Here is a 288,358-nt window from a genome sequence, read left to right as displayed (position 1 = left end):
TTATATATTGGGCGGAGCGGAGAGCTGCAGTACGGCCGTGCAGTATTAATTTGGGCTTATCCAACGCGACAGTCCACTGGCGTGGCGTTCGTGGTATGCAATGGTCGCAAGTCCTTTCGGAGGTGGTGCGGGTCAGCAAAAGTCATCAGGACCGGGTTGTGCTCATCATCCATGCAGGGGGGAACGATCTGGGACGTGTAAAAGTCGGAGAATTAATTTCCTTCATGAAACAGGATTTTACTAGGTTCCCCACATTGTTTAATTCCGTTTCCCTGGCCTGGTCGGAGATAATTCCCCGTTGGCATTGGAGAGGTGCGAGGGACCATGCTGCTATTGACCGCGCAAGGAAAGTCTTGAACATCAGGATTTCCAAACATGTGAAGTCCCTGGGTGGGGTGGCTCTTAGACATGAGGATTTGGATGGGGACAACCGTCATCTTTTATTAGGGGATGGGGTCCATCTCAACCCCGTTGGGATGGACATTTTCCTTCTTGGCCTGCAGGAGCTGGCCGAGAAGGCCATGGCCTTGGTCCGTGTGGGGGGTCGCAGCCGGTTTTAAGAGGGAGGAGGCTGCTCCGTGGCGGATGTTTTCACAGGCCCTAAGGCGTTTGAAGATGCCCACATGACGGCTGCAGGGCCGCAGCCGCCATTTCGGGCGAAGTTGGTCCATAAGTTTCAGAAGAACGCAAGAGGGCCGTGCAAGTTCTTAAATGTTTTAATTTATGTTATTTAATTATTTAATTATTTAATTATTTAAAGGTTTGTTAATAAATGCTGTGGCCTTCCCACATTTCCATAATTTGTTTCCCAGTTGTTTGTTAAAATAGATAACATGTAGGCATAAAGGTCAAGCACCATATTTTTAGGTTTGGGTTTGTTAATCCCTACAGTCCAGGCCTCGTTAGGGCCTGATTTAATCTACAGGCCAGAAGCAGTAGGAGAGGCCCTACCTGGAGAGCTGTAAGCGAGATTGCATTCTCACAGCAAAGGTAACTGAGGGTCTCCTGTCTTGCTGCTGGCCAAGAGCAGGTGCCAGGCAGCCTGGTACCCGGATAGCTAGGGTCCGTCAAATGTATTAGACAGCGCCTAGCCGGGCAGGAATTACTTTTGTAATGTTTTTGCATGTGCCTAAGCCAAGGCTGAAGTTGTGTTCTGTTTTGCAAGTGTGAATAAAACACTTAAGTTGGACTTTAAACCTGCGTGTGTCACTGCTTCCTGCACTGCTACCAGTCAACTACCAGAGCAATTCCCCACAGTAATTAAAGGCGCTTTAATACTCTACTTTTTCTTCCCTGTATAGCTGGTGCATGCGCACTGTACTAGGTGAACGTGTGTGTTTTTAGTACTTGCGGCGTACAACAGCCTGTGCAAGCGCTGTATTATCGGGGATCGCACTTCAGGAAGTGATGATACGTCACTTCCGGTCTCTTTGACACTAACCAATGACTGGGTGGATTGCATAGCGTCACTTCTGGTCTTTTGACACGCACGCCAACTTCCTTTACTTAATAGACGAGGCTGTTTGGGGCCGGACTCCGGGGGTAAGCACCATATATAATTCACACTCCCCAAATTGCACATTACCCCTGAGGAAGCCTGCACAGACGGGCGGAACGCGTGGGGATTGCTCTCTGCCCCCACTATCCTGAGGTTAGACCGAGGTAACTATGGCCACATTGGAGATGATGTATAACTGTAATTGTCAGCACATTTGTGAACTTACTTCTTATAATTACTGCATGGTCTATGTTGTGATGCCATATATGAACATTTTTTGTTTACCTCCATGGAATTCTTTTATTACTGGATAGTGGGGTGTATTTGGTTGCTTGAAGCACTCAATTGTGCTCTTTTAAATGTTTTTCAAAGTGTATATCTTTTTAATCTGTGGGCATCCGATTTCCTTTACTTTAGTATGATACTAAACTGGGTGTCTTATCTTTAAATCTAGACCCGCCTATAGATATATTTACTCAGTGCAGAAACTTGTGTCACATGAAGAATAGTAAAGCCCGACACAAATGTGGCACAGACTCTTCGTATATACCTGCGCAAGCAGTTTGTATGTAAAAGAATGTGAAAAATTTGCAGAAAACTGGCGCAAGGACCTTAGTAAATCCGCCCCTTTCTCTCATTGTGGGGCAGTTGTGGTGCAGGGTGTGGGTTTTTGGCGCACAAATCGCGCTATAATTTACACTGGGATGTTAATTAGCAAGGGGTTAATGAATAGGCGAGTGACCAAAAAGGGTTATAACTGTCTCCACATTCATCATGGTGATACAGACCTCTATAGAGCAGCTTTAGCTCCAAAATCAGTGTCGGGAACGTAGATAAAAACGTTATGCTGATTTACATTTGATGAAATGATGAGTTAAGAAAAAAACTAATTTCAGCTCCTGGAATCGGGCAGTTATCAGATCTACCATGTGTAGCCCCGGGGGGAGCGGTGGGACCCCGAGCGCTGCTTCCTATAAGGAACACTGAGCAATACATTTTCTTGCCATTTTTTATTTTTTTATTAATTTAGTATTTATTAGAGTTTTATTTTTTATTCTTTGCTATTGTTTTACATTTTTGTAATTTTATTATAAAAAAGAAGTGATGACATGTGAACAAAACACAGAGGATGGAAAAACGGAGTCGGTGTATCGCACTGTAAAGTCATATCTACAACGTGAGACACAAAGTGCAGTATACAGTATATAGCACAGAGCACATGTATAACCTCACACCACAGGATCATCCAAAATACACAAATAATTAGTAGAAGTAAATCAAATCCCACTTATAATTTAACCCCTTTGGAAACATCGTACATATCAAAAAAGTTTCTGGGGTTAAACAGGTTGTTGTCAGGATCAGGGGTAATGGACCCTCTGGACCACCGCGGACGATGACTTAAAGGAAACCTACCACTTCATAAGGTAGGTATGAGATACAAACACCGGGCACCAGCTCAGGGTGAGCTGGTGCCGGTGCTTAGTCTCGTTAGTGTTAAAACCGCGGTATCGCGGTTTTAACACTTTTGAAACTTTCTAGCAGGCACTGCTTCGGCGCTTCGTGCACACGATCGTGCGCGCGCCTACATTGGAAACGCCGCAGGCGTTGCGCGCGCACGGTCGCGCGCAGCGCCGAAGCAGTGCCTGCTAGAAAGTTTCAAAAGTGTTAAAACCGCGATACCGCGGTTTTAACACTAACGAGACTAAGCACCGGCACCAGCTCACCCTGAGCTGGTGCCCGGTGTTTGTATCTCATACCTACCTTATGAAGTGGTAGGTTTCCTTTAAGCCGACACCTGGGAGCAGAGTCTAAGTGGTAGCCAGTTCTCACCAGAGCCCAGTGCAAAGCGGGCTGGACTTACTGTGGCGTGGTACCACCAGTTCGTTCCACAGGCAGACGGCAAGTCAGGACAGGCAGCACAGGATTAGAGTCGGGGTCTTAGCGGAAGGTCAGGACAGGTAGCACGCCATCAGTATTGGGGATGTAGCGGAAGGTCAGGACAGGCAGCACGCCATCAGTATTGGGGACGTAGCGGAAGGTCAGGACAGGTAGCACGGCATCAGCATTGGGGACGTAGCAGAAGGTCAGGACAGGTAGCACGGCATCAGCATTGGGGACATAGCGGAAGGTCAGGACAGGTAGCACAGCATCAGCATAGGGGACATAGCGGAAGGTCAGGACAGGTAGCACGCCATCAGTATTGGGGACGTAGCGGAAGGTCAGGACAGGTAGCACGGCATCAGCATTGGGGACATAGCGGAAGGTCAGGACAGGTAGCACGGCATCAGCATTGGGGACATAGCGGAAGGTCAGGACAGATAGCACGGCATCAGCATTGGGGACGTAGCGGAAGGTCAGGACAGGTAGCACGCCATCAGCATTGGGGACATAGCAAAAGGTCAGGACAGGTAGCACGGCATCAGCATTGGGGACGTAGCGGAAGGTCAGGACAGGTAGCACGGCATCAGTATTGGGGACGTAGCGGAAGGTCAGGACAGGTAGCACAGCATCAGCATTGGGGACGTAAAGGAAAGTCAGGACAGGTAGCACGCCATCAGCATTGGGGACGTAGCGGAAGGTCAGGACAGGTAGCATGCCATCAGTATTGGGGACGTAGCGGAAGGTCAGGACAGGTAGCACAGCATCAGTATTGGGGACGTAGCAGAAGGTCAGGACAGGCAGCACGGCATCAGTATTGGGGACATAGCGGAAAGTCAGGACAGGTAGCACGGCATCAGCATTGGGGACATAGCGGAAGGTCAGGACAGGTAGCACGGCATCAGCATTGGGGACGTAGCGGAAGGTCAGGACAGGTAGCACGCCATCAGCATTGGGGACGTAGTGGCAGGTCAGGACAGGTAGCACGCCATCAGCATAGGGGACGTAGCGGAAGGTCAGGACAGGTAGCACGGCAACAGCATAGGGGACGTAGCGGAAGGTCAGGACAGGTAGCACGCCATCAGTATTGGGGACGTAGCAGAAGGTCAGGACAGGTAGCACGCCATCAGTATTGGGGACGTAGCAGAAGGTCAGGACAGGCAGCACGCCATCAGCATTGGGGACGTAGCGGAAGGTCAGGACAGGTAGCACGCCATCAGCATTGGGGACGTAGCGGAAGGTCAGGACAGGTAGCATGCCATCAGTATTGGGGACGTAGCGGAAGGTCAGGACAGGTAGCACAGCATCAGCATAGGGGACATAGCGGAAGGTCAGGACAGGTAGCACGCCATCAGTATTGGGGACGTAGCGGAAGGTCAGGACAGGTAGCACAGCATCAGCATAGGGGACGTAGTGGAAGGTCAGGACAGGTAGCACGCCATCAGTATTGGGGACGTAGCGGAAGGTCAGGACAGGTAGCACGGCATCAGCATTGGGGACATAGCGGAAGGTCAGGACAGGTAGCACGGCATCAGCATTGGGGACGTAGCGGAAGGTCAGGACAGGTAGCACGCCATCAGCATTGGGGACGTAGTGGCAGGTCAGGACAGGTAGCACGCCATCAGCATAGGGGACGTAGCGGAAGGTCAGGACAGGTAGCATGGCAACAGCATAGGGGACGTAGCGGAAGGTCAGGACAGGTAGCACGCCATCAGTATTGGGGACGTAGCAGAAGGTCAGGACAGGTAGCACGCCATCAGTATTGGGGACGTAGCAGAAGGTCAGGACAGGCAGCACGCCATCAGCATTGGGGACGTAGCGGAAGGTCAGGACAGGTAGCACGGCATCAGCATTGGGGACGTAGCGGAAGGTCAGGACAGGTAGCACGCCATCAGTATTGGGGACGTAGCGGAAGGTCAGGACAGGTAGCACAGCATCAGCATAGGGGACATAGCGTAAGGTCAGGACAGGTAGCACGCCATCAGTATTGGGGACGTAGCGGAAGGTCAGGACAGGTAGCACGGCATCAGCATTGGGGACGTAGCTGAAGGTCAGGACAGGTAGCACGCCATCAGCATTGGGGACGTAGTGGCAGGTCAGGACAGGTAGCACGCCATCAGCATTGGGGACGTAGCGGAAGGTCAGGACAGGTAGCACGGCAACAGCATAGGGGACGTAGCGGAAGGTCAGGACAGGTAGCACGCCATCAGTATTGGGGACGTAGCAGAAGGTCAGGACAGGTAGCACGCCATCAGTATTGGGGACGTAGCAGAAGGTCAGGACAGGCAGCACGCCATCAGCATTGGGGACGTAGCGGAAGGTCAGGACAGGTAGCACGCCATCAGCATTGGGGACGTAGCGGAAGGTCAGGACAGATAGCATGCCATCAGTATTGGGGACGTAGCGGAAGGTCAGGACAGGTAGCACAGCATCAGCATAGGGGACATAGCGGAAGGTCAGGACAGGTAGCACGCCATCAGTATTGGGGACGTAGCGGACGGTCAGGACAGGTAGCACAGCATCAGCATAGGGGACGTAGTGGAAGGTCAGGACAGGTAGCACGCCATCAGTATTGGGGACGTAGCGGAAGGTCAGGACAGGTAGCACGGCATCAGCATTGGGGACATAGCGGAAGGTCAGGACAGGTAGCACGGCATCAGCATTGGGGACATAGCGGAAGGTCAGGACAGGTAGCACGGCATCAGCATTGGGGACGTAGCGGAAGGTCAGGACAGGTAGCACGGCAACAGCATAGGGGACGTAGTGGAAGGTCAGGACAGGTAGCACGCCATCAGTATTGGGGGCGTAGCAGAAGGTCAGGACAGGTAGCACGCCATCAGCATTGGGGACGTAGCGGAAGGTCAGGACAGGTAGCACGCCATCAGCATTGGGGACGTAGCGGAAAGGTCAGGACAGGTAGCAAGGCATCAGCATTGGGGACGTAGCGGATGGGCAGGACAGGTAGCATGGGATTAGATTTGGGGACATAGCAGAAGGTCAGAACAGGCAGCACGAGATTAGATTTGGGGACATAGTGGAAGGTCAGGACATGCAGAACAGGATCAGAGTCGGGGACTTAGCGGAAGGTCAGGACAGGCAGCACGCCATCAGTATTGGGGACGTAGTGAAAGGTCAGGACAGGTAGCACGCCATCAGTATTGGGGATGTAGCGGAAGGTCAGGACAGGCAGCACGAGATTAGATTTGGGGACGTAGTGGAAGGTCAGGACAGGTAGCACGCCATCAGTATTGGGGACGTAGCGGAAGGTCAGGACAGGTAGCACGCCATCAGTATTGGGGACGTAGCGGAAGGTCAGGACAGGTAGCACGCCATCAGCATTGGGGACATAGCGGAAGGTAAGGACAGGTAGCACGGCATCAGCATTGGGGACGTAGCGGAAGGTCAGGACAGGTAGCACGGCATCAGCATTGGGGACATAGCGGAAGGTCAGGACAGGTAGCACGCCATCAGTATTAGGGACGTAGCGGAAGGTCAGGACAGGTAGCACAGCATCAGCATAGGGGACATAGCGGAAGGTCAGGACAGGTAGCACGCCATCAGTATTGGGGACGTAGCGGAAGGTCAGGACAGGTAGCACGCCATCAGTATTGGGGACGTAGCGGAAGGTCAGGACAGGTAGCACGCCATCAGTATTGGGGACGTTGCGGAAGGTCAGGACAGGTAGCACGCCATCAGTATTGGGGACGTTGCGGAAGGTCAGGACAGGTAGCACAGCATCAGCATAGGGGACATAGCGGAAGGTCAGGAAAGGTAGCACGCCATCAGTATTGGGGACGTAGCGGAAGGTCAGGACAGGTAGCACGCCATCAGTATTGGGGACGTAGCGGAAGGTCAGGACAGGTAGCACGCCATCAGTATTGGGGACGTTGCGGAAGGTCAGGACAGGTAGCACGCCATCAGTATTGGGGACGTTGCGGAAGGTCAGGACAGGTAGCACAGCATCAGCATAGGGGACATAGCGGAAGGTCAGGACAGGTAGCACGCCATCAGTATTGGGGACGTAGCGGAAGGTCAGGACAGGTAGCACGCCATCAGTATTGGGGACGTAGCGGAAGGTCAGGACAGGTAGCACGCCATCAGTATTGGGGACGTAGCGGAAGGTCAGGACAGGTAGCACGCCATCAGTATTGGGGACGTAGCGGAAGGTCAGGACAGGTAGCACGCCATCAGCATTGGGGACGTAGCGGAAGGTCAGGACAGGTAGCACGCCATCAGCATTGGGGACGTAGCGGAAGGTCAGGACAGGTAGCACGGCATCAGCATTGGGGACATAGCGGAAGGTCAGGACAGGTAGCACGGCATCAGCATTGGGGACGTAGCGGAAGGTCAGGACAGGTAGCACGGCATCAGCATTGGGGACGTAGCGGAAGGTCAGGACAGGTAGCACGGCATCAGCATTGGGGACATAGCGGAAGGTAAGGACAGGTAGCACGGCATCAGCATTAGGGACGTAGCGGAAGGTCAGGACAGGTAGCACGGCATCAGCGTTGGGGACATAGCGGAAGGTCAGGACAGGTAGCACGCCATCAGTATTAGGGACGTAGCGGAAGGTCAGGACAGGTAGCACAGCATCAGCATAGGGGACATAGCGGAAGGTCAGGACAGGTAGCACGCCATCAGTAATGGGGACGTAGCGGAAGGTCAGGACAGGTAGCACGCCATCAGTATTGGGGACGTAGCGGAAGGTCAGGACAGGTAGCACGCCATCAGTATTGGGGACGTAGCGGAAGGTCAGGACAGGTAGCACGCCATCAGTATTGGGGACGTAGCGGAAGGTCAGGACAGGTAGCACGGCATCAGCATTGGGGACAAAGCGGAAGGTCAGGACAGGTAGCACGGCATCAGCATTGGGGACGTAGCGGAAGGTCAGGACAGGTAGCACGGCATCAGCATTGGGGACGTAGCGGAAGGTCAGGACAGGTAGCACGGCATCAGCTTTGGGGACATAGCGGAAGGTCAGGACAGGTAGCACGGCATCAGCATTGGGGACGTAGCGGAAGGTCAGGACAAGTAGCACGGCATCAGCATTGGGGACGTTGCGGAAGGTCAGGACAGTTAGCACGGCATCAGCATTGGGGACGTAGCGGAAGGTCAGGACAGGTAGCACGGCATCAGCATAGGGGACGTAGTGGAAGGTCAGGACAGGTAGCACGCCATCAGTATTGGGGACGTAGCGGAAGGTCAGGACAGGTAGCACGCCATCAGTATTGGGGACGTAGCGGAAGGTCAGGACAGGTAGCACGGCATCAGCATTGGGGACATAGCGGAAGGTCAGGACAGGTAGCACGGCATCAGCATTGGGGACGTAGCGGAAGGTCAGGACAGGTAGCACGGCATCAGCATTGGGGACGTAGCGGAAGGTCAGGACAGGTAGCACGGCATCAGCATTGGGGACATAGCGGAAGGTAAGGACAGGTAGCACGGCAACAGCATTAGGGACGTAGCGGAAGGTCAGGACAGGTAGCACGGCATCAGCATTGGGGACATAGCGGAAGGTCAGGACAGGTAGCACGCCATCAGTATTAGGGACGTAGCGGAAGGTCAGGACAGGTAGCACAGCATCAGCATAGGGGACATAGCGGAAGGTCAGGACAGGTAGCACGCCATCAGTATTGGGGACGTAGCGGAAGGTCAGGACAGGTAGCACGCCATCAGCATTGGGGACGTAGCGGAAGGTCAGGACAGGTAGCACGGCATCAGCATTGGGGACATAGCGGAAGGTCAGGACAGGTAGCACGGCATCAGCATTGGGGACGTAGCGGAAGGTCAGGACAGGTAGCACGCCATCAGTATTGGGGACGTAGCGGAAGGTCAGGACAGGTAGCACGGCATCAGCTTTGGGGACGTAGCGGAAGGTCAGGACAGGTAGCACGGCATCAGCATTGGGGACGTAGCGGAAGGTCAGGACAAGTAGCACGGCATCAGCATTGGGGACGTAGCGGAAGGTCAGGACAGGTAGCACGGCATCAGCATTGGGGACGTAGCGGAAGGTCAGGACAGGTAGCACGGCATCAGCATAGGGGACGTAGTGGAAGGTCAGGACAGGTAGCACGCCATCAGTATTGGGGACGTAGCGGAAGGTCAGGACAGGTAGCACGGCATCAGCTTTGGGGACATAGCGGAAGGTCAGGACAGGTAGCATGGCATCAGCATTGGGGACGTAGCGGAAGGTCAGGACAAGTAGCACGGCATCAGCATTGGGGACGTAGCGGAAGGTCTGGACAGGTAGCACGGCATCAGCATAGGGGACGTAGTGGAAGGTCAGGATAGGTAGCACGCCATCAGTATTGGGGACGTAGTGGAAGGTCAGGACAGGTAGCACGGCATCAGCATTGGGGACGTAGCGGAAGGTCAGGACAGGTAGCATGCCATCAGTATTGGGGACGTAGCGGAAAGGTCAGGACAGGTAGCACGGCATCAGCATTGGGGACGTAGCGGAAGGTCAGGACAGGTAGCACGGCATCAGCATTGGGGACGTAGCGGAAAGGTCAGGACAGGTAGCAAGGCATCAGCATTGGGGACGTAGCAGATGGGCAGGACAGGTAGCATGGGATTAGATTTGGGGACATAGCAGAAGGTCAGGACAGGCAGCACGAGATTAGATTTGGGGACATAGTGGAAGGTCAGGACATGCAGAACAGAATCAGAGTTGGGGACATAGTAGAAGGTCAGGACAGGTAGCACGGCATCAGCATTGGGGACATAGCGGAAGGTCAGGACAGGCAGCACTGGATTTGATTTGGGGACATAGTGGAAAGTCATAACAGGTAGCACAGAATTAAATTCGGGGACATAGCGGAAGGTCAGGACAGGCAGCACAGGATCAGAGTCGGGGACATAGTGGAAGATCACAATGGGAAATCACTATAAACGCAGAGGACATAATGAACAAGCTTTCTCTAAGGCACAGGGCTCAAAGATCCAGCAGGGGACACAGGAAGGGGCTGGCAATCTATCAGGGCAGGCAGTCCGACTGGCGCCAATTATTGGTGTGCTGGCCCTTCAATTTTTACAGAGCCATTGCGCGCCCACACTAGGAGACCAGGCGCTTGCGCTGGAGCCTGGGGACCACAGAGACTGCTGCTGGAGGCAGGATAGGTGAGTGAGGCTGCAAACTGACTCTGGGGGCACAGGGAGGCACAGGGGTGCGACTGGACTCGGGACATGGGTCGCAGGAGCACCCGTGACTGTTGTAAAGCAGTAAAAGTAACTTCTCACGGTTCATGGAGTCTCTGTTATCTTCCATCAGTGACTTTACACTGACTATATGATGTCGATTCTCTGGGTCCGAGATCAACTCATCACACACCCAGTAATTTTGCGACTGCCCTGTGTCTACCTCCTTCAGCTTAGGACCACTCATGATGGATCTCCTGAGGACTCAGCACCACACACACAGTACATTCCTCATCACCTCTATCCACTTATTATGTTATTCCCCCAAGAAACAATTCCCCTCATGTAGTGGTCTTCTACATGGACTTAAAGGTCAGTGGACATGTCTGGGGTCAAGACTCCTAATGACAGAAGATCAATATTAAAGTGTTCTTCACAGGAGTTACTCAAACCTCTTCCCTGACCCATCCATTGGTTGGTATCTTTTATAATAACCGTGCATCAGATGTGTTTGGAATGTTAATTTGTCTCCAGGTTATCATCTCCACCAGATGTCTAGATGTTGGATATTCCCAATCTAGGTGCCTCCAGATTATTAACTATATTTAAATAACATTGGAGCCGGTTTGCTCTTCTAGAAGTCCAGCAATAAAGAGTACTGATACTTAAAGGAGTTTTCTAGAATCGGAATAAGATCTGTTACTAAGGGTTGAACTATTCAAGTGTCACTGGTGGTCTACATCTTCTTCATAGTTCTTAAGTTAAAATCAAGAATTCAGTATTGAGACTCGGGAGAAGAGGATCTCTCCTTCTGTCTTTCAAGAATGAGCAATTCGTAGAAGATGGAGATGTTGTAAAAGAACTAAGTCAAAATATAATGAGAAAAACTACAACATCAATCTCTAGTAAATGCTCCATAAAACATATGAAACACTCTGCTTCTGATTTCTCTGGTCTTCACCCCATAGATGATTGGGTTCATCATTGGTGGGAATAGGACATAGAAATTGGCCACCAGAATATGGACCCGGAGAGGAACGTATTTATGGCCAACTCTATGGGCGATGAATGAAAAGAAAGCTGGGGAATAGAAGAGGACAATGACACAGATATGTGACACACATGTGTTGAAGGCCTTGAGACGAGCATCTGAGGACCGGAGTCTAAGAACTGCCCTGATAATAAGAACATATGAAATGATAATGAGGATCAAGTCCCCCCCAGAAAAAAAACCTGCAATGATGAGTCCATAGACCACATTGACCAGTATATCGGCAGTGGCCAGCCTGGCCATGGACATGTGCTCACAATACGTGTGCTCTATCACATTGCTGTGTTCATACGGTAATCTGTTCAGTAGAAAAACAAATGGAGTAATGATACAAAAATTTCTCAAAAAGAAAACCAGAACCATCTTCTTTATCAATGATCCGGTCAGGGTGGTTGTGTATGTTAAAGGATGGCAAATGGCTTGGTACCGATCATAGGCCATGCTCACCAAGATGGTGGACTCTGTCCCAAAGGAGAAATGTATGAAGAATGTTTGGACAAGACAACCATTGAAGGAGATCTTGTGATAATTGAACCAGAAGATGCAGAGAGTCTTGGGTACGGTGGAGGAGCTCAGGAGAAGGTCACAGGAGGCCAACATCATCAGGAACAGGTACATGGGCTGCTGGAGAGTCTCGTTGGTTCCAATGACCAAGATCAAGATGGAGTTTCCGAGCAGAGCGATGACATACATGATACAGAATGGGATGGAGAGCAGGAGATGGGATTGCTCCAGGCCAGGGATTCCTGTCAGGTGGAAGTAGTCCGGGTGGAAAGTGCTGGTGTTCAACATCTCTGGAAATTGAAGTTTCTGATTTCCTCTAATTGAAGAACATCGTGTCTCCTGAATCAAGACGATAAGAAAATGAAAATGGAAAAGAATCTTTGGAAACCCAGATATGTGGTGGGAGGTTGTAGGATAAAGAATATGGAAAAGAAACATGATGGGAACATAAGAAAAATATTAAAAAAAGGTAAACGTCAAACATCGACCACAAATTACAGAGGGAATCCAAGCATTGACTGGGGACGTGGAGGAGACTTATCGACATATTCACCTTCTAGAATAAGAACCTCCTCTGTGATTAGTGCTCTGTAGTAAAAGCTTCAGATTCACATTCCGACAATAGACAAACTGGAAACATAAAACACGATTGTTTTAACTATTTTATATCATATTTCCAGTATATTGGGAAGATTCCTTAGTGTGGGACATCTCAGAATCTAGAGATGAGTGAATAATTCAAGGATCACTGAGGCTTCTCCAAATTTATACCGAATCTTTGTATAACCCCCTCTAGTCCTCTAAAACGTAGGATTCAGGTTTCTTGTTTCAGTAAATTCTGGTAAATGTTTTCACTAAAACAATAATAACAGAATCGTTCCGGACGTGGTGACAATTACCATCAACAATCCGTGGAAATCAATTTGGACCACGAATGGATACATAGGTTCACCTTCCAATAAGATAATAACCAAAAGCACACAGCAAAGACAAGGCAGGAGCTGCCGAGGGACAACACTGTGACTGTCATCGAGTGGCCCCTAATACATACCCCAATATGACCTATAATGAATGGGCCTGAGGTGATGTGACCAGGATGAGGGAGATGTGACCAGGATGAGGGCTATGTGACCAGGATGAGGGAGATGTGACCAGGATGAGGAAGATGTGACCAGGATGAGGGAGATGTGACCAGGATGAGGGAGATGTGACCAGGATGAGGGAGATGTGACCAGGATGAGGGAGATGTGACCAGGATGAGGGCGATGTGACCAGGATGAGGTACATGTGACCAGGATGAGGGAGATGTGACCAGGATGAGGGAGATGTGACCAGGATGAGGGAGATGTGACCAGGATGAGGGTGATGTGACCAGGATGAGGGAGATGTGACCAGGATGAGGGTGATGTGACCAGGATGAGGGAGATGTGACCAGGATGAGGGAGATGTGACCAGGATGTGGGAGATGTGACCAGGATGAGGGTGATGTGACCAGGATGAGGGAGATGTGACCAGGATGAGGGAGATGTGACCAGGATGAGGGAGATGTGACCAGGATGAGGGTGATGTGACCAGGATGAGGGTTATGTGACCAGGATGAGGGAGATGTGACCAGGATGAGGGAGATGTGACCAGGATGAGGGAGATGTGACCAGGATGAGGGAGATGTGACAAGGATGAGGGAGATGTGACCAGGATGAGGGCGATGTGACCAGGATGAGGGCTATGTGACCAGGATGAGGGAGATGTGACCAGGATGAGGGAGATGTGACCAGGATGAGGGTGATGTGACCAGGATGAGGGAGATGTGACCAGGATGAGGGAGATGTGACCAGGATGAGGGAGATGTGACCAGGATGAGGGCGATGTGACCAGGATGAGGGACATGTGACCAGGATGAGGGAGATGTGACCAGGATGAGGGAGATGTGACCAGGATGAGGGAGATGTGACCAGGATGAGGGTGATGTGACCAGGATGAGGGAGATGTGACCAGGATGAGGGTGATGTGACCAGGATGAGGGAGATGTGACCAGGATGAGGGAGATGTGACCAGGATGAGGGAGATGTGACCAGGATGAGGGAGATGTGACCAGGATGAGGGACATTTGACCAGGATGAGGGAGATGTGACCAGGATGAGGGAGATGTGACCAGGATGAGGGCTATGTGACCAGGATGAGGGAGATGTGACCACGATGAGGGCGATGTGACCAGGATAAGGGAGATGTGACCAAGATGAGGGCGATGTGACCAGGATGAGGACTATGTGACCAGGATGAGGGAGATGTGACCAGGATGAGGGCGATGTGACCAGGATGAGGGAGATGTGACCAGGATTATGGAGATGTGACCAGGATGAGGACTATGTGACCAGGATGAGGGAGATGTGACCAGGATGAGGGAGATGTGACCAGGATGAGGGAGATGTGACCAGGATGAGGAAGATGTGACCAGGATGAGGGAGATGTGACCAGGATGAGGAAGATGTGACCAGGATGAGATGTGACCAGGATGAGGGAGATGTGACCAGGATGAGGGAGATGTGACCAGGATGAGGGAGATGTGACCAGGATAAGGGAGATGTGACCAAGATGAGGGCGATGTGACCAGGATGAGGACTATGTGACCAGGATGAGGGAGATGTGACCAGGATGAGGGAGATGTGACCAGGATGAGGGCGATGTGACCAGGATGAGGGAGATGTGACCAGGATGAGGGAGATGTGACCAGGATGAGGGAGATGTGACCAGGATGAGGGAGATGTGACCAGGATGAGATGTGACCAGGATGAGGGAGATGTGACCAGGATGAGATGTGACCAGGATGAGGGAGATGTGACCAGGATGAGGGCGATGTGACCAGGATGAGGGAGATGTGACCAGGATGAGGACTATGTGACCAGAATGAGGGAGATGTGACCAGGATGAGGGAGATGTGACCAGGATGAGGGTGATGTGACCAGGATGAGGAAAATGTGACCAGGATGAGGGAGATGTGACCAGGATGAGGGCGATGTGACCAGGATGAGGGCGATGTGACCAGGATGAGGGCTATGTGACCAGGATGAGGGAGATGTGACCAGGATGAGGGAGATGTGACCAGGATGAGGACTATGTGACCAGGATGATGGAGATGTGACCAGGATGAGGGAGATGTGACCAGGATGAGGTGATGTGACCAGGATGAGGGAGATGTGACCAGGATGAGGGAGATGTGACCAGGATGAGGGAGATGTGACCAGGATGAGGAAGATGTGACCAGGATGAGGGAGATGTGACCAGGATGAGGGAGATGTGACCAGGATGAAGGAGATGTGACCAGGATGAGGACTATGTGACCAGGATGAGGGAGATGTGACCAGGATGAGGAAGATGTGACCAGGATGAGGGAGATGTGACCAGGATGAGGGAGATGTGACCAGGATGAGGGAGATGTGACCAGGATGAGGGAGATGTGACCAGGATGAGGGAGATGGGACCAGGATGAGGGCCATGTGACCAGGATGAGGGCGATGGGACCAGGATGAGGGTGATGGGACCAGGATGAGGGTGATGTGACCAGGATTAGGGAGATGTGACCAGGATGAGGGAGATGTGACCAGGATGAGGGAGATGTGACCAGGATGTGGGAGATGTGACCAGGATGAGGGAGATGTGACCAGGATGAGGGAGATGGGACCAGGATGAGGGCCATGTGACCAGGATGAGGGAGATGTGACCAGGATGAGGGAGATGTGACCAGGATGAGGGAGATGTGACCAGGATGATGAAGATGTGACCAGGATGAGGGAGATGTGACCAGGATGTGGGAGATGTGACCAGGATGAGGGCCATGCAACCAGGATGAGGGTGATGAGACCAGGATGAGGGTGATGGGACCAGGATGAGGGTGATGTGACCAGGATTAGGGAGATGTGACCAGGATGAGGGTGATGAGACCAGGATGAGGGTGATGGGACCAGGATGAGGGTGATGTGACCAGGATTAGGGAGATGTGACCAGGATGAGGGAGATGTGACCAGGATGAGGGAGATGTGACCAGGATGAGGGAGATGTGACCAGGATGAGGGAGATGTGACCAGGATGAGGGAGATGTGACCAGGATGAGGGAGATGTGACCAGGATGAGGGCGATGTGACCAGGATTAGGGAGATGTGACCAGGATGAGGGAGATGTGACCAGGATGAGGGAGATGTGACCAGGATGAGGGAGATGTGACCAGGATGAGGGAGATGTGACCAGGATGAGGGAGATGTGACCAGGATGAGGGAGATGTGACCAGGATGATGAAGATGTGACCAGGATGAGGGAGATGTGACCAGGATGTGGGAGATGTGACCAGGATGAGGGAGATGTGACCAGGATGAGGGCGATGTGACCAAGATGAGGGCGATGTGACCAGGATGAGGGAGATGTGACCAGGATGAGGTGATGTGACCAGGATGAGGGAGATGTGACCAGGATGAGGGCGATGTGACCAGGATGAGGGAGATGTGACCAGGATGAGGGAGATGTGACCAGGATGAGGGAGATGTGACCAGGATGAGGGAGATGTGACCAGGATGAGGGCGATGGGACCAGGATGTGGGAGATGTGACCAGGATGAGGGCGATGTGACCAGGATGAGGGAGATGTGACCAGGATGAGGGCTATGTGACCAGGATGAGGGAGATGTGACCAGGATGAGGGAGATGTGACCAGGATGAGGGAGATGTGACCAGGATGAGGGAGATGTGACCAGGATGAGGGAGATGTGACCAGGATGAGGGAGATGTGACCAGGATGAGGGAGATGTGACCAGGATGAGGGAGATGTGACCAGGATGAGGGAGATGTGACCAGGATGAGGGAGATGTGACCAGGATGAGGGAGATGTGACCAGGATGAGGGAGATGTGACCAGGATGAGGGAGATGTGACCAGGATGAGGGAGATGTGACCAGGATGTGGGAGATGTGACCAGGATGAGGGAGATGTGACCAGGATGAGGGAGATGTGACCAGGATGTGGGAGATGTGACCAGGATGAGGGAGATGTGACCACGATGAGGGAGATGTGAGCAGGATGAGGGCTGTGTGACCAGGATGAGGGAGATGTGACCAGGATGAGGGCGATGTGACCAGGATGAGAGTGATGGGACCAGGATGAGGGAGATGTGACCAGGATGATGAAGATGTGACCAGGATGAGGGAGATGTGACCAGGATGAGGGAGATGGGACCAGAATGAGGGCTATGTGACCAGGATGAGGGAGATGTGACCAGGATGAGGGCGATGTGACCAGGATGAGGTGATGTGACCAGGATGAGGGTGATGTGACCAGGATGTGGGAGATGTGACCAGGATGAGGGAGATGTGACCAGGATGAAGGAGATGTGACCAGGATGAGGGCGATGTGACCAGGATGAGGGCGATGTGACCAGGATGAGGGAGATGTGACCAGGATGAGGGAGATGTGACCAGGATGAGGGAGATGTGACCAGGATGAGGGAGATGTGACCAGGATGAGGGCGATGTGACCAGGATGAGGGCGATGTGACCAGGATGAGGGAGATGTGACCAGGATGAGGGAGATGTGACCAGGATGAGGACTATGTGAGCAGGATGAGGGAGATGTGACTAGGATGAGGGAGATGTGACCAGGATGAGGGAGATGTGACCAGGATGTGGGAGATGTGACCAGGATGAGGGAGATGTGACCAGGATGAGGGAGATGTGACCAGGATGAGGGAGATGTGACCAGGATGAGGGAGATGTGACCAGGATGAGGGAGATGTGACCAGGATGAGGAAGATGTGACCAGGATGAAGGAGATGTGACCAGGATGAGGGCGATGTGACCAGGATGAGGGAGATGTGACCAGGATGAGGGCTATGTGACCAGGATGAGGGAGATGTGACCAGGATGAGGGAGATGTGACCAGGATGAGGGAGATGTGACCAGGATGAGGGCGATGTGACCAGGATGAGGGAGATGTGACCAGGATGAGGGAGATGTGACCAGGATGAGGGAGATGTGACCAGGATGAGGGAGATGTGACCAGGATGAGGGCTATGTGACCAGGATGAGGGAGATGTGACCAGGATGAGGGAGATGTGACCAGGATAAGGGCGATGTGACCAGGATGAGGGAGATGTGACCAGGATGAGGGAGATGTGACCAGGATGAGGGAGATGTGACCAGGATGAGGACTATGTGAGCAGGATGAGGGAGATGTGACCAGGATGAGGGAGATGTGACCAGGATGAGGGCGATGGGACCAGGATGAGGGCGATGGGACCAGGATGAGGGAGATGTGACCAGGATGAGGGCGATGTGACCAGGATGAGGGAGATGTGACCAGGATGAGGGAGATGTGACCAGGATGAGGTGATGTGACCAGGATGAGGGAGATGTGACCAGGATGAGGGAGATGTGACCAGGATGAGGGTGATGTGACCAGGATGAGGGAGATGTGACCAGGATGAGGAAGATGTGACCAGGATGAGGGAGATGTGACCAGGATGAGGGAGATGTGACCAGGATGAGGGAGATGTGACCAGGATGAGGGAGATGTGACCAGGATGAGGGAGATGTGACCAGGATGAGGGAGATGTGACCAGGATGAGGGAGATGTGACCAGGATGAGGGAGATGTGACCAGGATGATGAAGATGTGACCAGGATGAGGGAGATGTGACCAGGATGTGGGAGATGTGACCAGGATGAGGGAGATGTGACCAGGATGTGGGAGATGTGACCAGGATGAGGGAGATGTGACCAGGATGAGGGAGATGTGACCAGGATGAGGGAGATGTGACCAGGATGAGGACAATATGACCAGGATGAGGGCGATGTGACCAAGATGAGGGCGATGTGACCAGGATGAGGGAGATGTGACCAGGATGAGGTGATGTGACCAGGATGAGGGAGATGTGACCAGGATGAGGGCGATGTGACCAGGATGAGGGAGATGTGACCAGGATGAGGGAGATGTGACCAGGATGAAGGAGATGTGACCAGGATGAGGGCGATGTGACCAGGATGAGGGCGATGTGACCAGGATGAGGGAGATGTGACCAGGATGAGGGAGATGTGACCAGGATGAGGGAGATGTGACCAGGATGAGGGAGATGTGACCAGGATGAGGGCGATGTGACCAGGATGAGGGCGATGTGACCAGGATGAGGGAGATGTGACCAGGATGAGGGAGATGTGACCAGGATGAGGACTATGTGAGCAGGATGAGGGAGATGTGACTAGGATGAGGGAGATGTGACCAGGATGAGGGAGATGTGACCAGGATGTGGGAGATGTGACCAGGATGAGGGAGATGTGACCAGGATGAGGGAGATGTGACCAGGATGAGGGCGATGTGACCAGGATGAGGAAGATGTGACCAGGATGAAGGAGATGTGACCAGGATGAGGGCGATGTGACCAGGATGAGGGAGATGTGACCAGGATGAGGGCTATGTGACCAGGATGAGGGAGATGTGACCAGGATGAGGGAGATGTGACCAGGATGAGGGCGATGTGACCAGGATGAGGGAGATGTGACCAGGATGAGGGAGATGTGACCAGGATGAGGGAGATGTGACCAGGATGAGGGAGATGTGACCAGGATGAGGGAGATGTGACCAGGATGAGGGAGATGTGACCAGGATGAGGGCTATGTGACCAGGATGAGGGCTATGTGACCAGGATGAGGGAGATGTGACCAGGATGAGGGAGATGTGACCAGGATAAGGGCGATGTGACCAGGATGAGGGAGATGTGACCAGGATGAGGGAGATGTGACCAGGATGAGGGAGATGTGACCAGGATGAGGGAGATGTGACCAGGATGAGGGCGATGGGACCAGGATGAGGGCGATGGGACCAGGATGAGGGAGATGTGACCAGGATGAGGGCGATGTGACCAGGATGAGGGAGATGTGACCAGGATGAGGTGATGTGACCAGGATGAGGGAGATGTGACCAGGATGAGGGAGATGTGACCAGGATGAGGGAGATGTGACCAGGATGAGGAAGATGTGACCAGGATGAGGGAGATGTGACCAGGATGAGGGCGATGTGACCAGGATGAGGGCTATGTGACCAGGATGAGGGCGATGTGACCAGGATGAGGGTGATGTGACCAGGATGAGGGAGATGTGACCAGGATGAGGGAGATGTGACCAGGATGAGGGAGATGTGACCAGGATGAGGGAGATGTGACCAGGATGAGGGAGATGTGACCAGGATGAGGGCGATGGGACCAGGATGAGGGAGATGTGACCAGGATGAGGGTGATGGGACCAGGATGAGGGCGATGTGACCAGGATGAGGGCTATGTGACCAGGATGAGGGCTATGTGACCAGGATGAGGGAGATGTGACCAGGATGAGGGCTATGTGACCAGGATGAGGGAGATGTGACCAGGATGAGGGAGATGTGACCAGGATGAGGGCTATGTGACCAGGATGAGGAAGATGTGACCAGGATGAGGGAGATGTGACCAGGATGAGGGCTATGTGACCAGGATGAGGGAGATGTGACCAGGATGAGGGCTATGTGACCAGGATGAGGGAGATGTGACCAGGATGAGGGAGATGTGACCAGGATGAGGGCGATGTGACCAGGATGAGGGAGATGTGACCAGGATGAGGGAGATGTGACCAGGATGAGGGAGATGTGACCAGGATGAGGAAGATGTGACCAGGATGAGGGAGATGTGACCAGGATGAGGGAGATGTGACCAGGATGAGGGAGATGTGACCAGGATGAGGGCGATGTGACCAGGATGAGGGCTATGTGACCAGGATGAGGGCGATGTGACCAGGATGAGGGCGATGTGACCAGGATGAGGGAGATGTAACCAGGATGAGGGAGATGTGACCAGGATGAGGGAGATGTGACCAGGATGAGGGTGATGGGACCAGGATGAGGGTGATGGGACCAGGATGAGGGAGATGTGACCAGGATGAGGACTATGTAACCAGGATGAGGGCGATGTGACCAGGATGAGGGCGATGTGACCAGGATGAGGGAGATGTGACCAGGATGAGGGAGATGTGACCAGGATGAGGGAGATGTGGCCAGGATTATGGAGATGTGACCAGGATGAGAGTGATGGGACCAGGATGAGAGTGATGGGACCAGGGTGAGGATGATGTGACCAGGATGAGGAAGATGTGACCAGGATGAGGGAGATGTGACCAGGATGAGGGAGATGTGACCAGGATGAGGGAGATGTGACCAGGATGAGGGCGATGTGACCAGGATGAGGGCGATGTGACCAGGGTGAGGATGATGTGACCAGGATGAGGAAGATGTGACCAGGATGAGGGCGATGTGACCAGGATGAGGGCGATGTGACCAGGGTGAGGATGATGTGACCAGGATGAGGAAGATGTGACCAGGATGAGGGAGATGTGACCAGGATGAGGGAGATGTGACCAGGATGAGGGAGATGGGACCAGGATGAGGGAGATGTGACCAGGATGAGGGCGATGTGACCAGGATGAGGACTATGTGACCAGGATGAGGGAGATGTGACCAGGATGAGGGAGATGTGACCAGGATGAGGGAGATGTGACCAGGATGAGGGAGATGTGACCAGGATGAGGGCTATGTGACCAGGATGAGGAAGATGTGACCAGGATGAGGGAGATGTGACCAGGATGAGGGCGATGTGACCAGGATGAGGGCTATGTGACCAGGATGAGGGCGATGTGACCAGGATGAGGGCGATGTGACCAGGATGAGGGAGATGTGACCAGGATGAGGGAGATGTGACCAGGATGAGGGAGATGTGACCAGGATGAGGGCGATGTGACCAGGATGAGGGTGATGTGACCAGGATGAGGGAGATGTGACCAGGATAAGGGAGATGTGACCAGGATGAGGGAGATGTGACCAGGATGAGGGAGATGTGACCAGGATGAGGGAGATGTGACCAGGATGAGGGAGATGTGACCAGGATGAGGGAGATGTGACCAGGATGAGGGAGATGTGACCAGGATGAGGGAGATGTGACCAGGATGAGGGCGATGTGACCAGGATGAGGGAGATGTGACCAGGATGACGGAGATGTGACCAGGATGAGGGAGATGTGATCAGGATGAGTGAGATGTGACCAGGATGAGGGAGATGTGACCAGGATGAGAGCGATGTGACCAGGATGAAGGAGATGTGACCAGGATGAGGGAGATGTGACCAGGATGAGGGAGATGTGACCAGGATTAGGGAGATGTGACCAGGATGAGGGAGATGTGACCAGGATGAGGGCGATGTGACCAGGATGAGGGAGATGTGACCAGGATGAGGGAGATGTGACCAGGATGAGGGCTATGTGACCAGGATGAGGGCGATGTGACCAGGATGAGGGAGATGTGACCAGGATGAGGGAGATGTGATCAGGATGAGGGAGATGTGACCAGGATGAGGGCGATGTGACCAGGATGAGGAACATGTGACCAGGATGAGGGAGATGTGACCAGGATGAGGGAGATGTGACCAGGATGAGGGAGATGTGACCAGGATGAGGGAGATGTGACCAGGATGAGGGAGATGTGACCAGGATGTGGGAGATGTGACCAGGATGAGGGAGATGTGACCAGGATGAGGGAGATGTGACCAGGATGAGGGAGATGTGACCAGGATGAGGGAGATGTGACCAGGATGAGGGAGATGTGACCAGGATGAGGGAGATGTGACCAGGATGAGGGTGATGTGACCAGGATGAGGGAGATGTGACCAGGATGAGGGAGATGTGACCAGGATGAGGGAGATGTGACCAGGATGAGGGAGATGTGACCAGGATGAGGGAGATGTGACCAGGGTGAGGGTGATGTGACCAGGATGAGGGAGATGTGACCAGGATGAGGGAGATGTGACCAGGATGAGGACTATGTGACCAGGATGAGGGAGATGTGACCAGGATGAGGGAGATGTGACCAGGATGAGGGAGATGTGACCAGGATGAGGGCGATGTGACCAGGATGAGGGAGATGTGACCAGGATGACGGAGATGTGACCAGGATGAGGGAGATGTGAGCAGGATGAGGGCTGTGTGACCAGGATGAGGGAGATGTGACCAGGATGAGAGCGATGTGACCAGGATGAAGGAGATGTGACCAGGATGAGGGAGATGTGACCAGGATGAGGGCGATGTGACCAGGATGAGGGAGATGTGACCAGGATGAGGGAGATGTGACCAGGATGAGGGCTATGTGACCAGGATGAGGGCGATGTGACCAGGATGAGGGAGATGTGATCAGGATGAGGGAGATGTGACCAGGATGAGGGAGATGTGATCAGGATGAGGGAGATGTGACCAGGATGAGGGCGATGTGACCAGGATGAGGAACATGTGACCAGGATAAGGGAGATGTGACCAGGATGAGGGAGATGTGACCAGGATGAGGGAGATGTGACCAGGATGAGGGCTATGTGACCAGGATGAGGGAGATGTGACCAGGATGAGGGAGATGTGACCAGGATGAGGGAGATGTGACCAGGATGAGGGAGATGTGACCAGGATGAGGGAGATGTGACCAGGATGAGGGTGATGTGACCAGGATGAGGGAGATGTGACCAGGATGAGGGCGATGTGACCAGGATGAGGGAGATGTGACCAGGATGAGGGAGATGTGACCAGGATGAGGGAGATGTGACCAGGATGAGGGAGATGTGACCAGGGTGAGGGTGATGTGACCAGGATGAGGGAGATGTGACCAGGATGAGGACTATGTGACCAGGATGAGGGAGATGTGACCAGGATGAGGGAGATGTGACCAGGATGAGGACTATGTGACCAGGATGAGGGAGATGTGACCAGGATGAGGGAGATGTGACCAGGATGAGGGAGATGTGACCAGGATGAGGGAGATGTGACCAGGATGAGGGAGATGTGACCAGGGTGAGGATGATGTGACCAGGATGAGGGAGATGTGACCAGGATGAGGTGCGGGTGATACCTACAGAAGAGTCACCTCCTTATGTTCAGTCTATGACCAGCACAGATGGATGTGACCAGGATGGGGTTTGGTTGATACCTACAGATCCATCACCTCCTTATATCCAGTCTATGAGCATCACAGGCAGAACCTCTGTGGGGGAAATACTCACCAGGGAGAGGCCGAGAGTCCAAGAGAAATGATCCTGGGATGTGCATCATATTAACCCTGTGGTGTTCTCAGAATCTGCTGCTGTTTGTGCTATCAATGAGATTACAGCCCTTCCTATCACTGGTAACATTTATGGGGCAGATTGTGCTACGCCTTGGGCTATTGTTTTGTACAATAAATGAAATAAACTTAGAAGTCTAAAAGAAAATTTCCTAAGCATCTCCACAATCTTCATGGCAAGTCCTGACCTAGACTGGAAGCAGGGGGTGATTCTATCTACAGCAGCTGATCTTTTCTCTTCTATGGTGGAGGACAATCAGGACAATCTCCCCAGGTGTCAGCGTCCCAGGAAAGGTCGGAGGTTAGAGTTTTGTAGGTCAGTATTTAGTCAATGAGTTGTTTGATGCTGCTTGAAGGTTGTAAGGAAAAGTTGGATGTGGCTCAAGCTGGACGAGGCCCCCACCTGCAATAACAGCACTATGGGGCTCATTTACTAAGGCTCCACGGACAGCACAAACGTTGGATATTCCCACGATTTCGGATTTGCACCACATTTAAAAGGGGATTGTGTCGCAAGCGATCGGATTTTGGCACATTGGTGCCGGCTTTCATGCGACACAAATCAGGAGGTCGGCCATCGGACGATCTGACGGATTCGGACAAACAGCAGGATTTAACTTAAATCCAGACGCACTAGCTGATGGCCGCATAGTCTGTGAGAGCGGCACGCCCGGCCTCCCAGTGTCTCTAACTTGCTATATAATAAACAACCACTTAGTGATGTAAAAAGATAGAAATTTACTGGTGTATAAAGTATAACGATCCAAATTCATGTGACGTTTCGGTCTGAACAGCAGACTTTCTTCAGACACGGATTACAAGGCATTATGAGGAGTAACAGTAAGCGGCATTAGGCAGTGGACAGGGCAGTAAGCACCGCCAGAGAAGAGAAGCGGCCTTTCATGTTCTCTGCACTGGCACATTTTGGCCTCAGGGGCCCTTTCCTGACTGCGATTAAGGGCCTTTACGATAGCATCCGTGTGCCCCCCTCCCCCATGCCTCAACCCCCCCTAAGCCCCCTTACCGTTTAAACTGAGCATAGAGCACCTAGCAGCAGCCATCCACCTCCACCCAGATATTGGTGGCTATAAAGTCCATGACAAGGTGTTAAAACTCTGACTTTTAGTGGACAATGTCCTTCTTACCTTGACCCGCCAGCATACTTCATCCCCAGCCCTCTGTTGGCAGAGTTTGGCTGCCTCGCAGGGAACAAGGTCAATACCACCAAAACAGAAGCCCTCCCCATACACTTCCCCCTGGATCAGGTGTTCTTTCTTAAGACCAACTTTCTCTGGATCCGTATAACCTCATCCTTTGCCTCCCTGTAGCGACATAATTCCCCCAATGCCTAAGCCCACATACGTTATCTACTCTCTAAATGATCGTCCCTACGGCTTTCACTCTTTGGTCTTATTGTGCGGTCAAAACCGCCATTTTTTCTAAGATACTATACCTCTCCCAGACCCTCCCTGTCGCTGTTCCCCTCAAAGACCTTCGTGCACTACAAGCCTCCATAGCCTCCAAGTTTGTTTGGACCAGAAAACACCACAGAATTGCCAAGCACATTGTGTTTTCTCCTAAATCTAAAGGCATCCTCTCCCTTCCCAACTTCATTCTATCCTTCTGGGCCACCCACATTCGTAGGATACAAGCCTGGTCCACCTTATTAAATGGACACTAAATGGATGGAGGTAGAAAAACTCTGCCTTGCTCCAACCCATCCTAACTCTCTGATGCGACCCCCATCCGCCTCCCCTCCACTGCCCCCTTGGGCCCCATGGCGCTCACCAGGGACGTCTGCCGAGTATGTAATAGGCGTTTTTCTCTGGCTTCTCACAGGCCGGTTATGACCCGAAATAACCGGTTAGTCAGACGATTCCACCCTCTTGCACCGTGCTGTGGAACTGGTGGACCCAGACTCGAGGACCCTATTACAAGCCGCAATTATGTGTACACACCCAAACACGAACACGCTCTACTCTCCCCGAACTGTTCCCCAGACATCCCTACATGGCTAAATGGGACACAGACCAAGGTGAAACCCTCCCAAAAGAGAGGTGGCGAGCTGCAAAGTCGGCATTGTGCATAATCAATAAAGAGAACCAGTATAAAATAATTATGCACACCCCCAGCTCCTACACACTCTCAATCCCTGTCACATACCTGCTGCATCCATTTTCCATATCTTCTGGGATTGCTCTCGACTGGAACCCTTATGGACCATGTCAACACACCCTGTCCCATGTACGGTCATTGGACTTCCATCTATGCCCAAGAACCTATATTTTAAATATATTCCCCATCCCCTTAGAAAGCTCCCCTTCTCCTTAGTGCTAAACTTTTAACAGCGGCTAAATGCCTCATTGCTAAGCACTGGTAACAGGGTTCTCCTCCTTCCAGGTATGAAGTTTATGATCGGATTAAAGAGGTTAGGGCGATGGAAGACCTTACAGTCACGCTCCAGGGTACGGTAGAAAAGTTTAAACTTTTCTGGGATCCATGGGACTCTTACTGGAGGACTCATGAAGTTTTCTGACCTCCCCCCCTCTTCTGTCTTTTGTCCTTTGTCCTGTCCACTCCTGTCTGTCCTCCCAAGTCCACTGCCTAATTTTTACCAGCGATAGATGTTCTTCTCATTGAGTTTCTTTTTTTTCTTCTTTCTCCTCTTTTACCTCTTCATATTGGGGTCGGTGTACAGCAAAGAGAACGGTTAGCCCCTAACAAGTCTGAGAGAGAAGTGGAAATACTTTGGGCCGCATGAAGCCCGGTGATACTGTGATACGAGTCCCCGCCCGTCCTCTTTCCTGTCTGTAATTCCGGTTGTACGTGCACGGCTTATTGCTGTTACAACTTATTTGGAATAATTTCATAAAACTTACAATTTAAAAAAGAAATATCAGACGCCGTGTGCTTTAAAAAGTGAGGGACATCCAGACCTAGAACGTCTACTAAAATAAGGATCTACTCGCTCTATGGACGTCACTCGTGTCACAATCTTGAAACTAGGGAATCATTTGGGTGATGGAGGGACATGAGCAGGAAAGGAGGGAAAATGTGCAACAGCTCATGTCCTCACTTCTTTACCAAAAAAATGGAAGATGATGACTGTCTTATATTGCAATGCAAAAAATGTTAGACCCCAGAGCAGATCTGAAGAGACTCAGACGCAGGACCTTAGTGACCCCCCGCAAAGCGCATTATATGCGGACAATGCACTTACATGCACCAGGAAGAAGAAGGTGAACTCCAGGGACCTGAGCGGGGAAGCGACACATGCAGGATATCAGGAGCACGATCTTAGTGACTCCCCGCACAGCGCATTATACACGGACAATGCACTTACATGCACCAGGAAGAAGAAGGTGAACTCCAGGGACCTGAGCGGGGAAGCGACACATGCAGGATATCGGGCGCAGGATCTTAGTGACTCCCCACACAGCACATTATACACGGACAATGCACTTACATGCACCAGGAAGAAGAAGGTGAACTCCGGGGACCTGAGTGGGGAAACAACACATGCAGGATATCGGGTGCAGGATCTTAGTGACTCCCCGCACAGCGCATTATACACGGACAATGCACTTACATGCACCAGGAAGAAGAAGGTGAACTCCGGGGACCTGAGCGGGGAAGCGACACATGCAGGATATCGGTTGCAGGATCTTAGTGACTCCCCGCACAGCGCATTATACACGGACAATGCACTTACATGCACCAGGAGGAAGAAGGTGAACTCCGGGGACCTGAGCGGGGAAGCGACACATGCAGGATATTGGGCGCAGGATCTTAGTGACTCCCCGCACAGCGCATTATACATGGACAATGCACTTACATGCACCAGGAAGAAGAAGGTGAACTCCAGGGACCTGAGCGGGGAAGCGACACATGCAGGATATCGGGCGCAGGATCTTAGTGACTCCCCACACAGCGCATTATATGCGGACAATGCACTTACATGCACCAGGAAGAAGAAGGTGAACTCCAGGGACCGGGGCTGAGGTCCTGTGGCCGGGGCTGAGGTCCTGTGGCCGGGGCTGAGGTCCTGTGGCCGGGGCTGAGGTCCTGTGGCCGGGACTGAGGTCCTGTGGCCGGGGCGGAGGTCTTGTGGCCGGGGCTGAGGTCCTGTGGCCGGGGCTGAGGTCCTGTGGCCGGGGCGGAGGTCCTGTGGCCGGGGCGGAGGTCCTGTGGCCGGGGCTGAGGTCCTGTGGCCGGGGCTGAGGTCCTGTGGCCGGGGCTGAGGTCCTGTGGCCGGGGCTGAGGTCCTGTGGCCGGGGCGGAGGTCCTGTGGCCGGGGCTGAGGTCCTGTGGCCGGGGCGGAGGTCCTGTGGCCGGGGCGGAGGTCCTGTGGCCAGTGCTGAGGTCCTGTGGCCGGGGCTGAGGTCCTGTGGCCGGGGCTGAGGTCCTGTGGCCGGGGCTGAGGTCCTGTGGCCAGTGCTGAGGTCCTGTGGCCGGGGCTGAGGTCCTGTGGCCGGGGCTGAGGTCCTGTGGCCGGGGCTGAGGTCCTGTGGCCGGGGCTGTGGTCCTGTGGCCGGGGCTGTGGTCCTGTGGCCGGTGCTGAGGTCCTGTGGCCGGTGCTGAGGTCCTGTGGCCGGGGCTGAGGTCCGGTGGCCGGGGTTGAGGTCCTGTGGCCGGGGCTGAGGTCCTGTGCCCTGCCAACTGACTGGTGACTGCTGGGACCTGCAGGACATGTCAGTATAATCTCTCTCTGGGCTCCAGTCATTGCTGTTCTCTAATTATCATCATCACGTTTTATGTATAATAAAGGCTTCATGTTATTACTTTGGTGATTGTGTAGAACCCTGATCTAGTGACTGGGAGACCCTGTACATCCATCACATGTTCATCAATGGAGGTGACATGATTTCTGGGACTTACAGGGCATTTACAGGCAGCCAGGCCACGGGTAGTACCACAGAATGTCCAGGCTGCAGGCAGCACCACAGTGAGTGAGAGGTTCGAATTAAGGTAGAGATTAATCTAATATCACTGCAGATGGAAGAGCACGGGAAGGGCGATAGACTGAGATGAGAGAAGAGAGATAGGGAGGTGCAGCATTGTGCAGAGCTGTGTGGATGAGGGTTATTATTTTATACTGAATCCGGAAGGAGACGGGCAGCCAGTGCAGTGATTGGCACAGACTGGAGGTGTCCGGGTAGCGTTTGGTCTGGAGCCCGGCTGCTGCATTACTCATAGATTGCAGAGGAGAGAGTTTAGCGAGTGGAAGACCGATAGGTAACGAGTGACAAGAGTCTAGTAATAAGAGCGACAATTAGTGCTTTTAGAGGTTTCAATAGTCAGAAATGGTCGGATACTGGAAATGTTTCTGAGATGCATCAGGCAGAGTCCAGCAGAAGAGGTCAGAGTCCAGCACAACCTCAAGACAGCGGCCTGCTGCCTCGGGGCTATAGTGACCCCACAGACCGAGATGGAGAGGTCAGGGTTGGGTCGGCTAGTAGATGGTGGAAAGATAAGGAGTCTTAGAAAGATTAAGTTTCAAGAAAAGAAAAAACATGATGATAGAGACAGCAGAGAGACAGTCACTAGTGTTCTGGAGTAAGGCCGGGGTGATGTTACGTGCAGAAGTATATAGCTGGGTATCATCAGCAGAGAGATGATACTGGAAACCAAATCTGCTGGTGGTTTGTCCAATGGGGGCAGTATAGATGGAGAAGAGAAGAGGACCTAGGACCGAGCCCTGAGGGACCTGACACTGAGAGGAGAGGAGCTAGGACTGAGCCCTGAGGATACTGACACTGAGAGGAGAGGACCTAGGACTGAGCCCTGAGGAACCTGACACTGAGAGCAGAGGACCTAGGACTGAGGACCCCGACACATAGAGGAGAGGACCTAGGACTGAGCCCTGAGGACCCTGACACTGAGAGGAGAGGACCTAGGACTGAGGACCCCGACACATAGAGGAGAGGACCTAGGACTGAGCCCTGAGGACCCTGACACTGAGAGGAGAGGACCTAGGACTGAGCCCTGAGGAACCTGACACTGAGAGGAGAGGACCTAGGACTGAGGACCCCGACACATAGAGGAGAGGACCTAGGACTGAGCCCTGAGGACCCTGACACTGAGAGGAGAGGACCTAGGACTGAGCCCTGAGGACCCCGACACTGAGAGGAGAGGACCTAGGACTGAGCCCTGAGGACCCCAACACTGAGAGGAGAGGACCTAGGACTGAGCACTGAGGACCCCGACACTGAGAGGAGAGGAACTAGGACTGAGCCCTGAGGACCCCGACACTGAGAGGAGAGGACCTAGGCTTGAGCTCTGAGGACCCCAACACTGAGAGGAGAGGACCTAGGACTGAGCCCTGAGGAACCTGACACTGAGAGGAGAGGACCTAGGACTGAGCCCTGAGGACCCCGACACTGAGAGGAGAGGACCTAGGACTGAGCCCTGAGGAACCTGACACTGAGAGGAGAGGAACTAGGACTGAGCCCTGAGGACCCCGACACTGAGAGGAGAGGACCTAGGACTGAGCCCTGAGGACCCCGACACTGAGAGGAGAGGACCTAGGCTTGAGCTCTGAGGACCCCAACACTGAGAGGAGAGGACCTAGGACTGAGCCCTGAGGAACCTGACACTGAGAGGAGAGGACCTAGGACTGAGCCCTGAGGACCCCGACACTGAGAGTAGAGGACCTAGGACTGAGCCCTGAGGAACCTGACACTGAGAGGAGAGGACCTAGGACTGAGCACTGAGGACACTGACACTGAGAGGAGAGGACATAGGACTGAGCCCTGAGGACACTGACACTGAGAGGAGACGACCTAGGACTGAGCCCTGAGGAACCTGACACTGAGAGGAGAGGACCTAGGACTGAGCCCTGAGGACCCCGACACTGAGAGGAGAGGACCTAGGACTGAGCCCTGAGGAACCTGACACTGAGAGGAGAGGACCTAGGACTGAGCACTGAGGACACTGACACTGAGAGGAGAGGACCTAGGACTGAGCCCTGAGGACACTGACACTGAGAGGAGACGACCTAGGACTGAGCCCTGAGGACCCTGACACTGAGAGGAGAGGACCTAGGACTGAGTCCTGAGGAACCTGACACTGAGAGGAGAGGACCTAGGACTGAGCCCTGAGGAACCTGACACTGAGAGGAGAGGACCTAGGACTGAGCCCTGAGGATACCGACACTGAGAGGAGAGGACATTGGACTGAGCCCTGAGGACCCAGACACTGAGAGGAGAGGACCTAGGACTGAGTCCTGAGGAACCTGACACTGAGAGGAGAGGACCTAGGACTGAGCCCTGAGGATACCGACACTGAGAGGAGAGGACCTAGGACTGAGCACTGAGGACCCCGGCACTGAGAGGAGAGGACCTAGGACTGAGCCCTGAGGAGCCTGACACTGAGAGGAGAGGACCTAGGACTGAGCCCCGAGGAACCTGACACTGAGAGGAGAGGACCTAGGATTGAGCCCTGAGGACTCCGACACTGAGAGGAGAGGACCTAAGACTGAGCCCTGAGGACCCCGACACTGAGAGGAGAGGACCTAGGACTGAGCCCTGAGGACCCTGACACTGAGAGGAGAGGACATAGGACTGAGCCCCGAGGGCCCCGACACTGAGAGGAGAGGACCTAGGACCGGGCCCTGAGGACCCCGACACTGAGAGGAGAGGACCTAGGACTGAGCCCTGAGGACCCCCGACACTGAGAGGAGAGGACCTAGGATTGAGCCCTGAGGACTCCGACACTGAGAGGAGAGGACCTAAGACTGAGCCCTGAGGACCCCGACACTGAGAGGAGAGGACCTAGGACTGAGCCCTGAGGACACTGACACTGAGAGGAGAGGACCTATGACTGAGCCCTGAGGAACCTGACACTGAGAGGAGAGGACCTAGGACTGAGCCCTGAGGACCCCGACACTGAGAGGAGAGGACCTAGGACTGAGCCCTGAGGACCCCAACACTGAGAGGAGAGGACCTAGGACTGAGCCCTGAGGACCCCGACACTGAGAGGAGAGGACCTAGGACTGAGCTCTGAGGACCCCGACACTGAGAGGAGAGGACCTAGGACTGAGCCCTGAGGAACCTGACACTGAGAGGAAGAGGAGAAGAGAAAGATCCAGAGAAGGAGACACTGAAAGTGCGGTCAGAGAGATAGGAAGAAAACCAAGAGACTGCAGGGTCCTTCCGGCCAATGGAGCGAAGTCTCCTAAGGAGGAGCTGGTGGTCCACAGTATTGAATAGTATTTCTGTACAAAGCTTGGATCTAGTGCTGTATTTCTATAGGAACCCCAGTTCTAGTGCTTTATCTCTGTATAAAGCATGGGTCCTGTGCTGTGTTTATGTACGGAGATTGGTTCTGGTGTAATATTTCTATTACAGAACTTGGTGATGTAGGATCCCTAGATCTGGTGCTGATCCAGTGATGTGTTTCTGGTGTTGTATTTCTGTAAAAAGCTTGGTCATGGAGCAGGATTTCTATTACAGAGATTGGTTCTGGTGCTGCATTTCTGTAGGGACACTATTTCTGTTGCTTTACAGATCTCTGTAATATATTTTTGTTATAATTCATTGTGAGATGATGATGGACAGAATGACACCACATCTTCATCATGTTCCATCTAATCCACTGCTGCCGCCATCACTACACATAACCTTTGTGATGTAGGTGTTTGCTGGGATCTGACTGATGCACTCCATCACCTAGGACTGGGAAGACATATACTATATATAGATATGTACAGATAATGAAGCCCCATTACACCTGGTAATCTATGTGATAACATCCAGTTTCCATAAAGATGGAGCAATCAGTAGCCGGACTTGTTTTATTGAACATGAACAAAGAACAAGAAAAAAACAGAAGGATACGATCTAAATATAAGACAAAGGTAAACACATTGACATAGCAATGAACATGTCATACACACAGGATATAAACATAATAAGAGTTGTTCTTACACAGAACTTACAGCTTACAAACCACTAGTGGCCCCCCAGGAGGTCAGTTCTGATCTATGGACATCCGACATCCGACCTCTGGAAAGCCGAGCAGGGAAGTATAAGAAGAGCCCAGACATCTGAGCCCATACAGTATAAGGCTTCTCCGGACAACCCAAACCAGTGACTATTAAAGGGGGAACCGGATGAACGTGTTTCCTCCACATAGAGTGGGTGGTCTTGGGGTCATCCAGCCGAATGCTATGGTCTTCCTGGCTAGGAAAAGAGATTCCTTTAGTAATATGCATATATGATGCTATCAGGCCACTTCATCCAGTAAGCACCTTCCACTAGACGAAGCCACTGACGAAGAGAGAAGGATTTGACTTCCGGACAATAAAGCGGTCTACCGGGCAGGACCCTTCATGTTCTCAGATCCGTTCATCTGGCAATTTCAACAATTCAGACAGTCCTTGGTTTAGCCATAAGGGCATCTTAGCAGCCACATTGGTAAATCCAGTGAATGTTTTAGCTGCTGTACGGCCCTGGCTAGTTTATGGACCATGAGCAGCTCCCCGAAAAAAAGACTTGGGATGAATTCACAGAAGGGACAGACCAAGCTGATAGGCCGGGAGATATTCTAGAGGGTTTTGGGAGTAGCCAACACCTTACATATCTGAATCGACCTACTAGGTCAGTGGTGGCGAACCCATGGCACGGGTACCAGAGGCGGCACTCAGAGCCCTTTCTGTGGACACCCGGGCCATCACCCCAGCGCACCAGACAGGATTCAAAGAATCTTCCTGCAGTTCCAAGCAACTTTAAAAGATGCTGCTTCCAGTCATATATTAAAGTGATACTTACTTCGCTACTTGGCCGCTGAAAGGTTCGCCATCACTGTCCTAGGTAATAAAGTTAAAAAAATGTAGGCAGCACTCCAAAAATACAAAATTCCAAAGGGTGAGGTTTATTGATACCGTGGCGACGTTTCGGTGTGAACCACCTTCATCAAGCCCCATCACACCGAAACGTCGCCACTGTTTCAATAAACCTCACCCTTTGGAATTTTGTATTTTTGGAGTGCTGCCTACATTTTTTTAACTTTATTACTGAAGGATCTTGCCAGGATCTAGGAAGGCTCTGCAACCCCTCTATTGAGGTTTTTCCCCACTGTGCAGACTTGGTTTTCTTTCTTTGTATTGTCCTAGGTAATATAAATCTACATCGGGAAAGGGCTGTATCTCTTATGGTGCTGTACAAAGGATAGACCTAGCTTGGCCCTAGAGGGAAAGTCAATCATTAAAGTGTCTATCTGACGGAAAAAAACATTGCAGTGCTTGAACTGTTACTTGCTGAAGGAGATAGGGACACTTGGGCAACACAAGTCATTGTTACATTACATGATAGTACTGTGCAGCTACATTAAGGATGTGTGGAAAGCGTTCAAGTCTACTTTCTCAGAAACATCTTTTCAGAACAGCGTCTAGCGGACCTCCTGGAGAACATGGACACCACTTGATGTCCAATCTCCCTTGTTCTCACCCCGTAGATGATTGGGTTCATCATTGGTGGGACAAGGACGTAGAGATTGGCCACCAGGATGTGGACCTGAAGAGGAACATATTTATGGCCAACTCTATGGGCGATGAATGAGAAGAAAGCCGGAGTGTAGAAGAGGATGATGACACAGACATGAGATACACATGTGTTGAAGGCCTTCGCATGCGCTTCCGAGGACCGGAGTCGTGCAACGGCTTTGATAATGGAGATATAAGACAGGATGATAAGAATTAGGTCAGTACCAGTGGCAAGAATTGCTAAGGTCATTCCGTAGACCACATTGACCAGTATATCGGCAGTTGCCAGCCTGGCCATGGACATGTGCTCACAATACGTGTGCTCTATCACATTGCCGCCCTCATATGGTAATCTGTAAAGTAGATACACAAATGGAGTTATACTCACAAAACTTCTTAAAAGGCCAACAACAACCATCTTTCTTACTAAGGATCCAGTCACGGTGGTTGCATATGATAAAGGGTGGCAAATGGCTTGGTACCGATCATAGGCCATGCTCACCAAGATGGCTGACTCTGTCCCAAAGTTGAAATGAATTAAGTACATTTGGACAAGACAACCATTGAAGGAGATTTTGTGAGAGTTGAACCAGAAGATGCAGAGAGTCTTGGGTACGGTGGAGGAGCTCAGGAGGAGGTCACAGGAGGCCAACATCATAAGGAACAGGTACATGGGCTGCTGGAGAGTCTCATTGGTTCCAATGACCAAGATCAAGATGGAGTTTCCAATAAGATCTAAGACATACATGACAGAAAAAGGGATGGAGAGCAGGAGATGGAGGTTTTGAAGACCAGGGATTCCCGTTAGGAGGAAATATTCTGGGTGGAAACTTGTCAGGTTGGACAGTTCCATAATGTGCAGGACACCTGTAGAGGCTACAAAACATCAATGGTCATGGTCCACATATGAAGGGTTAGGACTATGACTATAGTATTATTATCAGTAATTATTATGATATTTCCACTATGTCTAACGCAGGAGGAACATGCTACAAACAACCACATAAACAGATGCTTAGAAGATGAGTGGAGACCCCCTACCATGTGGATCCAGGAGCGGTCATATCAGCGCATGAGGAGATGATACGTGTGCGGTATTACAATCATACTCTCACTTTATATACCGCACTCCAGAGTCTCCTGACGAAGAGGTAAACGATGAGACCGGACTATGAGACCAATTATCAAGTCTTCTCCGTGTCCTCCAACAACCGCTATAACTTCTCCCCTGATGATTCACACACAAGACAAACAATTCCAAAAAAATTATCTCCTTACCCGATGCATGAATATTAACATCACCAGATTCTTAGTACTGGATTTCTGGACTGTGAATTAATATAGATTCCACACATTCCAGCAGTACAGGAAGATCTCGCTGCCTTGCTGGGACAAGTTCACACTGGTTTTCTGCAGGTTCCATTTGTAGTAAAACGATGCATCAGCCTATGATTAGTGGTTGGAGCCTTTCTCTAGTGATAGGGATAATGTAACATAAATGTGAGTATGTGCAGCATTAAAACAACATGGCTTCATTACCCATACCTCCCAACATTTGTGAAAGGGAAAGAGGGACAAAATGGTGGCGTAGCCCCCAATCCCCCAATCACTCCCTGGCCACGCCCCAAATTTTAGCCATATTATAATAATAAAAATCATCTCAATAAAAAAAAACTATCCACTATGGAATTTGAGCCTAGAACCTGCAGTGTCCATGTACAATAATGTCACGGTGCCTCAACCAACTGAGCTATGGCCTCTGTGATTATCAAGGTTCAGAATTTTGGTAACTAAGAACTGTGACTGCTACTGTTACACTGTGACAGAGATTTAATGCCTTAGTATATAGGGAGGGCTCTTCTCAGAGATTATTGTAATTATTGAGACTATTAATATTATTATGGAGATGATTATTATTATTTTTACTATTATTAATAAACATCTCCATAATAATAAAAATAATAAAATTTATAATAATAATAGTCTCAATAATTACAATAATAATCTCTGAGAAGATCCCTCTCTATACACTCACCGGCCACTTTATTAGGTACACCTGTCCAACTGCTCGTTAACAATTAATTTCTAATCAGCCAATCACATGGCGGCAACTCAGTGCATTTAGGCATGTAGACATGGTCAAGACAATCTCCTGCAGTTCACACCGAGCATCAGTATGGGGAAGAAAGGTGATTTGTGGCCTGTGAACGTGGCATGGTTGTTGGTGCCAGAAGGGCTGGTCTGAGTAATTCAGAAACTGCTGATCTACTGGGATTTTCACGCACAACCATCTCTAGGGTTTACAGAGAATTGTCCGAAAAAGAAAAAACATCCAGTGAGCCGCAGTTCTGTGGGCGGAAATGCCTTGTTGATGCCAGAGGTCAGAGGAGAATGGGCAGACTGGTTCCAGCTGATAGAAAGGCAACAGTGACTCAAATCGCCACCCGTTACAACCAAGGTAGGCAGAAGAGCATCTCTGAACGCACAGTACGTCAAACTTTGAGGCAGATGGGCTACAGCAGCAGAAGACCACACCGGGTGCCACTCCTTTCAGCTAAGAACAGGAAACTGAGGCTACAATTTGCACAAGCTCATCGAAATTGGACAGTAGAAGATTGGAAAAAACGTTGCCTGGTCTGATTAGTCTCGATTTCTGCTGCGACATTCGGATGGTAGGGTCAGAATTTGGCGTCAACAACATGAAAGCATGGATCCATCCTGCCTTGTATCAACGGTTCAGGCTGGTGGTGGTGGTGTCATGGATCCATCCTGCCTTGTATCAGCGGTTCAGGCTGGTGGTGGTGGTGTCATGGATCCATCCTGCCTTGTATCAGCGGGTCAGGCTGGTGGTGGTGGTATCATGGGGTGGGGAATATTTTCTTGGCACTCTTTGGGCCCCTTGGTACACCGCCACAGCCTACCTGAGTATTGTTGCTGCCCATGTCCATCCCTTTATGCGCACAATGTACCCTGTAACATCTGATGGCTACTTTCAGCAGGATAATGCACCATGTCATAAAGCTGGAATCATCTCAGACTGGTTTCTTGAACATGACAATGAGGTCACTGGACACAAATGGCCTCCACAGTCACCAGATCTCAATCCAATAGAGCATCTTTGGGATGTGGTGGAAAGGGAGATTCGCATCAAAGATGTACAGCCGACAAATCTGCGGCAACTGTGTGATGCCATCATGTCAATATGGACCAAAATCTCTGAGGAGCTTCCAGCACCTTGTTGTATCTATGCCACGAAGAATTGAGGCTGTTATGAAGGCAAAAGGGGGTCCAACCCGTTACTAGCATGGTGTACTTAATAAATTGTCCGGTGAGTGTATATCAGTGCATTAGTCTGTGTCACAGTGTAAATGGCAGATAACACTTCTTAGTTACCAGAAATCCTCAGCGCTGTATCACTGGGCTTATAGCTCAGTTAGTTAAGGCTCCTGTCTATGGTGCAGAGGGTCCCAGGTTTGAATCTCAGAGGGTCCCAGGGCAAAACTGACAGAGGGTCCCAGGGCAAAACTTTATTTCATTTAATTAAATTAGGAGCTTATGTCTGGGGAAGCCCTGGAGACCATATATGGGCAGATGGTTATCTGAACCTGATGACGTGGTCCCTGCTCTCCGCTAACCTGACACATCTTTTAAAAGGATTCCCTGCCCGATGTCTGCTCTGGGGAACCCTAGGAGATGCAGAGACCATATATGGATAGAGATCTGAACCTGATGACGTGGTCCCTGCTCCCCCCACATGTGGCCGTTACGTCTCCCAAGTGCAGAGACCCCCCACATGTGGCCGCTACTTGTTTTATGGGGCACAGCGAGGTGCAGGAGGGACCTGCAGCTGCTAGGATTTTAGTTTTCTGGGTTTTTTCGTTATTGGGGCCATGAGATGGCATTTTTTTGCGGGATGAGACGCTTTTTCCAGTGTTACCATTTTGGGGTTGGTATCACCTACTGTTGAAAATTTAGGAACTGTTTTTGAGGGCAGGAGTAGAAAAGAATCAATTCTGTACTGGATTTTTTCCTTTTTTTTGGTGTTTCCCGTATATCCTAATAATCCTGTTATCTTTATTCTATGGGTCAGACATGAATATTTTTTCTTACATTTAACTAAGTTTTCCAAATAAAACCTAATGTGGGGAAAAATCGTCATCTTCCAAGTGGCAGAACATTGTTACTTTTTTGGCTACAGAGCTGGTTGATGGCTTGTTTTTTGCGGGACATGTTGTACTTTGCGCCAGTCTCATTCTGGAGTACATATTTTTTTTTATCAAATATTGCTTTTTTTGTGAGATCAAATAGGTTAAAATCATAATTTTTTTTTTAACACCGTTCATCTTGTGGGTTCAATAATTATTTACTGTTATTCTACGGGTTGTTACGGACGCGGTGATACTATATATGTGGGGTTTATGTTATGATTTAGACTTTTTTTTGTGTTATATGTCTCTTTATATGTTTTGGGGCTTATGGGCATTTTTATTAATTTATTAATTTCTTTTTTATTGAATTCTTTTTTTAAACTTTTTTATTACTTCTACCATGGGACATGAACAAGCAATCATCTGATAAAACCCTGCATAACTGATGTATTGCAGGGTACTAGCTGTGTCAGCCTATGCATATGCATCGACGCCATCTTACAGGCAATGCCGACAGGCAGCCCTGGGGTCCCGATCCGACCTTAGGGCTGCCATAGCAATGAACCCCCAGAAGGGAGTTCAAATGCCGTGACATTTAACGGGTTAAAGAGCCACTATCAGAGCCCACTCTGCCTGCGGGTGTTACTTGCGGATGTCAGTGGTAGATTCCCGCTGACACCCAGTTTTGCAGTTTTTTGGTAAATCCTTCTAGCGACCTGCGCTAGAATAGAGGAGAAGAGGAAGGGCCCCGCTCCATGCAGAATGGCTTTGGCCGTCCTCATTACCTAGTCTAAAGCTGTGCTGCGCTGACTTAAAGGGGTTGTCCACTTTAATCACATTCCAGCAAATAATTGATATTATTTGTAGTCATAAAATTTCCCAATATACTTTCTGTATCAATTCTTTGCGGTTTTCTAAATCTCTGCTTGCTGTAATGCTGCAGGAAACTTCATCGTTTACTGGTCCATGGTCATGTGATGTCACACAGGTGCACAGCTCGTTATAGCACAGAGAGTGTTATAACGAGCCGGACACCTTTGTGACATCACATGACCATGGACCGGTGTTTCTCTAAAAGAAGTAAACAATAAATCTTTCTATTACATGACAGCAAGCAGAGATCTAGAAAACCATGAAGAATTAATACAGAAAGTATATTGGAAATTTGAATAACTTTTCATTACACTCATTTGTTAAACAATGTTAATTATTTGCCATAATATGCTTATAGTGGACAACCCCTTTAAGGAGAGCGGTGATAACCCACAGGGCTCTCTGTACCTGAGGAAATACCTGTGAGTTACTGCTCTGTGTCAATCTGGAGGCCGTGCAGTGGTCTCTGGTAGTCAGCAGCCTGTGCATAGCTACGAAATGGTGGCCCAGGGTTTAGTTATGTTTGCACTGTGTTTTTGTGTTTTGGTTTTTGCTGCAGTTTTTTTTATTGAAAATAGAACTGGTTCCGGCCACTTATACCAAACGGACTGTAACTGGAGGGCATGCTAAAACTCCATAGCAAACCAGCTATCCACTATGCGGCCCTTCAATAAGGGATAACTTAATAATAATTATATAATTAAAACATTATAATAAATAACGACACAAAACTCATTGCTGGGTGGAAAATTAGTCACAGCTTTTATTTTTATACACAACAAACCTGTAAATGTGAAAGTATAAGGCACTTTAATGAGTTTCATAGAAATAACCAGGTTGCCATATGGACCCCCAGCTGGCAAGTCGGCCAGCCAAGCATTACTACATCCAAAATTCTCCTTCCGCAAGATGTGACTTGATAAAACACAAAGCGTTAAAACAATATCAAAGAAAAACATCATATGAATAAATATAAAGGGGAAGGCAGGACTGCTTGAGTGCCCGATGAAGAGAGGCAGGGGAACGGAAACCCCTGCCTTAAATCTCCCCTGTGTGCCGCAGGAGAGAAATTGTGATGGGGTAGTAACAGAGGAGGGGTAGACCCTATGCACCCGCCCACTCCCCTTATTAAAGTGCTACACAGCCCTTTCCAATTAACCCCTTTTGTGCTTCAACTGCAGCCACCAGTCAAGGGGCACCTTCCTGACTTTCTGGTCAGGGGTGTCCTGCATTTGATGCTGTGTCTTGCAAAACTTGCCTGTTTACCCCAGGAAGCGACCACCCCTCTACCTAATCCCTTACAATGTATAAATGAATAAGTCTATGGGGGGATTATGTCCCCCTGCTATGACGAGTGATGAGATACAGGCATTGAATGATCGGGCCCGTGACAAAAAAAAGTCTTTAGTCAATCCTCCCACATGCCCAGGGGCAGGGGCTCAGGTGTACATGTTTTGAGAGCAGGAACAGATGGACAAGGATTTCATGGGTGAAGGTCCTTCTCAGGATAAAACTTGGTGGGTGGTTTTGATGGCCATCAGCCCCCTAGAAGGCTTGGGCCCCAGGCTACCACCCAAACCGCTTATGTTATAATCCATTACTGGCTGACACACTGTCATGGGGTCACAAGGAATGTGGAGAACTTGCAGGGTCATGTAGGTCAGGAAAAATTAGAGACATATGGACATACAAAAAGACCTATAAAGCTGTCACAGCAAGATGGTCTCATAGGACCTTCAGGTCTCCAGTATAGAGCCATAACACTGATCTGGATCATCTCTCATGGATCATGGTACCTGAGACTTCATAGCGAGTCCATATCACACCCCTGGGACAGATTCCCATTACTTAGATCAAGAAGCAATCAGGAAACTTTGATAAACCTTGAAAATGAATGGAATTCAGTTTGATTTTGTAAAATATCAAAAGTCTAAGTGCAGGGCATTTCATCGGGGTCTTCTGCGCCGGTTTTGGAGATGCCCCACTCTTAATTTTTCACCTTATATTAAGTTCATATTTTTGATACAGTTACACGAGGACCTGTCTCTTATTATTACCACCAATCAATACAAACTTAGAGTCCAGTAATATAAAGGTGGAAGGTGTCCTCGGTGTGATGGCACAAGCAGTAGAGATAGGAGACTGGATAGTTATCAATAAAGAGGGAATTTCTTTAAAAGGAAATTCAACCGATTTGCCAAATTAGAAAAAAAAATTGATTGGGGTCTGGAAGAGCCGTATCTGACGTCCTGGAGCCCTTTATGGCATGGTCAACCTGCCGATAGGTGTGTCATCACATGACATCTGTGGCTACACTGCAACCAAGACGTACACTCCTCTACTGGTTATATCTGCCCTTGCATACGGTCAGTCCCCTCTTGAGGTGTTGCAGATCTACCTAGATACCTAAGCCCTCTGGTACCTTCAGGAGACAATAATAAAACAAGGGTGATAACATGTGAAAGAGGTTGGGCAGAGCTGGAGGCTCTCGTGGTCGGTCACATGACATAGACTGGAGTATATTTTCATTTCCATGTCTTTTGGGATTTTAATAATTTCAGCACTTGCTTCTTAATCTCTTTTGTTTTGATACCGTAGATTATTGGATTTAACAAGGGAGGAAGGATCAGGTAAAGATTGGACAGGATGATTTGGGTGGAAGACGATGTGTGCTCCCCAAACCTCTGAGACACAAATGAGAAGAGTGCGGGGATGTAAGCCACAAGGATGACAGAGACATGTGTGACACACGTGTTCCCAACCTTGTGCCGGGCCTCACGTGATGGAAGCCTCAGGACGGCCTTCACAACCAAACTATACGAGACCGAAATGAATACAGAATCCACCCCCACCACCAATAACGCAACAATCAGCCCATAGATGACATTGATCCTGATATCAGCACAGGAAAGTTTGGCTACTGCAATGTGTTCACAATAAGTGTGTTCAATTATGTGACTCTGACAAAATGGCAGCCTCTTGACAAGAAACGGGTGTGGAAAAATCAAGAGAACTCCTCTCATGGCCACCAACATGCCAATCTTTGAGATGACACGGGTCGTTAGGATTGTGGAGTATCTCAGTGGGTTACATACTGCAACATACCGATCCAAGGCCATCGCCAGGAGGACCGAGGAACCCATGATGGAAAAGCAATGGACAAAAAACATCTGGACCAGGCAGCCCTCAAAGCTGATCACCCGGATGTTGAACCAGAAGATGAGGAGCATTTTGGGAACTGCGGCATTAGACTGAACAAGGTCAGAGAACAATAGCATCGAGAGAAAGAGGTACATGGGTTGGTGTAGACTCTGCTCAGATTTTATGATATATAGAACACAAAAATTTGCCAGCAAAGTCACTAAATATATAGAAGCCAGTGGCAGAGAAATCCATCCATGGAAATCTTCTAGGCCAGGGACCCCAATGAGGATAAAAGAAGATGAAAGGCTGAGATTCATAGTTCTAATGTAACTTATCTCTGGACATCATGATGGTGGTTAGGACCCTCACACATCCACAAAACACCTAAAGACTTCAATGAACCTAAAAAAATATAAAAAAATAATGAATAGTAATTGACTAATACAACATCTTAAATCGGGTCAACAGTAGCTGAGTCCATGGTCTCTTGGTCCCAAGGTCAAACTTCCAGGGTGCAGTATGGAAGACTTGTCTTAAGGAAGCAGTGCACAACTTCTTAGTCACATAGACACATACAGACAACCACCTCCCACTCTGCTACCTGGTTCATTCACCTAATAGGTGGCAGGTGGAACTGTTCTTTCCAGGTAGAGAAGACGTCACTGTAAAAGCTGTGAAATTTATGGAAAAGTCTAAAAGGTCCCAGTTATAGAAACTTCTGGAGGGTTACATAAGAATTAGTGTCACAAGAGGCAAATTCATAATCAAAAGTATAGCCAGAGATAAAAGCAAGGTCACAACCAGATAGCAGAATAGTAAAAAATCAGGAGGCAAGGGATGGCCAGAAAAAAAAGGTGGACAACCAGATTTCAAAAAGTAAACAGAATACAGTAATCACTGGCAGAGAATTCCAGCCCCAAGGAATCTTTATAGCTGCATAATGGATTAAGCAATCACTCAAGGTTTTAACTTCTTTCCTACTTTTGAGACCATCTTTGGAATCAGAAGACATGACAAAGGCTACAAGTGATATCACATCTAATATATGTAACATGCTATATGTATGGATAACATGGTCTCAAATGATATCTTGCACAGATCATGTAACGTAACTACATGAACCAGTTTTATACACCGGTAAAGTGGCTCTACTCACCTCCAATGGACATCACTTCAGTCACTGAGGGCCCCTTATGTCTTTTCTGAGATGTCGGAGGTAGTTATAGAGTCTCCATGTCATCCCCCGGGACACTCGCGACTCAAACAGAAGAATATTGAACAATTAATTCCAATTATAGACGCAGAGTCTCTGTGGATTCTTGTGTTTTTCTTTGGATGATGGTAAAATTCCTGATGTGAATTAGTTCCGAACTAAAAAGAAAACTCAAACACCCTGAAAGCCTCTGTGGTAGATTTCAACATCAGTTGTAAGAAAAGTCCTGAATAGAGATGAGCGAACACTAAAATGCTCGGGTACTCGTTATTCGAGACGAACTTTTCCCGATGCTCGAGTGCTCGTCTCGAATAACGAACCCCATTGAAGTCAATGGGAGACTCGAGCATTTTTCAAGGGGACCAAGGGTCTGCACAGGGAAGCTTGGCCAAACACCTGGGAACCTCAGAAAAGGATGGAAACACCACGGAAATGGACAGGAAACAGCAGGGGCAGCATGCATGGATGCCTCTGAGGCTGCTTAATCGCACCATTATGCCGAAATTATGGGCAACAGCATGGCCATGACAGAGTGACAGAATGAAGCTAGATAGCATGTAAAACATCCAATAATTGACCCTGACACTATAGGGGACGGCATGCAGAGGCAGAGGCAGCGGCAGCAGGCTAGAGAGTGGCATGGCGACATACCCTAATTGGACTCAGGCTTCAAACCAATGGGTGTCAGATAGGAACCAAAGGAGGTGAGCAAGAAGCGCTCAAATAATATCGGTACATGATAAAAGTTTGCCAGTATATTTTGTGGATTACACAGCAGGGTGGCGACAAAGTTAACATGGAAGCCATGAAAACAACCCAAAATTCTGCCTGACACAGCTCGTTTGATAAGGGGACCATGTATGCTTACAGTTCATGCCAGTCGCTGCACTGGCTGCCAGTCTCCTTTCGAATACAGTTTAAAATAATAATAACCCTCATCCATAAAGCTCTGTATAATGCTGCACCCCCCTACCTCTCCTCTCTTATCTCAGTCTATCGCCCAACCCGTGCTCTTAGATCCGCCAGTGATCTTAGATTAACCTCTACCCTAGTGCGGACCTCCCACTCGCGTCTCCAAGACTTCTCTAGAGCTGCACCAATTCTATGGAATGCTCTGCCCTGGACTATCAGACTAATACCTAACCTCCAAAGTTTCAAACGTGCTCTTAAAACCCATTTCTTTAGGCAAGCCTATAACACTCATTAACTGCATGAAGTTTTAACTCTTCTACTAACCCGTCCTGTGTCGTCCTCCCATCTGTTATCCAGCAACCAACAGGCACCAGACTTCTCTGCAGTCCCATTCACCCTGGACCTGGTATATAAGATGACGGCTGAGTGGTTCAAGCGACAGCAATTCCATTTATTATATTTTGTTCTATTCCCTAAGAAGAATGGCTTGACCGTTAAATATTCTTTTACCCCGTGTTACCCCATCATCTTCATAAACCGTAAGCTCTGGCGAGCAGGGACCTCACTCCTGTTGTTCCATACAAATGTTGTGCTCTGTTACATTACATTTGTATTTGTTTCCTATGATTTGTAAAGCGCTACGGAATATGATGGCGCTATATAAATAAAGATTATTATTATTATTATTATGGAGGCAGTGAACTAGTAGTAGATTAAAGGTGCTGCAACTATGTTAGTTGGATCTTGGGATGGAGCTGGCGCTCCGCTGCCAGGCGAGCTTTTGCCAATCCAAGCCCCTGTCTCTAGGCTACTCCCCAAACAGCACTTCTAAGAACCTTTTGTATAAGATCAAGTGTAGTAGCGTTCTTATAAGTTTAGGATATGGCGGGTGAGGGGAATGTAAACAGATGCGCAAGAAGCGCTGAAATAATATCCCTAAATGGTAAAAGTTTGCAAGTATATTTTGTGGATTACACAGCAGGGTGGCGACAAAGTTAACAACTTTGATGTGGAATGCCCTGTAATAGCTCTTGGGCGGTGTGCCTTTTATCGCCTAGGCTCAGCAGTTTCAGCACCGCCTGCTGTCGCTTAGCGACGGCACTGCTGCTGTGCCTAGAGCTACCGACTGATGGCGCCATGCCCACGGATGGTAATTCGGAGGAGGAGGAGGTGGAGGAGGGGTGGGAGGAGGTATAGTAGGCCTTTGAGACCTGGACCGAGGTAGGCCCCGCAATTCTCTGCATCGGCAGTATATGACCAGCCCCAGGGTCAGACTCGGTCCCAGCCTGCACCAAGTTAAGTGTAGTAGCGTTCTTATAAGTTTGGGATATGGCGGGTGAGGGGAATGTAAACAGATGCGCAAGAAGCGCATGATGCGCATGGAGCTGGCGCTCCGCTGCCAGGCGAGCTTTCGCCAATTCAAGCCCCTGTCTCTAGGCTACTCCCCAAACAGCACTTCTAAGAACCTTTTGTATAAGATCAAGTGTAGTAGCGTTCTTATAAGTTTAGGATATGCCGGGTGAGGGGAATGTAAACAGATGCGCAAGAAGCGCATGATGCGCATGGAGCTGGCGCTCCGCTGCCAGGCGAGCTTTCGCCAATTCAAGCCCCTGTCTCTAGGCTACTCCCCAAACAGCACTTCTAAGAACCTTTTGTATAAGATCAAGTGTAGTAGCGTTCTTATAAGTTTAGGATATGGCGGGTGAGGGGAATGTAAACAGATGCGCAAGAAGCGCTGAAATAATATCCCTAAATGGTAAAAGTTTGCCAGTATATTTTGTGGATAACACAGCAGGGTGGCGACAAAGTTAACAACTTTGATGTGGAATCCATGAAAACAACCCAAATTTCTGCCTGACACACCTCGTTTGATAAAGGGACGATGTATGGAGGCAGCTATATGGACGACTTTTGGAGGTAGCAATGGAGACAACGTGTGGAGGCTGCTATGGAGACAATTTAATTTGGATAGTGCCTGTATGTGGCAGTCCCAAACATTTTTCAAACCAGAGGAGCAGGTAGGTGGCCCTCCAGTAAAATGGAATAGATTGAGTGCCTGTATGTGGCAGTCCCAAAAATGTTTCAAACCAGAGGAGCAGGTAGGTGGCCCTGCAGTAAAATGGAATAGATTGAGTGCCTGTATGTGGCAGTCCCAAAAATTTTTCAAACCAGAGGAGCAGGTAGGTGGCCCTCCAGTAAAATGGAATAGATTGAGTGCCTGTATGTGGCAGTCCCAAAAATGTTTCAAACCAGAGGAGCAGGTAGGTGGCCCTGCAGTAAAATGGAATAGATTGAGTGCCTGTATGTGGCAGTCCCAAAAATGTTTCAAACCAGAGGAGCAGGTAGGTGGCCCTGCAGTAAAATGGAATAGATTGAGTGCCTGTATGTGGCAGTCCCAAAAATTTTTCAAACCAGAGGAGCAGGTAGGTGGCCCTCCAGTAAAATGGAATAGATTGAGTGCCTGTATGTGGCAGTCCCAAAAATGTTTCAAACCAGAGGAGCAGGTAGGTGGCCCTGCAGTAAAATGGAATAGATTGAGTGCCTGTATGTGGCACTCACAAAAATTGTTTCAAACAGAGGACCGGGTAGGTGGCCCTCCAGAAAAATTAAATGCATGAAGTACTATAGCAAGAGCCAGTGGGCCCTGTCAAAAAAAAGCCATTTTCCTCTGCTTTACTGTACAAAGAGGAGGAGAAGGAGGAAAATGAGGAGGAGGAGGAGTGGATCAATTATTCAGGTTGAGCTTCCTTCACCTGGTGGAGATTGGAAATTCTGAGAAATCCAGCCTTTATTCATTTTAATAAGCGTCAGCCTGTCAGCGCTGTCAGTCGACAGGCGTGTACGCTTATCGGTGATGATGCCACCAGCTGCACTGAAAACCCGCTCGGACAAGACGCTAGCGGCAGGGCAGGCAAGAACCTCCAAGGCGTACAGCGCCAGTTCGTGCCACATGTCCAGCTTTGAAACCCAGTAGTTGTAGGGAGCTGTGTGATCATTTAGGACGATGGTATGGTCAGCTACGTACTCCCTCACCATCTTTCTGTAAAGATCAGCCCTACTCTGCCGAGACTGGGGACAGGTGACAGTGTCTTGCTGGGGTGACATAAAGCTGGCAAAAGCCTTGTAAAGCGTACCCTTGCCAGTGCTGGACAAGCTGCCTGCTCGCCTACTCTCCCTCGCTACTTGTCCCGCAGAACTACGCACTCTGCCGCTTGCGCTGTCAGAAGGGAAATACTGTTTCAGCTTGTGCACCAGGGCCTGCTGGTATTCATGCATTCTCACACTCCTTTCCTCTGCAGGGATGAGAGTGGAAAGATTTTGCTTGTACCGTGGGTCCAGGAGAGTGAACACCCAGTAATCGGTGCTGGAATAAATTCTTTGAACGCGAGGGTCACGGGATAGGCAGCCTAGCATGAAATCTGCCATATGCGCCAGAGTACCAACGCGTAAGAATTCACTCCCCTCACTGGCCTGACTGTCCATTTCCTCCTCCTCCAACTCCTCCAACTCCTCTTCTTCTGCCCATACACGCTGAACAGTAAAGGACTCAACAATGGTCCCCTCTTGTGTCTCACCAACATTCTCCTCCTCTTCCTCCTCATCCTCCTCCACCTCCACCTCCTCCGATATGCGCTGAGAAACAGACCTGAGGGTGCTTTGGCTATCAACAAGGGAATATTCTTCCCCTGTCTCTTGTGACGAGCGCAAAGCTTCCGACTTCATGCTGACCAGAGAGTTTTTCAACAGGCCAAGCAGCGGGATGGTGAGGCTGATGATGGCGGCATCGCCACTGACCATCTGTGTTGACTCCTCAAAGTTACTCAGCACCTGACAGATATCAGACATCCACGTCCACTCCTCATTGTAGACTTGAGGAAGCTGACTGACCTGACTACCAGTTCTGGTGGAAGTTGACATCTGGCAGTCTACAATCGCTCTGCGCTGCTGGTAAACTCTGGATAACATGGTCAGTGTTGAATTCCACCTCGTGGGCACGTCGCACAACAGTCGGTGAGCGGGCAGTTGGAGGCGGCGCTGCGCTGCCCTGAGAGTGGCAGCATCTGGGCTGGACTTCCTGAAATGCGCACAGATGCGGCGCACCTTCGTGAGCAAATCAGACAGATTGGGGTATGTCTTGAGGAAACGCTGAACTATCAGATTTAACACATGGGCCAGGCATGGCACATGTGTCAGTCTGCCGAGTTGCAGAGCCGCCACCAGGTTACGGCGGTTGTCACACACAACCATTCCCGGCTTGAGGTTCAGCGGTGCCAGCCACAGATCAGTCTGCGCCGTGATGCCCTGTAATAGCTCTTGGGCGGTGTGCCTTTTGTCGCCTAGGCTCAGCAGTTTGAGCACCGCCTGCTGTCGCTTAGCGACGGCACTGCTGCTGTGCCTAGAGCTACCGACTGATGGCGCCGTGCCCACGGATGGTAGTTCGGAGGAGGAGGTGGAGGAGGGGTGGGAGGAGGAGGAGGCATAGTAGGCCTGAAACACCTGGACCGAGGTAGGCCCCGCAATCCTCGGCGTCGGCAGTATATGAGCAGCCCCAGTGTCAGACTCGGTCCCAGCCTCCACCAAGTTAACCCAATGTGCCGTCAGCGATATATAGTGGCCCTGCCCGGCAGCACTCGTCCACGTGTCCGTGGTCAGGTGGACCTTGTCAGAAACGGCGTTGGTCAGGGCACGGATGATGTTGTCTGACACGTGCTGGTGCAGGGCTGGGACGGCACATCGGGAAAAGTAGTGGCGGCTGGGGACCGAATACCGAGGGGCGGCCGCCGCCATGAGGTTGCGAAAGGCCTCGGTCTCTACTAGCCTATAGGGCAGCATCTCCAGGCTAAGCAATCTGGAGATGTGCACATTAAGGGCTTGGGCGTGCGGGTGGGTTGCACTATATTTGCGTTTCCGCTCCAGCGTCTGGGGTATGGAGAGCTGAACGCTGGTGGATGCTGTGGAGGATCGTGGAGGCGACGATGGGGTTTTTGTGGCAGGGTCCTGGGCAGGGGGCTGACTAGCAGCTGACACAGGGGAAGGAGCAGTGGTGTGCACGGCCGGAGGTGAACGGGCTTGTTGCCACTGAGTGGGGTGTTTAGCATTCATATGCCTGCGCATACTGGTGGTAGTTAAGCTAGTAGTGGTGGAACCCCTGCTGAGCCTGGTTTGGCAAATGTTGCACACCACAGTCCGTCGGTCATCCGGTGTTTCCTTAAAGAACCTCCAGACTTCTGAAGATCTAGCCCTCGCCGCAGGAGCCCTCGCCACGGGAGCTTCACTAGTTGACACATTTGGCGCTGATGCACCAGCTCTGGCCCTGCCTCTCCGTCTGGCCCCACCACTGCCTCTTCCAACCTGTTCTGGTCGAGGACTCTCCTCCGTCTCAGAAGCACTGTGTTCACCCGGCCTCTCAACCCAGCTTGGGTCTGTCACCTCATCATCCTCCGATCCCTCAGTCTGCTCCCCCCTCGGACTTCCTGCCCTGACAACAACTTCCCCACTGTCTGACAACCGTGTCTCCTCATCGTCGGACACCTCTTTACACACTTCCACTACGTCAAGAAGGTCATCATCACCCACAGACTGTGACTGTTGGAAAACCTGGGCATCGGAAAATTGCTCAGCAGCAACCGGACAAGTGGTTTGTGACTGTGGGAAGGGTCCAGAAAACAGTTCCTCAGAGTATGCCGGTTCAAATGCCAAATTTTCCTGGGAGGGGGCAGACTGGGGGGGAGGAGGCTGAGGTGCAGGAGCTGGAGGAGTGGCGATTTCGGTGACATGGGTGGACTGCGTGGAAGACTGACTGGTGGTGGACAAATTGCTCGAAGCATTGTCAGCAATCCACGACATCACCTGTTCGCACTGTTCTGGCCTCAACAGTGCTCTACCACGAGTCCCAGTAACTTCAGACATGAACCTAGGGAGTGTAGCTCTGCGGCGTTCCCCTGCTCCCTCATCAGCAGGTGGTGTCTCACCCCGCCCAGGACCACGGCCTCTGACCCCTGCAGTAGTTGGACGCCCACGTCCCCGCCCTCGTCCTCTACCCCTAGCCCTCGGGTTAAACATTTTTAAAATGAGAGTTATAACTTTATTTTTTTTTTTACTTTTTTTTGTTTTTTTTTGTGTTTTTTTTTTTTTTTTGTGTTTTTTGTTTTTTTTTTGAGTTTTTAAAACCAAACAATGCTATCCTATTGCTATGGCTATTTTCTAGCCAAGTATCAAAGCACACTACTATGCCAGATGAGATGACACTGAGTTAGTGCCTAATTGAAATCCAACCCCTACTAAATTTTCCCACTTCGGTCTTTGCTATGGATATGTGCGTCACTAAGCGCAGAACACAGCGGTCGCAAGTCTCACTACAAATTGCTCAGAATTGGCTAGTACATGCACTGCAGAAAGTACAGCCACCAGCAGATCAACCAGAAATCAAATATATAGAACGCTACTGTATGCGTAAGTAAGCTCTTTGTATTCTCCTATGGCTATTTTCTAGCCAAGTATCAAAGCACACTACTATGCCAGATGAGATGACACTGAGTTAGTGCCTAATTGAAATCCAACCCCTACTAAATTTTCCCACTTCGGTCTTTGCTATGGATATGTGTGCCACTAAGAGCTAAACACAACGGTAGCAAGTCCCCCTGCTAATTCCTCACAAAATGGTACTAGATGCAAATTAAAATAAAAAAAGTAGAACGTTATTGTAGCCCTAAGAAGGGCTGTTGGGTTCTTTGAGAATCACTCCTGCCTAACAGTAAGCTAATAGAACACCCTAACGCTTTCCCTGAGCAGCAGCAGCTCTCTCCCTAGCGGCATCCAGACACAGAATGATCCGAGCAGCGCGGGCAGCGGCTAGTCTATCCCAGGGTCACCTGATCTGGCCAGCCAACCACTGCTATCGACGTGTAAGGGTACCACGTCATGCTGGGTGGAGTGCAGAGTCTCCTGGCTTGTGATTGGCTCTGTTTCTGGCCGCCAAAAAGCAAAACGGCGGGAGCTGCCATTTTCTCGAGCGGGCGAAGTATTCGTCCGAGCAACGAGCAGTTTCGAGTACCCTAATGCTCGACCGAGCATCAAGCTCGGACGAGTATGTTCGCTCATCTCTAGTCCTGAACAAAGATTTTGCATTTGGGGAATATAATATTATAACAATGGAAAGTGACTACAGAGGAAATAAACTAAATGGGGATCATTTACTAAGGGTCTGTCAGACGCATTTTAGTCAGGTTATCCGTCAATTTCCGAGTTGCGCAGCATTTAACAGGGGATTGTGTCGCACGCGATCAGATTTTGGCGAATCGGCGCTGGCTGGCATGCAACACAAATCGGGGGTGGCTGTCGGACAACCCGACGGATTCGGACCACGCGCGGGATTGAACATTTCAAATTGTGTCGCAAGACACGCACTTACAAGCACCAGGAATAAGAAGGTGAACTCCGACGGATCTCAGCGGGGAAGCGATGGATGCAGGAACTCGGGTGCACGAGCTACGCGTATCGCGCCGGACTTAATCTTCGTTGTACAGTTTGAATCGGGGATCGGGACAGGACCGAGTAAGTAAATTTGCCCCAATGTGTGAATTGACCCCTGCATGACTTACCAAATATAATAAATTATTGATCCTGGTTAGAGTTTATTCACATGAATAGGTTTTTGGGAATTTTCCTGACCGCCATATGAACAAGGCATAAAATATGAGATATTGAAATCAGGGGTTCTGGACCCTCTTTGCCCCAGTTTGGCTCGGAGGCTAAACCCAATGGCATTATCCAAGTGATTACTTTAGCTTTTATCCTTAACTCTTGTACAGGCAACGAGTCTGCTGGAACTGGAACTCTTAGAGTAGTCCTGGGGTACTGCTAATACTGCTGGAACGGTACTGGTGCAATCTACCAGATGTCGGGCAGAGAATAACCGGATATGGTCCTAGAATGGGACAGACTATGGGGAGACAGAATCCAAGATACAATCTCTGAACGCCAGCAACCCAAGAACATAATCACTCAGGTGGCGCATATTGGAGAAGGGGACAATATAGACCCTGGTTACAATAGATCAGAGCCAAAATACATGAACTAGACACACATGAGCCCTTTAGGACACATTTAGCCATGAAGCAGCACGAGGTCATAGGAGTCACCATTACAGATGCAAGAATCCTGGTATACAGAAAAGGATCGTTGACCTTGGTGACCTTGTGATAACAGGGAACAGACAGACTGTCATTGGGGTCGGAGGACATGTGGACTGTCATTGGGGTCGGAGGACATGTGGACTGGCATTGGGGTCGGAGATCTCTATAAGAGACTGTTGTGTTCCATCTCTGCACTGCTTACTCCTTGTATAATATGATGACTGGGGATCCTTGTGGCAAGTTCTCTACCACCGATATCTCCCACACTGTAGGTGAACAGCTCAGGGTCTATGGATGGATCCATTGTTGATGATGTGGTGAAGCCACATCTTGGATTGTCTCTTTGAGGTTCCTCGAATCCCTTTACCATACTCCAGCCATTTAACCCCTGGATTAGGTTTTGCATTGTGTTATATTATAAATTTATACACCAGGAATTTTCGTTCCTTAAACGAGAGAGATGCCAGAAAGATCCAGCATTTCCATGTAGACCTTATGTGAGTAGAAGACTCATAGGCCATCACATCCACTGACGTATAGACTTTGTTTTCTCTGATTTGTGTCCTCCACACAGCCCAGACCATAATGACGACTTCTTCTAGACACATTTGTTTCTTTAACCCCTTGACTCTGCAGCCACTTTTATCTGGTGACCAGAATCTGAGTTGTGTCACTGTAATTGGTCATGTGAGATGTGGTTTAGAAATTGTCATTTTTTTGGACAATACATATAGCCTGCCCGGGCCCTAGGAGCTAAGGCCACGCCCCAGGAGCCTCTGCAGGTAATTTACATATTACTAAAATAACATTTTTAACAAGTTTGTTTCCAGGATTATTAAATTACAGATAAGGGCAGAGGCAGCAGGAGGAATCTACTATCACATCTTCTTCTGATAGTCCATTCCTCATGGGAGGTTTCCTTTACGCTCTCGGTACTCGCTGTGATCTGCAGCAGAAGTCCTCAGGGGTCAGTCCTGATGATGAAGCTTATCTATTCTTCCACCCTGTCAGATTGTACAAGTGGGCGGGGCCAACATAGACAAAGACAGAAAAGGCTTGGGTACCATTTAACTGGTGAGAGGAGGCAGATTTCAACAAAGTCACAGTGGGGGGTGAGTGATGTTTATTGTGCCCGTTCTTTATGACAGGTTCCTTTTAAATTACACTTTGCCCTGACAAAAAAAGTCATGAATGGTTAAACACACAAACACAAACTAATTATAGTCAATCGACAATAAACTTTATTAAAAGAGGTCACAGAGGGACAATTTGTGCTACAAATGAGACCCAAACAGGTTGGTGACGCAGGGCGTAGCAGAGGATACAAGATACAATGTCGTCTCCTCAAAACCATACAAACACCATAAAACACCATAACCCTAACATAACATGTAGCCCATACACACGGTGTATCGCTGTAGTAGTACTAGACTTCCACAGGCCTAGTCAGGAATGGCCGCAGGTTTAAGGGCTATCGGTCCAAAAGAAATCATTACGCTGTTCCCCAAAAGTTTAGAGCACCCCCCAACCTTTTATACTCTCCTACCCTGGTCCCGTTCCGTCATCCAATAGCGTCCCTCTCCTAATGACACAGAGGGATCACTTTCCTTTCAACTTTAACCATTGGTCAGTTTTTTTGAAAATTAACTTTTTTGATGTCTTCAGGCGACTTACACTAAATACACGAATCAGGAAACATAAAACTGTTGTGTGCGATTATTCAATTAATTGATTTTACTTTCAAATATGAAATAATAAAAGATGAAAATTGTGAAATGTTAAGTATTGAAGACAAAACGTTCTTAACCACAAAACTTGTACTAATCGCCTACTGGATGGGTCACGTCACTAGACCTGATATGATCCATGTCCTATGATGGATTTTTGGTGCCAAATTGTGACATTGGGGGTAATTTATTAAAACTGGTGTTTCAACTGCTATTTTTATAACACCTCCCCCCACCTCCTTTCACAGATCCGCTAAGAGGGGCTACAGTCTCCCCAAGGTGGAACTTACTTAGACCAAGTCAGATCTGGTGGAAATTTCTTCTATAGTTCCCACTGGGCCAAGGAATTTGTGTCACTGCCACCCACCCCCCAACCCGCTCTCTGCCCCGAAATGCCCAAAGTGGTGGATAAGGGAAGATTGGATGAGTTCTCCACCAGAAAATGGTTGTAGAAGCCATAGAAAATGTCCCACATTGTGCGAAACCTTCATAATTACTGAACCTAGAAGAAAGACCCAATATCTTCCCTTCTATATAGAATGGAGCTACATATCAGTGGTTATTACTAATAATTATCAGAAATAGTAAGCAAATTTAAAAAGTTACTTTTTGATGAAATAATTGTTTTTCAACCATGGAAAAATGTTTTGTTTCATGGTAACAATCAAAGTGTTTCCTACTCGTATCCTAACGTATCTTGTGCTGGAGTTAGAAGCTGCGGGCAGGGCGGGATCATCATTGGAGCTCCTGCTCTGAGCCCCAAAATTCTTCCTATTGAGAGGAACCTGGATGGAAGCTACAATAATAATCAGAGCATCTTCTCCTTCCTCCTACTGTATTGGTGTCCTCAGCTGTGACAAAGCAGGGAGCAATACGTTATTTCTTAGATTGCCACGTTGGCATTACACCATCACTTCTGTTTCCTTTAGACCAGGGGTGCACATACTTTTTTGGGCTTGTGGAGAACATTATCATACTGTATAACTTCAAGGGGCTTCACTGGTGCAACATCACTAAAAACGCACCTTCTACCACAGAGCTGAAGAAAATACCATCTCAGACATCATAAATACCAAAGATCAGACAAAGATCAAAGACAAAGATCAGACAAAAATAAATGATTAACCTTTCACCTCTCAGCGTTCCTCTTCTACTCTATATTCTACTCTCCCACTGCTCTTTGTGCATCAGGACCAGAAGCAGAGAGAGGCCCAGAATAGGAGAAGATCTGGGAGCGTCGGGTAAAGAATACAAGTTCACTCCGCTCCATAGTCGTCTACCGCTCCTGGTTTCAGCACCAATCAGCACTTCCATTATGAAGGCTCCTTGGTCACATTTGCAGCTATTTTGTAGCTGAAGGCTGTGGAGCATAGGTGGAGCACCCCTGCACTAGACTAACCCGTTGTTCCCAAAGGCCTCTGTTTATTCCAAATTTCTGGTTTCCCTTGATAAACTCACCTGAAAACTCAATAGACCCACTGTCATATTTCGGCTAATTGTCCCTTTCTAGACACCTCTGCTTTCTTTTTACCAGTGTGATATTCCAGACATCTTTCTCCCCTACTGAAATCTCCTTCTTCTCCAGACATACAAAGCCCAATCAGATGCTCCCTTTTAGTCTTCTTTGTCTACTTCAAACCTATCTCCTCCATTCTACTCTATGCAATCTGATCAACTCTGTCCTCCAGCTGACTCGTCTGGCATTCTAGCCCATTGTGTCCTGCTTTAGACTTTTTTGTGGTCCTTCAGACTCATTGGCTCACTCTAAACCACTATGGCTTCTTTCTGACCCCTCTATCCTTCCCAGAATCCTTTGCTCCCCCAGACCACTGTGGGATAACCCCGACTCCATGACCCCTTTTCAAAGCTGTGGTTCCTCTTTTAGACCCATTGTCATCCTCTAGACCCATTGTCATTGTACCCATTGTACTCTTCCATATCTATAGACTTCCTCTAGAACTATCATCGGCCTCAAGACCATCACCCTACTCTAAATCCATCATTCTTCTCTAGACCATCATCCTAGCTCTAAGCCCATTATCCTCCTCTAGACCCATCACCTTTCCCCACTACCATCGTCCTCCACCAGACAGTTTTTACTCCTCCAGATATATTGTCTTCCTCCAGACCCATCACCCTCCTCTACAGCCATTGTCATCCTTCAGACCTATAGTCCTCCTATAGACCAATTACCCTGCTCCACACCCATCATACTCCTCCAGATCCATTGTCCTCCTCCAGACTCATCATCCTCCTCTACACCCATTGTCTACATGTATACAGTATACATGTCTGTAACTTCTCCAGGATTTATGATGATGTCAAATACTATAGATATATATTAAAAAAACATATATAAAAAAACAATTTGTGATGAAAGAAAATAGTCTTTGTTTAGCATTTTACATTGGAGTTCTCCAATGGTGATGGATCTTCCATCCAGCATCAGGTGAGCACAGATAATATTACAGATCGCCTACACCCTTCCATATTTACTGCACTGAACTTTACAAATCTTAATATGCAACAGGTGTAAAGAGATGGAAAGCTGCGGTGCGGATCTCCTGGGTTCTCACACCATAGATGATGGGGTTCAGAGTTGGTGGGATGAGCAGGTAGATGTTGGACATGATGACATGGATGTATGGAGCAATATGACCAATCCTGTAAGTCACAAAGGAAAAGAGTCCCAGAGTATAGAGCATGAGGATGATACAAATGTGGGACGAACATGTCCCAAAGGCTTTACTCTTTGCATTCTTAGTGGAAAGTCGGAAAACTGCCCTCAGTATTAAGTAGTAGGACACAGCAATGCAGGAGATATCAAATACAATGACTATCAGGACCACGGTCAAGCCATAGACACTGTTGACGGTGATGTCTGTACAGGAAAGCTGCACAACCGCCATGTGGTCACAGTAGGAGTGAGGGATGATGTGGCTCTGGCAGTACGGGAGTCTACTGGCCATCCAGGAACATGGGATCACGATGACTGTGCTTCTTATGACCAGGACCAGCACAATTTTCATTATAAGGGTGTTGGTTAGGACACTTATGTAATGGAGGGGATTACAGATAGCCATGTATCTATCAAAGGCCATGGCCATGAGGATCCCGGACTCTAGAGATGAAAGGCAATGAACAAAGAACATCTGGATGTAGCAGGAGACAAAGCTGATCTCCCTTTGATTGAGCCAGAAGATGCAGAACATCTTGGGGACAATGGAGTTTGACAGAATAATATCTGTGAGGAAGAGACCACAGAGGAAATAATACATGGGATTGTGGAGCCGCGGTTCTGATACAATGAGGAGAACCATCAGGGGGTTCCCACACATCGCTAAGACGTACATGATGAGAAGAACGATGGATATCCACACATGGGATGGCTCAACGCCTGGAAGCCCCTCCAGGATGAAGATACCGGGGTAAATGTCAGAGAGGTTGATGGAGGTCATGATCTTGTCCATGGATGGAGATCACCTGCAGAACGACAGAATGGAGACCAAGTGTCATGTCATCAACAGAAAGAAATCTAAAGAAATTCCATTTGGTGGGAACCAATCAGCCGCCAATACGGGTCCTATGGCAGACTCTCAGACGCATTGTTTTATTTTTCTAGATGTCTTTTCCTGTCAGATGTGCCTGCTGCTGTATTTCGCACTGCGTTGTTTTGGTATTATGGGGTTACATTCACTATACATTACACATTACGTAAGTATTTCTTGGAGTAAATTCTATCAGGTGAAGTTCTTGGATATTTATACTGATGAGTTACAACATCCGCTGAGAGTAACAAGGCATTTCCCTTGTTTGCATGTGCCAAGCGTGTGCCCTGCCTCTTCCTGTCTTCTCTGCCAGATCTTTGTGCCTCATAGCCTAAGAGAAAGCTTCTAAGAAGAGTATTCCTGTGTTACTGTGTATTCCTGCGTTCCTATGTGTTCTCGCTCCTGTGTGCCCTGTTACCCGAGTTCCTCCGTGTTGCTGTGTTCCGTGTGCCTGTGTTTCCATTCCCACCCGCCTGGACCTCCTGTTGCTGACCCCGGACTTGGACTTGACGTTGCATCTCTGCCGCCTGCCCTGACCCTGTGCCTGGACCTGACAACGAGATTGTCTGGTGGTATCCTGCCGCAGCAAGTCCATCCCGCTTTGCGGTGGGCTCTGGTGAATACCAGGTGCCACTTAGACTCCGGTCCCAGGTGTCGGCTACTTCCATCTACCGCGGTGGTCCAGAGGATCCACTGACCCTAACAGTAAGATCCGGCCATGGATCCCGCCGAGGTTCCGCCTCCCAGTCAGCCTGATCTTGCCACCATCGTGATCCATCATTCCTGCAGATCGCTGCACAGCGGAATCAGCTTGAACAAGTCACTGCCATGCTGCAACAGCTGCTAGCTACCCAGCATCAGCAACAGTCTCCTGAGGCTGCTCCTGCGACTCCTGCTACCCTGCCTTGCCTTCCTGCTGCTGAACCCAGGTTACATCTCTCCTTGCCCGACAAGTATGATGGAGATCCCAAGATGTGCAGGGGTTTTATAACTCAGTGCTCCCTGCACATAGAACTCATGCCATCACAATTTGTCACCGAGCGGTCCAAGGTGGCATTTGTCTTCAGCCTTCTTTCTGGGAAAGCCCTGGCCTGGGCTACTCCTCTTTGGGACAGAGATGACCCAGTTATGGCTACCTTCACTGCATTTCTGGCAGAGTTTCGGGCAGTCTTCGAAGAACCGGCACGGGCCTCCTCTGCGGAGACTGCATTATTAAACCTGCGCCAGGGCAACTCGCCTGTGGGAGAGTACGCAGTTCAGTTCCTCACCCTGGAACTACGCTTCAAGTATCCCCAAGGCCATGCTGGACGTCTTCCTCTCCTGGTACCGGTCTTCCAAAAGCCGCTCCAGCCCCCACCTGAATCTTCTGCTGAGAAACCTATGCTCTCTACAAGAGCATTCCAGACGACATCAGGAGAACTTCTGCATGTATTGTGCCAGCCCAGAGCACTTCGTCGGGACTTGTCCGGCTCATCCCCAACGTCCGGGAAATGCCAGCACCTAGGGTCCTTGGGAGAGGAGTACATAGGTGTGAGCAAAGCTTCTCCATGCTTGACGATTCCTGTGTTCCTCAGCACTGGTACCGGCACCCCGATTCAGGTCTCTGCTTTCCTGGACTCAGGCTCTACAGCAAACTTTGTGGACGCAGCCTTGGTCTCCCAGCACCACTTCTCAGTGGTTTGTCTCAAGAAGCCATTGTCCATTGCCTTGGTCAATGGCCAGATCCTTTCTGTACCCATCTGGTACTGCTCTTGCAAGTTGGCTCTCTACATAAAGAAAGACTTTCTTTGTTTGTGCTACCCCGAAGCACTTCCGCTCTCCCCTGGTTACAACATCATGCCCCCATGCTGGACTGGTCTTCTGGGGATATTCTCCAACTGTTCTTCTCACTGTATGGAGATCCCTCATCCGCTTCCTGTCAGGGATTCTACCGTGTCTCCCAAGCCTTTGGAAGGGCTTCCAGCTCCATATCTTGACTTTGCAGATGTGCTCTCCAAGAAACAGGCTGAAACCTTTCCTCCACATCGTCCCTACGACTGCCCCATTGATCTGCTGCCAGGTACTTCTCCTCCATGGGGTCGGGTGTACCCGCTTTCAGTACCTAAGACTGCCGCTATGTCTAAATATGTAAAGGAGAATCTGCAAAGAGGCTTCATCCGCAAATCCTCCTCACCAGCTGGTTTCTTTTTTGTCACTAAGAAGGATGGCTCTCTCCGCCCCTGTATAGACTATCGCGGTCTTAACAAAGTTACCGTTAAGAATCGCTACCCTCTGCCGCTGATCATGGAGCTGTTTGAGTGCAAGAATTTTTTCCAAATTGGATCTACAACCTCATCCTACAACCTCATCCGTATCAGGAAGGGTGATTAATGGAAGACCGCCTTTAACACCCGTGATGGGCATTTTGAAAATCTAGTTATGCCCTTTGGACTTTGTAATGCGCCAGCCGTTTTCACGGAATTTGATAATGATTTCATTCGGGACTTATTGTACAGTTGAGTGGTGGTTTACCTGAATGACATTCTAGTGTATTCTGCGAATCTCAAGTCCCATCAGTCCCACGTACGGCAAGTGCTCAGCTGCCTCAGGATTAACCATCTCTACGCTAAAATGGAGAAGTGCCAGTTTCATCGGAACAGCCTTCCATTCCTCGGCTACATAATTTCTGATAAAGGCTTGCAGATGGATCCTGGCAAGTTGTCTGCGGTTCTTCAGTGGCCACGCCCAGTGGGACTGCGAGCTATACAAAGATTTATTGGCTTTTCTAATTATTATAGACAATTTATCCCACATTTTCATCTCTGGTTGCGCCGATGGTGGTGCTTACGAAGAAGGGTGCTAATCCCCGTGTCTGGCCTCCAGCGGCAAAAGAGGCCTTCACAAAATTAAAGATGGCTTTTTCCTCCGCTTCAGTTCTTACCCGACCTGATACTGAAAAGCCGTTCTTTGTGGAAGTTGATGCCTTCTCTGTGGGCGCTGGGGCGGTGCTTACCCAGAAGGGGCCTAGGGGTCGTACTCTCACTTCTTCTCCAAGACCTTCTCCTCCGCGGAGAGAAATTATTCTTTTGGAGATCGGGAGCTTCTAGCTATCAAGCTTGCTTTGAAAGAGTGGCGCCATTTGCTGGAGGGAGCCCAATTTCCAGTCAGCATTTTCAAGGACCACAAAAACTTCCAATACCTACAGACGGCTCAGCGTTTGAATACACGTCAAGCACAGTGGTCCCTCTTCTTTTCTCACTTTGACTTTCGAATCCATTTTCGTCCTGCAGAAAAAAAAACATCAAGGCTGACACCTTGTCCCGTGCTTCTGATGTTATGGGGGAAGACTCTGCTCCGAGGCATATTGCTCCTCCAGAGAGACTTGTGCTTGAAGCGGTGGTGGACCTCCGGCAGCTGCCTCCCAGCAAGACTTATGTGCGACCTGGTCTTCGAAAGAGGATCCTGACCTGGAGACATTCTTCTCGTGTGGCTGGGTACCCTGGGGTGCAACAAGCCCTCACGACTAAAACCTGCTGGTCTTCTGTAGCCGTTACCCGTGCCTACCAGCCCATGGTCTCAAGTGGCTATGGACTTTGTTATGGATCTGCCGCCATCATCTGGCAATCAGACTTTAGGTTGCTACCTCCGCCACTTTGTCTCTGCCAGTCAGGACGACTAGGCTTCTCTCCTACCAAGCGGAGTTCTCTTACAATTCCCTGCACTCCACTTCTGCCGGTTCTGCTTTTTTATTAACTACGGAATGCATCCTCGGCCTTCTCTTCCATTACCCTTGTCTGCAGCTGTCATGCTGTCCTGGTACGTGATCTAAAAACCATTTGGGAACAAGTCCACGCCTCATTGCTCCAAGCTTCAGCCCAGACCAAGCGTCAAGCGGACAAAAGACGCCGACCATTTCCTGTTTTAGCTCCTGGTGACAGGGTCTGGCTGTCCGCCAAGTATGTCCGGCTGAAGATCCCTGGCTATAAATTGGGTAGCCGGTTCTTGGGTCCATTTGAAATCCTTAGCCGCATCAACCCGGTGGCTTACAAGTTGCGTCTGCCTCCTAGCATGCGCATTCCCAACTCTTTCCACGTTTCTCTCCTTAAGCCAGTCATCCTCAACCGCTTCAACCGACAAATTTCTCTTCCTTCGGCACCACAGGCTGATTCCACCGATGTCTTCGAGGTGAAAGAGATCCTGGATACGAAGACGGTGAGAGGTAGGCGGTTGTTTCTGGTAGACTGGAAAGGATATGGTTCTGAGGAGAAATCGTGGGAGTCAGAGGATAACATCCTGGACAGGAGCCTGCTTCAATGTTTTCTTAAGCCCAAGAAGAGAGGGAGGCCAAAGGGGGGGGGGGTTACTGTCACGGGTGCTCCCGCGATCCCTGTATCGGATTGCGGGCGCACCCGCACTCCTCCGTGTATCCCTGCGGCAGCCCCACAAATTCTCTTACCTCTCCCGGATCCTGCTCTTCCCTGGACTGCCGTGCGCACATCCTAGGGCATGCGCGTGGCTACTGCCAAAGATTTAAAGGGCTAGCGAACCGCTAATTGGTGCACTGGCTCAACACCTCACTTTTAAGAATCCCGCCTTTGTCTCCCTGCCGGATATTTGTGCCTTATAGTCTAAGAGAAAGCTTCCAAGCGAGTATTCCTGTGTTCCTGTGTATTCCTGCGTTCCTGTGTGTTCCCGCTCCTTAGTCCTGTGTTTCCGTGTTACCCGAGTTCCTCCGTGTTGCTGTGTTCCGTGTGCCTGTGTTCCCGTTCCCACATGCCTGGACCTCCCGTTGCTGACCCCGGACTTGGACTTGACGTTGCATTTCTGCCGCCTGCCCTGACCCTGTGCCTGGACCTGACTACGAGATTTTCATCTGCTAAGTTACCTCGACCTCGGCTGCCACCGCGGGCTAGTCGCACTTGGGAACGACCTGGTGGTATCCTGCCGCAGCAAGTCCAACGGCTTTGCAGCGGGCTCTGGTGAATACCAGGTGCCAATTAGACTCCGGTCCCAGGTGTCGGCTAGTTCCATCTACAGCGGTGGTCCAGAGGATCCACTGATCCTGCCATGGTGTGTGTATTCCCAGGGGGCGCATGTGTCCTGCTTTCATCCTTAGAGTGTGCCCTGCCATGGCTGCGTCCTTTCTTGGCTGCAGCGTGGGACCAATCCCAGCATTAGGTCCTATTAAAGACCCCATTAAGGACCCAAATCACAACCAGACCTGGCCACAGGCCACAGGATCTGTATCCTCTGTACAACCGCCAAGGCATAATTAGAGAACCTACAACGGGTGCTATCAGAGCCCCAGAAGTTATCCAGGGACCAAGCACCCAGTTGGATTGGTGAACCAGGAGCACTCGATCAGGAACATTAGAGCACCGGCACCCGGCAGGACAGGGAGCCTAGACCGTGCCCCGAGAAGCTAAGAGACCCAACCAAACAACAACTCATCAGGCTGGTAGCAGATCCACCACCCAACCTTGGACGGTTCTGCTAACCCCCTAAAATGCATGCAACTTATGTGTCTCTCCTAAATGTAACTGTGACCTATAGCCAGACAATATCTGCAGAACAATTTACCTTCGGGATCATTAAAGAGTATTGTAGCAGAGAATATACACATCACACACAGTATATAACACCATATACACACACATAGAGAACATATGCACATCACATATAGTATATAACACACCATATACATACATATACACACACATAGAGAACATATGAACATCACACACACATAGAGAACATATGAACATCACACACAGTATATAACACACCATATACATACATATACACACACATAGAGAACATATGAACATCACACACACATAGAGAACATATACACATCACACACAGTATATAACACACCATATACACACATATACACACACATAGAGAACATATACACATCACACACAGTATATAACACACCATATACATACATATACACACACATAGAGAACATATGAACATCACACACACATAGAGAACATATACACATCACACACAGTATATAACACACCATATACATACATATACACACACATAGAGAACATATACACATCACATACAGTATATAACACACCATATACATACATATACACACACATAGAGAACATATACACATCACGCACAGTATATAACACACCATATACATACACATAGAGAACATATACACATCACATACAGTATATAACACCATATACATACATATACACACACATAGAGAACATATACACATCACATACAGTATATAACACCATATACATACATATACATACACATAGAGAACATATACACAGCACATACAGTATATAACACACCATATACATACACATACATACACATAGAGAACATATACACAGCACACACAGTATATAACACACCATATACATACACATAGAGAACATATACACATCACATACAGTATATAACACCATATACATACATATACACACACATAGAGAACATATACACATCACATACAGTATATAACACCATATACATACATATACATACACATAGAGAACATATACACAGCACATACAGTATATAACACCATATACATACACATACATACACATAGAGAACATATACACATCACATATAGTATATAACACACCATATACACACACATAGAGAACATATACACAGCACATACAGTATATAACACCATATACATACACATACATACACATAGAGAACATATACACAGCACACACAGTATATAACACCATATACATACATATACACACACATAGATAACATATACACATCACATACAGTATATAACACCATATACATACATATACACACACATAGATAACATATACACATCACATACAGTATATAACACACCATATACATACATATACACACACATAGATAACATATACACATCACATACAGTATATAACACCATATACATACATATACACACACATAGATAACATATACACATCACATACAGTATATAACACACCATATACACACATAGAGAACATAGACACAGCACACACAGTATATAACACCATATACATACATAGAGAGCATATACACATCACTAACATTAGTACATATGTATATACTCGCTGTCAGTCTTATCTCTGGGGGAAGTAGAGATTAAACATTTTGCGGCTTCCCTGGACATTTCTTATGTGAGCTCCAGGCGGTGTACTGTGGATGATGCGGCAGGGTATATACATCTTATACTGTACAATGTGCTGCATAATATGTATATACCGGAGCACATCATCCCCTCCTAAGTGCCGGGCCCCCTGACACTGCGGGCCCCATAGCAGCTGCTAGCACTGTAGTTACACTCCTGATTACCAGCTTATCATTAGCTGTGCTATAGTTATAGTGGAAACGCGTTGGTGCTGGCTCTATGGACTGTGACTGCATATACATTATAAGTGGTTTCACCATTGACGCGTCTGAGAGTCTGTGCCAGGATCCTTTGCTGCACCTGTGAGACGCCGATGGCCATAGGGGGGGGGGGAGCTGGACTGGTGAAAGGAGCCTCCACATGTGGACCTTCTCCATACAGGACACGGAGATGGAGACGCCTCCTATAGAACAAGCTACATATGAAGGTCCATGAGGGAACCCAAATGTGATCCTGAGCATGAACCTCCATCACCAGACGTCCCAGAAGCCCTGTAAAGAGGATAATGGGAGAAGGACCTCACCCTATTCTCCAGGGTCCTCTCCACTAGTGACTCCAGCTGCTTTGTTACATCCATCCGAATATATACAGGCAGTCCCTGTACCACATCAGTTCTGTAGAGAGGTCCGTCCGTAACTAAGGGTCATCTGTAAGTCGGGTGTTCTTAAGTAGGGGACCGCCTGTAGTCTCACAAAATGACATACGAAGCATAAATAGCAGAGCAGAGCACATAGCACTACCTGAGCATAGATACATACTGTACCCCAGACCTCTGTCCTGTGACTCCTGTCCTCCATCCTCTGTACCCCAATATCTGACCTCTGCTGCTCTGTGTGTACCCCTATACCTGCTCCTGACCTCTGCTGCTCTGTGTGTACCCCTATACCTGCTCCTGACCTCTGCTGCTCTGTGTGTACCCCTATACCTGCTCCTGACCTCTGCTGCTCTGTGTGTACCCCTATACCTGCTCCTGACCTCTGCTGCTCTGTGTGTACCCCTATACCTGCTCCTGACCTCAGCTGCTCTGTGTGTACCCCTATACCTGCTCCTGACCTCTGCTGCTCTGTGTGTACCCCTATACCTGCTCCTGACCTCTGCTGCTCTGTGTGTACCCCTATACCTGCTCCTGACCTCTGCTGCTCTGTGTGTACCCCTATACCTGCTCCTGACCTCTGCTGCTCTGTGTGTACCCCTATACCTGCTCCTGACCTCTGCTGCTCTTTGTGTACCCCTATACCTGCTCCTGACCTCTGCTGCTCTGTGTGTACCCCTATACCTGCTCCTGACCTCTGCTGCTCTGTGTGTACCCCTATACCTGCTCCTGACCTCTGCTGCTCTGTGTGTACCCCTATACCTGCTCCTGACCTCTGCTGCTCTGTGTGTACCCCTATACCTGCTCCTGACCTCTGCTGCTCTGTGTGTACCCCTATACCTGCTCCTGACCTCTGCTGCTCTGTGTGTACCCCTATACCTGCTCCTGACCTCTGCTGCTCTGTGTGTACCCCTATACCTGCTCCTGACCTCTGCTGCTCTTTGTGTACCCCTATAGCTGACCCTGCTCCTGACCTCCAGCCTGTATGTACCCCTATAAATAACCCTGTTCCTGATCTCCATCCTCTGTACCCCAATATCTGACCTCTGCTGCTCTGTGTGTACCCCTATACCTGCTCCTAACCTCTGCTGCTCTGTGTGTACCCCTATACCTGCTCCTGACCTCTGCTGCTGTGTGTGTGCCCCTATACCTGCTCCTGACCTCTGCTGCTCTGTGTGTACCCCTATACCTGCTCCTGACCTCTGCTGCTCTGTGTGTACCCCTATACCTGTATGTGTGTGTGCTGGATTCTGTCCTGTAGATCTGTAGTTACCTGCTCATTATGGAGATGTAGCGGAGTCCTCCAGGCTGCGGGGTCCCCAGTGATCCCCTGCAGGGGCCGAGCTCTTCTCATTTATAGTCCAGGTATAAGTCACGTGAGACCCTCCTGGGGTCACAGCTCCTCAGCACCACCGGGGGACAGTAAATTGGTCTCTGTGGGATCTTCTGACCTTCTTCTTAGTAAAATATCTGGTGCTTTATAGCATTTCCGATGTGTATAGAGACTTTTATATTATTATATTATATTATTCCTGCCCCAGAAGATACAATATCCGCAATATTCATACAGAACATAATTATCACATTGTATAAAAGTATATAATATCACTATGATACTATTATTACTCTGTATAGAAGTATCAGATGTCACTATGATACTATTATTACTCTATAGAAGTATAAGATATCACTATGATACTATTATTACTCTGTATAGATGTATAAGATGTCACTATGATACTATTATTACTCTGTATAGAAGTATCAGATGTCACTATGATACTATTATTACTCTATAGAAGTATAAGATATCACTATGATACTATTATTACTCTGTGTAGAAGTATAAGATGTCACTATGATACTATTATTACTCTGTATAGAAGTATTAGTTATCACTATGATGCTATTATTACTCTGTATAGAAGTATCAGATGTCACTATGATGCTATTATTACTCTGTATAGAAATATCAGATGTCACTATGATACTATTATTACTCTATAGAAGTATAAGATATCACTATGATACTATTATTACTCTGTATAGATGTATAAGATGTCACTATGATACTATTATTACTCTGTATAGAAGTATCAGATGTCACTATGATACTATTATTACTCTATAGAAGTATAAGATATCACTATGATACTATTATTACTCTGTGTAGAAGTATAAGATGTCACTATGATACTATTATTACTCTGTATAGAAGTATTAGTTATCACTATGATGCTATTATTACTCTGTATAGAAGTATCAGATGTCACTATGATGCTATTATTACTCTGTATAGAAGTATCAGATGTCACTATGATACTATTATTACTCTGTATAGAAATATCAGATGTCACTATGATACTAATATTACTCTGTATAGAAGTATTATATGTCACTATGATACTATTATTACTCTGTATAGAAGTATCAGATGTCACTATGATACTATTATTACTCTATAGAAGTATCAGATATCACTATGATACTATTATTACTCTGTATAGAAGTATCAGATGTCACTATGATACTATTATTACTCTGTATAGAAGTATAGGATATCACTATGAAACTATTATTACTCTGTATAGAAGTATAAGATGTCACTATGATACTATTATTACTCTGTATAGAAATATCAGATGTCACTATGATACTATTATTACTCTGTATAGAAGTATTATATGTCACTATGATACTATTATTACTCTGTATAGAAGTATCAGATGTCACTATGATACTATTATTACTCTGTATAGAAGTATTATATGTCACTATGATACTATTATTACTCTGTATAGAAGTATCAGATGTCACTATGATACTATTATTACTCTATAGAAGTATCAGATATCACTATGATACTATTATTACTCTGTATAGAAGTATCAGATGTCACTATGATACTATTATTACTCTGTATAGAAGTATAAGATATCACTATGAAACTATTATTACTCTGTATAGAAGTATAAGATGTCACTATGATACTATTATTACACTGTATAGAAGTATCAGATGTCACTATGATACTATTATTACACTGTATAGAAGTATCAGATGTCACTACAATACTATTATTACTCTGTATAGAAGTATCAGGTGTCACTATGATACTATTATTACTCTGTATAGAAGTATCAGATGTCACTATGATACTATTATTACTCTGTATAGAAGTATCAGATGTCACTACAATACTATTATTACTCTGTATAGAAGTATCAGATGTCACTATGATACTATTGTTACTCTGTATAGAAGTATCAGATGTCACTATGATACTATTATTACTCTGTATAGAAGTAAAAGATATCACTATGATACTATTATTACTCTATAGAAGAATCATATATCACTATGATACTATTATTACTCTATAGAAGAATCAGATATCACTATGATATTATTATTACTCTGTATAGAAGTATAAGATATCACTATGATACTATTATTACTCTGTATAGAAGTATATAATGTCACTATTATAATATTATTACTCTGTATAGAAGTATCAGATGTCACTATGATACTATTATTACACTGTATAGAAGTATCAGATGTCACTATGATACCATTATTACTCTGTATAGAAGTATCAGATGTCACTATGATACCATTATTACTCTGTATAGAAGTATCAGATGTCACTACAATACTATTATTACTCTGTATAGAAGTATCAGATGTCACTATGATACTATTGTTACTCTGTATAGAAGTAGCAGATGTCACTATGATACTATTATTACACTGTATAGAAGTAGCAGATGTCACTATGATACTGTTATTACTCTGTATAGAAGTATCAGATGTCACTATGATACTAATGTTACTCTGTATAGACGTATCAGATGTCACTATGATACTATTATTACTCTGTATAGAAGTATCAGATGTCACTACAATACTATTATTACTCTGTATAGAAGTATCAGATGTCACTATGATACTATTGTTACTCTGTATAGAAGTATCAGATGTCACTATGATACTATTATTACTCTGTATAGAAGTATCAGATGTCACTATGATACTATTATTACTCTGTATAGAAGTATCAGATGTCACTACAATACTATTATTACTCTGTATAGAAGTATCAGATGTCACTACAATACTATTATTACTCTGTATAGAAGTATCAGATGTCACTATTATAATATTATTACTCTGTATAGAAGTATCAGATGTCACTATGATACTATTATTACACTGTATAGAAGTATCAGATGTCACTATGATACCATTATTACTCTGTATAGAAGTATCAGATGTCACTATGATACCATTATTACTCTGTATAGAAGTATCAGATGTCACTACAATACTATTATTACTCTGTATAGAAGTATCAGATGTCACTATGATACTATTGTTACTCTGTATAGAAGTAGCAGATGTCACTATGATACTATTATTACACTGTATAGAAGTAGCAGATGTCACTATGATACTGTTATTACTCTGTATAGAAGTATCAGATGTCACTATGATACTAATGTTACTCTGTATAGACGTATCAGATGTCACTATGATACTATTATTACTCTGTATAGAAGTATCAGATGTCACTACAATACTATTATTACTCTGTATAGAAGTATCAGATGTCACTATGATACTATTGTTACTCTGTATAGAAGTATCAGATGTCACTATGATACTATTATTACTCTGTATAGAAGTATCAGATGTCACTATGATACTATTATTACTCTGTATAGAAGTATCAGATGTCACTACAATACTATTATTACTCTGTATAGAAGTATCAGATGTCACTATGATACTATTGTTACTCTGTATAGAAGTATCAGATGTCACTATGATACTATTATTACTCTGTATAGAAGTAAAAGATATCACTATGATACTATTATTACTCTATAGAAGAATCATATATCACTATGATACTATTATTACTCTATAGAAGAATCAGATATCACTATGATACTATTATTACTCTGTATAGAAGTATATGATGTCACTATTATAATATTATTACTCTGTATAGAAGTATCAGATGTCACTATGATACTATTATTACACTGTATAGAAGTATCAGATGTCACTATGATACCATTATTACTCTGTATAGAAGTATCAGATGTCACTATGATACCATTATTACTCTGTATAGAAGTATCAGATGTCACTACAATACTATTATTACTCTGTATAGAAGTATCAGATGTCACTATGATACTATTGTTACTCTGTATAGAAGTATAAGATGTCACTATGATACTATTGTTACTCTGTATAGAAGTATAAGATGTCACTATGATACTATTATTACTCTGTATAGAAGTGTAAGATATCACTATGATACTATTAATACTCTGTATAGAAGTATCAGATGTCACTATGATACTATTATTACTCTGTATAGAAGTATCAGATGTCACTATGATACTAATATTACTCTGTATAGAAGTATTATATGTCAATATGATGCTATTATTACTCTGTATAGAAGTATCAGATGTCACTATGATACTATTATTATTCTGTATAGAAGTATAAGATATCACTATGATACTATTATTACTCTAAATTAAAGTATAAGGTATAACTCTGATACTATTATTACTCGGTATAGAAGCATTAGATATCACTATGATAATATTATTACTCTGTATAGAAGTATAAGATATCATTTTGATACTATTATTACTCTGTATAGAAGTATCAGGTGTCACTATGATACTATTATTACCCTGTATAGAAGTATCAGATGCCACTATGATACTATTATTACTCTGTATAGAAGTATCAGATGTCACTACAATACTATTATTACTCTGTATAGAAGTATCAGATGTCACTATGATACTATTGTTACTCTGTATAGAAGTATCAGATGTCACTATGATACTATTATTACTCTGTATAGAAGTAAAAGATATCACTATGATACTATTATTACTCTATAGAAGAATCATATATCACTATGATACTATTATTACTCTATAGAAGAATCATATATCACTATGATACTATTATTACTCTGTATAGAAGTATAAGATATCACTATGATACTATTATTACTCTGTATAGAAGTATATGATGTCACTATTATAATATTATTACTCTGTATAGAAGTATCAGATGTCACTATGATACTATTATTACACTGTATAGAAGTATCAGATGTCACTATGATACCATTATTACTCTGTATAGAAGTATCAGATGTCACTATGATACCATTATTACTCTGTATAGAAGTATCAGATGTCACTACAATACTATTATTACTCTGTATAGAAGTATCAGATGTCACTATGATACTATTGTTACTCTGTATAGAAGTATAAGATGTCACTATGATACTATTGTTACTCTGTATAGAAGTATAAGATGTCACTATGATACTATTATTACTCTGTATAGAAGTATCAGATGTCACTATGATACTATTATTACACTGTATAGAAGTATCAGATGTCACTATGATACTGTTATTACTCTGTATAGAAGTATCAGATGTCACTATGATACTAATGTTACTCTGTATAGACGTATCAGATGTCACTATGATACTATTATTACTCTGTATAGAAGTATCACATGTCACTACAATACTATTATTACTCTGTATAGAAGTATCAGATGTCACTATGATACTATTGTTGCTCTGTATAGAAGTATCAGGTGTCACTATGATACTATTATTACTCTGTATAGAAGTATCAGATGTCACTATGATACTATTATTACTCTGTATAGAAGTATCAGATGTCACTACAATACTATTATTACTCTGTATAGAAGTATCAGATGTCACTATGATACTATTGTTACTCTGTATAGAAGTATCAGATGTCACTATGATACTATTATTACTCTGTATAGAAGTAAAATATATCACTATGATACTATTATTACTCTATAGAAGAATCATATATCACTATGATACTATTATTACTCTATAGAAGAATCAGATATCATTATGATACTATTATTACTCTGTATAGAAGTATAAGATATCACTATGATACTATTATTACTCTGTATAGAAGTATATGATGTCACTATTATACTATTATTACTCTGTATAGAAGTATCAGATGTCACTATGATACTATTATTACACTGTATAGAAGTATCAGATGTCACTATGATACCATTATTACTCTGTATAGAAGTATCAGATGTCACTATGATACCATTATTACTCTGTATAGAAGTATCAGATGTCACTACAATACTATTATTACTCTGTATAGAAGTATCAGATGTCACTATGATACTATTGTTACTCTGTATAGAAGTATAAGATGTCACTATGATACTATTGTTACTCTGTATAGAAGTATAAGATGTCACTATGATACTATTATTACTCTGTATAGAAGTATCAGATGTCACTATGATACTAATATTACTCTGTATAGAAGTATTATATGTCAATATGATGCTATTATTACTCTGTATAGAAGTATCAGATGTCACTATGATACTATTATTATTCTGTATAGAAGTATAAGATATCACTATGATACTATTATTACTCTAAATTAAAGTATAAGGTATAACTCTGATACTATTATTACTCGGTATAGAAGCATTAGATATCACTATGATAATATTATTACTCTGTATAGAAGTATAAGATATCATTTTGATACTATTATTACTCTGTATAGAAGTATCAGATGTCACTATGATACTATTATTACCCTGTATAGAAGTATCAGATGCCACTATGATACTATTATTACTCTGTATAGAAGTAACAGATGTCACTATAATACTATTATTACTCTGTATAGAAGTATCAGATGTCACTATGATACTATTATTACTCTGTATAAAAGTATAAGATGTCACTAAGATACTATTACTACTCTGTATAGAAGTATAAGATGTCACTATGATACTATTAAAACTCTGTATAGAAGTATCAGATGTCACTATGATACTATTATTACCATGTATAGAAGTATCAGATGCCACTATGATACTATTATTACTCTGTATAGAAGTATCAGATGTCACTATGATGCTATTATTACTCTGTATAGAAGTATCAGATGTCCCTATTATACTATTATTACTCTAAATTAAAGTATAAGGTATAACTCTGATACTTTAATTACTTGGTATAGAAGCATTAGATATCACTATGATACTATTATTACTCGGTATAGAAGCAATAGATATCACTAAAACTATTATTAGTCTGGATAGAAGTATTAGATGTCACTATGACACTATTATTACTTTGTATAGAAGTATCATATGTCACTATGATACTATTATTACTCTGTATAGAAGTATCACATGTCACTACAATACTATTATTACTCTGTATAGAAGTATTAGATGTCACTATGATGCTATTATTACTCTGTATAGTAGTATAAGATATCACTATGATACTATTATTACTCTGTATAGAAGTATCAGATATCACTATGAAACTATTATTACTCTTTATAGAAGTATTAGATGACACTATGATACTATTATTACTCTATATAGAAGTATCAGATGTCACTATGATACTATTATTACTCCGTATAGAAGTATAAGATGTCACTATGATACTATTATTACTCTGTATATAAGTATCAGATGTCATTATGATACTATTATTACTCCGTATAGAAGTATTAGTTATCACTATGATTCTATTATTACTCTGTATAGAAGTATCAGATGTCCCTATGATACTATTATTACTCTGTATAGAAGTATAAAATGACACAGTGACACTATTATTACTCTGTATAGACGTATCAGATGTCACTATGATACTATTATTATTCTGTATAGAAGTATCAGATGTCACTATGATATTATTATTATTCTGTATAGAAGTATAAGATGTCACTATGATACTATTATTACTCTGTATAGAAGTATAAGATGTCACTATGATACTATTATTAGTATGTATAGAAGTATCAGATGTCACTATGATACTATTATTACTTTGTATAGAAGTATCAGATGTCACTATGATACTATTATTATTCTGTATAGAAGTATAAGATATCACTATGATACTATTATTACTCGGTATAGAAGTATCAGATGTCACTATTATACTATTATTACTCTAAATTAAAGTATAAGGTATAACTCTGATACTATTATTACTCGGTATAGAAGCATTAGATATCACTATGATACTATTATTACTCTGTATAGAAGTATAAGATATAATTTTGATACTATTATTACTCTCTATAGAAGTAATAGATATCACTGATACTATTATAACTCTGGATAGAAGTATCAGATGTCACTATGATACTATTATTACTCTGTATAGAAGTATCTGATGTCACTATGATACTATTATTACTCTGTATAGAAGTATCAGATGCCACTATGATACTAATATTACTCTGTATAAAAGTATCAGATGTCACTATGATACTATTATTATTCTGTATGGAAATATCAGATGTCACTATGATACTATTATTACTCTGTATAGAAGTATAAGATATCACTATGATACTATTATTACTCTGTATAAAAGTATAAGATGTCACTATGATACTATTATTACTCTGTATAGAAGTATAAGATGTCACTATGATACTATTATTACTCTGTATAGAAGTATAAGATGTCACTATGATACTATTAAAACTCTGTATAGAAGTATCAGATGTCACTATGATACTATTATTACTCTGTATAGAACTATCAGATATCACTATTATACTATTATTACTCTAAATTAAAGTATAAGGTATAACTCTGATACTTTAATTACTTGGTATAGAAGCATTAGATATCACTATGATACTATTATTGCTCTGTATAGAAGTAATAGATATCACTGAAACTATTATTACTCTGGATAGAAGTATCAGATGTCACTATGATGCTATTATTACTCTGTATAGAAGTATCAGATGTCACTATGATACTATTATTACTTTGTATAGAAGTATCAGATGTCACTATGATGCTATTATTACTCTGTATAGAAGTATAAGATATCACTATGAAACTATTATTACTCTGTATAGAAGTATTAGATGACACTATGATACTATTATTACTCTGTATAGAAGTATCAGATATCACTATGAAACTATTATTACTCTGTATAGAAGTATTAGATGACACTATGATACTATTATTACTCTGTATAGAAGTATAATATATCACTATGATACTATTATTACTCTGTATAGAAGTATAAGGTGTCACTATGATACTATTATTTCTCTGTGTAGAAGAATAAGATATCACTACGATGCTATTATTACTCTTTAAAGAAGTATCAAATGTCAATATAATACTATTGTTACTCTGTATAGAAGTATACGATGTCACTATGATACTATTATTATTCTGTATAGAAGTATCAGATGTCACTATGATACTATTATTACTCCGTATAGAAGTATCAGATGTCACTATGATACTATTATTACTCTGTATAGAAGTATCAGATGTCACTATGATACTATTATTACTATGTATAGAAGTATAAGGTATCACTTTGTTACTAATATTACTCTGTATAGAATTAAAAGATATCACTATGATACTATAATTACTCTGTATAGAAGTATTAGATGTCACTATGATACTAATATTCTCTGTATAGAAGTATCAGATGTCACTGTGATACTATTATAACTCTGTATGTAAGTATTAGATATCACTGATACTATTATTACTGTGTATAGAAGTTTAAAATGTCACTATGATACTATCATTACTGTATATAAAAGTACCAGATATCACTATGATACTATTATAACTCTGTATAGAAGTATAAAATGTCACTATGATACTATTATTACTCCGTATAGAAGTATCAGATCTCACTATAATACTATTATTACTCTGTATAGAAGTATCTGATTTCACTATGATACTGTTATTACTCTGTATAGACGTATAAGATGTCACTATGATACTATTATTACTCTGTATAGAAGTATAAAATGTCACCATGATACTATTATTACTCCGTATAGAAGTATCAGATCTCACTATAATACTATTATTACTCTGTATAGACGTATAAGATGTCACTATGATACTATTATTACTCTGTACAGAAGTATCAGATGTCACTATGATACTATTATTACTATGTATAGAAGTATCAGGTATCACTTTGTTAATAATATTACTCTGTATAGAATTAAAATATATCACTATGATACTATAATTACTCTGTATAGAAGTATTAGATGTCACAATGATACTAATATTCTCTGTATAGTGGTATCAGATGTCACTGTGATACTATTATAACTCTGTATGTAAGTATTAGATATCACTGATACTATTATTACTCTGTTTAGAAGTATCAAATGTCACTATGATACTAATATTACTTCGAATAGAAGAATACTATTTCACTATGATACTATTACTCTGTATAGAAGTTAAAATGTCACTATGATACTATCATTACTGTATATAAAAGTACCAGATGTCACTATGATACTATTATTACTCTGTATAGAAGTGTCATATGTCACTATGATACTATTATTACTCTGTATAGAAGTATCAGATCTCACTATAATACTATTATTACTCTGTATAGAAGTATCTGATTTCACTATGATACTGTTATTACTCTGTATAGACGTATAAGATGTCACTATGATACTATTATTACTCTGTATAGAAGTATAAAATGTCACTATGATACTATTATTACTCCGTATAGAAGTATCAGATCTCACTATAATACTATTATTACTCTGTATAGACGTATAAGATGTCACTATGATACTATTATTACTCTGTACAGAAGTATCAGATGTCACTATGATACTATTATTACTATGTATAGAAGTATCAGGTATCACTTTGTTAATAATATTACTCTGTATAGAATTAAAATATATCACTATGATACTATAATTACTCTGTATAGAAGTATTAGATGTCACAATGATACTAATATTCTCTGTATAGTGGTATCAGATGTCACTGTGATACTATTATAACTCTGTATGTAAGTATTAGATATCACTGATACTATTATTACTCTGTTTAGAAGTATCAAATGTCACTATGATACTAATATTACTTCGAATAGAAGAATACTATTTCACTATGATACTATTACTCTGTATAGAAGTTAAAATGTCACTATGATACTATCATTACTGTATATAAAAGTACCAGATGTCACTATGATACTATTATTACTCTGTATAGAAGTGTCATATGTCACTATGATACTATTATTACTCTGTATAGAAGTATCAGATGTCACTATGATACTATTATTACTCTGTATAGAAGTATTATATTTCACTATGATACTTCTATTACTCTGTATAGAATTAAAATATATCACTATGATACTATTATTTCTCTGTATAGAAGTGTAAGATATCACTATGATACTATTATTACTCTGTATAGAAGTATCAGATGTCACTATGATACTATTATTATTCTGTATAGAAGTATCAGATGTCACTATGATACTATTATTACTGTGTATAGAAGTATCAGATATCACTATGATACTATTATTACTCTTCATAGAAGTATCAGGTGTCCCTATGATACTATTATTACTCTGTATAGAAGTATAAGATGTCGCTATGATACTATTATTACTGTGTATAGAAGTATCAGGTGTCACTATGATACTATTATTACTCTGTATAGAATTAAAATATATCACTATGGTACTATTTTTTCTCTATATAGAAGTATTAGATATCACTATGATACTATTATTACTCTGGATAGAAGTATCAGATGTCACTATTATACTATTATTACTCTGTATAGAAGTATAAGGTATAACTCTGCTACTATTATGACTCAGCATAGATGTATAATATATCACTATGATACTACAATTACTCTGTATAGAAGTATAAGATATCACTATGATACTATTATTACAATGTTTAGAAGTTTTCGATGTCACTATAATACTATTATAACTCTGTATAGAAGTATTAGATCTAACTATGATACTATTATTACTCAGCATAGAAGTATAATATATCACTATGATACTATTATTACTCTGTATAGAAGTATCAGATATCAACATGATACTACAATTACTCTGTTTAGAAGTGTTCGATGTCACTATAATGCTATCATTACACTGTATAGAAGTATCGGATGTCACAATGATACTATTATTACTCTGTATAGAAGTATAAGATGTCACTATGATACTATTATTAGTCTGTATAGAAGTATCAGATGTCACTATGATACTATTATTACTCTGTATAGAAGTACAAGATGTCACTATGATACTATTATTACTCTGTATAGAAGTATAAGATGTCACAATGATACTATTATTACTCTGTATAGAAGTATCAGATGTCACTATGATACTATTATTACTCTGTATAGAAGTATAAGATGTCACTATGATACTGTTATTACTCTGTATAGAAGTATAAGATGTCACTATGATGCTATTATTACTCTGTATAGAAGTATAAGATGTCACTATGATACTATAATTACTCTGTATAGAAGTATAAGATGTCACTATGATACTGTTATTACTCTGTATAGAAGTATAAGATGTCACTATGATGCTATTATTACTCTGTATAGAAGTGTCAGATATCACTATGATACTATAATTACTCTTTATAGAAGTATAAGATGTCACTATGATGCTATTATTACTCTGTATAGAAGTATCAGATATCATAGATGATCAGAGGTAAACCCAGATGGAGGGGCAGTCGTGCGCTGCCTGCCGGCAGGGTGCAGCCTTCTCAGTTTACCTCTGAGGGACACCCCAAGTGAGGAAGATGTGGTTGGTGTGCATTGTGGGAACGGAGGAGGGTGAAGTACAATTTTATTATTTTACCTTGGTCTGTATATAGGTTTTATAGGGGGATTGTATGTAGTTATAGGGGGTATATATAGTTATAATAGGGGGACTTTATTTAGTAACTTATTATAAGGGAATGTATATAGTTATAGGGGGTTGTATGAAGTTTTTATAGGGGGACTGTATATAATTAATGCTGAGGGATGCATTAATACTGGGCATAAATCACTGTGCATATAGTGATTACTGGGGGGCTGTATATTTTTGTTGCTGGGGGGGCTGTATATTTATTGCTGTGGGCTGCGGGGTTGTATATAGTGATAGCTGGGGAGCTATATGTAGTGATTGCTTGAGAGCTGTATATAGTGATTACTGGGGGCTGTATATAGTGATTTTTTGGGGCTGTATACAGTGATTGCTGGGGGGCTATATATAGTGATTACTGGGAGTTGTATATATTGATCACTGGAGGAGCTATATATAGTGATTACTGGGGGAGATGTATATAGTGATTACTGGGGGCTGTATATAGTGATTACTGGGGGCTGTATATAGTGATTTCTTGGGGCTGTATACAGTGATTGCTGGGGGCTATATATAGTGATTACTGGTGGTTGTATATAATGATCACTGGAGGAGGTATATATAGTGATTACTGGGGGAGATGTATATAGTGATTACTGGGGGCTGTATATAGTGATTACTGGGGGAGATGTATAAAGTGATTGCTGGGGGCTGTATATAGTGATTACTGGGGGTTGTATATAATGATCAGTGGGGAAGCAATATATAGTGATTACTGATGGAGCTGTATATAGTGATTACTGGGGGGCTGTATATAGTGATTTCTGGGGGCTGTATATAGTTATTTCTGGGGGTTGTATATAATGATCACAGGGGGAGCTATATATAGTGATTACTGGGGGAAATGTATATAGTGATTACTGGGGGCTGTATATAGTGATTACTGGGGGGCTTTATATAGTGATTACTGGGGGAGATGTATAAAGTGATTGCTGGGGGCTGTATATAGTGGTTACTGGGGGCTCTATATAGTGATTACTGGGAGCTGTATATAGTGATTACCGGGGGCTATATATAGTGATTACTGGGGGTTGTATATAATGATCACTGGAGGAGGTATATATAGCGATTACTGGGGGAGATGTATATAGTTATTACTGGGGGCTGTATATAGTGATTACTGGGGGGCTGTATATAGTGATGACTGGGGGAGATGTATAAAGTGATTGCTGGGGGCTGTATATAGTGATTACTGGGGGTTGTATATAATGATCAGTGGGGAAGCTATATATAGTGATTACTGGGGGGCTGTATATAGTGATTTCTGGGGGCTGTATATAGTGATTACTGGGGGCTATATATAGTGATTACTGGGGGTTGTATATAATGATCACAGGGGGAGCTATATATAGTGATTACTGGGGGAAATGTATATAGTGATTACTGGGGGCTGTATATAGTGATTACTGTGGGCTGTATATAGTGATTACTGGGGGGCTTTATATAGTGATTGATTGGGGCTATATATAGTGATTACTGGGGGGCTGTATATAGTGATTACTGGGGACTGTATATAGTGATTACTGGGGGAGATGTATAAAGTGATTGCTGGGGGCTGTATATAGTGATAATCCCGGGTTGTATATAGTGATTACTGGGGGGCTTTATATAGTGATTGATTGGGGAGCTGTATATAGTGATTACTGGGGGGCTGTATACAGTGATTACTGGGGACTGTATATAGTGATTACTGGGGGGCAGTATATAGTGATTACTGGGGGGGGCTGCAAATAGTGATTGCTGGGGAGCTGTATATAGTTATTGCTGGGGGAGCTGTATATAGTGATTACCGGGGAGCTGTATATAGTTATTGCTGGGGGAGCTGTATATAGTGATTACCGGGGAGCTGTATATAGTTATTGCTGGGGGAGCTGTATATAGTGATTGCTGGGGGAGCTGTATATAGTGGTTGCTGAGGGAGCTGTATATAGTGATTGCTGGGGGGCTGTATATAATGATTGCTGGGGGAGCTGTATATAGTGATTACTGGGGGAGCTGTATATAGTGATTGCTGTGGGAGCTGTATATAGTGATTGCTGGAGGAGCTGTATACAGTGATTGCTGAGGGAGCTGTATATAGTGATTGCTGGGGGAGCTGTATATAGTGGTTGCTGGGGGAGCTGTATACAGTGATTGCTGGGAGAGCTGTGTATAGTGATTGCTGTGGGAGCTGTATATAGTGATTGCTGGAGGAGCTGTATACAGTGATTGCTGAGGGAGCTGTATATAGTGATTGCTGGGGGAGCTGTATATAGTGGTTGCTGGGGGAGCTGTATATAGTGATTGCTGTGGGAGCTGTATATAGTGATTGCTGGAGGAGCTGTATACAGTGATTGCTGAGGGAGCTGTATACAGTGATTGCTGAGGGAGCTGTATATAGTGATTGCTGGGGGAGCTGTATATAGTGGTTGCTGGGGGAGCTGTATATAGTGATTGCTGTGGGAGCTGTATATAGTGATTGCTGGAGGAGCTGTATACAGTGATTGCTGAGGGAGCTGTATATAGTGATTGCTGGGGGAGCTGTATATAGTGGTTGTTGGGTTAGCTGTATACAGTGATTGCTGTGGGAGCTGTATATAGTGATTGCTGGAGGAGCTGTATACAGTGATTGCTGAGGGAGCTGTATATAGTGATTGCTGGGGGAGCTGTATATAGTGGTTGCTGGGGGAGCTGTATACAGTGATTGCTGGGAGAGCTGTGTACAGTGATTGCTGGGGGGCTGTATATAGTGATTGCTGAGGGAGATGTATACAGTGATTACTGCGGGGTTCTATATAGTGATTACTGGAAGATGTATAGAGTTATAGCATAGCATGTAGATGTATAGCATAGCATATAGTTATTGCTGGGGGCTGTATATAGTTATTGCTTGGGGCTGTATATAGTTATTGCTAGGGGCGGTATATAGTGATTGCTGGGGGATCTGTATATAGTAAATACTGGTGGCTGTATATAGTGATTGCTGGGGGGCTGTATATAGTGAATACTGGGGGCTGTATATAGTGATTACTTAGGGCTGTATATAGTTATTACTGGGGGCTGTATATAGTGATTGCTGGGGGAGCTGTATATAGTGAATACTGGGGGCTGTATATAGTGATTACTTAGGGCTGTATATAGTTATTACTGGGGGCTTTATATAGTGATTGCCGGGGGAGCTGTATATAGTGAATACTGGGGGCTGTATATAGTGATTACTTAGGGCTGTATATAGTTATTACTGGGAGCTGTATATAGTGATTGCCGGGGGAGCTGTATATAGTGATTGCTGGGGGGCTGTATATAGTGATTACTTAGGGCTGTATATAGTTATTACTGGGGGGCAGTATATAGTGATTGCTCACCAGATCTTGCCCCCAGGGACCCCCACCAACTATGACATTGTGCTGTGCAGGAAATTGATTCTGTAAGTCAATCAGCGCCCCCAACAATCTGCTGGTGCATCCTCTGTTCCTGGGGATCCCCCACCACCTGTTGCCGGGGATGTGGATACTGGGGACTCTGGTGCCGATGAAGAGAGGGGAGGCTGTTGCCCGTGCAAAAAAGACACGATTTTCTGATAACGAAATTTCGGTGGGGGAGGTATTGTGAAATTGTATTACCCTATTATATTACTGTGTTGTGTCGTACTCCTTCCCCACCGTTGTGGAGTGTTTTTGCTGGGGTTATGTTAAATTTTTTATTATTGTGTTCCATATTTCAACTAGCACCTGCTCTTCGGGCGGAGTTCCTGTCATCAAAACATGAGATCTGGCAGGGATCCTGGAGAACATCAATGCCCCAGGTGACATTTCCACTTTTTTAATTGTTTTTTTATTGGTTTTGCTAAGTATGATTGGAAATAAGCCGCAGAATATGAGAACTTTTTTGCAGGAGTTGAATATCGTACCCTCCCAGAAATGAGAAGGAGGAGGCTGAAGAGCATAAAGAGTCAGCTAGGAGGACGGTGGTGGCCCTGGGGCTGTCGTGGGTGGAGCAGAAGATACACCCTGACCAAACCCATGGCATAGGGGATTAGGACACGCCCAATCCTGTTGTCGGGATGTAAGATTTTTGGTTATGTTTCCTATAACAATGTTTGCTTTCATTTTCTATATAATTTTTCAATCTTACATGTCAAAAATGCAGATAATTTGGGGGTTTTTTTTCATGTGTGTTCACATGTTCAGTTTTTCAGATGCAGTTTTCAAGGTAAAAGCAGATGTGTATCATAATGGGTGAGAATGTATCACTGAGTGATACTAGTGCTCCACTCCTGGTTGTATGAATAGGTGTTAGGTGCCTATAGAATTCTTTATCTGATTATAAATGTATGAAGGTTAGATGACTATATGGATTTTGAATTTTCATTTAGTTTGCTTTCTTTATCAGCAGGGAGGGCTGCTCCACCCCCGGCACCGCAAACACACACAGAGGCTGCACCCGGACCTCCACCTGCCTCGCCAGCAGCTCCTCCTGCAGGAGCATCACTTCATGGGTCCAGTGGGGATGAGGCTCCCTGTGCCTGCTGAGAATAGGCCCATAACTGCAAATACTTGTCAAGACAATGGGGGTCATTTACTAAGGGCCCGATTCGCGTTTTCCCGACGTATTACCCGAATATTTCAGATTTGCGGCGATTTTCCTTGTATTGCCACGGAATTCTGGCGCACGCGATCGGATTGTGGCGCATCGGCGCCGGCATGCAAGTGATGGAAACCGGGGTGTGGCCGAACGAAAACCCGACGGATTCGGAAAAACCGCCGAATTAAAAAAAAAATGTGTCGCAGAGCTTGCACTTACCTTCACTAGGAATAGGCCGGTGAACTTGAGTGCGTTCCGATGCTCTTCAGCGCAGCAGCGCCACCTGGTGGACGGCGGAGGAACTGCCTTAATGAATCCCGGCCGGACCCGAATCCACCGCAGAGAACGCGCCGCTGGATCGCGAATGGACCGGGTAAGTAAATCTGCCCCTATGTGTCACAAAATCTAGCAGTAATGGGCCGAATGTTGCAGGTGCAGGGAGGGCATAGCCGGGTGGTTGAGGTGGCGGCACAGAATATTCCTGGTCACCTGTTGCCCCAAGGAAATGTGGCTCGGGGGGGCAGAGTGTGAGTATCCCTCCATACTCCCTACCCCGGGTGCCCACTGGTGGGGAGCCAGTCACACTCCCTTCCCTTCAGTTAGAGCACTGTTATATTTTGGATCCCCCCCAAAAAAAAATACTAACAAACAAACAAACCGTCCTCTGATTGCAGGGAATCAGCTTTCAACTGTTCAGGATTTGGGGCGCAGTTCTGCACCATCGCTGGTGGGGGCCCTGGATCCCTTTCCAGTAGCCCCGGGCCCTTCCTCTGAAGCTACTTTCCTTCTTTCGGATAAGGAGGAGCTTAGTTTCTTGGCTTCAAACCCACCGGGCCCATCTGTGAGAAAAGGAGAAAGGGGGGAAGGGGCCGCTCCATCGTTCATGACGGACTTCCAAACATTGATTCCCCCCCCCTTTTGTTTGTCTTTTTTTGGGTTGTGTGTTGTGTTTCTATGTTTAATTTTGCTCAAAATTGTCGCCTGGTGGCTGTTGTAATGTTGTGTAACATGCAACAGGTTATTATGACCTTGCACACAGTTGAAGGCCTGTACGGCATAGCCCAGACCCCGCCCCCTCCCAAAAATCAAGGCACCGGAAAGGATTTTTTAGAGTCCTGAAGTTCGGCTCGATGGCACTTTGGGTTCTTCGATGTGCCCGGATGAAGCTCCTCTCCTGAGTGGTGCTGGTACTTGTAGCCATTATCACCTTAAAAACAGTACAAAGAAAATCAAATTAGCTTAAAGGGGTTAAAGGGGTCTTCTCCTCTCCTCTCATCGGGGAATTCACATTCAGTTTCATTAATCTGCCATATACAAACATTTCTTCAATTAGATGTTATTAAAAAATGTACCTGGGTGAAGATAATTTCTCATAAATGTAGTCATATAGTCCCTTAGAAACAAGACTGATTCCTTGGATACGACCACCTCTGCTGGAGGGATTTCATAAAGAAACAAAAGGTTTTTGTATATGAAATGTCCGGGAGTTACTGCAGGTCCTGCAGCCGTCCTGTGGTAATGATTGCTGAACCCAGGTTGTCAGACAGGACACAATAGCGCATGTCTGGCCACCGCTGCCAGAGTGCGGGGTGGTCATATCCAAGGAAGATATCTGGTTTCTAAGGGATAATATGGCTACATATATGAGAAATTATCTTCACACAGGAACATTTTTTTTATTAACATCCAATTGAAGAAATGTTTACATGTGGCAAATGAATTTAATTAAATGAAAATGTCCAGATGGGAAAACCCCTTAAAGGTAAAATCCGAGGCAGCTTTCACACAAACATCTGCGCACCGGGCCGTAGCCTCGTGAGTATACATTTACCGCAATGGAGGGGAGTAGGAGCGATCCCTCCCCTCTCCATAGCAATGCATAGGGACCATAACACGGGGAATGATAAGCCATGTCCTATCGCTCTGTGCAGGCTATGGGGGACGCCTATGGGGGACGCATGTACGAGCGCAGGCTTGTGGCTGTACATACTTCCCCCATATGGTATGTTTTGGTTATTTTCTTACCTTTTGGCCAAATGACGATTGATTTTGGACGCTCGTTCCCCAATCCACTTTCAAAATCTCTTTCCAAATGCTCCTAAATCTCTTCAAAGTAGCTTTTGTTTGTTTGTAGCGTTTTATGAAGATTGGTTCCAATTGTGTTGCACGCTCCTTCACCTTGTTTCCATAGAAACGCATTATAACATAATGTATCATGCGCCATTGTGGCTCACGTGATTTGTGGCGCATGCGCCGCAGCCATGTGCCGCGACCCAAATCTAAGTCACACCTGCATCCCTGTAGAGGCACTGGAAAGAAGCCGGACACCATTACTGTGAACTGTAAGTACCCAAAAGTACATTAACCCCTTAACCACTTGGCCATTTTGGCCCTTTTTTTCAAATCTGACATGTGTCTGTTTATGTGATAGTAACTTTGGAACACTTTAATATATCCGGGTGATTTTGAGATTGTTTTTTCGTGGCACATTGTACTTCATGTTAGTGGAGAAATTTACCCAATATGTTTAGTATTTATTTATGAAAAAAATGGAAATTTGGTGAAAATTTTGAAAAAAAAAATGAAGTTTTCCAAATTCAAAATTTTACACTTTTTGGAAAGTTTGTCATATCGCCAAAATAACTTGATAACTAACATTTTCCATATGTCTGCTATAACTTGGCATCATTTTTCAAACTTCTTTTCCTTCTTTTAGGATGTTAGGAGGCTTATTTTCCAAAAAAAATCGTCTAAACCTGTTTTTGCAGGGACCAAGTTGGTTAGAAGTCACTTTTTAAGGATAGAACTCCCCCCACAAATGACACCATTTTGGAAAGTACACCCCTTGGAGAATTTAGCAAGGTGTAATATGTGCATGTACCCCTAAAGGCAGGCCCGGCTCCAGCACCCGGCATACCTGGGCAAGTGCCGGGGCCCAGAGAGCTGCCGGGGGCCCACACACGCTGTGCACATCTTTACTTCCTGTGATGAGGAGCTGTGTCCTGTGTCCTGCACTGTTCCTCCCCCACTCGGACAGACACAGCACAGGTAGAGGCTACAGAGCTGCTTGTGTGATGCAGCACATTATGGGTTAATCCCCCCCCCCTATCACCTCTTCACATGGAGCTGCAGTAATGCTGGAATCCGGCAGCTCAGAAATCTGGAGGAAGAGGAGGTGGAGGAGGAGGAGAAGCCTGAAGACTCCTCTGTGTGATGCCAGGGCTGCTGCAGACACCACAGGGTGTGTGATGGTATGTGACATGTATGGATGTGTATATAGTGAGTGTATGGTATGTGTGATGATCTGTTTGCCTTCATGTGTGTCTGTATCTGTTTGCATGTATCTGTCTGTCAATGTGTGTGTATGTGCCTCCATGCTTGTCTATCTTATGCATGTATCTGTCTGTCTGTATATATGTCTTGCTGCATGTATCTCTCTGCCTGTATATATGTCTTGCTGCATGTATCTGTATCTGTCTGCCTGTATATATGTCTTGCTGCATGTATCTGTATCTGTCTGCCTGTATATATGTCTTGCTGCATGTAACTGTCTGCCTGTATATATGTCTTGCTGCATGTAGCTGTCTGCCTGTATATATGTCTTGCTGCATGTATCTGTATCTGTCTGCCTGTATATATGTCTTGCTGCATGTAGCTGTCTGCCTGTATATATGTCTTGCTGCATGTAGCTGTCTGCCGGTATATATGTCTTGCTGCATGTATCTGTATCTGTCTGCCTGTATATATGTCTTGCTGCATGTATCTGTATCTGTCTGCCTGTATATATGTCTTGCTGCATGTAGCTGTCTGCCTGTATATATGTCTTGCTGCATGTATCTGTATCTGTCTGCCTGTATATATGTCTTGCTGCATGTATCTGTATCTTTCTGCCTGTATATATGTCTTGCTGCATGTATCTGTATCTTTCTGCCTGTATATATGTCTTGCTGCATGTATCTGTAGCTGTCTGTCTATATGTATGTCTTGCTGCATGTGTGTCTGCCTATATATATATATGTCTTGCTGGATGTGTGTCTGCCTGTGTATATGTCTTGCTGCATGTGTGTCTGCCTATATATATATATGTCTTGCTGCATGTAGCTGTCTGCCTGTATATATGTCTTGCAGCATGTATCTGTATCTGTCTGCCTGTATATATGTCTTGCTGCATGTATCTGTAGCTGTCTGCCTGTATATATGTCTTGCTGCATGTATCTGTATCTGTCTGCCTGTATATATGTCTTGCTGCATGTATCTGTAGCTGTCTGCCTGTATATATGTCTTGCTGCATGTATCTGTAGCTGTCTGTCTATATATATGTCTTGCTGCATGTTTGTCTGCCTGTATATATGTATTGCTGCATGTATCTGTAGCTGTCTGTCTGTATATATGTCTTGCTGCATGTGTGTCTGTCTGTATATATGTCTTGCTGCATGTGTGTCTGCCTGTATATATGTCTTGCTGCATGTATCTGTAGCTGTCTGTCTATATATATGTCTTGCTGCATGTGTATCTGCCTGTATATATGTCTTGCTGCATGTGTGTCTGCCTGTAAATATGTCTTGCTGCATGTGTGTCTGCCTGTATATATGTCTTGCTGCATGTGTGTCTGCCTGTATATATGTCTTGTTGCATGTGTGTCTGCCTGTATATATGTCTTGCTGCATGTGTGTCTGCCTGTATATATGTCTTGCTGCATGTGTGTCTGCCTGTATATATGTCTTGTTGCATGTGTGTCTGCCTGTATATATGTCTTGCTGCATGTACCTGTCTGTCTGTATATATGTCTTGCTACATGTGTGAATGATATTAATCATCTCAAATGTACATGAGAAGCAGAGAGGGTTCAGTGTAAGCAGTGATGTGTATTATGAGGTTACACAGCAGCTCAGGTGTGTATTCGGTGGTTCCGCAGCAGCTCAGGTGTGTATTATGAGGTTCTGCAGCAGCTCAGGTGTGCATTATGAGGTTCCGCAGCAGCTCAGGTGTGTATTATGAGGTTCTGCAGCAGCTGAGGTGTGTATTATGAGGTTCTGCAGCAGCTCAGGTGTGTATTTTGAGGTTCTGCAGCAGCTGAAGTGTGTATATGAGGTTCCGCAGCAGCTTAGGGGTGAATTATGAGGTTCTGCAGCAGGTAAGTTGAAGTTTCAGTTTTATTACTTGGCAGAGTGGAGGGGCACACATTTTTAGGTTCGCCCTGTTGGTTTAATGACCTCAAAACTGCCTTGACCGTGCCACGGCTGTTTGGGATGATAAACTGGGGATTATTTCAGGGAACAGGAGATTTTTTTTAGTTTTTGAATTTTTAATGCTGGCACGTGAGTTCTCTGCAAAGGGGCCCACTAAGGCACTGTTGCCGAGGGGCCTACTGAATCCTGGAGCCGGCCCTGCCTAAAGGTGTATGATCCAATTAGACCCCGAAAAGGAAAAAGGTGACAATTTTCCCAAAAAAGTCACTTTTACCCCAAATTATTCTAAGCCACAAGTGTCAAAAGATGAAACAACCCCCAAAAATGTGTAAAACTATTTCTCCCGGATGTAGAATTGCCCCACGTGTGCAGATAAAATGTATGGGTACGAAGTAGAGGGAAAAAGGGATGTTTGTCTTTTAAAACCCAGAAATTTTTTACATGGGTCAGGGTGCATTTGGAGAGCCTTAGTGTTACCAAAACAGAAGTTGACCCCAATTTTAGAAAGTACACCCTTGGAGAATTTTTCAAGGTGTAATATGTATATGTAACCTTAAAGTTGTATGATCCAGTTAGACTCCAAAAAGGAAAAAGGTGAACATTTCCCCAAAAAAGTCACTTTTACCCCAAATAATTTTAAGCTACAAGAGATAAAAGATGAAACGACCCCCCAAAATTGCCCCACGTGTGCATTTAAAATGTTATTTGGGTGCACAGTAGAGGGAAAGAGGGATGTTTGTCTTTTAGAACAACCTAGTTTGCCCTAGTGGTACAAATGGAGTAGAACCTAAAAAGTGACCCCAATTTTGGAAAGTGCCCCCCTTGAAGAATTTAGCGAGGTGTTATATGTGGTGCAGTGTAATACAAGGGGCGCAGTGAGCATTTTGAACATACAGGTGGTTTTCCAAGTATAATGTGCTATGGATGGAATTTTTATAAAATGTTAATACTCAGGAGTTGTATGGTATATCCTGAAACACTGCTTCATGCAGAGGCCAGGTGTCTCAGGGCAGGTCTCACAATGGTATGTAGGGGCTCATTTACTAAGGGTCCGCGGAGCGCATTTTCGCCGGGTTTCCCGATGATTTACAGGTTGTGCCGCATTTAACAGGGGATTTTGGCGCAGGCGATTGAATTTCATGCAACACAAATGGGGGGGGGGGCGGCCGTCGGATGAAGCGACGTATTCGGACAACGCGCGGGATTTAACATTGAAAACTGTGTCGCAAGACAATGCAGTGAACTCCGGCGGACCTCAGTGGGGAAGCAACAGATGCAGGATATCGGGCGCACAAGCTATGTGAATCGCGCCGGACTTCATCTTCGTCGGACCGTCCGGATCGGGGATCGCGACAGGGCCAGGTAAGTAAATTTGCCCCATAGTGTCCTTCCTAACCCTTCTTTTGGAACAGACTCTGCATCTTTTCTGAGTCCTTCCTTTAGATGCCGTCTGGAGCACTTCACTGGGAAAATGTTGCCCTGGCACAACACGGGGGACATCTCATCCGAGGTACTGGGGCCCTGTCCTTCCTGTCCAAATATTAATGCCTTAATCACCACCTCTTGAAAATGGAGGAATGATACAGCATGGCCTGCACATTGGAGCAGCACGTAAGAGTCGTACAGCATCATCTGTACAATATACACGGCCAGTGCTTTTTATACCATATCTTCTTTTCCGTAGAGCACTGTACGGCTTCAGCCCTTGATCTGACAGATCAACCCCACCCATGTATTTATTGTAAGCCAGGATGCAGTCTGGTTTGGGGGCACTGGTGGTGGTACCTCATACAGGGGTGAGGGTGCTGGAGTCCCCATGAATGGTGGTCAGAACAAGGACATCCCTTTTGTCCTTAGTGTTTACCAACATCATGTTCTTTCTAAGTGGCCGCCTAACAAGGGTTCCTGGGAGGCCTCTCTGGTTTTTGCGTAAAGTGCCACGTGCTACAGAACCCCCGGAGCTTAAGGATTGGAAAAGTGGAATGCTGGTATAAAAGTTATCCACGTACAAGTGCTAACCTTTAGCCAGAAGTGGGTGCACCGGATCCCACACAAGCTTTCCAGTACCTCCTAGGACAGGGGGGCATTCTGGAGGGCTAATTCGGGTTTCTTTTCCCTCATAAACCCTAAACCTGTGGGTATACCATGTGGTTCTCTCACACAACTTTGATTCCGTAACTTGCACTCTTGCTGGGCAGGTAATAATGGAATTTAAACCTGCCTTTGAAGTGTACCAGTGACTCGTCTACACAGATGTTTTGTAAAGGGGTGTACTCCTCGACAAACTTTGTGCCAAAATGGTTGAGGATGGGCCTAATGTTATATAGACGGTCAAATGATGGGTCACTTTGAGGTGGACATTGTGCATTATCGTTGCACCCTGTTTCATTACCGTGCGGTAATTGGAGTACTGTAGAAAACATCAGTACTCCAATACTGCCTAACCTCCGCCCATGTGGAGCACAAGACCCCAAAACTTCATAATCTCTACTGCACCTACAGGGGTCCACCTAGAGAATGATGAAGTGGGGTTTTGTGCAAAAAATTGTTGGGCATATAAATTTGTCTGTGACACCATGAGATTTAGGGAGTTCTACAATACGACGATCAGTTCACGGTTCCAAGAAGCGGGCTACAAAGTACTAGCATGGTGGTATAGAGTGCCTACCAGACTACACACAATGTTTCCACAAGTTCCTGATACGTGCTGGAGATGTGGTGAAGAGCAGGGCTCCTTTCTACATACGTTCTGGTCTTGCAGAAAACTTTCCCCATTCTGGAGAGATTTGGGGCGCATAATGACCACGTTATGCGGGGAGGCGATTGTACTGGAGCCCTCTCTCCTCCTCTTCCACCACTGCAAGATGTCTACACAAAGATATAAAAAGTATCTTGTCCGGTTCCTCATCATCGCTGCGAGGACCTTCTTTCCGTTACTCTGGAATGGCTATGTGGGTGGCAAAATCGGGTCGAACCTGACCTGAGATGATCCATGTCCTATGATGGATTTTTGTGGACTACTGTATTTGTTTATATTTGTGGTGTTATGGGGTAATTTATTAAGACCGACGTTTCAACTGCTATTTTTATAATCCGTCCCCCCCCCCCACCTCCTTCTGGCACAGATCTGCTAAGAGGCGCTACAGTTCCCTATATTGTTCCCTTATAAAGAATGGCTGGACCATTCTAAAACCTCTTGTGTCACCCCTCATCCTCATAGACTGTAAGCTCTTGTGTCACCCCCTCATCCTCATAGACTGTAAGCTCTTGTGTCACCTCCTCATCCTCATAGACTGTAAGCTCTTGTGTCACCCCTCATCCTCATAGACTGTAAGCTCTTGTGTCACCCCCTCATCCACATAGACAGTAAGCTCTTGTGTCACCCCCTCATCCTCATAGACTGTAAGCTCTTGTGTCACCCCCTCATCCTCATAGACTGTAAGCTCTTGTGTCACCCCCTCATCCTCATAGACTGTAAGCTCTTGTGTCACCCCTCATCCTCATAGACTGTAAGCTCTTGTGTCACCCCTCATCCTCATAGACTGTAAGCTCTTGTGTCACCCCCTCATCCTCATAGACTGTAAAATTCTTGTGTCCTCCCCTCATCCTCATAGACTGTAATCTCTTGTATCCCCCCTCATCCTCATAGACTGTAATCTCTTGTGTCCTCCCCCTCATCCTCATAGACTGTAAGCTCTTGTGTCACCCCCTCATCCTCATAGACTGTAAGCTCTTGTGTCACCCCCTCATCCTCATAGACTGTAAGCTCTTGTGTCACCTCCTCATCCTCATAGACTGTAAGCTCTTGTGTCACCCCTCATCCTCATAGACTGTAAGCTCTTGTGTCATCCCCTCATCCACATAGACAGTAAGCTCTTGTGTCACCCCCTCATCCTCATAGACTGTAAGCTCTTGTGTCACCCCCTCATCCTCATAGACTGTAAGCTCTTGTGTCCCCCTCATCCTCATAGACTGTAAGCTCTTGTGTCACCCCTCATCCTCATAGACTGTAAGCTCTTGTGTCACCCCCTCATCCTCATAGACTGTAAGTTCTTGTGTCCTCCCCTCATCCTCATAGACTGTAATCTCTTGTATCCCCCCTCATCCTCATAGACTGTAATCTCTTGTGTCCTCCCCATCATCCTCATAGACTGTAAGCTCTTGTGTCACCCCCTCATCCTCATAGACTGTAAGCTCTTGTGTCACCTCCTCATCCTCATAGACTGTAAGCTCTTGTGTCACCCCCTCATCCTCATAGACTGTAAGCTCTTGTGAGCAGGGCCCTCACTGTTCCATATGACTGTTTGTTCTGTGTAATGTAATATTCTATTTGTATATGTCTCCTATAATTTGTAAAGTGCTACGGAATTTGATGGCTCTATATAAATAAAGATCATTATTATACAGTCTCCCCAAGGGGAAACCTACTCAGACCAAGTCAGGTCTACGTAGTCTTCTATAGTCTCCACTGGTTTACAGGCAAAGACAATAGTAAATGCAGTGGGCCATGGAATTCGTGTCACTGACACCCCCCCCCCCAACCCGCTCCCTGCCCCGACATGCCCAAAGTGGTGGATAAGGGAAGATTGGATGAGTTCTCCACCAGAAAATGGTTGTAGAAGCCAAAGTAAATGTCCCACATTGTGCGAAACCTTCATAATTACTGAACCTAGAAGAAAGACCCCATATCTTCCCTTCTATATAGAATGGAGCTACATATCAGTGTTTATTACTAATAATTATCAGAAATAATAAGCAAAATTAAAAAGTTACTGTTTGATGAAATAATTGTTTTTCAACTATGGCAAAATGTTTTGTTTCATGGTAACAATGAAAGTGTTTCCTACTCTGATGTAAAGTCTACGGCAGTGGTGGTGAACCTGTGGCCCGGTAGCCAGAGGTGGCACTCAGAGCCCTCTCTGTGGGCGCCCAGGCCAACACCTCAGTACAGAGCTCACCAGAACGTAACGTATCTTGTGCTGGAGTTAGAAGCTGCGGGCAGGGCGGGATCATCATTGGAGCTCCTGCTCTGAGCCCCAAAATTCTTCCTATTCAGAGGAACCTGGATGGAAGCTACAATAATAATCAGAGCATCTTCTCCTTCCTCCTACTGTATTGGTGTCCTCAGCTGTGACAAAGCAGGGAGCAATACGTTATTTCTTAGATTGCCACGTTGGCATTACACCATCACCTCTGTTTCCTTTAGACCAGGGGTGCACATACTTTTTTTGGCTCGTGGAGAACATTATCATATTGTTCAACTTCAAGGGGCTTCACTGGTGCAACATCTTTAAAAATGCACCTTCTACCACAGAGCTGAAGAAAATACCATCTCAGACATCATAAATACCAAAGATCAGACAAAGATCAAAGACAAATATCAAATACAAAAATAAATGATTAACCTTTCACCTCTCAGCGTTCCTCTTCTACTCTATATTCTACTCTCCCACTGCTCTTTGTGCATCAGGACCAGAAGAAGAGAGAAGCCCAGAACAGGAAAAGATCTGGGAGCATCAGTTAAAGAAGTTCACTCCGCTCCACAGTCGTCTACCGCTCCTGGTTTCAGCACCAATCAGCACTTCCATTATGATGGCTCCTTGGTCCCATTTGGTGGTATCCCGCCGCAGCGGTGGGCTCTAGTGAAAACCGGGTGCCACTTAGACTCCGGTCCCAGGTCGGCTAGTACCATCTCCCGCGGTGGTCCAAAGGGTCCACAGTCTCCCAGTTCTGACAGTAAGATCCGGCCATGGACCCCGCCAAGGAGCCACGTCAGATGCTTGCTGAACTTTCCAGTGTTGTCGCCCGGCAGTCGCAGCAGATTGCTGCCAAGGAATACTTTTAGGCCAAGTCGCTTCCACTTTTCAACAGCTGCTTGACTCCTAGCCTCAGCATCAGGTCCTGCAGACTACTCTGGTAGTGGTTCCAGCAACTACCCCTGCGACTTCGCCTGTTGTCCCGGCTTGTCCACCAACACCAGAGCCTAGGCTGAGTCTGTCTATGCCTAACAAATACGATGGCGATCCCAAACAGTGCAGAGGATTCATCACCTTGTGCTCGCTGCATATTGAACTAATGTTATCTCAGTTGGTCAGCGAGCGCTCCAAGGTGGCGTTCAACATTAGCCTTCTCAACGGCAAGACCCTGGCCTGGGCCACTCCTCTGTGGGACAGGAACGATCCAGTTACGGCCACCTTTACCAACTTCCTGGCAGAGTTCCGGTCCGTGTTTGAGGAACCAGCAGGAGCCTCTTCTGTGGAGACTGCACTACTGAACCTACGCCATGGAGACTCCACCGTGGGTGAATACGCTGTCCAGTTCCGCACCTTGGTGTCTGAACTTTGTTGGTACGAGGCGGACTTATGTGCAACTTTTAAGAAAGGTCTGTCCTCATGGGTAAAGGATGCATTGGCTGACCATGATCTCCCGACTACTCTGAGTGGTCTTATCACCTTGGCCACCCAAATTAACGTGCGGTTCTTGGAACGAGCTGAAGAGTTGCGGCACATCCGCCTCAGTTGACTCCGCTCTTCCAGAAGCCATTCCAGCCTCCGGTCGCTCCGTCAGCTGGTGAGCCTATGCTGGTTGAAAGAGCTCTACTTACTCCTGGGGAACAATCCAGACGTTTCCAAGAAAATCTCTGTCTTTACTGTGCCAGTCCCAAGCACCTCATCAGGAAACGCCTGCACTTAGGGCATCTGGGAGAAGCGTCCCTAAGTGTGAATTCAGCTTCTGCACGTCTGATTATTCCAGTGCTCCTCAGTGTTGGTACCGGTGCCCCCGTGCCGGTCTCGGCATTCCTGGATTCCGGTTCGGCAGGGGAACTTTGTGGATGTCGCTCTCATTTCCCGGCATCAGCTACATGCCCTGATTCTCAATTGGAAGACTGGTGAGACCCTGCGTTGGAGCCCTGAATGCCAATCCTGATGTATGGTGGCACCACTTCCAATCTTGTCCTCTACTGTGTCTTCCAAGTCTCTGGAGGGTCTGCCAGCTTGTTACCGGGATTTTCTGACGTTTTTTCTAAGAAACAAGCAGAGACTTTGCCACCACATCGTCCCTACGATTGCCCTGTGGATCTCTTGCCTGGCAACACCCCTCCCAGAGGTTGTGTCTATCCACTTTCGGTTCCAGAGACGGCTACCATGTCTGAATACATCAAGGAGAACATGCAGAGGGGTTTCATACGCAAGTCCTCCTCTCCGGCTGGTGCAGGTTTTTTCTTTGTCACCAAGAAGGACGGCTCCTTACGTCCCTGTATAGACTATCGAGGGCTGAACAAGATCACAGTCAAAAATGGCTACCCTCTGCTGTTGATTACGGAACTTTTTGATCGCCTACGCAGTTCCAGGGTGTTCTCCAAGCTGGATCTTCGTGGTGCTTACAATCTCATCCGGGTCCTCAAAGGTGACGAGTGGAAGACGGCGTTTTATATCAGTGACTGGCATTTTGAATATTTAGTAATGCCTTTCGGATTGTGTAATGCCCCTGCCGTCTTTCAAGAATTTGTGAATGACATTTTCCGGGATCTTCTCTATACGTGTGTCGTGGTCTACTTGAACGACATCTTGGTATAATCTCCAGACCTTGAATCCCATCTGACACACGTCTGTCAAGTTCTTGGTCGACTTTGTGCCAACCATCTGTACGCCAAACTGGAGAAATGCCAGTTTCACCAGCACAGTCTTCCATTCCTTGGTTACATAATTTCCGATAGAGCCCTTCACATGGATCCCGCAAAACTGTCTGCTGTTCTTCAGTTACCACGCCCAGAAGGCCTCCGAGCCATACAGAGGTTCCTGGGGTTTGCGAATTATTATCAACAGTTCATTCCCCACTTCTCCACGGTCATGTCTCCCATCGTGGCACTCATTAAGAAGAGTGCCAAACCACGTGCCTGGTCTCCTACAGCTGAAGAGGCCTTCTCCAAGTTGAAGTCTGCATTTGCCTCGGCTCCAGTCCTTTCTCGACCTGATACCAACAAGCTTTTTAATCTTGAGGTGGATGCATCCTCCGTAGTATCTGGAGCAGTGCTCTCCCAGAAAGGGCCTAAGGGCCGAACTTGCACATGCGGCTTCTTTTCAAAGACCTTTTCCCCAGCTGAGAGAAATGATTCGATTGGAGACAGAGAGCTGTTGGCCATCAAGCTGGCACTAGAAGAATGGCGGTATCTTCTGGAAGGTGCTCTCCATCCCGTGAGTGTGAACACTGACCACAAAAACTTGTTATACCTCCAGACAGCCCAGCGCCTGAACCCCAGGCAAGCCCGGTGGTCTTTGTTTTTTTCCCGTTTCCACATGCTGATCCATTTACGTCCAGCTGACAAGAATGTCAAGGCTGATGTCTCGTGCTTCAGATGTTGTCGGAGAAGAACCAGTGCCTCTACACATTATTTCTCCGGACAAGCTTGTTGTTGCAGCTCCTGTGGATATTCGGCAGTTACCTCATGGCAAGACGTATGTCAGACCTTCTCTCCGGAGGAGGATTTTATCTTGGGGACATTCTTCTCGTTTGGCTGGGTATCCAGGGGTGCAATGCACCGTGGCCCTCATTTCCCGTTACTACTGGTGACCAGACGAGGTCAAAGACGTTCAGGAGTTTGTGGGATCCTGCTCTTCCTGTGCCCGCAACAAAGCCTCCCATCTCAAATCGGCTGGACTGTTACTGCCGTTGCCGATACCGAGTTGCCCGCGATCCCATGTGGCTATGGACTTTTTCACGGATCTGCCTGTCTCCTCCGGCAGTACTGTCATTTAGGTTGTGAAGGACCGTTTTTCAAAGATGTCCCATTTTGTTCCCCTTCCAGGCCTTCCATCTTATCCTCAGCTTGCTAGTCAATTCTTCAAACACATCTTCCGGCTGCATGGTCTTCCGCTTCACATTGTATCTGATCGAGGAGTCCAGTTTGTATCAAAATTCTGGCGTTCCTTATGTAACCAACTGCAGGTCAACCTTGACTTTTCCTCTGCCTACCATCCGCAGCTGCTTCAGCCCGTCAGGACAACTGGGCTGACCTGCTACCTTGGGTTGAGTTCTCCTCCAATTCCCTGGATTCTGGGTCTACCGGCTCAGCTCCGTTCTTTGTGGTCTATGGACGTATTCCTCGCCCGCCTCTCCCGTTGTCTACTCCCTCCGATGTCCCTGCGGTAGAGGTTTTGGTGCAGGACCTCAAGTCTATTTGGGACCAGACCCGCCAGTCTCTTCTACGAGCTACAGACTGTACCAAGATCCAGGCTGATAAGAAACGTCCGCTTCCTCCTGTCTTCTCTCCTGGCGACAAAGTATGGTTGTCCTCCAAATAGGTCCGGCTTAAGATACCCAACTACAAACTTGGTCCCCGGTTCCTTGGTCCCTTTGAGGTAATCAAGCGCATCAATCAAGTGGCTTACAAGCTCCGCCTCCCTCCATCTATGCGCATCCCGAACTCCTTCCATGTCTCCCTCCTGAAGCTAGTCGTCTTTATCCGCTTCTCCCAACAATATCCTCCTCCTGCTCCTCCAGAGGCGGATTCCCCAGATGGCTATGAATTTAAGGAGGTTCTGGACAAGATCATAAGGGGTAGGCGGTTCATTCTTGTAGACTGGAAGGGGTTCGGGCCTGAGGAGAGATCTTGGGAGCCGAAGAGAACATTTTGGATCGGACTCTCCTCCAGAGATTTCTTGGGACCAAGAAGAAGAGAGGGAAGCAGGCCGAAGGGGGGGGGGGACTGTCACGGGTGCTCCCACGATCCCTGTGCCTCTCCATGGTCAGCTTCACCTACCTCCCCCGGCCAGCTTCACCTACCTCCCCCGGCTCCAGCGGCGTCCTCTGCAGCTCCCGCGGCTCGGCACGCGCGTCCCCGTCTCCTAGGGCACGTGCGCCGCCTCGCTAAGATTTAAAGGGCCAGCGCACCAATAATTGGCGCTGGCCTGATTTAAATTCCAGCCTCTTCCTGTTACTCTTGCCGGATCTTCAAAACCTCCAGAAGAGAAAGCTCTCCTGTGATTCCTGCGTTCCTGTCCGTTCCTGTGTGCCAGTCCATTCCTGCGTTCCTGTGTGCCAGTCCGTTCCTGCATTCCTGTGTGCCAGTCCGTTCCTGTGTTCTTGTGTACCAGTCCGTTCCTGTGTGCCAGTCCAATCCTACGTTCCCGTGTACCAATCCGGTCCTGTGTTCCTGTGTGCCACTCCGTTCCTGCGTTCCTGTGTGCCAGTCCGGTCCTGTGTGCCAGTCCGTTCCTGTGGTCCTGCGTCCCTGCTCCTGCGATTCCTGACGTGAGTCCTAGTGTGCCTTCTGCTGCTATTCTCCTGCCTCCACTCTGGGTACAGCCTGTCTCCTGTACCTTGGCAGCCACCGCGGGCTAGTCGCACCTGTGGAACGACCTGGTGGGCTGCGGCGGGCTCTGGTGAAAACAGGGTGCCACTTAAACTCCGTTCCCAGGTCCCGCGGTGGTCCAGAGGGTCCACAGTCTCCCAGTCCTGACACTGTGGAGCATAGGTGGAGCACCCCTGCACTAGACTAACTTGTTGTCCCTAAAGGCCACAGGAGATGCAGGAGATATCAAATACGATGACTGTTTATTCCAGATTTCAGGTTTCCCTTGATAAACTCATCTGTAAACTCTAGACCCACTGTCATATTTCGACTAATTGTCCCCTTGTAGACACCTCTGCCTTCTATCTATCAGTGTAATACTCCAGACATCTTTCTCCCCTACAGAAATCTCCTTCTTCTCCAGACATACAAAGCCCAATCAGATGCTCCCATTTAGTCTTCTTTTTTTTTGTAACAACATTTTATTGATTTTTCCAACAGAAAACATAAAATACATAACACATACAACCATAAAGTGGTGTTCATCTTTTGCAAAAGTGCTCATTACATTGGCATAATACATTGCTTATGGTGTACATAACATGGGAGAGTACATTTTGAAATCAACCTTTTTGCTATGTGGTAGCAGTTATTGTAAATTCTAGTGTGTTCCCCGTGGTTTGAGAGGGAGCAGGCCGGTTTCAGGAGGGTCCTTGTCCCAGTGGTAGAGTATGGGTGCCAATGTCTATCCGTAGCTTCCCCAGTGTCCCTTTAAGTTCTTCCTGATTGTACCACTGTGTAAGACGGAAGGGGGACACCAGCTGCACAATTTCCGTTCTGGACATATGTGTCGTAATAAATTTCCTCCATTTTCTGAAAAAGCCTTTTGTTTGTTTGTCTTTGTGTCTTAACTAGAGATGAGTGAGCATACTCGTCCGAGCTTGATGCTCGTTCGAGTATTAAGGTACACGAAACGTCTCGTTGCTCGGACGAGTATTTCCCCTGCTCGAGATCGAGCATTTAATTAAAAATACACAGTGAAGAACAGTGAAGAATAGAATAAAAACAGTGAACACAGTGAACACAGGATCATTTAAGTGAAAAACACAGTGAAGAATAGATTACAGACACCGGGGAGCAGCACAGAGACATCGGGGGAACAGCAGCACAGAGACACCGGGGGCACAGCAGCACGGAGACAGCGGGGGCACAGCAGCACGGAGACAGCGGGGGCACAGCAGCACGGAGACACCGGAGGCACAGCAGCACGGAGACAATGGGAGCACAGCAGCACGGAGACATCGGGAGCACAGCAGCACGGAGACATCGGGGGCACAGTAGCACGGAGACATCGGAGGCACAGCAGCACGGAGACATCGGGAGCACAGCAGCACGGAGACATCGGGAGCACAGCAGCACGGAGACATCGGGAGCACAGCAGCACGGAGACATCGGGAGCACAGCAGCACGGAGACACCGGGGGCACAACAGCACGGAGACATCGGAGGCACAGCAGCACGGAGACATCGGGAGCACAGCAGCACGGAGACATCGTGGGCACAGCAGCACAGAGACATCGTGGGCACAGCAGCACGGAGACATCGTGGGCACAGCAGCACACATCGGGGGCACACAGCACACATCAGGGGCACAGCAGCACACATCGGGGGCACAGCAGCACACATCGGGGGCACAGCAGCATGGAGACATCAGGGGCACAGCAGCACGGAGACATCGTGGGCACAGCAGCACACATCGGGGGCACAGCAGCACACATCGGGGGCACAGCAGCACGGAGACATCGTGGGCACAGCAGCACACATCGGGGGCACAGCAGCACGGAGACATCGTGGGCACAGCAGCACACATCGTGGGCACAGCAGCACACATCGGGGGCACAGCAGCACACATCGGGGGCACAGCAGCACGGAGACATCGTGGGCACAGCAGCACGGAGACATCGGGGAGACTTCAGTGGAAGAAGAGGAACGGATCCCGGGACAGCGTATCTCCCGACAAGTAAGCAGATGTGCCGAACATCTGCAATCTATTCTTCACTGTGTTTTTCACTTAAATGATCCTGTGCTCACTGTTTTTATTCTATTCTTCACTGTTCTTCACATCTGCTAACTTGTCGGGAGATAATATACGCGCGGTGAAGTGAAGAATAGATTGCAGATGTTTGACAATCTTTTTCTTTTTCAATTAAATAACACATTTTTTTCCCGAACCATGGTCCCTTTGAAAAATGCTTGAGTCTCCCATTGACTTCAATGGGGCTCGTTATTCGAGACAAGCACTCGAGCATCGGGAAAAGTTCGTCTCGACTTAACGAGCACTCGAGCATTTTAGTGCTCGCTCATCTCTAGTCTTAACGTCTCTAGTCTGTCTTGTCTAATTAGGTGCCGCATCTGAGTTGTTATTCCTGATATAGTGGCTGTAGACTGTTGTATCCAGTGTTTCATTATGCTCCGTTTGGCCAAGAAAAGAAAGGCATGAATGTCCGTTCTTATGTCTTCCTAGATCTCTTTGTTCTCTACATCATGGAAAATCAGTACCAGGGGACCAAGGGGCAAGTTGACTGTCCAGTGGGTGGTTATGTGCTCCCTAACTTTCTCCCATAATGTCTGTATGTGGTCACATGCCCATACGCCGTGCCATAGGTCAGTATTGGGTGTTGAACACTTTGGGCATTTCGTTATCCTGTCAGGTCAAGCAGTTGTCTTTGGCAGGTCAAAACCATAGTACCCTTGGTGGAGTATTCTAAAATACGTCTCCCTCCATTGTTCACTGATTACAAATTTCCTAACTTGCTTCCACCCTTTCATTTAGTCTTCTTTGTCTACTTAAAACCTATCTCCTCCATTTTACTCTCTGCAATCCGAACAACTCTGTCCTCCAGCTGACTCCTCCGGCCTTCTAAACCATTGTATCCTAGACCTCTCCGACCTTCCTAAACTCCTTTGCTCCCCCAGACCAATGTGGTGTAACCCAGACTCCATGACCCATTTTCAAAGCTGTCTTCACTCTTTTAGACCCTTTGTCAACCTCTAGACCCATTGTCATCCTTTGGACCCTCTTTTAGACCCATTATCTTCCTGTAGAACTATCATCCACCTCAAGACCATTAACCTAGTCTAGATCCATCATTCTTCTCTAGACCATCATCCTAGCTCTAAGCCTATTAACCTCCTCTAGACCCATTTTTCTCCTCTGGACCCATTGTTCACCATAAAACCCGTTATCCTCCTCTAGACCCATCATCTTTCTCCACAACCATTGTCCTCCACCAGACCCTTTGTATTCCTCCAGATAAATTGACTTCGTCCAGACCCATCATCCTCCTCTACACCCATTGTCATCCTTCAGACCTATAGTCCTCCTATAGACCAATTACCTTGCTCCACACCCATCATACTCCTCCAGATCCATTGTCCTTCTCCAGACTCATCATCCTCTACACCCATTGTCTACATGTATACAGTATACATGTCTGGAACTTCTCCAGGATTTATGATGATGTAAAATACTATAGATAATGTTTTTTTCCATATATGGTTTTTATATGTTTGTATGAAAAGAAAAGTCTTTGTTTAGCATTTTTCATGTACTTTACAAAAATAATAGTTCAAAAGGTTCAATAAAATGAAGAGTTCTCCAATGGTGATGGATCTTCCATCCAGCATCAGGTGAGCACAGATAATATTACAGATCGCCTACACCCTTCCATATTTACTACATTGAACAGTACAAATCTTAATATGCAACAGGTGTAAAGAGATGGAAAGCTGCAGTGCGGATCTCCTGGGTTCTCACACCATAGATGATGGGGTTCAGAGTTGGTGGGATGAGCAGGTAGATGTTGGACATGATGACATGGATGTATGGAGCAATATTTCCTATCCTGTAAGTCACAAAAGAAAACAGTCCCAGAGTATAGAGCATGAGGATGGTACAAATGTGGGATGAACATGTCCCAAAGGCTTTACTCTTTGCATTCTTAGTGGAAAGTCGGAAAACTGCCCTCAGTATTAAGTAGTAGGACACAGCAATGCAGGAGATATCAAATACAATGACTATCAGGACCACGGTCAAGCCATAGGCATTGTCGATGGTGATGTCTGTACAGGACAACTGCGCTACCGCCATGTGGTCACAGTAGGAGTGAGGGATGATGTGGCTCTGGCAGTACGGGAGTCTACTGGACATCCAGGAAATTGGGATCACGATGACTGTGCTTCTTATGACCAGGACCAGCACAATTTTCATTATAAGGGTGTTGGTTAGGACACTTATGTAATGGAGGGGATTACAGATAGCCATGTATCTATCAAAGGCCATGGCCATGAGGATCCCGGACTCTAGAGATGAAAGGCAATGAACAAAGAACATCTGGATGTAGCAGGAGAGAAAGCTGATCTCCTTTTGATTGAGCCAGAAGATGCAGAACATCTTGGGGACAATGGAGTTTAACATAATAATATCTGTGAGGAACAGACTACAGAGGAAATAATACATGGGGTTGTGGAGCCGCGGTTCTGATACAATGAGGAGAACCATCAGGGGGTTCCCACACATCGCTAAGACGTACATGATGAGAAGAATGATGGATATCCACACATGGGATGGCTCAACGCCCGGAAGTCCCTCCAGGATGAAGATATCGGGGTAAATGTCAGAGAGGTTGGTGGAGGTCATGATCTTGTCCATGGATGGAGTTGACCTGCAGAATGATCAACATAAAGAAATCTAAAGAAATTCCATTTGGTGGGAACCAATCAGCCGCCCATACTAACCCCTTGTAGAGCAAAGTCCCTAGAGCACAGGAGAACCACGGGTCCTATGGCAGACTCTCAGATGTGTCGTTTTATATTTCTATATGTCTTTTCCTGTTAGTGCATGTCGCACTGCGTGTGTGTCTGTATTGTGGGGTTACATTTACTATACATTACACATTACCTAAGTATTTCTTGGACTATATTCAATTGGGTGAAGTTCTTGGATATTTATGCTGATGAGTTACAACATCCTCTGAGAGTAACAAGGCATTTCCCGTGCCTCTCGCCCCTCGCCAGCATGCCACACGCACCCGGCTCCTGATCTATCCTGTCCGGCCCCTGCTCCTGTTGCTCCATCCTCCTCAGCCGTGCGTGTGCGTTCCCGACTCCTAGGGCACATGCGCGGTGGCTTCTGCAGATTTAAAGGGCCAGTGCGCCACTAATTGCCGCTGGCCTATCTAAGGTAAACTATTTCAACTTGCCTCTTCCTGTTACCCTTGCCGGATATTCGTGCCTAGAGCCTTAGTGAAAGCTGTGTCTATGCCTTGTGCTGTTTGCTACCATCGTGGTCCAACAATCCCGAGAGATTGCCGCTCGTCATGATTAGCTGAAACAGGTCACCGCCATGCTGCAGCAGCTGCTAGCCACCCACCAACAACAACAGGTTCCTGAGGCTGCTCCCACATCTCCCTCTACCCCGGCTTGTCTTCCTGCTGCTGAACCTAGGCTACGGTTGTCTATGCCCAGCAAGTATGATGGCGATTCTAAGACGTACAGGGGCTTTATAACCTAGTGTTACCTGCACCTAGAATTCATGCCATCTCAATTCATCACGGAGCGATCCAAGGTGGCATTCATCGTCAGCCTCCTCTCTGGGAGAGCCCTGGCCTGGGCTACTCCTCTTTGGGATAGAGATGACCTGGTCACGGCTAATCTCACTGCATTTCTGGCAGAGTTCCGGTTCGTCTTTGAGGATCCCGCCCGGGCCTCTTCTGCTGAGACTGCAATGATGAATCTCATCATGGGAGAAAAATCCATGGGAGAAAATGCTGTCCAGTTCTGTATCCTGGCCTCGGAACTCTCCTGGAATGACGCTCTGTCCGCTCGGGACCTGCCGCCTACCCTGAGTGGCCTCATCACCCTAGCCACCCGAATTGATGTGCAATTTAGGGAGCGTGCCGTAGAGTTACGCCTGGAACAACCCCAAGTCCGTCCACAACGTCTTCCTCGCCTGGCTCCTGCTTTCCAAAGACCGCTCCAGCCTCCAGTTGTACCATCTGCAGAAGAGCCTATCGAGGTGGACAGAGCCAGACTCTCTTCCCAGGAGCGTATCAGAAGACGTCAGGGAAAAGTTTGCTTCTATTGTGCCTAGTGTCCTGAGCACTTCCTGGGGTCTTATCCTATCCATTCCCAACTTCCGGGAAATGCTAGCACCTAGGGTTCTTGGGAGAAGCGTCCCTAGGTGAAAGCAAAGCTTCTCCACGCCTGATGACACTGATGCTTCTCAGCATTGGCACCGGTCCAGTACTGGACCAAGCCGCTGACCAGTGGGCTGCACATGGAAAGACTGACTTTTTATGTGCTACCACGGTACACCTTCTCCATCCTGTTGGGTCTACCATGGATCCAAATCACAACCTGATCCGGCCACAGGCCCCAGGATCTGTATGCTTGGTATACCCGGCAAGGTATAATTAGAGAACATACACTGGGTGCTTTCAGAGCACCAAAAGGTAGAAGTTATCCAAGGACCAAGAACCCAGTTGGATTGGTGAACTAGGAGCACTCGATCAGGAACATTAGAGCACCTGGCAGCACACAGAGCGTGAACCAGGCACCGAGAAGCTAAGTGACCCATAGATAAGATATTCACTGCACATATACACATCACATACAGTATATAACACACCATATAGATACACATACATACACATAGAGAACATAGACACATCACACACAGTATGTAACATACCATATACATACATATATACACACATAGAGAACATATACACATCACATACAGTATATAACACACCATATACATACACATAGAGAACATATGCACATCACATATAAACATGACACACAGTATATAACACCATATACATACATATACACACACATAGAGAACATATTCACTGCACATACAGTATATAACACACCGTATACACACACATAGAGAACATATTCACATCACACACAGTATATAACACACCATATACATACATATACATACACATAGAGAACATATACACATCACATATAGTATATAACACACCATATACATACATATACATACACATAGAGAACATATACACATCACATACAGTATATAACACCATATACATACATATACACACACATAGAGAACATATACACATCACATACAGTATATAACACCATATACATACACATAGAGAACATATACACATCACATATAGTATATAACACACCATATACATTCACATAGAGAACATATGCACAGCACATATACACATTTAAGAAAGTGAGAGGTGTCGTGTGGGACTTTCTGTCCTCCGGGCAGATAAAAAGTACATGGTAAAAGCTCTGGATTTGTCTGCTGTAACCCAAGGGGTAATGCAGACCTGTAGTGAGCAGGAGTAGTCTGTCTGGTCTATGTTGGCCTCGCTGGCATAGACACCTTTGTAATGTCCATACTGGGCCTGCTTATTATGGAGTAGGGGTAGGCTGGTAGTGGGACTCCTACTCCACCCAGGCTTCGGTCCTAGGTTTCTGTATAGCCCACAGGTGCGGGTCACAGACCTCGTTAGAGCCTGATTTAGGCTGCAGGCCAGAAGCAGCAGGTGAGGCACTACCTGGGGAGCTGAAGGAAGGACTGTGTTCACACAGCAAAGGTAACTGAGTGCCTCTTGACATTCTGCTGGCCAAGAGCTTGTGCCAGGCAGCCTAGTACATGTATAGTCAGGTGCTGTTATTGTATTAGGCAGTGCCCAGCCGGGTAGGGTTTATTTTGTATGTGCGTAAGCCAAGGCTGAATTGGTGTTTTGGAGAAGAAGTGATTTTGGACCTGCTTCCTGCACTACTACAAGGCATCTACCAGAGCAATTCCCCACACATGGTGGAGGATGCGGGCAAAGTGCGATGAAGTACACACTAGTTTCATGTCCTGGATGTCGACAGCGCTGAAGCTGCATGCCCCAGACATGGAAGAGTTAGTAAAGCAGCTTGTCCAGTCCAATGTGCAGCAGCAGCAGACCAACTTGTAGCAGCAGGAAAGGCATGAGAGGACAATTGCTGCGCAGTAACAGGCCAACTTGCAACAGCAGAAAACAGATTACTGCTCCAGTAGGTGACAGCCCTGGCAGCTGCTCAGCAAAGGACTGTCCCAGCAATGACTGTGAATATGCCAGGAAAGAGTTCTGCAAAGCCATGACAAAGATGACAGCAGAGGACGATGTGGAGGCCTATCTGACAGGGTTTGAGAGGGTGGCCACACGTGAGAGGTTGCCATAGCAATTCTAGGTAGAGGTGTTGGCCCCTTTCCTTGTCGCTGATCCCCAGCAGACATACTATGATCTGAGCGAGGAGGATGCCCAGGACTACCCCAAGGTAAAGGAAGAGATCATGGCCCGACTAGGTGTGGATCTGCATCTAATTGCTCAAAGAGTGCACGACTGGAGTTACCAGGAGGCGCTACCACCAAGGAGACAGATGCACCAACTGATTCATCAGGTCCGCAAGTGACATCAACTCTAGCCCAGGTTGTGTAGGAAGTTGTTTTGGACCGTTTCCTGTGGGCCTTGCTGGGTGAGATCCAGCAGTGGGTGGGACACAGGGACCCGTCTGATGCCGAGGCACTGGTAGGGTTGGTGGAGAGGTTTTGTGCTACCCAGTCCCTAAAAAAGGGAGCCCATTATACCAGGGCAGGCCCAAAGGCACGGAAGGTCATGTCACCCATGAGTCCTCAGGCTAAAACCACTTCCCATGGAGGTACCCCAGGGGAGGAGCAGGGGGGAGGCTCCCCCCTATTGGACCTGCCAGGAGCCAGATCATATTGCAGCCCATTGCCCCAATTCCTCAGATCCCATGGACTGCAGTTCTGCCAGAAGGGTTTCTCTCTATGCTGCCCCAGTCTACACAGATACTAGCCCCGACTCTGCTGATGAGTGCCACCTATGCCGGATGAATGCAGCAGGGTATCCAGGGTTGGCCCTGCTGGAATCAGGCAGTCGGGTGACCTTAATTAATGGGTCCCTCATAGACCTCAAGATAGCCACAGGGCGCACAATTGGAGTCATGTGCCTCTATGGGGACGTAATGGACTACCCCACCACAATTATTAACTTCCAGACCTCTTGTGGGGAGAAGTCTGGGATTGTCATGAACTTGCCCCATGACTTTATCTTGGGACGGGACTTCCCCATGTTTTGGACTTTATGGCGGGGAAACCAAGAATTGGGGGTTCATTCTCCTGTGTCGTCTGGTCAGATCTCAGAACCCGATCCTAATGACCCAGACTCTGGGGTTCCTGCGGTAGGGGTGGCTACCGTAGAAGAAGATGGTAGATTAACATTTCCCCTAGATGTTATGGCAGACGAAACTGAGGAGGTAGTGACAGAGCCGCAATTGTCAGATTCGGAGGTATCCCATGAAAACTTCAGTACAGCACAACTCCAGGACCCCACTCTGGTCCGCGCCAGAGAAAATGTAGTAGAAATTAATGAAGCACCTCAGCACAGAGGTGCTGATAAGTTGTTTCCTCGAGTGGTGGTTAATCAGGAATTATTGTACTGAGTTGATAGGGTGCATGGTGAGACTTGGGAGCAATTAATGGTACCACAGCCATATCACCAAATGGTATTGGACCTCGCACATAAGCATGTTATGGGAGGACACCTAGGCACCACAAAAACACTGAAACGCATCTTGCAACGTTTCTATCTGCCAGGAGTGTATGATAAGGTAAAAAAATATTGTGAAATTTGCCCTGAGTGTCAATTGCATGCTCCTATGGTACACTTTCGAAGTCCGTTGGTACCTCTGCCGATTATTGAGGTATCCTTTGAAAGGATCGCTATGGATTTGGTTGGTCCTCTGGTTAAATCTGCTCGGGGGCACCAGCATATTCTGGTAGTCATGGACTATGCTACCCGATACCCTGAGGCCATCCCACTATGGCATGCATCTGCAAAATTAATTGCTAAAGAATTGTTTGCCATGTTTTGCCGAGTAGGACTTCCCAAGGAGATCCTCACAGATCAGGGAACCCCATTCATGTCAAAAGTCACCAAGGAGCTATGTCGGATCTTTAATATTAAACAGTTACGCACCTTTGTGTACCATCCTCAGACGGATGGATTGGTAGAATGGTTCAACAAAACTCTACAGAGTATGCTAAAAAAGTGGTGAACAAGGATGGGAAGGACTGGGATGTACTGTTGCCATATTTAATGTTCGCCATCCGAGAAGTCCTACAAGCCGCTACTGGGTTTTCACCGTTTGAGTTAGTGTATGGCGGACATCCCAGAGGTCTCCTGGACATAGCCAAGGAGACATGTGAACAAGAGCCCACCCCCCACAAAAGTGTAATAGACCATATCATTGATATGTAGGACAGGGTGGCGGCTGTCATGCCCATAGTCAAGGAGCATGTGGAGGAGGCACAAAGAACTCAAAGCCGGGTTTATAACAGGTCAGCAAAAGTAAGGACCTTTAATCTCGGTGATCGGGTACTTGTACCTCAGCAAGGACCATATGAGGTTCTAGAGAAAATAGGAGAAGTGAACTACAGGATACGTCGGCCCGGACGGAGAAAACCCGAGCAGACTTATCACAACAGCAGATCTCCTTACCAAAGGACAACAGCGAGAGGCTCGAGAGTTTGTAGCAAGAAATACAGTGTTGCCCAGATACACATCTGTAATGAAACATGATATTGTCACTGAGCCAGGGGGAAAGGTAAGATCAAGGCCGCACCGAGTCCCTGAGGCTCGTAGGCAAGCCACTTCAGAGGAGGTTCAGAAGATGCTGAAACTACGGGTTACTGAGGAGTCCAAAAGTGAGTGGGCCAGTCCCATTGTTCAAATCCCTAAACCTGATGGGACGTTGCGATTTTGCTATGATTTCCCATGCCACAGGTTGACAAGCTTATTGAGGGACTAGGGGGAGCTTGGTACTTCACCACACTGGACCTAACCAAAAGATATTGGCAGGTATCCCTGACAGATAGGGCTAAAGAAAAGACAGCCTTTATCACCCCTGAGGGCCTTTTTCACTATGTTGTGTTACCGTCCGGGATTCATGGGGCCCCCACCACCTTCCAACGGTTAATGGACATAGTGTTAAAGCCACATAGGACATACGCCTCAGCCTATCTGGATGATATCATCATTTACAGCCAGGACTGAGAGTCACAAGGGCAGCGGGCCTGACTGCAAACCCAAGAAGTGTGACTATTTGGGGTATGTGATTGGTCGAGGCATAATTAAATCTCTGGTCAACAAGATTGACGCTATACAGGGTTGGCCTCACCCAGTGAGCACCAAACAAGTCAGGGCATTCCTGGGCATTGTCGGGTACTACCGACGGTTTATACCAAACTTTGCCACTGTATCCGCTCCCCTGACAGACCTGCTGAAGGGTAAAAGGCCTGTCATGGTGCGGTGGAATGAACAAGCAGAAGGGGCTTTTCAGGCATTGAAGTCTGCGTTGTGTGGATCTCCCGTCCTCATTACGCCAAACTTCAAGGGAGAGTTTATTGTGCAGACGGATGCGTCAGATGTAGGGCTGGGGGCTGTCTTCCCACAGGAGGTGAATGGAGAGGAACACCCCATTACCTACCTGAGCAGGAAGAGGAACACCCCATTACCTACCTGAGCAGGAAGAGGAACACCCCATTACCTAGCTGAGCAGGAAGCTCACGCCAGCAGAGAAAAATTACAGTATCGTAGAGAAGGAATGTCTGGCGATAAAGTGGGCATTAGAGTCCCTACGGTACTACTTGCTGGGACGACGGTTCCGTCTAATAACTGACCACTCTCCTCTCACATGGATGAGTAGAACTAAAGAGAGGAACGCCAGGGTCACTAGGTGGTTCTTGTCCCTCCAAAATTTCAGTTTCACGGTTGAGCACAGAGGCACGGTGGGTCTTAACTGAGGGGGAGGGTATGTGAGAAAGTGAGAGGTGTCGTGTGGGAGAACCGCTATCTGTCCTACAGGCAGATAAAATGCAGGTGGTACAAGTCCTGGATTTGTCTGCAGTAACTCAGTGACCAGTGCAGACCTGTAGTGAGCAGGAGTAGTCTGTCTGGTCTATGTTGGCCTCGCTGGCATAGACACCTTTGTAATGTCCATACTGGGCCTGCTTATTATGGAGTAGGGGTTGGCTGGTAGTGGGACTCCTACTCCACCTAGGCTTCGGTCCTAGGTTTCTGTATAGCCCACAGGTGCGGGTCACAGACCTCGTTAGAGCCTGATTTAGGCTGCAGGGGAGCTGAAGGCAGGACTGTGTTCACACAGCAAAGGTAACTGAGTGCCTCCTGACATTCTGCTGGCCAAGAGCTAGTACATGTATAGTCAGGTGCTGTTATTGTATTAGGCAGTGCCCAGCCGGGTAGGGTTTATTTTGTATGTGCGTAAGCCAAGGCTGAATTGGTGTTTTGGAGAAGAAGTGATTTTGGACCTGCTTCCTGCACTACTACAAGGCATCTACCAGAGCAATTCCCCACACATGGTGGAGGATGTGGGCAAAGTGCGATGAAGTACACACTAGTTTCATGTCCTGAATGTCGACAGCGCTGAAGCTGCAAGCCCCAGACATGGAAGAGTTAGTAAAGCAGCTTGTCCAGTCCAATGTGCAGCAGCAGCAGACCAACTTGTAGCAGCAGGAAAGGCATGAGAGGACAATTGCTGCGCAGTAACAGGCCAACTTGTAACAGCAGGAAACAGATTACTGCTCCAGTAGGTGACAGCCCTGGCAGCTGCTCAGCAAAGGACTGTCCCAGCAATGACTGTGAATATGCCAGGAAAGAGTTCTGCAAAGCCATGACAAAGATGACAGCAGAGGACGATGTGGAGGCCTATCTGACAGGGTTTGAGAGGGTGGCCACACGTGAGAGGTTGCCATAGCAATTCTAGGCAGAGGTGCTGGCCCCTTTCCAAGGGGTAATGCAGACCTGTAGTGAGCAGGAGTAGTGTGTCTGGTCTATGTTGGCCTCGCTGGCATAGACACCTTTGTAATGTCCATACTGGGCCTGCTTATTATGGAGTAGGGGTAGGCTGGTAGTGGGACTCCTACTCCACCCGGGCTTCGCTCCTTGGTTCCGGTATAGCCCACAGGTGCGGGTCACAGGTGCAGGATCACGGGTGCAGGGTCACAGGGGCGGGTCACAGGTGCAGGGTCACAGGGACAGGTCACCGGTGCAGGGTCACATGGGCAGGACACAGGCCTCATTAGAGCCTGATTTAGGCTGCAGGGCAGAAGCAGTAGGAGAGGCACTACCTGGAGAGCTGAAGGCTGGACCGTGTTCACACAGCGAAGGTAACTGAGTGCCTCCTGTACTACTGCTGGCCAAGAGCGTGTGTCTGGCAGCCTGGTGCAGGTATTGGTAGCTGTTATTGTTGTATTAGGCAGTGCCCAGCCGGGCAGGGTTTATTTTGTATTTTGTATGTGCCTAAGCCAAGGCTGAATTTGTGTTTTGGCAGAGAAGTGTTAATAAAACACCTGATTTTGGACTTTAACTCTGCGTGTCCCTGCTTCCTGCACTGCTACAAGGCATCTACCAGAGCAATTCCCCACAACATCAATACATTCATACATATGTATATACTCGCTGTCAGTCTTATCTCTGGGGGAAGTAGAGATGAAACATTTTGCGGCTTCCCTGGACATTTCTTATGTGAGCTCCAGGCCGTGTACTGTGGATGATGCGGCAGGGTATATACATCTTATACTGTACAATGTGCTGTATAATATTTATATACCGGAGCACATCATCCCCTCCTAAGTGCCGGGCCCCCTGACACTGCGGGCCCCATAGCAGCTGCTAGCACTGTAGTTACACTCCTGATTACCAGCTTATCATTAGCTGTGCTATAGTTATAGTGGAAACGCGTTGGTGGTGGCTCTATGGACTGTGACTGCATATACATTATAAGATGAATTCAGTAAAGACCAGAGGTTTCAAACTACATTTGAGGGTCTATGAAGGAACACAAATCTGATCCTGAGCATGAACCTCCATCCCCAGACGTCCCAGAAGCCCTGTATACAGGATAATGGGAGAAGGACCTGGGTTTTTATACTTCTAAATTTATTCCAATAGGTAACAAGTTTAGACGGGCGAGATTACACCCCGCGTGGCTTACAGCTACAGTTAAAAGGGCAATTAATGAGAAAAAGAGGGCATTTAAAAAATATAAATCTGACGGGTCACCTGAGGCTTTCAATACTTACAAAAAACTTACCAAAATCTGTAAAAAAGAAATCAAATCAGCCAAAATACAAAATGAAAGACAGGTGGCTAAAGATAGCAAAACAAATCCCAAGAAATTTTTTAGGTATATCAATGCAAAAAAAAATGGGTCACAACAGGTTGGACCCCTTTATTCTGAAAATGGGGCATCGGTGACTGGAGACCAGGAGAAGGCGGAGATACTTAATAGGTTTTTTAGCTCCGTTTATACAATAGAAGAGAGAACTTCTGACTTGGGTGGTGCAAGTGCGGGTCATGGATCCTGTGATATACTAGGCTGGCTAAATGTAGACATTATCCAATCTAAGCTCAATAAAATCAATGTGTACAAAGCTCCTGGACCAGATGGGTTACACCCCAGAGTTCTTAAAGAACTCAGTTCTGTTATTGCTGTACCACTGTCTAAAATCTTCAGGGATTCCGTAATGTCTGGTGTGGTGCCAAGTGACTGGCGCAAGGCAAATGTGGTGCCAATATATAAAAAGGGCTCTAGAACTTCGCCTGGCAATTACAGGCCTGTAAGCTTAACTTCCATTGTGGGGAAAGTATTGGAAGGGTTAGTAAAAGACTACATACTGGAGTATGTGACATCAAATAGTATAATAAGTGACAGCCAGCATGGGTTTACTAAGAATAGAAGTTGTCAAACTAACCTTATCTGCTTTTATGAAGAGGTGAGCAGGTGCCTGGATGGAGGAGCAGCTGTGGATATTGTGTTCTTGGACTTTGCAAAGGCATTTGACACTGTCCCTCATAGACGCCTGATGGGTAAAATTAGGGCCATTGGTTTGGCAGAAATCATTTGCAATTGGATTGAAAACTGGCTGAAGGATCGTATCCAGAGAGTTGTGGTCAATGATTCCTACTCGGAATGGTCACCAGTTATGAGTGGTGTACCCCAGGGTTCTGTGCTTGGCCCACTACTATTTAATATATTTATTAATGATATAGAGGTAGGAATTAATAGCACTGTGTCTATTTTTGCAGATGACACCAAACTGTGTAGTGTAATACAGTCTATGGAGGATGGGGGGAGTAGTACAAGCTGTGTAGTGTAATACAGTCTATGGAGGATGGGAGTAGTAGCTGCAGGTGACTTGGACAAACTGAATGTTTGGTCATCCACTTGGCAAATGAGGTTTAATGTGGATAAATGTAAGGTTATGCACCTGGGGGCCAATAATCCAAAGGCAAAATATGTCCTTGGGGGAGTAAATCTGGGAGAGTCCCTTGTTGAGAAGGACCTAGGGGTACTAGTAGATCATAAATTGCATAACAGCATGCAATGTCAATCAGCTGCCTCTAAAGCCAGTAGGATCTTGTCATGTATCAAAAGTGGTATGGACTCTCGTGATAGGGATGTAATATTACCACTATACAAGGCACTGGTTCGGCCACACCTGGAATATGCAGTCCAGTTCTGGGCACCGGTCCATAAAAAGGATGCCCTGGAGCTGGAGAAGGTTCAACGTAGAGCCACAAAAATGATAAGGGGTATGGAGGGTCTCAGTTATGAGGAAAGATTAAAACAACTAGATTTATTTAGTCTGGAAAAGAGACGACTACGAGGGGACATGATTAATTTATTTAAATATATGAATGGTCCATACAAAAAATATGGTGGTAAGTTGTTTCAGATTAGATCAAATCAAAAGACGAGGGGGCACTGTCTCCGTTTGGAGAAACCAAGGTTTAATCACCGGAGGCGACAGGGCTTCTTTACTATGAGAACTGTCAATCTATGGAATAGCCTGGCTCAGGCGCTGGTCACAGCAGGGACAGCAGAGAGCTTCAAGAAGGGTCTAGATGCCTTTTTACACCTAAATAACATTGATGGTTATGTTATATAGAATTGTTTCCCCTAAATCCCTTCCTCATCCAATCCCTTCCCTTCCTCATCCAATCCCTTCCCTTCCTTGGTTGAACTTGATGGACAAGTGTCTTTTTTCAACCGTAGAAACTATGAAACTATGAAACTATGACCTCACCCTATTCTCCAGGGTCCTCTCCACTAGTGATTCCAGCTGCTTTGTTACATCCATCCGAAATATCTAATGAATATATACAGGCAGTCCCTGTACCACATCAGTTCTGTAGGTTTGTTCTTAAGTTGAATTTGTATGTAAGTCAAAACTGTATATTTTATAATTGTAATCCCAGACAAAATTTCTTTTGTACCCCCGACCTCTGTCTCCTGACCTCCACCCTGTGTATCACTACACCTAACCCTGTTCCTGACTTACACCCAGTGTGTAACGCTATAACACTGTTACTATCCTCCTACCCTGTTACTATCAGATACAGGGTTACATATAGGGGTACACAGGGGGGAGATCAGGAGCAGGGTTATATATAGGGGTACAGTACCCCTATATATAACCTGTTCCTGACCTCCACCCTGTGTACCCCTATAACTGACCCGGTCTTTACCTCCATACTGTGTGTACCTCTAAACCTGACCCAGTTCCTGAAGTCCACCCTGTGCACCCCTAGATATAACCCTTATCCTAACCTCCACCCTGTGTGTACCCCTATACCTTATCTGGCCCTCACCTCCACACCTAAATATAACCCTGTACCTGATCTACCCCCTGTGTACCCCTATATAACACTGCTCCTCATATTCTCCCTGTGTACCCCTATATATAAAACCTGCTCACGATCTCCACCTTGTGTGTACCCCTATATCTTACCCTGCTCCTGACCTCCACCCTGTGTACCCCTATACCTGACCCTGCTCCTGACCTCCACCCTGTGTGTACCCCTATACCTGACCCTGCTCCTGACCTCCACCCTGTGTGTACCCCTATACCTGACCCTGCTCCTGGCCTCCACCCTGTGTGTACCCCTATACCTAACCCTATTCCTGAACTCCAACCTATGCACCCCTATATATAACCTTAATTCTAACCTCCACCCTGTGTGTACCCTTATACCTAGCCCACTCCTCAACTCCATACTGTGTGTACCCTATACCTGACCCAGCTCCTGACCTCCACCCTGTGTGTACCCCTATACCTGACACTTATCCTGGCCTCCACCCTGTGTGTACCCCTATACCTGACACTGCTCCTGACCTCCACCCTGTGTGTACCCCTATACCTGACACTGCTCCTGGCCTCCACCCTGTGTGTACCCCTATACCTGACCCTGCTCCTGCCCTCCAGCCTGTGTGTACCCCTATACCTGACCCTGCTCCTGACCTCCGCCCTGTGTGTACCCTATACCTGACACTGCTCCTGACCTCCACCCTGTGTGTACCCCTATACCTGACCCTGCTCCTGACCTCCACCCTGTGTGTACCCCTATACCTGACACTGCTCCTGGCCTCCACCCTGTGTGTACCCCTATACCTGACACTGCTCCTGGCCTCCACCCTGTGTGTACACCTATACCTGACCCTGCTCCTGACCTCCACCCTGTGTGTACCCCTATACCTGACACTGCTCCTGGCCTCCACCCTGTGTGTACCCCTATACCTGACACTGCTCCTGGCCTCCACCCTGTGTGTACCCTATACCTGACCCTGCTCCTGACCTCCACCCTGTGTGTACCCCTATACCTGACCCTGCTCCTGACCTCCACCCTGTGTGTACCCCTATACCTGACACTGCTCCTGACCTCCACCCTGTGTGTACCCCTATACCTGACCCTGCTCCTGACCTCCACCCTGTGTGTACTCCTATACCTGACCCTGCTCCTGACCTCCACCCTGTGTGTACCCCTATACCTGACCCTGCTCCTGGCCTCCACCCTGTGTACCCCTATACCTGACCCTGCTCCTGACCTCCACCCTGTGTGTACCCCTATACCTGACACTTATCCTGGCCTCCACCCTGTGTGTACCCTATACCTGACCCTGCTCCTGACCTCCACCCTGTGTGTACCCCTATACCTGACACTGCTCCTGACCTCCACCCTGTGTGTACCCCTATACCTGACACTGCTCCTGGCCTCCACCCTGTGTGTACCCCTATACCTGACCCTGCTCCTGCCCTCCAGCCTGTGTGTACCCCTATACCTGACCCTGCTCCTGACCTCCACCCTGTGTGTACCCCTATACCTGACACTGCTCCTGGCCTCCACCCTGTGTGTACCCCTATACCTGACCCTGCTCCTGCCCTCCAGCCTGTGTGTACCCCTATACCTGACCCTGCTCCTGACCTCCACCCTGTGTGTACCCCTATACCTGACCCTGCTCCTGACCTCCACCCTGTGTGTACCCCTATACCTGACACTGCTCCTGACCTCCACCCTGTGTGTACCCCTATACCTGACACTGCTCCTGACCTCCACCCTGTGTACCCCTATACCTGACACTGCTCCTGGCCTCCACCCTGTGTGTACCCCTATACCTGACACTGCTCCTGGCCTCCACCCTGTGTGTACCCCTATACCTGACACTGCTCCTGGCCTCCACCCTGTGTGTACCCTATACCTGACCCTGCTCCTGGCCTCCACCCTGTGTGTACCCCTATACCTGACCCTGCTCCTGACCTCCACCCTGTGTACCCCTATACCTGACACTGCTCCTGACCTCCACCCTGTGTGTACCCCTATACCTGACCCTGCTCCTGACCTCCACCCTGTGTGTACCCCTATACCTGACACTGCTCCTGACCTCCACCCTGTGTGTACCCCTATACCTGACACTGCTCCTGGCCTCCACCCTGTGTGTACCCTATACCTGACCCTGCTCCTGACCTCCACCCTGTGTGTACCCCTATACCTGACCCTGCTCCTGACCTCCACCCTGTGTGTACCCCTATACCTGACCCTGCTCCTGGCCTCCACCCTGTGTGTACCCCTATACCTGACACTGCTCCTGACCTCCACCCTGTGTACCCCTATACCTGACCCTGCTCCTGATTTCCAGCCTGTGTGCACCCCTTTACCTGACTCTGCTCCTGATCTCTACCCTGTGTACCCCTATACCTGACACTGCTCCTGACCTGCAGCCTGTGTGTACCCCTATACCTGACCCTGCTCCTGGCCTCCACCCTGAGTGTACCCCTATAACTGACACTGCTCCTGATCTCCACCCTGTGTGTACCCCTATACCTGACCTGCTTATGACCTGTACCCTGTGTACCCCTATATATAACCCTGTTCCTGATCTCCATCTTCTGTACCCCTATACCTGACCCTAATCCTGACCTCCACCCTGTGTACCCCTATATATAAGCCTTTCCCCTATCTCCACCCTGCTTACCCCTATAAATAACCCTGTTCCTGACCTCTACCCTGTGTGTACCCCTTTACCTAACCCTGCTCTCCACCCTGTGTACCCCTATACCTGACCCTGCTCCTGACCTCCACCCTGTGTACCCCTATACCTGACCCGGCTCCTGACCTCCACCCTGTGTGTACCCCTATACCTGACCCTGCTCCTGACCTCCACCCTGTGTGTACCCCTATACCTGACCCTGCTCCTGACCTCCACCCTGTGTACCCCTATACCTGACCCTGCTCCTGACCTCCACCCTGTGTGTACCCCTATACCTGACACTGCTCCTGATCTCCACACTGTGTGTACCCCTATACCTGACCTGCTTATGACCTGTACCCTGTGTACCCCTATACCTGACCCTGCTCCTGACCTCCACCCTGTGTGTACCCCTATACGTGACCCTGCTCTCCACCCTGTGTACCCCTATATATAAGCCTTTCCCCTATCTCCATCCTGCTTACCCCAATAAATAACCATGTTCCTGACCTCTACCCTGTGTGTACCCCTATACCTGACCCTGCTCCTGACCTCCAGCCTGTGTACCCCTATACCTGACCCTGCTCCTGACCTCCTCCGTGTGTGTACCCCTATACCTGACCCTGTTCCTGACCTCCACCCTGTGTGTACCCCTATACCTGACCCTGCTCCTGACCTCCACCCTGTGTGTACCCCTATACCTGACCCTGCTCCTGACCTCCACCCTGTGTGTACCCCTATACCTGACCCTGCTCCTGACCTCCACCCTGTGTGTACCCCTATACCTGACACTGCTCCTGATCTCCACCCTGTGTGTACCCCTATACCTGCTCCTGACCTCCACCCTGTGTGTACCCCTATACCTGACCCTGCTCTTGACCTCCACCCTGTGTGTACCCCTATACCTGACCCTGCTCCTGACCTCCACCCTGTGTGTACCCTATACCTGACCCTGCTCCTGACCTCCACCCTGTGTGTACCCTATACCTGACCCTGCTCCTGGCCTCCACCCTGTGTGTACCCCTATACCTGACCCTGCTCCTGACCTCCACCCTGTGTGTACCCCTATACCTGACCCTGCTCCTGACCTCCACCCTGTGTGTACCCCTATACCTGACCCTGCTCCTGGCCTCCACCCTGTGTGTACCCCTATACCTGACACTGCTCCTGGCCTCCACCCTGTGTGTACCCCTATACCTGACCCTGCTCCTGACCTCCACCCTGTGTGTACCCCTATACCTGACCCTGCTCCTGACCTCCAGCCTGTGTACCCCTATACCTGACCTCCAGCCTGTGTGTACCCCTATACCTGACCCTGCTCCTGACCTCCACCCTGTGTACCCCTATACCTGACCCAGCTCCTGACCTCCACCCTGTGTGTACCCCTATACCTGACACTGCTCCTGACCTCCACCCTGTGTGTACCCCTATACCTGACACTGCTCCTGGCCTCCACCCTGTGTGTACCCCTATACCTGACCCTGCTCCTGACCTCCAGCCTGTGTGTACCCCTATACCTGACCCTGCTCCTGACCTCCACCCTGTGTGTACCCCTATACCTGACCCTGCTCTCCACCCTGTGTGTACCCCTATACCTGACACTGCTTCTGACCTCCACCCTGTGTGTACCCCTATACCTGACCCTGCTCCTGGCCTCCACCCTGTGTGTACCCCTATACCTGACCCTGCTCCTGACCTCCACCCTGTGTACCCCTATACCTGACCCTGCTCCTGACCTCCACCCTGTGTGTACCCCTATACCTGACCCTGCTCCTGACCTCCACCCTGTGTATACCCCTATACCTGACCCTGCTCCTGGCCTCCACCCTGTGTACCCCTATACCTAACCCTGCTCCTGGCCTCCACCCTGTGTACCCCTATACCTGACCCTGCTCCTGACCTCCACCCTGTGTACCCCTATACCTGACCCTGCTCCTGACCTCCAGCCTGTGTGTACCCCTATACCTGACCCTGCTCCTGACCTCCACCCTGTGTACCCCTATACCTGACACTGCTCCTGACCTCCACCCTGTGTACCCCTATACCTGACCCTGCTCCTGACCTCCACCCTGTGTGTACCCCTATACCTGACCCTGCTGCTGACCTCCTCCCTGTGTGCACCCCTATACCTGACCCTGCTGCTGACCTCCTCCCTGTGTGCACCCCTATACCTGACTCTGCTCCTGATCTCTACCCTGTGTACCCCTATATATAACCCTGTTCCTGACTTCCAGCCTGTGTACCCCTATACCTGACCCTGCTCCTGACCTCCACCCTGTGTGTACCCCTATACCTGACCCTGCTCCTGACCTCCAGCCTGTGTGTACCCCTATACCTGACTCTGCTCCTGACCTCCACCCTGTGTGTACCCCTATACATGACCCTGCTACTGACTTACACGCTGTGTACCCCTATACCTGACTCTGCTCCTGATCTCTACCCTGTGTACCCCTATATATAACCCTGTTCCTGACTTCCAGCCTGTGTACCCCTATACCTGACCCTGCTCCTGAACTCCACCCTGTGTACCACTATACCTGACCCTGCTCCTGACCTCCAGCCTGTGTACACCTATACCTGACCCTGCTCCTGACCTCCACCCTGTGTGTACCCCTATACGTGACCCTGCTCCTGAACTCCACCCTGTGTACCACTATACCTGACCCTGCTCCTGACCTCCAGCCTGTGTACACCTATACCTGACCCTGCTCCTGACCTCCACCCTGTGTGTACCCCTATACCTGACCCTGCTCCTGACCTCCACCCTGTGTGTATCCCTATACCTGACCCTGCTCCTGACCTCCACCCTGTGTACCCCTATACCTGACCCTGCTCCTGACCTCCACCCTGTGTACCCCCATCTATAACCCGAATCCTGACTTCCACACTATGTGTACCCCTATACCTGACCCTGCTGCTGACCTCCTCCCTGTGTGCACCCCTATACCTGACCCTGCTGCTGACCTCCTCCCTGTGTGCACCCCTATACCTGACTCTGCTCCTGATCTCTACCCTGTGTACCCCTATATATAACCCTGTTCCTGACTTCCAGCCTGTGTACCCCTATACCTGACCCTGCTCCTGACCTCCACCCTGTGTGTACCCCTATACCTGACCCTGCTCCTGACCTCCAGCCTGTGTGTACCCCTATACCTGACCCTGCTCCTGGCCTTCACCCTGTGTGTACCCTTATACCTGACCCTGCTCCTGACCTCCACCCTGTGTGTACCCCTATACCTGACCCTGCTCCTGACCTCCACCCTGTGTACCCCTATACCTGACACTGCTCCTGACCTCCACCCTGTGTGTACCCCTATACCTGACTCTGCTCCTGACCTCCACCCTGTGTGTACCCCTATACCTGACCCTGCTCCTGACCTCCACCCTGTGTGTACCCCTATACCTGACTCTGCTCCTGACCTCCACCCTGTGTGTACCCCTATACCTGACCCTGCTCCTGACCTCCACCCTGTGTGTACCCCTATACCTGACTCTGCTCCTGACCTCCACCCTGTGTGTACCCCTATACCTGACCCTGCTCCTGACCTCCACCCTGTGTGTACCCCTATACCTAGCCCACTCCTCACCTCCACCCTGTGTGTACCCCTATACCTGACACTGCTCCTGACCTCCACCCTGTGTACCCCTATATATAACCCTGTTACTGACTTCCAGCCTGTGTACCCCTGTATATAACCCTTCATCTTATCTCCACACTTTGTACCCCTATATATAACCCAAATCCTGACTTCCACACTATGTGTACCCCTATAGCTGACCCTGCTGCTGACCTCCACCCTGTGTACCCCTATAGCTGACCCTGCTGCTGACCTCCACCCTGTGTACCCCCATATATAACCCTGCTCCTGACCTCCACCCTGTGTACCCCTATAACTGACCCTGCTCCTGACCTCCACCATGTGTACCCCTATACCTGACCCTGCTCCTGACCTCCACCCTGTGTACCCCTATAACTGACCCTGCTCCTGACCTCCACCATGTGTACCCCTATAACTGACCCTGCTCCTGACCTCCACCATGTGTACCCCTATACCTGACACTGCTCCTGACCTCCACCCTGTGTGTACCCCTATACCTGACCCTGCTCCTGCCCTCCAGCCTGTGTGTACCCCTATACCTGACCCTGCTCCTGGCCTCCACCCTGTGTGTACCCCTATACCTGACCCTGCTCCTGACCTCCAGCCTGTGTGTACCCCTATACCTGACCCTGCTCCTGACCTCCACCCTGTGTGTACCCCTATACCTGACCTGCTTATGACCTGTACCCTGTGTCTACCCCATATATAACCCTTTCCGTATCTCCACCCTGTGTACCCCTATATATAATCCTGCTCCTGAACTCCAACCTATGCACCCCCTTATAAAACACTGTTCCTGATCTACACCCGGTGTGTACATCTATATATAAAACCTACACCAGACCCTGCTCCTGACCTCCACCCTGTGTGTACCCCTATATATAACCCAAATCCTGACTTCCACACTATGTGTACACCTATACCTGATCTCCACCTTGTGTACCCCCATATATAACCCTGCTCCTGACCTCCACCCTGGGTGCACCCCTATACCTGACACTGCTCCTGGCCTCCACCCTGTGTGCACCCCTATACCTGACACTGCTCCTGGCCTCCACCCTGGGTGCACCCCTATACCTGACACTGCTCCTGACCTCCACCCTGGGTGCACCCCTATACCTGACACTGCTCCTGGCCTCCACCCTGTGTGTACCCCTATACCTGACCCTGCTCCTGCCCTCCAGCCTGTGTGTACCCCTATATATAACCCTGTTCCTGACCTCCACCCTGTGTACCTCTATAACTGAACCTGCTCTCCATTTTGTGTGTACCCCTATACCTGACCCTGTTCCTGACCTCCACCCTGTGTACCTCTATAACTGAACCTGCTCTCCATTTTGTGTGTACCCCTATACCTGACCCTGCTCCTGACCTCCACCCTGTGTACCCCTATAAATAACCCTGTTCCTGATCTCCACCCTGTGTGTACCCCTACATATAACCTGCTCCTGACCTCCACCCAGTGTGTACCCCAATATCTGACCTGCTCATGACCTGTACTCAGGGTACCCCTATATATAACCCTGTTCCTGATCTCCATCCTCTGTACCCCTATACCTGACCCTGCTCCTGATCTCCATCCTCTGTACCCCTATACCTGACCCTGCTCCTGACCTCCAGCCTGTATTTACCCCTATATATAACCCTGTTCCTGATCTCCACCCTGTGTGTACCCGTATAATTAACCCTGATACTACCCTCCACCCTATGTGTACCCCTATATATAAGCTGTTCCTGACTTCCACCAAGTTGTCACCCCAATATCTGACCTGCCCCTGACCTATACCCAGTGTGCCCCTATACATAACCCTGTTCCTGATCTCCATCCTCTGTACCCCAATATCTGACCTCTGCTGCTCTGTGTGTACCCCTATACCTGCTCCTGACCTCTGCTGCTCTGTGTGTACCCCTATACCTGCTCCTGACCTCTGCTGCTCTGTGTGTACCCCTATACCTGCTCCTGACCTCTGCTGCTCTGTGTGTGCCCCTATACCTGCTCCTGACCTCTGCTGCTCTGTGTGTACCCCTATACCTGCTCCTGACCTCTGCTGCTCTGTGTGTACCCCTATACCTGCTCCTGACCTCTGTTGCTCTGTGTGTGCCCCTATACCTGCTCCTGACCTCTGCTGCTCTGTGTGTGCCCCTATACCTGCTCCTGACCTCTGCTGCTCTGTGTGTGCCCCTATACCTGCTCCTGACCTCTGCTGCTCTGTGTGTACCCCTATACCTGCTCCTGACCTCTGCTGCTCTGTGTGTGCCCCTATACCTGCTCCTGACCTCTGTTGCTCTGTGTGTACCCCTATACCTGCTCCTGACCTCTGCTGCTCTGTGTGTGCCCCTATACCTGCTCCTGACCTCTGTTGCTCTGTGTACCCCTATACCTGCTCCTGACCTCTGCTGCTCTGTGTGTGCCCCTATACCTGCTCCTGACCTCTGTTGCTCTGTGTACCCCTATACCTGCTCCTGACCTCTGCTGCTCTGTGTGTGCCCCTATACCTGCTCCTGACCTCTGCTGCTCTGTGTGTACCCCTATACCTGCTCCTGACCTCTGCTGCTCTGTGTGTACCCCTATACCTGTATGTGTGTGTGCTGGATTCTGTCCTGTAGATCTGTAGTTACCTGCTCATTATGGAGATGTAGCGGAGTCCTCCAGGCTGCGGGGTCCCCAGTGATCCCCTGCAGGGGCCGAGCTCTTCTCATTTATAGTCCAGGTATAAGTCACGTGAGACCCTCCTGGGGTCACAGCTCCTCAGCACCACCGGGGGACAGTAAATTGGTCGCTGTGGGATCTTCTGACCTTCTTCTTAGTAAAATATCTGGTGCTTTAAAGCATTTCCGATGTGTATAGAGACTTTTATATTATTATATTATATTATTCCTGCCCCAGAAGATACAATATCCGCAATATTCATAGAGAACATAATTATCACATTGTATAAAAGTATGAAATATTACTATAATACTATTATTACTCTATAGAAGTATCAGATGTCACTATGATACTATTATTACTCTATAGAAGTATAAGATGACACTATGATACTATTATTACTCTGTATAGAAGTATAAGATATCACTATGATACTATTATTACTCTGTATAGAAGTATCAGATGTCACTATGATACTATTATTACTCTGTATAGAAGTATAAGATGTCACTATGATACTATTATTAGTCTGTATAGAAGTATCAGATGTCACTATGATACTATTATTACTCTGTATAGAAGTACAAGATGTCACTATGATACTATTATTACTCTGTATAGAAGTATCAGATGTCACTATGATACTATTATTACTCTGTATAGAAGTATCAGATGTCACTATGATACTATTATTACTCTGTATAGAAGTATCAGATGTCACTAAGATACTATTATTACTCTGTATAGAAGTATCAGATGTCACTATGATACTATTATTACTCTGTATAGAAGTATTAGATATCACTATGATACTATTATTACTCTGTATAGAAGTATCAGATGTCACTATGATGCTATTATTACTCTGTATAGAAGTATTAGTTATCACTATGATACTATTATTATTCTGTATAGAAGTGTCAGATGTCACTATGATACTATTATTACTCTATATAGAAGTATCAGATGTCACTATGATACTATTATTACTCCGTATAGAAGTATCAGGTGTCACTATGATATTATTATTACTCTGTATAGAAGTATTAGTTATCACTATGATACTATTATTATTCTGTATAGAAGTATCAGATGTCACTATGATACTATTATTACTCTGTATAGAAGTATAAGATGTCACTATGATACTATTATTATTCTGTATAGAAATATCAGATGTCACTATGATACTATTATTACTCTGTATAGAAGTATCAGATGTCACTATGATACTATTATTACTCTGTATAGAAGTATAAGATGTCACTATGATACTATTATTACTCTGTATAGAAGTATCAGATGTCACTATGATACTATTATTACTCTGTATAGAAGTATAAGATGTCACTATGATACTATTATTACTCTGTATAGAAGTATCAGATGTCACTATGATACTATTATTACTCTGTATAGAAGTATAAGATGTCACTATGATACTATTATTACTCTGTATAGAAATATCAGATGTCATTATGATACCATTATTACTCTGTATAGAAGTATTAGTTATCACTATGATACTATTATTATTCTGTATAGAAGTATCAGATGTCACTATGATACTATTATTACTCTGTATAGAAGTATAAGATGTCATTATGATACTATTATTACTCTGTATAGAAGTATTAGTTATCACTATGATACTATTATTATTCTGTATAGAAGTATCAGATGTCACTATGATACTATTATTACTCTGTATAGAAGTATCAGATGTCACTATGATACTATTATTACTCTGTAAAGAAGTATCAGATGTCACTATGATACTATTATTACTCTGTATAGAAGTATCAGATGTCACTATGATACTATTATTACTCTGTATAGAAGTATAAGATGTCACTATGATTCTATTATTACTCTGTATAGAAGTATAAGATATCACTATGATACTATTATTACTCTGTATAGAAGTATCAGATGTCACTATGATACTATTATTACTCTGTATAGAAGTATAAGATGTCACTATGATGCTATTATTACTCTGTATAGAAGTATCAGATATCACTATGATACTATTATTACTCTGTAGAGAAGTATAAGATATCACTATGATGCTATTATTACTCTGTTTAAAAGTATAAGATGTCACTATGATACTATTATTACTCTGTATAGAAGTATAAGATATAACTATGATACTATTATTACTCTGTAGAGAAGTATAAGATGTCACTATGATGCTATTATTACTTTGTTTAAAAGTATAAGATATCACTATGATACTGTTATTACTCTGTATAGAAGTATAATATGTCACTATGATACTATAATTACTCTGTATAGAAGTATCAGATGTCACCATGATACTATTATTACTCTGTATAGAAGTATTAGATGTCACTATGATACTACTATTAATCTGTATAGAAGTATCAGATGTCACTATGATACTACTATTACTCTGTATAGAAGTATAAGATGTCACTATGATGCTATTATTACTTTGTTTAAAAGTATAAGATATCACTATGATACTGTTATTACTCTGTATAGAAGTATAATATGTCACTATGATACTATTATTACTCTGTATAGAAGTATCAGATGTCACTATGATACTATTATTACTCTGTATAGAAGTATCAGATATCACTATGATGCTATTATTACTCTGTATAGAAGTATCAGATATCACTATGATACTATTATTACTCTGTATAGAAGTATCAGATGTCACTATGATGCTATTATTACTCTGTATAGAAGTATAAGATATCACTATGATACTATTATTACTCTATATCAGGGGTCTCAAACTCAATTTACCTGGGGGCCGCTGGAGGTAGGTTCTGGGTAAGGCTGGGCCGCATGAAGTTTTCCACACAAAATGCTCTTACAAAATATCATTATTCAGATTCAAATGTCATGGCGTCTCCCAGCGCAAGGAAAGCCCCGAGCGCGGAGACGTGTTTTCTCTATGAACGCGTCCTGTGCACCGAGGGGTCCCAAGCTCCTACCGCACTGAGCCCAGTCAGGGACACTCCATCCCCCCCTCCCCCCCCCGGTACTTGCCTCCCATCGAAGAAGATGAAGTCGCCGCTCTGACCTGCACCAAGTGCGTTCAGAGCGGCGACTTCATCTTCTTCAAGTACCGGAGGGAAGGGGATTAACCGGTTACGGGCCCTTTCCTGTTTTTTCATGTCCATTTTTCACTCCCCACCTTCAAAAATCTATAACTTTTTTATTTTTACACGTAAAGAGCTGTGTGACGGCTTGTTTTCTGCGTAACAAATTGCACTTCATAGTGATGGTATTTAATATTCCATGCCATGTACTTGGAAGCGGGAAAAAAATTCCAAATGCAATGAAAATGATGAAAAAAACGCATTTGCGCCATTTTCTTGTGGGCTTGGATATTACGTCTTTCACTGAGCGCCCCAAATGACATGTCTACTTTATTCTTTGGGTCGGTACGATTAAGGGGATACCAAATTTGTTATAGGTTTATAATGTTTTTTACAAAAAGGACTGTACGACCTTTTGATCACTTTTTATAGATTTTTTATATTTTTCAAAATGGCAAAAAAGGGCCATTTTCGACTTTGGGCGCTATTTTCCGTTACGGGGTTAAACGCATTGAAAAAACGTTATCATATTTTGATAGATCGGGCATTTTCGGACGCGTCCATACCTGATGTGTTTATGATTTTTACTGTTTATTTATATTTATGTCAGTTCTAGGGAAAGGGGGGGTGATTTGAAATTTTAGGTTGTTTTATTATCATTTTTTTTTTTTAACTTTTTTGTATTTTTATTTATACTATTTTTCAGACTCCCTAGGGTACTTTAACCCTAGGTTGTCTGATCGATCCTATCATATACTGCCATACTACAGTATGGCAATATATGGGGATTTTCCTCCTCATTCATTACAATGTGCTATCAGCACATTGTAATGAAGGGGTTAAAACGAAATAGCCTCGGGTCTTCGGAAGACCCGAGGCTACCATGGAGACGGATCGCCGCCCCCCGATGACGTCACGGGGAGCGGCGATCCCAGGTAAGATGGCGGCTCCCATGCGCCGCTATCTGTTTGAAGCTGCCAGCAGCTTTGCCGGCAGCCATCGCTGTGAAAACACCCGCGATCGGTACTAGCACCGATCGCGGGTGTTACCGGTAAGCCTTTGCTGCAATATGCCCACGGCCGAGCCCTCTCCATGCAGCGCGACCTGCCCTCTCCATGCAGGTGGGGGCCGCAAAATATTGTCCCGCGGGCCGCAGTTGGCCCGCGGGCCGCGAGTTTGACACCCCTGCTCTATATAGAAGTATCAGATGTCACTATGATACTATTATTACTCTGTATAGCAGTATCAGATGTCACTATGATACTATTATTACTCTATATAGAAGTATCAGATGTCACTATGATACTATTATTACTCTGTTTAGAAGTATCAGATGTCACTATGATACTATTATTACTATGTATAGAAGTATCAGATGTCACTATAATACTATTATTATTCTGTATAGAAGTATCAGATGTCACTATGATACTATTATTACTCTGTATAGAAGTATCAGATGTCACTATAATACTATTATTATTCTGTATAGAAGTATAAGATGTCACTGTGATACTATTATTACTCTGTAGAGAAGTATAAGATATCACTGTGATACTATTATTACTCTGTATAGAAGTATCAGATGTCACTATGATACTATTATTATTCTGTATAGAAGTATCAGATGTCACTATAATACTATTATTATTCTGTATAGAAGTATCAGATGTCACTATGATACTATTATTACTCCGTATAGAAGTATAAGATATCACTATGATGCTATTATTACTCTGTATTGAAGTATCAGATATCACTATGATACTATAATTACTCTGTCTAGAAGTATCAGATATCACTATGATGCTATTGTTACTCAGTATAGAAGTATCAGATGTCACTTTGATACTATTATTACTCCGTATAGATGTGTAAGATATCACTATGATGCTATTATGACTCTGTATTGAAGTATCAGATATCACTATGATACTATAATTACTCTGTCTAGAAGTATAAGATATCACTTTGATGCTTTTATTACTCAGTATAAAAGTACAGTACAGACCAAACGTTCTTCTCATTGAAAGAGTTTTCGGTAATATATGACTAAAAATTGTAGATTCACACTGAAGGCATAAAACTATGAATGAACACATGTGGATTTATATACTTAAAACTGTAAATATGTCTTATATTCTAGGCCCTTTTGCTTTGATTACTGCTTTGCACACTCTTGGCTTCTCTTGATGACCTTGATTAAGGGCACCACAGACGCCACGTGGACAGAGTGCCCATCCGCTCTCCATGCCGTCTAGAACCTAAGTCAGCGTGCTATAGACGACCCAATCCGCTCCCCATGCCGTCTAGAACCTAAGTCAACACGCTATAGACGACCCATCCACTCTCCATGCCATCTAGAACCTAGGTCAGCACGCTATAGATGACCCATCCACTCTCCATGCCGTCTAGAACCTAGGTCAGCACACTATAGACGACCCATCCACTCTCCATGCCGTCTAGAACCTAGGTCAGCACACTATAGACGACCCATCCGCTCCCCATGCTGTCTAGAACCTAAGTCAGCACACTATAGACGACCTATCTGCTCTCCATGCCATCTAGAACCTAAGTCAGCACACTATAGACGACCCATCCGCTCCCCATGCCGTCTAGAACCTAAGTCAGCACGCTATAGACGACCCATCCGCTCCCCAAGCCGTCTAGAACCTAAGTCAGCGTGCTATAGACGACCCATCCGCTCCCCATGCCGTCTAGAACCTAAGTCAACACGCTATAGATGACCCATCCGCTCTCCATGCCATCTAGAACCTAGGTCAGCACGCTATAGATGACCCATCCGCTCTCCATGCCATCTAGAACCTAAGTCAGCACGTTATAGACGACCCATCCGCTCCCCATGCCGTCTATAACCTAGGTCAGCACGCTATAGATGACCCATCCGCTCTCCATGCCGTCTAGAACCTAAGTCAGCACACTACAGACGACCCATCCACTCTCCATGCCGTCTAGAACCTAGGTCAGCACGCTATAGACGACCCATCTGCTCTCCATGCCGTCTAGAACCTAAGTCAGCACACTATAGACGACCCATCCGCTCCCCATGCCGTCTAGAACCTAAGTCAGCATGCTATAGACGACCCATCTGCTCCCAAAGCCGTCTAGAACCTAAGTCAGCATGCTATAGACGACCCATCCGCTCCCCATGCCGTCTAGAACCTGAGTCAGCACGCTATAGACGACCCATCCGCTCCCCATGCCGTCTAGAACCTAAGTCAGCACGCTATAGACGACCCATCCGCTCCCCATGCCGTCTAGAACATAAGTCAGCACACTAAAGACGACCTATCTGCTCTCCATGCCATCTAGAACCTAAGTCAGCACACTATAGACGACCCATCCGCTCCCCATGCCGTCTAGAACCTAAGTCAGCACGCTATAGACGACCCAACCGCTCCCCAAGCCGTCTAGAACCTAAGTCAGCACGCTATAGACAACCCATCCACTCCACATGCCGTCTAGAACCTAAGTCAGAACGCTATAGACGACCCATCCGCTCCCCAAGCCGTCTAGAACCTAAGTCTGCAAGCTATAGACGACCCATCCGCTCCACATGCCGTCTAGAACTTAAGTCAGCACGCTATAGACGACCCATCCGCTCCCCATGCCGTCTAGAACCTAAGTCAGCATGCTATAGACGACCCATCCACTCCCCAAGCCGTCTAGAACCTAAGTCAGCACGCTATAGACGACCCATCCGCTCCACATGCCGTCTAGAACCTGAGTCAGCACACTATAGACGACCCATCCGCTCCCCAAGCCGTCTAGAACCTAAGTCAGCAAGCTATAGACGACCCATCCGCTCCCCATGCCGTCTAGAACCTAAGTCAGCACACTAAAGACGACCTATCTGCTCTCCATGCCATCTAGAACCTAAGTCAGCACACTATAGATGACCCATCCGCTCCCCATGCCGTCTAGAACCTAAGTCAGCACACTATAGACGACCCATCTGCTCTCCATGCCATCTAGAACCTAAGTCAGCACACTATAGACAACCCATCCACTCCCCATGCCGTCTAGAACCTAAGTCAGCACACTATAGACAACCCATCTGCTCCCCATGCCGTCTAGAACCTAAGTCAGCACGCTATAGACGACCCATCCGCTCCCCAAGCCGTCTAGAACCTAAGTCAGCACGCTATAGACGACCCATCCGCTCCACATGCCGTCTAGAACCTAAGTCAGAACGCTATAGACGACCCATCCGCTCCCCAAGCCGTCTAGAACCTAAGTCTGCACGCTATAGACGACCCATCCGCTCCCCAAGCCGTCTAGAACCTAAGTCAGCAAGCTATAGACGACCCATCCGCTCCCCATGCCGTCTAGAACCTAAGTCAGCACACTACAGACGACCTATCTGCTCTCCATGCCATCTAGAACCTAAGTCAGCACACTATAGACGACCCATCCGCTCCCCATGCCGTCTAGAACCTAAGTCAGCACACTATAGACGACCCATCTGCTCTCCATGCCATCTAGAACCTAAGTCAGCACACTATAGACAACCCATCCACTCCCCATGCCGTCTAGAACCTAAGTCAGCACACTATAGACAACCCATCCGCTCCCCATGCCGTCTAGAACCTAAGTCAGCACGCTATAGACGACCCATCCGCTCCCCAAGCCGTCTAGAACCTAAGTCAGCACGCTATAGACGACCCATCCGCTCCACATGCCGTCTAGAACCTAAGTCAGCACGCTATAGACGACCCATCCACTCCCCATGCCGTCTAGAACCTAAGTCAGCATGCTATAGACGACCCATCCACTCCCCATACCATCTAGAACCTAAGTCAGCACTCTATAGATGACCCATCCGCTCCCCATGCCGTCTAGAACCTAAGTCAGCACATTATAGGCGACCCATCTGCTCCACATGCCGTCTAGAACCTAAGTCAGCACTTTATAGACGACCCATCCGCTCCCCATGCCGTCTAGAACCTAAGTCAGCACGCTATAGACGACCCATCCACTCCCCATGCCGTCTAGAACCTAAGTCAGCATGCTATAGACGACCCATCCACTCCCCATACCATCTAGAACCTAAGTCAGCACGCTATAGATGACCCATCCGCTCCCCATGCCGTCTTTAGCATGAGGCACCAGCACCACCAGTGCCTGATGCAGAGCCAGGACCATCAGAGAAGGGCTGAGTGAAGGTAAGTGCAATGCGCCACAATCCGATCACGTGCATCAAAATCCCGGGGCAATTCAGGGGAAATTGGCGCAAATCGGAAATATTCGGGTAACACATCGGGAAAACGCAAATCGGGCCCTTAGTAAATGACCCCCAGTGTCTCCGTTCTTCTAGGCAGCATCTGCCAACGCCAGACGATGTGGATACCAGACAGCGCATGAACCACCGGCCACGACGCCACAGTTGACTGCAAGACAGAGGGTGCAGCCATTCTCCACTCTGTCGAGAAGCTGAAGCAGCACTGCAGACTGGTGTGGCGATCTCATCAGCAGTGCCAGCACCATCCACTCCTGACAGCACAGAGTGCACGACCCAAAGATCGGAAAGCCCGTCTAACACAGTGCAGCAGAGGGCAACCACAGAGCCGATCTCCAAGACACCCAGTGTCTTAGTCAGTGCAGCACAAACGTCAACCATGCAGCCACTCTGCCTCCCAGCCACAGCACATCTCAGCGTGCCACAGATGACAAGTGGACAGAGTACGCAGCCGCTCTCCACGTCATCCACAGTATGAGTACGCTACTATCAGTGGTCCATATTGCATTGCTATTTTAAGTATTTACTTTGAGATTTTGATCTAGCGCTTTTTCTCCATTGCTCAGTATGGGCTTTGCTTTCTGCCCTTTGTGGGCGTTAGAGCTCCCCTTAACCTTTTTAGATTTTCTGTGTGTTTTTTTATATGACTTTTCCTTTGAGCCTACAATAGCTCGTGTGGCTCATAATGGACCAGCAAGTCCGTTAACCTGACACTTCTTCTGCAGGATGTCTCATCTGTCATATACAATTGTACACTCACCGGCCACTTTATTAGGTACACCTGTCCAACTGCTCGTTAACACTTAATTTCTAATCAGCCAATCACATGGCGGTAACTCAGTGCATTTAGTCATGTAGACATGGTCAAGACAATCTCCTGCAGTTCAAACCGAGCATCAGTATGGGGAAGAAAAGTGATTTGAGGCCTTTGAACGTGGCATGGTTGTTGGTACCAGAAGGGCTGGTCTGAATATTTCAGAAACTGCTGATCTACTGGGATTTTCACGCACAACCATCTCTAGGGTTTACAGAGAATGGTCCGAAAAAGAAAAAACATCCAGTGAGCGGCAGTTCTGTGGGCGGAAATGCCTTGTTGATGCCAGAGGTCAGAGGAGAATGGGCAGAGCTGTGACTCAAGGCAACAGTGACTCAAATCGCCACCCGTTACAACCAAGGTAGGCAGAAGAGCATCTCTGAACACACAGTACTTCGAACTTTGAGGCAGATGGGCTACAGCAGCAGAAGACCACACCGGATGCCACTCCTTTCAGCTAAGAACAGGAAACTGAGGCTACAATTTGCACAAGCTCATCGAAATTGGACAGTAGAAGATTGGAAAAATGTTGCCTGGTCTGATGAGTCTCGATTTCTGCTGCGACATTCGGATGGTAGGGTCAGAATTTGGCGTCAACAACATGAAAGCATGGATCCATCCTGCCTTGTATCAACGGTTCAGGCTGGTGGTGGTGGTGTCATGGTGTGGGGAATATTTTCTTGGCACTCTTTGGGCCCCTTGGTACACCGCCACAGCCTGCCTGAGTATTGTTGCTGCCCATGTCCATCCCTTTATGAGCACAATGTACCCTGTAACATCTGATGGATACTTTCAGCAGGATAATGCGCCATGTCATAAAGCTGGAATCATCTCAGACTGGTTTCTTGAACATGACAATGAGGTCACTGGACACAAATGGCCTCCACAGTCACCAGATCTCCATCCAATAGAGCATCTTTGGGATGTGGTGGAACCGGAGATTCGCATCATGGATGTGCAGCCGACAAATCTGCGGCAACTGTGTGATGCCATCATGTCAATATGGACCAGAATCTCTGAGGAGCTTCCAGCACCTTGTTGAATCTATGCCACGAAGAATTGAGGCAGTTCTGAAGGCAAAAGGGGGTCCAACCTGTTATTAGCATGGTGTACCTAATAAAGTGGCCGGTGAGTGTACATCACTCTTATATACAAATTTTTTCTTAATTTCTTTATTGCATTTCTAGATTTTAGCAGAAGACGCTGTCTCTGTTCTTCTACCAACGCCCACCGATGTGGAAACCGAACAGAACACGGATCACCATCCATGGCACCGCCGACCAGACAGAGGGAGAAGCTGTTCTCCACTCCATTGAGAAGCTGACGTAGTGCCACGGACTAATGCGGCAAAGTCATCTGCAGTCCCAGCACCATCCACTCTTGACAGCACAGAGCGCACAACCCAAAGATCAGAAGGCCGTCCAACACAGGGCAACCACACAGCTGCTCTCCATGGCATCCACAGCATGAAATCAGCATGCCAATGACTCCATGTGGGCAGAGTACGTAGCTGCTCTCTACACCATCCACAGCACGAGTCACTGCGCCGCAGGCGCCAAGTGGACCGAGTACGCAGCAAGTCTCCACGCCATCCACAGTACGAGTCAGCATGCCACAAATCCCAAGTGGTCAGAGTACGCTGTTACTAGTGATCCTGTTAGGGTTGGGTAACACAGAAGACAGGGGATAGTGTGCCCTGAGCTTGCCCCAACCTCTGTCCCTTCCTATAGCCCCCCCACGCTAAACCGTGGGGCGACTACTTGAAGACTCGAAATACACTGGATAAGTGTGGGAAGGGAAACACAAACAGACTGACAAACATAAAACACAAAAGAATGGTAAACTAGCCGGAGTCACAACGAGAGGGAACGTCAAGAACAAAGTCAGTAAGCAAAGAGTCAATGTCAAAAGCTAGCCGAGGTCACAACGATACAGATACAGGTACAGATACAGATACAGAGCGAGTCAACCTAATGCAGAGAGCGAGCGATGAAGGGATTTCAAACACTGGCACAGGTGACTAGTGAGGCTGCAATTTATGCAGCCAGAACCCCACCTCCAGAACCTGATAGGAGCTGGACAACTTCTGGGAATTAACCCCTCATGGTGCAGAATAACTAGGCAGCATGCAGAGGTACCACAAGTCCCAGCAGTTCCGAACACAACTCCTAGACAGCGCGAGAGGTGGAGTTTGCGCGGGTACGCGCCGCGGGTCGGAGAACACTGCTAGCACCACCAGAAGAACCAGAAGTCCCAGTATTCTCCCTAGCGAACCTGACTGATTCATATTGCGTTGCTATTTTAAGTCTTTTCTTTGAGATCTTGATCTAGTGCTTTTTCTCCATTGCTCGGAAGGGGCTTTGCCTCCTGACCTGTGTGGGCCTACGGGCTCCCTCTCAGCTTTTTAGGTTTTTACGCCTTTTTCTTTGACCACGAGCCTGCGAGAGCTAGTGCGGCAATCTCATCAGCAGTGCCAGGACCATCCTGACAGCACAGAGTGCATGACCCAAAGATCGGAAGGACACCCACCAAGGCGCCACACATCCACTCTCCATGCCGCCGAGAGTTTGAGTTAGTGTGGCACTGATGCCAACCTTGCAGCCACTCTCCATGCCATCCACAGCATGAGTCAGCGCACCACACAAGCCAAATGGTTAGAGTACGCAGCCGTTCTCCAGGCCCTCCACAGCATGAGTCAGTGCACCACAGATATCATGTGGACAGAGTACACAACTATTAGTGGTCCGTATTGTGTTGCTATTTTAAGTCTTTTCTTTGAGATCTTGATCTAGCGCTTTTTCTCCATCAGTGGGTAGGGGCTTTGCCTCCTGCCCTTTGTGGGCCTTAGGCCTCCCCCTCACCTTTTTAGCTTTTCTGTGTGTTTTGTATGTTTTTTCCTTTGACCACGAGCCTGCAAGAGCTCACGTGGCTCATAATAGACCAGCGATTCTGGATGACAGAGTCCGGTATCTTGCCGCTTCTTCTGTAGGATGTCTCATCTGTCGTATACAAACTGCACATTGCTCTAATACACTCTCCTTTTTACTTTATTTCTTTATATCATTTCTGGCCTTGAGCCTGAGACGGTGTCTCCGTTCTAGGTAGCGTCTGCCAGCGCCAGCTGATGTGGATTCTGTACAGCGAATGATGATGCAGCCACCGACCAGACAAAGTGCGCAGCCATTCTCCACTCTGTAGAGAAGCTGAAGCAGTGTCACGGACTAGTGCAGCAATCTCATCAGCAGTGCCAGCACCATCCGCTCCTGACAGTACAGGGTGCACGTCCCATAGAACAAAGGCCGCCCTCCACAGCGCTGCAAAGGGCAACCACACAGCCGCTCTCCACGCCATTCACAGCAGAGTCATTGCGCCACAAACACCAAGTGGACAGAGTGCGCAGTTACTCTCCACGTCTTCCACAGCATGAGTCAGCGTTCCACAGATGCCATGTGGACATAGTATGCAACAATTAGTGGTCCATATTGCATTGCTTTTTTAAGTCTTTTCTTTGAGATCTTGATCTAGTCTTTTTTGTCCATTGCTCAGTAGGGACTTCTGGCCCCGTGTGGGCCTTAGGCCTCCCCCTCAACTTTTTAGGTTTTCTGTGTGTTATGTACGTCTTTTTCTTTGACCACGAGCCTGCGAGAGCTAGCATGGCTCATAATAAACCAGCGCAGCAACGACATCTGACAGAGGGTGCAGCCGTTCTCCACTCCATTGAGAAGCTGAAGCAGCTCTATAGACCAGTGCGGCAATCACATCAGCAGTGCCAGCACCATCCGCTCCTAACAGCATGCGACAGCGTAAGACCCAAAGTTCAGAAGGCAAACCACCACAGCGCAGCAGAGGGCGACCACACAGCTCCAAAGTCTGAGTTAGTATGGCGCAGACGCCAACCACACAGTTGCTCTCCATGGCATACACAGTACGAATCAGGTCGCCACAGACGCCAAGTGGACAGAGTGCGCAGGCGCTCTCCACGCCTTCCTTAGCATGAGGCAGCGTGCCATAGGCGCCAAGTGGATAAAGTACCCAAACTCTCTCCTTGCCGTGCCAGGGCCATTAGAACCGGAGGCAACAGCACCAGCAAGGCTTGAGGCACCAATACCACTGTAGCCTGAGGCATCAACAGGGCCAAGTGTAGTCATATCATCTGAAGCGCCAGGGCCTGTAGTGTCATTGGTGCCTACTGAGCCAGCTAGGCAAGAGAACGAAGGCCCATCCACCAGTGGTATTAGCACAATACAGCGCCCCCAGAACCCATGATGCCAGAATGGGCGTGTAGGAAGACTGGAACGTCTGCAGATGTTGAGCTATGCCCCAACTGATGATGCCACCTCATCCTCCATTATACGTATGGAGGACTTTATAGCAGAAGAGTCTGTAGCCAAGCTGCCCTGCAGTCATCACTTCCACCATGGCTGCATCGTAAGGTGGATTGGAGAAAATGTCAGCTGCCCAATCTGCAGAGCACTCGTCTAACAAGACCAGAAGACCAGAATCCCTGGTCGAGGCATGTAAAAGCCGTCTACCATAGTGGCACATACAGCTGCACATTGCAGGGGCCTAAACGACTGCTAAGCTAGAGGCCAAACCAGGCTGTCACAGGTGCTCCTGCTACCCAACTCCTGGGTCGCAGGCTCACAGGTGCCCCTCTCTGCTGCCCCAGTCCCCCACTGGCTGACTTACCTCGCTGCAATCCAGCAGCATGGCACGCACATACCCACCACCTAGGATGCGCGTGAGTCGGCTTCTTGAGATTTAAAGGGCCAATGTGCCGATAATTGCCGCTGGTCAGCTGCCAATTCTGATAAATTCCCGACCCCTTTCTGTGTTCCCTTCGGGATCTTTGTGCTTCCATGCACTGTACTGAATGCTGTATTCCAAGCTCTTTGCGATTATCCTGATTTCCCGCTGTGACCTTAGTTTCGCTCCTGCGCCGTCGGTCCTGACTGAATGCTTTGTCCCTGACTCTGATCCTGTGCTGCCTGTCTCGACCTTCTGCCTGTCCCCAACCACACTTCTGCCTCACGACTTTGTACTATGCCTTGGCCGCCACCAAGGACAAAGTTGCGCCTGTGGAGCAATAAAGAGGGAATACACTGCGTTCCATGTATAAACAACGGGGGTGATGTAAAAATGGGGAGAGGTTGGACTACTCCCAAGATGAGTATTACGGTAGCGATAATGTACCCGTTGTCCACTATTAAAGGGTACTGCAGATACTGGTATACAAAAGTTTCAAGATGTGGGTAACCAGATGAGGTATCGCGCTGCTATTTGTAATACACAATGGGGGTCATTTACTAAGGGCCCGATTCGCGTTTTCCCGACGTGTTACCCGAATATTTCCGATTTGCGCCGATTGTACCTGAATTGCCCCGGGATTTTGGCGCACGCGATCGGATTGTGCTGCATCGGCGCCGGCATGCGCGCGACGGAAATCGGGGGGCGTGGCAGAACGAAAACCCGACGTATTCGGAAAAACCGCCGCATTTAAGAACCGAAAATGTGTCGCTCGGGACCCGCTTACCTTCACTCAGACGGCCTCGGTGAATTCCGGCGTGTTAAAATGCTTTTCAGCGCAGCAGCGCCACCTGGTGGACGGCGGAGGAACTACCTTATTAAATCCCGGCCGGACCCGAATCCAGTGCAGAGAACCCGCCGCTGGATCGCGACTGGACCGGGTAAGTAAATGTGCCCCAATGTTTACAGAATAAGTGCATGTTTTTTTGTAAATTTCTCAACAAAATATTTATTTTAAAAATGCTCAAGTAACATTTGATAGCCCCTAGGCGCATAGCCGTTGGGCTAATGACTGCTCAAAGGTGGCTAGCAGTCCGAATACAATAAAAAGTGTGTGGCCCCTTTAATTGGAGGTTGCTCTACCCTCTCTCATCTTTATTCATCAGAGGGATGTGCTGGGGGCGTGGCTAGTAACGTGGGCGGTACAGGAGGTGGGCACATGCTTAAATACTCTGAGTAGCAGAGACTCAGCCTCTTTTTCATCGGTTTTCCCCTCCCACCCTCCCTTTTTATATCGTTTTCGTGTATTTTTGTCACAGCGGGCGGTTTTTTAGGGGTAACACTGCCCTACATGCCCTTACATATGGCAGGCATACAGGGTGTTATCTGGTGTTATGTAAAGTGGAATGGTTAAAAGTGTCTATATATTCAAACAAAGAAATGGTTAAATTATCAATGGTTTCAATAAAGCTGTGGCCGACCCCGAGTCAACCCACTATTGAGAATGGTTAAGCAATGGTTTCTGTGTGGTTATTTATATTTGGGGTATGCGGTATTAAAGGGGCCAGTCCGGCTCCGGGTTAGTACGTGTTTATTATTTGAGCAGTCCTATATACAGGGACAGAGAAAATATGGACTATGCGTTTCAGGGAGAATTTCCCCTTCTTCAGGTCCCAGTTGTTTTGTTCATGTCTGAGCGCATAGAATTTGTGACCAAAGGTCAGCTGGGGCGATGTTAGTAGTCTGAGCCTACATATTGGCGTTGTGTCAGGAGGAATGACATTAAGGACTTGGAGGGGAAGATTGAAGTCCTGTGGAGCGACTTGGTGGTACCACGCTGCAGCAAGTCCAACCCGCTTTGCGGCAGGCTCTAGTGAAAACCGGGTGCCACTTAGACTCTGCTACCAGGTGTCGGCTTACGTCATTGTCCGCGGTGGTCCAGTGGGTCCACTACCGTTGGTGGCTGACAGTAAGATCCGGCCATGGATCCCACCAAGATTCTGCTTCCTGAACTGGCTGATCTTAACACCATCGTGGTCTAGCAGTCCCAATGGACTGTCGCGCAAGGCCAGCAACTTGAACACCTCACTGCCGTTCTGCAGCAATTGGTGGCCACGCAGCAGAAGCACCCGGTTCTTGGGTACCTCCCGCTACTACGGCTCCACCATCTTCAGCAGAACCCAAACTGCGACTATCCATGCCCTCTAAATATGACGGAGCCTATGCAGAGGGTTCATCACACAGTGCTCTCTGCACATCGAGATGATGCTTATGCAGTTTGCCACAAAAAGGTCTAAGGTTGCATTCATGCTAAATCTGCTCTTCGGGAAAGCCCTGGCATGGGCTACCCCCCTCTGGGACAGGAACAACCCAGTCATGGCTAATTTCTCCACTTGCCATGCAGAATTGTGGTCCGTCTTTGAGGAACCAGCCCAGGCGTCATCTGCAAAAACCACCCTGCTGAATTTATGCGAAGGGGGCTCATCTGTTGGTGACTATGCGGTTCGATTCCGCTCTTTACATCCGAGCTCTCGTGGAATGAAGCGGCTTTGGACATTACCTTTAAAAAAAGACTGTCTGGTAAAGTTAAAGATGCACTGGCTGCACGTGACCTGCCATCTACACTGACCGGTCTCATTACTCTCGCCACTCAGATTGACGTATGCTTTGCTGAGCGTTCTGAGGAGCAGTGCCTGGAACAATTACAAGTCAGGACTCAATGGGGCAAATTTACTTACCCGGTCCATTCGCGTTCCAGCGGCGGCTTCTCCGCTCTGGATTCGGGTCCGGCCGGGATTTAATAAGGTAGTTCTTCCGCCGTCCACCAGGTGGCGCTGCTGCGCTGAAAGTAAACTCATCGCGCCGGAATGCACCGAGCTGGACCAGGTGAAGGTAAGCGGTCCTTATGCGACACATTTTCGGTTTTTAAATGCGGCGGTTTTTCCGAATACGTCGGGTTTTCGTTCGGCCACGCCCCCCGATTTCCGTCGCGCGCATGCCAGCGCCGATGCGCCACAATCCGATCGCGTGCGCCAAAATCCCGGGGCAATTTAAGTACAAGCGGCGCAAAACGGAAATATTCGGGTAACACGTCGGGAAAACGCGAATCGGGCCCTTAATAAATGACCCCCAATGTTTTCACTGCCTGGCTCATGTTTTCCAAAGACGGTGCCTGCCACCTTCCATGTCTACTCCAGAGGAACTGATGCAGGTGGATAAAGCTCGTCTGACACCCCAAGAGCGCTCCCAATGAAGACAGGAGAACCTTTGCCTCTATTGTGCTAGCCCGGAACACAGAAGCTGCTGGCTATCTCCACCATCAGTGGGCAGGTCCTCACTGATCCAGTCTCTAACTGCACCCAGCTTCTGTCTCTGTAAGTTGGGGCTTTGCACAGGGAGAGACTGTCATATTGGGGCAGATTTACTTACCCGGTCTGTTCGCGATCCAGCGGCGCGTTCTCTGCGGTGGATTCGGGTCCGGCCGGGATTCATCAAGGTAGTTCCTCCGCCGTCCACCAGGTGGCGCTGCTGCGCTGAAAAGCATCCGGATGCCCTGAAATTCACCGACCCGGACCAAGTGAAGGTAAGCACGTCCCAAGCGACACATTTTCCGTTTTTTAAATGCGACGGTTTTTACCGAATCCGTCGGGTTTTACGTTCGGCCACGCCCCCGATTTCTGTTGCGCGCATGCCGGTGCCGATGCGCCACAATCCGATCGTGTGCGCAAAAATCCCGGGGCAATACAGGGAAAATCGGTGCAAATCGGAAATATTCGGGTAACACGTCAGGAAAACGCGAATCGGGCCCTTAGTGAATGACCCCCATTATGTGTTCTGTTGGGTCTCCCGTGGTTGCAGCAACAAGCTACAGTGCTTGACTGGCAGGCTTGGGAGATTCTTTGCTCGGGCCCAGAGTGCCAGTCTCGCTGTCATACGGTTCTTTAGCCAGTGTCGACCATGTCTGCTTTGGTATCCTCCAAACCTCTGTTGGGTCTTCCCGCTGCTTATATGGACTTTGCTGAAGTATTCGTGGAGAAACATTAAGAGACTCTGCCACCACACTGTCCTATAGAGCTGCTGCAGGGCACGTCTCTGCCACGAGGTCGGGTATACCCATTGTCTGTACCCGAGACCACGGCTATGTCAGCCTATATCAAGGAGAATCTGCAGAAAGGGTTCATCCACAAGTCTTCGTCTCCTGCTGGTGCTGAATTCTTTTTTGTGGCCAAGAAAGATGGTTCTCTCCGCCCCTGCTTAGACTATCATGGGCTTAATAAAGTTACTGCGAAGAACTGCTACCCACTACCCTTGATCACTTTGACCGCCTCCGTGGAGCTAAGGTCTTCACTAAGTTTGACCGTCGGGGGCATATAATCTCATCCGCATCCGTGAAGTGGATGAATGGAAGACCGCCTTCAACACTCGAGATGGGCACTTTGAGTATCTGGTCATGCCCTTTGGACTCTGCAATGCGCCTGCTGTCTTTCAAGAATTTGTCAACATTTTCAGAGACTTGTTATATACCTGTGTCGTGGTCTACTTGGACGATATCCCGGTGTTCTCTACTGACCTGGAATCCAATCAGGCCCACGTAAGACAAGTTCTCAGTCGTCCAACCGCCTCTATCCAAAACTCTTCCTTCCTTTCCTTGGCTATATCATTTCTGACAAGGGTCTACAAGTGGATCCCACCAAGTTGTCTGCGATTCTCCACTGGCCTCACCCAGTAGGGCTAAAAGCTATACAGAGATTCCTGGGCTGCGCTAACTACTACCGGCAGTTCATATCACATTTCTCCTCCCTCGTGTCGCCTATTGTTGCATTAACAAAGAAAAATGCTGACCCTAAGCTCTGGCCTCCGGTGGCTGAAGAAGCATTTTCTAAATTGAACTCCGCCCTTGCCTCAGCTCCTGTGCTCACACGGCCTGATTCAAAGAAACCCTTCCAGCTTGAGGTTGATGCTTCATCTATAGGAGCTGGAGCAATCCTCACCCAGAAAGGGCCCAATGGCCGAAATCTCACCTGTGGTTTCTTCTCAAAGACATTTTCTACTGCAGAGAAGAATAGGTGATCGGGAGCTTCTGGCCATAAAAATTGCCCTGGAAGAGTGGCGTTATCTGCTGGAAGGAGCTCATCATCCTGTCTGTATCTACACAGATCATGAGAATCTCCTATACCTCCAGACTGCTCAGCATCTCAATGCTCGTTGGTCCCTCTTCTTCTGCCATTTCAGTTTTATGATACACTTCCGTCCAGCAGAGAAGAATGTTAAGGCCGATGCTCTCTCTTGTGCCTCTGATGTGATTGAGGAAGAACCGGCTCCTCGACATATTGTTCCTCCAGAACGACTGGTTGTTGCCGCTCCTGTGGATCTGCAGCAGCTTCCTCCTGGCAAGACTTATCGGAAGAGGTTACTAACTTGGGCACATTGCTTTCATGTGGTTGGGCACCCTGGGGTGCAGATATGTGCCGCTCTCATATCTCATTACTACTGGTGGCCAGATCTGGTCAAGGACGGTCAAGATTTTGTGAGTTCTTGCACTTCCTGTGCCCGTAACAACTCGTCATGTCTTAAGCCAGCAGGTCTGCTCCTGCAGTTGCTGATACCCAGTTGCCTGTGGACTTACATAGCCATGGACTTTGTTAAGGATCACCCATCTTCTTCCAGTAATACAGTCCTCTGGGTGGTAACAGATGGGTTCTCCAAAATGTCCCACTTTGTGCCTCTGCCAGGTCTGCCATCATCTCCTCGTCTTGCCAGTCTAATCTTTCCCCATATCTTCCGGCTACAGGGTCTTCCCCTACACATTGTCTTGGACCGTGGGATCCAGTTTGTTTCCAGATTCTGGCGGTCCCTCTGCAATCAACTGCAGGTCAAGCTGGACTTCTCCACTGTATATCATCCTCAGTCTAATGGACAGGTGGAAAGAGTAAACCAGACTCTGGGCTGCTATGTGTGGCACTTTGTCTCTGCTCGACAGGACGATTGGTCCTCCCTCTTACCTTGGGCGGAATTTTCTTATAATTCTCTAGACTCTGAATCTGCCGGTGCTGCTCCCTTCTTCATTGTCTACAAACGACTTCCAAGCCCATCGCTTCCTCTTGCCATTCCTTCTGATGTTCCTACTGTAGAAGAACTGGTTCAAGATCTTAAGTCCATCTGGGTGCAAACTCGCCATTCTCTACTACAGGCATCCGTCCGCATAAAAAATCAGGCCGTCAGAAAACATAGGCCTCCTGAAGTCTTCTTGCCCGGACATGAAGTCGGATGTCACGGTTGCTCCCGTGACCCATGACTCAGGTCACCGGGACACCTGTGCTCCTCCGTGTGCCCTCGGCCCCTCTCATGGCTCTTGCAATCTATTTCCATGAATTGACTTCCTGTTGTGACCCCAGAACTGTACCCGATTCTGCTGCTTTGTTGCCAGCCCCGACCTCCTGCTCCGTCCCAGACCCTGAACCATTTCCGCCTGTATTGATCTATTGCCTGTCCCCAACCACAAGATTGCCTATTGATTCTGTACCTCGACCTTGGCAGTCACCGCGGACAAGTCAAGTTGGGTGCAAGAGTCAGAGTTGGTAGCTAGGGTCAGGATTGGATGATCGAGATAAGGGTTTGGTTCTAGGGACAGGCTCTGTGGTGGGTTCTATGGTCAGGTTTGGGAGCTAAGATCAGGGTTGGGTGCCAGCTTAAGGATTGGGAGCAATGGATAGGGTTGGGAGGTATGGTCAGGGTTTGGAGCTATGGTCCGGGTAAGGTATTAAATTCAGGGTTGGGTGCTAAAGTCAGGATTGAGTGCTAACGTCACATAGAACAATAGTAACCCCACACCTTGTATGGGGGGTGGTGCTGAATGTGGGATTCTCAGTCTGCTATAATCCATATAGAGAACATGGCACACAGCAAGGTAAATTTTATGATTTTATTTGAGTGAATATTTCACATAGCATAGCCTTCACCATGATATATGAACATAAGAAAAATATATTATACAGATCAGAGGTAGTTTACGGCATTTCGGTCATCACGACCTTTGTCAAGTATGATTTCGCTACATGAAGTAGAGTGTGGAGGTCTGGTGAGGCAGGTGAGTGCTAAAGGCAGGGTTGGGAGCAATGGTCAGCTACATTCAGGGTTGGGTGCTGGAGTAAGGGTTGGGTGCTGGGGTCAGGGTTGGGTACTGGAGTCAGGGTTGGGTGCTGGGGTCAGGGTTGGGTGCTGGAGTCAGGGTTGGGAGCTGGAGTCAGGGTTGGGTGCTACGGTCAGGGTTGGGTGCTGGAGTCAGGGTTGGGAGCTACGTTCAGAGTTGGGTGCCGGAGTCAGGGTTGGGAGCTATGATCAGGGTTGGGTGCTGGGGTCAGGGTTGGGTGTTGGAGTCAGGGGTGGGTGCCGTAGTCAGAGTTGGGTCCTGGGGTCAGGGTTGGGTGCTGGGGTCAGGGTTGGGAGCAATGGTCAGGGTTGGGTGCTGGGATCAGAGTTGGAAGTTGGAGTCAGTGTTAGGAGCTACGCACAGGGTTGGGTGCTGGAGTCAGGGTTGGGAGCTGGAGTCAGGGTTGGGAGCTATGGTCAGGGTTGGGAGCTGGAGTCAGGGTTGGGTGCTGGGGTCAGGGTTGGGTGCTGGGGTCAGGGTTGGGAGCTATGGTCAGGGTTGGGAGCTGGAGTCAGGGTTGGGAGCTATTGTTAAGCAATTGGAGTGAAACCTGCTGAAGGATCGTATCCAGAGATGTGGTCAATGATTCCTACTCAGAATGGTCACCAGGTATACGGTCAGGGTTGGGTGCTGGAGTCAGGGTTGGGAGCTACGTTCAGAGTTGGGTGCCGGAGTCAGGGTTGGGAGCTATGATCAGGGTTGGGTGCTGGGGTCAGGGTTGGGTGTTGGAGTCAGGGGTGGGTGCCGTAGTCAGAGTTGGGTCCTGGGGTCAGGGTTGGGTGCTGGGGTCAGGGTTGGGAGCTATGGTCAGGGTTGGGTGCTGGGATCAGGGTTGGAAGTTGGAGTCAGTATTGGGAGCTACGCACAGGGTTGGGTGCTGGAGTCAGGGTTGGGAGCTGGAGTCAGGGTTGGGAGCTATGGTCAGGGTTGGGAGCTGGAGTCAGGGTTGGGTGCTGGGGTCAGGGTTGGGTGCTGGGGTCAGGGTTGGGAGCTATGGTCAGGGTTGGGTGCTGGGATCAGGGTTGGAAGTTGGAGTCAGTGTTGGGAGCTACGCACAGGGTTGGGTGCTGGAGTCAGGGTTGGGAGCTGGAGTCAGGGTTGGGAGCTATGGTCAGGTTTGGGAGCTGGAGTCAGGGTTGGGTGCTGGGGTCAGGGTTGGGTGCTGGGGTCAGGGTTGGGTGCTGGGGTCAGGGTTGGGAGCTATGGTCAGGGTTGGGAACTGGAGTCAGGGTTGGGAGCTATTGTTAAGCAATTGGAGTGAAACCTGCTAAAGGATCGTATCCAGAGATGTGGTCAATGATTCCTACTCAGAATGGTCACAGGTATAAGTGGTGGTCCCCAGCGGTCTGTGCTTGGCCCAATATTAGTTAATTTATTGATGATTTATAGGTAGGAATTAACATCACTGTGTCTAGACAACACCAAAATGTGTAGTGTAATACAGTGTATGGAGGATGGTAGTAGTAGTAGTAGTACAAGCTGTGTAGTGTAATACAGTCTATGGAGGATGGGGGGAGTAGTACAAGCTGTGTAGTGTATACAGTCTATGGAGGATGTGGGAGTAGTACAAGCTGTGTAGTGTAATACAGTCTATGGAGGATGGGAGTAGTAGTACAAGCTGTGTAGTGTAATACAGTCTATGGAGGATGGGAGTAGTAGTACAAGCTGTGTAGTGTAATAAAGTCTATGGAGGATGGGGGTAGTAGTACAAGCTGTGTAGTGTAATACAGTCTATGGAGGATGGGAGTAGTAGTACAAGCTGTGTAGTGTAATAAAGTCTATGGAGGATGGGGGGAGTAGTACAAGCTGTGTAGTGTAATACAGTCTTTGGAGGATGGGAGTAGTAGTACAAGCTGTGTAGTGTAATAAAGTCTATGGAGGATGGGGGTAGTAGTACAAGCTGTGTAGTGTAATACAGTCTATGGAGGATGGGAGTAGTAGTACAAGCTGTGTAGTGTATACAGTCTATGGAGGATGTGGTAGTGGTACAAGCTGTGTAGTGTAATAGTCTATGGAGGATGGGAGTAGTAGTACAAGCTGTGTAGTGTAATACGGTCGGTGGAGGATGGGGGGAGTAGTAAAAGGTGTGTAGTGTAATATAGTCTATGGAGGATTGGGGTAGTAGTACAAGCTGTGTAGTGTAATACAGTCTATGGAGGATGGGAGTAGTAGTACAAGCTGTGTAGTGTAATACAGTCTATGGAGGATGGGAGTAGTAGTACAAGCTGTGTAGTGTAATACAGTCTATGGAGGATGGGGGTAAATGTACAAGCTGTGTAGTGTATACAGTCTATGGAGGATGTGGTAGTAGTACAAGCTGTGTAGTGTAATGCAGTCTATGGAGGATGGGGGTAGTAGTACAAGCTGTGTAGTGTAATACAGTCTATGGAGAATGTGGGTAGTAGTACAAGCTGTGTAGTGTTATACAGTCTATGGAGGATGGGAGTAGTAGGTGCAGGTGACTTATACAAACTGAGTGCTTGGTCGTCCACTTGGCAAATGAGGTTCAATGTGGATAAATGTAAGGTTATGCACCTGGAGGCTAATAATCCACAGGGAACATATGTCCTTGGGGGAGGAAATCTGGGAGAGTCTCTCGCTGAGAAGGACCTGGGTGACTGGTAGATCATAAATTACATAACAGCACAATGTCAGTCAGCTGCCTCTAAAGCCGGTAGGATCTTTTCATGTCTGAGCAGTGGTCTGGACTCTGGGGATAGGGATGTAATATTACACTGTACAAGGCATTGGTTCTGCCTCACCTGGAATATACCGTCCAGTTCTGGGCACCGGTCCATAAACAGGAGGCCCTGGAGCTGGAGAGGGGACAACGAAGAGCCACAGAAATGATAAGGGGTATGGAGGGTCTCAGTTATGAGGAAAGATTAAATCAACTGGATTCTAGAGACGACTACGAGGAGACATGATCAACTTATATAAATATATGAATGGTCCACACAAAATATATGGGGGAAAGTAGTTCCAGGTTAAATCAAATCAAAAGACAAGGGGGCGGAGTCTGCGCCTGGAGAAAACCTGGTATAATCACCAGAGGCGACAGGACTTCTTTACTATGAGAGCGGTCAATCTGTGGAATAGCTGAGCTCAGGCGCTGGTCACAGCAGGGACAGCAGAGAGCTACAAGAAGGGTCTAGATGCCTTTTTACATGTAAAGAACATTGATGGTTATGTTATATAGAATTGTTTCCCCCCAATCCCTTCCTCATCCAATCCCTTTCTCATCCAATCCCTTCCTCATCCCTTCCCTTCCTCATCCAATCCAATCCCTTCCTCATCCAATCCCTTCCTCATCCAATCCCTTCCTCATCCAATCCAATCCCTTCCTCATCCAATCCCTTCCTCATCCAATCCCTTCCTCATCCAATCCCTTCCTCATCCAATCCCTTCCTCATCCAATCCCTTCCCTTCCTCATCCAATCCCTTCCTCATCCAATCCCTTCCCTTCCTCATCCAATCCCTTCCCTTCCTTGGTTGAACTTGATGGACATTTGTCTTTTTTATACCGTAGAAACTCTGTAACTACCTGGACCACACACATGAAGGAGCTCCCAGCCAATGGAAATGACAGATTATTTTACCCCAATTCTGTAAATACGTCCCCTGATCATTAATAATTATCTCTTTATTCTGTTTTTATGACATATTTTATTACACTCCAAACCTACTTTATAAATCTGCAGATTCTTGAATGCACCTGTGCATGGAAAATACATCCATCCATCTATAGTTTATGGAATATTGTATGGATTCATAGACAGGATTTGTACGGACCTACTAGAGTGTAGATGGCGCGATAGTGAATGATCCCCAGAAACCCCCAATATGGCTGCACTTCCTGTTGTCACCTCCAAACATTGTCCACCATTTACATAACTACAGTGTGTACATACCTGGATAGTGGTGGGTGCATGGAATGTCACAGGATTCCAGACAATTGTGATGTCATAATGCTGGGGGCGGGGCTACAGCAGTGGGCAGGGCTACAGCAGTGGGCGGGGCTACAGAAGTGTGATGTCACAATGGCCTTAGCCTATAAAAGCCCCACCCGCCGTCCACCTGGTGCCATTTGGTCCCCGCTAGTAGTGGAAGCAGGAGCTGAAACTATTAGTGGTCCTTATTGCGTTGCTATTTCAAGTCTTTTCTTTGAGATCTTGATCTAGTGTTTTTTCTCCATCAGTGGGTAGGGGCTTTGCCTCCTGCCCTTTGTGGGCCTTGGGCTCCCCCCAACCTTTTTAGATTTTCAGTGTATTTTATACATCTTTTCCTGTGATCAGGAGCCTGAAGAGCTCACGTGGCTCATAATGGACCAGCGATCCCGGATGGCAGAGTCAGGTAAGTGGACACTTCTTCTGCAGGATGCATCATCTGTCGTACACAAATTATACAAAGCTCTAATACACCTTCAATTATTTTTCATTGCATTTCTAGACTTTACCCCGAGACGACGTCTCCGTTCATCAAGGCAGCGTCTGCCAGCGCCAGATGATGATAATAGTGTACCACGCACGGACCGCCGGTCACGCCGCCGCGGCCGCCAACAGAACACGGGGCGCAGCCGTTCTCCACTCCGTCGAGAAGCTGAAGCAGCACCACAGAGTAGTGGGGCAATCTCCTCAGCAGTGCCTGCACCATCCGCTCCTCACAGCATACAACAGCGGATGACCCAAAGGTCGGAGGGCCGCCCAACACAACGCCGCAGAGGGCAACAACACAGCCGCTCTCCAAGCCGTCAAGAGTCTGAGTTAGCACGGCACAGACGCCAACCACGCAGCCGCTCTCCACGTCAAACACACCACGAGACAGGAAGCCACAGACGCCAGGTGGACAGAGTGCGCAGCCGCTCTCCACACCATACACACCCTGAGTCAGCGCGCCACAGACGCCAAGTGGATAGAGTACCCATCCGCTCTCCACCCCGTCTAGAGCCTGATGCTGCAGCACCACCAGAGCTTGAGGTACCAGCAACACCAGAGCTTGAGGCACCAGCACCACCAGAGTCTGAGGCACCAGAACCACCAGTGCCTGAGGCAGTGCCAAGGCCATCAGTACCTGAGGCACCAGCACCACCAGAGCCTGAGGTACCAGCTCCACCAGAGCCTGATGCAGCGCCAGGGCCATCAGAACCTGGGACACTAGCACCACCAGTGCCTGAGGCACCAATACCACCAGAGCCTGAAGCATCAACAGGGCCAAGTGTAGCCATATCATCTGCAGTGCCAGGCCCTGTAGTGTCATCTGTGCCTAATGAGCCAGCTAGGCAGGAGAATGAAGGCCCAACCACCAGTGGTATTACCACAACGCAGCGCCCCCAGAATAGACGACCCCGGAGAGGGCGTGCTGGAAGACTGGAACGTCTGCAGATGATGAACTACACCCTAACTGATGACGCCAACTCATCCTGCATCATTTGCATGGAAGACTTTGTAGCACAAGAGAGAGTTGCCAAGTTGCCCTGCAGTCATCTCTTCCACTATGGCTGCATCATAAGGTGGATTGGAGAAAATGTCAGCTGCCCAATCTGCAGAGCACCCGTCTAACAAGACCAGACGACTAGAATCACCAGCCGGAGCATCTAAAAGCCGTCTTCCATCACACTGCATATAGCTGCACATCGCAGGGGCCTAAACCTCAGACAGAACCAGAAACATCACTGCCTCTGCGCCAAGACCTCTGCGACTGCTAAGCCAAGGCTTAGGGCTTCCCCAACCTTTAAGGTTTCCTTTGATCAGGAGGCTGAGGAGCTCATAACAGGTTCATAACATGCCAGCGATGCCAGATGTCAGAGTCAGGTAAGTGGACGCATCTTCTGCAGGATGTATCATCTGTCGTACACAAATTATACATCGCTCTAATACACTCTCAATTTTTCTTTATTGCATTCCTAGACTTTAGCCCAAGTCGACGTCTCCATTCATCAAGGCAGCGTCTGCCAGCGCCAGCCGATGCTGAAACCGCACTGCGCACAGACCACCAGCCACACTGCCAACGACCAAACAAAGGGCGCAGCCGTTCTCCACTCCGTCGAGAAGCTGAAGCAGCGCCACAGACTAGTGCGGCAATCTCATCAGCAGTGCCAGCACCATCCGCTCCTAACAGCATACGACAGCGTACAACCCAAAGATCGGAAGGCCACCCACCACAGCGCCGCAGAGGGAAACCACACAGCTGCTCTCCAAGCCACCCAGAGTCTGAGATAGCACGGCGCAGGTGCCAACCATGATGCAGCCGCACTCCATGGCATACACACCCCGACTCATAGATGCCAAGCGGACAGAGTGCCAGCCGCTCTCCACCCCTTCCAGAGCAAGAGGCAGCACGCCACAGAATGCGCAGCCATTCTCCTGTACCTATTGAGCCAGCTAGGCACGAGAACGAAGGCGCAAACACCAGTGGTATTACCACAATGCAACGCTCCCAGAACCCACAATGCCAGAGAGGGTGCACTGGAAGACTGGAATGTCTGCAGATGATGAGCTACACCCTAACTGATGATGCCAACTCATCTTGTATTATATCTATGGAATACTTCATAGCAGAAGAGTCTGTAGCCAAGCTGCCCTCGAGTCATCTCTTCCACTATGGCTGGATCTTAAGGTGGATTGGAGAAAATATCAGCTGCCCAATCTGCAGAGCACTCGTCTAACAACACCAGACAACCAGAAAAAGCGATTTACCATCGCAGGGGCCTAAACCTCAGACAGAAGCCATCCAGAAACATCACTGCCTCTGCACAAAGACCTCTGTGACTGCTAAGCCAGAGGCTTAGGGCTTCCCGAACCCTTTTAGGTTTTCTGTGTGTTATGTACATCTTTTCCTTTGATCAGGAGCCTGAAGAGCTCACGTGGCTTATAATGGACCAGCGATCCCGGATGGCAGAGTCAGGTAAGTGGCCGCTTCTTCTGCAGGATGTATCATATGTCGTACACAAATTATACATCGCTCTAATACACTCTCAATTTTTCTTTATTGCATATCTAGACTTTAGTCCGAGCCGACGTCTCTGTTCATCGAAGCCCAGCCGATGCGGAAACTGCACTGCGCACAGCCACCGGCCACACCGCTGCCGACCAAATACAGGGCGCAGCCGTACTGCACTCTGCGGAGAAGCTGAAGCAGCACCACAGACTAGTACGGCAATTGCATCAACAGTGCGAGCACCATCCACTCCTAACAGCATATGACAGCGTACGAGCGAAAGATCGGAAGGGCACCCACCACAGCGCCGCAGAGGGCAACCACACAAACCACCCAGAGTCTGAGTAAGCACGGTGCAGGCACCTACCACGCAGCCGCTCTCCATGGCATACACAACCCGAGTCAGGGCACCATAGACGCAAATCAGACAGAGTGCCAGCCGCTCTCTACGCCATCCAGAGCATGAGGCAGTGCGCCATAGACGCCAAGTGGATAGAGCACCCATCCGCTCTCTGCATCCACATGTGGGGGTCCGCCATGTGCCCTGACAGCGGGTTACATCCACATGTGGGGCGGCCGCCATGTGCCCTGTCAGCAAGTTACATCCCCATTTGGGGGCTCCGCCATGTGCCCAGACAGCGGGTTACACCCAAATGTGGGGTCCGCCATGTTCCCAGACAGCGGGTTACATCCACATGTGGGGGGTCCGCCATGTGCCCAGACAGCAGGTTACATCCACATGTGGGGTGCCCGCCATGTGACCAGACAGCCGGTTACAACCACATGTGGGGTGTCCGCCATGTGCCCTGACAGCGGGTTACATCCACATGTGGGGCGTCCGCCATGTGCCCAGACAGGGGGTTACATCCACATGTGGGGGGTCCGCCATGTGCCCAGACAACGGGTTACATTCACATGTGGGGGGTCCGCCATGTGCCCAGACAGCGGGTTACATCCACCTGTGGGGTGCCCGCCATGTGACCAGACAGCCGGTTACACCCACATGTGGGGCGTCTGCCATGTGCCCTGACAGCGGGTTACATCCACATGTGGGGGGTCCGCCATGTGACCTGACAGCGGGTTACATCCACATGTGGGGTGTCCGCCATGTGCCCTGACAGCGGGTTACATCCACATGTGGGGGGGTCCGCCATGTGCCCAGACAGCGGGTTACATCCACATGTGGGGTGCTCGCCATGTGACCAGACAGCCAGTTACAACCACATGTGGGGTGTCCGCCATGTGCCCTGACAGCGGGTTACATCCACATGTGGGGGGTCCGCCATGTGCCGAGACAGCTGGTTACATCCACATGTGGGGGGTCCGCCATGTGCCCAGACATCGGGTTACATCCACATGTGGGGTGTCCGCCATGTGCCCTGACAGCGGGTTACATCCACATGTGGGGTGCTCGCCATGTGACCAGACAGCCAGTTACAACCACATGTGGGGGGTCCGCCATGTACCCAGACAGCTGGTTACATCCACATGTGGGGTATCAGCCTTGTGCCCTGACAGCGGGTTACATCCACATGTGGGGGGTCCGCCATGTGCCGAGACAGCAGGTTACATCCACATGTGGGGGGGTCCATCGAGTGCCCTGACAGCAGGTTACATCCACATGTGGGGCGTCCGCCATGTGCGAAGACAGCTGGTTACATCCACATGTGGGGGGTCCGCTGTGTGCCCAGACAAGGGGTTACATCCACATGTGGGGGGTCCGCCATGTGCCCAAACAGCAGGTTACATCCACATGTGGGGTGTCAGCCATGTGCCCAGACAGCTGGTTACATCCAGATGTGGGGGGTCCGTCATGTGCCCAGACAGCGTGTTACATCCACATGTGGGGGGTCCGTCATGTGCCCTGAGAGCGGGTTACACCCAGATGTGGGGGGTCCGCCATGTGCCCTGACAGCAGGTTACATCCACATGTGGGGGGTCCGTCATGTGCCCAGACAGCAGGTTAAATCCACATGTGGGGGGTCTGCCATGTGCCCAGACAGCGGGTTACATCCACATGTAGAGGGTCCGCCATGTGCCCAGACAGCAGGTTACATCCACATGTGGGGGGGTCCGCCATGTGCTCTGACAGCAAGTTACATCCACATGTGGGGGGTCCTCCATGTGCCCAGGGAGCGGGTTACATCCACATGTGGGGGGCTCCGCCATGTGCCCAGACAGCAGGTTACATCCACATGTGGGGGGGTCCGCCATGTGCTCTGACAGCGGGTTACATCCACATGTGGGGGGTCCTCCATGTGCCCAGGGAGCGGGTTACATCCACATGTGGGGGGTCCGCCATGTGCCCAGACAGCGGGTTACATCCACATGTGGGGGCTCCGCCATGTGCCCAGACATCGGATTACATCCACATGTGGGGGGTCCTTGAGCTCGGAAGAAACTGCACAATGTTTTCCAAGATAAATTTTCTACTGTTATTCAGGTTATTTAGGTAAATGATTGTATTAATGATAAATATTAGTAAATCCTAAATCAAACCTTCATTTTGTTAACAATCTTCCTGCTGTTTTGAATATTTTTTTATTTTTTTTTGGGGGGGGGGGAGTTAATAGAACGGGGGGATATGTGGGGGGTTTATAGTAACAGAACTTCCAAAACTTCCGTACAGTCATCTCCAGAAGGAGGCGCTCCCCCACACCTCCCTCCATCTGAGACTGGGCCCAAGAACTGCAGCACCTCTTTAGAATGGAGGAGATTGTGGCAGACGCCTCAGGTAAATTCCTAAAGCTGTGGCAGCCGTGGCTGACCTTTCGTGGTTTCCCGCGGTTAAAAGATATTTTGGCCCAGACCCAGGGCAAGATTGACTCGGAGCGATCTCACTTGCCCCCAGAGGTCGCATTAACGCTTTAGCACTAGAGATGAGCGAGCACTAAAATGCTCGGGTGCTCGTTATTCGAGACAAACTCGAGCATTTTTCAAGGGGACCAAGGGTCTGCACAGGGAAGCTTGGCCAAACACCTGGAAACCTCAGAAAAGGATGGAAACACCACGGAAGTGGACAGGAAACAGCAGGGGCAGCATGCATGGATGCCTCTGAGGCTGCCTAATCTTGGGATGGAGCTGGCGCTCCACTGCCAGGCGAGCTTTCGCCTGTCCAAGCCCCTGTCTCTCGGCTCCTCCCCAAACAGCACTTCTTGTGTAACATCAAGTGTAGTAGCGTTCTTATAAGTTTAGGATATGGCGGGTGAGGGGAATGTAAACAGATGCGCAAGAAGCGCTGAAATAATATCGGTAAATGATAAAAGTTTGCCAGTATATTTTGTGGATTACACAGCAGGGTGGCGACAAAGTTAACAAGTTTGATGTGGAATCCATGAAAACAACCCAAAATTCTGCCTGACACAGCTCGTTTGCTAAGGGGACGATATATGGAGGCAGCTATATGGACGACTTTTGGAGGCAGCTAAAAAGACGACGTGTGGAGGCTGCTATGGAGACAATTTAATTTGGATAGTGCCTGTATGTGGCACTTTTTAAACCAGAGGAGCAGGTAGGTGGCCCTCCAGAAAAATTTAATTTGGATAGTGCCTGTATGTGGCACTTTTTAAACCAGAGGAGCAGGTAGGTGGCCCTCCAGAAAAATGGAATAGATTGAATGCCTGTATGTGGCAGTCCAAAAAAGTTTTCAAACCAGAGGAGCAGGTAGGTGGCCCTCCAGAAAAATGGAATAGATTGAGTGCCTGTATGTGGCAGTCCAAAAAAGTTTTCAAACCAGAGGAGCAGGTAGGTGGTCCTCCAGAAAAATTAAATAGAATGAGTGCCTGTATGTGGCACTCCCAAAAATTGTTTTAAACAGAGGACCGGGTAGGTGGCCCTCCAGAAAAATTAAATACATAGTACTATAGCTAGAGCCAGTTGGCCCTGGCAAAAAATAGCCAGTTTCCTCTGCTTTAGTGTACAAAGAGGAGGAGAAGGAGGACAATGAGGAGGAGGAGTGCATACATTATTCAGGTTGAGCTTCCTTCACCTGGTGGAAAATGGAAATCCTGAGAAATCCAGGCTTTATTCATCTTGATAAGCGTCAGCCTGTCAGCGCTGTCAGTCGACAGGCGTGTACGCTTATCGGTGATGATGCCACCAGCGACACTGAAAACCCGCTCAGACAACACGCTAGCGGCAGGGCAGGCAAGAACCTCCAAGGCGTACAGCGCCAGTTCGTGCCACATGTCCAGCTTTGAAACCCAGTAGTTGTAGGGAGCTGTGTGATCATTTAGGACGATGGTATGGTCAGCTACGTACTCCCTCACCATCTTTCTGTAAAGATCAGCCCTACTCTGCCGAGACTGGGGACAGGTGACAGTGTCTTGCTGGGGTGACATAAAACTGGCAAAGGCCTTGTAAAGCGTACCCCTGCCAGTGCTGGACAAGCTGCCTGCTCGCCTACTCTCCCTCGCTACTTGTCCCGCAGAAGTACGCCCTCTGCCGCTAGCGCTGTCAGAAGGGAAATACTGTTTCAGCTTGTGCACCAGGGTCTGCTGGTATTCATGCATTCTCACACTCCTTTCCTCTCCAGGGATGAGAGTGGAAAGATTTTGCTTGTACCGTGGGTCCAGAAGAGTGAATACCCAGTAATCGGTGCTGGAATAAATTCTTTGAATGCGAGGGTCACGGGATCGGCAGCCTAGCATGAAATCTGCCATATGCGCATATGAGTCCCAACGCGCAAGAATTCACTCCCCTCACTGGCCTGACTGCCCATTTCCTCCTCCTCCAACTCCTCTTCTTCTGCCCATACACGCTGAACAGTGAAGGACTGAACAATGGTCCCCTCTTGAGGAACCGCTGAACTATGAGATTTAACACATGGGCCAGGCATGGCACATGTGTCAGTCTGCCGAGTTGCAGAGCCGCCACCAGGTTACGGCCGTTGTCACACACAACCGTGCCTGGCTTCAGGTTCAGCGGTGCCAGCCACAGATCAGTCTGCGCCGTGATGCCCTGTAATAGCTCTTGGGCGGTGTGCCTTTTATCGCCTAGGCTCAGCAGTTTGAGCACCGCTTGCTGTCGCTTAGCGACAGCACTGCTGCTGTGCCTAGAGCTACCGACTGATGGCGCCATGCCCACGGATGGTAATTCGAAGGAGGAGGTGGAGAAGGGGTGGGAGGAGGAGGCATAGTAGGCCTGAGAGACCTGGACCAAGGTAGGTCCCACAATCCTCGGCGTCGGCAGTATAGGACCAGCCGTAGGGTCAGACTCGGTCCCAGCCTCCACCAAGTTAACCCAATGTGCCGTCAGCGATATATAGTGGCCCTGCCCGGCAGCACTCGTCCACGTGTCCATGGTCAGGTGGACCTTGTCAGAAACGGCGTTAGTCAGGGCACGGATGATGTTCTCTGACACGTGCTTGTGCAGGGCTGGGACGGCACATCGGGAAAAGTAGTGGCGGCTGGGGACCGAATACCGAGGGGCAGCCGCCGCCATGAGGTTGCGAAAGGTCTCGGTCTCTACCAGCCTATAGGGCAGCATCTCCAGGCTAAGTAATCTGGAGATGTGGATGTTGAGGGCTTGGGCGTGTGGGTGGGTTGCACTATACTTCCTTTTGCGCTCCAGCGTCTGGGGTATGGAGAGCTGAACGCTGCGCTTGGAGACATTGGTGGATGCTGTGGAGGATCGTGGAGGCGAAGATGTGGTTTTCGCACGGGAGGTGTTTGGGCCGGGGTCCTGGGCAGGGGCCTGACTAGCAGAGGCAGCAGATGACACAGGGGAAGGAGCAGTGGTGTGCCCGGCCGGAGGTGAACGGGCTTGGTGCCATTAAGTGGGGTGTTTAGCATTCATATGCCTGCGCATACTGGTGGTAGTTAAGCTAGTAGTGGTGGAATCCCTGCTGATCCTAGTTTGGCACAGGTTGCACACCACAGTCCGTCAGTCATCCGGTGTTTCTTTAAAGAACCTCCAGACTTCCGAAAATCTAGCCCTCGCCACGGGAGCTTAACTACGTGAAACATTTGGCGCTGATGCACCAGCTCTGGCCCTGCCTCTCCGTCTGGCCCCACCACTGCCTCTTCCAACCTGTTCTGCTATAGGACTCGCCTCCGGACTCGTCAAGGACTCGCACTGTGTTCACCCGGCCTATCAACCCAGCTTTGGTCCGTCACCTCATTATCCTCCGATCCCTCAGTGGGCCCCACCCTCTCACTTCCTGCCCTGACAACAACTTCACCACTGTCTGACAACCGTGTCTCCTCATCGTCCGACACCTCTTTACACACTTCTTCCACTACGTCAACAACACCCACAGACTGCGACCAGTGGAAAACCTGGGCATCGGAAAAGAGCTCAGCAGCAACCGGACAAGTGGTTTGTGACTCTGGGAAGGGTCCAGAAAACAGTTCCTCAGAGTATGCCGGTTCAAATGCCAAATTTTCCTGGGAGGGGGCAGACTGGGGCAAGGAGGCTGAGGTGGAGGAGCTGGAGGAGTGCTGATTTCGGTGACATGGGTGGACTGCGTGGAAGACTGACTGGTGGACAAATGGCTAGAAGCATTGTCTGCAATCCACGACATCACCTGTTCGCACTGTTCTGGCCTCAACAGTGCTCTACCACGAGTCCCAGTAACTTCAGACATGAACCTAGGGAGTGTAGCTCTGCGGCGTTCCCCTGCTCCCTCATCAGGTGGTGTCTCACCCCGCCCAGGACCACGGCCTCTGACCCCTGCAGTAGTTGGACACCCACGTCCACGCCCTCGCCCTCTACCCCTAGCCCTCGGGTTCAACATTTTCAAAATTAAAGTGTAAACTGTACATTTTTTTTTTTTTTGTGTTTTTTTTTTTTTTTTACAAAACAATGCTATCCTATTGCTATGGCTAGTTTCTAACCTACACTGACAGCACACAACTGGATTTTGTGCTGTGCCTGATGACTTTGAGTTATAAAAAAAAATAAAAGTCAAAAAAAAAATCAGCAGACAGCAGACTAATTCAATCAAACCCCTAATAAATTGTCCCACTTCGGTGTTTGAGGTGGATATGTGTGTCACTAAGAGCTAAACACAACGGTCGCAGGTCTCCCAGCAAATTCCTCACAATATGGTACTAGCTGCACTACTAGTGCCAGCAAGCCCAGCCACAAGCAAATAAAAAAAAAATATATATAACGCTATTCTAGCCCTAACAAGGGCTGTTGGGTTGTTGTAGAATCACTCCTGCCTAACACTATTCTAATAGAACACCCTAACGCTTTCCCTGACCAGCAGCAGCTCTCTCCCTAGCGGCATCCAGACAGAGAATGATCCGAGCAGCGCAGGCAGGGGCTAGTCTATTCCAGGGTCACCTGATCAGGCCAGCCAACCACTGCTATCTACGTGTAAGGGTACCACGTCATGCTGGGTGGAGTGCAGAGTCTCCTGGCTTGTGATTGGCTCTGTTTCTGGCCGCCAAAAATCAAAATGGCGGAAGATGCCATTTTCCGAGCTGGCGAAATACTTGTCCGAGCAACGAGCAGTTTCGAGTACGCTAATGCTCCAACCAGCATCAAGCTCGGACAAGTGTGTTCGCTCATCTCTATTTAGAACGCGTCTATGACCCCAAAATAATTGCCATGCTTAAAAGTATGCTTGGCGATTATCTTGTGTAGCGGGCGGGTCGATGCGCTCATTGCCGGGCACCGCTCTGTGCACCAGACCAATAACAAAGCTCCTTTCACACGGCTGATGTTAAGCTGATGCGTCTCCCCTCCAGCGTTTGTGTACAGTTTTGAAACGCAGAATCTGTGGGGTAAAGGCGCCTGATCACAGATGTGTCTCCGCTGAAACACTTGCAATCAGAAATGAGGACAATATTGTCTAGAAGAAGTAACCGCGTCCTGGTAACCACTCCAGCACAACCTGTGTGATCCCAACCTCAGAGTTACCTGCGCTGGAGCCTGGAAGCAATTCTTGGGTTTTCTCTAAAATATTTCAATAAGAAAACCAGCACCAACACCAGCACCAACACCAACACCATCACCAACAGCAGCACCAACACCAGCACAAGCACCAGCACCAACACCAGTGCCAACACCAGCACCAACACCATCACCAACACCAGCACCAACACCAGCACCAACACCAGCACCTGCACCAGCACCAACACCAGCACCAACACCAGCACCAACACCAGCACCTACACCAGCACCAACACCAGCACCAACACCAGCACCAACACCAGCACCAGCACCTACACCAGCACCAGCACCAACACCAGCACCAACACCAGCACCAGCACCTACACCAGCACCAGCAGACCCGACTGAAAAGGCCCTAGAACAGGACACAGATACTTCTAGTAATGTCTCACATTAAGCGGAAGATATTGCAATGGATGGATCGGTTCCTATCGCCTGCAGTAGTAATAGTGACGGCTGTGATATAGTAAGTCAGGTGATAACATTAGTGACTCTGAGAAACTCTTGTCTAAAATAAGTAAGACACACAACAAATTCTTATCTAAGTGGCCACGTGGATTCGCACGGCTGGAATTCAATGAAAAAAGTGGCCGGGCTTTTTGTTGCGAATGCCGGCGAGCAAAAATGTAAGTGGTGATGGCGACAAGTGGTGCCGGTAACCTCCAGCCATCTACATTGTTACAGCACGAAGAGACAGAGGAGCAAATGGCAACTTTATTATCTGTAGCACAACAAGACATTCATGGAAGCATCTCCTGGAGGAAGGGCCGTATGGAGGACATTGTACACTATGGCAAAAGAAGAAATGTCCCAAGTCTAAATTTAAGCCCATTATAACCTTTATAAAATCATTAGGAAATAATGATATTAGAGAAAAGCTCATGCACCTTTACTTACCGGTTATTTGGGTCTGCCGGTGATTTTGGGTCTGCCGGGAGTCACTAAGGTCGCGCGCCGCTGCTGCACCGAGGTCCGCCAGAGTTCACCTTCTTCGTCCCCGTGTATGTGAGTGCGTGATCTTGCAACACAAATTCTTTTTTTAAATTCCGCGGTTTTTCCGAATCTGTCGGGTTGTCCCGGGTTGGGACGGCCACGTCCCCAGTTCCTGTCGCGTGAAAGCCGGTGCCGATGCACCACAATCCGATCGCGTGCGCCAAAATCCCGGGGCAATATTCGGAAATATTCGGGAAACCCGACAAAAGTGCAGTGTTCGGACCCTAAGTAAATATGCCCCATAGAGTCCATATTGTGTGTAACAATTGCATCAGACACAGAGAATGGAATAATAGAAGTCCATGGATTTCCTTAGGAACTGATGAATCCTCTGACATCGCTGCGCATCGTACAATGATACTTTATGTCATGGCCGTGCCACAGACACTTTTGGGTAAATTTAGAGTCACATGGACAGTGTTCTGCAGTTCCATTGTTAAGGTTTAAAAATATTTTTGGAGAAAAGGGGAGTCTCCTTTACTAAAATGTAAGGCCTTGCTACCGATGGTGCAGCAGTAATGATGGGCAGACACAATGCAGTAGGGAATGCAGGCAATGCTTCCTGTAATGTTACATTTTCATTGCATTGCTCATCGTATGGCACTTGTCCTATAGCAAGCATCTGAAGGAATCTCCCAGTTGGGAAATCAGCAAAATCTCATTGTTATGCTCTATAGCTACAGCTCTACTATAAGGCACGAAAAACTAGAGAAAGTGCAGGAAGTCTTGGAGCAGAGACAAATTTCACTGAAAGCAATTCATTCTGTTAGATGGCTGTCACTCGGAAGGGCTGTGATGCGTTACATGAAGCTTTCATGCTGTTAGATGGCTGTCACTCGGAAGGGCTGTGGTGCATTACATGAAGCTTTCATTCTGTTAGATGTCTGTCACTCGGAAGGGCTGTGGATGCGTTACATGAAGCTTTCATGCTGTTAGATGGCTGTCACTCGGAAGGTCTGTGGTGCATTACATGAAGCTTTCATGCTGTTAGATGGCTGTCACTCGGAAGGGCTGTCGTGCTTTACATGAAGCTTTCATGCTGTTAGATGTCTGTCACTCGGAAGGGCTGTCATGCTTTACATGAAGGTGGCTACAAAAAACCGTAGTTCATGTGACCGAGCTCCTGGATTACTTAGAGGACGCTCAGAATACATTCTCATTGCTGCTCTTTGCTTCCTATGAGACGTGCTTGAAGTCATCATCAGGGTTAGTAGGGTCTTCCAAACAGAAGATATAAACTTTTTCTGTACTACTAAGTGAATAGAGAGCAGTAACTTTAGTGTTTAATGAGAGCGGCTCCAGGAAAGTATCTTGCAGTATTCCTGTCCCAAATATCTGCACGAGGAGGGCACTTTACAGATATTAAAATAAGTTATTGCAGAACATCAGAAGTTACAAAATGTGAAGAAAAAATTTCTTAATAATCTGTTAAACAATTGCAGTGAACGCTTCAGTTTTTATCAGATTTATCGATTCTTTGTGACCTTGGTCAGATATTAAATCCAATGGGGGTCATTTATTAAGGGCCCGATTCGCGTTTTCCCGACGTGTTACCCGAATATTTCCGTTTTGCGCCGCTTGTACTTAAATTGCCCCGGGATTTTGGCGCACGCGATCGGATTGTGGCGCATCGGCGCTGGCATGCGCGCGACGGAAATCGGGGGGCGTGGCCGAACGAAAACCCGACGTATTCGGAAAAACCGCCGCATTTAAAAACCGAAAATGTGTCGCATAAGGACCGCTTACCTTCACCTGGTCCAGCTCGGTGCATTCCGGCGCGATGAGTTTACTTTCAGCGCAGCAGCGCCACCTGGTGGACGGCGGAAGAACTACCTTATTAAATCCCGGCCGGACCCGAATCCAGAGCGGAGAAGCCGCCGCTGGAACGCGAATGGACCGGGTAAGTAAATGTGCCCCAATGTCTCTCCCCCACACAATGGGGGTCATTTACTAAGGGCCCGATTCGCGTTTTCCCGACGTGTTACCCGAATATTTCCGATTTGCGCCGATTGTACCTGAATTGCCCCGGGATTTTGGCGCACGCGATCGGATTGTGGCGCATCGGCGCCGGCATGCGCGCGACGGAAATCGGGGGGCGTGGCCGAACGAAAATCCGACGTATTCGGAAAAACCGCCGCATTTAAGAACCGAAAATGTGTCGCTCGGGACCCGCTTACCTTCACTCAGACGGCCTCGGTGAATTCCGGCGCGTTAAAATGCTTTTCAGCGCAACTTCCTTATTAAATCCCGGCCGGACCCGAATCCTGTGCAGAGAACCCGCCGCTGGATCGCGAATGGACCGGGTAAGTAAATGTGCCCCAATATCTCTAAAGATGATTCTTTGTACAATGTTATTCAAGGGTTTTGTGTAGCAGAAGCCACGGCCTCCACCTATCAGTGAGGAATGTTTAAGAAAGGAATGGCTGGAGGTGTCCGACCTTCTCACAAGGTACAAAAAATGACTTCTGACAACTTCTCTTTTCTTACAAGATGGTGATGCGCTCATTTATCCAGACTTCTGTGCTCCGGCATCTGTAGTCTTAACCATTATCTACAGGCTGCTGTGACCATGGATTTTCTACACAAAATAGGATAAAGTCCAGGAAACGCAGTAGGTTAGGAGACATCTAGAAGCCTCTCTAGAATTTCCAAGGAAGGACCTTCAGTTTCCTTAACAAATGACACAATTTTCAGGCAGCAGTGGCTCCGGAAGCAAAAAACACGCAGGTCACACCGGTCATTTTTGGCTAAAGCGAAGACTTTACCGACTTCAAACTTGATTTCCAGTTAATTTCCAATCCAGCGCTTATTGAAGAGATTGTTTTCGCTCTACTGTTCTGGATTGACAGATTTTCCATCTTCATGCTTATGCTTAGTGTATGATGCAAGAAACATGTGGTATTTCCAGCTTATACATGGAGAACTTCTCTAGTTATGGTTTTCCTGCATTGTATATGCCGAAATATTATTTATTTTCAGTATTACAATTTTTGGACTCCTTATCGGCTAAAAATACTCCACCAAAATGCTAAGAGGAGTATTTTTACTCTGCCTTGAAAAAGTTGGTGCGACCTCTGTTGGAGCTGATACTTGAATCGCACAGGTCTCCGAAGTGCAAGATCATGAAGAGTACACAGAGCTGGCGTGGGGAACAAAGTACTAATCTTGGCCGCAGTCCACAGTAGAGCTGGAATATTTGTCTTTATAACAGCAATTTTTAACTCCCAAAGTTTGAGGAGGGTGCTGTAAAGATAACAGAACTGGGACAGCCCCAAAGCTTTAGGTGTGCTCCTGCTCTTTAACCCCTAAATGTAAGCCCCTGACTCCAGCTCCCAGCCCCTGATCCAAGGGGCAGATTTACTTACCCAGTCCATTCACGATCCAGCGGCGCGTTCTCTGCGGTGGATTCGGGTCTTCCAGCGATTCACTAAGGTTGTGCGCTCGATGTCCACCAGGTGTCGCTGCTGCGCTGAAGTCTGTTGGAGTTCACTGAAGTTCACCAAGCTACGATGGGTGCAGGTAAGTGCACATTTTTTTAAAAAAAAGACGCATTTTTTCTGAATCCGTCGGGTTTTCCGATATTCCCCCCCCCCCGATTTCCGTCGCATGCATGCTGGCGCTGATGCGCCACAATCCGATTGCATGCACCAAAAACCCAGGACAATTTGGCGCAAAGTGGTAATATTCGGGAAACCCGGCGGAAAAACGGGATTCGGGCCCTTATTAAATGACCCCCAATATCTCTAAATTTAACCTCACAAAGGAGAACACACGCAAAAAGATTAAACATTTATTGTAGTTTTCCGGGTGTGGCCTCTGGCGCAGTGGATGGTGTTGGTGCCTGGTTTGGCCTCTGGCTTGGCAGTAGCAGAGGTCTTGGCGCAGGGGCAGTGATGTTTCTGGTTCTGTCTGAGGTTTAGGCCCCTGCGATGTGCAGCTATATGCGGTGTGATGGAAGACGGCTTTTATATGCTCCGGCTGAGGATTCTGGTCGTCTGGTCTTGTTAGACGAGTGCTCTGCAGATCGGGCAGGTGACATTTTCTCCAATCCACCACTTTGCGATTTGTGCGCTGTACGGTATCCGCATCTCCTGGCGATGGCAGACATTGCCTAGAAGAACAGAGATGTCTCAGGCTAAAGACTAGAAATGCAATAAAGAATAAATGAGTGTATTAGAGCGATGTGCAACCTGTATACGACAGATGATACATCCTACAGAAGCGGCCACTTACCTGACTCCCGGATCGCTGGTCCATTATGAGCCACGTGAGCTCTTCAGGCTCCTGATCAAAGAAAAAGATGTACAAACACAAAGAAAACCTAAAAAGGTTGGGGGGAGGCCTAAGGCCCACAAGGGGCAGGAGGCAAAGTCCCTACCCTCTGATGAAGAAAAAGCACTAGATCAAGATCTCAAAGAAAAGACTTGAAACAGCAACGCAATAAGGACCACTAATAGTTTCAGCTCCTGTCATAAAAACAGAATAAAGAGAAATTATTAATGATCAGGGGACGTATTTACAGAATTGGGATAAAATAATCTGTCATTTCCATTGGCTGGGAGCTCCTTCATGTGTGTGGTCCAGGTAGTTACAGAGTTTCTACGACTGGGGCCCCGGGACTGAGGTATCCCATTGTAATCAATCAATCAGAGAAGGCTGGGGCCCCAGCACTACCAGATGCGTATACAGAGTATTAATCAGATCAGACTGGGGCCCCGGCATCGAGGTATCCAGAGTATCAATCAGAGCAGGCTGGGGCCCTGGCACCACCAGAGAAGTATCCAGAGTATCAATCAGATCAGGCTGGGGCCCCGGCACCACCAGAGATTAGGGCCCAGGCACTGAGGTATCCCATTGTAATCAATCAATAAGACCAGGCTGGAGCCCCGGCACCACCAGACGCGTATCCAGAGTATCAATCAGACCAGGCTGGGGCCCCGGCACCATCACAAGAGTATCCAGAGTATCAATCAAACCAGGCTGGGGCCACAGCACCGCGGTATCCAGAGTATCAATCAGAGCAGGTCGGGGCCCCAGCACCACCATAGAAGTATCCAGAGTATCAATCAGATCAGGCTGGGGCCCCGGCACCACCATAGAAGTATCCAGAGTATCAATCAGATCAGGCTGGGGCCCCGGCACCACCATAGAAGTATCCAGAGTATCAATCAGATCAGGCTGGGGCCCTGGCACCACCATAGAAGTATCCAGAGTATCAATCAGATCAGGCTGGGGCCCTGGCACCACCATAGAAGTATCCAGAGTATCAATCAGATCAGGCTGGGGCCTCGGCACCACCATAGAAGTATCCAGAGTATCAATCAGATCAGGCTGGGGCCCCGGCACCACCATAGAAGTATCCAGAGTATCAATCAGATCAGGCTGGGGCCCCGGCACCACCATAGAAGTATCCAGAGTATCAATCAGACCAGGCTGGGGCCACAGCACCGCGGTATCCAGAGTATCAATCAGAGCAGGTCGGGGCCCCGGCACCACCATAGAAGTATCCAGAGTATCAATCAGATCAGACTGGGGCCCCAGCACCACCATAGAAGTATCCAGAGTATCAATCAGATCAGGCTGGGGCCCTGGCACCACCATAGAAGTATCCAGAGTATCAATCAGATCAGGCTGGGGCCTCGGCACCACCAGAGGCTGGGCCCCGGCACCACCATAGAAGTATCCAGAGTATCAATCAGATCAGGCTGGGGCCTCGGCATCACCATAGAAGTATCCAGAGTATCAATCAGATCAGGCTGGGCCCCGGCACCACCATAGAAGTATCCAGAGTATCAATCAGATCAGGCTGGGGCCCTGGCACCACCATAGAAATATCCAGAGTATCAATCAGATCAGGCTGGGGCCCTGGCACCACCATAGAAGTATGCAGAGTATCAATCAGATCAGGCTGGGGCCTCGGCACCACCATAGAAGTATCCAGAGTATCAATCAGATCAGGCTGGGGCCCCGGCACCACCATAGAAGTATCCAGAGTATCAATCAGATCAGGCTGGGCCCCGGCACCACCATAGAAGTATCCAGAGTATCAATCAGATCAGGCTGGGGCCCCGGCACAACCATAGAAGTATCCAGAGTATCAATCAGATCAGGCTGGGGCCCTGGCACCACCAGAGAAGTATCCAGAGTATCAATCAGATCAGGCTGGGGCCCCGGCACAACCATAGAAGTATCCAGAGTATCAATCAGGCCAATAAATATCCTTCCAGAACACCAGCCGCCAGCTGTTTCCTCTTTCCATCATGGTTATAGGAGTCTCAAACCTCCTCAGAAATTTGATCTTTTGGAGAAAACCAAGAAAAAGAATAAGAAGACGAAGACAACACCGCACCCCCCCCCCCCGAGAGGGTAAATATCTGCCCCCTCCAGCTGCCCCATGTATCTCATCTCCTCTTCTTCTGTCCACAGGATACAAACGCAGGCGCCATCGCTAATGATGCAACAACGAGGCCGACATCCCCATTATATAGGCTGAATATAAGGAGCCGGAACCAGCACTCGTCTCATCACCGGGGAGGTGACTAAATAAACGGCAGCAGCAGATTTTGGTCTTTTGTGGTTTACGGTGTAACAGATTCTCTATGGAAGGACTGGCCCTTTAAGGGTTAAAGTTATAAGTGTTATCTGCTTAATTAGCGACCCTTTAATGGCTGGAGAGGTCTCTCGCTGCATTACAGTGTAGGTAGCAGTGATATCTCCCATGGTGCATTGTGTCATGTAGGGGGTGGAGCCTGTGTGGAGGTTATGTGCAGTAGTCACTGGCTGTGGTGTTACATGGATACATAAGGTAAGTACAGATGTGGCACTGGGGGGGGATGGACACAGTCCGGCAAAAACTATTTTAAAAAATTTAAATCAAGCAAAAAAACATAATGGGGTGAAACAGCTCTTACTTCATTTTGTGTCCCCCAAGCCGCTTCCCTTCATAGTGTGCCCCCCCAGCAGATCCCCTTCATATTGTGTCCCCCCAGCAGCTTCCCTTTATATTGCGTCCCCCAGGCAGCTCCCCTTCATATTGTGCTCCCCCCAGCAGCTCCCCTTCATATTGTGTCCCCCCAGCAGCTCCCCCTCATATTGTGCTCCTCGCCAGCAGCTTCCCTTCATATTGCGTCCCCCAGGCAGCTCCCCTTCATATCGTGTCCCCCCAGCAGCTTCCCTTCATATTGTGCCCCCCCAGCAGATCCCCTTCATATTGTGCTCCCCCAACAGCTCCCCCTCATATTGTGCTCCTCGCCAGCAGCTTCCCTTCATATTGCGTCCCCCAGGCAGCTCCCCTTCATATCGTGTCCCCCCAGCAGCTTCCCTTCATATTGTGCCCCCCCAGCAGATCCCCTTCATATTGTGCCCCCCCAGCAGCTCCCCTTCATATTGTGTCCCCCCAGCCGCTCCCCTTCATATTGTGTCCCCCCCAGCCACTCCCCTTCATATTGTGTCCCCCCAGCCGCTCCCCTTCATATTGTGTCCCCCCAGCCGCTCCCCCTCATATTGTGCTCCCCCTAGCAGCTCCCCTTCATATTGTGCCCCCCCAGCAGCTCCCCATCATATTGTGTCCCCCCAGCCGCTCCCCTTCATATTGTGTCCCCCCAACAGATCCCCTTGATATTGTGTCCCCCCAGCAGATCTCCTTCATATTGTGCTCCCCCCAGCAGCTCCCCTTCATATTGTGTCCCCCCAGCAGCTCCCCCTCATATTGTGCTCCTCACCAGCAGCTCCCATTCATATTGTGCCCCCCAGAAGCTCCCCTTCATATTGTGTCCTCCCAGCAGCTCCGCTTCATATTGTGTCCAACCAACAGATCCCCTTGATATTGTGTCCCCCCAGCAGATCCCCTTCATATTGTGCTCCCCCCAGCAGCTCCCCTTCATATTGTGTCCCCCCAGCAGCTCCCCCTCATATTGTGCTCCTCGCCAGCAGCTTCCCTCCATATTGCGTCCCCCAGGCAGCTCCCCTTCATATTGTGTCCCCCCAGCAGCTTCCCTTCATATTGTGCCCCCCCAGCAGATCCCCTTCATATTGTGCTCCCCCAGCAGCTCCCCCTCATATTGTGCTCCTCGCCAGCAGCTTCCCTTCATATTGCGTCCCCCAGGCAGCTCCCCTTCATATCGTGTCCCCCCAGCAGCTTCCCTTCATATTGTGCCCCCCCAGCAGATCCCCTTCATATTGTGCCCCCCCAGCAGCTCCCCTTCATATTGTGTCCCCCCAGCCGCTCCCCTTCATATTGTGTCCCCCCCAGCCACTCCCCTTCATATTGTGTCCCCCCAGCCGCTCCCCTTCATACTGTGTCCCCCCAGCCGCTCCCCCTCATATTGTGCTCCCCCTAGCAGCTCCCCTTCATATTGTGCCCCCCCAGCAGCTCCCCATCATATTGTGTCCCCCCAGCCGCTCCCCTTCATATTGTGTCCCCCCAACAGATCCCCTTGATATTGTGTCCCCCCAGCAGATCCCCTTCATATTGTGCTCCCCCCAGCAGCTCCCCTTCATATTGTGTCCCCCCAGCAGCTCCCCCTCATATTGTGCTCCTCACCAGCAGCTCCCATTCATATTGTGCCCCCCAAGAAGCTCCCCTTCATATTGTGTCCTCCCAGCAGCTCCGCTTCATATTGTGTCCGCCCAACAGATCCCCTTGATATTGTGTCCCCCCAGCAGATCCCCTTCATATTGTGCTCCCCCCAGCAGCTCCCCTTCATATTGTGTCCCCCCAGCAGCTCCCCCTCATATTGTGCTCCTCACCAGCAGCTCCCCTTCATATTGTGCCCCCCAGAAGCTCCCCTTCATATTGTATCCTCCCAGCAGCTCCCCTTCATATTGTGCCCCCCCAACAGCTCCCCTTCATATTGTGTCCCCCCCAGCAGCTCCCCTTCACATTGTGCCCCCCCAGCAGTTCCCCCTCATATTGTGCTCCCCCCAGCAGCTCCCCTTCATATTGTGTCCCCCCAGCAGCTCCCCCTCATATTGTGCTCCTCGCCAGCAGCTCCCCTTCATATTGTGCCCCCCCCAGAAGCTCCCCTTCATATTGTGTCCTCCCAGCAGCTCCCCTTCATATTGTGCCCCCCCCCCAACAGCTTCCCTTCATATTGTGTCCCCCCAGCAGCTCCCCTTCATATTGTGTCCCCCCAGCAGCTGGGATGGACCTTATACAATCTGAGAGGCACATATCGATAGACGAGTCCCTGATACATTTCAAAGGAAGACTTCAGTTCCGCCAGTACCTGCCCAATAAGAGGGCAGGGTATGGCGTGAAGATGTATAAGCTGTGAGAGTGCATCAGGGTAAACTTTTATGCTCAGGATATATAAAGGGAAAGACTCTAGAATAGAGCCCCCCAGTTCGCCCCCCCCCCTTCCTGGGAATTGCTGGAAAAGTAGTCTGGGATTTGGTGCACCCACTACTGGACCAGGGCTACCACATCTACCTGGATAATTTTTGTACCAGTGTTACCCTTTTCAAGTACCTCGCATACAGGCAAACTGCAACATGCGGCACTGTATGCAGAAGTCAGAACATTTTCCTACGTAGTTGATAGGGGAAAAGCTCAGAAGGCATGAGCACCCTGCAGCCACTCTGTAGAGGAGAGCCGTGCACCCTGCAGCCACTCTGTAGAGGAGAGGCGTGCACCCTGCAGCCACTCTGTAGAGGAGAGGCGTGCACCCTGCAGCCACTCTGTAGAGGAGAGGCGTGCACCCTGCAGCCACTCTGTAGAGGAGAGGCGTGCACCATGCAGCCACTCTGTAGAGGAGGGCCGGGCACCATGCAGCCTCTCTGTATAGGAGAGCCGGGCACCATGCATCCACTCTGTAGAGGAGAGGCGTGCACCCTGCATCCACTCTGTAGAGGAGAGCCGTGCACCCTGCAGCCACTCTGTACAGGAGAGCCGTGCACCCTGCAGCCACTCTGTACAGGAGAGCCGGGCACCGTGCAGCCACTTGGTAGAGGAGAGCCGAGCACCGTGCAGCCACTCTGTAGAGGAGAGGCGTGCACCCTGCATCCACTCTGTAGAGGAGAGCCGGGCACTATGCAGCGACTCTGTACAGGAGAGCCGGGCACCATGCAGCCACTCTGTACAGGAGAGGCGTGCACCCTGCAGCCACTCTGTAGAGGAGAGCCGGGCACTATGCAGCGACTCTGTACAGGAGAGCCGGGCACCATTCAGCCACTCTGTACAGGAGAGGCAGGCACCATGCAGCCACTCTGTAGAGGAGAGCCGGGCACTATGCAGCGACTCTGTACAGGAGAGCCGGGCACTATGCAGCGACTCTGTAGAGGAGAGCCGGGCACCATGCAGCCACTGTGTACAGGAGAGGCAGGCACCATGCAGCCACTCTGTAGAGGAGAGCCGGGCACTATGCAGCGACTCTGTACAGGAGAGCCGGGCACCATGCAGCCACTCTGTACAGGAGAGGCGTGCACCCTGCAGCCCTGTACCCTGTACAGGAGAAAAAAAACACAAAAAACACACACAAAAAAAAAATAAAGTTTACACTTTAATTTTGAAAATGTTTAACCCGAGGGCTAGGGGTAGAGGACGAGGGCGGGGACGTGGGCATCCAACTACTGCAGGGGTCAGAGGCCGTGGTCCTGGGCGGGGTGAGACACCACCTGCTGATGAGGGAGCAGGGGAACGCCGCAGAGCTACACTCCCTAGGTTCATAATGTCTCAAGTTACTAGGACTCGTGGTAGAGCACTGTTGAGGCCAGAACAGTGCAAAGAGGTGATGTCGTGGATTGCGGACAATGCTTCTAGCCATTTGTCCACCAGTCAGTCTTCCACGCAGTCCACCCATGTCACCGAAATCAGCACTCCTCCAGCTCCTCCACCTCAGCCTCCTTCCCCCCAGTCTGCCCCCTCCCAGCAAAATTTGGCATTTGAACCGACATACTCTGAGGAACTGTTTTCTGGACCCTTCCCTCAGTCACAAAGCACATGTCCGGTTGCTGCTGAGCTATTTTCCGATGCCCAGGTTTTCCACCAGTCGCAGTCTGTGGGTGATGATGACATTATTGACGTAGTGGAAGCAGTGTGTAAAGAGGTGTCCGACGATGAGGAGACACGGTTGTCAGACAGTGGTGAAGTTGTTGTCATGGCAGGAAGTCCGAGGGGGGAGCAGACTGAGGATGATGAGGTGACAGACCCAAGCTGGGTTGATAGGCCGGGTGAACACAGTGCTTCTGAGACGGAGGCGAGTCCTATAGCAGAACAGGTTGGAAGAGGCAGTGGTGGGGCCAGACGGAGAGGCAGGGCCAGAGCTGGTGCATCAGCGCCAAATGTTGCCCGTAGTCAAGCTCCCGTGGCGAGGGCTAGATTTTCAGAAGTCTGGAGGTTCTTTAAAGAAACACCGGATGACCGACGGACTGTGGTGTGCAACCTGTGCCAAACCAGGATCAGCAGGGGTTCCAGCACTACCAGCTTAACTACCACCAGTATGCGCAGGCATATGAATGCTAAACACCCCACTAAATGGCACCAAGCCCGTTCACCTCCGGCCGGGCACACCACTGCTCCTTCCCCTGTGTCATCTGCTAGTCAGCCCCCTGCCCAGGACCCCGGCCCAAACACCTCCCGTGCGAAAACCCCATCTTCGCCTCCACGATCCTCCACAGCATCCACTAGCGTTCAGCTCTCCATACCCCAGACGCTGGAGCGCAAAAGGAAGTATAGCGCAACCCACCCACACACCCAAGCCCTCAACGTCCACATCTCCAAGTTGCTTAGCGTGGAGATGCTGCCCTATAGGCTGGTAGAGACCGAAGCCTTTCGAAACCTCATGGCGGCGGCCGCCCCTCGGTATTCGGTCCCCAGCCGCCACTACTTTTCCCGATGTGCCGTCCCAGCCCTGCACAAGCACGTGTCAGAGAACATCATCCGTGCCCTGACCAACGCCGTTTCTGACAAGGTCCACCTGACCACGGACACGTGGACGAGTGCTGCCGGGCAGGGCCACTATATATCGCTGATGGCACATTGGGTTAACTTGGTGGAGGCTGGGACCGAGTCTGACCCTGGGGCTGGTCATATACTGCCGACGCCGAGGATTGCGGGGCCTACCTCAGTCCAGGTCTCAAAGGCCTACTATGCCTCCTCCTCCTCCCACCCCTCCTCCACCTCCTCCTCCGAATTACCATCCATGGGCATGGCGCCATCAGTCGGTAGCTCTAGGCGCAGCAGCAGCAGGCGGTGCTCAAACTGCTGAGCCTAGGCGATAAAAGGCACACCGCCCAAGAGCTATTACAGGGCATCACGGCGCAGACTGATCTGTGGCTGGCACCGCTGAACCTGAAGCCAGGCATGGTTGTGTGTGACAACGGCCGTAACCTGGTGGCGGCTCTGCAACTCGGCAGACTGACACATATGCCATGCCTGGCCCATGTGTTAAATCTCATAGTTCAGCGTTTCCTCAAGACATACCCCAATCTGTCTGATTTGCTCACAAAGGTGCGCCGCATCTGTGCGCATTTCAGGAAGTCCAGCACAGATGCTGCCACTCTCAGGGCAGCGCAGCGCCGCCTCCAACTGCCCGCTCACCGACTGTTGTGGGACGTGGCCACAAGGTGGAATTCAACATTAACCATGTTATCCAGAGTTTACCAGCAGCGCCGAGCGATTGTAGACTGCCAGATGTCAACTTCCACCATAACTGGTAGTCAGGTCAGTCAGCTTCCTCAAGTCTACAATGAGGAGTGGACGTGGATGTCTGATATCTGTCAGGTGCTGAGTAACTTTGAGGAGTCAACACAGATGGTCAGTGGAGATGCCGCCATCATCAGCCTCACCATCCCGCTGCTTGGCCTGTTGAAAAACTCTCTGGTCAGCATGAAGTCGGAAGCTTTGCGCTCGTCACAAGAGACGGGAGAAGAAGATTCCCTTGTTGATAGCCAAAGCACCCTTAGGTCTGTTTCTCAGCGCATATCGGAGGAGGATGAGGAGGAAGAGGAGGAGAATGTTGGCGAGACAGAAGAGGGGACCATTGTTCAGTCCTTCACTGTTCAGCGTGTATGGGCAGAAGAAGAGGAGTTGGAGGAGTTGGAGGAGGAGGAAATGGACAGTCAGGCCAGTGAGGGGAGTGAATTCTTACGCGTTGGTACTCTGGCGCATATGGCAGATTTCATGCTAGGCTGCCTATCCCGTGACCCTCGCGTTCAAAGAATTTATTCCAGCACCGATTACTAGGTATTCACTCTCCTGGACCCACGGTACAAGCAAAATCTTTCCACTCTCAACCCTGGAGAGGAAAGGAGTGTGAGAATGCATGAATACCAGCAGGCCCTGGTGCACAAGCTGAAACAGTATTTCCCTTCTGACAGCGCTAGCGGCAGAGGGCGTACTTCTGCGGGACAAGTAGCGAGGGAGAGTAGGCGAGCAGGCAGCTTGTCCAGCACTGGCAGGGGTACGCTTTACAAGGCCTTTGCCAGTTTTATGTCACCCCAGCAAGACACTGTCACCTGTCCCCAGTCTCGGCAGAGTAGGGCTGATCTTTACAGAAAGATGGTGAGGGAGTACGTAGCTGACCATACCATCGTCCTAAATGATCACACAGCTCCCTACAACTACTGGGTTTCAAAGCTGGACATGTGGCATGAACTGGCGCTGTACGCCTTGGAGGTTCTTGCCTGCCCTGCCGCTAGTGTGTTGTCCAAGCGGGTTTTCAGTGCAGCTGGTGGCATCATCACCGATAAGCGTACACGCCTGTCGACTGACAGCGCTGACAGGCTGACGCTTATCAAGATGAATAAAGCCTGGATTTCTCCGGATTTTCATTCTCCACCAGGTGAAAGAAGCTCAACCTGAATAATGTATGCACTCCTCCTCCTCATTGTCCTCCGTCTCCTCCTCTTTGTACACTAAAGCAGAGGAAACTGGCTATTTTTTGCCAGGGCCAACTGGCTATAGCTATAGTACTCTATGTTTTAAATTTTTCTGGAGGACCACCTACCTGTTCCTCTTTTTTAAACAATTTTTGGGAGTGCCACATACAGGCACTCAATCTATTTAATTTTTCTGGAGGACCAGCTACCTGCTCCTCTGGTTTGAAAACTTTTTTGGACTGCCACATACAGGCACTATCCAAATTAAATTGTCTCCATAGCAGCCTCCACACGTCATCGCCATAGCTGCCTCCAGAAGTCGTCCATATAGCTGCCTCCATACATGGTCTCCTTATCAAACGAGCTGTGTCGGGCAGAATTTTGGGTTGTTTTCATGGATTCCACATCAAACTTGTTAACTTTGTCGCCACCCTGCTGTGTAATCCACAAAATATACTGGCAAACTTTTATCATTTACCGATATTATTTCAGCGCTTCTTGAGCATCTGTTTACATTCCCCTCACCCGCCATATCCCAAACTTATAAGAACGCTACTACACTTGATCTTATACAAAAGGTTCTTAGAAGTGCTGTTTGGGGAGTAGCCTAGAGACAGGGGCTTGGATTGGCAGCGGAGCGCCAGCTCCATGCCAAGATCCAACTAACATAGTTTTAACTGCAGCACCTTTAATCTACTACTAGTTCACTGCCTCCATACATGGTCCCCTTATCAAACGAGCTGTGTCAGGCAGAATTTTCAGGTGTTTCACCAGATACATAGTGGAACTCGGCCCATCTGTCGCCGCCATGCTGGAGACCTGAAGTTGCAATCATAGCAGCGCAATATGGATGCCCCATACTGTCGCTCTTAATCATGGAACCATTTCCGTAAAAACAATTAAAAATAGAACCACTATGCTATTCCATTATTCCTAGGTGAAATATTCAAACGACCCCGCCTGCTTTGAAAATTAAAATTTTTTCAAAGTAAACGCTTCTGGCCCCCAGGCCCATTTTGGGTGGGGAGGAGCCGAGAGACAGGGGCTTGGACAGGTGAAAACTCGCCTGGCAGTGGACCGCCAGCTCCATCCCAAGATTAGGCAGCCTCAGAGGCATCCATGCATGCTGCCCCTGCTGTTTCCTGTCCATTTTGCCTCCACGATCCTCCACAGCGTCCACCAATGTCTCATTTCAACTGTCTATACGCCAGACGCTGGAGCACGAGAGGATATGCAGCACATCATCCCCTTATCAAACAAGCTGTGTCAGGCAGAATTTTCAGGTGTTTCACCAGATACATAGTGGAACTCGGCCCATCTGTCGCCGCCATGCTGGAGACCTGAAGTTGCAATCATAGCAGCGCAATATGAATGCCCCATACTGTCGCTCTTAATCATGGAAGTCGTCTCCATGGCTGCCTCCACATGTCGTCCCCTTATCAAAAGAGCTGTGTCAGGCTCATTTTTCGGGTGTTTCACCAGATACGTTATGGAACTTGGTCACTATGTCGCCACCATGCTGTGTTATCGACTAAATATACCGTCAACCTTTTCTTCACATAGGAAATCATTTCAGCGCTTCTTGCTCACCTCCTTTGGTTCCTCTCTGCCACCCATTGGTTTGAAGCCTGAGTCCATTTAGGGTATGTCGCCATGCCACTCTCTAGCCTGCCGCTGCTGCCGCTGCCTCTGCATGCCGTCCCCTATAGTGTCAGGGTCAATTATTGGATGTTTTAGATGCTATCTAGCCTCATTCTGTCACTCTGTCATGGCCATGCTGTTGCCCATAATTTTGGCATAATGGTGCGATTAAGCAGCCTCAGAGGCATCCATGCATGCTGCCCCTGCTGTTTCCTGTCCATTTCCGTGGTGTTTCCATCCTTTTCTGAGGTTCCCAGGTGTTTGGCCAAGCTTCCCTGTGCAGAGCCTTGGTCCCCTTGAAAAATGCTCGAGTCTCCCATTGACTTCAATGGGGTTCGTTATTCGAGACGAGCACTCGAGCATTTTAGTGCTCGCTCATCTCTAGTCACCAGGTATAAGTGGTGGACCCCAGGGGTCTGTGCTTGGCCCACTATTAGATAATTTATTTATTAATGATTCATAGGTAGGAATTAATAGCACCGTGTCTAGACAACACCAAAATGTGTAGTGTAATACAGTGTATGGAGGATGGGAGTAGTAGTACAAGCTGTGTAGTGTAATACAGTCTATGGAGGATGAGGGGAGTAGTACAAGCTGTGTAGTGTAATACAGTCTATGGAGGATGGGAGTAGTAGTACAAGCTGTGTAGTGTAATACAGTCTATGGAGGATGGGAGTAGTAGTACAAGCTGTGTAGTGTAATAAGGTCTATGGGGGATGGGGGTAGTAGTACAAGCTGTGAAGTGTAATACAGTCTATGGAGGATGGGGGGAGTAGTACAAGCTGTGTAGTGTAATACAGTCTATGGAGGATGGGGGGAGTAGTACAAGATGTGTAGTGTAATACAGTCTATGGAGGATGGAGGGAGTAGTACAAGCTGTGTAGTGTAATACAGTCTATGGAGGATGAGGGTAGTTGTACAAGCTGTGTAGTGTAATACAGTCTATGGAGGATGGGGGGAGTAGTACAAGCTGTGTAGTGTAATACAGTCTATGGAGGATGGGGGGAGTAGTACAAGCTGTGTAGTGTAATACGGTCTATGGAGGATGGGGGGAGTAGTACAAGCTGTGTAGTGTAATACGGTCTATGGAGGATGGGGGGAGTAGTACAAGCTGTGTAGTGTAATACAGTCTATGGAGGATGGGGGTAGTAGTACAAGCTGTGTAGTGTAATACAGTCTATGGAGGATGGGAGTAATACAAGCTGTGTAGTGTAATACAGTCTATGGAGGATGGGAGTAGTAGTACAAGCTGTGTAGTGTAATACAGTGTATGGAGGATGAGGGGAGTAGTACAAGCTGTGTAGTGTAATACAGTCTATGGAGGATGGGAGTAGTAGTACAAGCTGTGTAGTGTAATACAGTCTATGGAGGATGGGGGTAGTAGTACAAGCTGTGTAGTGTAATACAGTCTATGGAGGATGGGGGAGTAGTACAAGCTGTGTAGTGTAATACAGTCTATGGAGGATGGGGGTAGTAGTACAAGCTGTGTAGTGTAATACAGTCTATGGAGGATGGGGGTAGTAGTACAAGCTGTGTAGTGTAATACAGTCTATGGAGGATGGGGGAGTAGTACAAGCTGTGTAGTGTAATACAGTCTATGGAGGATGGGAGTAGTAGTACAAGCTGTGTAGTGTAATACAGTCTATGGAGGATGGGAGTAGTAGTACAAGCTGTGTAGTGTAATACAGTCTATGGAGGATGGGGGGAGTAGTACAAGCTGTGTAGTGTAATACAGTCTATGGAGGATGGGAGTAGTAGTACAAGCTGTGTAGTGTAATACAGTCTATGCAGGATGGGGGTAGTAGTACAAGCTGTGTAGTGTAATACAGTCTATGCAGGATGGGGGTAGTAGTACAAGCTGTGTAGTGTAATACAGTCTATGGAGGATGGGAGTAGTAGTACAAGCTGTGTAGTGTAATACAGTCTATGCAGGATGGGGGTAGTAGTACAAGCTGTGTAGTGTAATACAGTCTATGCAGGATGGGGGTAGTAGTACAAGCTATGTAGTGTAATACAGTCTATGGAGAATGGGAGTAATACAAGCTGTGTAGTGTAATACAGTCTATGGAGGATGGGAGTAGTAGTACAAGCTGTGTAGTGTAATACAGTCTATGGAGGATGGGGGTAGTAGTACAAGCTGTGTAGTGTAATACAGTCTATGGAGGATGGGAGTAATACAAGCTGTGTAGTGTAATACAGTCTATGGAGGATGGGAGTAGTAGTACAAGCTGTGTAGTGTAATACAGTCTATGGAGGATGGGGGTAGTAGTACAAGCTGTGTAGTGTAATACAGTCTATGGAGGATGGGGGAGTAGTACAAGCTGTGTAGTGTAATACAGTCTATGGAGGATGGGAGTAGTAGTACAAGCTGTGTAGTGTAATACAGTCTATGGAGGATGGGGGTAGTAGTACAAGCTGTGTAGTGTAATACAGTCTATGGAGGATGGGAGTAGTAGTACAAGCTGTGTAGTGTAATACAGTCTATGGAGGATGGGGGTAGTAGTACAAGCTGTGTAGTGTAATACAGTCTATGGAGGATGGGAGTAGTAGTACAAGCGGTGTAGTGTAATACAGTCTATGGAGGATGGGAGTAGTAGTACAAGCTGTGTAGTGTAATACAGTCTATGGAGGATGGGGGGAGTAGTACAAGCTGTGTAGTGTAATACAGTCTATGGAGGATGGGGGGAGTAGTACAAGCTGTGTAGTGTAATACAGTCTATGGAGGATGGGGGGAGTAGTACAAGCTGTGTAGTGTAATACAGTCTATGGAGGATGGGGTAGTAGTACAAGCTGTGTAGTGTAATACAGTCTATGGAGAATGGGAGTAATACAAGCTGTGTAGTGTAATACAGTCTATGGAGGATGGGAGTAGTAGTACAAGCTGTGTAGTGTAATACAGTCTATGGAGGATGGGGGTAGTAGTACAAGCTGTGTAGTGTAATACAGTCTATGGAGGATGGGAGTAATACAAGCTGTGTAGTGTAATACAGTCTATGGAGGATGGGAATAGTAGTACAAGCTGTGTAGTGTAATACAGTCTATGGAGGATGGGGGTAGTAGTACAAGCTGTGTAGTGTAATACAGTCTATGGAGGATGGGGGAGTAGTACAAGCTGTGTAGTGTAATACAGTCTATGGAGGATGGGAGTAGTAGTACAAGCTGTGTAGTGTAATACAGTCTATGGAGGATGGGAGTAGTAGTACAAGCTGTGTAGTGTAATACAGTCTATGGAGGATGGGAGTAGTAGTACAAGCTGTGTAGTGTAATACAGTCTATGGAGGATGGGGGGAGTAGTACAAGCTGTGTAGTGTAATACAGTCTATGGAGGATGGGGGGAGTAGTACAAGCTGTGTAGTGTAATACAGTCTATGGAGGATGGGGGTAGTAGTACAAGCTGTGTAGTGTAATACAGTCTATGGAGGATGGGAGTAATACAAGCTGTGTAGTGTAATACAGTCTATGGAGGATGGGAGTAGTAGTACAAGCTGTGTAGTGTAATACAGTCTATGGAGGATGGGGGTAGTAGTACAAGCTGTGTAGTGTAATACAGTCTATGGAGGATGGGGGAGTAGTACAAGCTGTGTAGTGTAATACAGTCTATGGAGGATGGGAGTAGTAGTACAAGCTGTGTAGTGTAATACAGTCTATGGAGGATGGGAGTAGTAGTACAAGCTGTGTAGTGTAATACAGTCTATGGAGGATGGGAGTAGTAGTACAAGCTGTGTAGTGTAATACAGTCTATGGAGGATGGGAGTAGTAGTACAAGCTGTGTAGTGTAATACAGTCTATGGAGGATGGAGGGAGTAGTACAAGCTGTGTAGTGTAATACAGTCTATGGAGGATGGGGGGAGTAGTACAAGCTGTGTAGTGTAATACAGTCTATGGAGGATGGGAGTAGTAGTACAAGCTGTGTAGTGTAATACAGTCTATGGAGGATGGGAGTAGTACAAGCTGTGTAGTGTAATACAGTCTATGGAGGATGGGGGAGTAGTACAAGCTGTGTAGTGTAATACAGTCTATGGAGGATGGGGGTAGTAGTACAAGCTGTGTAGTGTAATACAGTCTATGGAGGATGGGAGTAATACAAGCTGTGTAGTGTAATACAGTCTATGGAGGATGGGAGTAGTAGTACAAGCTGTGTAGTGTAATACAGTCTATGGAGGATGGGGGTAGTAGTACAAGCTGTGTAGTGTAATACAGTCTATGGAGGATGGGGGAGTAGTACAAGCTGTGTAGTGTAATACAGTCTATGGAGGATGGGAGTAGTAGTACAAGCTGTGTAGTGTAATACAGTCTATGGAGGATGGGAGTAGTACAAGCTGTGTAGTGTAATACAGTCTATGGAGGATGGGAGTAGTACAAGCTGTGTAGTGTAATACAGTCTATGGAGGATGGGGGGAGTAGTACAAGCTGTGTAGTGTAATACAGTCTATGGAGGATGGGAGTAGTAGTACAAGCTGTGTAGTGTAATACAGTCTATGGAGGATGGGGGGAGTAGTACAAGCTGTGTAATAATAATAATAATAATAATAATAATAATAATAATAGTACATTATTATCCCAAATGGGAACTTAAAGTGTCACCTCCGCAGTACATCAAATTGACAAGACATCACATATATAAAAACTCACATAAAAAGAACACATATACAATAAAACACCAATACACATAAGTAAATTTCACCCGATATTCAATAAATAATTACTTAAATAGATTATAACAGTAATAAAATAGAACCCATTTTTCCAAATAGTCTCATTTTCTAAAACATTCCTATTTTACCCCTAATCGCTGTATTTGACAGCTCGAGAGCGGCCGGTATAAACGTCTTTTTAAATCTCTCCGACCTGCAACGCAAGAGAATAAAACGGGAGCTAAAACCACTGATCTGCGCCTGCAGCACGCCATGCATTGGGTGGTCACTATTATTTCTAATTTTTTCCAATTTCCTTATTATTCCGCACTGTACAAGTTTCTCCCATCTATCAAATTGCAGGCCTACTATCGAGGAGGCTTTCTTAATTATCTTATCCATCTTTTGACAATCCCTACTAGAGATACAATTGCCCCAAGCCACAAAAAAAATAAACAAAAAAGGAGCTAACACAGTACCCTGGGGGGCCCCCGTACTGCACACCACCTCGTCAGACCATATGTCACCCAGCCTGACCCTCTGTGGTCTACAGCGCAGATAAGTCATCAGCCATTTGATCATGATCGGTTCTATCTGCATAACCTGAAGCTTAGATTCTAACAATGCTGGAATGATCGTGTTAAATGCGCTGCTGAAGTCAAAAAAAGTCAGACGAACCTCTGTTTTAGGAGATTCAAGATGAGCACATACTCTGTGTAACAGGTTAATTAGTGCATCATCTTCTCCCAGCCCACGGCGATATGCAAATTGTAACGGGTCTACAAAATCCTTCACCACACTAGATAAGTGCCGCATAACCAGTCTTTCTAAGATTTTCATGACCACCGGGGTCAGAGCTATTGGTCTGTAATCGTTTAACGTTTTCGGTCGAGGGACTTTATTCACAGGAACTATGACCGAAGTTTTCCATAAAGTCGGCACTATTCCACATTGTAAGCTCATATTAAATAAATGTGTGAAAACCTCCCCCAGCTCCCTACAGCACGATTTCAGGACCCTATTATCTAACATGTCTGGGCCTCCAGCTTTACTAGATTTTATTCGTCCTAATTCTAGTACCACATCCTCAACTTTAATCGGCGGCATCATCTCCTGTTTTCCTCCCTCGTATCATTCCCCCACCACATTTAGATTTACACCATCCCATACGCTACTTCCCGACACTATGGAATTACTCATATCATCAAACCGATTAAAGAAATTATTCAATTCGTTGGCCTTCTCTGTATCCCCTTCTGCCCCTTCAGTTCGCACAGGTATTCCGGTGATTAGTTTTAGACCCTTCCAGACCTCCTTTGTATTCTGCTCAGACAGCTTATTTTCTAATCTCTTTTTATATGCAGCTTTGCACTCCCAAATTTTATGTTTCACATCCTTCAATAGACTTCTATAGGAATCCTCATCCCCTACTAAGAAAGCCCGCCTCTTCCATCCCAACAGTTTCTTAAGTTCTCCAGTCATCCAAGGTTTGTTATTAGCAAATATTTTGACCCTTTTTTCTGGCACTATACTGTCTACACAGAACCTGATATAGTCACTGACCAGAGTAACACCCAGGTTTACATCGCCCTGAGCTTCGCCACATAACAACTCCCAGTCTGTAGTTGCGAAACAGCATTGCAATTCCTCTTCCACCGACCCTGACCATTTACGTACCACTATCTCCTTGGGAGGAAGTCTTTTTAGGACCGGGCGATATCGCGGTTTCAGAAAAATCAAATTATGGTCAGAATTTCCCAAGGGTGGCATTGTCACAGATTTGTAAGCATCAGTAGTGTTAGCATAGAATAAATCAAGTATATGTTCTCCTCTAGTTGGCCGGCCTCATCACCAGTGCTAAAATCTCCACGTCTCCACAGCAATGTTTAATTCTCACTGTAATATGTTCGGCTAAACACCACCCCTGATTTACATAAATGATAATACCTCCTCCTTTTTTATCCCACTACTTCTACAGTCCCTATCTCCCCTAACCTGGGAGAAGCCTGGTACACTAATCAGGCTATCCGGGATCATATCGTGCAGCCACGACTCAGTGAAACACATAATACAGCACTTCAACATTTCATTGTTATTCATGACCATAGAATGTAACTCGTCCATTTTGTTACTTAGAGATCTTACATTTCCAATTAACACCGAAGGGACAAACGGTCTCATCCCCCTCTTCCTCTGTTTACGCTTAAAGCCTGCCCGTGTTCCCCGAAACGGTCTCCTAATTTCTTTTGGTATATCTTTACAGTTCATATTCCTCCTAGGTATAGATTTCTGAATGTCTAAAAGTACATGACGCGTAAACCTAATTCTGCTGTTCTCCTTAGGATGCATATACTCATTTTTCCTTTCCTCCCCATATTTATAAAACCCGGGGTTGAGATTCCCTAATCTCAAACCCATATTCAGTCCTCCACCAGATTTCCTACTTCCATTGGACATAAATTGGTGGTGCAGACATAGGGGGGGGGGGGTTAATCTCCCCAATAGTCACAAGTATATCTTCATTGTCCGATCTAGACCTTGATAAACATTGAGCAGCAATTGCAGCATTAGTTTGCACCCAGACCTCCTTATTCAGACCGCGGTACGGGGCCATAGGGGGGTAGAACAAGCACCTGCCCTGGATGGAGCCCAAGAGAACCCCCATCCTCTGATCGAGGTAGCCCAGACTCTCCACAGCCCTCGGAGATATCTCGCCAGGTAGACCTCGGCAACAACGGGCTGGGTCCAGTAGCAGAGACCACAAACAGAGCGGGATACTTCCGCCCACCCCCAGTACAAAGTACAGATGCAGAACAAAACTCCACACTCTGAGTGCCTGCAAGACCTCATATTCCGGGACGCCCCAGGACCCCATTACAGGACTGACTGCACCAGCAGTCGGTACCATCAAATCACCCTGGGAGATTTTCCTCCTCAATTCGTTAGGCCACAATGGGAGACAATCTGAAATGCAGGGATCCTCTCCTCCCATCCCTAGGCATTGGCCCGTCCTCCCCCCACCAGGGACCCCATACCTTGGATCCAGACGTTGGCAGTCCCACTTCATACTCCGGCCTCTCCAGCCCCACGTCCGATGTCTTCCCTCGGGACCAGTCCAGCACGAGGTACAGCAGGTCTTCGAAGGTAGTCCAACTCTTGGCGGTATTCCAAAATAATAGAGTCCCGATGTTATAGCAGTCAAAAAAACAGTCGGTGGGCACAGAGGGACCTCCAGTCACCCAAGTAGTGGCAGCAGACACAGGCAATCCCCAGCAATCCCAGCAATGGCGGCAGGGACGGAGGCCCCCAGGCAGTCCAGACAAGGGCGACAGAAGATCCCCAGCCGCCCTAGGCAGCAGCAACACAGGACCCAGGATCCCCAGCAGTCCAGGCAACAGCGGTGTAGGTAAGGAATCCCCAGCGATCCAAATCCACATAGGACAGGACAGAACAGGACAGGACAGATGAACAGGGGGGGGCAAACAAGTCTCCTCACTCCACAGCCGGGGACACGGGCCGCCGCACCCGCAGCACGCGGACCGCAGCCGCAACCAGCCCCGGGCAGACCACACCGATCGGAACGGACACCAGAGAACGGGCACCGCACCGGCCACAGCGCACGTGGCAATCCCGGCAGGACGACCCCAGACAGGTCAGAAACAGGTCACACCGGGGGGCGAGGAGGGAGGACGGGGATGTCAGGGAGCCGGCGCCGAGCAGCAACAGCGCCCGGACCGCGACGGCACCCGAAGGTGAGCAGGAGCAGGGTGACGTGCAGCCGCTTCCGGCGCAATGGGGAACACAGCCATCCATAATACGGTCTATGGAGGATGGGAGTAGTAGTACAAGCTGTGTAGTGTAATACAGTCTATGGAGGATGAGGGTAGTAGTACACGCTGTGTAGTGTAATACAGTCTATGGAGGATGGGTGTAGTAGTACAAGCTATGTAGTGTAATACAGTCTATGGAGGATGGGGGTAGTAGTACAAGCTGTGTAGTGTAATACAGTCTATGGAGGATGGGGGTAGTAGTACAAGCTGTATAGTGTAATACGGTCTATGGAGGATGGGGGGAGTAGTACAAGCTGTGTAGTGTAATACAGTCTATGCAGGATGGGGGTAGTAGTACAAGCTGTGTAGTGTAATACGGTCTATGAAGGATGGGGGGAGTAGTACAAGCTGTGTAGTGTAAAACAGTCTATGGAGGATGGGGGTAGTACAAGCTGTGTAATGTAATACAGTCTATGGGGGATGGGGGTAGTAGTACAAGCTGTGTAGTGTAATACAGTCTATGGAGGATAGGAGTAGTACAAGCTGTGTAGTGTAATATGGTCTATAGAGGATGGGAGTAGTAGCTGCAGGTGACTTGGACAAACTGAGTGTTTGGTCATTCACTTGGCAAATGAGGTTCAATGTGGATAAATGTAAGGTTATGCATCTGGGGCTAATAATACACAGGGAACATATGTCCTTGTGGGAGTAAATCTGGGAGAGTCTCTCGCTGAGAAGGACCTGGGTGACTGGTAGATCATAAATTATATAACAGCACAATGTCAATCAGCTGCCTCTAAAGCCAGTAGGATCTTGTCATGTATGAGCAGTGGTCTGGACTCTGGGGATAGGGATGTAATATTACACTGTACAAGACATTGGTTCTGCCTCACCTGGAATATACCGTCCAGTTCTGGGCTCCGGTCCATAAATAGGAGGCCCTGGAGCTGGAGAGGGGACAACGAAGAGCCACAGAAATGATAAGGGGTATGGAGGGTCTCAGTTATGAGGAAAGATTAAATCAACTAGATTCTAGAGACGACTAAGAGGAGACATGATAAATTTATATAAATATATAAATGGTCCATACAACAACATAAGTTGTTCCAGGTTAAATCAAATCAAAAGACAAGGGGGCGGAGTCTGCGTCTGGAGAAAACCAGGATTAATCACCAGAGGGGACAGGACTTCTTTACTATGAGAGAGGTCAATCTGTGGAATAGCTGAGCTCAGGCGCTGGTCACAGCAGGGACAGCAGAGAGCTTCAAGAAGGGTCTAGATGCCTTATTACATGTAAATAACATTGATGGTTCTGTTATATAGAATTGTTCCCCCCCCCCCAATCCCTTCCTCATCCAATCCCTTCCGCATCCAATCCCTTCTTCATCCAATCCCTTCCCTTCTTCATCCAATCCCTTCCCTTCCTCATCCAATCCCTTCCCTTCCTCATCCAATCCCTTCCTCATCCAATCCCTTCCCTTCTTCATCCAATCCCTTCCCTTCCTCATCCAATCCCTTCCCTTCCTCATCCAATCCCTTCTTCATCCAATCCCTTCCCTTCTTCATCCAATCCCTTCCCTTCCTCATCCAATCCCTTCCCTTCCTCATCCAATCCCTTCCTCATCCAATCCCTTCCCTTCCTTGGTTGAACTTGATGGACATTTGTCTTTTTTATACCGTAGAAACTCTGTAACTACCTGGACCACACACATGAAGGAGCTCCCAGCCAATGGAAATGACAGATTATATTACCCCAATTCTGTAAATACGTCCCCTGATCATTAATAATTATCTCTTTATTCTGTTTTATGACATATTTTATTACACTCCAAACCTACTTTATAAATCTGCAGATTCTTGAATACACCTGTGCATGGAAAATACATCCATCCATCTATAGATTATGGAATATTGTATGGATTCATAGACAGGATTTGTACGGACCTACTAGAGTGTAGATGGCGCGATAGTGAATAATCCCCAGAAACCCCCAATATGGCTGCACTTCCTGGTGTCACCTCCAAACATTGTCCACCATTTACATAACTACAGTGTGTACATACCTGTATAGTGGTGGGTGCATGGAATGTCACAGGATTCCAGCCAATTGTGATGTCATAATGCAGGGGCGGGGCTACAGGAGTGGGCGGGGCTACAGGAGTGGGCGGGGCTACAGAAGTGTGATGTCACAATGGCTCTTGGCTATAAAAGTCCCCCCTGCCTTCCACCTGGTGCCATTTGGTCCCCGCTAGTAGTGGAAGCAGGAGCTGAAACTATTAGTGGTCCTTATTGCATTTCTATTTCAAGTCTTTTCTTTGAGATCTTGATCTAGTGATTTTTCTCCATCAGTGGGTAGGGGCTTTGCCTCCTGCCCTTTGTGGGCCTTGGGCTCCCCCAAACTTTTTAGATTTTCAGTGTATTTTATACATCTTTTCCTGTGATCAGGAGCCTGAAGAGCCCACGTGGCTTATAATGGACCAGCGATCCCGGATGGCAGAGTCAGGTAAGTGGACACTTCTTCTACAGGATGTATCATCTGTCGTACACAAATTATACAAAGCTCTAATACACCTTCAATTATTTTTTATTGCATTTCTAGACTTTACCCCGAGACGACGTCTCCGTTCATCAAGGCAGCGTCTGCCAGCGCCAGATGATGATAATAGTGTACCACGCACGGACCGCCGGTCACGCCGCCGCGGCCGCCAACAGGGCACAGAGCGCAGCCGTTCTCCACTCCGTCGAGAAGGAGCACCAGGGAGTAGTGGGGCAATCTCCTCAGCAGTGCCTGCACCATCCTCTCCTAACAGCATACGACAGCGGACGAACCAAAGGTCGGAGGGCCGCCCAACACAGCGCCACAGAGGGCAACAACACAGCCGCTCTCCAAGCCGCCAAGAGTCTGAGTTAGCACGGCGCAGACGCCAACCACGCAGCCGCTCTCCACGTCAAACACACCATGAGACAGGGAGCCACAGACGCCAAGTGGACAGAGTGCGCAGCCGCTCTCCACACCATACACACCCTGAGTCAGCGCGCCACAGACGCCAAGTGGATAGAGTACCCATCCGCTCTCCACCCCGTCTAGAGCCTGATGCTGCAGCACCACTAGAGCTTGAGGTACCAGCAACACCAGAGCTTGAGGCACCAGCACCACCAGAGTCTGAGGCACCAGAACCACCAGTGCCTGAGGCAGCGCCAAGGCCATCAGAACCTGGGACACTAGCACTACCAGAGCCTGAGGCACCAATACCACCAGAGCCTGAAGCATCAACAGGGCCAAGTGTAGCCATATCATCTGCAGTGCCGGGCCCTGTAGTGTCATCTGTGCCTAATGAGCCAGCTAGGCAGGAGAATGAAGGCCCAACCACCAGTGGTATTACCACAACGCAGCGCCCCCAGAATAGACGACCCCGGAGAGGGCGTGCTGGAAGACTGGAACGTCTGCAGATGATGAACTACACCCTAACTGATGACGCCAACTCATCATGCATCATTTGCATGGAAGACTTCGTAGCACAAGAGAGAGTTGCCAAGCTGCCCTGCAGTCATCTCTTCCACTATGACTGCATCATAAGGTGGATTGGAGAAAATGTCAGCTGCCCAATCTGCAGAGCACCCGTCTAACAAGACCAGACGACCAGAATCACCAGCCGGAGCATCTAAAAGCCGTCTTCCATCACACCGCATATAGCTGCACATCGCAGGGGCCTAAACCTCAGACAGAACCAGAAACATCACTGCCTCTGCACCAAGACCTCTGCGACTGCTAAGCCAAGGCTTAGGGCTTCCCCAACCTTTAAGGTTTTCTTTGATCAGGAGGCTGAGGAGCTCATAACAGGTTCATAACATGCCAGCGATGCCAGATGTCAGAGTCAGGTAAGTGGACGCATCTTCTGCAGGATGTATCATCTGACGTACACAAATTATACATCGCTCTAATACACTCTCAATTTTTCTTTATTGCATTCCTAGACTTTAGCCCGAGTCGACGTCTCTATTCATCAAGGCAACGTCTGCCTGCGCCAGCCGATGCTGAAACCGTACTGCGTACAGACCACCAGCCACACTGCCGACGACCAAACAAAGGGCGCAGCCGTTCTCCACTCCGTCGAGAAGCTGAAGCAGCGCCACAGACTAGTGCAGCAATCTCATCAGCAGTGCCAGCACCATCCGCTCCTAACAGCATACGACAGCGTACAACCCAAAGATCGGAAGGCCACCCACCACAGCGCCGCAGAGGGAAACCACACAGCTGCTCTCCAAGCCACCCAGAGTCTGAGTTAGCACGGCGCAGGTGCCAACCATGACGCAGCCGCTCTCCATGGCATACACACCCCGACTCATAGATGCCAAGCGGACAGAGTGCCAGCCGCTCTCCACCCCTTCCAGAGCAAGAGGCAGCGCGCCATAAAAGCCAAGTGGATAGAGTACCCATCTGCTCTCTACGCCGTCAAGAGCCAAAGGCAACAGCACCACCAGAGCCTGAGGCACCAGCAACACCAGAGCCTGAGGCATCAACAGGGCCAAGTGTAGCATTATCATCTGCAGAGTCAGACCCTGTAAAGTCATCTGTACATATGGAGCCAGCTAGGCACGAGAACGAAGGCGCAAACACCAGTGGTATTACCACAATGCAACGCTCCCAGAACCCACAACGCCAGAGAGGGTGCACTGGAAGACTGGAATGTCTGCAGATGATGAGCTACACCCTAACTGATGATGCCAACTCATCTTGTATTATATCTATGGAATACTTCATAGCAGAAGAGTCTGTAGCCAAGCTGCCCTCGAGTCATCTCTTCCACCATGGCTGGATCTTAAGGTGGATTGGAGAAAATATCAGCTGCCCAATCTGCAGAGCACTCGTCTAACAAGACCAGACAACCAGAAAAAGCGGTTTACCATCGCAGGGGCCTAAACCTCAGACAGAAGCCATCCAGAAACATCACTGCCTCTGAACAAAGACCTCTGTGACTGCTAAGCCAGAGGATTAGGGCTTCCCGAACCCTTTTAGGTTTTCTGTGTGTTTTGGACATCTTTTCCTTTGATCAGGAGCCTGAAGAGCTCACGTGGCTTATAATGGACCAGCGATCCCGGATGGCAGAGTCAGGTAAGGGGACGCTTCTTCTGCAGGATGTATCATATGTCGTACACAAATTATACAAAGCTCTAATACACCTTCAATTTTTCTTTATTGCATTTCTAGACTTTAGTCCGAGCCGACGTCTCTGTTCATCGAAGCCCAGCCGATGCGGAAACTGCACTGCGCACAGCCACCGGCCACACCGCTGCCGACCAAATACAGGGTGCAGCCGTACTGCACTCTGCCGATAAGCTGAAGCAGCACCACAGACTAGTACGGCAATTGCATCAACAGTGCCAGCACCAGCACCAGTGACCGCATACGAGCGAAAGATCGGAAGGGCACCGACCACAGCGCCGCAGAGGGCAACCACACAAACCAACCAGAGTCTGAGTAAGCATGGCGCAGGCACCTACCACGCAGCCGCTCTCCATGGCATACACAACCCGAGTCAGGGCACCATAGACGCAAATCAGACAGAGTGCCAGCCGCTCTCTACGCCATCCAGAGCATGAGGCAGTGCGCCATAGACGCCAAGTGGATAGAGCACCCATCCGCTCTCTGCATCCACATGTGGGGGTCTGCCATGTGCCCTGACAGCGAGTTACATCCACATGTGGGGCGGCCGCCATGTTCCTTGTCAGCAAGTTACATCCCCATTTGGGGGCTCCGCCATGTGCCCAGACAGCGGGTTACACCCACATGTGGGGGGGCCGCCATGTGCCCTGACAGCAGGTTACATCCACATGTGGGGCGTCCGCCATGTGCTTTGACAGCGGGTTACATCCACATGTGGGGGGGTCCGCCATGTGCCCAGACAGCAGGTTACATCCACATGTGGGGGGTCCTCCATGTGACCAGACAGCAGGTTACATCCACATGTGGGGCGTCTTCCATGTGCCCAGACAACGGGTTACATCCACATGTGGGGCGTCCACCATGTGACCAGACAGCCGGTTACACCCACATGTGGGGGGCCCGCCATTTGTGCCTTGAGAGCAGGTTACATCCACATGTGGGGGGTCCGCCATGTGCCCAAACAGTGGGTTACATCCACTTGTGGGGGGTCCGCCATGTGACCTGACAGCGGGTTACATCCACATGTGGGGTGTCCGCCATGTGACCTGACAGCGGGTTACATCCACATGTGGGGTGCCCGCCATGTGACCAGACAGCCGGTTACAACCACATGGGGTCCGCCATGTGCCCTGACAGCGGGTTACATCCACATGTGGGGTATCAGCCATGTGCCCTGACAGCGGGTTACATTCACATGTGGGGGGTCCGCCATGAGCCCAGACAGCTGGTTACATCCAGATATGGGGGGTCCGTCATGTGCCCAGACAGCAGGTTACATCCACATGTGGGGGGTCCGCTGTGTGCCCAGACAAGGGGTTACATCCACATGTGGGTGGTCCGCCATGTGCCCAAGCAGCTGGTTACATCCACATGTGGGGGGTCCGCCATGTGCCCAGGGAGCGGGTTACATCCACATGTGGGGGGTTCGCCATGTGCCCAGGTAGCGGGTTACATCCACATGTGGGGGGGTCCGCCATGTGCCCAGGGAGCGGGTTACATCCACATGTGGGGTGTCAGCCATGTGACCAGACATCGGGTTACATCCACATGTGGGGGGTCCGCCATGTGCCCAGACATCGGGTTACATCCACATGTGGGGGGTCCGCCATGTGCCCAGCGAGCGGGTTACATCCACATGTGGGGGGTCCACCATGTGCCCAGACAGCGGGTTACATCCACATGTGGGGGGTCCGCCATGTGCCCAGACAGCTGGTTACATCCAGATGTGGGGGGTCCGTCATGTGCCCTGACAGCGGGTTACATCCACATGTGGGGGGTCCGCCATGTGCGAAGACAGCTGGTTACATCCACATGTGGGGGGTCCGAAGTGTGCCCAGACATTAGGTTACATCCACATGTGGGGGGTCCGCCATGTGCCCTGACAGCGGGTTACATCCACATGTGGGGGGTCCGCCATGTGCCCAGACAGCGGGTTACATCCACATGTGGGGGGTCCGAAGTGTGCCCAGACATTAGGTTACATCCACATGTGGGGGGTCCGCCATGTGCCCAGGGAGCGGGTTACATCCACTTGTGGGGGGTCAGCCATGTGACCTGACAGCGGGTTACATCCACATGTGGGGTGTCCGCCATGTGACCTGACAGCGGGTTACATCCACAAGTGGGGTGCCCGCCATGTGACCAGACAGCCGGTTACAACCACATGGGGTCCGCCATGTGCCCTGACAGCGGGTTACATCCACATGTGGGGGGTCCGCTGTGTGCCCAGGGAGCGGGTTACATCCACATGTGGGGGGTCCGCCATGTGCCCAGGGAGCGGGTTACATCCACATGTGGGGGGGGTCCGCCATGTGCCCAGGGAGCGGGTTACATCCACATGTGGGGTGTCAGCCATGTGACCAGACATCGGGTTACATCTACATGTGGGGGGTCCGCCATGTGACCAGACAGCCGATTACATCCACATGTGGGGGGTCCGACATGTGCCCAGACAGCTGGTTACATACACATGTGGGGTATCAGCCATGTGCCCTGACAGCGGGTTACATCCACATGTGGGGGTCCGCCATGAGCCCAGACAGCTGGTTACATCCAGATATGGGGGGTCCGTCATGTGCCCAGACAGCAGGTTACATCCACATGTGGGGGGTCCGCCATGTGCGAAGACAGCTGGTTACATCCACATGTGGGGGGTCCGCTGTGTGCCCAGACAAGGGGTTACATCCACATGTGGGGGGTCCGCCATGTGCCCAAACAGCTGGTTACATCCACATGTGGGGGGTCCGCCATGTGCCCTGACAGCGGGTTGCATCCACATGTGGGGGGTCCGCCATGTGCCCAGACAGCTGGTTACATCCAGATGTGGGGGGTCCGTCATGTGCCCTGACAGCAGGTTACATCCACATGTGGGGGGTCCGCCATGTGCCCAGACAGCGGGTTACATCCCCATGTGGGGGGTCCGCCATGTGCCCAGGGAGCGGGTTACATCCACATGTGGGGGGTCCGCCATGTGCCCAGGTAGCGGGTTACATCCACATGTGGGGGGTCCGCCATGTGCCCAGGTAGCGGGTTACATCCACATGTGGGGGGTCCGCCATGTGCCCAGGGAGCGGGTTACATGCACATGTGGGGTGTCAGCCATGTGACCAGACATCGGGTTACATCCACATGTGGGGGGTCCGCCATGTGCCCAGACATCGGGTTACATCCACATGTGGGGGGTCCGCCATGTGCCCAGCGAGCGGATTACTTCCACATGTGGGGGGTCCACCATGTGCCCAGACAGCGGGTTACATCCACATGTGGGGGGTCCGCCATGTGCCCAGACAGCTGGTTACATCCAGATGTGGGGGGTCCGTCATGTGCCCTGACAGCGGGTTACATCCACATGTGGGGGGTCCGCCATGTGCGAAGACAGCTGGTTACATCCACATGTGGGGGGTCCGAAGTGTGCCCAGACATTAGGTTACATCCACATGTGGGGGGTCCGCCATGTGCCCTGACAGCGGGTTACATCCACATGTGGGGGGTCCGCCATGTGCCCAGACAGCGGGTTACATCCACATGTGGGGGGTCCGCCATGTGCCCAGGGAGCGGGTTACATCCACATGTGGGGGGTCCCCCATGTGCCCAGGGAGCGGGTTACATCCACATGTGGGGGGGTCCGCCATGTGCCCAGGGAGCGGGTTACATGCACATGTGGGGTGTCAGCCATGTAACCAGACATCGGGTTACATCCACATGTGGGGGGTCCGCCATGTGCCCAGACATCGGGTTACATCCACATGTGGGGGGTCCGCCATGTGCCCAGAGAGCGGGTTACATCCACATGTGGGGGGTCCGCCATGTGCCCAGGGAGCGGGTTACATCCACATGTGGGGGGGGTCCGCCATGTGCCCAGAGAGCGGGTTACATCCACATGTGGGGGGTCCGCCATGTGCCCAGAGAGCGGGTCACTTCCACATGTGGGGGGTCCTTGAGCTCGGAAGAAACTGCACAATGTTTTCCAAGATAAATTTTCTACTGTTATTCAGGTTGTTTAGGTAAATGATTGTATTAATGATAAATATTAGTAAATCCAAAATCTAACCTTCATTTTGTTAACAATCTTCCTGCTGTTTTGAATATTTTTTTATTTTTTTTGGGGGGGGGGGAGTTAATAGAACGGGGGGATATGTGGGGGGTTTATAGTAACAGAACTTCCAAAACTTCCGTACAGTCATCTCCAGAAGGAGGCGCTCCCCCACACCTCCCTCCATCTGAGACTGGGCCCAAGAACTGCAGCACCTCTTTAGAATGGAGGAGATTGTGGCAGACGCCTCAGGTAAATTCCTAAAGCTGTGGCAGCCGTGGCTGACCTTCCGTGGTTTCCAGTGGTTCAAAGATATTTTGGCCCAGACCCAGGGCAAGATTGACTCGGTGCGATCTCACTTGCCCCCAGAGGTCGCATTAACGCTTTAGCACTAGAGATGAGCGAGCACTAAAATGCTCGTGTGCTTGTTATTCGAGACGAACTTTTCCCGATGCTCGAGTGCTCGTCTCGAATAACGAACCCCATTGAAGTCAATGGGAGACTCGAGCATTTTTCAAGGGGACCAAGGGTCTGCACATGGAAGCTTGGCCAAACACCTGGGAACCTTAGAAAATGATGGAAACACCACATCATTTGATAAGGGGATGATGTGCTGCATATCCTCTCGCGCTCCAGCGTCTGGGGTATAGAGAATTGAAAGTTGCGCATGGAGACATTGGTGGACGATGTGGAGGATCGTGGAGGCGAAATGGACAGGAAACAGCAGGGGCAGCATGCATGGATGCCTCTGAGGCTGCCTAATCTTGAGATGGAGCTGGCGGTCCACTGCCAGGCGAGCTTTCGCCTGTCCAAGCCCCTGCCTCTCGGCTCCTCCCCACCCAAAATGGGCCTGGGGGCCAGAAGCGTTTACTTTGAAAAAATTATAATTTTCAAATCAGGCCGGGTCTTTTTTTTTATTTCACCTAGGAATAATGGAATAGCATAGTGGTTCTATTTTTAATTGTTTTTACGGAAATGGTTCCATGATTAAGAGCGACAGTATGGGGCATTCATATTGCGCTGCTATGATTGCAACTTCAGGTCTCCAGCATGGCGGCGACAGATGGGCCGAGTTCCACTATGTATCTGGTGAAACACCTGAAAATTCTGCCTGACACAGCTCGTTTGATAAGGGGACCATGTATGGAGGCAGTGAACTAGTAGTAGATTAAAGGTGCTGCAGTTAAAACTATGTTAGTTGGATCTTGGCATGGAGCTGGCGCTCCGCTGCCAGGCGAGCTTTCGTCTATCCAAGCCCCTGTCTCTAGGCTACTCCCCAAACAGCACTTCTAAGAATTTTTTGTATAAGATCAAGTGTAGTAGCGTTCTTATAAGTTTAGGATATGGCGAGTGAGGGGAATGTAAACAGATGCGCAAGAAGCGCTGAAATAATATTGGTAAATGATAAAAGTTTGCCAGTATATTTTGTGGATTACACAGCAGGGTGGTGACAAAGTTAACAAGTTTGATGTGGAAGCCATGAAAACAACCCAAAATTCTGCCTGACACAGCTCGTTTGATAAGGGGACGATGTATGGAGGCAGCTATATGGACGACTTTTGGAGGCAGCTATGGCAATGACGTGTGGAGGTAGCAATGGAGACAACGTGTGGAGCCAGCTAAAAAGACGACGTGTGGAGGCTGCTATGGAGACAATTTAATTTGGATAGTGCCTGTATGTGGCAGACCAAAAAAGTTTTCAAACCAGAGGAGCAGGTAGGTGGTCCTCCAGAAAAATTAAATAGATTGAGTGCCTATACGTGGCAGTCCAAAAAAGTTTTCAAACCAGAGGAGCAGGTAGGTGGTCCTCCAGAAAAATTAAATACATAGAGTACTATAGCTAGAGCCAGTTGGCCCTGGCAAAAAATAGCCAGTTTCCTCTGCTTTAGTGTACAAAGAGGAGGAGAAGGAGGATAATGAGGAGGAGGAGTGCATACATTATTCCGGTTGAGCTTCTTTCACCTGGTGGAGAATGCAAATCCGGAGAAATTCAGGCTTTATTCATCTTGATAAGCGTCAGCCTGTCAGCGCTGTCAGTCGACAGGCGTGTACGCTTATCGGTGATGATGCCACCAGCTGCACTGAAAACCCGCTCAGACAACACGCTAGCGGCAGGGCAGGCAAGAACCTCCAAGGCGTAAAGCGCCAGTTCGTGCCACATGTCCAGCTTTGAAACCCAGTAGTTGTAGGGGGCTGTGTGATCATTTAGGACGATGGTATGGTCAGCTACGTACTCCCTCACCATCTTTCTGTAAAGATCAGCCCTACTCTGCCGAGACTGGGGACAGGTGACAGTGTCTTGCTGGGGTGACATAAAGCTGGCAAAGGCCTTGTAAAGTGTACCCCTGCCAGTGCTGGACAAGCTGCCTGCTCGCCTACTCTCCCTCGCTACTTGTCCCGCAGAACTACGCACTCTGCCGCTAGCGCTGTCAGAAGGGAAATACTGTTTCAGCTTGTGCACCAGGGCCTGCTGGTATTCATGCATTCTCACACTCCTTTCCTTTCCAGGGATGAGAGTGGAAAGATTTTGCTTGTACCGTGGGTCCAGGGGAGTGAATACCCAGTAATCGGTGCTGGAATAAATTCTTTGAACGCGAGGGTCACGGGATCGGCAGCCTAGCATGAAATCTGCCATATGCGCCAGAGTCCCAACGCGCAAGAATTCACTCCCCTCACTGGCCTGACTCTCCATTTCCTCCTCCTCCAACTCCTCTTCTTCTGCCCATACACGCTGAACAGTGAAGGACTGAACAATGGTCCCCTCTTCTGTCTCGCCAACATTCTCCTCCTCATCCTCCTCCACCTCCTCCGATATGCGCTGAGAAACAGACCTGAAGGTGCTTTGGCTATCAACAAGGGAATCTTCTTCCCCCTCTTGTGACGAGCGCAAAGCTTCTGACTTCATGCTGACCAGAGAGTATTTCAACAGGCCAAGCAGCGGGATGGTGAGGCTGATGATGGCGGCATCGCCACTGACCATCTGTGTTGACTCCTCAAAGTTACTCAGCACCTGACAGATATCAGACATCCACGTCCACTCCTCATTGTAGACTTGAGGAAGCTGACTGACCTGACTACCAGTTCTGGTGGAAGTTGACATCTGGCAGTCTACAATCGCTCTGCGCTGCTGGTAAACTCTGGATAACATGGTTAATGTCGAATTCCACCTTGTGAGCACATCGCACAACAGTCGGTGAGCGGGCAGTTGGAGGTGGCGCTGCGCTGCCCTGAGAGTGGCAGCATCTATGCTGGACTTCCTGAAATGCGCACAGATGCGGCGCACCTTCGTGAGCAAATCAGACAGATTGGGGTATGTCTTGAGGAAACGCTGAACTATGAGATTTAACACATGGGCCAGGCATGGCACATGTGTCAGTCTGCCGAGTTGCAGAGCCGCCACCAGGTTACGGCCGTTGTCACACACAACCATGCCTGGCTTCAGGTTCAGCGGTGCCAGCCACAGATCAGTCTGCGCCGTGATGCCCTGTAATAGCTCTTGGGCGGTGTGCCTTTTATCGCCTAGGCTCAGCAGTTTGAGCACCGCCTGCTGTCGCTTAGCGACGGCACTGCTGCTGTGCCTAGAGCTACTGACTGATGGCGCCATGCCCACGGATGGTAATTCGGAGGAGGGGTGGGAGGAGGAGGAGGCATAGTAGGCCTGAGAGACCTGGACCTGGGTTAGACTCGGTCCCAGCCTCCACCAAGTTAACCCAATGTGCCGTCAGCGATACATAGTGGCCCTGCCCGGCAGCACTCGTCCACGTGTCCGTGGTCAGGTGGACCTTGTCAGAAACGGCGTTGGTCAGGACACGGATGATGTTGTCTGACACGCGCTGGTGCAGGGCTGGGACGGCACATCGGGAAAAGTAGTGGCGGCTGGGGACCGAATACCGAGGGGTGGCCGCCGCCATGAGGTTGCGAAAGGCCTTGGTCTCTACCAGCATATAGGGCAGCATCTCCAGGCTAAGCAATCTGGAGATGTGGATGTTGAGGGCTTGGGCGTGTGGGTGGGTTGCACTATACTTCCTATGGAGAGCTGAACGCTGCGCATGGAGACATTGGTGAATGCTGTGGAGGATCGTGGAGGCGAAGATGTGGTTTTCGCACGGGAGGTGTTTGGGCCGGGGTCCTGGGCAGGGGGCTGACTAGCAGAGGCAGCAGATGACACAGGGGAAGGAGCAGTGGTGTGCCCGGCCGGAGGTGAACGGGCTTGGTGCCATTGAGTGGGGTGTTTAGCATTCATATGCCTGCGCATACTGGTGGTAGTTAAGCTAGTAGTGGTGGAACCCCTGCTGATCCTGGTGTGGCACAGGTTGCACACCACAGTCCGTCAGTCATCCGGTGTTTCTTTAAAGAACCTCCAGACTTCCGAAAATCTAGCCCTCGCCACGGGAGCTTCACTACGTGAAACATTTGGCGCTGATGAACCAGCTCTGGCCCTGCCTCTCCGTCTGGCCCCACCACTGCCTCTTCCAACCTGTTCGCGTCGAGGACTCGCCTCCGTCTCAGCAGCACTGTGTTCACCCGGCCTATCATCCCAGCTTGGGTCTGTCACCTCATCATCCTCCGATCCCTCAGTGGGCCCCCCCCCTCGGACTTCCTGCCCTGACAACAACTTCACCACTGTCTGACAACCGTGTCTCCTCATCGTCCGACACCTCTTTACACACTTCTTCCACTACGTCAACAATGTCAACATCACCCACAGACTGCGACCGGTGGAAAACCTGGGCATCGGGAAAGAGCTCATCAGCAACATGACAAGTGGTTTGTGACTGTGGGAAGGGTCCAGAAAACAGTTCCTCAGAGTATGCCGTTCAAATGCCAAATTTTCCTGGGAGGGGGCAGACTGGTGGGAAGGAGGCTGAGGAGCTGGAGGAGTGCTGATTTCGGTGGCATGGGTGGACTGCGTGGAAGACTGACTGGTGGACAAATGGCTAGAAGCATTGTCCGCAAACACAACATCACCTGTTCGCACTGTTCTGGCCTCAACAGTGCTCTACCATGGGTCCCAGTAACTTGAGACATGAACCTAGGGAGTGTAGCTCTGCGGCGTTCCCCTGCTCCCTCATCAGCAGGTCGTGTCTCACCCCGCCCAGGACCACGGCCTCTGACCCCTGCAGTAGTTGGACGCCCACCCCCTCGTCCTCTACCCCTAGCCCTCGGGTTCAACATTTTCAAAATTAAAGTGTAAACTGTCAATTTTTTTTGTGTTTTTTTGTGTTTTTTTTTTTTTTTACAAAACGATGCTATCCTATTGGTATGGCTAGTTTCTAACCTCCAATGACAGCACACAACTGGATTTTGTGCTGTGCCTGATGACTTTGAGTTATAAAAAAAAATAAAAGTAAAAAAAAAAATCAGCAGACTGTGCCTAATTCAATCAAACCCCTAATAAATTGTCCCACTTAGGTGTTTGAGATGGATATGTGTGTCACTAAGAGCTAAATAGAACGTTCCCAAGTCTCTCTGCAAATTCCTCACAATATGGTACTAGCTGCACTACTAGTGCCAGCAAGGCCAGCCACAAGCAAACCAAAAAAAAAATATATATATAACGCTATTCTACAACAAGGGCTGTTGGGTTCTTGTGGACTCACTCCTGCCTAACAGTAAGCTAATAGAACACCCTAACGCTTTCCCTGAGCAGCAGCAGCTCTCTCCCTAACGGCATCCAGACAGAGAATGATGCGAGCAGCGCGGGCAGGGGCTAGTCTATTCCAGGGTCACCTGATCATGCCAGCCAACCACTGCTATCGACGTGTAAGGGTACCACGTCATGCTGGGTGGAGTGCAGAGTCTCCTGGCTTGTGATTGGCTCTGTTTCTGGCCGCCAAAAATCAAAACGACGGGAGATGCCATTTTCTCGAGCTGGCGAAATACTCGTCCGAGCAACGAGCAGTTTCGAGTACGCTAATGCTCGAACTAGTATGTTTGCTCATCTCTATTTAGCACGCGTCTATGACCCCAAAATAATTGCCATGCTTAAAAGTACGCTTGGCGATTATCTTGTGTAGCGGGCGGGTCGATGCGCTCATTTCCGCGCACCGCTCTGTGCACCAGACCAATAAGCTGATGCTGCGGGACCATGCGGTGCGGTTCCTGGGTCCCGGTAAGCGTTACTGTTACTATCTCTTGGGCTCTTTTGTGACCTAATTAAAATATGTAAATTCTTGTACATGAAATAAAAAAAATAGATTTTTATGACATTTCCTATTCCGCAGCCGCAGTGACGGCCGTGGCGTCTCCCCTCCAGCGTTTGTGTACAGTTTTGAAACGCAGAATCTGTGGGGTAAAGGCGCCTGATCACAGATGTGTCTCCGCTGAAACACTTGCAATCAGAAATGAGGACAATATTGTCTAGAAGAAGTAACCGCGTCCTGGTAACCACTCCAGCACAACCTGTGTGATCCCAACCTCAGAGTTACCTGCGCTGGAGCCTGACAGCAATTCTTGGGTTTTCTCTAAAATATTTCAATAAGAAAACCAGCACCAACACCATCACCAACAGCAGCACAAACACCAGCACAAGCACCAGCACCAACACCAGTACCAACACCAGCACCAACACCAACACCAGCACCAGTACTAACACCAGCACCAACACCATCACCAACAGCAGCACCAACACCAGCACAAGCACCAACACCAGTACCAACACCAGCACCAACACCAACACCAGCACCTACACCAGCACCTACACCGGCACAAACACCAGCACCAACGCCAGCACCAACACCAACACCAGCACAAGCACCAACACCAGCACCAGTACTAACACCAGCACCAACACGAACACCATCACCAACAGCAACACCAACATCAGCACCAACACCAGTACCAACACCAGCACCAACACCAACACCAGCACCTGCACCAGCACCTACAACAACACCAACGCCAGCACCAACACCAACACCAGCACCTACACCAGCACCAACACCAGCACCAGCAGACCCGACTGAAAAGGCCCTAGAACAGGACACAGATACTTCTAGTAATGTCTCACATTTAGCGGAAGATATTGCAATGGATGGATCGGTTCCTATCGCCTGCAGTAGTAATAGTGACGGCTGTGTTATAGTAAGTCAGGTGATAACATTGGTGACTCTGAGAAACTTTTGTCTAAAATAAGTAAGACACACAACAAATTCTTATCTAAGTGGCCACGTGGATTCGCACGGCTGGAATTCAATGAAAAAAGTGGCCGGGCTTTTTGTTGCGAATGCCGGCGAGCAAAAATGTAAGTGGTGATGGCGACAAGTGGTGCCGGTAACCTCCAGCCATCTACATTGTTACAGCACGAAGAGACAGAGGAGCAAATGGTCAGGGTTGGGTGCTGGATTCAGGGTTGGGAGCTACGGTCAGGGTTGGGTGCTGGATTCAGGGTTGGGAGCTACGGTCAGGGTTGGGAGCTACGGTCAGGGTTGGGAGCTACGGTAAGGGTTGGGTGCTGGAGTCAGGGTTGGGAGCTACGTACAAGGTTGGGTGCTGGAGTCAGGGTTGCATGCTGGAGTCAGGGTTGGGTGCTGGGGTCAGGGTTGGGAGCTGGGGTCAGGGTTGGGAGCTGGAATCAGGGTTGCATGCTGGGGTCAGGTTTGGGTGCTGGAGTCAGGGTTGGGTGCTGGGGTCAGGGTTGGGATTTATGGTCAGGGTTGGGAGCTACGGTCAGGGTTGGGTGCTGGGGTCAGGGTTGGGTGCTGGAGTCAGGGTTGGGAGCTATGGTCAGGGTTGGGTGCTGGAGTCAGGGTTGGGAGCTATGGTCAGGGTTGGGTGCTGGGGTCAGGGTTGGGTGCTGGGGTCAGGGTTGGGTGCTGGGGTCAGGGTTGGGTGCTGAAGTCAGGGTTGGGAGCTACGGTCAGGGTTGGGAGCTACGGTCAGGGTTGGGTGCTGTGGTCAGGGTTGGGTGCTGGGGTCAAGGTTGGGAGCTACGTACAAGGTTGGGTGCTGGAGTCAGGGTTGGGAGCTATGGTCAGGGTTGGGTGCTGGGGTCAAGGTTGGGAGCTACGTACAAGGTTGGGTGCTGGAGTCAGGGTTGGGAGCTATGGTCAGGGTTGGGTGCTGGAGTCAGGGTTGGGTGCTGGGGTCAGGGTTGGGTGCTGGGGTCAGGGTTGGGATATATGGTCAGGGTTGGGAGCTATGGTCAGGGTTGGGTGCTGGAGTAAGGGTTGGGAGCTATGGTCAGGGTTGGGTGCTGGAGTCAGGGTTGTGAGCTATGGTCAGGGTTGGGTGCTGGAGTCAGGGTTGGGTGCTGGGGTCAGGGTTGGGTGCTGAAGTCAGGGTTGGGAGCTATGGTCAGGGTTGGGTGCTGGGGTCAGGGTTGGGTGCTGGAGTCAGGGTTGGGTGCTGGAGTCAGGGTTGGGAGCTACGTACAAGCTTGGGTGCTGAAGTCAGGGTTGGGTGCTGGGGTCAGGGTTGGGAGCTACGTACAAGGTTGGGTGCTGGAGTCAGGGTTGGGAGCTATGGTCAGGGTTGGGTGCTGGATTCAGGGTTGGGAGCTACGGTCAGGGTTGGGTGCTGAAGTCAGGGTTGGGAGCTACGGTAAGGGTTGGGTGCTGGAGTCAGGGTTGGGAGCTACGTACAAGGTTGGGTGCTGGAGTCAGGGTTGGGAGCTGGGGTAAGGGTTGCATGCTGGAGTCAGGGTTGCATGCTGGAGTCAGGGTTGGGTGCTGGGGTCAGGGTTGGGAGCTGGGTTCAGGGTTGGGAGCTGGAGTCAGGGTTGGGAGCTGGAGTCAGGGTTGCATGCTGGGGTCAGGGTTGAGTGCTGGGGTCAGAGTTGGGTGCTGGAGTCAGAGTTGGGAGCTATTGCCAGGGTTGTGCATTAGTTACTTACCCACAATATTATTTGGAAGGAATCATTTGCAATTGGAAAAACTGTCTGAAGGATCCACAGATGTGGTCAATGATTCCTACTCAGAATGGTCACCAGGTATAAGTGGTGGTCCCCAGGGGTCTGTGCTTGGCCCACTATTAGTTAATTTATTGATGATTTATAGGTAGGAATTAACAGCACTGTGTCTAGACAACACCAAAATGTGTATTGTAATACAGTGTATGGAGGATGGGAGTAGTAGTACAAGCTGTGTAGTGTAATACAGTCTATGGAGGATGGGGGTAGTAGTACATGCTGTGTAGTGTAATACAGTCTATGGAGGATGGTAGTAGTAGTACAAGCTGTGTAGTGTAATACAGTCTATGGAGGATGGGGGTAGTAGTACAAGCTGGGTAGTGTAATAGTCTATGGAGGATGAGGGGAGTAGTACAAGCTGTGTAGTGTAATACAGTCTATGGAGGATGGGGGTAGTAGTACAAGCTGTGTAGTGTAATACAGTCTATGGAGGATGGGAGTAGTAGTACAAGCTGTGTAGTGTATTACAGTCTATGGAGGATGGGGGTAGTAGTACAAGCTGTGTAGTGTAATACAGTCTATGGAGGATGGTGGTAGTAGTACAAGTTGTGTAGTTTTATACGGTCTATGGAGGATGGGAGTAGTAGCTGCTTGTGACTTAGACAAACTGAGTGTTTGGTCGTCCACTTGGCAAATGAGGTTTAATGTGGATAAATGTAAGGTTATGCATCTAAGGCTAATAATACACAGGCAACATATGTTCTTGGGGAGTAAATCTGGGAGAGTCTCTCGTTGAGAAGGACCTGGGTGACTAGTAGATCATAAATTATATAACAGCACAATGTCAGTCAGCTGCCTCTAAAGCCAGTAGGATCTTGTCATGTATAAGCAGTGATCTGGGGATAGGGATGTAATATTACACTGTACAAGACATTGGTTCTGCCTCACCTGGAATATACCGTCCAGTTCTGGGCACCGGTCCATAAACAGGAGGCCCTGGAGCTGGAGAGGGGACAACGAAGAGCCACAGAAATGATAAGGGGTATGGAGGGTCTCAGTTATGAGGAAAGAATCAAAAGACAAGAAGGCGGAGTCTGTCTGGAGAAAACCCGGTTTAATCACCAGAGGGGCCAGGGCTTCTTTACTATGAGAGCGGTCAATCTGTGGAATAGCCTGGCTCAGGCGCTGGTCACAGCAGGGACAGCAGAGATCTTCAAGAAGGGCCTAGATGCCTTATTACATGTAAATAACATTGATGGTTATGTTATATAGAATTGTTTCCCCCCAATCCCTTCCTCATCCAATCCCTTCCTCATCCCTTCCCTTCCTCATCCAATCCCTTCCCTTCCTCATCCAATCCCTTCCCTTCCTTGGTTGAACTTGATGGACATTTGTCTTTTTTATACCGTAGAAACTCTGTAACTACCTGGACCACACACATGAAGGAGCTCCCAGCCAATGGAAATGACAGATTATTTTACCCCAATTCTGTAAATACGTCCCCTGATCATTAATAATTATCTCTTTATTCTGTTTTTATGACATATTTTATTACACTCCAAACCTACTTTATAAATCTACAGATTCTTGAATGCACCTGTGCATGGAAAATACATCCATCCATCTATAGATTATGGAATATTGTATGGATTCATAGACAGGATTTGTACGGACCTACTAGAGTGTAGATGGCGCGATAGTGAATGATCCCCAGAAACCCCCAATATGGCTGCACTTCCTGTTGTCACCTCCAAACATTGTCCACCATTTACATAACTACAGTGTGTACATACCTGGATAGTGGTGGGTGCATGGAATGTCACAGGATTCCAGACAATTGTGATGTCATAATGCAGGGGGCGTGGCTACAGAAGTGTGATGTCACAATGGCCCTAGGCTATAAAAGCCCCACCCGCCATCCACCTGGTGCCATTTGGTCCCCGCTAGTAGTGGAAGCAGGAGCTGAAACTATTAGTGGTCCTTATTGCGTTGCTATTTCAAGTCTTTTCTTTGAGATCTTGATCTAGTGCTTTTTCTCCATCGCTGGGCCTCCTGCCCTTTGTGGGCCTTAGAAAACCTAAAAAGTTGGGGGGAGCCCTGTGTGTTTTGTATGTCTTTTCCTTAAGAGCTCACGTGGCTCATAATGGACCAGCGATCCCGGATGGCAGAGTCAGGTAAGTGGACACTTCTGTAGGATGTATCATCTGTCGTATACAGGTTGCACATCGCTCTAATACACTCATTTATTCTTTATTGCATTTCTAGTCTTTAGCCTGAAACGTCTCTGTTCTTCTAGGCAATGTCTGCCAGCGCCAGGCGATGTGGATACCGTACAGCGCACAAACCGCAAAGTGGTGGATTGGAGAAAATGTCACCTGCCCGATCTGCAGAGCACTCGTCTATGGGAACTAATGTCAGGGTTGGGGGCTATGGTCAGGGTTGGGAGCGATGGTCAGGGTTGGGAGCTATGGTCAGGGTTGGGGGCTATGGTCAGGGTTGGGAGCAATGGTCAGGGTTGGGAGCAATGGTCAGGGTTGGGAGCAATGGTCAGGGTTGGGAGCAATGGTCAGGTTTCGGGGCTATGGTCAGGGTTGGGAGCTATGATCAGGGTTGGGAGCTATGGTCAGGGTTGGGAGCTACGGTCAGGGTTGGGAGCTATGATCAGGGTTGGGGGCTATGGTCAGGGTTGGGAGCGATGGTCAGGGTTGGGAGCTATGGTCAGGGTTGGGTGCTGGGGTCAGGGTTGGGAGCTATGGTAAGGGTTGGGGGCTATGGTCAGGGTTAGGAGCTATGGTCAGGTTTGGGGGCTATGGCCAGGGTTGGGGGCTATGGTCAGTGTTGGGAGCTATGGTCAGGGTTGGGAGCTATGGTCAGGGTTGGAGGCTATGGTCAGGGTTGGAGGCTATGGTCAGGGTTGGGGGCTATGGTCAGGGTTGGGGGCTATGGTCAGGGTTGGGGGCTATGGTCAGGGTTGGGGCTATGGTCAGGGTTGGGGGCTATGGTCAGGGTTGGGAGCTATGGTTAGGGTTGGGAGCTATGGTTAGGGTTGGGAGCTATGGTCAGGGTTGGGAGCAATGGTCAGGGTTGGGAGCTATGGTCAGGGTTGGGGGCTATGGTCAGGGTTGGGGGCTATGGTCAGGGTTGGGAGCTATGGTCAGGGTTGGGAGTGATGGTCAGGGTTGGGAGTGATGGTCAGGGTTCGGAGCAATGGTCAGGGTTGGCAGCTATTGTCCGGTTTTGGTGCCCAGTTCAGGCATGGGAGCTATGGTCAGGGTTGGGAGCTATTGTCCGGTTTTGGTGCTCAGTTCAGGCATGGGAGCTATGGTCAAGGTTTTCGGGGTTATGGTCAAGGGTTTACATTTAGGGGCTAGTGGTTAGTGAGAAGGAGCACACCTAAAGCTTTGGGGCTGTCCCAGTTTGGTTACTTTGCCATCACCTCCATCCTCAAAATTTAGGATAATTTGCTCCCCATGCCAGCTCTGTTTACTCTTCATGTTCTTTCACTTCGGAGATCTGTTCACTTCAAGTATAAGCTCAAATCCCCAATATCACCTGCCCCCCCCCCCCACACACCTATTTGGAGCAATCATGTGTTCCCATCGGGCTTACAGAGGTCAGGTGGATCCTGGTGGGTACAGAATAAAACGGATTCCTAGGTCTAGATTCCATATGGAGGAACAAGTCCCGATGACAGAAGTGTTCAGTGCGATGCAAGTTCTTCTTTCTGTTTCTTTTATTCCACGTGGGACGGAGGTGCAATAGGGCAGTACAGGGAAATATTTGTATGTATTATATATCTGTCTGGTAAGCCAAGTGTTAAATGCTATGTTTACACTAAATGTATTTTCCTGAGGGAGAGCAGGCGCTCTGACTGGAGATCCATAATGTTCCAGAACAGACACGTTATAAGCTTAGCCCCCCCCATTGAGAGCTCTGGCTCCTTCTGTACTTGGCTTTATAGTCTTCTACCGCTCACAGCTGTGTAACAACCCAGAGAGGAGAGAGAGCCCTTCTAAATCCGGCAGACAGATTAACAGAGAAGTAACAACCAATGGGCACATTGCATTTTGTTTCTATACAGACTAAGCAGAAATTCCTAAAGAAGCTGTAACATCTGTGCCAGAGTCTTCCTGTGTCGGCAGGATGCGGCTTAGGTGGTGATGATATTTGTCTTTCACTTGCCGGTTGCCTGTGTGAACACGCTCTTAGCTTGCTGGCTGATTGGAGTTGATAGCACGGCACCCTTATCCTCCTGCTGTCGGCTCAGTAACCTGGAGCGGAGGTTCTGGGCTCCTCCAAGTGTTTGCTTCACATTCAGTTTTAGTTCTGCTTGAGATTTCTCCGTTTTGCTGCTGCTTCTAGTCTTCTGATCTCTGGGTTTCTGACCCTGGATTACTGGTGACACAGTCTGATGTAACTTTTGCTTTTCCAGCTTCCGATAGTACTAAGAAGTACTGGCGTGCGGAGCCTAACAAGCCCCCCGGTCTTCACCAGAGCCCGCTGCGAGGCAGGATGGATTTGGCTGCCAGGGACTTGCAGGTCGCTTAGCCAATGGGGAAGCGGCTGGTGGTGTAGGACCCGGTCACGTAGAGCTGGATCAGGATCAGAATCTCTAGCAGAATGTAGTACAAGCCAAAGTCAGGGACACAAGCGGGTCCAGGTCACAGAGGTCAGGGATTCCCAGGATCAATACAGAACACAAGGGTTGGATCACATACAGAAGACTCTGATACTAGTCTGGAGATCAGGAAGTAGACTCTCTGAGCAGACACTTCATGATCCCTCTGTGCTGCGAGTTCCTGTGAGCTGACAATGTGCTTAGATTATCAGGGTATAGGTTTATCTACACTTTTATTTAGCTCCTGAACATTTATTTGTATCTGACAGATAGAAAGAGCGAGATGAGACAGATCAGAGATAAGATCTATGAGATGCATATAACATTCTCAGCTCTGCTACATCTCAGCTACACACTGTCAGGACTGCTATATACCTCTCTCCCGCTCACCTGGATAAAGACCTGTCTGTAGCTTAAAACTCTTCAGGCGCCAGCAGGAAGTGCGAGTGTGTGTATGTATGTATGTGTGTGTGTTCGTCCTGGAGTGCAAGGGTGGGGGCTGGAGGCAGAGAGCAGCTCAGTGCAGCATCAGACAAAAACAATATGTCCTCACCGACCCCTAGTCAGAAAAATTTAGGGTTGGATCCAGAGGAGAGACTGAAATTGTGTAGACCAGGACTGATAGAGACAGGTTGGAATAATATCAGTGAGATGCTGGATTTTTGTTGATAACAGTTTATTAGGGAATGTGTTATTTTGTTATCCTGAGTACATATACAAATCTTGTCTTCTTAGTAAAACCCCTGTAATGTCATAGTACTATACCCCGTTTCCCCTAAAATAAGACATCCCCGAAAATAAGACCTAGTACAATTCAGGCTTAGAAATACAAGGCCTCCCCTGGAAATAAGACCTAGTGGCAGTCACTGCAGCAGCTCCCCCGGGACATACATGAGTATTAGGAAATCTTTCAGATGCTGCAGAAGGTTGTGACATGGAGCAGAATCCATGGAAGTAAATCACCGGCTCTTGTGCTACAAATGTGATCCCAGCAGCCTCCAGGATAAGGAGGGTCATTTATGGGAAGGGCTTTTACTAAACATCAGAGACTGGGGCCAAGGATTCTAATAGAAATGGAGTCACAAGAAATACAGAAGGAAATTCAGAGTTTGGAGAGTCATAAGGACGTTAGAGAATGTAAATCCTTGTTTATGGAAAAATAAGACCTTGCTCCTCTATAGGAGCAAAAATTAATAGAAGACACGGTCGTATTTTCAGGGGAAACAGGAAAAAGACCCAAGTCCATCAAGTTCAACCTTTAAGAATGAAACAAATGTCTTCCCCCCATAACCTGTGATATTGATGGTCTCCAGGAAGACATCCAGGCCCCTCCAGAACATGTACACAGAATCCCCCATAACCTCCTGTGCAGAGACTTCCATAGTGTCACTGCTCTTACAGTAAAGAGCCCCCTGTGCTCCTGGTGTAGAGGATCCACCTGTCTATAGCGATGGTAGAAACGCCTCTCCCCTCAGCCACCTGTAATCTGCCATTGTATTCTAGTCCCCCCCCCCCCCCATTCCCCTAATAATCCTGGTTGCTCTCCTCTGCCCCCGTTCCAGTTCTACTATGTCCTTTATACACTGGTGCCCAAAGCTGTACATAATATTCCATGTGTGGTCTGACCAAAACTATGTCCTTATGAGAAGCTATTCCTCTTAATACATCCTATAACAGTGATGGCAAACCTATGGCACGGGTGCCAGAGGTGGCACTCGGAGCACTCCTTGTGGGCACCCAGGCCATCACCCCAACACAGAGTTTCCAGACAGGACTCAAAACCTCCTGCTACTGTCCCTGGCCACCCAGGACATGCTGTGATCAGGGCTATTTTAAAGCTACACATGCTTAGCAGCCTTGGACTATAGGAGGAGCAAGGAGGTGCAGACAAGGCTGCGTTATTATTGCAGCTCCTGCTCTGGGCCCCGCATTTCTTCCAGTTCATGGGGCCCTGGAAGGAAGCTACAATGATAATCTGAATTTCTCCTCATTCTTGAAACTGTTTTTGTGTCCTCAGGATGCTGATACAATTAAAAGCCTTGACAAAACAGGTAGCAACATGTTACCACTTAAATTGCAATGTTGGCACTTTGCATTTAAATAAGTAGGTTTGGTTCTAGTTTGGGCACTCAGGCTCTAAAAGGTTTGCCATCACTGTCCTATAACATGTGATTTGCTTTAGCAGCAGCTGCCTGGCTCTGGTCAATAAAATTAAGTTTGCCATCCATGAATACCCCAGCCGACATCCCCCTCCCCCAAAGTCTTTTCCAGCTCCAGTTTTACCAAGTAATGACTGTATAGAAAATACTGTATATATTTTTCTGCCCCCAGTATGTAGCCATCCAGCCCCTGCCCCCAGTAGGTAGCCATCCAGCCCCTGCCCCCCAGTAGGTAGCCATCCAGCCCCTGCCCCCCAGTAGGTAGCCATCCGTCCCCTGCCCCCAGTAGGTAGCCATCCGTCCCCTGCCCCCAGTATGTAGCCATCCGTCCCCTGCCCCCAGTATGTAGCCATCCGTCCCCTGCCCCCAGTATGTAGCCATCCGTCCCCTGCCCCCAGTATGTAGCCATCCGTCCCCTGCCCCCAGTATGTAGCCATCCAGCCCCTGCCCAAGGTATGGTAGGCCTATAAAAAAAACAAAAACACACACACACAAAACACTGTACTCACCTTTCCATGACTTAGGCCACTTGCTGACATCAGTGTGTGTGCCCTGTGAACAGCACACACTATAATGTCAGCAAGTGGCCGACGCCAAGACACCAGGGCCACAGAGCCATAGCATCGCCCAAGAAAAAAAGAGGACCTGCGGGGGTCGTTGAAAAGGTGAGTACGGCTTTTTTTTTAATAGACTCAAATATATACGGTAATTGTACTTTATGTTTCCATGGCCCAAGTGCATAACCTTACATTTATCTACATTAAACCTCATCAACCTTCCCAGCCAACGGCTCCCCTGAAGTGGCATTATTGTCTATCCTTCCAGGCTCGACTGGCCTGCAAAAGCGGAATCTAGTGAGATTTTGCACGGCGAGAGCCATGTGTCGGAGTTGATATGTTTTATCTACGAAATTAATAAGTTGTTCCTGGCTCGTGTGAGTGCCGACTCACTCACCCACTAGGGATTATGTCCACAGTTGCAGATTCTCAAGGTTCGACAATAAGGATCCAAGTAGGCTGCTCAGTTGTAGGTTTATTACTGTGATGTTCACAGGGTAACAGCAGGATGGAAAATGCTACACAGATACTAAGGACACAGCACAATTTATATATACAATGGTCTTACATCACACCAGTTGTTATCTTCACATTACAACACCTGTTCACATCCCCCGACCATTGTCTGCAGCTGTGTCCATGGCTCCTACACTGCATTATCATATCATTGGAAGTCTCTGGAAGATTCCTCACAAATGGCTGGAATGTGGATTCCGGAAACATCCCTATCTGACCAGAATGTACTATAATATTCCACTCTCTCTCCTACACCATGATCCCACGATATTGGCGATCCCACGATATTGGTCGCTTTACCGCTTGGAGGAGCTATCGGCTGAGGTCATAGAGCATTTTACTGTATTTTTACAATGCATTAGTTCCACCCCCCCCCCCCCCTATGTTTTTGTTAGGATGTACTCCCATTCCTTGAGTCTCCTTGTTTTATATTATCCCCTTTTTATGTTTATTAGATTTCTCCTTAGTTTGTACTTTGTATTCCTACTTGTTTGCCATCGTCTGCTATATCATCTGGATAGTACACAAATCGTCCACTGGAGGGGCCCAGGAGTAGTGAACAGTGAGGACCCCTGTAAACCTAAAACCCAATAGCTGCTGGGATGTTAGGAGTAAAATACCAGCATCCCGAGGCGGTTTTTCTGCCCCACACCACATGCTTAGTGTTAAAGATATTACACTGGACTCAGACGCCATCTTACATATTGTCGGACATTTTAAATATTCAGCATTATTTCATATAACTTTGTATAGTGATAACAGTTTGGGTGTTTCCCTCTGCACACAAAGGCTTAGTGCTCACTAGCAGCACCTAGTGGAAGGTATCCAGGCGAGCACCTGGGAAGTTTCAGTATTTGCATGTAGCCAATAGTATTAGACTCCTTTGTGTGCTTACATCCAATAGTGTTACATTTCCTGGGTGAGAACACCCAATTATAGTTGCTGCTTTCCTAATTACACGCCTTATGTAAAGTGCCTTATGGTTTTCTATAAATGTCGGCCCCTCAATAAACTTATCAGTCTTGTTGCTAACTTCCAGCAAGGACAGGTCTTGTCTTTTCTTTCAAGTTAGTCACATTCCAGCGCTGGACACAGACTCATTTAATTTGAAAGTCACCTTACAATGATTAGGGGTTTGAGCCCCAGATATAAATCTATGACAATTGGCGTTTCCTGGGTGGCCATACTTTTATGGACATCTGACCATCGAGGTGACCTCCGCAAGAGTCCAGGCGGCCAGTGACCAGAACTGACAATGAGCGCTCGTCGGGGTAAGTCAAAGTCTATTTTTGTCTACCTTGACTGTAGTTCTGTTTCACTGGCTGAAAGGGACTGGGTAAGGTCATCTCCTTGTGTGATATTATGTACTTTGCCTTACATGTCCATATATAATAGTATGTTCACTATAATTTCGGCAAATGATATCTTGTAAGGTGATGGACAGAGACTGGACGTGACAATGTATGTTGTAGAAAAAGGTCTGCAGTGCCCTCTTGTGGATTGTTGAGATAGTTCAGAAAGTTTGTGATAGTGTTGAGATTTTTGTTCATGTAAGCGCGGATAGAATCTGGAAGTTTGCAGAGACAAATTCTGGCCAAATTTACGTATTGTTCCCTCGGGATTGATGCGGCCCCGTGATGCGGAAAGGACAGTAGAGGCAGGAAGGACACTGACGGGAATTTTACAGTTGAGCGTTAACTCCTTGATTTCTGAAATATTGTGTGAAGGTCTCTAATTTGTACTTACTGATAGTTAGCGGGGTAGTCTGGAGCTGTATGTACGGAGGATATCTATAGCCCTTGAACAAAATCAGGTATTCCACAGATTCCACAAAATGGGTAGTGAGCAAAGTAAGACTGTAGCTGGACACTGCAGACCTAAAAAGGCAACTGACATAGAGTCACACAGGAAAGGTAAAGAGTGGGTAAAAGGAAGTTATGAGGTATTGAAGTTTTTGGGTATGTTAGATGATCCCCTGAGTGTGCAGAGGTAGGAGACAGCACTTGATGAAAATGGTGGCTGGCTCAAAGACAAAAAGTGGCACACCCAGGCAGAAGGTTGTTTTGATGTAAGTAAAGAGTTAATGACAAAGGAAAGTGGATGGGGTTGATTACTGGAGACTTAGACCAGTGACTACGGACGGACCAGGACAGAGGGACAGGAATCCTAGAGAGTGCTCATTAAAAAAAAAAAAAAAAAATCTTTTGGAATGCAGACCAGCACCCTCTTAGACTCCACCCCCGTATCTGGGGGTTAGAGAAGATGACACGCCCTACCATTTTTCAGTGGGGCTATCTTAAGACAGTATATTCTTTTCAAGTCCCTGAAAGTTAATTGCCTATAACTCTACACTGTAGGCTGGTTGTAGGATAGCAGCCGAGTCACCCTTGAGGCATCCTGGCGGACGTTTGAAATAAATGCCGGCCGGTGAATATTTTCACCAATTTCAAACATTTGCTAAGGGTCTTGAGTGTGCAACGCTGTTTGTTTATTTTATTTTTAAACTTATTTGATCTTGACAATTGCAGAAAAATTACTAGAAAAAGTGTTGCAGTCTCTGGTACCTGCTTTCTGGAGTTGAAAGAGTTAATCAGGGGGAGATCTCTGTGCAGCTGGGCTTTGCTTTGTCTTATCTATGTCTGTGAGAAGTGGCCTTGAAGCACACAGAAAGCATCTGTGTTGAGTGGGGGAAACAGAGCTGACAATCTAAAAGACTTAAAAGGAATTTGCTTGTGATAAGAATACAAAGAGACACACTCTAGGAAACGTAGACGGCCCCAACAAGGCGGGACAAAGGGGGTGGTAATGGACAAGGATGTCAGCAAGAATAGTCCCCCTCTTCTGAAAGCCCCCCCCCAAATAGAGTTAGTGCCTTTCATTGTAGAACTCTTCCCTGTTGGCAAATGTTCTCCTCTCTGTGCCCCTACATGAGGATTACCAGTACCTATTTGCCTTTACCAGTGTAGTATTCCAGTATATCTGATGTAGACTCCCACAAGGGGGGTAAAACTCCCCCAGCCAGTACTCCATACTACACGGCCCTACAGGGAGTAGACTGGCAGACTAGCCCCTTACTGGATGTTCTCCTTTCACTATGCGGAGGACCTACTGTTTTTGTTTGCCAGGATGCATTTATTGACCTTATGTGTTTTCTGTTCCAGAAGGGTTGCAAAGTTTCCGGAGACAAGCTCCAGTACTGCCAAGAGAAGGTGGTCTACCTAGGCCACTGCTTCTCAGCCACAGGCAGACACCTGATAGAGGAAAGAAGGCTGGCAGTCCAGAATGTGCCCCTGCTCTGAGGCCCTAAGCCTCTTCACATGTTTCTAGGACTGGCCAGCTCCTGCAAGCCTGGGATAAGGTCTGCCTCGAGCCTGATGTTGCCCCTTGATAATTGAATTGCCTCTTCTCCATTTGCCCATAGTCAAGAGGCAATTGATGCCTTCTATAGCCTTAAGCTGAGAAATCCTGTCTGCCCCAGCCTTAGGCACATCCCACTGGATCAAACTTTTGTTTTATTTTGCACTGAGTATCTAGGCCAAAGGTGTCGAGTCCAGGAACGTGGTAGCCTCCCCAGTGGCCCACTATTAGGCCCGGTTAGACTCAGTCGTGAGGGGAGCCCCTCATGTGTCAGTAGCTGCAGCCAGCAATCTGCTCAGCAAGGCCAGTGAGCTGATCCTAGACCCTAGATCACTCAGTTACAGTGAAAACCCCACATACCTTACACAGTGTCCTCATCCAAATACAGCCCAAGCATCTGAGCAAAGGCCAGACAGCTCAGACTCCAGTGTGCACTCCTGATCCCCCGTCACACTGATAAGGTGCACAGCTCTGAATCCTTCATTCTATCGCCAGTCTTCCAGGATTCAGAGAGGGGGGGAGAGAAGGGTGATTAATGCAGATGTTGAGTTTTTTCTCATAGATGGCTCCAGGTCTGCAGGAGAAGACAGACGGTTCTACACTGGATATACAGTGGTCAGTGGCGCACATAAGGTAGTACAAGCAGAACCACTCCCTCCACACAGGTCAGCGCAGGAGGTGAAGTGATGGCACTCAGGGAAGTGCTACAGCTGGTGGAAGGTAAAAGGGCAAACATCTATACTCAAGGTATAGTTCTGGGGTCTAAACACGACTATGAACCCATATGGAAGGCTAGAGATTTCCTCAACTCTGCAGGGAACCCCTTTAAGCATTGCATGCTGGTTATAGAGCACATGGATGCTCTCTTACTTCCACAAGAGGTGAGGATAGTAAAAGTAAAAGCACACACAATTTGTTAACTCCACAAGCCAAGGACAAGTATGTGGCTGACAGGATGGCGAAGGCAGCTGCACAGATGGAGCCCAGAGACCGTCCTGAAGTCTCAGCTTTGAGTTATGAGCTAAAAGTTTGATCCACAGGTGTTCCAGTCCCTGATGGCCCGAGAGTCATCAGAAGTGAAGGGAGTGTGGAGGAAAGCTGGAGCCCAGATGCAAGCTGATAGGACCTGGATGCTGGGAGAGAGGGTGTGCCTGCCCAGAGCCCTGCACCCGACAGTAAGTTAAGTAGCCTACGGACACATACACATCCAAAATGGCCATGCTAGTGCTCATAAACCATCAGTGGTTTGCCCGGGCATTACTACCCCTGTCACTAGACTAGTGAAAGCCTGTATAGTCTGTGCCCTCCACAACCCAGGTAAGGTGGTAAAGACCCCACAGAAGGTGACACCCAAGCCGCTGTATCCCTTCCAAAGACTGCAGATGGATTTTATCCAGCTACCAAAAGTGGCACGTAGGAATACGTGCCTGTGTGCATTGATCTCTTTCCAGGGTGGCCAGAAGCTTCTCCCATGACCAAGGCTACTGCCAGAGCTGCAGCCTAGAAGTTGGTGAGTGAGATTTTTCTGCAGGTTTGGACTTCCAGAGACCATAGAGTCCGGTCGCAGAACCCACTTCACTGGACAGGTAAAGACCTGAAACCTTGTCCCTCCTGGGTGTAGAACAGGCCCTGCACACCCCTTACCCTTCCCAAGTTAGTGCTGGGATCGGAAAATTAAGCTGCACTCTTAAGTTAGAGATCCATGAGGCCATGGTAACAGGGAAACCATGGTGCGAGTGCTTTCCTGCTGCCCACCATACAGTTAGGAACACCCCCAACAGAAAGATGGGATTGTTTCCCTTCGAGGTACTTTTTTGGCTGTGCACCCAGACTAAGCCCCTACTAGGAAACCAAGTGGAATATGCCATACAGTTGAGCCAGGCCTTGGAAAAGGTCCGCAAAAGTGTTTCTGATTACTTTTTCAGATCCAGACAGAGACCTCAGGATGCATAACCTGAAGCCTGGAGACTACGTGGTGGTAAAGAGACGCACCAGAGAGACAGTCTGGAGCCTCGCTATGACGGTCCTTTCCAAGTCCTGCTGACCAGTGCCACGGCTGTGAAGCTAGAGGGAAGTCAGCACGCTTCCAACACTTACTATTGCAAACTTATTCTTCTTGCTAGCTGGTTTCTTCTGAGTGACTGTATGCTCAGGGACATCCCAACCATGACTATCACTGCTCAGGGACACCCCAACCATGACCATCACTGTAACTATAGGGCTGACCAGCATGCCCTCAGGGTAGGAGACTTTACCTACGGTTGGTGCAACAAGACAATGACCTTCTTTAGCACTGACAGCACAGGTAGCCCTGTATTAGCAGTGTCTGATGTGTACTGTATTTGTGGGGATAGGAGAGTCAGGTCAGGCCTGGAGGCTGGGAAGGTGAGTGTACTGCGATAAGATTTGTGCATTCCTTCCTCGTGATCCCCAGGGATAAGGTTGATCAGACACATAAAGAAAAGGTAGAGAATCCCAAAGGATTCTGGAGGTCGGAGAGAAGCACCTAGAGGACAACGTTTATATAGATACAGTGGGAGCACCAAGGGGGGTCCCAGATGAGTACAAGGCCCACAATCAGATATGGGCAGGTCTAGAGTCCATTATTCCCCAGAGAGATACGAGCAAAGATGTTGGTTGGATTAACTGGTTGTATTGTAATCAACAGATTTATGATTATATCCGAGATGCTTTCCAGAACCGCACGGCTTTGGACATGATCCTTGCTGAGAAGGGAGGAGTCTGCAAGATGGTGGGAGTGGCTTGTCGCATGTACATGACATCGCCCCCTATGGATCCATTACCCATGCTCGTGAAGAGATTGAAGGACTGTCCAGGGAACTCGAGAGAAACTCTGGGGTGGACACTTTGTCCTTCACTTTGTAGTTGGGGGATTGGAAGGGTTTCCTTTAAGTGGGGGTGATATTGGGGATTGTGATTTTGCTCTCGTCACTTATTGCGTGTTGTGTGGTCCCCCTCATCAAGTCCACCATGTCCCAGATGGCCGTCCAGGTGGTAAGAACCATGACAGGAGAAGTCCCGGTGTGGAGGATACCGTCTTGTTGAAGATCCAGCCTGTTAATAAACTTATAAACTATGGAAACACAATTATGTAATTTGAGTATGCAGGCCTATAACCCCCGAGTGACTGGCCTCCAGGGGATCTGGTGAAGAGTTAACAAGCCCAGCAGGTAAGGGCTTAGCCTACCTGTGGGTACCTGGAGTTTGAGGAGGTCACTCTGGACAACAGTTACAGGCCATGCAAAGCTCAAAAGGGGGGAAATGTTAAAGATATTACACTGGACTCAGACGCCATCTTACGTATTGTCAGACATTTTAAAGATTCAGCATTATTTCACATAACTTTGTGTAGTGATAACTAAGTTTGGGTGTTTCCCTCAGCAAACAAAGGACTTAGTGCTCACTAGTACCACCTAGTGGAAGGTATCCAGGTGCACATCTGGACATTTGGTTTATGTGAAGACAGCCAATGGTTCTACATTCCTTTGTGTGCTTACATCCAATAGTGTTACATTTCCTGGGTGAGAACACCCAATTATAGTTGCTGCTTTCCTAATTACACGCCTTATGTAAAGTGCCTTATGGTTTTCTATAAATGTCAGTCCCACAATAAAGTAGCAGTCTTGTTGCTAACTTCCTGCAAGGGCAGGTCTTGTCTTTTCTTTCAAGTTAGTCAATTCCAGCGCTGGACACAGACTCATTTAATTTGAAAGTCACCTTACAATGATTAGGGGTTTGAGCCCCAGATATAAATCTATGACATTAGTCCCGGGATTAGAGATATATAAGGGTAACTCCGGGGTTTCCTCATAAGGTATCCTTCATAGCTCCCCATGGTCAGTGGCGGCTCTGTCAGTAAGATCTTCCGTTACTTATGTGCCTGGTGGTCCTGTGAGACCACTGGTTCTCATAAGCCGGATGTAATCTCATGCGAGTCACAGTCATCCATTATTATTACCATCCGCTATAGGGTATATATATGTTATGTTTATATATATGTTATATATGAATATATGTTCATAAACTTGATAGAACCATAAACCTCATCAACCATGTCTCCACCTATTCCTCCAGCTTCCACAAATCCCTTGGTAATGCTGCACTATCCACCTCAGTATTCATTACTCTACACAGCTTAGTATCATCTGCAAATATTGAAACTTGACTGTGTAAACCCTCTACAGGGTCATTAATAAAAATATTTAATAGAAGCGGCCCCAATACTGACCCGTGCATTCTGGGCCATAAGGCTGGAGGTGCACAGAGATTGGCTGGGACACGCTGCTGGAAAACACCCTGTTGCTTTATGAAGGAGGAAGAGGCGCTGCCTGCACCCTAAAGGAGCTGAAGCCTGGCCGGACACAGCCGCTGCAGGTAACCCTGCAACAGGGACCCAGACCAGAGGCGGAACCCGTCCCCAGCAATACAGAGATACTCCAGGATAGCGTCCAACAAGCCCCCCAAATATTCCCAGTATACAGCCAGCCCGCCCACATCCCCAGTATACAGCCAGCCAGCCCACATCGCCAGGATACAGCCAGCATCCCCAGGATACAGCCAGCCAGCCCACATCGCCAGGATACAGCCAGCATCCCCAGGATACAGCCAGCCAGCCCACATCGCCAGGATACAGCCAGCCCACATCGCCAGGATACAGCCAGCCAGCCAGCCCACATCGCCAGGATACAGCCAGCCAGCCAGCCCACATCGCCAGGATACAGCCAGCCAGCCAGCCCACATCGCCAGGATACAGCCAGCCAGCCAGCCCACATCGCCAGGATACAGCCAGCCAGCCAGCCCACATCGCAAGGATACAGCCAGCCAGCCCACATCGCCAGGATACAGCCAGCATCGCCAGGATACAGCCAGCCAGCCCACATCCCCAGGATACAGCCAGCCAGCCCACATCCCCAGTATACAGCCAGCCAGCCCACATCCCCAGTATACAGCCAGCCTGCCAGCACATATCCCCAGTATACAGCCAGCCTGCCAGCCCACATCCCCAGTATACAGCCAGCCTGCCAGCCCACATCTCCAGGATACAGCCAGCCTGCCAGCCCACATCCCCAGGATACAGCCAGCCTGCCAGCCCACATCCCCAGGATACAGCCAGCCTGCCAGCCCACATCCCCAGGATACAGCCAGCCAGCCCACATCCCCAGGATACAGCCAGCCAGCCCACATCGCCAGGATACAGCCAGCCAGCCCACATCGCCAGGATACAGCCAGCCAGCCAGCCCACATCGCCAGGATACAGCCAGCCCACATCGCCAGGATACAGCCAGCCAGCCAGCCCACATCGCCAGGATACAGCCAGCCAGCCAGCCCACATCGCCAGGATACAGCCAGCCCACATCGCCAGGATACAGCCAGCCAGCCAGCCCACATCGCCAGGATACAGCCAGCCAGCCAGCCCACATCGCCAGGATACAGCCAGCCAGCCAGCCCACATCGCAAGGATACAGCCAGCCAGCCCACATCGCCAGGATACAGCCAGCATCGCCAGTATACAGCCAGCCAGCCCACATCCCCAGGATACAGCCAGCCAGCCCACATCCCCAGTATACAGCCAGCCAGCCCACATCCCCAGTATACAGCCAGCCTGCCAGCACATATCCCCAGTATACAGCCAGCCTGCCAGCCCACATCCCCAGGATACAGCCAGCCTGCCAGCCCACATCCCCAGGATACAGCCAGCCTGCCAGCCCACATCCCCAGGATACAGCCAGCCTGCCAGCCCACATCCCCAGGATACAGCCAGCCTGCCAGCCCACATCCCCAGGATACAGCCAGCCTGCCAGCCCACATCCCCAGGATACAGCCAGCCAGCCCATATCCCCAGTATACAGCCAGCCTGCCAGCACATATCCCCAGTATACAGCCAGCCTGCCAGCCCACATCTCCAGGATACAGCCAGCCTGCCAGCCCACATCCCCAGGATACAGCCAGCCTGCCAGTCCACATCCCCAGGATACAGCCAGCCTGCCAGCCCACATCCCCAGGATACAGCCAGCCAGCCCACATCCCCAGGATACAGCCAGCCAGCCCACATCGCCAGGATACAGCCAGCCAGCCCACATCGCCAGGATACAGCCAGCCAGCCAGCCCACATCGCCAGGATACAGCCAGCCCACATCGCCAGGATACAGCCAGCCAGCCAGCCCACATCGCCAGGATACAGCCAGCCAGCCAGCCCACATCGCCAGGATACAGCCAGCCAGCCAGCCCACATCGCCAGGATACAGCCAGCCAGCCAGCCCACATCGCCAGGATACAGCCAGCCAGCCAGCCCACATCGCAAGGATACAGCCAGCCAGCCCACATCGCCAGGATACAGCCAGCATCGCCAGTATACAGCCAGCCAGCCCACATCCCCAGGATACAGCCAGCCAGCCCACATCCCCAGTATACAGCCAGCCAGCCCACATCCCCAGTATAAAGCCAGCCTGCCAGCACATATCCCCAGTATACAGCCAGCCTGCCAGCCCACATCCCCAGGATACAGCCAGCCTGCCAGCCCACATCCCCAGGATACAGCCAGCCTGCCAGCCCACATCCCCAGGATACAGCCAGCCTGCCAGCCCACATCCCCAGGATACAGCCAGCCTGCCAGCCCACATCCCCAGGATACAGCCAGCCTGCCAGCCCACATCCCCAGGATACAGCCAGCCAGCCCATATCCCCAGTATACAGCCAGCCTGCCAGCACATATCCCCAGTATACAGCCAGCCTGCCAGCCCACATCCCCAGGATACAGCCAGCCTGCCAGCCCACATCCCCAGGATACAGCCAGCCAGCCAGCCCACATCCCCAGGATACAGCCAGCCAGCCAGCCCACATCCCCAGGATACAGCCAGCCAGCCCACATCCCCAGGATACAGCCAGCCTGCCAGCCCATATCCCCAGTATACAGCCAGCCTGCCAGCCCATATCCCCAGTATACAGCCAGCCTGCCAGCCCATATCCCCAGTATACAGCCAGCCTGCCAGCCCATATCCCCAGTATACAGCCCCCTGTCAGCCGCGCCAGCACACTGTCTTCCAATGACATTGGTGACAAAAGGATGTAATGGAGTTTTATCATCTGGCCAGCGTGTGCCGTGGGCTCCTCCGGGAGCTCTGGGGCCCCGGCACTTGCCCAGGTAACCCGGGTGCTGGCGCCGGCCATGCTGGGATCTATTAGGGTTTTGGAATGGATTACAAACCCTCTTACACATTTAGTAGGACACCCAGTCCAGCCCTAGCACTATTAGGCCCAGGCCTAGCATCATCCGTGTGAAAGAATAGTCCTTCCCCATAGACCCACCATTGCCGTTACACTTATTCCTCCCTTATAATCATACCTGTAATTTGGAGAGAATGAGGCATTTCAAGCCGGATGTGCTAGTAGATATTATAAGAACCGGGACCTATGGATAACATCTCTGTATCATAAAGCCTCGGCATCAGCCATGCAAACTCCTGCTACATCACAATCTGATGAAAATCAGAGCTCTTGGTAACTTGGGTTCATGAATCAGATGTACGACCAATGTACCTTCCACTTAGGCCAAAACGCAAAATAATGATATATAACAGTATGAGAAGAACTTGGAGCCTGGATTTGTATATTTTTGTCCGTGTGTCTGTGCAGTGGATTTTCAATGTTTGCTATTGGCTCTAATAAAATATCGATCGTTTTGTGTTGCGGCTGCGTTATTATTCATGCGATTCCTCTCTGCACTGATGGGGGCGCTCCGGGGCTCAGTCGGACCATGCGTCAGATTGCATTGCACGCCCCATGTTATAGGTGCACCATAGCCCATAGCTTATTACAACCATTTTAGGCGAAAATTGGGAAACTGGCCTCAGTATGAAGAAGCACAACCCAGTATCAAATACAATCAGGACCGCGGTCACATCATAGACATTGTACACGCTGAAGTCTATGCAGGACAGCTGCACAACCGCCATGTGGCCCCGCAGAAGAGGTGCCCTGGGTAACGCCCCGGCAGGAGGGGGACGCCCTGGGTAACAGCACGGCAGGAGGGGGGCGCCCTGGGTAACAGCACGGCAGGAGGGGGGCGCCCTGGGTAACAGCACGGCAGGAGGGGGGCGCCCTGGGTAACAGCACGGCAGGAGGGGGACGCCCTGGGTAACAGCACGGCAGGAGGGGGGCGCCCTGGGTAACAGCACGGCAGGAGGGGGGCGCCCTGGGTAACAGCACGGCAGGAGGGGGGCGCCCTGGGTAACAGCACGGCAGGAGGGGGGCGCCCTGGGTAACAGCACGGCAGGAGGGGGACGCCCTGGGTATCAGCATGGCAGGAGGGGGGGGCGTCATGGGTATCAGCATGGCAGGAGGGGGGGCGTCATGGGTATCAGCATGGCAGGAGGGGTAATCTATAGCCCCAAATCAATTAGAGAAGGAACTGGGTACTGCAGGGGATTTAGGGTTAAAAAAAAAAATGTGAATTTTAATGGCGGTGCCCCCCCCCCTTACCCTGGGCGCTCACCAAGGGCCCTCCCAGGGCATATAAAATCGTTGAGGACATGTAGGGGGGCATCTTACCTTCTGCCCTCAAGGACCGAGAGGTGTGAAGTCTATCAGGTTAACTTAAAAAAATGTTCAGGTATCTTCTGGGTTTCCCTCTGTTTTCTTGCAGATGTCACAGCACTGGCGGAGTTAGACATGCCTGAGGCGAAGGGAAGTTGCTCACTTGTCGGCTGTTGTTCGTCAGCCGCCATTCGGGTGAAAGCTGTTTTCCAGGAACTAAAAGGACTCGGGCGAGCATGTCTTTTGTTTACAAATTTTCTTGCACTTTAACTAGAAAATGTTAATCAAGTTATTTTCGGTTTAAGAAATTAATAAATGCTGTGGCTTACCCACACCCAACACAAAAGTGAGACTCCATCTATTATTTATGGGTTTTGTTCCGGTTAACCAGGGGTCAATAGCCAGATTTGGCTTAGTTCACAAGTCCCTGCAGTCCGCCCTGGCAGGAGGGGGACGCCCTGGGTAACAGCACCGCAGGAGGGACGCCCTGGTTAATACCCCTGGCAATAGAGGGGGACCTGGGTAAGTCCCTGCAGTCCGCCCCGGCAGGAGGGGGGCACCCTGGGTAACGCCCCGGCAGGAGGGGGGCGCCCTGGGTAACACATTCTTAGGAAGTATTTTAGAAGAGTCTGTGCCACATTTGTGTTGGGGCTGCACCATTCTTCATGCGATACAAAGTTTCTGCACTGAAGGGGGGCGCTCTGGGTTGAAGAATAAGCACCACAAATCCTGAACCTGGCGCCCCCTGCACACTACACAGGTAACTGCACATAGTACACACTGCACTGCTGATGGGTAATAATAGTGCACAGCGAGTACCAGAGGTCACATGATGAGGATCAGCACCTTATGTAGTGCTATTCAGTCCCTTCATGGAGACATCACACAGGACTAGACCATTGTACAGTGCAAGACGGGGGGCGCCAGGACATACAAGCACAAGTCACAGTATTTGTAGAATAACTTCAGCATTTCCAACACTACTAAGTTTTAGCTTTATGCACGTTAAGGTGGTACAGCAGTATTATTGTTATATATATAGCAAAATAGTGACATCTATTCCTTTATATTTCCATGGTTTATCATTATCAATGGGGCTATTCCTACCCGAGAAATTCCGGGGGATCCGGAGCTGAATGGAAGACCTTGGTTCCCTCCCGTTTTCTGGAACAATTCTGATTTGGGTGATAATTATGTCATTTCTGGAAATAAGAAAAAAATATGAAAAATATTAACTTTTTTTATCTGATGGACATTCACCGAAGAGACTTTAATGTGTGTATTTCCAGTCACTTTCCCTCTATGAGCACAATGTTATGAATGATGACTATTTCTCTAGATGACAATGGGCAGATGACGCCTTGTGTATATTGCCCGGCACCTTATAGATTCTAACACTAAACGCCTCCTCTATACATATAGGACTAAGCACTTTATCTGCCTATTACCAAGTCCTCCTATCGTGTCACACACCTGATAGATTACATGCACCGGCACTTTCATACCAGTCCCATTATTCACATCTACAGTTAGGGCCAGAAATATTTGGACAGTGACACAATTTGGGCGAGTTGGGCTCTGCAGCCACCACATTGGGTTTGAAATGAAACCTCTACAACAGAATTCAGGTGCAGATTGTAACGTTTCATTTGAAGGGTTGAACAAAAATATCTGATAGAAAATGTAGGAATTGTAGACATTTCTTTACACTCCACATTTTAGGAGCTCAAAAGTAATTGGACAAGTAAACATAACCCAAACAAAATATTTTTATTTTCAATATTTTGTTGCGAATCCTTTGGAGGCAATCACTGCCTTAAGTCTGGAACCCAAGGACATCACCAGACGCTGGGTGTCCTCCTTCTCAATGCTTTGCCTTCACAGCCGCAGCCTTCAGGTCTTGCTTGTTTGTGGGTCTTTCCGTCTTAAGTCTGGATTTGAGCAAGTGAAATGCAGCTCAATTGGGTTAAGATCTGGTGAGTGACTTGGCCATTGCAGAATGTTCCACTTTTTTGCGCTCATGCTTGGTAGCTTTGGCTGTATGCTTGGGGTCATTGTCCATCTGTACTATGAAGCGCTGGGCTAAAAGTATATCCCGGGACACTTCAGAATTCATCCGGCTACTCTTGTCTGCTGTTATGATCCAGTGCCGGTGAAAGCCATGCATGCCCGTGCCATCACGCTGCCTCCACCATGTGTTACAGAGGATGTGGTGCGCCTTGGATCATGTGCCGTTCCCTTTCTTCCCAGCATTCTGGTACAGGTTGATCTTTGTCTCATCTGTCCATAGAATACTTTTCCAGAACTGAGCTGCTTCTTGAGGCCTGTCTATTTTTGGAATTGATAAATGGTTTGCATCTAGATGTGATTTACTTTCATGGAGTCTTCTCTTTATCTTAGAGACAGATACCCGGACTTCACCGAGAGCGTTCTGGACTTCACCGAGAGCGTTCTGGACTTCACCGAGAGCGTTCTGGACTTCACCGAGAGCGTTCTGGACTTCACCGAGAGCGTTCTGGACTTCACCGAGAGCGTTCTGGACTTCACCGAGAGCGTTCTGGACTTCACCGAGAGCGTTCTGGACTTCACCGAGAGCGTTCTGGACTTCACCGAGAGCGTTCTGGACTTCACCGAGAGCGTTCTGGACTTCACCGAGAGCGTTCTGGACTTCACCGAGAGCGTTCTGGACTTCACCGAGAGCGTTCTGGACTTCACCGAGAGCGTTCTGGACTTCACCGAGAGCGTTCTGGACTTCACCGAGAGCGTTCTGGACTTCACCGAGAGCGTTCTGGACTTCACCGAGAGCGTTCTGGACTTCACCGAGAGCGTTCTGGACTTCACCGAGAGCGTTCTGGACTTCACCGAGAGCGTTCTGGACTTCACCGAGAGCGTTCTGGACTTCACCGAGAGCGTTCTGGACTTCACCGAGAGCGTTCTGGACTTCACCGAGAGCGTTCTGGACTTCACCGAGAGCGTTCTGGACTTCACCGAGAGCGTTCTGGACTTCACCGAGAGCGTTCTGGACTTCACCGAGAGCGTTCTGGACTTCACCGAGAGCGTTCTGGACTTCACCGAGAGCGTTCTGGACTTCACCGAGAGCGTTCTGGACTTCACCGAGAGCGTTCTGGACTTCACCGAGAGCGTTCTGGACTTCACCGAGAGCGTTCTGGACTTCACCGAGAGCGTTCTGGACTTCAGTTGATGTTGTGAACGGGTTCTTCTTCACCAAAGAAAATATGTGGCGATCATCCACCACTGTTGTCATCCGTGGACGGATTTCTCGTTTCTCGACGTAACGAAGCCAAGCTAAGCCTCCGTACAACCTATAAGCTTCTCCGATGGAGTCCATATACTTAAACAGCGCCAAGCAGTACTCCGCGTCTTTTCCCCTATGACGCTAGCCAAGATTGCAAACGCCTGCCACCAATTCGAGAAAGTACGGGGAATAAGCCGATAACGGCGCTCGTCTCCCTCCTAATGACGTCAGGCCTTCCCTGATCCAAATTAAACTTCTCTAAAGGCAGCAATGAGAAAATTTCCACATACTCGCCCTTCCATATCATCTCCTTCACTTGTGACTTCAAATGTGACCCCAAAACACCTGCAAAACATACATAAATTTCCCCACATGCCACGTCCTCTAGTCTACAATCCACTAGAGTACGACAACCCCCCCCCTCCCCCCCGGCACGGGCGGCTCCTCCGCCGTGGGGCTCGCCGCCCACACCTGCAACGGGAAAGCCGCCGTGGGCGCGCATCTCTGCATCGCCTGATTGTCTAACTGGCTGGCAGGTGCGCCACTATTTGCCCCTGGCAACTGATTCGCTACAGCATTACATGGAGACGACAACACAGGACAAGACACAACAGGTGCTGTAAGTGACTCACCAGGCTGACGCGTAAGTAGCGGAGCAGCCGTCGGGCCTGAGCCATGGCGAAAGGAAACCTCGAAACCAGCTTGTGACTTGACCTCATCGGCGGCGTGAAGAGAAACTGCATCATCTACTGACGCCACCTGCGGGTTGTGCACCGCCGTTGTTTGCAGAGATGACACTTGACTGGCCACAGGGCTCAGTGCACTCCCAACCGCTGACTGAAGCATCAAGACCCCAGGGGAAGGTGACGTGGCGTCCGCCCCCTCCTCCGCTCCTGACCTGGGGACACCAACGGCAAAGTATAGCCCTGCGCTGACGAGCAAGACAGGGCCGTGCTCCTAGTGTGCCTCCTGCCCTCCTGGGGCACCTGTGGCGAGGACACAGCCACTGGTCCGGATCCGGCACTGCGCCCTCTGCTGCGCCCGCCCCTCCAGCCGAGCTCTTCCTGGTCTTCTGATACCGTGTGGGTGACCTGCAGGAGGAAGGCTGATTGCGCTTCCCCCTCGCCGCGCAACTCTCCCCCACCGAGCCCGTGTGGGCCGCTCCCCTCTCTGCGCTCCGCTGCCTGACGCTTGTGGCAAAGGACTCAAGCGCTCCGGAGGCCCGAGACCTCCGGGCGCGCTGCCACGTATTACCTCCAACTGCGGGCATTACCTCCAACTGCGGGTGTTCATGGCGATGACGTCCCCGGAGCTGCCTGCAGCTGAGCAGAGACCCACTCGGGCCTGTGCTCCGCCGCAGCATACCACATCGGGTCCTGCAGCTGCTCTGCCATCTCTTCTTCGGCGCCGGGATCAAAGAGGAAGTCCCCTGGTAAGCCCCAAGCCTTTTCTTTCAAAATTGCCCCACCCCGCTGACCTCACTTCCCCTCAAAACCCCTCCCATAACTAACACCCCCACCTGTCTTGAACCGGCCCATTTTACCTCAGGTCAAGGCGGGCCTCCGGTTATTGGCTCCGCCTAACCTCCAGCCATTTCCTGTCCTTCCATCCCTGGACAATCTCAGCCGGATCTCGTCTTCACCGCAATGGACCCGCCCAACGCAATGACGCGGCGAGGGGAACTAGTTCCCGATCGTCCGACATATTGCGCATGCGCGGGCCGAACGGCTGTGACTGTGATCCTATTTACAGCAGGCCGACAATCAGCCGATTATCCCTCCCAGGCACCCATTGGCTAAAAGAAAGCTTAAATACACATACCTGTGCACCCAAGTTCACGCCTCCCGATGAAGCCATTTGGCGAAAGGCGCGTCGTGGGTGTTCCATGGGCGCCGGGTCTCTTCCTGCAGGGTCTGCTTGCCGGCTCCTCAACAACCTGCCTGATAAAATAGGTAAATAGACTTTTCATTGTTCCTGTGGACGAGCCGAAGCAATTCCATACAGAACTGCCTCTGGGGTTGGGGGCATGTGGCTGGGCTGGGGGTCCCTGCCTGTGGGGTTGGGGGCACGTGGCTGGGCTGGGGGTCCCTGCCTGTGGGGTTGGGGGCACGTGGTTGGGCTGGGGGTCCCTGCCTGTGGGGTTGGGGGCACGTGGCTGGGCTGGGGGTCCCTGCCTGTGGGGTTGGGGGGCATGTGGCTGGGGGTCCCTGTCTGTGGGGCTGGGGGTCCCTGTCTGTGGGGCTGGGGGTCCCTGCCTGTGGGGCTGGGGGCAGGTGGCTGGGGGTCCCTGCCTGTGGGGTTGGGGGCAGGTGGCTGGGGGTCCCTGCCTGTGGGGTTGGGGGCAGGTGACTGGGGGTCCCTGCCTGTGGGGTTGGGGGTCCCTTCCTGTGGGGTTGGGGGCAGGTGGCTGGGCTGGGGGTCCCTGCCTGTGTGGGGTTGGGGGCATGTGGCAGGGCTGGGGGTCCCTGCCTGTGTGGGGTTGGGGGGCAAGTGTCTGGGCTGGGGGTCCCTACCTGTGGGGTTGGGGGCAGGTGGCTGGGGGTCCCTGTCTGTGGGGCTGGGGGTCCCTGCCTGTGGGGTTGGGGGCAGGTGGTTGGGGGTCCCTGCCTGTGGGGTTGGGGGCAGGTGTCTGGGTTGGGGGTCTCTGCCTGTGGGGTTGGGGGGCATGTGGCTGGGGGTCCCTGTCTGTGGGGTTAGGGGGCATGTGGCTGGCCTGGGGGTCCCTGTCTGTGGGGTTGGGGGCAGGTGGCTGGCCTGGGGGTCCCTGCCTGTGGGGTTGGGGGTCCCTGTCTGTGGGGTTGGGGGCATGTTGCCGGGTTGGGGGTCCCTGCCTGTGGGGTTGGGGGCATGTGTCTGGGCTGGGGGTCCCTGCCTGTAGGGTTGGGGGGCATGTGTCTGGGGTGGGGGTCCCTGCCTGTAGGGTTGGGGGGCATGTGTCTGGGCTGGGGGTCCCTGCCTGTGGGGTTGGGGGCAGGTGGCTGGGCTGGGGGTCCCTGCCTGCGGGGTTGGGGGGCATGTGTCTGGGCGGGGGGTCCCTGTCTGTGGGGCTGGGGGTCCCTGCCTGTGGGGTTGGGGGCAGGTGACTGGGGGTCCCTGCCTGTGGGGTTGGGGGTCCCTTCCTGTGGGGTTGGGGGTCCCTTCCTGTGGGGTTGGGGGTCCCTTCCTGTGGGGTTGGGGGCAGGTGTCTGGGTTGGGGGTCCCTGTCTGTGGGGTTGGGGGCATGTGGCTGGGTTGGGGGTCCCTGCCTGTGGGGTTGGGGGCATGTGGCTGGGCTGGGGGTCCCTGTCTGTGGGGTTGGGGACATGTCTGGGCTGGGGGTCCCTGTCTGTGGGGCTGGGGGTCCCTGCCTGTGGGGTTGGGGGTCCCTGCCTGTGGGGTTGGGGGCAGGTGGCTGGGCTGGGGGTCCCTGCCTGTGTGGGGTTGGGGGCATGTGGCAGGGCTGGGGGTCCCTGCCTGTGTGGGGTTGGGGGGCATGTGTCTGGGCTGGGGGTCCCTACCTGTGGGGTTGGGGGCAGGTGGCTGGGGGTCCCTGTCTGTGGGGCTGGGGGTCCCTGCCTGTGGGGTTGGGGGCAGGTGGTTGGGGGTCCCTGCCTGTGGGGTTGGGGGCAGGTGTCTGGGTTGGGGGTCCCTGCCTGTGGGGTTGGGGGGCATGTGGCTGGGGGTCCCTGTCTGTGGGGTTGGGGGGCATGTGGCTGGCCTGGGGGTCCCTGTCTGTGGGGTTGGGGGCAGGTGGCTGGCCTGGGGGTCCCTGCCTGTGGGGTTGGGGGTCCCTGTCTGTGGGGTTGGGGGCATGTTGCCGGGTTGGGGGTCCCTGCCTGTGGGGTTGGGGGCATGTGTCTGGGCTGGGGGTCCCTGTCTGTGGGGTTGGGGACATGTCTGGGCTGGGGGTCCCTGTCTGTGGGGCTGGGGGTCCCTGCCTGTGGGGTTGGGGGTCCCTGCCTGTGGGGTTGGGGGCAGGTGTCTGGGTTGGGGGTCCCTGCCTGTGGGGTTGGGGGCAGGTGGCTGGGCTGGGGGTCCCTGCCTGTGTGGGGTTGGGGGCATGTGGCAGGGCTGGGGGTCCCTGCCTGTGTGGGGATGGGGGGCATGTGTCTGGGCTGGGGGTCCCTACCTGTGGGGCTGGGGGTCCCTGCCTGTGGGGTTGGGGGCAGGTGGTTGGGGGTCCCTGCCTGTGGGGTTGGGGGCAGGTGTCTGGGTTGGGGGTCCCTGCCTGTGGGGTTGGGGGGCATGTGGCTGGGGGTCCCTGTCTGTGGGGTTGGGGGGCATGTGGCTGGCCTGGGGGTCCCTGTCTGTGGGGTTGGGGGCAGGTGGCTGGCCTGGGGGTCCCTGCCTGTGGGGTTGGGGGTCCCTGTCTGTGGGGTTGGGGGCATGTTGTCGGGTTGGGGGTCCCTGCCTGTGGGGTTGGGGGCATGTGTCTGGGCTGGGGGTCCCTGTCTGTGGGGTTGGGGACATGTCTGGGGTGGGGGTCCCTGCCTGTAGGGTTGGGGGGCATGTGTCTGGGGTGGGGGTCCCTGCCTGTAGGGTTGGGGGGCATGTGTCTGGGGTGGGGGTCCCTGCCTGTAGGGTTGGGGGGCATGTGTCTGGGCTGGGGGTCCCTGCCTGTGGGGTTGGGGGCAGGTGGCTGGGCTGGGGGTCCCTGCCTGCGGGGTTGGGGGGCATGTGTCTGGGCTGGGGGTCCCTGCCTGTGGGGTTGGGGGGCATGTGTCTGGGCTGGGGGTCCCTGTCTGTGGGGCTGGGGGTCCCTGCCTGTGGGGTTGGGGGCAGGTGACTGGGGGTCCCTGCCTGTGGGGTTGGGGGTCCCTGCCTGTGGGGTTGGGGGTCCCTGCCTGTGGGGTTGGGGGTCCCTTCCTGTGGGGTTGGGGGCAGGTGTCTGGGTTGGGGGTCCCTGTCTGTGGGGTTGGGGGCATGTGGCTGGGTTGGGGGTCCCTGCCTGTGGGGTTGGGGGCATGTGGCTGGGCTGGGGGTCCCTGTCTGTGGGGTTGGGGACATGTCTGGGCTGGGGGTCCCTGTCTGTGGGGCTGGGGGTCCCTGCCTGTGGGGTTGGGGGCAGGTGGTTGGGGGTCCCTGCCTGTGGGGTTGGGGGCAGGTGTCTGGGTTGGGGGTCCCTGCCTGTGGGGTTGGGGGCAGGTGTCTGGGTTGGGGGTCCCTGCCTGTGGGGTTGGGGGGCATGTGGCTGGGTTGGGGGTCCCTGCCTGTGGGGTTGGGGGGCATGTGGCTGGGGGTCCCTGTCTGTGGGGTTGGGGGGCATGTGGCTGGCCTGGGGGTCCCTGTCTGTGGGGTAGGGGGCAGGTGGCTGGCCTGGGGGTCCCTGCCTGTGGGGTTGGGGGCAGGTGGCTGGCCTGGGGGTCCCTGCCTGTGGGGCTGGGGGTCCCTGCCTGTGGGGCTGGGGGTCCCTGTCTGTGGGGTTGGGGGCATGTTGCCGGGTTGGGGGTCCCTGCCTGTGGGGTTGGGGGCATGTGTCTGGGCTGGGGGTCCCTGTCTGTGGGGTTGGGGACATGTCTGGGCTGGGGGTCCCTGCCTGTAGGGTTGGGGGCAGGTGGCTGGGCTGGGGGTCCCTGCCTGTAGGGTTGGGGGGCATGTGTCTGGGCTGGGGGTCCCTGCCAGTGGGGTTGGGGGGCATGTGTCTGGGCTGGGGGTCCCTGTCTGTGGGGCTGGGGGTCCCTGCCTGTGGGGCTGGGGGTCCCTGCCTGTGGGGTTGGGGGTCCCTGCCTGTGGGGTTGGGGGCAGGTGACTGGGGGTCCCTGCCTGTGGGGTTGGGGGTCCCTTCCTGTGGGGTTGGGGGCAGGTGTCTGGGTTGGGGGTCCCTGTCTGTGGGGTTGGGGGCATGTGGCTGGGTTGGGGGTCCCTGCCTGTGGGGTTGGGGGCATGTGGCTGGGCTGGGGGTCCCTGACTGTGGGGTTGGGGACATGTCTGGGCTGGGGGTCCCTGCCTGTAGGGTTGGGGGGCATGTGTCTGGGCTGGGGGTCACTGCGTGTGGGGTTGGGGGGCATGTGTGTGGGCTGGGGGTCCCTGCCTGTGGGGTTGGGGGTCCCTGCCTGTGGGGTTGGGGGCAGGTGACTGGGGGTCCCTGCCTGTGGGGTTGGGGGTCCCTTCCTGTGGGGTTGGGGGCAGGTGTCTGGGTTGGGGGTCCCTGTCTGTGGGGTTGGGGGCATGTGGCTGGGTTGGGGGTCCCTGCCTGTGGGGTTGGGGGCATGTGGCTGGGCTGGGGGTCCCTGTCTGTGGGGTTGGGGACATGTCTGGGCTGGGGGTCCCTGCCTGTAGGGTTGGGGGGCATGTGTCTGGGCTGGGGGTCCCTGCCTGTGGGGTTGGGGGGCATGTGTCTGGGGGTCCCTGTCTGTGGGGCTGGGGGTCCCTGTCTGTGGGGTTGGGGGCAGGTGGCTGGGGGTCCCTGTCTGTGGGGTTGGGGGCAGGTGGCTGGGGGTCCCTGCCTGTGGGGTTGGGGGCAGGTGGCTGGGGGTCCCTGCCTGTGGGGTTGGGGGCAGGTGGCTGGGTGTCCCTGCCTGTGGGGTTGGGGGCAGGTGGCTGGGGGTCCCTGCCTGTGGGGTTGGGGGTCCCTTCCTGTGGGGTTGGGGGCAGGTGTCTGGGTTGGGGGTCCCTGTCTGTGGGGTTGGGGGTCCCTGCCTGTGGGGTTGGGGGCATGTGGCTGGGCTGGGGGTCCCTGACTGTGGGGTTGGGGACATGTCTGGGCTGGGGGTCCCTGACTGTGCGGTTGGGGGCAGGTGTCTGGGCTGGGGGTCCCTGCCTGAAGGGTTGGGGGCAGGTGTCTGGGCTGGGGGTCCCTGCCTGTGGGGTTGGGGGGCATGTGTCTGGGCTGGGGGTCCCTGCCTGTGGGGTTGGGGGCATGTGTCTGGGCTGGGGGTCCCTGCCTGTGGGGTTGGGGGCATGTGTCTGGGCTGGGGGTCCCTGCCTGTGGGGTTGGGGGCATGTGTCTGGGCTGGGGGTCCCTGTCAGTGGGGTTGGGGGCATGTGGCTGGGCTGGGGGTCCCTGTCAGTGGGGTTGGGGGCATGTGGCTGGGCTGGGGGTCCCTGCCTGTGGGGTTGGGGGGCATGTGTCTAGGCTGGGGGTCCCTGCCTGTGGGGTTGGGGGCATGTGTCTAGGCTGGGGGTCCCTGTCTGTGGGGTTGGGGGCATGTTGCCGGGTTGGGGGTCCCTGCCTGTGGGGATGGGGGGCATGTGTCTGGGCTGGGGGTCCCTGCCTGTGGGGTTGGGGGCATGTGTCTGGGCTGGGGGTCCCTGTCTGTGGGGTTGGGGGCATGTTGCCGGGTTGGGGGTCCCTGCCTGTGGGGTTGGGGGGCATGTGTCTGGGCTGGGGGTCCCTGCCTGTGGGGTTGGGGGCATGTGTCTGGGCTGGGGGTCCCTGTCAGTGGGGTTGGGGGCATGTGGCTAGGCTGGGGGTCCCTGTCAGTGGGGTTGGGGGCATGTCTGGGCTGGGGGTCCCTGCCTGTAGGGTTGGGGGGCATGTGTCTGGGTTGGGGGTCCCTGCCTGTGGGGTTGGGGGGCATGTGTCTGGGCTGGGGGTCCCTGCCTGTGGGGTTGGGGGCATGTGTCTGGGCTGGGGGTCCCTGTCTGTGGGGTTGGGGGCATGTTGCCGGGTTGGGGGTCCCTGCCTGTGGGGTTGGGGGGCATGTGGCTGGGCTGGGGGTCCCTGCCTGTGGGGTTGGGGGCATGTGGCTAGGCTGGGGGTCCCTGCCTGTGGGGTTGGGGGCATGTGGCTAGGCTGGGGGTCCCTGCCTGTGGGGTTGGGGGCATGTGGCTAGGCTGGGGGTCCCTGTCAGTGGGGTTGGGGGCATGTGTCTGGGCTGGGGGTCCCTGCCTGTGGGGTTGGGGGCATGTGGCTAGGCTGGGGGTCCCTGCCTGTGGGGTTGGGGGCATGTGGCTAGGCTGGGGGTCCCTGCCTGTGGGGTTGGGGGCATGTGGCTAGGCTGGGGGTCCCTGCCTGTGGGGTTGGGGGCATGTGTCTGGGCTGGGGGTCCCTGCCTGTGGGGTTGGGGGCATGTGTCTGGGCTGGGGGTCCCAGCCTGTGGGGTTGGGGGCATGTGGCTGGGCTGGGGGTCCCTGTCAGTGGGGTTGGGGGCATGTGGCTGGGCTGGGGGTCCCCGTCAGTGGGGTTGGGGGCATGTGGCTGGGCTGGGGGTCCCTGTCAGTGGGGTTGGGGGCATGTGGCTGGGCTGGGGGTCCCTGCCTGTGGGGTTGGGGGGCATGTGTCTAGGCTGGGGGTCCCTGCCTGTGGGGTTGGGGGCATGTGTCTAGGCTGGGGGTCCCTGTCTGTGGGGTTGGGGGCATGTTGCCGGGTTGGGGGTCCCTGCCTGTGGGGTTGGGGGGCATGTGTCTGGGCTGGGGGTCCCTGCCTGTGGGGTTGGGGGCATGTGTCTGGGCTGGGGGTCCCTGTCTGTGGGGTTGGGGGCATGTTGCCGGGTTGGGGGTCCCTGCCTGTGGGGTTGGGGGCATGTGTCTGGGCTGGGGGTCCCTGTCAGTGGGGTTGGGGGCATGTTGCCGGGTTGGGGGTCCCTGCCTGTGGGGTTGGGGGCATGTTGCCGGGTTGGGGGTCCCTGCCTGTGGGGTTGGGGGGCATGTGGCTGGGCTGGGGGTCCCTGCCTGTGGGGTTGGGGGCATGTGGCTAGGCTGGGGGTCCCTGCCTGTGGGGTTGGGGGCATGTGGCTAGGCTGGGGGTCCCTGCCTGTGGGGTTGGGGGCATGTGGCTAGGCTGGGGGTCCCTGCCTGTGGGGTTGGGGGCATGTGGCTGGGCTGGGGGTCCCTGCCTGTGGGGTTGGGGGCATGTGTCTGGGCTGGGGGTCCCTGCCTGTGGGGTTGGGGGCATGTGGCTAGGCTGGGGGTCCCTGCCTGTGGGGTTGGGGGCATGTGGCTGGGCTGGGGGTCCCTGTCAGTGGGGTTGGGGGCATGTGTCTGGGCTGGGGGTCCCTGCCTGTGGGGTTGGGGGCATGTGGCTGGGCTGGGGGTCCCTGCCTGTGGGGTTGGGGGCATGTGTCTGGGCTGGGGGTCCCTGTCTGTGGGGTTGGGGGCATGTGGCTGGGCTGGGGGTCCCTGCCTGTGGGGTTGGGGGCATGTGGCTAGGCTGGGGGTCCCTGCCTGTGGGGTTGGGGGCATGTGGCTGGGCTGGGGGTCCCTGCCTGTGGGGTTGGGGGCATGTGTCTAGGCTGGGGGTCCCTGTCTGTGGGGTTGGGGGCATGTTGCCGGGTTGGGGGTCCCTGCCTGTGGGGATGGGGGGCATGTGTCTGGGCTGGGGGTCCCTGCCTGTGGGGTTGGGGGCATGTGTCTGGGCTGGGGGTCCCTGCCTGTGGGGTTGGGGGCATGTTTCTGGGCTGGGGGTCCCTGTCTGTGGGGTTGGGGGCATGTGTCTGGGCTGGGGGTCCCTGCCTGTGGGGTTGGGGGCATGTGTCTGGGCTGGGGGTCCCTGTCAGTGGGGTTGGGGGCATGTGGCTAGGCTGGGGGTCCCTGTCAGTGGGGTTGGGGGCATGTGGCTGGGCTGGGGGTCCCTGTCAGTGGGGTTGGGGGCATGTGGCTAGGCTGGGGGTCCCTGTCAGTGGGGTTGGGGGCATGTGGCTAGGCTGGGGGTCCCTGTCAGTGGGGTTGGGGGCATGTGGCTAGGCTGGGGGTCCCTGCCTGTGGGGTTGGGGGCATGTGTCTAGGCTGGGGGTCCCTGTCTGTGGGGTTGGGGGCATGTTGCCGGGTTGGGGGTCCCTGCCTGTGGGGATGGGGGGCATGTGTCTGGGCTGGGGGTCCCTGCCTGTGGGGTTGGGGGCATGTGTCTGGGCTGGGGGTCCCTGCCTGTGGGGTTGGGGGCATGTTTCTGGGCTGGGGGTCCCTGTCTGTGGGGTTGGGGGCATGTGTCTGGGCTGGGGGTCCCTGCCTGTGGGGTTGGGGGCATGTGTCTGGGCTGGGGGTCCCTGTCAGTGGGGTTGGGGGCATGTGGCTAGGCTGGGGGTCCCTGTCAGTGGGGTTGGGGGCATGTGGCTGGGCTGGGGGTCCCTGTCAGTGGGGTTGGGGGCATGTGGCTAGGCTGGGGGTCCCTGTCAGTGGGGTTGGGGGCATGTGGCTAGGCTGGGGGTCCCTGTCAGTGGGGTTGGGGGCATGTGGCTAGGCTGGGGGTCCCTGTCAGTGGGGTTGGGGGCATGTGGCTGGGCTGGGGGTCCCTGTCAGTGGGGTTGGGGACATGTCTGGGCTGGGGGTCCCTGCCTGTGGGGTCGGGGGTCCCTGCCTGTGGTGTTGGGGTCACCATATTTACAGTAAGTTCTGGTGCTGTCCATGGCCTCACATTCCTGTAGCTTCTCCTGTGATGGAGATGACACTACATGTCATGTATCTGCCAGTATAACGCACTTTCCCGCCTTTTCCTCTCAGCTCTGACAGGATTTGGCGGTTAGGTGACGCAGCAGTTATTCCTGCTGGTTGCCTGGTTACATGACGTCATCACTGGGCGCCGCAGACCTGAGAACTACACAAGTGTCTGTATCATCACTGTGCGACCCAGAGGGTGAGGAGATGTGATTGCTTCTAATACTAATCCTCCACAGACACTACTACTCCCAGCATGGTAGAGAAAGCTGCCACAGACACTACTACTCCCAGCATGGTAGAGAAAGCTTCCCTAGCTGTGACACTACTACTCCCAGCCATAGCTGTGACACTACTACTCCCAGCATGGTAGAGAAAGCTTCCCTAGCTGTGACACTACTACTCCCAGCATGGTAGAGAAAGCTTCCCTAGCTGTGACACTACTACTCCCAGCATGGTAGAGGAAGCTTCCCTAGCTGTGACACTACTACTCCCAGCATGGTAGAGAAAGCTTCCCTAGCTGTGACACTACTACTCCCAGCAGGGTAGAGAAAGCTTCCCTAGCTGTGACACTACTACTCCCAGCATGGTAGAGAAAGCTTCCCTAGCTGTGACACTACTACTCCCAGCATGGTAGAGAAAGCTTCCCTAGCTGTGACACTACTACTCCCAGCATGGTAGAGAAAGCTTCCCTAGCTGTGACACTACTACTCCCAGCATGGTAGAGAAAGCTTCCCTAGCTGTGACACTACTACTCCCAGCATGGTAGAGAAAGCTTCCCTAGCTGTGACACTACTACTCCCAGCATGGTAGAGAAAGCTGCCACAGACACTACTACTCCCAGCATGGTAGAGAAAGCTTCCTCAAACACTACTACTCCCAGCATGGTAGAGAAAGCTTCCCTAGCTGTGACACTACTACTCCCAGCATGGTAGAGAAAGCTTCCACAGACACTACTACTCCCAGCATGGTAGAGAAAGCTTCCCTAGCTGTGACACTACTACTCCCAGCATGGTAGAGAAAGCTTCCCTAGCTGTGACACTACTACTCCCAGCATGGTAGAGAAAGCTTCCCTAGCTGTGACACTACTACTCCCAGCATGGTAGAGAAAGCTTCCCTAGCTGTGACACTACTACTCCCAGCATGGTAGAGAAAGCTTCCCTAGCTGTGACACTACTACTCCCAGCATGGTAGAGAAAGCTGCCACAGACACTACTACTCCCAGCATGGTAGAGAAAGCTTCCACAAACACTACTACTCCCAGCATGGTAGAGAAAGCTTCCCTAGCTGTGACACTACTACTCCCAGCATGGTAGAGAAAGCTTCCCTAGCTGTGACACTACTACTCCCAGCATGGTAGAGGAAGCTTCCCTAGCTGTGACACTACTGCTCCCAGCATGGTAGAGAAAGCTTCCCTAGCTGTGACACTACTACTCCCAGCATGGTAGAGAGAGCTTCCCTAGCTGTGACACTACTACTCCCAGCATGGTAGAGAAAGCTTCCTTAGCTGTGACACTACTACTCCCAGCATGGTAGAGAAAGCTTCCCTAGCTGTGACACTACTACTCCCAGCATGGTAGAGAAAGCTTCCCTAGCTGTGACACTACTCCCAGCATGGTAGAGAAAGCTTCCCTAGCTGTGACACTACTACTCCCAGCAGGGTAGAGAAAGCTTCCCTAGCTGTGACACTACTCCCAGCGTGGTAGAGAAAGCTTCCTTAGCTGTGACACTACTACTCCCAGCATGGTAGAGAAAGCTTCCCTAGCTGTGACACTACTACTCCCAGCATGGTAGAGAAAGCTTCCCTAGCTGTGACACTACTACTCCCAGCATGGTAGAGAAAGCTTCCCTAGCTGTGACACTACTACTCCCAGCATGGTAGAGAAAGCTTCCCTAGCTGTGACACTACTACTCCCAGCATGGTAGAGAAAGCTTCCCTAGCTGTGACACTACTACTCCCAGCATGGTAGAGAAAGCTTCCCTAGCTGTGACACTACTACTCCCAGCATGGTAGAGAAAGCTTCCCTAGCTGTGACACTACTACTCCCAGTATGGTAGAGAAAGCTTCCCTAGCTGTGACACTACTACTCCCAGCACGGTAGAGAAAGCTTCCCTAGCTGTGACACTACTACTCCCAGCATGGTAGAGAAAGCTTCCCTAGCTGTGACACTACTACTCCCAGCACGGTAGAGAAAGCTTCCCTAGCTGTGACACTACTACTCCCAGCATGGTAGAGAAAGCTTCCCTAGCTGTGACACTACTACTCCCAGCATGGTAGAGAAAGCTTCCCTAGCTGTGACACTACTACTCCCAGCATGGTAGAGAAAGCTTCCCTAGCTGTGACACTACTACTCCCAGCAGAGTAGAGAAAGCTTCCCTAGCTGTGACACTACTACTCCCAGCATGGTAGAGAAAGCTTCCCTAGCTGTGACACTACTACTCCCAGCATGGTAGAGAAAGCTTCCCTAGCTGTGACACTACTACTCCCAGCATGGTAGAGAAAGCTTCCCTAGCTGTGACACTACTACTCCCAGCATGGTAGAGAAAGCTTCCACAGACACTACTACTCCCAGCATGGTAGAGAAAGCTTCCCTAGCTGTGACACTACTACTCCCAGCATGGTAGAGAAAGCTTCCCTAGCTGTGACACTACTGCTCCCAGCATGGTAGAGAAAGCTTCCCTAGCTGTGACACTACTACTCCCAGCATGGTAGAGAAAGCTTCCCTAGCTGTGACACTACTACTCCCAGCATGGTAGAGAAAGCTTCCCTAGCTGTGACACTACTACTCCCAGCATGGTAGAGAAAGCTTCCCTAGCTGTGACACTACTGCTCCCAGCATGGTAGAGAAAGCTTCCCTAGCTGTGACACTACTACTCCCAGCAGGGTAGAGAAAGCTTCCCTAGCTGTGACACTACTACTCCCAGCATGGTAGAGAAAGCTTCCCTTGCTGGGACACTACTACTCCCAGCATGGTAGAGAAAGCTTCCCTAGCTGTGACACTACTGCTCCCAGCATGGTAGAGAAAGCTTCCCTAGCTGTGACACTACTACTCCCAGCATGGTAGAGAAAGCTTCCCTAGCTGTGACACTACTACTCCCAGCATGGTAGAGAAAGCTTCCATAGCTGTGACACTACTACTCCCAGCATGGTAGAGAAAGCTTCCCTAGCTGTGACACTACTACTCCCAGCATGGTAGAGAAAGCTTCCCTAGCTGTGACACTACTACTCCCAGCATGGTAGAGAAAGCTTCCCTATCTGTGACACTACTACTCCCAGCATGGTAGAGAAAGCTTCCCTAGCTGTGACACTACTACTCCCAGCATGGTAGAGAATGCTTCCCTATCTGTGACACTACTACTCCCAGCATGGTAGAGAAAGCTTCCCTAGCTGTGACACTACTGCTCCCAGCATGGTAGAGAAAGCTTCCCTAGCTGTGACACTACTACTCCCAGCATGGTAGAGAAAGCTTCCCTAGCTGTGACACTACTATTCCCAGCATGGTAGAGAAAGCTTCCCTAGCTTTGACACTACTACTCCCAGCATGGTAGAGAAAGCTTCCCTAGCTGTGACACTACTACTCCCAGCAGGGTAGAGAAAGCTTCCCTAGCTGTGACACTACTACTCCCAGCATGGTAGAGAAAGCTTCCCTAGCTGTGACACTACTACTCCCAGCATGGTAGAGAAAGCTTCCCTAGCTGTGACACTACTACTCCCAGCATGGTAGAGAAAGCTTCCCTAGCTGTGACACTACTACTCCCAGCATGGTAGAGAAAGCTTCCCTAGCTGTGACACTACTACTCCCAGCATGGTAGAGAAAGCTTCCCTAGCTGTGACACTACTACTCCCAGCATGGTAGAGAAAGCTTCCCTAGCTGTGACACTACTACTCCCAGCATGGTAGAGAAAGCTTCCACAGACACTACTACTCCCAGCATGGTAGAGAAAGCTTCCCTAGCTGTGACACTACTACTCCCAGCATGGTAGAGAAAGCTTCCCTAGCTGTGACACTACTACTCCCAGCATGGTAGAGAAAGCTTCCCTAGCTGTGACACTACTACTCCCAGCATGGTAGAGAGAGCTTCCCTAGCTGTGACACTACTACTCCCAGCATGGTAGAGAAAGCTTCCCTAGCTGTGACACTACTACTCCCAGCATGGTAGAGAAAGCTTCCACAGACACTACTACTCCCAGCATGGTAGAGAAAGCTTCCCTAGCTGTGACACTACTACTCCCAGCATGGTAGAGAAAGCTTCCCTAGCTGTGACACTACTACTCCCAGCATGGTAGAGAAAGCTTCCCTAGCTGTGACACTACTGCTCCCAGCATGGTAGAGAAAGCTTCCCTAGCTGTGACACTACTACTCCCAGCATGGTAGAGAAAGCTTCCCTAGCTGTGACACTACTACTCCCAGCATGGTAGAGAAAGCTGCCACAGACACTACTACTCCCAGCATGGTAGAGAAAGCTTCCTCAAACACTACTACTCCCAGCATGGTAGAGAAAGCTTCCCTAGCTGTGACACTACTACTCCCAGCATGGTAGAGAAAGCTTCCCTAGCTGTGACACTACTACTCCCAGCATGGTAGAGAAAGCTTCCCTAGCTGTGACACTACTACTCCCAGCATGGTAGAGAAAGCTTCCACAGACACTACTACTCCCAGCATGGTAGAGAAAGCTTCCCTAGCTGTGACACTACTACTCCCAGCATGGTAGAGAAAGCTTCCCTAGCTGTGACACTACTACTCCCAGCATGGTAGAGAAAGCTTCCCTAGCTGTGACACTACTGCTCCCAGCATGGTAGAGAAAGCTTCCCTAGCTGTGACACTACTACTCCCAGCAGGGTAGAGAAAGCTTCCCTAGCTGTGACACTACTACTCCCAGCATGGTAGAGAAAGCTTCCCTTGCTGGGACACTACTACTCCCAGCATGGTAGAGAAAGCTTCCCTAGCTGTGACACTACTGCTCCCAGCATGGTAGAGAAAGCTTCCCTAGCTGTGACACTACTACTCCCAGCATGGTAGAGAAAGCTTCCCTAGCTGTGACACTACTACTCCCAGCATGGTAGAGAAAGCTTCCCTAGCTGTGACACTACTACTCCCAGCATGGTAGAGAAAGCTTCCCTAGCTGTGACACTACTACTCCCAGCATGGTAGAGAAAGCTTCCCTAGCTGTGACACTACTACTCCCAGCATGGTAGAGAAAGCTTCCCTAGCTGTGACACTACTACTCCCAGCATGGTAGAGAAAGCTTCCCTAGCTGTGACACTACTACTCCCAGCATGGTAGAGAAAGCTTCCCTAGCTGTGACACTACTACTCCCAGCATGGTAGAGAAAGCTTCCCTAGCTGTGACACTACTACTCCCAGCATGGTAGAGAAAGCTTCCCTAGCTGTGACACTACTACTCCCAGCATGGTAGAGAATGCTTCCCTATCTGTGACACTACTACTCCCAGCATGGTAGAGAAAGCTTCCCTAGCTGTGACACTACTGCTCCCAGCATGGTAGAGAAAGCTTCCCTAGCTGTGACACTACTATTCCCAGCATGGTAGAGAAAGCTTCCCTAGCTTTGACACTACTACTCCCAGCATGGTAGAGAAAGCTTCCCTAGCTGTGACACTACTACTCCCAGCAGGGTAGAGAAAGCTTCCCTAGCTGTGACACTACTACTCCCAGCATGGTAGAGAAAGCTTCCCTAGCTGTGACACTACTACTCCCAGCATGGTAGAGAAAGCTTCCCTAGCTGTGACACTACTACTCCCAGCATGGTAGAGAAAGCTTCCCTAGCTGTGACACTACTACTCCCAGCATGGTAGAGAAAGCTTCCCTAGCTGTGACACTACTACTCCCAGCATGGTAGAGAAAGCTTCCCTAGCTGTGACACTACTACTCCCAGCATGGTAGAGAAAGCTTCCACAGACACTACTACTCCCAGCATGGTAGAGAAAGCTTCCCTAGCTGTGACACTACTACTCCCAGCATGGTAGAGAAAGCTTCCCTAGCTGTGACACTACTACTCCCAGCATGGTAGAGAAAGCTTCCCTAGCTGTGACACTACTGCTCCCAGCATGGTAGAGAAAGCTTCCCTAGCTGTGACACTACTACTCCCAGCAGGGTAGAGAAAGCTTCCCTAGCTGTGACACTACTACTCCCAGCATGGTAGAGAAAGCTTCCCTTGCTGGGACACTACTACTCCCAGCATGGTAGAGAAAGCTTCCCTAGCTGTGACACTACTGCTCCCAGCATGGTAGAGAAAGCTTCCCTAGCTGTGACACTACTACTCCCAGCATGGTAGAGAAAGCTTCCCTAGCTGTGACACTACTACTCCCTGCATGGTAGAGAAAGCTTCCCTAGCTGTGACACTACTACTCCCAGCATGGTAGAGAAAGCTTCCCTAGCTGTGACACTACTACTCCCAGCATGGTAGAGAAAGCTTCCCTATCTGTGACACTACTACTCCCAGCATGGTAGAGAAAGCTTCCCTAGCTGTGACACTACTACTCCCAGCATGGTAGAGAATGCTTCCCTATCTGTGACACTACTACTCCCAGCATGGTAGAGAAAGCTTCCCTAGCTGTGACACTACTGCTCCCAGCATGGTAGAGAAAGCTTCCCTAGCTGTGACACTACTATTCCCAGCATGGTAGAGAAAGCTTCCCTAGCTTTGACACTACTACTCCCAGCATGGTAGAGAAAGCTTCCCTAGCTGTGACACTACTACTCCCAGCAGGGTAGAGAAAGCTTCCCTAGCTGTGACACTACTACTCCCAGCATGGTAGAGAAAGCTTCCCTAGCTGTGACACTACTACTCCCAGCATGGTAGAGAAAGCTTCCCTAGCTGTGACACTACTACTCCCAGCATGGTAGAGAAAGCTTCCCTAGCTGTGACACTACTACTCCCAGCATGGTAGAGAAAGCTTCCCATAGCTGTGACACTACTACTCCCAGCGTGGTAGAGAAAGCTTCCCTAGCTGTGACACTACTACTCCCAGCATGGTAGAGAAAGCTTCCCTAGCTGTGACACTACTACTCCCAGCATGGTAGAGAAAGCTTCCCTAGCTGTGACACTACTACTCCCAGCATGGTAGAGAAAGCTTCCCTAGCTGTGACACTACTACTCCCAGCAGGGTAGATAACAGGATAACAAAATAACACATTCTCTAATTCACTGTTATCAACAAAAATCCATCATTTCACAGATATAATTCCAGCCTGTCTCTATCAGTCCTGGTCTACACACCCGCCCCTTTAACCCTTTTGTCTGACTAGGGGTCGGTGAGGTCATATTGTTCCTGTCTGACGCTGCACTGAGCTGCTCTCTGTTTCCAGCGTCCACCTTTACACTCCAGGACGAGCTCACACACACACACATATACATACATACACACACATGTACATACATACACACATATACATACATACATACATACATATACATACACATACATACATACATACACACATATACATACATACATACATATACATACACACACATACATACATATACATACATACATATACATACACATACATACATACACACACATACATACATACACACACATATACATACATACATACATACATACACACATACACATACATACACATACATACATGTACATACATATACACACACGTACACACATACATACACACACACGTACACACACGTACACACATACATATACATACATACATACACACACATACATACACACACATATACATACATACATACACACATACACATACATACACACATACATACACATACATACATGTACATACATATACACACACGTACACACATACATACACACACACGTACACACATACATATACATACATACATACACACACACACCCTGCCGCCGCCTGAAGAGTTTTAAGCTGCAGACAGGTCTTTATCCAGGGGAGCGGGAGGGAGGTATATAGCAGGTCTTACAGTGTGTAGCTGAGATGTAGCAGAGCTGAGAATGTTATATGCATCCCATGGATCTCATCTCTGATCTGTCTCATCTCGCTCTTACTCTCTGTCAGATACAAGTGAATGTTCAGAAGCTAAATGTCACGGCGAGGGTCACTGCAGGTTCTTTGGGTTGTGTAAATACAAACACGAGTGCTCCTCTTGCGAAGGGAGCCATGCGGCCGTCAGGTGCTCCCGCCCGGCCGCCAGGCAATGGGGGAGGGCCCCTGCGGTTGAATCTGAAGACCCTGGTGAACGTTTGCGCGATGACGCCTTGGCTCCACCGGTATCCTGATAAGGAAGCGGCAGGCCAGCTGTGTTTCGGTTTTTCCTGTGGGTTTTTTATCCCATTCCGTTTTTCCCCTGTGGGTTCTTTTGCCGGTAACTTGAAGTCAGCCGCGGAGCATCCGGAGGTCCTGCGGCACAAGATTTCTAAGGAGGTTAAATTGGGTCAGATCGAGGGTCCCCTCTTTGTCGCCCCCCCCCTTTTCGAACCTGTGTGTGTCCCTGTTGGTCGTTGTGCCTAAAATGGAGCCGGGTAAGTGTTGTTTAATTCATTATTTGTTCTTCCCCAAGGGTTCCTCGGTAAATGACGGGATTTCCCCCGAGCAGGCGTCCGTGTCTTACGTCTCCTTTGACCGGGCAGTTTTCTTGTTACAACAGGCGGGCAGGGGCGCCCTTATGGCAAAGTCGGACATTGAATCTGCTTTCTGCCTGTTGCCTGTTCACCCTGACTGTTACCATCTTTTGGGATGCTCTTTGGATAGCATGTTCTACTACAATACGTGCCTCCCGATGGGTTGCTCCATCTCCTGTAAGTATTTTTAGATTTTTAGTTCATTCCTTGAGTGGGTGGTCCGGTTTGAGACTGGTTTTCGTTTTTTTTGTTTGTGGGCCCTGCTGAGTCCTCAGTATGTTCGCACCTACTTTCCAATTTTTTTAATGTCCCATTTTGGAATCCCTCTTTCTGTGGAAAAAAACGAGGGTCCTTGTACGGTCATATCCAAGGGATAAACTGGAGAAACTGGTGGGCTTGGTGAGGGGCGCCCGGGCGTCCAAGAGGGTTACTCTGCGTCAGCTGCAGTCACTGTTGGGCTTGTTAGTTTTTGCGTGCAGAGTTATGCCCATGGGCAGGATTTTCTTTCGTAGGCTGTCTTTGGCTACAAGGGGGGCCCTAAGCCCTCATCACCAAATCCGTGTTTCCTTTCCACTTTGGGCCAATTTGCAGGTCTGGCTCCACTTCTTGCAGTCCTATAACGGTATGACGTGTTGGCAGGCTCCTGAGGTGCCCAACGCGGAGCTGGAGCTTTTTACGGACGTTGCGGGGTCCCTCAGTTTCGGTGCTATTTTTGGCACGGGGTGGTGCGCGGAGTCTTGGCCGCCTTCGTGGTCGGCTTCAGGGCTAGTAAAGAACATGACCCTTCTGGTTCTTTTTTCCTTGTGGTGGTGGCAGTGGAATTGTGGGGCTCCTCCTTTGCAAACAGGCGCATATGTTTTTGGTCGGACAATTTGGGAGTGGTATATTCGTTGAATAAGCTTACTTCCTCTTCCCTCCCGGTTCTTGCCCTACTCCGGCACTTGGTCCTGAGGTGCTTGGAGTGGAACATTTACGTTTAGAGCCTGTCATGTACCAGGTGTTGATAACATTTTGGCTGACCCTCTATCTCGACTTGATATTCAGGTTTTTCTGCAGCGATTCCCAGCGGCAGTGGTGGAGGGCCGTCCGTGCCCTCCGCATTTGTGGAACCTGATACATGTCTGATGGCGATGGTGCGTTCTTCTGTTGCTCCAGCAACGTGGCAGCAGTATGGTAAGGCGTGGGAGTCTTGGTTAACTGTTGCCGGCGCTGGGGATGTTTGGAGGGATCAGGCCGAAAGGATATGAGTCACTAATGATTATGTGGTGGGTTTAAGGGAGATGGGAGTTTCGGGATCAGTGGCGCTGCGTCACCTAGCGGGAAAAGCATTCTTTTTGCAGTTGTACGTTTTGCTGATGTTACCAAAACCTTTATCATTAGGCAAGCTTTGAAGGGATGGAGAAGGGAACACTCCCCTGCGGAGTCTCGGAGGCCGGTTTCATTTTCACTGTTATGCAATTTGATTAGAGGATGTTCCGTACTTTGCTCCTCTCCTCACGAGACTTTGCTCTTCTCTGTTGCCTTTAGCTTGGCCTTCTTCGGGGCTTTCCGGGTGGGTGAGTTGGTCCCTCCTTCTGCTTCCCACCCAGGCGGCCTTATGAAAGGGGATGTGGTTCTGGGCCCGGGCGTAGTCCGCCTTGGGGTCCGTCGTTCCAAGACCGATGTCTTTGGTCGAGGCTCCTGGGTTCGTTTAGTTTCAGTTGAGGGCCCAACTTGCCCCTTTACTTTGGTACGGGAATTTATGTCAACTCCTTTCCAGGGATCACGGTTCTTGGTGCACAAGGATGGTTTCCCACTTTCTCGCTACCAGTTCCAGGCGGTGTTTCGCAAGTGCTTGGGTATTTTGGGTGTGAATCCTTTGAGCTATGGGACTCATTTGTTTAGAATAGGGGCGGCCACCGAGGGAGCGAGGGATGGGCTCCCTGATTCTGAAGTTATGAGGATAGGCCGGTGGAGATCTGCGTGTTTTGCACCGTACATACGGTCGGATTTGTTGTGATGTGTTGGTTTACCTTCTCTTTTATTTTTCAGGAGTGTCTTCCATGGTGCGCCCTCGTCCGGTGGTGTGGTTGTTGGGGCACTCATACATATTTTGGGCAGGCCAGAGGGCCGCGTTCCGCCCTGGTGGTCGCAATTTGGGTTTCCATCAAGCTGATGTGTGCTGGAGGGGTATCTAGGTTCAGGTCCTTCGAGAAGTGGTGGCCATTAGCAGAACTTCCCTGGATCCGGTGGTCCTGGTGTTTCATGCTGGTGGCAATGACCTCTGTTCGGTCAAGGTAGGGGAGTTGCTCACCTTGATGCGGCAGGATATAGAGCGAATTATTTCGTTCTTTTCAGAAATCGTGTTGGTTTGGTCAGAGGTTGTCCATCGGGTGATCTGGCAGGGTGCCTGGGACCGCACAGCTGTGGGGTGGTGGTCTGTCACAGGGAATTGGAGAGTAGCAATGCCAACTTGATGAGGGAAGATGGGGCACATTTGAACGATATAGGCCTAGACATATTTTTGTCCAGTATCCAGGATGGGGTTGAGCAGGCGCTCTTCTTGCTGGGTGGGGGTCGCAGCACCGTGTACGTGTACACGTTACTGCTGGTGGCGGAAAGTGAGAAATGTGTTGGAAAAGGCTAAGCTGGCCGACTTGCTAGCTGGGAGTCCAGCTGGCATACAGCGGCCGAGCTCGAGGGAAACAATTAAAATTTCAAGTGCCTTAAGCCTTTGGCTTTGTTGCATGGAGATAATAAAGCTGCGACCTTTTTACACCCAACAAGAGTTGTGATCTGTTTTATTCATAAGTTGGTTGATAAGGGGTTTACTTCGGCATTAAGGGGCCAATGCGTTTTACTTAAAGATACGGGTAGTTTATGCCTTCAGTCAGCCGTTGAATGTACAAGCGGGATTGGCTTGATTCAAAGGGATGGATTGTGGGTGTGCGGGGAACTCGCGTACTGATTGGCTTTCTAGTTCTCTCTGTGATTGGCCGATTATAGAGGGTGTGATGAGGGATAGTTACGCTTGATTAGTGAGAGTACTTCAAAATAAGCTTTTTATTCTAAAATAGCTAACAACCAACGTAAGGATTTACATACTCCGTATACCGCTGGCCATCGGGCAATGTATGTGGCAAACTCATTGGGGCAGATTTACTTACCCGGTCCATTCGCGATCCAGCGGCGCGTTCTCTGTCAAGGTTCACTGAAGTTCACCAAGCCGGGCCGGGTCCAGGTAAGCGCGTGTCAAGCAACACTTTTTTTTTTTTTTAAATACGGTGGTTTCTCCGAATCCGTCGAGTTTTCATACGGCCACGCCCCCCGATTTCCATCACGTGCATGCTGGCACCGATGCGCCACAATCCGATCGCGTGCGCCAAAAACCCGGGGCAATTCAGGGGAAATCGGCACAAAACGTAAAAATTCGGGTAACCTGCCTGAAAAACGCGATTCGGCCCCTTAGTAAATGACCCCCATTATGGTTACTGTAGGGAGATAGAGTTGTTATCTGTTTAAGCGCAATATTGTTGAGTGAATAAACTACGTATTTGTTTGTATCGCTAATATTTATAATGTATATGTTTTTATGGAATCTTTTATATGTAGAATGTATATGTGATTTTATTCAATGTAATTTGTAACCAATATGAGCAGCCTTGGGATCTGGACCCCGGACGTCAGACATCAGGCCCCGGAAGAAGCCAGAGTGGGCGAAACCTAGGTCGGGCAAGCTGTTTGGCGTCCGTATGGACTTTCATGTGATGCGCGCTTTTATAAACGTATTTTTGTGAGTATAAGATAATAAAACATTTTTACTTGTTTACCCCGGTAATCCGCACTCTCTGTACCAAATTTCCAGCACAGGATCTTCGTGGAACGAGGTCCACTGTCGAGACTACTGCAGGAAATTCACAGAAAGCCAGGAGGAATTACCATGGAACTCCTCTATTTTTAACCATTTCGTAAGATCTTGAGACTGTTCTGTGGATCAAATACGGATGGATTTGCATATTGGAGTAGAGCACTAACTTCTTTTTGGTTTTGTTTGCATTTTGTGGCCGATTGGGAGTGGGCCTTGTTAGTTGCTCCTCTGTTCTTATTTCCCTTAGTCTGAACATCAAGCTACTAGATATGACTGGTGGTGTTGATACCTCAGGCTATGGTGGTGCTGGTGCTTCAGGCTCTAGACGGGGTGGAGAGCTGAGGGTACACTATCCACTTGGCATCTATGACGCACTGGGGGTCATTTACTAAGGGCCCGAATCGCAATTTTTCATCGGGTTTCACGAATATTACCGATTTGCACAGTTTTTCCCTGAATGTCCCCGTAATATTGGCGCATGCCAAAACCCTGTGTCGCTTCACACGCGCTTACCTGCACCCAGGATAGAATGGTGAACTCCGACGAACATCGGCGCAGCAGGGACACCTGGTGGACATCGGGTACACGACCTTAGTGCATCACCGGAAGACCCGAATCCTCGACGGAGAACGCGCCGCTGGATCGCGACAGGACCGGGTAAGTAAATGTGCCCCAATGTCTCAAGCTCTGGACTATGGCACACTTTCTCATGCTCTGGAAGGTGTAAAGAGCGGATGGGTACTCTATCCACTTGGTGTCTATGGCGCGCTGTCTGATGCTCTGGATGGCGTGGAGAGCGGCTGCGCACTCTTTCCGCTTAGCGTCTGTGGAGCACTGACTCAGGGTGTGTATGCCGTGGAGTGCGGCTGCGTGGTTGGCCTCTGCGCTTTGCTAACTCAGACTCTGGGTTGCTTAGAGAGCTGTTGCGGGGTTGGCCTCTGCGGCGCTGTGGTTGGGGGCCTTCCGATCTTTGGGACGTACTCTGTCATATGCTGCTAGGAGTGGATCTGCTGGCTCTGCTGATGAGATTGCCGCACAAGTCTGTTGTGCTGCTTCAGCTTCTCGACGGAGTGGAGAATGGCTGCGCCCTGTGTTTGGTCGGCCTCTTCGGCGGAGTGGTCGGCGGTCCATGCGTGGTATGGTTTCCACATCGGCTGGAGTTGGCAAATGCTGCCTAGACGAACGGAGATGTGATCTCAAGCTAAAGTCTAGAAATGTAATGAATAAAAATTCAGAGTGTATTAGAGCTATGTATAATTTGTTGTGTACGACAGATGATACATCTTACAGAAGAAGTGTCCACTTACCTAATTCTGTGATCGGGGATCCGTGGTTCCATTATGAACCACGAAACTCTTGCTTAGGCCCCTGCGATGTGCAGCTTTAAGCGGCACGATGGTAGACCGCCGGGTATTATGTTTGTCTGGTCTTGTTGGACGAGTGCTCTGCAGATTGGGCAGCTGACATTTTCTCCAATCCACCTTATGATGCAGCCATGGTGGAAGTGATGACTGCAGGGCAGCTTGGCTACAGACTCTTCTGCTATGAAGTCTTCCATACATATGATGCAGGATGAGTTGGTGTCATCAGTTGGGGCGTAGCTCATCATCTGCAGACGTTCCAATCATCCAGCGCGCCCTCTCCGGCGTCATGTATTCTGGGGGTGCTGCGTTGTGGTAATACCACTGGTGGTTGGGCCTTCATCCTCCTGCCTAGCTGGCGCAGTAGGCACAGATGACACTACAGGGCCTGGCGCAGCAGTTGATATGACTACACTTGGCACAGTCGATGCCTAAGGCTCTCGTGGTGTTGGTGGCTCAAGCTCTTGTGGTGCTGGAGCCTCAGGTTCTGATGTCTTTGGCACTGCCTCAGGCTCTGGCATTGGTGCCTCAGGCTCTAGACGGCGTGGAGAGCGGATGGGTACTCTATCCACTTGGCGTCTATGGCGCGCTGCCTCATGAACCGGATGGTGTGGAGAGCGGCTGTGCACTCTGTCCACCTGGCGTCTGTGGCTCCCCAACTCAGGGTGTGTATGCCATGGAGAGCGGCTGGGTGGTTGGCGCCTGCTCTGTGTTTCCTCAGACTCTTGGCAGCTTGGAGAGCAGCTGCGTGGTTGCCCTCTGCGGCGCTGTGATTGCGTCGTCCGCTGTTGTATGCTGTTCGGAGCGGGCACTGCTGAGGAGATTTCCCCACTACTCCGTGGTGCTGCTTCTCGACGGAGTGGGGAACGGCTGCGTCCTGTTTGTTATTGGCGGCTGCAGTGGTGTGGCCGGCGGTCCATCCGCGGTACGCTATTCTCATCATCTGGCGCTGGCAGACGCTGCCTAGACGAACAGAGACGTCTTCTCGGGCTAAAGTCTAGAAATGTAATATAGAAAAATTGAGAGTGTATTAAATCTATGTATAATATATGTACGACAGATGATACATCTTACAGAAGAAGTGTCCACTTAACTGATTCTGTGATCCGGGATCCACTGGTCCATTATGAGCCACGCAAGCTCTTGCTTGGGCCCCTGCGATGTGCAGCTTTAAGCGGCGCGATGGTAGACCGCCGGGGATTCTGGTCCTCTGGTCTTGTTAGACGAGTGCTCTGCAGATTGGGCAGCTGACATTTTCTCCAATCCACCTTACGATGCAGCCATGGTGAAAGTGATGACTGCAGGGCAGCTTGGCTGCAGACTCTTCTACTGTGAAGTCTTCCATACATATGATGCAGGATGAGTTGGCATCATCAGTTGGGGCGTAGCTCATCATCTGCAGACGTTCCAATCTTCCAGCGCGCACTCTCCGGGGTCGTGTATTCTGGGGGCACTGCGTTGTGGTAATACCACTGGTGGTTGGGCCTTCACCCTTCTGCCTATCTGGCGCAGTAGGCACAGATGACACTACAGGGCCTGGCGCTGCAGTTGATATGACTACACTTGGCACAGTCGATGCCTCAGGCTCTCGTGGTGTTTGTGGCTCAAGCTCTGGTGGTGCTGGAGCCTCAGGTTCTGATGTCTTTGGCACTGCCTCAGGCTCTGGCATTGGTGCCTCGGGCTCTAGACGGCGTGGAGAGCGGATGGGTACTCTATCCACTTGGCGTCTATGGCGCGCTGCCTCATAAACCGTATGGTGTGAAAAAGCGGCTGCGCTCTCTGTCCACCTGGCGTCTGTGGCTCCTCGACTCATGGTGTGTATGCCATGGACAGCGGCTGCGTGTTTGGCGCCTGCTCCGTGTTTCCTCAGACTCTTGGCAGCTTGGAGAGCGGCTGCGTGGTTGCCCTCTGCGGCGCTGTGATTGCGTCGTCCGCTGTCGTATGCTGTTCGGAGCGGGCACTGCTGAGGAGATTTCCCCACTACTCCGTGGTGCTGCTTCTCGACGGAGTGGGGAACGGCTGCGCCCTGTTTGTTGTTGCCAGCTGCGGCGGCGTGGCTGCTGTTCTGTCTGTGGTATGCTATTCTCATCGTCTGGCGCTGGCAGGCACTGCCTAGACGAACAGAGACGTTGTCTCGGGCTAAAGTCTAGAAATGTAATATAGAAAAATTGAGAGTGTATTAGAGTTATGTATAATATGTGTACGACAGATGATACATCTTACAGAAGAAGTGTCCACTTACCTGATTCTGTGATCCGGGATCACTGGTCCATTATGAACCACGCAAGCTCTTGCTTAGGCCCCTGCGATGTGCAGCTTTAAGCGGCGCGATGGTAGACCGCCGGGGATTCTGGTCCTCTGGTCTTGTTAGACATGTGCTCTGCAGATTGGGCAGCTGACGTTTTCTCCAATCCATCTTACGATGCAGCCATGGTGGAAGTGATGACTGCAGGGCAGCTTGGCTACAGACTCTTCTGCTATGAAATCTTCCATACATATGATGCAGGATGAGTTGGCAACATCACTTGGGGCGTAGCTCATCATCTGCAGACGTTCCAATCTTCCAGCGCGCCCTCTCCGGGGTCGTGTATTCTGGGGGCGCTGCATTGTGGTAATACCACTGGTTGTTGGGCCTTCGTCTTCCTGCCTGGCTGGCGCAGTAGGCACAGATGACACTACAGGGCCTGGCGCTGAAGTTGATATGACTACACTTGGCACAGTCGTTGCCTCAGGCTCTCGTGGTGTTGATGGCTCAAGCTCTGGTGGTGCTGGAGCCTCGGGTTCTGATGGCCTTGGCGCTGCCTCAGGCTCTGGTGGCACTGGTGGCTCAGGCTCTGGTGCTACTTGTGCCTCAGGCTCTAGATGGCGTGGAGAGCGGATGGGTACTCTATCCACTTGGCGTCTATAGCGCCCGGCCTCATGAACCGGATGGTGTGGAGAGCGGCTGCGCACTCTGTCCACCTGGCGTCTGTGGCGCCCCGACTCGGGGTGTGTAAGCCATGGAGAGCGGCTGCGAGGTTGGCGCCTACTCCGTGTTTCCTCAGACTCTTGGCGACTTGGAGGACGGCTGCGTGGTTGGCGCCTGCTCCGTGCTTCCTCAGACTCTTGTCGGCTTGGAGAGCGGCTGCGTGGTTGCCCTCTGCGGCGCCGTGGTTGGGTCGTCTGCTGTCGTATGCTGTTAGGAGCGGGCACTGCTGAGGAGATTTCCCCACTACTCCGTGGTGCTGCTTCTCGACGGAGTGGGGAACGGCTGCGCCCTGTTTGTTGTTGGCGGCGTGGCCGGCGGTCCGTCCGCGGTACGCTGTTCTCATCGTCTGGCGCTTGCTGTCGCTGCCTAGACGAACGGAGACGTCGTCTCAGGCTAAAGCCTAGAAATGTAATATAGAAAAATTGAGAGTGTATCAGAGCCAATGCATATGTAGCGCTCTTTCAGTATTGCCCTTTCCTGTACATAACCCCCTCACATTTGGTTGTGCCAATAACAACTTTACTTCTAGTATATACAACTACAGAAACCACACTCCCCCAAAATACTGTAAGGCTGCGCTCACACTTTGTCTTGCATTTAAACAACTCCAGATGCTTGTTACCCATCACATGTGTATTACTGGAAACCGAAATGAGATCAAACCAAGGCCTGTCCTTGTGCCACATGTGAACACGCTCCAAGAATGTCCCCTGCAGCCCCAAAAAGTGCCCCCGCACAGCCCCCCATTAAGTTATGTGCATCACACAGCCCCCCATTAAGTTATGTGCATCACACAGCCCCCAGTATGTTATGTCCTCACACAGCCCCCCAGTAAGTAATGTGCCTCACACAGCCTCCAATAATGCCCTCCACACAGCATCCCAGTAAGAAATGTCCTCACACAGCTCCCCCAGTATGTAATGTCCACACAGCCCCCCAGTAAGTAATGTTGCCCACACAGCCCCCCAGTAAGTAATGTCCCCACACAGCCCCCCAGTAAGTAATGTGCCTCACACACAGCCCCCCAGTAAGTAATGTCCCCACACAGCCCCCCAGTAAGTAATGTTGCCCACACAGCCCCCCAGTAAGTAATGTCCCCACACATTCCCCCCAGTAAGTAATGTCCCCACACATTCCCCCAGTAAGTAATGTCCTCACAGGTCACCCGTGCTTACCTGACTCTGCCATCCGGGATCGCTGGTCCATTATGAGCCACGCAAGATCTTCAGGCTCGTGGTCAAAGGAAAAGATGTATAAAATACGGAAAAAACCTAAAAGGTTGGGGGGAGCCCTAAGCTCCACAAAGGGCAGGAGGCAAAGCCCCTACCCAGCGATGTTGAAAAATCACTAGATCAAGATCTTGAAATACTTGAAATAGCAACGCAATAAGGACCACTAATAGTTTCAGCTCCTGCTTCCACTACTAGCGGGGACCAAATGGCACCAGGTCGATGGCGGGTGGGGCTTTTATAGGCTAAGGCCATTGTGACATCACACTTCTGTAGCCCCGCCCACTGCTGTAGCCCCACCCCCTGCATTATGACATCACAATTGGCTGGAATCCTGTGACATTCCATGCACCCACCACTATCCAGGTATGTACACACTGTAGTTATGTAAATGGTGGACAATGTTTGGAGGTGACACCAGGAAGTGCAGCCATATTGGGGGATTCTGGGGATTATTCACTATCGCGCATCTACACTCTAGTAGGTCCGTACAAATCCTGTCTATGAATCCATACAATATTCCATAATCTATAGATGGATGGATGTATTTTCCATGCACAGGTGTATTCAAGAATCTGCAGATTTATAAAGTAGGTTTGGAGTGTAATAAAATATGTCATAAAAACAGAATAAAGAGATAATTATTAATGATCAGGGGACGTATTTACAGAATTGGGGTAAAATAATCTGTCATTTCCATTGGCTGGGAGCTCCTCCATGTGTGTGGTCCAGGTAGTTACAGAGTTTCTATGGTATAAAAAAGACAAATGTCCATCAAGTTCAACCAAGGAAGGGAAGGGATTGGATGAGGAAGGGAAGGGATTGGATGAGGAAGGGAAGGGATTTTATAACACTACACAGCTTGTACTACTACTCCCATCCTCCATAGACTGTATTACACTCCACAGCTTGTACTACTACCCCCATCCTCCATAGACTGTATTACACTATACAGCTTGTACTACTACCCCCATCCTCCATAGACTGTATTACACTACACAGCTTGTACTACTACCCCCATCCTCCATAGACTGTATTACACTACACAGCTTGTACTACTACCCTCATCCTCCATAGACTGTATTACACTACACAGCTTGTACTACTACCCCCATCCTCCATAGACTGTATTACACTGCACAGCTTGTACTACTACCCCCATCCTCCATAGACTGTATTACACTACACATTTTGGTGTTGTCTAGACACGGTGCTATTCATTCCTACCTATAAATCATCAATAAATGAACTAATAGTGGGCCAAGCACAGACCCCTGGGGTCCACCACTTAGAATGGCAACAAGGTCCAACTCACCTCAAACCATGCGTGGAAATCCAACGAGGCACGGACTGCCCTACTGCACGGGCTGCGTTAGACTAGTAAGAGTGGAAAAAAGAATTCCGTGTCCAGCTTCATCCAAGATATTCCAACTTTATTTACGGCATAATTTTTAAAAATCAGAAGTGTTTAAACTCCAACGCGTTTCAAACGGTAGACCCGTTCTTAGTCATGGCTACACAGACTGAATGGTACAGAGGTTATAAAAACAAATGTGTACACATAGACACTCCCCAAACCAGTGACGTAGTACACATCACTTCCGGAAATCCTCGGCTGACATCACTGGTGGGGGAGGGAAAGAGCTAAGCTGTCAGGATCGTAGACAAATACATATTAGCATTAATGAAAGTACAACAATATTATAAAATGACATGCAAGTCTAAGGTAATGGTACAGACAGGACTATGAATTAACAGCAGGTAAAATATAATTTTACAAATAACACATCTGTTCGTGTTTTTGAGAGGTTAGGGATAAGTTGTTGGTGATGGTCACTAAAGTTACATAAAGGGTAAGTATGTTAATTGTATGATAAATACTAGTATTTACAAAGGAGGAAAATATAGCAGGAGTTGCGTACTAGTTAACCCCAGCGTCTCAAATGTGAAAAAATGTCCTGAAAGAGAGAAAAAGGGAGCATGTAAAAACAGTCAGTCATTGGTTAAAATAAGCATGGTGGACTGTAAGGGAACAAGAAAGGTAAAATTGAGGAAATAAGTAAGCTACAGTGTCATTATACTTAATATATACTTAATATATAACTTTTATATGAATTTTAAGCTATATAGTGATACAGGAGTTCATTTTTCTTGTTAAGACCAGATGGAGACCGAGAATCAAGTGTAAATATCCAATAAGCCTCTCGATCATGCAGCAGGACATTACTGTCACCCGCTCTCAGTGGTTTGACAATCTTCTCTATTGCATAGACCCGGAGGCACTCTGTTCTTGCACCATGTATTTGCAAGAAGTGTTTTGAGGCTCCTGAAAGGTTTCTATTTGCTGGATTCTTAATGTCATTGAGATGTTCAAGAAATCTAGTTTTTAATTTGCGTGAAGTCTGACCAATGTACATTAAGTCACACTCAACACAGTGAATGACATAAATAACATGGTTAGAGTTACAATTAATGTGACTTTTTATCGAAAATTCTTTTGTGCCATCACTGTTTGAAAATGTGATTGTTTTTTGTACATATCCACACGTAATACAACGTGCGGCTCCACATTTATAAAATCCCGAATGGGAGAGCCAAGTGCGTGTTGGAGGTGTGGATATGAACATAGAGGGGGAGATTGTATTCGTCTAGAAACAATTTTGCCACCGTCTGTAAGAATATTGTCCAATATGCGATCGCTGTTTAGTAGTGGTAAGTGTTTTTGGATAATACGTGAGATGGCCCTAAATTGAGGGCTATATTTAAGTACCAGTGTTGGTTTATTATTTTTGTTGTTAGATTTATTGGAGGAACAAGAGTTGATTAGTGTGTCTCTGTTTTTCTTATTAACAATATTGTCCGCCCGATCTAATGTCCACTTGGGGTATTCTCTATGGAGAAGCCTCTTGCGAATATTGTTTCTTTCTTGTGCAAATGCTGGCTTGGTGTTACAATTTCGTTTTGCTCTAGTGAGTTCACCAACCGGAATACTTTTAATTGTGTGTGGTGGGTGCTGCGATTTGGCATGCAAAATGGTATTTCCACTGGTTGGTTTGCGAAAAGTTGTAGTGTTGATGATGTTGTTCTCATTAATTGTGAAGCAGATATCCAAGAAGGTTATGCTGGTTCGATGTGTAAAAGACGTGAATCTCAGATTACAGGAATTATCGTTAAGATACTCTATGAAGAGTGGTATGGCAGGTTCAGGTCCCTTCCAGACAATCAATATACCATCGATGAACCTGCCATACCACTCCAAGTAATCTGCAAAGGGATTAATATCTCCGTAAATATAGGTCTCCTCCCACCATGACATAGTCAAGTTCGCTAGTGATGGTGAGAACTTGGCCCCCATGCTAACACCTCTGGTCTGGAGGAAAAATTGTTTATCAAACATGAAATAGTTGTGACTCATGAGAAACAGGCACACATCTACAATATAGCCCTTCAGTTCAGGTGTATATGAACTATATTTGTTGAGATGGAATTCTAAAGCAGTAATCGCAACATGATGGGGAATCGATGTGTATAGTGATGATACGTCACAGCTTAACCAATAATAGCTGGGTTCCCATTTGAGTTTAGAGAAAGAAGATAAAACATCTTTCGGTCTCCATCTGGTCTTAACAAGAAAAATGAACTCCTGTATCACTATATAGCTAAAATTCATATAAAAGTTATATATTATTTACAGCATCTATAATGACACTGTAGCTTACTTATTTCCTCAATTTTACCTTTCTTGTTCCCTTACAGTCCACCATGCTTATTTTAACCAATGACTGACTGTTTTTACATGCTCCCTTTTTCTCTCTTTCAGGACATTTTTTCACATTTGAGACGCTGGGGTTAACTAGTACGCAACTCCTGCTATATTTTCCTCCTTTGTAAATACTAGTATTTATCATACAATTAACATACTTACCCTTTATGTAACTTTAGTGACCATCACCAACAACTTATCCCTAACCTCTCAAAAACACGAACAGATGTGTTATTTGTAAAATTATATTTTACCTGCTGTTAATTCATAGTCCTGTCTGTACCATTACCTTAGACTTGCATGTAATTTTATAATATTGTTGTACTTTCATTAATGCTAATATGTATTTGTCTACGATCCTGACAGCTTAGCTCTTTCCCTCCCCCGCCAGTGATGTCAGCCGAGGATTTCCGAAAGTGATGTGTACTACGTCACTGGTTTGGGGAGTGTCTATGTGTACACATTTGTTTTTATAACCTCTGTACCATTCAGTCTGTGTAGCCATGACTAAGAACGGGTCTACCGTTTGAAACGCGTTGGCGTTTAAACACTTCTGATTTTTAAAAATTATGCCGTAAATAAAGTTGGAATATCTTGGATGAAGCTGGACACGGAATTCTTTTTTCCACTCTTACTGATCCACCACTTATAGCTGGTGACCATTCTCAGTAGGAATCATTGACCACATCTCTGGATCCGTCAGACAGTTTTCAATCGAATTGCAAATGATTTCTTCCAAATAATATTGTGGGTAAGTAAGTAATTCCCAACCCTAACTCCAGCACCCAACCCTGACTCCAGCACCCAACCCTGACTCCAGCACCCAACCCTGACTCCAGCACCCAACCCTGACTCCAGCACCCAACCCTGACTCCAGCACCCAACCCTGACTCCAGCTCCCAACCCTGACTCCAGCTCCCAACCCTGACTCCAGCTCCCAACCCTGACTCCAGCTCCCAACCCTGACTCCAGCTCCCAACCCTGACTCCAGCACCCAACCCTGACTCCAGCACCCAACCCTGACTCCAGCTCCCAACCCTGACTCCAGCTCCCAACCCTGACCGTATTTTCTTATGTTCATATATCATGGTGAAGGCTATGCTATGTGAAATATTCACTGAAATAAAATCATAAAATTTACCTTGGTGTGTGCCATGTTCTCTATATGGATTATAGCAGACTGAAAATCCCACATTCAGCACCACCCCCCATACAAGGTGTGGGGTTACTATTGTTGTACATGACGTTAGCTTTCAATCCTGACATTAGCACGCAACCCTGAATTTAATACCCTACCCGGACCATAGCTCCAAACCCTGACCATACCCCCTAACCCTATCCATTGCTCCCAATCTTTAAGCTGGCACCCAACCCTGATCATAGAATCCACCACAGAGCCTGTCCCTAGAACCACACCCTTATCTCGATCATCCAATCCTGACCCTAGCTACCAACTCTGACTCTTGCACCCAACTTGACTTGTCCGCGGTGACAGCAAAGGTCGAGGTACGGCAATCTTGTGGTTGGGGACAGGCAATAGGTCAATACAGGCGGCAATGGTTCAGGGTCTGGGACGGAGCAGGAGGTCAGGGCTGGCAACGGAGGAGCAGCATCGGGAACAGGTCCAGGGTCACAGCAGGAAGTCAATTCACGGAAACAGATCTCAAGGAATAGCTTTCTCTTATGCAAGAGCACAAAGATCTCGCAGGGAGGACAGGAAGAGGCTAGACTTTATCAGAATTGGCAGCCAGCGCCAATTATCGGCGCACTGGCCCTTTAAATCTCCAGCTATAGACCGAGGAGAGGTGAGAGCCATGAGAGGGGCTGGGGGCACACGGAGGAGCACAGGTGTCCCGGTGACCTGAGTCGTGGGTCACGGGAGCAACCGTGACATCCGACTTCATGTCCAGGCAAGAAGACTGGGGGAGGCCTACGTTTCCTGATGGCCTGAATTTTTATGCGGACGGATGCCTGTAGTAGAGAATGGCGAGTTTGCACTGAGATGGACTTAAGATCTTGAACCAATTCTTCTACATCAGAAGGAACGGCAAGAGGAAGGGATAGGCTTGGAAGTCGTTTGTAGACAATGAAGAAGGGAGCAGCATCGGCAGATTCAGAGTCTAGAGAATTATAAGAAAATTACGCCCAAGGTAAGAGGGAGGACCAATCGTCCTGTCGAGCAGAGGCAAAGTGCCACTCAGACTAAGAACAGACTGGCAAGATGAGATGATGGCAGACCTGGCAAAGGCACAAAGTGGGACATTTTGGAGAACCCATCTGTTACCACCCAGAGGACTGTATTGGAAGAAGGTGGGAGATCCTTAACAAAGTCCATGGCTATGTAAGTCCACAAGCAACTGGGTATCAGCAACTGCAGGAGCAGACCTGCTGGCTTAAGACATGGCGGCTTGTTACGGGCACAGGAAGCGCAGCAACTCACAAAATCTCGACTGTCCTTGACCAGATCTGGCCACCAGTAGTAATGAGATATGAGAGCGGCACATATCTGCACCCCAGGGTGCCCAACCACACGAAAGCAATGTGCCCAAGTTAGTATCCTCTTCCGATAAGTCTTGCCAGGAGGAAGCTGCTGCAGATCCGCAGGAGCGGCAACAACCAGTCATTCTGGAGGAACAATATAACGAGGAGCCGGTTCTTCCTCAATCACATCAGAGGCACAAGAGAGAGCATCGGCTGGTCTCTGCTGGACGGAAGTGTATCACAAAATTGAAATGGCAGAAGAAGAGGGACCAACGTGACTGTCGAGGATTGAGACGCTGGGCAGTCTGGAGGTATAGGAGATTCTCATGATCTGTGTAGATACAGACAGGATGATGAGCTCCTGCCAGCAGATATCGTTACTCTTCCAAGGCAATTTTTATGGCCAGAAGCTCCCGATCACCTATTCTTCTCTGCACAAAACCTATAAAGACAATTTGGGCTGAAAAATTAGAAGTGCACGTAGGCAAAACAGCGCTCAAGGGTGCAACAGGGCACAGGAGGTAAAAAGCTAATTTGCTTGAAATAGCAGGAATTACCAAAAAGAGAAAGAAGAGCATATAATGCTAAAACAGTCAAAGTTTATTGAGTACAGTTTAAAAATAGAACATGTAAACAGGATAGGTGGTTCCGAGGCATGAAACATATAGGTGCTGGGCAGCGAATACAGATATAAAGTTATAAAATAGATGACAATCATAAAGTGCATAGCCAGAAGCTGTAATGCATAGTGACACAAACATTGTTACATAAAGGTGGCAATGCATCAGACACACACAATGGGGCACATTTACTTACCCGGTCCAGTCGCGATCCAGCGGCGGGTTCTCCGACGCTGATTCGGGTTCTGCTGGGATTCACTAAGGTCCGTGCGCCGATATTCACCAGGTGTCGCTGCTGCGCCGAGGTCCGCCGAAGTTCACCTGCTTTTTTCTGGTGTATGTGAGTGCTTGATCTTGCGACACAAATGGCTTTTTAAATTCTGCGGTTTTTCCGAATCCTTCGGGTTGTCCGGTGGCCACGCCCCCCGATTTCTGTCGCGCGAAAGGCGGCGCGATTGCGCCAAAAATCGATCGCGTGCGCCACAATTCCGTGAAATACAGCGCAAAGAGGAAATATTCGGGAAAAACCCGACGGATTCGCGGCTGCGGACCCTTAGTAAATGTGCCCCAATGCGCGTACAAGATAAAATGACAGATGTTACCTGATGGCGGATTATAGTACTACACAAGGGGTGAGAGACTGCCCAGCACCTCCCCATCACGTGTTTCAACCGAGAAGGACTTTGTCAAGGACACCCCCTTGCGCGACAGTCCATTGGGAATGCTAGATCACGATGGTGTTAAGATCAGCCAGTTCAGGAAGCGGAATTTTGGTGGGATCCATGGTCGGATCCTACTGTCAACCACCAAGGGTAGTGGACCCACTGGACCACCGCGGACAATGACGTAAGCCGACACCTGGTAGCAGAGTCTAAGTGGCACCCGGTTTTCACCAGAGCCCACCGCAAAGCCGCTCCACAGGACTTCAATCTTCCCCTCCAAGTCCATAACGTCATTCCTCCTGACGCAACGCCAGTATGTAGGCTGGGCTGACCTTTGGTCACAAATTCTATGCGCTCAGACACGAACAAAACAACTGGGACCTGAAGAAGGGGAAATTCTCCCTGAAACGCATAGTCCATATTTTCTCTGTCCCTATATATAGATGTTACTTGAGCATTTTTAAAATAAATATTTTGTTGATAAATGTACGAAAAACATGCACTTATTCTGTAAACATTGTGTATTATAAATAGCAGCGCGATACCTCATCTGGTTACCCACACTCTATCTTGACACTTTTGTATACCAGTATCTGCAGCAAAATACTGGAATAGAAAATGGGGTCCTCAAGGCTTATCTATTGGGATGCCCCGAACAAATCACTTAAGGCTGTCATAGAAAAAATACAACTAGTGATTGAAGCTTGTGAAAAACCTATTTATTATTTACAAATATTTACAGGTGGTGGATAAGTGTCTTTGTTGGCATATTCGGTACCTCGGCACTGGTAACCAGTCTAGATAGAAAGAGATAAGTGAGCGTATAAGAACTTGTCAAAGGTGTCCCCTTAAGGTTAATGAAGTGTATATGTAAAGGACTCACCTCCGAAGTGTATGAATACGTCTCAAGAATCACAGATGGGTCATCTATGTAGCTCCTTAGATTAGGTGCCCGGAGTGGTACACCCTAATGTATTTGTCTGGCTGACAAGTCAGTATGGGTGACCAGAGGAGAAGGTACATAGAGTGTCAGACACAGGGAGGAATGATAGATGTCTGTATGGGCTCGGGTCTTATTGACTCAGTGGTCGCAGGAAAACCCTATAGTAACCCTGATTCAGGACAATCCTATTACACCCTGTATGCCTAGCCTCGGAACTGTGGTCCTATTTAACCATGGTTCTGACTGGAACCTGACCCTGCAGTAACTGGCCCTATTAAAGACCTATGTTTGCAGGTGTCGTCAGGTAATTTTTGCTTGCAACAGATAATGTCAAAGGAAGAAAACAAATCCTATGTCATGGGGTCATGTCATAGGTGTAATGTGTGAATCCCAATCCCGACAAGACTTGTTTCGCCTTAAAGGCTTATCAGGGGAGTACTGGGTTCATGAAAAACGTCCTTATCCCTGTAGAGGGCAGTAAACGGTAGAGTGTGGTAGTTAGGCAGGCTAGATGAAGATGTCCAGTGGGATCTCAGTATGAACCCAGTATCTGCCGCAGTAATACTCATCTTGGGAGTAGTCCAACACCTCCCCATTTTTACATCACCCCCGTTGTTTATACATGGAGCGCAGTGTATTCCCTCCTTATCGCTCCACAGGCGCAACTTTGTCCTTGGTGGCGGCCAAGGCATAGTACAAAGTCGTGAGGCAGAAGTGTGGTTGGGGGCAGGCAGAAGGTCGAGACAGGCAGCACAGGATCGGAGTCCGGGACAAAGCATTCAGTCAGGACAGACGGCGCAGGAGCGAAATTAAGGTCGCAGCGGGAAATCAGGATAATCACAAACAGCTTGGAATACAGCATTCAGTACAGTGCATGGAAGCACAAAGATCCCGAAGGGAACACAGAAAGGGGTCAGGAATTTATCAGAATTGGCAGCCGACCAGCGGCAATTATCGGCACATTGGCCCTTTAAATCTCAATAAGCCGACGCACACGCATCCTAGGTGGTGGGTATGTGCGTGCCATGCTGCTGGACTCTGCGCTGGATTGCAGCGAGGTAAGTCAGCCAGTGGGGGACCGGGGCTGCGGAGAGGGGCACGGGTGCGCCTGCGAACCAGGAGTTGGGTAGCAGGAGCACCTGTGACAGCCTGGTTTGGCCTCTAGCTTAGCAGTCGTTTAGGCCCCTGCGATGTACAGCTGTATGTGCCACTATGGTAGACGGCTTTTACATGCCTCGGCCGGGGATTCTGGCCGTCTGGTCTTGTTAGACGAGTGCTCTGCAGATTGGGCAGCTGACATTTTCTCCAAACCACCTTACAATGCAGCCATGGTGGAAGTGATGACTGCAGAGTAGCTTGGCTACTGTCTCTTCTGCTATGAAGTCTTCCATACATATAATGGAGGATGAGTTGGCATCATCAGTTGGGGCATAGCCCATCATCTGCATACGTTCCAGTCTTCCTGCATGCCCTTTCTGGCGTCATGGGTTCTGGGGGCGCTGCATTGTGGTAATACCACTGGTGGTTGGGCCTTCGTCGTCCTGCCCAGCTTGCTCAGTTGGCACCGATGACACTACAGGCCCTGGCGCTGCAGATGATATGACTACACTTGGCCCTGTTGATGCCTCAGGCTACAGCGGTATTGGGGCCTCAAGCCTTGCTGGTGCTGGTGCCTCCGGTTCCAATGGCGCTGGTGCTGAATCGGGCTCTGCTGGTGCTGGTGCCTCAGACTCTAGACGCCAAGGAGAGAGTTTGAGTACTCTATCCACTTGGCGCCTATGGTACGCTGCCTCATGCTCAGGAAGGCGTGGAGAGCGGCAGTGCACGCTCTCCACTTGGCGTCTGTGGCGACCTGATTCGTACTGTGTATGCCATGGAGAGCAACTGTGTGGTTGGCGTCTGCGCCATACTAACTCAGACTTTGGAGCTGTGTGGTCGCCCTCTGCTGCGCTGTGGTGGTTTGCCTTCCGAACTTTGGGTCTTACGCTGTCGCATGCTGTTAGGAGCGGATGGTGCTGGCACTGCTGACGTGATTGCCGCACTGGTCTATAGAGCTGCTTCAGCTTCTCAATGGAGTGGAGAACGGCTGCACCCTCTGTCAGATGTCGCTGCTGCGCTGGTTTATTATGAGCCATGCTAGCTCTCGCAGGCTCGTGGTCAAAGAAAAAGACGTACATAACACACAGAAAACCTAAAAAGTTGAGGGGGAGGCCTAAGGCCCACACGGGGCCACAAGCAAAGTCCCTACTGAGCAATGGACAAAAAAGACTAGATCAAGATCTCAAAGAAAAGACTTAAAAAAGCAATGCAATATGGACCACTAATTGTTGCATACTATGTCCACATGGCATCTGTGGAACGCTGACTCATGCTGTGGAAGACGTGGAGAGTAACTGCGCACTCTGTCCACTTGGTGTTTATGGCGCAATGACTCTGCTGTGGATGGCGTGGAGAGCGGCTCTGTGGTTGCCCTTTGCAGCACTGTGGAGGGCAGCCTTTGTTCTATGGGACGTGCACCCTGTGCTGTCAGGAGCGGATGGTGCTGGCACTGCTGATGAGATTGCTGCACTAGTCCGTGACACTGCTTCAGCTTCTCTACAGAGTGGAGAATGGCTGCGCACTTTGTCTGGTCAGTGGCTGCAGCATCATTCGCTGTACGGAATCCACATCAGCTGGCGCTGGCAGACGCTACCTAGAACGTCACCGTTTCAGGCTCAAGTCTAGAAATGCAATAAAGAAATAAAGTAAAAATGAGAGTGTATTAGAGCAATGTGCAGTTTGTATACGACAGATGAGACATCCTACAGAAGAAGCGGCAAGATACCGGACTCTGTCATCCAGAATCGCTGGTCTATTATGAGCCACGCTAGCTCTTGCAGGCTCGTGGTCAAAGGAAAAAACATACAAAATACACAGAAAAGCTAAAAAGGTGAGGGGGAGGCCTAAGGCCCACAAAGGGCAGGAGGCAAAGCCCCTACCCACTGATGGAGAAAAAGCGCTAGATCAAGATCTCAAAGAAAAGACTTAAAATAGCAACGCAATATGGACCACTAATAGTTGTGTACTTTGAACACTAACTTTGTATAGACGGGTCTATGTTTAGAATAAGTGATAAGACACCCAGATTCATATAGTACACTGGTTTAACCCCTAGGCGCACCAGGACGTTATAGTACATCCCCGGCGCTAGATGCTTAGCGCACGGGGACGTTCTATAACGTCCTGCTTCTGGCACCGGCTCACGAACGGAGCCGGTACCAGAAGCAGCGGCTGTCAGCTGTCTAGTACAGCTGACAGCCTGCGCTAACACCCGCGATCGGAGCCGGCTCCGATCGCGGGTGTTAACACCTTACACGCCGCGGCGTGTTTGCGCTGTGGATCGGATCCCCCGTGCCGCTTACCGGGGGATCCGATCCACTTCTGGGCAGCTCCGAGGACTGGCATGTGCCCCGGAGCTGCCCGGTCTCCATGGCAGTCAGACCCCTTCCGGGTCTGACAGTAAACTGTCTGAGCATGCGCAAGCACCACCAGACAGATTACACTGCTCTACAATAAAATAGTATTGTAGAGCAGTGTATTGAACTTAAACCAGTGATCAGAGCATCAGAGAATCAGAGCATCACTGGTTCAAGTTCAAGTATGTAGAAGTAAAAAAATGCAAAAACACTGAACACTACACATTATAATAAATAAATAATAAATACATAAAAATATAAGCCCCTAAAATGTCACTTTCCCATAAAAACACTTAATAAAGTATAAAATACACAAAACCCCCACATATTTGGTATCCCTGCGTCCGTAACAATCTGCATAATAAAACAGAATCGTTATTAGATCCGCAAAGTGAACCCCGTAAAAAACAAAACAAAAAAAAGCTCCATAAAAAAGATCATTTTCAATTAATACCCTATAAAAATGCTCTAAAAAGGGATTTAAAAAATGTTATGCACTCTAAAATAAGACCACTAAAAAGAACAATCCTTCTCGCAAAAAATAAGCCCTTAAACAGATTTGTGAGGCAAAAAATAAAAAAGTTCTGCATATGAAAGACGGTGATGCTAAAATTAACAATATTTTTGCCAAATTACTTTTTATGCAGTAAAAATGGGAAAAAAATAAAAAAATCTATATAAATGAGGTCTTTTTGTAATCGTGGCGACCCATAGAATAAAAATAATATACTATTTTTATGGTATGGTAAACGGGCAAAAAAAAAAAACCCATAAAAATCTTCCTGAAAAGTGATGATTTTCATTTCCTCCACCAACAAAGAGTTAATAAAATCTCACCAATTAGCTATAGATGCCCCAAAATTACGTACCAGAAAAGTGCATCTCATGTGGCAAAAGAAATAAGCCCCTATAGGTCCACATTAAAAAAAAGAAAAAAATTATAGCCTGTATAATGTGACATAGCAAATCTGCTCTGGATGGCGCCTCCTTCCCTTCTATGCCCGGCCGTGCGCCCATACAGCAGGTTACCACCACATATGGGGTATCGGTGCATTCGGGAGGAATTGGGTATCAAACTTTGTGGAGCCTTTATTCATTTAATCCATTGTAAATGTTTAATTTTCCACCCAAAATGAGTGTATTGTGAAAAAATATTACAATTTGCAGACTGCACCTCCATTTTGTTTTAACCCCTATAAAACACGTAAAGGGTTAACAAACTTCTTAAAAGTGGTTTTTCATACGTTGAGGGGTGTAGTTTCCACAATGGGGTAATTTACGAGTCTCACTATTATTTAGGCCTCTCAGTGTCAATTAGAAGTTGAGCAGCTCCATCTAAATACGGGTTCTGGTGATTTTACAAAAAATGTGAAAAATGGCACATAAATTCTGAGCCTCATAACATTCTAGTAAAATATGTGGAATCTTAAAAAACCATGCCAACATAAAGCAGACATTTGGGAAATGTAAGTTATGAATTTATTTGGGAGCTATGACTATCTGCATCAAAAGTAGAGAATTTAGAACGTTGAAAATAAAGAATTTTTCCAAATTTTTTCCAAATTTTGTTTTTTTTTCATAACTAAACACAAAAGATATCATCCAAATTTTTAAACTAATTTGAAGAACAAAGTGTCAGGAGAAAACAATCTAAAAATCCCATGGATATCTCATAGCGTTCCCACGCTATAACCACTTATAGTGACACAGGTCAGATTTGAAGAATGGGGCCGCGTCCTTAAGGCCAAAATAGGCTGTGTCCCCTAGGGGTTAAAGAAGAAGACGGATGTCCACTGTATTTTCAAAATACAAATTACATCTTTATTTAATCACAAAAATAGTTGTAAGTTAAAAACATTTAAAAAGCACAACTGAGTGATAAACAAGCCCCACTATCCAAATACTAAATAAATCCACTAGAGGTATAATAGAAACATAGCAGCACAAATCATTAGGACTATAACTGAAGCAGTCGCAGGTAAATATAAGAATGACTAAACAAGGGTAATCAGTACATAGTCTACAAGGTGGTCATAATTACCTCAGTATCTAACACATCCAGCTTAGGCATCTGTGGCACGCTGACTCGTGCTGTGTTGGCGTTTGTGCTGCGCTGACTAAGACTCTGGGTGGCTTGGAGGTCGGCTCTGTGGTTGCCCTCTGCTGCACTGTGTTGGACGGCCTTTCCGATCTTTGGGTCGTGCACTCTGTGCTGTTTTTCAATAGTTTTTCCTTTTAATAATTTAGTTTTTACTATATATTTATTGCTTTTTATTTATGCATTTAATTATTTATCCACCAAGATCTGGTCAGATGTATTTATTGTAAATATTAATGACCTATTTTCAGAATGTGTTCCTGCATTAAGTAACTATTTTTTATTATTATTATTATTGTTATTGTGGAGTTTACCATCATCAAGTGTATACTGATTAATTAATTTTCTATTTATTTATTTTTTTATTACATCGGCCTAATCACTTTACCCTTTGTCAGGCAATATTTCTATTATTCTTTACTCCCCAGTCTCCTGTTATCCATATCTAACTAAATACACTGTGCCGTCTCTTCTCTTAACTAGCGCTTTATCTGGACATGCGCATTAAACACTCATTGATACCGCCCCTAACATTACTTACCTGGAGCGTCTAGAGCGCATGCTCCGTTGTCATGACGGCCGCTCACCGCGTTCTTCACCTCTACAATACTTCCGGTATCTCCGTCAACATCTTCCGACACGAATCCACTGCACATGCGCCACCCGGCTTTTGCCGGCGGCGCACCAAAAGCCCACATTTCGCACCTTTTTTCCTACCCATTCACATCATGATTGTAAGTACATACTTATTTTCTATTTAAAGACCACCATACTGTTACTATTATTCAATTTTGTCCTGTATTTGAGAAAGGGTCTGCGACCCGAAACGCGTTATTTGGACTTTATATGTAGATATATATATTTTTAATTGTTTTTTAAAAACATTAAATTCTTTTCATTGATGAATTAAATTTGGCGTTAACATTGGTATACGTCATAGTTTGGGTAAGATATTACTATTAGCGCTCCACGTGAACTCTTCTTTGCAATATTTTTTCCTTCTTATGACAGCAGGGGCAGAGAAGACTGTATGAATGTTATAGCCCCTACACGTCTGGAATCACTTCCTACGTATGGTACTAGAATCGGCATCATGGGGAATGGGCATGGTTAGACTGGCCCACCTGCTGACTCCACCACCGATTGGCCCATCTCCATCCACTTTTAGCTCCACTTTTTTACTCGGTTCGAGACTTCAACCTTATTCCTGCCCTTCTGACACAGAGTTGAAATCAGTGATGACGCAGAGAGCTGTGAGGTCCACATCATCATTGTGCCCCTCTGCTGCCGCAGGCAAGAGGCTGGCACGCGCCGTGTGATGATGTCACAACAGCAGACAATAAGGGGAGAGGAGCTGCTGGGAACGTGGAGAGGTGAGTGTGAAGAAAAACGTGATGTTTCGGTCCCCTGAGGGGTATGCAAGGTCAATTAATTATCCTTTTATAGACACTCCCAGAACACACGGGTTCAGGGAGGCGCAGGAAGGGATTTAGATTTGTCCGCACTACCTCCGGATATGGCACACCAATAAATCACAACCGTTATTATCAAACCGATAAGCTGCCACCAGTTCTACTTTAATATAAGCCCGGTCCATAACAAGATTTTATAGGGTGAGAAACCGACCCAGTATCATGTATATAACCGAGACATGGACACGGGGATTCGTGGATCAGACTACAAATACACAGGTAGAGCTACAAGTATCAGCAATTCGTATATTGGTTACCTTATGCGTGGGCCTAATGGCAATGGAATAGTCCACACCTTAAGATCCTTCCTGCCTCCTGATGGTGCTCTGATTATATTATGTGCAGACACACCCCTGCACACCCCCAAGGAATCATAGGACCTCCTACCTGGTACTAAGTCCAGAACCTCTGAGAGATCCATGGAGTCAGCGTAGGACCTGGCGTATAAATAAAACCCTGTGCAGCCGCCCGCTGGAGAGGCCAAAGTCTGGTCATGTATCCGGCTGCACCGGAGGGTCGGAGAGTCTATCATACATATCCCTCATTATTTCAGTGTGAAATAAAGTAAAAAGAATTCACCGCTTCAACGTCTGTCAGTTCCAACGTGTGTGTGGGGAACAGGCACACTTCGGAAGTGTTTAAACTAGTTTATATAATACCTCCAATGCTCTGTCTCCAAAAACGGGGTTAGATGGGTGTTTCTCCGTCACTTCTTTTCCCCACGTTAGCGTTTCCTCACCGGTAGCTGGATCACTTGGGAAGCAGTCGGAGAATGCTTTTTACTTTATTTTGGACTACTGCTGTTTTGGACTTTTTATGTTTTTCCCTGCGACGTCCCGTCAGTCTTGTTATTTTTCTGAAGAAATTGTGTATATTCCATTTCTGTACAATTTCTTTTGGTACTTTTGTTTGTTTTTCCCAGGTGTTTTGCAGTGGGTAGACTCTTGACTGCTATAGTTAGCATTATTTCAGTGTGGCCTAGAAATGTACATTTAATATTCCCATGTAGCAGTAAACTTGCCCCCAAAATCAATATCACTTGTCTGCCCCATGTTCCCCAGTCCAACCCTGAGAATGGAGGGTGCGTCGATTCTACCTGCTTTTAATATGGGGTTTCAGGAGCTTTGGAGGACCTTCAAAGGTCCTGAAATTGCTCTTGTGTACATGTGTATTGAGAGCAGGAACAGCTGTACAAGGTTTTCGTGAGTGAAAGTCCTTCTCATGATACAGGTTGGTGGGGGCTCAGAGCTACCGCCAAAACTGCCTGTATGATAATCTACTACTATGTGCCAGTAGCTGAAAGCTCTTTGGAGTTGGTGGAATTGGCAAGTAGGTGGAAAAATCATGGCAGTTTTTCCCAATAAAACTAGTTGTTCCTGTCATTTGGCAGTTTTGGGCTCCTGCTCGGTGGTGTCCCGCAGAGTTGTTGTAAGGAGGTTGCATGAGCCATCTACAGGGCATCTGGTTGCTCTCGAACCTGTGGTTGCAGTGGTGGCAGATTGTCAATTTATCTTTGCAGCCCCAAGGACCTCCCTCTGGGGGAGTAGCAGGAATATAACAATGGGGAATTTATACTGTTATGCAAATGTATTGATCTCTTCCTACATTGTGCCACCCAGTCTTACTCTTTGGGGCAGTAATGTTCCACAGGGTCACAGTTGTCCCTGTGATCCATGCCTCGGATAGCAGGCACACCCGTGCCCCTCTCCATGACGGTGCCCTGTTTCCCGGTCCTCATTTACCACTCCGCTTTCCTGCTCCTGTCCCAGCTGGCCGCTCGTGGGCACTTGTAGGCGCTGGCCACTTTTGGGTTTTCCATAAAGGCCGGCTTCTCCCAGCAATCCCTGCCGGATCTTAGTGCTACGTGCCTACGAGAAAGTTTCCTTCTGTGTTCCCTGTGCCTGCTCTGATCTCTCGTTGTGACCCCGGACCTGACCCTGACGTTGCTCCTGTTCTGCCAGCCTTGACCTCCTGCTCTTTTCATGTCTCTGTATCTATGCTGCCTTGAACCTCTGCCTGCTTCTGACCACGGATTGCCTAAAGTTCCTTTACCTCGACCTTAGCTGCCACCGCGGGCTAGTCGCACCTGTGGAACGACCTGGTGGCACCAGGCCACAGTGAGACCATCCTGCTTTGAGGTGGCTCTGCCGAAGACCAGGTGCCACTTAGACTCCGGTCCCAGGTGTTGGTTTGTGTCATCGTCCGCAGTGCTCCAGGGGGTTCACTGACCCCAAACCCTGACACACAGTGTAGATCGTGTCACTGCCGGTGTAGCGCCCCCCCCCCCTACCGGCCTGAATATATAGTCCTGGGGATAAACTCTATACCAGGAGGTATAAAATAACCACAACCCCATCCAGACCTTGGGTTTTCTTGCTGTTTACTTCCACCTACACCCAGTGTTTGGGGGATGAGGGGCACCAGGATCCAGGCAAGACCTGGGATACTGTGCGCCAGCAGGAGGAGCATCGTGGCTGGTAGACCATGTGCCCGGTCATGATAAACCCCCGCCCGCATCTGTTCGTGTGTTTAAGACCGGGTGCCGTGCATCGCTATGTAGAGGGGAGGGGTGAGCAGGGGTCATGAGTGCATCGAAATAAGAGGACAGGTTTACTTTATGGGGAGATTTATCATACGTCAGTGCTAAAAGTTAAATAAAGGAAACAAATAAATAATTAGAAAAAAAAGTTGGAAAAAATCCAACTATGAAGATCCACAACTATCAACTATTGATGGATGCATAGAGTTGAGTTGTGGTGAAGGAGGTTCTACAAGGTCCTCGTAATAGAAGGGAAATACAGTTCTGGGACACAATAAGCAGAGAAGGTATATTTTTAAAAATTTATTTTGTGACTTTTATAAAAAAAAAAACATTACAATCTCGATAGCCATTAATGTCCATTGTCCTTGGTAATATTGAGCTTCTACTGGAGGCAACACCAATGAGAAATTGATGTCCATAGACTGGCTGCTCGAGGAGGTTGACTGGTCTACGGCTTCTTAATCTGAGCTGAATGAATTTTTGATGTTTGGTTATTATTTGGCACAAACTTGTCCCAATATCTTCTCTGTACGTTTAGATTAGGAACCGTGTCTATCTGATATTAGCTCTTGGTGGACATCTCTGCCCCAAGTTCGAAGCTTTACTGAAGATTCTTTACGTCTTAGGGTTGACCTGTGAGATTCATGTAGATTATCAGGTCTTTTAATGAGAAGATTTTGGAGGTCGTCATCACATCAAGACTCTTGGAACATCACAATTATTCTTTTCCGTATTTCTTTGGTTCTTGCCCCATAAATCATGGGGTTGCACATGGGTGGGATGAGAATGTAGAGGTTAGCAAGGATGATGTGAACATGGAGAGGGATGTTATGTCCAAACCGATGGGTGAAGAAGGAGAAGAGAGCCGGGACATAGGAGATGAGGATGACACAGATATGGGGGGCACAGGTAGACAGGGCCTTGTGACGAGCCTCACTGGAGGCCAATCGAAAGACTGTCCTGACTATGGCTGAATAAGACACCGTTATACATATAATATCCACTGCTATCACCAGCAGAGCTACAGTCAGGCCATACACCTGGTTTATGGTGGTATCGGTGCAGGCGATCTTCACCACAGCCATGTGTTCACAGTACGTGTGGGCGATCACATTGGTTCTGCAGTAGGACAACCTCCTGATCAGGAATGGTGCTGGTGCCATGAAGAAGGAGCCTCGAATCATTGCTAGAACCCCAATTTTGGCAATAATGTTGTTGGTCAGTATAGACGTATATCTGAGGGGATGGCAAATAGCCACATAGCGGTCAAACGCCATGGCCAGGAGGACCGTAGACTCCATCATGGAGAGGGCATGGATGAAGAAGAGCTGAGCCAGACAAGCATTGAAGTCAATCTCATTGTCATTAAACCAGAAGATACAAAGGATTTTGGGGGTGGTTGTTGCTGATGCCACCAGGTCGATTATTGATAACATGGAGAGGAATAGATACATGGGCTTATGGAAGGTCTCCTGGGGCATAATGATGAGGAGCATGGCCGTGTTCCCCAGGATGGTCAGGATATACATCACACACATGGGGATGGACATCCAGAACTCAGCCACCTCCAGGCCAGGAATTCCAATCAGAATGAAGTTCTCAGGACGGTAAAAAGACTCATTTTGTGCCAACATCGTTCTAGAATAGAGGAAACATTAGGTTACCCTAAAACCAGTCTAATTCTTCTTATACCTGAGTGAATATGTGACGTACATTGAGGGGTGAAGGCGATTTATGCTTTATTGCTTTTTGTAGACTTACTGATTGTTCCTGCTGCTTGTGAACCTGCTGCTTGTGAACCTGCAAGTTCAGAGTTCAGGTGGGAGAACTTCAGGCCCGGGAGAGCTCATAGATGACATCTGCCTCCTATGGAAAGGCGTCCTGGCTTCGTCTTCTCCATATGAACAGAATAAATAAATTATGTGGGTTTTTGACACAAACTTGTGCATCAGGAATAAGATTTGCATCAATCAACATCGCTCGGCCTAACATCAGAGGACCCATTAAAATACAGTACGTAATTGTACCGACCCATTAGATGATTATTAGGCTGTAAGGTGCACACCAAGAAAATAAAGTCACAAATCAATTGCATAATTGAGAATTTTCTCCATCCCGAAAAAAGTTTATGCGTTTTCAACAATAAAACACCCCAACCCCAAAATACTATCGCTGGAAAATGCATCTTATCCCACGAAAAAACGGAAAAACTAATATTTATAGCCTACAAAAGGGCGACAACAAGGAAACTTTCACTTTTCTGGGGGGAATGTGTAAATTTTAAGGGCTAAATGAACGTATAACCGTAATACTAGACCGTTCTAAATTTCACCTCCACTTTGATTTAATTTCAATGAAGAGATCAAGGGGTTAACAATCTTCCTAAAAGCCGTTTCTGAAAGTTTAAGGGGGGCAGATGTGACAATGGGAGGATTATATGGGGGTTTATAATATGTCAAATTTCATTAATTCAATAAATGATCCCCAAAAAAAGTAAATTCTGCAATTTCCTTGAAAATACAGGAAACCGATGTTCAATTTGTAAGACGCGCGACTTTAAAATAAATTATCCGGACATTTCAAAAATTAAGAAAATGTAAAGTGGACGATGGGAAATGTTATTCAGACACTTATTTAGGTGGTAAATCTTCTGCCTGAAAACGCGATGACTTCAAATTTAGAAAGTGGCAAATTAAAAAAAAAATCATTTTTTTTTTTTTAATAAATCAACATAAAACTTATCTGCCAAAATTTATCACTAAAATGAAGAACAACATGTGAGGAAAAAACTCAGAATCGCTGTGATAAGTGACAGAGGTCAAAAGTTATAACCATATAAAGCGACGCAAGTCAGAATCCAAGAAATGGGGCGGAGCCTTAAGCTGTAAAGAGGCTGCGTCCTGAAGGGGTTAAAGACTTGTTATTGCTATAATTATTATTACTAGATGTTGTGGCACCAGGGTGTCTATCATATGTTTATTATATGAGTCTTTACTTATGATGCTTATTTGGTTTTATTATTACACTAATTCCTATGATTTCTCTATATTTTTATCATTTGTTATGATTCTTCTTGTTTCTTCAGATACCTTGTGTCCTCCTCTCCTCCTCCCCCTCCTCCTCCTCCTCCTCCTCCTCCTCCTCCTCCAGGGTCACTCTCTGGGGTATTGAGGAAATCTCCTCGCGGCTTTGTAGTAAGTGGCCTCTGATGACCTCTACGTAGCCACACCGCGCTCCTAATGAGCTCAGAGCCCAGGAATGACTCCCGGCAGGTAAAACCTCCATGTGACAAAACGACATCATTAAGAAGAAATAAACCAAATCAAGACAAATCAATAAAAACAAGAAATCTGTAATTTTTGGAGAGACACTGAGCTCGGTTTGGTTCTTTAGATGTGTCCACACTGCGGCTATTTGCCTGTTGGACTTTTTGATGGAAAACATTGGGTTATAATCCGTTGTGGAGCTTTCCGATGCAGAATATTGGACAGATATTCCAAACCTCATCCGACTAGATGTCTCCTAGAATACAGGACTTGGCGGTGGACACTGCTACTTGTGGAGAAAGAACTTGGTGGCCTTCTAAAATTTCTAAAAATCCTCTATGTGAATCTATGTGTCTGGTAGCCCCTAATCTCTTGACTATGGAGGAGCTCCTACTACTTACACCCCCAGAGGAATCTGATATTACATGGCAGATGTTGTCTTCTCGATAACTTGTATTATGGTTCTTAAGACCTTACATTAGCTCCATGAAGCCTCGGGGGAGAACATCTGAAGATTGTGGTCAATGATGTCGGTGGTGATAATTTTTGGACATTTATTTACATATTTATCAACATTTTTCCAGAGAGAAGATAACTATGAGATCCTGAGGAGAGAAACCACTTACCTCCACCATGGACCTCACGTAGGAGCTGTGACTTCAGGACGGCAGTGACACATCCCTAGTAGGAGGACCTCCAGCTGCCCTGTACTTATATAATCTATGAAGGTGTTTATATCCTGCTCTATATAATTGTCCAGTGTCCTCGGGGAGATGATCTAAACTCCTGAGGGCCTAGAGGAAGAACCTCTCTATGTTACCGCTGCTCCTCTGAGACCTCCATCAAAGCTTCAGGAAAGCAGTGTCCTCCGCAGTATACGAGGTTTATTAACATTATCAGGACTGAGCGGAAGGTAAAAATATTTCTGGGTGTAAAGATTTTAAAATCATGGAGATACATGTAAAAAAGACAAGAAACTCACGTACAAGGGCCCAGGCTCTGGTCAAGTCACGGTAGATGTGATAGATGGGGCGGTGCTGGTAGCATAAGATGCTCATGTACGTTTACTGCCTTAATAATAATCCCTGAAGGTTCATCAAGTGATTCCGCAGCCCTGCTACTTACTTTTGTGCTGTGTGCAGCCTCTCTGTGGATCTTTGTTTGCATGTCTGAGCTCTGATGAACAGGAGGAGCTGCAGCAGGAGAGTTATGACTTATCCTGCTCCCTCCCCTCATCCTGCCTCTGTCAGTGAGGATGGACTGTGAGAAGAAAGATGCAGTGGGAGACGCCATGAGGATGGGCTAGAGCAGTGAGAGAGAGGGAGCTGTGTATATGCAGAGGGCAGCACGGGGAGAACAGGGAAAGGCTGCAGCTCTCAAAGGAGGCGAAGACACAGGTACAGACACCTGCAGAAACCTGTCTAATGGAGGAGGTTTATAGAAAAGAGGACAACCCCTTTACACATCAGATCTTTACCCCATGATGCTCATAGCACCTGAAATTGATTTGATCCATAACAAAGTCTTCTGCATTGGTTTGGAGACTTGATTGGAGACGACTTCTGCTGCCCTAAATCTTCACCACCAGAATCGGTGATTATTCCTAGTTTGTAGCGATCACAGTGATCCATAGCATTCATCATGTACTGATAAATAGAGATGAGCAAGTATACTGCTCGGTTGAGTATTAGCATACTCGGACCGGCTCGTTACTCGGGTGAGTATCTCGCTGGCTCGACATCGAGAAGTAAATTAATAAAATAAATTGAATAAAAGTATTTTAATTGTAAAAAAAAAAATATTCCAGATGTTTCCTGATGTTTTCCTTGTAAGAACACATTGAAATAACACTATTCTTCACTTTCCAGGTGTTCACGCTCGTGTCTTCACGGATCAACCTGGGTGGTAGGTGCCTCTATTGTACCTGAGGAGAACCCTTTTAAGGGTTAATCCTCATGACCCCTGTAACTTTTTAAAACTTTTATTTCCCTAATTTTCTAAAGAGGCTACTGGGGAGCGGAGTAGCTGGAGCTGAGGCTACATGGCGCTGCTCCTCCACGCCCCATTAGCCTCTACGATCCTCCTACCCTGACATCTTTGGCTGTGTGCCCTCGTCCGCGAGGCCACCGTTCTGCGCATGTGCAGAACAGCAGGCCAGCGGCTGCTCGGTCACTGCTCCGAAGTCGCAGCTGCAGCGCATGCGCAGAACAGCAGGCCAGCGGCTGCTCGGTCACTGCACCGAAGCCGCAGCTACAGGGCATGCGCAGAACAGCAGGCCAGCGGCTGTTCGGTCACTGCTCTGAAGCCACAGCTACAGCGCATGCGCAGAACAGCAGGCCAGCGGCTGTTCGGTCACTGCTCTGAAGCCGCAGCTACAGGGCATGCGCAGAACAGCAGGCCAGCGGCTGCTAGGTCACTGCTCTGAAGCCGCAGCTACAGCGCATGTGCAGAACAGCAGGCCAGCGGCTGCTAGGTCACTGCTCTGAAGCCGCAGCTACAGCGCATGCGCAGAACAGCAGGCCAGCGGCTGCTCGGTCACTGCTCTGAAGCTACAGCGCATGCGAAGAACAGCAGGCCAGCGGCTGCTCGGTCACTGCTCCGAACCCGCAGCTACTGTGCATGCGCAGAACTCCAGCTTTGCGGGTGAGGGCCCGCAGCTCTTTGAGCGCTAAAGATGTCAGAGTAGGAGGATCAAAGAGGCTACTGGGGCGTGGAGGCTTCTTCTGAGTATAAAAAATCTGTGTAACCGAGACCTCGCTCCATGTGTTACATCACACCAGGGAATTGGACTAAACATTTTTTTTTTTTAGAAACCCGTGTAATAGTAAAGATGATCATTAAATAATTTTGTTAAATGAAACCAAAAAATAAAATTAAAATAAAATAAAATTATAACATCTATGAAAAAAAAATGTTAAAAAAACTTGACATAAACAGATGTGTGAGATCCTGAAAACAAAGTTAAAAAGTGTTCACCCGAATGTAATTTTATTTTCTACCATAAAACATTCCTGATTCATCATCACTGCAGCTGCCATCATCTCTGCTCAGATAAATTGATGTACAGCCAGTCCCCGGGTTACGTACAAGAGAGGTTCTATAAGTTTTTTTCTTAGGTTGAATTTGTATGCAAGTCAGAACTGTATATTTTATAATTGTAGACCCAGACAAAAAATTTTTTTGGCCCAGTGACAATTGGAGTTTAACATTTTTTTGCTGTAATTGGATCAAGGATTCTCAATAAATCTTCATTACAGACACCTTACAGCTGATCATTGCAGCCGGGACTATAGTAACATCCAGAGAGGTCACCAGAGGTCACAGGGGGCAGAGGGGTCCGTCTGTAACTAGGGGAGAGTGTGGTCAGTTGTGGTGTGAGGGGTATATATGATATATGTGGGGTACAGTGTGGTCAGTTGTGGTGTGAGGGGTATATATGATATATGTGGGGGTACAGTGTGGTCAGTTGTGGTGTGAGGAGTATATATGATATATGTGGGGGCACAGTGTGGTCAGTTGTGGTGTGAGGGGTATATGTGATATATGTGGGGCACAGTGTGGTCAGTTGTGGTGTGAGGGGTATATATGATATATGTGGGGCACAGTGTGGTCAGTTGTGGTGTGAGGGGTATATATGATATATGTGGGGGTACAGTGTGGTCAGTTGTGGTGTGAGGGGTATATATGATATATGTGGGGGGCACAGTGTGGTCAGTTGTGGTGTGAGGGGTATATATGATATATATGAGGGTGCAGTGTGGTCAGTTGTGGTGTGAGGAGTATATATGATATATGTGGGGGTACAGTGTGGACAGTTGTGGTGTGAGGAGTATATATGATATATGTGGGGTGCAGTGTGGTCAGTTGTGGTGTGAGGGGTATATATGATGTATGTGGAGGTACAGTGTGGTCAGTTGTGGTGTGAGGGGTATATATGATATATGTGGGGGTACAGTGTGGTCAGTTGTGGTGTGAGGGGTATATATGATATATGTGGGGGCACAGTGTGGTCAGTTGTGGTGTGAGGGGTATATATGATATATGTGGGAGCACAGTGTGGTCAGTTGTGGTGTGAGGGGTATATATGATATATATGAGGGTGCAGTGTGGTCAGTTGTGGTGTGAGGAGTATATATGATATATGTGGGGTGCAGTGTGGACAGTTGTGGTGTGAGGGGTATATATGATATATGTGGGGGCACAGTGTGTTCAGTTGTGGTGTGAGGTGTATATATGATATATGTGGGAGCACAGTGTGGTCAGTTGTGGTGTGAGGGTATATATGATATATGTGGGGGCACAGTGTGGTCAGGTGTGGTGTGAGGGGTATATATGATATATGTGGGGGCACAGTGTGGTCAGTTGTGGTGTGAGGGGTATATATGATATATGTGGGGGCACAGTGTGGTCAGTTGTGGTGTGAGGGGTATATATGATATATGTGGGGGTACAGTGTGGACAGTTGTGGTGTGAGGGGTATATATGATATATATGAGGGTGCAGTGTGGTCAGTTGTGGTGTGAGGGGTATATATGATATATGTGGGGGCACAGTGTGGTCAGTTGTGGTGTGAGGGGTATATATGATATATGTGGGGGTACAGTGTGGACAGTTGTGGTGTGAGGGGTATATATGATACATGTGGGGGTACAGTGTGGTCAGTTGTGGTGTGAGGGGTATATATGATATATGTGGGGGCACAGTGTGGTCAGTTGTGGTGTGAGGGGTATATATGATATATGTGGGGGTACTGTGTGGTCAGTTGTGGTGTGAGGGTATATATGATATATGTGGGGGCACAGTGTGGTCAGGTGTGGTGTGAGGGGTATATATGATATATGTGGGAGCACAGTGTGGTCAGTTGTGGTGTGAGGGGTATATATGATATATGTGGGGGCACAGTGTGGTCAGTTGTGGTGTGAGGGGTATATATGATATATGTGGGGGTACAGTGTGGACAGTTGTGGTGTGAGGGGTATATATGATACATGTGGGGGTACAGTGTGGTCAGTTGTGGTGTGAGGGGTATATATGATATATGTGGGGGCACAGTGTGGTCAGTTGTGGTGTGAGGGGTATATATGATATATGTGGGGGTACAGTGTGGTGGGTTGTGGTGTGAGGGGTATATATGATATATGTGGGGGCACAGTGTGGTCAGTTGTGGTGTGAGGGGTATATATGATATATGTGGCGGTACAGTGTGGTCAGTTGTGGTGTGAGGGGTATATATGATATATGTGGGAGCACAGTGTGGTCAGTTGTGGTGTGAGGGGTATATATGATATATGTGGGGGCACAGTGTGGTCAGTTGTGGTGTGAGGGGTATATATGATATATGTGGGGGCACAGTGTGGTCAGTTGTGGTGTGAGGGGTATATATGATATATGTGGGGTGCAGTGTGGACAGTTGTGGTGTGAGGGGTATATATGATATATGTGGGGGTACAGTGTGGTCAGTTGTGGTGTGAGGGGTATATATGATATATGTGGGGGCACAGTGTGGTCAGTTGTGGTGTGAGGGGTATATATGATATATGTGGGGGCACAGTGTGGTCAGTTGTGGTGTGAGGGGTATATATGATATATGTGGGGGTACAGTGTGGTGAGTTGTGGTGTGAGGGGTATATATGATATATGTGGGGGCACAGTGTGGTCAGTTGTGGTGTGAGGGGTATATATGATATATGTGAGGGTACAGTGTGGTCAGTTGTGGTGTGAGGGGTATATATGATATATGTGGGGGTACAATGTGGTCAGTTGTGGTGTGATAGGTATATATGATATATGTGGTGGCATAGTGTGGTCAGTTGTGGTGTGAGGGGTATTTATGATATATGTGGGGGCACAGTGTGGTCAGTTTTGGTGTGGTATGGTGTGTGAGGGGTATACATAATATATGTGGGAGGCAAAGTGTGATAACTTGCAATATTAGGATAATGTATTTGATATACGGGGAATAGTGCTGCTATTCAGGAGCCATTATGCTGTAAATGACTTTTATACTTTAGTTGCACAGTGTGGAGGACATGTGGGGTGAATTCGGCAGTGATTATTCATTAGCCCTGTACACACAAAGTCCATGTGACAACCAAAGATGGGAACAGGTGATATTTAGTGTGCAACATAATAACAGGGGAACTAGAAGTCTGAACGTGTTATATACTTTGAAGCTATAACTGCATGACCCTCTCCATCCATTGTGGAACTCATATTTTTAGCAGATGTTCTTTTAATTTTTATTAAGTTAATAAATATAGATTTTATAGTTGTTTTTTTTTTGGTCACCTCAAAGTCCATAAAAGTAGATTATGTACTTCCAAACATGTAGTTAAAAAATACGTTTCCCTATAGAAACCCTCAGCTCTCATCTGTGAAGTTCTCTCTCCAGGCTGCAGATTCCCTGACCATGAATGGTCTCTAGGTCCTTCTTCTCCATGGAGTCTGGAGACCTCATTATTGTGTTTGTTGGTCTTTCTGATGAACCCTGTTGGGACTTCTCTCAGATCCTTCTCTATGATAAAGTCTTGGTGCTGTTGTACAAGGCGGCACATCTGCAGCGGGCACAGGTGAGTATCTCTATGCTGCAGCCTCAAGATGGTGGAGGTGGGTTCCTCAGATCAGGTGCTGCTACCAGGTCACTGATATTGAGATAATGGAGCAGTATAAGACTGTCTGGTATCATGTGCACCTCTGCCCCTCTGTCTCCTCCATGGATTGTATCACAGAAGTCTCCGAGACGCTGATGAAGGACAGGACCTGATAGAACATAGTTTATGGATTGTTGCTTTAGGTTGCTGGAGAACCTTTGACTTCATGAATGATCATGTCCTCCTATACTACCTCCCGATTATCCATCCATCCATGTCACTAATTACTACAAGAACAGGTCATAGAGTTTCCAAAATACCAATTCTGTGTAAATGTAATAAATACATAGTAAGATGTCCCATCCTCTCCCTCATCCGGTGAGGGACTGTCAACCATAGACAACCCAACTCATTGGTGTGGACATCCTTCAGGTTTTAATAATTATCGGTAGCAGGTTCTTGGCTACACAGGACAGTGCTCTGCCGATTCTCTCCCTTTGGAAGGTATCCGGGCAGATAACATGGCGGCTCTGTCTAGTCTGTCCTCGGACCAGAAGCCCCGTCGTATGGTCCATGTTTCTGCTTTGTTTGACCTCTCAAAGCTCCAGATCATTGGCCCAATAATCCAACCAGGTGTCAATCTACTTTGGCCTCAAGGACACAGCCCCATTTTTCCGTGACACCTTGTACTTCAAATTAGTCTAACAATCTGGATGATGTCTTTTGTGTTTAGTTATGAAAAACAAAAAAATTGGCAAAACTTTCGAAAGATTCTTCATTTTCAAAGTTCTAAATTCTCTTCTTCATAGAAACCAAATGAATTCATAACTTACACTTCCTAAATGTCACCTTTACGTTGAATGGTTTTATAAGCAGCCACTTATGTTTGTAGAATGTTACGGGGCGTAGAATTTGGGTGCGATTTTTCAACATTTTTTGGAAAATCATAAAAACCTGTATTTAGAATGGCGACTGAGAGGCCTAAATAATAGCAAAACCCCATACATTTCCCCATTATACTAAACCCCTCAACGTATAAAAAAACATTTTTACGAAGTTTAATAGTTTTTATTTGTTAAAACAAAATTGAGGTGCAATTTAGAAATTGTAATTTTTTTGGACAATACATTAATTTTGGCCCCAAAAATTAAACATTTACAATGGATTAAATCAAAACAAGTTTAACAAAGTTTGATCCCCAACTTCTCCCGCGTGCCGATCCCCCATATCTGTTGGAAAACTACTGTATGGGCGCACGGCATAGGAGGAGGAGCCACTGCAGATTTGCATTGTAACATTATGCAGGCTACTTATATATATATATTAACCCCTTCCCGCTGCAACCCTTTTTCGTTTTTGCGGTTTCGTAGAAAAGGTTTTAAAATCTTTGAAAACCTAATAAAACCAATATAAATCTGAAGTCCCAGTGATTGTACCAACCCGCAGAATAAAGAAGATGAGTAATCTGGAGCGAACAGTGAAATATGTAAAAATTAAGCCCATAAGAAAATGGCGCAAATGCGTTTTTTTATTGCATTTGGAATATTTTTCCCAGTTGGTGGCATGGAATGTATCTGTCTGTGTGACATGTATGACGTATGTGCCAATGCCACCGATTATCAATAGTATTATAACTCAGGATCATTGCTGATCCTTGAAGGCTTGAAGGTTGACCTTGAGCAGATGACCTTGTGTTACTATTTAGATTTGGTGAGGACGTTTAGTGTCCATCTGTAAGTACCATGTACCAGGGGGATCGGAGCTACAGACAGGAGGGCACGGAGGAGCCATACACGACGTCTCATCATTTCTTTTATGTTTTTCTTCTCCTTCTCAGCTCTTGTTACAAATATCATAATTTTGGCAGAACATGGAGCCTCAGTGACCGGTCTACATCATCATAAAACCCAGTGAATACGCAGTCCGGTGACTCTCCTCTCTCTATATCCCACTGTAACTGAGGTCTGACAGGACCCCAACACCGAGGCGCAAACACAGGTGATAACAGCAGATGTGGCCGCTAGGACGTGGTCTTCACGGCTCATTGATTAATATCTATAACTGCACAAGACATTTATCATAACATCCACCTCAATTCTACATATAATACAGTATAAAAATAGTAAAACAATACATTACAATGACAGAACATAAAGGTCATGTGTTTCTTCCACAACTGGACCAGGAGGACGTATTATCCAAGGAAGTCAGTCCCGACTTCTGAACTAGAATCTAGAGCCTAGAACAGTGAAGGCAAACCTTTTTGACACCGAGTGCCCAAACTACAACCAAAACCCACGTATTTTTTGCAAAGTGCCAATGCGACAATTTAAGCAGTAACTTATTACGGCCTGCTCTTAAATTGTATAGGCACCTGAGGACACCAATAGAGTAGGAAGAAGGAGAAGAAGTTTCGTTATCATTGTAGCTTCCTTCTGGGGTCCTGGGACTGCAAGAGGCCTTGAGTCCTGTCTGGCAAACTCTACCCTGAGGTCATGGCAAGGGTGCCCATATAGAGGGCACTGAGTGCCACCACTGGCCTAGAACTAGATTGTATATAGTATTTGGTGTCCTCTTCTTGGTACACGTATAGGGTTATGCATGTATCTCCAGGTGGATGCTCACTTACTGTGATCTCTGAAATTCAATATCGTTGGTAAACGCTCAACTGTGATTAACTAATAAATGCCAATACTTGTGATGTCCTCCGACCAGGGATGTAATGAAGTTCGTCTACTCCCAAAATGTGGGAAAGACTATGGGGCACATTTACTAAGGGTCCGAATCATGTTTTTCCGACAAGTTTTCCGAATTTTACAAATTTGCGGCGAATTGCCCCTGGATTTTGGCGCACGCAATTGGATTGTGTCGCGTCAGTGCCGGCTTGCATGCGACGAAAAATGGGGGGGCGTGGCCCTCAGAAAACCCTACGGATCCGGAAAAATTGCGCTATTTAAAAAAAAGTGACGCTTGACACGCGCTTACATGCACCATGAATAGTATGGTGAACTCTGGAGGAACCTCGGCGCAGCAGCGACAACTGGTGGACATCGGACGCATGACCTTAGTGAATCTCCGGAAGACCCCACACCGCTGGATCGCCGCAGGGCCGGGTAAGTAAATGACCCCCATTGTGCCGTGCTGCTGGTCTGCACCTCCCCTGCTGTGTCCCATGTAACGGTCCATGGACAGTGGTCTTCATATGCTCTACACCACCAGGGCTCTTCTGCTGTGTTACGTGTCAGCTTGTTTCTATTGCTCCATGCGTAGAGATTGTTAACGATGGTTATCAGTCACTGGATGTGCTGAAATGTACAAAGTAAATTCCAGTTTATCTCATTTTCAGTATTACCAATGTGTTCAGCAGAGACCAGAGAAGACAATGATGTTTGGAGACTAAAGTACAAGATGAAGAACTGCAGCTTCTATCCCACCTACTTCCTACTGGTTGGAATTCCAGGATTAGAACATAAACATATCTGGATCTCGATCCCTTTCTGTATCCTTTATATAATTGCTTTGCTCGGAAACCTCATGTTGATGTTTGTCATCTTCATATCTCCAAGACTCCACCAGCCCATGTTTATCTTCCTGTCCATGTTGGCGGGTAATGACGGTCTCCTTTGTACGAGTTTTACTCCAAAAATATTGTCTGTATTCTGGTTCAATGACAGAGCCATCAGCTTCACTGGATGTCTCCTCCAGATGTTCTTCATTCACTCCTTCACAGGTCTGGAGTCTGGGTTCTTGCTGTCCATGGCCTATGACCGCTACATTGCCATATATAACCCTCTCCGGTACAGCTCCATAATAACCAGTAGACTCATCCTAAGGCTGGTCATCGTGTTTCTGGTCAGGGTGTTGGTTCTGATTGGACCTTGTCTTATTCTGATAAAGAGGTTTCCTGCATTTAAGACCAACGTCATCAGACATTCCTACTGCGAGCACATGGCGGTGGTGAAGCTCGCTGACGCTGATACCCACGTGAACAGTGTGTATGGCCTATTTGTGGCTTTTACAATTATTGGTTGTGATTTACTCTTAATCTTATTGTCCTATGTTATGATTTTTAAAGTTGTCTTCAATCTTCCATCTAAAGACGCTCGTCTGAAAGCATTTAACACCTGTACCCCGCACATTTGTGTGGTTCTGAGTTTTTATAGCACGGCCCTATTCTCCTTTTTATCCCATCGATATGGGAAGATTCCTCCTTACATCCATATTCTCTTCTCTGACATCTACCTCCTGCTTCCTCCAATGCTCAACCCAATCATCTATGGGATGAAGACAAATCTTATCCGTCAGGAGACCTGGAAAATGCTAAGAAAACATTAAAATGTTTTGAGGGACAAGTTATAAATGGCCAAGAGCAGACGTCCAGCTGAGGGGCCTGTGTCCTGAGATGAAGGGTCCTGCAGTTCAATGGAAATAAGACTTAACCATCAGTGTTTGTTTGCTTGGTCAACAGATTCAGGTGAAAATCCAGCAATCTGCCATCTCCAGGTGGTTCTTATGTTGTTTGAAATAAAAGCATTTATGATGTGATACGTTTGTGGTGATGTATTTTTGGTTTCCTTTGATATCTACAAGTCTCGGGTAGATATTACCTGTCACT

At 48.9% G+C, this 288,358-nt stretch overlaps 9 protein-coding genes across 12 annotated transcripts; 2 read left to right on the top strand and 7 right to left on the bottom strand.

Moving 5' to 3' along the window:
* Positions 1-11,411: 11,411 nt before the first annotated feature.
* On the bottom strand, positions 11,412-12,359 carry LOC140116359 (olfactory receptor 52E4-like). Its single transcript, XM_072132887.1, has one exon. It carries the CDS (start codon positions 12,357-12,359, stop codon positions 11,412-11,414), a length of 948 nt encoding a protein of 315 aa, XP_071988988.1.
* Positions 12,360-34,572: 22,213 nt separating this feature from the next.
* LOC140116358 (olfactory receptor 52Z1P-like) lies at positions 34,573-35,553 on the bottom strand. Its single transcript, XM_072132886.1, has one exon. It carries the CDS (start codon positions 35,551-35,553, stop codon positions 34,573-34,575), a length of 981 nt encoding a protein of 326 aa, XP_071988987.1.
* Positions 35,554-42,246: 6,693 nt separating this feature from the next.
* On the bottom strand, positions 42,247-43,185 carry LOC140116357 (olfactory receptor 52N4-like). Its single transcript, XM_072132884.1, has one exon. It carries the CDS (start codon positions 43,180-43,182, stop codon positions 42,247-42,249), a length of 936 nt encoding a protein of 311 aa, XP_071988985.1. The 5' UTR covers positions 43,183-43,185.
* A 14,068-nt stretch (positions 43,186-57,253) lies between these two features.
* Positions 57,254-66,268, bottom strand: LOC140116389 (olfactory receptor 52N2-like). The gene is made up of 2 exons (XM_072132914.1): positions 66,080-66,268; positions 57,254-58,335 (listed from the first exon to the last, which is right to left on the bottom strand). The coding sequence occupies exon 2, from the start codon at positions 58,320-58,322 to the stop codon at positions 57,369-57,371; it is 954 nt and encodes a 317-aa protein (XP_071989015.1). The 5' UTR covers positions 58,323-58,335; positions 66,080-66,268; the 3' UTR covers positions 57,254-57,368.
* Positions 66,269-102,149: 35,881 nt separating this feature from the next.
* Positions 102,150-237,938, bottom strand: LOC140117147 (olfactory receptor 52N2-like). 2 transcript variants are annotated; one of them, XM_072133611.1, is made up of 5 exons: positions 237,792-237,938; positions 229,373-229,491; positions 225,403-225,497; positions 224,311-224,565; positions 102,150-104,778 (listed from the first exon to the last, which is right to left on the bottom strand). In XM_072133611.1, exon 5 carries the CDS (start codon positions 104,763-104,765, stop codon positions 103,812-103,814), a length of 954 nt encoding a protein of 317 aa, XP_071989712.1. In that variant the 5' UTR covers positions 104,766-104,778; positions 224,311-224,565; positions 225,403-225,497; positions 229,373-229,491; positions 237,792-237,938; the 3' UTR covers positions 102,150-103,811. The 2 variants fall into 2 exon arrangements, with proteins under 2 accessions (XP_071989712.1, XP_071989713.1); XM_072133612.1 differs by having other exon boundaries at positions 229,373-229,487.
* On the top strand, positions 185,673-193,591 carry LOC140116356 (uncharacterized). The gene is made up of 5 exons (XM_072132883.1): positions 185,673-185,864; positions 188,936-188,993; positions 189,090-190,369; positions 190,466-191,603; positions 191,700-193,591. The coding sequence occupies exons 1-3, from the start codon at positions 185,673-185,675 to the stop codon at positions 190,115-190,117; spliced, it is 1,278 nt and encodes a 425-aa protein (XP_071988984.1). The 3' UTR covers positions 190,118-190,369; positions 190,466-191,603; positions 191,700-193,591.
* Positions 237,939-249,303: 11,365 nt separating the features above from the next.
* On the bottom strand, positions 249,304-256,045 carry LOC140117146 (uncharacterized). Of its 2 annotated transcripts, XR_011852993.1 has the most exons (4): positions 255,798-256,045; positions 253,897-255,022; positions 251,601-253,800; positions 249,304-251,501 (listed from the first exon to the last, which is right to left on the bottom strand). XR_011852993.1 is itself a non-coding variant. In XM_072133610.1 (2 exons), exons 1-2 carry the CDS (start codon positions 255,826-255,828, stop codon positions 254,022-254,024), a joined length of 1,032 nt encoding a protein of 343 aa, XP_071989711.1. In that variant the 5' UTR covers positions 255,829-256,045; the 3' UTR covers positions 253,821-254,021. The 2 variants fall into 2 exon arrangements, 1 of the variants encoding a protein (XP_071989711.1); XM_072133610.1 differs by lacking the exons at positions 249,304-251,501; positions 251,601-253,800 and having other exon boundaries at positions 253,821-255,022.
* An 18,537-nt stretch (positions 256,046-274,582) lies between these two features.
* On the bottom strand, positions 274,583-275,521 carry LOC140116388 (olfactory receptor 52P1-like). The gene has a single exon (XM_072132913.1). It carries the CDS (start codon positions 275,519-275,521, stop codon positions 274,583-274,585), a length of 939 nt encoding a protein of 312 aa, XP_071989014.1.
* Positions 275,522-280,837: 5,316 nt separating this feature from the next.
* Positions 280,838-288,078, top strand: LOC140116387 (olfactory receptor 52A1-like). 2 transcript variants are annotated; one of them, XM_072132910.1, is made up of 2 exons: positions 280,838-280,860; positions 287,166-288,078. In XM_072132910.1, exons 1-2 carry the CDS (start codon positions 280,838-280,840, stop codon positions 288,076-288,078), a joined length of 936 nt encoding a protein of 311 aa, XP_071989011.1. The 2 variants fall into 2 exon arrangements, with proteins under 2 accessions (XP_071989011.1, XP_071989012.1); XM_072132911.1 differs by lacking the exon at positions 280,838-280,860 and having other exon boundaries at positions 287,152-288,078.
* The last annotated feature ends 280 nt before the right edge of the window (positions 288,079-288,358 follow it).

Source organism: Engystomops pustulosus, chromosome 2 (assembly GCF_040894005.1).
Source record: "Engystomops pustulosus chromosome 2, aEngPut4.maternal, whole genome shotgun sequence".
In the NCBI taxonomy this organism is placed as follows: Eukaryota; Metazoa; Chordata; class Amphibia; order Anura; family Leptodactylidae; genus Engystomops; species Engystomops pustulosus.
Note: the sequence above shows the minus strand (reverse complement) of the source record. Positions and strands in the feature narration are given on the sequence as shown.

Excerpts from the sequence above, each read along its gene's own strand:
- LOC140116388 (XM_072132913.1), bottom strand. The coding sequence starts at position 275,521 with ATGTTGGCACAAAATGAGTCTTTTTACCGTCCTGAGAACTTCATTCTG.
- LOC140117147 (XM_072133611.1), bottom strand. The coding sequence starts at position 104,765 with ATGGACAAGATCATGACCTCCACCAACCTCTCTGACATTTACCCCGAT.
- LOC140117146 (XM_072133610.1), bottom strand. The coding sequence starts at position 255,828 with ATGGACCAGCGATCCCGGATGGCAGAGTCAG. Across the intron at positions 255,023-255,797 it reads ATCCCGGATGGCAGAGTCAG|GCTTTAGCCTGAGACGACGT; the intron begins GTAAGCACGGGT and ends TTACATTTCTAG.
- LOC140116357 (XM_072132884.1), bottom strand. The coding sequence starts at position 43,182 with ATGAATCTCAGCCTTTCATCTTCTTTTATCCTCATTGGGGTCCCTGGC.
- LOC140116387 (XM_072132910.1), top strand. The coding sequence starts at position 280,838 with ATGATATATGTGGGGGGCACAGT. Across the intron at positions 280,861-287,165 it reads ATATATGTGGGGGGCACAGT|CTTCTATCCCACCTACTTCC; the intron begins GTGGTCAGTTGT and ends GAAGAACTGCAG.
- LOC140116358 (XM_072132886.1), bottom strand. The coding sequence starts at position 35,553 with ATGGAACTGTCCAACCTGACAAGTTTCCACCCAGAATATTTCCTCCTA.
- LOC140116359 (XM_072132887.1), bottom strand. The coding sequence starts at position 12,359 with ATGTTGAACACCAGCACTTTCCACCCGGACTACTTCCACCTGACAGGA.
- LOC140116356 (XM_072132883.1), top strand. The coding sequence starts at position 185,673 with ATGGGAGACAATCTGAAATGCAGGGATCCTCTCCTCCCATCCCTAGGC. Across the intron at positions 185,865-188,935 it reads GGTACAGCAGGTCTTCGAAG|GAGCCTGAAGAGCCCACGTG; the intron begins GTAGTCCAACTC and ends TCCTGTGATCAG. Across the intron at positions 188,994-189,089 it reads ATCCCGGATGGCAGAGTCAG|ACTTTACCCCGAGACGACGT; the intron begins GTAAGTGGACAC and ends TTGCATTTCTAG.
- LOC140116389 (XM_072132914.1), bottom strand. The coding sequence starts at position 58,322 with ATGGACAAGATCATGACCTCCATCAACCTCTCTGACATTTACCCCGGT.